The sequence below is a fragment of the Mastacembelus armatus genome, chromosome 9, assembly GCF_900324485.2.
Source record: "Mastacembelus armatus chromosome 9, fMasArm1.2, whole genome shotgun sequence".
Classification (NCBI taxonomy): Eukaryota; Metazoa; Chordata; class Actinopteri; order Synbranchiformes; family Mastacembelidae; genus Mastacembelus; species Mastacembelus armatus.
In genome coordinates this window covers 6,498-294,855 of record NC_046641.1, presented here as the reverse complement: position 1 = coordinate 294,855, position 288,358 = coordinate 6,498, and the positions used below count along the sequence as shown (strand labels likewise).

At 40.9% G+C, this 288,358-nt stretch overlaps 6 protein-coding genes across 14 annotated transcripts in view; 2 read left to right on the top strand and 4 right to left on the bottom strand.

Moving 5' to 3' along the window:
* Positions 1-19,091, bottom strand: part of abca2 (ATP-binding cassette, sub-family A (ABC1), member 2) — a 211,041-nt gene extending 191,950 nt beyond the window's left edge. For all 7 annotated transcript variants that reach the window (XR_003296547.1, XM_026322565.1, XM_026322568.1 and 4 more), the window contains exon 1: positions 18,698-19,091. Coding sequence is in view for 6 of the 7 variants with exons in the window: in XM_026322565.1 (XP_026178350.1) it covers positions 18,698-18,763 (66 nt within the window). In the remaining variant the exon portion in view is untranslated. The remainder of the gene's footprint in view (positions 1-18,697) is intronic.
* A 38,592-nt stretch (positions 19,092-57,683) lies between these two features.
* Positions 57,684-58,936, top strand: LOC113139034 (alpha-(1,3)-fucosyltransferase 7). Its single transcript, XM_026321979.1, has one exon. The coding sequence runs from the start codon at positions 57,721-57,723 to the stop codon at positions 58,756-58,758; it is 1,038 nt and encodes a 345-aa protein (XP_026177764.1). The 5' UTR covers positions 57,684-57,720; the 3' UTR covers positions 58,759-58,936.
* An 11,316-nt stretch (positions 58,937-70,252) lies between these two features.
* npdc1b (neural proliferation, differentiation and control, 1b) lies at positions 70,253-127,077 on the bottom strand. Of its 2 annotated transcripts, none has more exons than XM_026322672.1 (9): positions 126,690-127,077; positions 99,406-99,573; positions 97,169-97,258; positions 96,860-97,069; positions 92,616-92,682; positions 81,734-81,809; positions 73,061-73,140; positions 72,828-72,927; positions 70,253-71,256 (listed from the first exon to the last, which is right to left on the bottom strand). In XM_026322672.1, the coding sequence occupies exons 1-9, from the start codon at positions 126,757-126,759 to the stop codon at positions 71,185-71,187; spliced, it is 933 nt and encodes a 310-aa protein (XP_026178457.1). In that variant the 5' UTR covers positions 126,760-127,077; the 3' UTR covers positions 70,253-71,184. The 2 variants fall into 2 exon arrangements, with proteins under 2 accessions (XP_026178457.1, XP_026178458.1); XM_026322673.1 differs by lacking the exon at positions 126,690-127,077 and adding an exon at positions 116,077-116,268.
* Positions 127,078-131,039: 3,962 nt separating this feature from the next.
* niban2b (niban apoptosis regulator 2b) lies at positions 131,040-183,793 on the bottom strand. 2 transcript variants are annotated; one of them, XM_026320934.2, is made up of 14 exons: positions 183,517-183,793; positions 170,328-170,458; positions 169,245-169,370; positions 168,734-168,839; positions 168,317-168,484; positions 157,255-157,370; positions 154,949-155,053; positions 154,658-154,820; positions 146,300-146,487; positions 145,929-146,084; positions 138,969-139,082; positions 138,525-138,632; positions 133,012-133,123; positions 131,040-132,791 (listed from the first exon to the last, which is right to left on the bottom strand). In XM_026320934.2, the coding sequence occupies exons 1-14, from the start codon at positions 183,569-183,571 to the stop codon at positions 131,944-131,946; spliced, it is 2,496 nt and encodes an 831-aa protein (XP_026176719.1). In that variant the 5' UTR covers positions 183,572-183,793; the 3' UTR covers positions 131,040-131,943. The 2 variants fall into 2 exon arrangements, with proteins under 2 accessions (XP_026176719.1, XP_026176720.1); XM_026320935.2 differs by lacking the exon at positions 170,328-170,458.
* LOC113138471 (syntaxin-binding protein 1-like) lies at positions 182,763-221,420 on the top strand. The gene is made up of 19 exons (XM_033325355.1): positions 182,763-182,968; positions 197,424-197,473; positions 197,565-197,646; positions 200,067-200,143; positions 200,366-200,444; positions 201,569-201,672; positions 202,568-202,716; positions 203,598-203,682; positions 204,322-204,452; positions 206,928-207,035; positions 207,208-207,268; positions 207,839-207,904; positions 214,698-214,778; positions 214,885-215,023; positions 215,207-215,316; positions 216,146-216,247; positions 217,233-217,318; positions 217,523-217,677; positions 220,424-221,420. The coding sequence occupies exons 2-19, from the start codon at positions 197,429-197,431 to the stop codon at positions 220,498-220,500; spliced, it is 1,737 nt and encodes a 578-aa protein (XP_033181246.1). The 5' UTR covers positions 182,763-182,968; positions 197,424-197,428; the 3' UTR covers positions 220,501-221,420.
* A 5,272-nt stretch (positions 221,421-226,692) lies between these two features.
* Positions 226,693-286,981, bottom strand: LOC113138483 (whirlin-like; the record flags this gene model as incomplete). The annotated part of the gene is made up of 8 exons (XM_026320960.1): positions 226,693-228,236; positions 235,479-235,610; positions 247,740-247,915; positions 254,075-254,762; positions 271,163-271,354; positions 273,770-273,955; positions 285,508-285,544; positions 286,755-286,981. Coding segments are annotated over 8 exons (1,815 nt in total), but the record flags the coding sequence as incomplete, so codon positions are not given.
* Positions 286,982-288,358: the final 1,377 nt, after the last annotated feature.

Sequence of the window (288,358 nt, the reverse complement as noted above, 5' to 3'; positions counted from 1 at the left end):
ACTTAAACTATCAAGTTTTACCTAGGGCCACACCCCTGTTTTCAGCACTGCAGCACTTTTCTAGGTTGTGATTGGTTCAAGAATCCGCCGCTTCTTGGCGGATTCTGAGAAAATTGTGCCTTTTTCTTATTTTAAAGAAGTAAATTGGGTCTTTTCTGCAATTTACCTTCTCCTTTGATGAACATGTTTTCTGTAGTGTTAATTTCGTTGACGAAATATTTTCGTTATAATTTTCGTCAACGACACGTTTTTTAAAAATTAAGTGATGATGACGAAAACTATAATTAAAATATATTGACATTTTCGTTAACTAATAAAAACGAGACGAAAATGTGAGTGAGACATTTTTGGAAAAGATCCAATCAGAATTAATCTTGTAAGACATGTAAGACGCATGCGCACATTTGAAAAGTAACTGATCCACCCGGCGACGCGGGATGCGCAAGTACACAACATCATCGTGCATACATTGGGTGTCTGTGTGACTTAAACTATAATGAAATGGAAACAGCTGGGAGAAAACACAGAGAAGATATATGGGTCAATTTCACGTTTGATGTCAAGACAAACAAGACTTTGTGTAAACCGTGTGGAGCAGTTTCTTTTAAATATTTTGGAGTTGCACTTTTGCTTTAAAGAATGAAGAATGTCATATGCGTTATAAACAATGCATATCTAATTTTTGGTCTTTTATGAAAAGGCCATATTGAATATGATTAATGAAACTTGTTTTAATTTAATTTTAAGTTATTTTGTATATTACAATAGTTTAACTAAATTACACTTAAATTAAACCCAATATATTTTAGTCAAACTAAATCTACAGTAGATTTAGAAAAGACTACGACTAAAACTAAATTAAAATCTGCTGTCAAAATTAACACTGGTTTTCTGCCTGGGAGTTATCTGCAGTAACATGCCGCTGAATAACATTTGAATTGCATTTTTCTGTTTTTCACGAGTTTGGACTATTGTAATCGACAGTTGACTGCAGTTAAGAAGACGCCATTTTCTTGGTGAGTTGTTTTCTATGTTCAAGTATTACAAATTAGAAACCACTAGTTAGAAATGTGTGCAATTTAATATGTAAATTTGAGATTGACTCCAATACATACAAACAGTAGCTCTCAACTTATGTTGTTCCACATAAGATTTGGCAACAACAGTTAAAAAAATCAAATGATTCTCTTATTAGAAAGAACATGGACATCACATTTGCCCTTCGAAGAGATGAGGATGTAAAGGATAAGCCTGACTAATGTCAGGCTTGCTTTTAGGAATTCATGTCAACATCATCCCATGCCCCATTATCATATGTGGGTAGTACGGGTATGTACTGTGCTGAGTAGTCATTGAATTGGAAGTTTCCTATCCCATTTATGTTAATACAAATATGGTTTTAAGTCTATTTGACTTAAAGTAAAGTTTTCACTATTTTGCATTTAAGTTGACTCTACTTAAATTAATTTTTTGACTGTCGATTACTTAAACCATTTAAGTATATGACTTAAGAAATATTACATTCTGTCTGTTTTGCATTTAAGTTGACTATACTTAAACAAATTAACTTTTTTGACTGTTGATTACTTAAGGCAATCACTTGCCTCAAATGGTTTAAGTACAATCAACTTATCTGGGTTTACAGTGCAGTAGCTCCTTCACACACCACAAGCTCACCACCAAAGCACCACCAAGAGCACCTAGAGTGTCCAAACTCCTTCGCCTATCTGTCCGGCCTCACCAGCTGAAAACCATCCAGAGTTTAAAGACAGTCTGGAATGATACATGTTTCCATGAAGCAAAGAAGACTGAATTCCAGTTAAACTCAGCGCCACTAGCCCAACCATTTTTATTGAGGACAGAGCCTACATTCCCCATAATGATCAAGATTTATAACATCCTGTTTCTTGAAACTTCACTCTTGCTCGGTATCCTCCTCTCTTACTCTTCAGTTCCTGGGGCATTTCTTTTCTCTTGACAGCTAGCAGGCCTGTACTACACACGTGGACGAAATTATTGGTACCCATCCATTAAAAGAAAGAAAAACCCACAATGGTCACTGAAATAACTTGAAACTGACAAAAGTAATAATAAATAACTAAAAATTAAATAATGAATATCAGACATTGCTTTTGAATTGTGGTTCAACAGAAACATTTAAAAAAAAAAAAAAACTAATGAAACTGGCCTGGACAAAAATGATGGTACCCTGAGAAAAAAATTAAAAGAATTTGACCATAGGGACATGTTAAACTAAACTGTGCCCTGTAATTATCATCACAGGTGTCTTCAAACTTTCAATCATTCAGTCTGTCTATTTAAAGATTAGATTAGAAAGAAAGTTATAGACAGACATGTTAAAGGTTAAGGTTATAAGACCATCTCCAAGCAGCTTGATTTTCCTCTGACTACAGTTGCACATATTCAGAAGTTTAAGGTGCACGGGACTGTAGCCAACCTCCCTGGATGTGGCTATAAGAGGAAAATTGATGAAAAATTGAAAAGACGGATCATACAAATAGTAAGGTCAAGGTGCATCAGTGTCAGATTGCACCATTCATCGCTGTTTGAGCCAAAGTGGACTTAATGGAAGATGACAGAGGAGGACTCCACTGCTGAAAGCAAATCATAAAAAAGCAAGACTGGAATTTGCCAAAATGAATATTGACAAGTTATAAAGCTTCTGAGAAAATGTCTGTTTGAACAGAAGAGACAAAACTGGAGCTTTTTGGCAAGTCACCAAGTCATCAGCTCCATGTTCACAGATGCAAAAATTAAGCAAAGAAAAGATCACTGTACCTACCATGAGACATGGAGGAGGCTCAGTTATTGTTCTGGGGCTGCTTTGCTGCATCTGTGCAGGGAACAATGAAATCTCAAGACTATCAAGGCATTCTGGAGTGAAATGTGCTGTCCAGTGTCAGAAAGCTTGGTCTCAATCACAGGTCATGGGTCCTCCAACAGGATAATGACCCAAATCACACAGTTAAAAACACCTAAGAATATAACATTGGACTATTGGCCTTTTATGAGCACTGATCTAAATCTTATTGAACATCTGTGGAAAGAGCTGAAACTTGTGTGTTTCCTGTTCCTGTATGGCAAACAGGAACAGGAATAAGAACCACTGCAAGTGTTTTACTATTGTTTTTCTCATACATTTTAAACCTTTTAAAATCTTAACTTTTGGTGGGCAAAGTGTCATAAATTGTTGTGTTTATTGGTCTCCTGATTATTACATTCTAATTTTTAAGGATACACTTTGCTCTACTATGGAGATGATCAAGAAAAAGACATGTATCTTCCTTGGGGATTTTGATATTGACCTTCTTAAATATTAATTAAGTTCAACAGTTGATTTCTGTAATATTTTTTATTCCTTTTATTTTTACTCTCTTATTCCTAAAACAAGAGTAACCAGATCATCTGCAAATTTAATTAACCCTCTGGGGTCTAAGGCCCTGGACAAGTGTTGACATGCCCTGACATTTGTGCTTTTTTCAGTTGCTTTTGAACATATTAATGGCTAAAGTCTGATAACACTGTAATTAGCACAAACTGGGCTACAATAATATGTGAGCAGCATGTTTATACATGATTGTGTTTTTGAGAAAACTTTGTTTATGCATGGTTAGTGATTCCCTTTTAACCCTTTATTCATCCTGTACTTTCTTCTTTGACTTTTTCTTCAGTGCCCCTGTTCTCATGCTTACGTCTTGCCTTTTTTCTTTACTTTCATCTTCATTTTCCTTCCTTTTCTTTCAACTTCAACAACTTGGTCAACTTCTTTTCTTCCTTACCACTTTTTTCTTACATCCACTATTTTGATTTTAAATTACTCATCGTATTTTCAACAGCGTATCCGCTCTCCCAGCTTTTCTAGTTCTATTTTCTTCCATCCGTTTTTTGTCCTCTAACTCCTCCTACACACTTACAGCTAGAAACATGGTTCCAACTCTGAAATGTTAGGCATACTGAGGAGAAGTGTGCTATTACTTTAAGTCTTTGTATCTCATTTCTGTGATTTTATATTCATTTTTTAAAATTAAAAACATCACACTGAAATGAATGGGAGAAATTATCTGACTTTATTGAAACACATCGACTCCCCTGAGCCTATATCTCTGGCATACATGCAGCTAGAGTCTCCATTTAAATTTTAAAAATGCTTCAATATTTTTAATATGTCAGGGTTGTGCTCCGTGTTGTTATATCTTGTACAGTTTTTTATTAATTTAAGTCTAAAGTGAGGGTTGCCACAGCGTTCTGCCGAGTTTAACAGCGTGAACAGATAGAGTGGAGAACAGCCTGTTTTTCCGAGCAGAAAAAATTCTCTCAACTGCTCTCACGGCATCAATTTTAACTGTACAAGCACAAAACACCGCAGAAGTAGCCACATGCCTCTTGTCTCGCCTCGTCTACACATATAATCCACAAGAATTGTAGTTTTTGCCATCGGAGCATTACTTGATAGGCGAGTCGCGTTTCTGTCTCTTTGATTCCAATGGAAATCTCAGGCTGTCTCAGGCTGTTGGTCTAAACTGCTCTCACGCCATCATTTTAACTCCAATCTGGACAAACTGCACATGGTGTTGTTGTACAAGATGTTAGGAATCTAGTAGTCAAAGAATTTCTCCCGTAGAATTATTATTTTGTGAGGAAATTGCAAGTTTGTGTCGCATTAGCTTCTAACAGTGTTCATTGTAGGTAGAATCTGCTTACTTATGGGCTAAAAGAGGGCTCAGCTCATAGCTGACCTGATACAGCTCTCTGGGTAGGGCAAATGTCTGTTGCGCAGTACACCTGGGTTCGAACCCAGCTAAGATCACCTCTTTAAATTTTTGTGATGTGGTACAATCTCCAACTTCTGAAGTGATCAGCATCTATTGCAAGTGGCAATAACAGCATGCTTTCAGCAATCACACGCATTTTCCTCAGGAAATGCACATTCTACTTATAAATTACAGTTGTTATTGTCCCCACAGGCATTGAAAAAAACTCAGTCATGAGTTAGCATAACTAGTTTGACAGACTAAAGCCAGTCAAGTGGTGAGCTATTAGAACTCATCATGGATAATAGGGAAGAAACAGTTACAGAATGGAATATGTGTCCAAGGATGTTCATAGTAGATATAAAGAGTGTGCCCAGGTGGTTAGCGCAACATCAGCATACTTAGATTATACATTTAGGGTTTCCTTAAGGCTCACTGTTGTTTAGTAGGTACTGTTACATCAATGTCAAAACTAGAGGGTGGAAAAATATACAGTTTGCACAAATAGCCCACTTGCGAGTGAAAATGTGACGTTTACAAGCACTAATATGAAATTTGCACACACACATACATGTACAGAAAGGACATTAGATCTGTTCTATGCTAACGTGAAAGAAGCTTACGGGGCTGTACCTCTTCCACCACTGGGTAGATCTGATCACAGCATGGTCTATCTTCAGCCCACATACAGACCCTGTGTGCAGAAGCTCCCTGTTACCAGGTCTTTCAGGAAATGGTCACTAGAGGCAAGGGGTTCATTGAGAGACTGCTTTGAGTGCACAAACTGGGGTGTACTGCAGGAGGAACAGGAATTGAACAGGAGAGTCAACATCATCACTAACTACATTAATTTCTGTAGGGACACAGTACTTCCAGTTGGGAAAGTAAGGTGCTATCCTAACAATAAACCATGGATCACCAGTGACATTAAAGACCTCCTGAACCAGAAAAGAGGGCTTTCCAGGACAGGGATAAGGAGAAGCTGAGGAGTATACAATGGGAGCTCAAAAAGACAGAGGCAAGCAGCAGGTGGAGAACAATAATAACAGGAAGGTATGGGAAGGAGTAAGGACCATCATTGGCTACAAACTGAAGAACTCTCAGTCTATGGATGGTGATGTGAATAGAGCCAGTACCTTCAAACAGTATTACGTCAGGTTTGACAATGTGGCTACTTCTACCTACATCTCTAAAGCTACTTCCTCCACCTCCACCCCAGTGGTTGCTCCCTCCACCTCTGCTGCTGCTTGATGTACCTCCAGGAAGCTCCCCTGGAGCTTTGCAGGGGACTGTTCTTGCTCCTTTTCTGTTCACGGTCTACACATTGGACTTTAGGTATAACTCAGAGTCTTGCCACATTCAGAAGTACTCTGATGATACGGGTATTGTGGCATCTGTGCGCAGTGGACAGGAGGGGGAGCACAGGGACCTAGTGGAGGCCTTCACTGACGGGAGCAAAAAGAACTCTCTTCTCCTGAACACCACCAAGACTAAGGAGCTGGTGTTGTATTTTAGGAGATCAAAAGCACCATGCCAGTCAGTCTGCATTGATGGACAGGAGACAGAGGCTGTGCAGACATGGAAGTACCGTACAGACCAAAAGTTTGGACACACCTTCTCATTCAAAGAGTTTTCTTTATTTTCATGACTATGAAAACTGTAGATTCACACTGAAGACATCAAAACTATGAATTAACACATCTGGAATTATATACATAACAAAAATTTGTGAAACAACTGAAAATATGTCATATTCTAGGTTCTTCAAATTAGCCACCTTTTACTTTGATTACTGCTTTGCACACTCTTGGCATTCTTTTGATGAGCTTCAAGAGGTAGTCACCTGAAATGGTTTTCACTTCACAGGTGTGCCCTGTCAGGTTTAATAAGTGGGATTTCTTGCCTTATAAATGGGGTTGGGACCATCAGTTGTGTTGTGCAGAAGTCAGGTGGATACACAGCTGATAGTCCTACTGAATAGGCAAGAAACAAGCAGCTAAGTAAAGAAAAACGAGTGGCCATCATTACTTTAAGAAATGAAGGTCAGTCAGTCCGAAAAATTGGGAAAACTTTGAAAGTGTCCCCAAGTGCAGTCACAAAAACCATTCAATTCAATTCAATTCAATTCAATTTTATTTGTATAGCGCCAAATCACAATACAAATCATCTCAAGGCACTTTACAAAAACTAAAACTAAAAACCCAACAATTCCCTTATGAGCAAGCACTTGGCGACAGTGGAGAGGAAAAAACTCCCTTTAACGGAAGAAAAAAACCTCCAGCAGAACCGGGCTCAGTTTGGGCGGCCATCTGCCTCGACCGGTTGGGGTGAGTGGATAGAGCAGAGAGAAAAGAACAGCAACAATAAACAACAAATAGACACTGCAAGTTGGTGGGGCCAGTAACTGCACATCAGCGATAAACAGCTCCAGGACCAGGGACACCTGCAGAAGGTACAAAGAGAGAGAGAGAGGGAGGGAGAGAGCACAAACTAGGGGAGAGAGAGAGCACAAGGTTAATAACATTCAATGGTGGAATATACAGTGGGTACAGAAAGTATTCAGACCCCTTTAAAATTTTCACTCTTTGTGTCATTGCAGCCATTTGCCAAAATCAAAAAAGTTCATTTTATTTCTCATTAATGTACACTCAGCACCCCATCTTGACAGAAAAAAACAGAAATATAGAAATTTTTACAAATTTATTAAAAAAGAAAAACTGAAATATCACATGGTCATAAGTATTCAGACCCTGTGCTCAGTATTGAGTAGAAGTACCCTTTTGAGCTAGTACAGCCATGAGTCTTCTTGGGAATGATGCAACAAGTTTTTCACACCTGGATTTGGGGATCCTCTGTCAATCTTCCTTGCAGATCCTCTCCAGTTCTGTCAGGTTGGATGGTGAACGTTGGTGGACAGCCATTTTCAGGTCTCTCCAGAGATGCTCAATTGGGTTTAGGTCAGGGCTCTGGCTGGGCCAGTCAAGAACGGTCACAGAGTTGTTCCGAAGCCACTCCTTTGTTATTTTAGCTGTGAGTTTAGGGTCATTGTCCTGTTGAAAGATGAACCTTCGGCCCAGTCTGAGGTCCTGAGCACTCTGGAAGAGGTTTTCTTCCAAGATATCTCTGTACTTGGCCGCATTCATCTTTCCTTCAATTGCAACCAGTCGTCCTGTCCCTGCTGCTGAAAAACACCCCCACAACATGATGCTCCCACCACCATGTTTCACTGTAGGGATTGTATTGGGCAGGTGATGAGCAGTGCCTGGTTTTCTCCACACACACCGCTTAGAATTAATGCCAAAAGTTCAATCTTAGTCTCATCAGACCAGAGAATCTTATTTCTCATAGTCTGGGAGTCCTTCATGTGTTTTTTGGCAAACTCTATGCGGGCTTTCATGTGTCTTGCACTGAGGAGAGGCTTCCGTTGGGCCACTCTGCCATAAAGCCCCGACTGGTGGAAGGCTGCAGTGATAGTTGTCTTTGTGGAACTTTCTCCCATCTCCCTACAGCATCTCTGGAGCTCAGCCACAGTGATCTTTGGGTTCTTCTTTACCTCTCTCACCAAGGCTCTTCTCCCACGATTGCTCAGTTTGGCTGGACGGCCAGGCCTAGGAAGAGTTCTGGTCATCCCAAACTTTTTCCATTTGAGGATTATGGACGCCACTGTGCTCTTAGGAACCTTGAGTGCTGCAGAAATTCTTTTGTAACCTTGGCCAGATCTATGCCTTGCCACAATTCTGTCTCTGAGCTCCTTGGGCAGTTCCTTCGACCCCATGATTCTCATTTGCTCTGACATGCACTGTGAGCTGTAAGGTCTTATATAGACAGGTGTGTGCCTTTCCTAATCGAGTCCAATCAGTTTAATTAAACACAGCTGGACTCCAATGAAGGAGCAGAACCATCTCAAGGAGGATCAGAAGAAATGGACAGCATGTGAGTTAAATATGAGTGTCACTGCAAAGGGTCTGAATACTTATGACCATGTGATATTTCAGTTTTTCTTTTTTAATAAATTTGCAAAAATTTCTACATTTCTGGTTTTTTCTGTCAAGATGGGGTGCTGAGTGTACATTAATGAGAAATAAAATGAACTTTTTTGATTTTGGCAAATGGCTACAAAGACACAAAGAGTGAAAAATTTAAAGGGGTCTGAATACTTTCTGTACCCACTGTACATGAGGTGGGAGAGAAGGGTGGGGGGGTTAGGGTAGGGGAGCTCAGTGCACCGATGGTCCTCGGGCAGTCTAGGCCTATAGCAGCATAACTAACTAAGGGATGGTTCAGGGTTGCCTGAAGCCAGCCCTAACTATATGCTTTGTCAAAGAGGAAGGTTTTAAGTCTAGCCTTAAAAGTACAGAGAGTGTCTGCCTCCTGAACCCAGGCTGAGAGCTGGTTCCACAGGAGAGGAGCTTGATAGCTACAGGCTCTGCCTCCCATTCTGCTTTTGAGAACTCTGGGAACCACAAGTAGGCCTGCACTCTGAGAGCGAAGTGGTCTATTGGGATAATATGGTACTATGAGGTCTTTAAGGTATGAAGGAGCTTGATTATGAAGGGATTTGTATGTGAGAAGAAGGATTTTAAATTCTATTCTATATTTTACAGGGAGCCAATGAAGAGAAGCCAATATAGGAGAAATATGATCTCTCTTGCTAGTTCCTGTCAGGACTCTGGCTGCGGCATTCTGGATTAATTGGAGGCTTTTTATTAAGATATTAGGACATCCAGATAGTAATGAGTTACAGTAATCTAGCCTTGAGGAAACAAATGCATGGACTAGTTTTTCTGCATCATTTTGAGACAGGATGTTCCTAATTTTGGAAATGTTGCGCAGGTGAAAGAATGCAGTTCTAGAAATTTGTTTTATGTGTGAGTTAAAGGACATGTCCTGGTCAAAAATAACTCCAAGGTTTTTTACAGTAGTGCTGGAGGCCAGGGCTATGCCATCTAGAGTAGCTATAATTTGAGAAAAGTTATTTCTGAGATTTTTTGGCCCAAATATAATGACTTCTGTTTTCTCCGAGTTTAAAAGTAAAAATTTACTGGACAAACTGAGCCTGGTTCTACTGGAGGTTTTTTTCTTCTGTTAATGGGAGTTTTTCCTCTCCACTGCCACTTTGTGCTTGCTCATAAGTGATTTGTTAGTTTTTTTGTTTTTTGTAAAGTGCCTTGAGATAATTGAATTGTGATTTGGCGCTATACAAATAAATTGAATTGAACTGAATTGAATCAGTCAGTCGCCTAGAGACTTCGGCAGAACTGCATGATCCAGTTGCCTGGAGACTTCAGCAGAAATGTGTGATCCTGTCACCTAGACACTTCAGTAGAGCTGCATGATCCAGTCACCTAGACACTTCAGTAGAACTGCATGATCCAGTCACCTAGGGACTCTGGCAGAGCTGCATGATCCAGTCGCCGAGACTTCGGCAGAGCTGCATGATCCTGTCACCTGGAGACTTCTGCAGAGCTGCATGAGCCAATCAACTAAAGACTTCTAAAGACCCACACAAGGGCGGTGCCTGGAGACCCCTGAAAAGGAACAGGTGCTCAGGGAGCACTCAGCTGCTGAGGCAGTCAGAAAAGGAAGAAGTAACTGCAGAGTGCAGTTGTGAATTGACAAACGTTTCTTTGCAGCACTGTAGCCAGGCTGACAAAAAGTCTCTGCTCTGTTGAGCCCAGTGTTCATTTAGCTCTCAGCAGTGATGAATTTATGAGTTTCTTTACAAATAAAATCACAACTATTAGAGATAAAATTCAGCAGATGCTTCCTATACCTGAAATAAATCAATCTTGAATCATCTGTAAGACCTCAGTTAAGTTTAGACTGCTTCTCTCCCATAGATCTCTCTGAATTTACATTAGTAGTTGCTTCATCCAAATCATCAACGTGTCTCTTAGACCCCATCCCGACTAGACTGCTTAAAGACACCCTGCCATTAATTAACTCATCTTTATTAGACTTAGTAAATTTATCTCTAGTATCAGGCTATGTACCACAGGCCTTTAAGACTGCAGTAATCAAACCCTTACTCAAAAAGCCTAGTCTTGATCCAGGAGTCTTGGCTAATTATAGACCAATATCCAACCTGCCATTTATTTCTAAAATCCTAGAAAAAGCTGTTGCTAAGCAGCTATCAGACCACTTTACACAGGAATGAACTCTTTGAAGATTTTCAATCAGGATTTGGAGCACATCATAGTACAGAAACAGCACTGTTAAAAGTCACCAACAATCTTCTCTTAACCTCAGATAATGGACTTGTTTCTATACTTGTCCTCCTAGACCAGGGGTCGGCAAACCGTGGCTCCGGAGCGGATCTTTTATCCCTCTGCTGCGGAGGCTCATAGGATAGGGAGCCTATGAGTATTTAATTCAAATGTATTTTAATTTAGTTTTTAAAATGTAATTCCAAATTTGAAAATTATGGTGATCTTGTAAAATCTAAATAAAACATGACAAAAAATTGTTGTCGCTCTTAATATTCGTCACAACCACCAATGTGCAACAGCTGCCTACGCGCGATTTCTATAATTTTTTGACCCCAGGAAAGCCAACTATGGAGAATTCTAAGAAAAGAAAAGTATCTGAAGAAAACGTCCAATGCTACGTGGGCAGATTCATTTGCTTTCACTGCTGACGAGACTGGTTTACCAGTATGTGATGAGAAACTAGCAAACAACAAAAAGTCAAAGGTTGCAAGACATTTCCAGAATAAACACGCAGCCTTTGCTCAAAAATATCTGGATGGAGATGAGAGAAACAAAAGGTTGATATGAGCACAATTTTTTTTAAGAAGTGGATGAAGTCTGAAAATTCAACCACATACACTTTTGTGGCCGCTCATGAAATGGCTAGGCACGGGAAGCCGTTCACAGACGGAAAATATTTAAAAGATACAGAATAAAGGCAAGAAATGTTTTATCCTGTGTTATTTTATTTTATATTTCAAAAGGGTTTTGCGGCTCCCGGTGTTTTCTTTTCTGTGGAAAATGGGTCCAAATAGCTCTTTGAGTGTTTAAGGTTGCCTTAAGGTTGCCTTAGTGCTGCATTCGACACTATTGACCACAACATCTTATTACAGAGACTGGAGCATGTGACTGGTATCAGAGGAACAGCGTTAAAATGGTTCCAATCCTATTTATCGGACAGATTCCAGTTTGTTCATGTCCATGATGAACCTTCCACATGCACAAAAGTTAGTTATGGAGTTCCACAAGGCTCTGTGCTAGGACCGATTCTGTTCACCCTGTACATGCTTCCTTTAGGCTGTGTCATTAGGAAGCACTCTATTAATTACCACTGCTATGCAGATGACACTCTTGATCTGTTAAACCTATTAACACAAACCAGTTAACCAGACTTCAAGCGTGTGTAACTGACATAAAGGCCTGGATGTCCAGTAACTTTCTACTTTTAAACTCGGAGAAAACAGAAGTCATTATATTTGGGCCAAAAAATCTCAGAAATAACTTTTCTCAAATTATAGCTACTCTAGATGGCATAACCCTGGCCTCTAGCACTACTGTAAAAAACCTTGGAGTTATTTTTGACCAGGACATGTCCTTTAACTCACACATAAAACAAATCTCTAGAACTGCCTTCTTTCACCTGCGCAACATTGCCCAAATTAGGAACATCCTGTCTCAAAATGATGCAGAAAAACTAGTCCATGCATTTGTTACCTCAAGGCTAGATTACTGTAACTCATTACTATCTGGATGTCCCAGTATCTCCATAAAAAGCCTCCAGTTAATCCAGAATGCTGCAGCCAGAGTCCTGACAGGAACTAGCAAGAGTGATCATACTTCTCCTATATTAGCTTCTCTTCATTGGCTCCCTGTAAAATACAGAATAGAATTTAAAATCCTTCTTCTCACATACAAATCCCTTCATGTTCAAGCTCCTTCATACCTTAAAGACCTCACAGTACCATATTATCACTTGCACTTTGCTCTCAGAGTGCAGGTCTACTTGTGGTTCCCAGAGTTTCCAAAAGCACAATGGGAGGCAGAGCCTGTAGCTATCAAGCTCCTCTCCTATGGAACCAGCTCACAGCTCCCAGTCTGGGTTCAGGAGGCAGACACTCTTTGTACTTTTAAGGCTAGACTTAAAACCTTCCTCTTTGACAAACCGTATAGTTAGGGCTGGCTTCAGGTAACCCTGAACCATCCCTTAGTTATGCTGCTATAGGCCTAGACTGCCTGAGGACCATCGGTGCACTGAGCTCCCCTACCCTAACCCTAACACTCCCTTCCCTTCCCCTCTCTTCCTCTCCTCCCCCCTCACATGTATATTCCACCATTGAATGTGACTAATGTTCTCTCTCTATTTGTTGTTTATTGTTGCTGTTCTTTTCTCTCTCCTCTATCCACTGACCCCAACCGGTCGAGGCAGATGGCCACCCAAACAGAGCCCAGTTCTGCTGGAGGTTTTTCCTCTCCACTGTTGCCAAGTGCTTGCTCATAAGGATTTGTTGGGTTTTTAGTTTTTGTAAAGTGCCTTGACATGATTTGTTTTGTGATTTGGCGCTATACAAATAAAATTGAATTGAATTGAATTGAAGGTAGTGAATATCTGGATGAATTCCTCCACCTCAGCCTAGAGTAGAAACCTGTTCTGTACAAGCTCAGGCAGGCTAGTAATTACCACTTTAATGTGAGGGCTGAACTGGATTCCTGTACTGGAGTGCCAGGGTAACGCGTTAAATACCAAAGAAGAAGAAAAGGAACATTGAAATCAGGGTTAAATGAACACCGTGCTTTATTCTATGGTAACATTCATTACTTAATAGGCAGCATTTCTTCAAAAAGTGTGTATGATATGGCTATAAGCTAATGATAGTGTTATCACTAGCTTGGATTTAGACATGAGTATGATATGACATTTAATTAGCTAAAACACAACAGCGCTATCTAACATTACAAGATGTAATGGTTAACATAAAAATGATATGACTTGAATGATTGTGTATTCAGAGTATTCAGTGGCGTGCTTGGATGCTGTTTAACCCTCTGGGGTTGACACACGCGCCGGCGCGTTTTGACGCATCTTTTCCTGATAACGCCGAAACAAACTTAAATTATTCCGTCAATTCTGATCGTACAGATAAAAGAAATATATCATTCAATTCTGTAAAGGGTCTACTTTTAGTGGTATACCATCATAATAAAAACAAAACGTTGTGCTTTTTTTAAATAAAGAAAGCCGACAGGGTGCGCTCTCGGCCTTTTCTGTCTCTGCCATTTCTCTTCACAGACGCGTAAATAAAACAACCAGAATCTCAGCGAATACTTGGCTCATAAAAAGAAGAATTATATGGCTAGAAAGCTTGAAATGTTTTCTTTTGAGTGAAACAATTCAAGTCAAAAACAAATCATCACTTTTGATTTAATCCGTATGAACGTAAGGAGAAGTCCGTTTTTTCCTGTCTCACCTCATTACAGGTAATGCGGTCCCGCCTTGTACACTGTCCACATGTAAATAATCTCAGGTGAACCAGGTAAATATGTGCACACCCCAGAAAAATGACATAAAACGTTTGTGAATGTGTGAACAAGATGACATTCACAGCACTCTGAAGTAAACACTTTAGCCTACAACATGCAGGTCTCCAAAGTCTTAAGTGAACCAATGTCCTGTTTGTGTTTTATGGTCTTATTTCAGTGAGTAAAAAATTTTAGTTTTTCACTAACCATGCATAAACACTTTTTTCTCAAAAACACAATCATGTATAAACTTGCTGCTCACATATTATTGTAGCCAATTTTGTGCTGATTACAGTGTTATTAGACTTTAGACATTAATATGTTTAAAAGACACTGAAAAAAGCACAAATGTCAGGACATGTCAAAATTTGTCCAGGCCCCCAAAACCCCCTCAGACCCCAGAGGGTTAAAGCCCTGTATAGCTAGACTACTGCTAATGGTACAGCAGTATGAATGATTTTACTGAGTCAACACCAAGTAACAAGTTCATGTAGCGACCTAACGCCCCTCCTGATTGACCACTCTGGAATTGTTTTTTCCTAGAAATGTGTATGATGTGAAAGCTAGTGCTAATTTCAGTAACATTTCCTATAATGTGTATATTCGGGGAAACCAGAATTGATGGTATACAGCATCTTAAACAGCACTGGAGGACACACCTGAAAGCTGGTAATAAACATGATTTCAGCCTAATCATTTTCATGTTAACAATTACAGCTAACTGCAAAGGTGATGCATCTCCTTCTTCAGTAAATAACACCGAACTAACATTCGCAATATTTAATTTTAGCTTTTCTTCTGTGTATAAGTGGATATGCAAGGTGACGTTACAACCAGTAACGACTGGCCAAAGCTTTGGAGCTAATCTAAGCGTCGGATAAAGATGGAGATTCTGTCCGCTCATCTGGTGCAGATACTGCAGACAGTGGAGGTGAAGGGACTGACACTGTAGGGATAGATTCGTCCCATGACATGTATGCATATATTCCTGAAATATTTTGTTTCTGAGTTACAGAAAATACAGAAATTATACAACTGTAAAATTTTGTGCAATTGAAAAGCTGATTGGCTCCTGTTCTGTGTGGAGAAAGAACAGAAAGTGGTATGTGACAGTGATGCATCACTTTATTAACACTGCTGTAACAAACAGCTATTTACCCCACAAATAGCTGTGGTACAAACTGGAGCAGCAACCGATGATGCACCAGACCTTCCAGGAGCAGATGACAGAGGAGCTCTGTGGAGTGCACCCAGTCCCAGAGACATACCAGCATATGCTTATTGCTATTGTTGAGGGGATATCTGGCTTAAAAAAAAGCCACATAAGGGCGCATGAAGTGCAAGCTGTGTGGAAAGTGCACTCCCTTCATGTGAAAGGCCTGTAAAGTGCCTCTGTGTGTTATTGTGGACAGGAACCGTCACAAATCCTATCACAGCTCCTAATGTTTGACTTAGTGCCTTTCTGTATATATTTGCCTGAAACACTTTTACTGCACTATTGTAAATAGTTTATTTTGATGTTCATGTTTTTTTTGCAAATTATGCCTTTCTGTATATAGCTATTCCAGACTGTATATGTATTTTGATTAAAAAAAAATATGATTTCACTTGTGTTAATTTGTTCTGAACTTTCAACACAGTAAAAACATTTGCTATTAATTGCACTTTTTATGGATGAACACGGTCTTATACAAGATATGTATGCTCAGAGGTATCTGGAGATTTGATTGCACTATTGTAAATAGTTTATTTTGATGTACATGTACATTTTTATTACAGTTTATAAAAATGAGTGTGTCTCAAAAATTCAAGTTATGGACACACTCAAAACTTATGTGATATGAAAGGACTTTGTACAAATTTTTATATTTACAATTTTGATGGATACAGGTATGACATTTCTGTTTGTAGAAAAATATGTGTAAAAAATGTCATTTTTTTGTGGTTTATTGCACTTTTTGGGATATAAGGATTGCACTGATGTATGGCAAATAAATATGCTCCAAAGAATGGCACTACAGCATGTAAAAATGTAAAGATATGCTCTGGCGGACTTGTTCTATGGTAGGTTTTAAAGGGTTAATACTTTAGCTACAAGATTACCAAAGTTTCCTTCAGGTATCAATAAAGTTTATCTCACCATATTTGCTACCCAGGGCAAACATGCCACAACACCAGAAATGAAAGTCTTCACAACAGAAAAATGCAACAATACAGCATTGATACGTTTGTCACAGTCTTCCATCAGCAGTGTGATCACGCAAACAATTAGCAAGCAAGCACAGTTCATTTCGTTTCCTCTGTACATTCACACCTTACAGGCTCACAAAAAGGCTTATATAGACTTCCCTGGTGCATCTGTGGCATTGGATGGATGCATATCCAAATTATTGCACCATCAGAAAATGAAGAGGTTTATGTAAATAAGAAGTAACACAGCATCAATGTTGAAGTTCTTTTTTCTCCAGATAGTTTTAAATAGATTAACCATGTGTGTGTAATTGGGGTCAAGTATACAAAAAATGACCTTGTTTGTGTGTTTGGAGGTGTGTTTTTTTAACCAATCACAGTCTTCAAAAACATGTGGTATAACTAGCAACAGGGTCAGCCCTGAGATAAGAGTTTTTGTCTTTTCCTTGCTCAGAGTTGCTCTAAGATCATTCTTAAATTTAGATTCATAGCTAAAAGTTTGACGCTAAGTTAGGAGCTCTCCAAGAGGATTCTATGAATCGTAATGAATACAGCCCCAGAAGCTTATGGAGGTTAAGTCGGGATTTAAGAACTCTCGCTGTTGGCCATACCTGAGTCAACACACCAAGTAGCAAGTCGAATGACAAGTGATATCTGGGGTGCAGTGCAGAAATATAACAAAAAATGAGTCATACAAAAGGTATGGCTCATTAGGTCTACACTACACTGTACAAGTGATAGTGGCCCTTAACATAACAGGTCAGTCTAGATTCCCATTATAAACAAAGAAATGCAGATGACCATTACTGCTGTAAAAAGGTTCTCTTCAAACAACAGACTGGCAACATTAGAGACCAGTTAAGTGAAGCTTTTACAAGCTAAAAAGATATTTTCCTCAGGAGGTGATCAAGATCAAACTATAGCTAAAAGTAGAAGGAATTTTGGGCTCATCAGTTGAACACAACACCTAATAATGCCTCTCTCATGGTTGTTTGGATGGGTTGAGTTGTGATAATAAATGTCATACCATGTGCTTGACATCATTTTCATACTCATCAAACCACTCAATGACCTCTCATGCCCTACGGATGGGGGTGGTGTCATCCTGAGCAGAACAGAGCCAACCCCCAGGCTTTTCCTTTTATTTGTCACACATCTCAATGTGTTTCTGGAAAGAGTGTCTTAAGTTGCTGTCCCTCATGTCTCCCTCCGTCTCAGAGCCAGCTTTTCTCTCCACCTTTCAATGTGCCAGTTCAGAGCAGTTATAAACACATTTGATTTCTGGTTGGATAGCACATCTTAACAACTGTCTTTTTTTTTTAATGCAGACATAATACTAAAAATCAAATCATGTAGCAGTGATAGAGGAAACATTTGATTCAGTCATGTCAGTGTTATATTTTCTGAATCAACATAGTATATAATGTGTGGAGTTGAAAGTTATGGGTGTTTACTAGACAACATAACAATGAAAATACAATATCAATTTGGACTATGGGAAAATCGGTAGGGTCGTGTTTGTTGGAACTTGACACATATTAGGGATTAAAAGTCAGGATACCTCAGCCTCTGGTGCTTCAGTATTAGCCATTTTCAAAAGTCACCTTTTAAGGGAAAACCAACACTGAAAAACTGGAATATCCTTAAATATTTTAAGAGGCTGTTATATCCTAGAAACTATAGGCTATATTTTTATACTTGCTTGTAAGACAATAAATCCTACAATTTTCTCCAGCAGAATGAAAATAATAGCGTTCATCAGGTGGTGCTTCAGGTATAGTTTCATAGTTATAAGTTTTGAAGTCAGTATGAACAACAGCAGCCAGGCTCGTCACATGCTAAATTTGTAGGTTGTGGAAATGATCAAATAAAAGCTTGATTGCCTCACGACAGCATACCCTGATGTCATATACTCTGCGTAGGCCTATTCAAAAATGACGGTAATAAACATAGGACAACTGTTACACAACTGTTGTTTATCCACACACAACAACCTGTATGACTGCATGAGGCCATAAAGAGAAAAGGATCCTGATTCCCAGCAGCGCCCTGTTGGTAAACCTGTGTGGACATCATCACTATCCTGATTAAGCTCGCTGCGCTGTTACTAAATGCGACTGTGGGCAGTGCAGCAGCAGAGCAGGCAGAACCGACGCCCGCTTTCCGAAAGACAGCGACAGCTTAAAATGAGTCTTCCACTCGATTTTAACAACAATTTCATAGACTGTCGTGTGAAATGTCTGCTCTTACCGGTCCTCTTCTCTTCAGCGAGATGTTCTTCCACAGCAAGAGATGGAGCTGGTGCAAGAATCCCATTTTGGTTTCCCACTCTTCTGCTTCGATATGTCCTTAATTTAATGTTACCAAATTAGCTAGCCTGTGACTAGATTTTAAAGAGCCGGGGAATTTCTATCCCTTTCTTAGGTATCCCATCCGTGCCTGTCACGATGCTGACATGTGTCGGCCTTATATAAACGATATAAGCTTATCTTCACAGTTCCTTCAACGCTTATTTGCAAGTGACTGATGGTAAAAGACGGAACGGGAGTATTTGTGTTCCGACTGCCATCCTCCGTGCGTCACTGGAGCACCATCTAGCTCCCGGGTAGCCCGTTCGGCTTTCTGATGCAGGAAATCGGTGGGACCAAAGTGATCTAGGTGACCACTGCAATGCAAATTTACACTTCCTGCCTGGCTTTTCAAAGCAAAGGCCCTCTAATTTCTCAGACCCTTTTGATACTGTATAATAAAGAAAACTATTGTGCCAGTTACTAGAGATGGTGCCCCGTTAAAGCAACCCTATGTAACTTTTGCTCACGGTTCCCCCCATCTGGTTGATAAGCATAACTGTCACCAGTGTGGGCAACACAATGCTTGGGAATGAGTTGACTAAGATGACGGAACAGGCGAATCCAGAGTGTAAACCCGTTCGATATTGATTGGTGTTCAGGCTCGTGTCATGGTGTTGGTTTTGAGAATTCTATGTTAGATCATTTCGTGTATAGTTGGGGGCGGGGGGTTGCGTGATCCTACCAGAACACGAAAGTTGCATAGTGCTGTTGCAGCCGATGCGGGCCCGCTCAGGCTGCTGCTGCGGTAGAATTCGTCTGATAAGAGTTGTTCTACCACTGAAATAATTTTAGAGAGATAATTTTAAGGTTGAAAAACTACATAGTGTTGCTTTAATGCAGCACTTAGCTCATTAGAAAAGTATGACTATACACCAAAAGTCTATTTTTTATATTTTATTATTCATAAATTATCTGCCTTCTCCATGCTGCCAGAATTAACCTGTTGTAGATATTTTATGTATGTATTAGGCTGAAAGTAGTACACTGCAAAAACTGAAAATCTGCACTAGTGTAACAGAGTTCAGAATATTCATCTTGATACATAATTTTTGAATTTATTTATTCATCAAGGGTAAACCTCTTTCAGATTATTTGACTTGTTTTAAGACAGTCCAGCTTGAGCTGGACATTTAGATGTGGTAACAGTTAGACTTTTAGTATATTTTACTTGTTTTAAGATGTTCTGTCTAGTCACCAAAAACTGTTTTCAGAATTAAAGCAAACTCATTAAGATAATGAATTGAGTCATGACTCCTCAAAAACACCAAAGGAAGTACCTTTGAGCAGGGCTGTAGCTAGAAGATTCGGGGCCTCCTGAAAAAACACTGACGTTGGTCCCCACCTGGTAAGGAAAAAATGACAGTACCCGCCCGACAGTGGTAGACGGTAGCCTACTTTTCCCACGAAAATAACAATAATGCAGCAAAATGACAATAATTCAATTCAATTCAATTTTATTTGTATAGCACCACATCACAATACAATCATCTCAAGGCACTTTACAAAAAACAAAAAAACCCAATAAATCCCTTATGAGCAAGCACTTGGCAACAGTAGAGAGGAAAAAAAAAAACTCCAGCAGAACTGGGCTAGTTTGGGCGGCCATCTGCTTCAACCGGTTGGGGTGAGTGGATAAAGCAGAGAGAAAAGAACAGCAACAATAAACAACAAATAGACACTGCAGGTTGGTGGGGCCAGTAACTGCACATCAGCAATATACAGCTCCTGAAGAAGGTACAGGGAGAGAGTACAAACTAGGGGAGTGAGAGAGAGCACACAGTTAGTGACATTCGCAATAGGCTACATTAACCTGTCATAAAGAATGTCTTGATCGACTGGGATACAGCAGCTCTACTGGGTTGCCCCTATAATTGTCACCACCTTACACCCCACTAGCGACGGCCCTGCCTTTGTTTGACATTATGTGATATTACAACATGAGTGACCTGTACCTTCATCTTATGTTTGTTGAACTGAATAATGTGCACTTGAGTCCTGCCTTGAATGCTCACCAAGTTGTATGTTTTCAGTTTAATTGAGCATCTGGCTTACACACAAATTTGACTTAATCGGACCTTAAATTATTTTCTTATAACAAACCATCACAGGGTAGTGATTTAAAAGTCTATGCAGTGAAATAAAGTTGAAAATACTTTAATTCACTAAATATAAATTTCTTTTTATTGTCTTTTCTCAAACATTGCTTTGTCTCAGACTCTATTTTGTTATATCAACCATTTTTATACAACAATACATCAGTAAGGTCATATTTTCTTAGAACATATGTCTTAGTGTTGAATATCACAGAATGATGCTGTGTAACCTTGTAAATTCTCCAAATCTGTAAACTTTGTTGCCAGGGCAGCATTTGGTACAGCAGTTTTATATGCGAGCAAGTTTCTGTTAAATTCCAGTGTTTCATGGACAGCCTGCGCCCTGTCCACCTTAAATACCCTGACTGAGGTGAGACCCTTGAGCAAGGCACCGGACCCCCAACTGCTCCCCAGGTGCTGTAGCACTGGCTGCCCACTGCTCCGGGTGTGTGTTCACTGCTGTGTGTGTGCATTTGGGTGGGTTAAATGCAGAGCACAAATTCCGAGTATGGGTCACCGTATTTGGCCATATAAGTCACTTTCACTTTTTATATTCACAACAGAGTAAGGCAGAATCAACAACAAAAATACTAGTAATCAGTCCAAAAAACAGGCAACTCAAGTGTCTGTGATGATGTGTCTTACCACTTATATACTTGTTGCCATTTAGGGTAAACCATTTAACAGAAACTATATGCCAGAATTGTTTAATATTTAAGAAATCTCTCATCTTTAAATTCACATATTTCAAATCTGACACTTCTGCTACAGGGCCTAACTCTTTCTGATGTGCAAAAATACTACTCATTTCATTTTGGGTACTTTCTAAGACCTGGTTATGGTCTACAAGAGATTTACAAACATTCTTGAAGTTTAATTTTGAAGACCTTTTTAAAAAACTGTGCTTGGACTCAAACCTCATACACAAATGTCTTGTTAAGAGGCCCAGACCCTCAATTTGTAACGGAAAATGTACCATATAATGCTGCTTTGGTGTAATGTTGTCAGGGAAAGGCAGCCTAAACTATTAAAGGTGCCGCTCTATCATTGTTTTAAGTTTTTGTAAGGTTTCAATTGCTTAAATAGGAGCAAAAACAATCTGAGTTATCTAAATTAATTCTTTGATAAACTGAACATAAATATTATCATTGTTATTGTTCATAATAAAAGAAAGAATATTTTTAAGAATATCAGCATCTGCCCTGAAGACTGTTTAAGTTTGTTGTCATTAGATGCTAGTACACTAACACTGATGGGGCATAATTTTGGGTGAATAAGAAAAATCTATACCTAAATTGCCGGCTCTCGACTTCTCGCCTTCCACGCCGCCGGCTATCAATCTATCAATCTCCTTCCGGCAGTGCTTAAACCCTCTACACCAGCTCTTAAGTCACCGACGCCAGCTCTCTACTCCTCCCCGCTGCTGTTACACACCTGCCTGGTTTCATTGCCCGCTCACCAGGATTCTCTGTTGGCTCTCCAGTCCTCACTGCTGGCTATCCTGGTTTCTCCGCTGGCTCCCCAGGTTTCACTGCCGGCTTACGAGTCACTGACGCCGGTGGAGGCATGCACCATCTGGTGGGAGCTCAAGGCTCAGTCCCTGGCTCCATGGGACCTCGCTCCTGTTCCCACTGGCTGTACGCCTGCAGTGTGCCGACGACGGCGACGTGGGAGGGGGTCAACTCCTTCTCCAGCCAGGGTGCCAAAGCACTCTCCCTCAGCCTGAGCTTTCACTCCCTCAGCCTGAGCTCTCACTCCCCCAGCCTGAGCTCCCAGTTCTGCAGCTTTGACGCCCCTGCCGCCATAGAGGGCTAGCCGTTTCTCCAAATCTCCAGCCCACGACCAGAGCTGCCTTCTCACCGGAGCCCAGAGCTGCCAGAGTCTCCAGCACTGCTGCCAGAGTCTCTTGTCCTGCAGCCTCAACAACAGCATCACTGCTGTCCGAAGAGATAGAACCTCTGTGTGCCAACGACACCGTCCCCACTGAGGCTCCTCCCATTCAGCCACATGGAGCTCAGTGTGCCAACAACAGCATCCCCACTGAGGTTCCGCCCAGGATTCCAGGGCCTCAGTGCTTTCGATGACAGCGTTCCTGCTGAGGCTCCAGCCCTGCTTCCAGACCCTCAGTGTGCCAATGACAGCATTCCCGCTGAGGATCCCTTCCAGCTGCCTAAATCCATGGCCAGCCCTTCACCTGAGTTTTCAGCTAGCCTCCCACCTGAGTTTCCGGATAGCTCTTCATCTCAGTGTCCGGCCAGCCTCTCCCCTGAGTCTTCGGCAAGCCCCTCGCCTCAGTCTCCGGCTAGCCACTCACCTGAGCTCACAGCTAGTTCTTCATCTCAGTCTCCAGCCAGCCGCTCGCCTAGTTCTTTGTCTTAGTTTCCGGCTAGCCCCTCACCTGAGCCTCCGGCCAGCCCTTCATCTCAGTCTCCAGCCAGCCTCTCGCCCGAATCTTCAGCAAGCCTATCACTTCAGTCTCCAGCCAGCCATTTCCCTGAGTTTCCGGCCAGCTGGAAAAGTCTGCAGCACTAAAGTATGGTAGGAAAGCCCTTCCCCTTAGCCTCCGGCCAGCCATTCACCTCAGTCTCTGGTCAGCCTTTCACCTGAGTTTCTGGCTAGCCTCTCATCTCAGTCTCCAGCTAGCCCTTTGCCTGAAACCCACGGCTAGCTCTTCACCTCAGTCTCTGGCCAGCCCTTCACCTGAGTTTCCGGCAAGCCCTTCGCCTTAGTCTCTGGCCAGCCTCTCGCCTGAATCTTCAGAAAGCCTCTCATTTTCAGTCTCCAACCAGCCCGTCTGGGTTTCTGGCAGGACCCTCATCTCAGTCTCCGGCCGGGCTCTCACCTGAGGTTCCAGCCAGCCCCTCACCTGGGTCTCCGGCTAGCTCGTCATCTCAGTCTCCGGCAAACCTCTCACCTCTCTCAGTCTTTGGCAATCCATTTGCCTCAGTCTCTGGCCAGCCACTCACCTGAGTCTCCGGCTAGCTTTTCGCCTGAGTCTTGAGTTACTGGCTAGGCCCTCGTTTCAGTCTCCAACGAGTTCTTCACCTGAGTCTCCGGCCAGCTCTCCTCCTCAAACTTCAGCCCATCGAAGGTGCCTCCCTCCAGAGCAGCCCAAGATCTCAGCTCTCCCTAGCGGTCGTCCTCCATCCAGGCACCCCCAGATCTCGGACCTCTCTTACCTGCCGCGAGGCATCGATAAACGCAGAAGCTGATAGCCGGAAGCCAAACAAAAGGAAGAACAGCAGTAAGAAGGGCACTTTTATGGGATGCCAGCTAGCGCGAATGGCCAATGAAACCCGGGCCTTAAAGTGACTGGCTGATCTGCGGCTCATACTGCCACATTTTGAATTTTTTTTTTTTTGTGACCGTTTGGACAAAAGGAGACTGTGAGTAACTATGGGGACTGATACAATACTCACCCTAACAGTCTGGTGATGTAATTAATTCTGTATTTGATTTGTGTAACATTAGTAGAGTGTGGTCTTTGAAAGATATTTTTGTGGTGTTGGGAAGAGGGTGAAAAAGAAAATATGAGTGAATTTATCGGAGTGTTTTTGTGGTGCATCTTATTAAGATCATAGATTTCTGTTATTTTACTCCTCAAGTGATTCAGAGAAAAGCCCATGATTTATAATAACAGTTTGGTTGTTACATATGGTAGCCAGAATGGGGCTTGAATTGATTTAAAAGGATTTAGTAGTGAACTCAATCTTTTGAGACTATGGATACAGAGCCAGTAGTAGAGATTGTTTCCTCATCTTTGGGTAAACAAAGTTCCATGTAGGAAGCGGGGAAATCAGATTTTACTGCAAGTCCTTCTGTAACCAGGAGAGCCACAGCTGCAGAAATAACTTTGTTATTGAGTTCCTTGTATCTTACAGATGAAGAAGACAAAAATGACGTTGAACAGAGTGAAAATAATGAGAATATTCACTCAGACTTGGGAAGTGCCGGTGAAAACACTGTTACACAAGAAATACAGCCACACGTTCATGAGGAGGTAAACTCTGCGAGCACAAATAGTAGGACTAGAAAAGGATTTCAGGGATTCAGTAGATAGTGCGGTGAATAGGGAGACCAGCTTCAGGGAGTATGTGGATGTAAGATTAGCCAAAATAGAAACATTCCTGGTAAATAATGTGAAAAAGTTAGAAAGAGAATTAGTAAATTGTCTTTTGTGCAGGGATGAACAGTGGAGGAAACAGCTGCATTGATTGAGATCAGCAACTCCACGGAAATTAGTGCTATATCTCCCTTTACTCCAACTGGTCTGCACGGTGCTTCCCCATTCTATCCGAAACCTCTTGTCTGATTGGAGTTTCCTACCTTTGGTGCCTCCAGTGAATCCACGGATGTCTTATTATTTATAGAACAATGTGAGAACTTTCGGGACCTCAGACCTCTCTCCATTCACAAGCCACTAGGTACACTTTCTGCAGTTTTAAAGGGCCCAGCACAAAGTTGGTAGAAAGCTGCAAAAAGTCAGGTCCAGGATTGGGACTCATTCCAAGAAGTTTTTATGAATGCATTTCTTTCTAACGATTACATGAATGAAGTGGAGGAGAAACTGAGGACGATGGAAAAAAAAAACAGACCAATATCTCATCGACTGTGCCTATGACTACCAGGTGTAACCGGTTGCCTTAGAAGCCTCCCTGTGCCTGGTTTTCCGGCATCCGCATCGCCATCTTGGATTTCTTCCCCACGCTCTACGTCACCATGTGCATTCTGATCGTATGATAACTCTCGACGTGTTCGGAGACACTGCGTTGTGTTGTGATGGTGTCGGGCACAAATACTGACACTGGGTTTTTGGTCGAATTTGCTGTTTATTTGGTGGTACCTGGTACCCAAAACAAAACATAAGAAAGACCCTCCAGTGAACATTCGGCTTGCACAGCTCCTACACAAACAAATACGAGAATATTTATTCTGTCGAAAACACAGAATACAATACAGAATGTTCAAAACAAACACAAACGCTAATTTAGCCCTACTCAAACAAAAACGCTCCATGAGCCCTACGATATTACACGAACAATGGAAAATAACAAAAACGCTAAATATAGCCCTATGCTATCAAATAAACAAAAGATCAAATAACAAAAACGCTAAACAGCCCTATAATAGCTAATCAAAAGAAACAACACAAAATCACAGGTCTCTAGCCTGGAAACTCCTAAAACAAACAGGAGAAAACAAAACACAATTGTAGCCTAAATGTCTAAGTAACTCTAATCTAAATAACGAAAATCCTATCAATACTAAACCTACAAAATCGAAACGAAAATCTAATCTCTAACTAATTAATTGCGAAAACGAAGTCTTTATCAAAATCTTTGGAAGTGGCAAATGTGGGAGAATAGCTCTCCTGAGCAGTAGTCCGTGGGCTTCTTATGGTCCTTCCTGGAAGTGTTGGACCAATCCCGGAATTCCAATCCACGGGCTTCCTACGTCCACGCCCACTCGATCCTCCGTCACACACACACACACACACACGAGGAGGGGAGGGCCAACAACACACAACACACATATACCTCACACATAATGACCTAAGGTCATAACAGCTCAATTCAATTCAATTCAATTCAATTTTATTTGTATAGCGCCAAATCACAATACAAATGAGGAGAGGGGGAAGGGAAGGGAGGGGAGGGGTAGGGGAGCTCGGTGCACCGATGGTCCTCAGGCACTCTAGGCCTATAGCAGCATAACTAAGGGATGGTTCAGGGTTACCTGAAGACAGCCCTAACTATACACTTTGTCAAAGAAGAAGGCTTTAAGTCTAGCCTTAAAAGTATAGAGAGTGTCTGCCTCCTGAACCCAGGCTGGGAGCTGGTTCCATAGGAGAGGAGCTTGATAACTAAAGGCTCTGCCTCCCATTCTGCTTTTGGAAACTCTGGGAACCACAAGTAGACCTGCACTCTGAGAGCGAAGTGGTCTATTGGGATAATATGGTACTATGAGGTCTTTGAGGTATGAAGGAGCTTGATTATGAAGGGATTTGTATGTGAGAAGAAGGATTTTAAATTCTATTCTATATTTTACAGGGAGCCAATGAAGAGAAGCCAATATAGGAGAAATATGATCTCTCTTGCTAGTTCCTGTCAGGACTCTGGCTGCGGCATTCTGGATTAATTGGAGGCTTTTTATGGAGATATTGGGACATCCAGATAGTAATGAGTTACAGTAATCTAGCCTTGAGGTAACAAATGCATGGACTAGTTTTTCTGCATCATTTTGAGACAGGATGTTCCTAATTTTGGAAATGTTGCGCAGGTGAAAGAATGCAGTTCTAGAGATTTGTTTTATGTGTGAGTTAAAGGACATGTCCTGGTCAAAAATAACTCCAAGGTTTTTTACAGTAGTGCTAGAGGCCAGGGTTATGCCATCTAGAGTAGCTATAATTTGAGAAAAGTTATTTCTGAGATTTTTTGGCCCAAATATAATGACTTCTGTTTTCTCCGAGTTTAAAAGTGAAAAGTTACTGGTCATCCAGGCCTTTATGTCAGTTAGACAGACTTGAAGTCTGGTTAACTGGTTTGTGTTAACAGGTTTAATAGATAGATATGGTTTTAATAGATAGATATAACTGAGCAGCTGTGTGCTTAGGGTCATTGTCCTGTTGAAAGGTGAACCTTTGGCCCAATCTGAAGTCCTGAGCACTCTGGAAGAGGTTTTTATCCAGGATATCTCTGTACTTGGCCGCATTCATCTTTCCTTCAATTGCAACCAGTCGTTCTGTCCCTGCAGCTGAAAAACACCTCCACAACATGATGCTCCCACCACCATGTTTCACTGTAGGGATTGTATTGGGCAGGTGATGAGCAGTGACTGGTTTTCTCCACACATACCGCTTAATTAACGCCAAAAAGTTCAATCTTGGTCTCATCAGACCAGAGAATCTTATTTCTCATAGTCTGGGAGTCTTTTGGCAAACTCTATGCAGGCTTTCATGTGTCTTGCACTGAGGAGAGGCTTCCGTCGGGCCACTCTGCCATAAAGCCCCGACTGGTGGAGGGCTGCAGTGATAGTTGACTTTGTGGAACTTTCTCCCCTCTCCCTACTGCATCTCTGGAGCTCAGCCACAGTGATCTTTGGGTTCTTCTTTACCTCTCTCACCAAGGCTCTTCTCCCACGATTGCTCAGTTTGACTGGACGGCCAGGTCTAGGAAGAGTTCTGGTCGTCCCAAACTTTTTCCATTTGAGGATTATGGAGGCCACTGTGCTCTTAGGAACCTTGAGTGCTGCAGAAATTATTTTGTAACCTTGGCCAGATCTGTGCCTTGCCACAATTCTGTCTCTGAGCTCCTTGGGCAGTTCCTTCGACGTCATGATTCTCATTTGCTCTGACATGCACTGTGAGTTGTAAGGTCTTATATAGACAGGTGTGTGCCTTTCCTAATCAAGTCCAATCAGTTTAATTAAACACAGCTGGACTCCAATGAAGGAGCAGAACCATCTCAAAGAGGATCAGAAGAAATGGACAGCATGTGAGTTAAATATGAGTGTCACTGCAAAGGGTCTGAATACTTATGACCATGTGATATTTCAGTTTGTAATAAATTTGCAAAAATTTCTACATTTCTGTTTTTTCTGTTAAGATGGGGTGCTGAGTGTACATTAATGAGAAATAAAATGAACTTTTGTGATTTTGGCAAATGGCTGCAATGACACAAAGAGTGAAAAATTTAAAGGGGTCTGAATACTTTCCGTACCCACTGTATGTTACGCTTGAAGTTGAACATTATTTTGTGTAATTATAACTTATAACCCGGTTACATTCACCCCCCAAGAATTATACAAAATTATGGGAAGTACAGGGAAATAAGATTTAAAAAAAAACAATACACCCACAGGGAGAAATACACAGGCTGTCAATGGATTCAGACCTAGTCAGTTAATCAGTTCAGCAATGAAGTGTCCTACAATCAGGATAAGAGGCCAGAGAACTTCTCGGTGCCAAGCAGGATCTCCGGACACTCTATAGACAATATGAGGTGCCATTTACACTACACAGAGGTCATTCTACAACTGGATGTAATTAACAATATTCCCTATCATGCTAATCAATAATGGACTGTCCCTGTCAGTGGCGGATTGTTCCTGGACCCACAACGTGTGGTCAACGCAACCACCAATGGACTCAACAGCCTGAGTGTCAACTTCTGCCACCCCAGTGTCTACACAGGACAAGGTGGACACTTGCTGATCGAACACCAGCGAACCACCGACCACACATACAACTGGACAGACAGCAACATCCCCCTGGGCAACATCTAAGGGCAAAAAGTTAACCAACAGAAGAAGGTTGTGATGCACCGCACGGTCATTCCCTTCCCTGTTTCTGATGCGGTATATACGCAGGCTTGGACTACAGCCCACTACCGTGTACACAACAGATTCCCACTTATCTGACAGTTTCCACTTCCCCCTAGCCCCTTTATTCGCCATTAACCCTCTGTGGGCTGAGGGGGTTTTGGGGCCCTGGACAAATTTTGACATGCCCTGACATTTGTACTTTTTTCAGTTGCTTTTAAACATATTAATGTCTAAAGTCTGATAACACTGTAATCAGCACAAACTGGGCTACTATAATATGTGAGCAGCAAGTTTATACATGATTGTGTTTTTGAGAAAACAGTGTTTATGCATGGTTAGTGAAAAACTACAATTTTTAAGTCATTGAAAGACCATAAAACAGAAACAGAACATTGGTTCACAAGACTTTTGACAAATGCATCTTGTAGGCTAAAGTGTTTACTTCACAATGAACTAAAAGTCATCTTGTTCACTCATTCACAGTAAACAGTACACTGATTTAAAATTTCTAACACTTTTTGTTTAGAAAAGACATATGCAAGCAGGTGTGTCTGACCATGAATAGTTATGTGATTTATCTGAGAAGACAAAAGACACACTCAGCGACCAGACAAAGTCGCTGTCAATGTGGCTGAGAGGGGGATTAGTGCAGCAAAATACAATACAATGCGGAGCCAAACGTTTTGAGTCGTGTTTTTACTCTGAGGACAAACTAAACTATTTGTCTCTGTGTGGAATATAAGAAACGCTTCTTCACCTGCGTAATGTGCCATCATCCAAAAGCGCAGAAAAAGTGAGTAAATTCTATGATGAAGTTTGACGTTTTATATCATTTCTCGGGGGCATGCACAGAATTACCTGGTTCACCTTAGATTATTTATATGTGAACAGTGAACAGAGTTCGAGGCAGGATCGCATTACCTGTAATGAGGCGAGACAGGAGAAAACGGACTTCTCCTTACGTTCATACGGATTAAATAAAAAATGATGATTTGTTTTCGACTTGAATTGTTTCACTCAAAAGAAAACATTTCAAGCTTTCTAGCCATATAATTCTTATTTTTATGAGGCAAGTATTCGCTGAGATTCTGGTTGTTTTATTTACGCGTCTGTGAAGAGAAATGGCAGAGACAGAAAAGTCCGAGAGCGCACCCTGTCGGCTTTCTTTATTTAAAAAAAGCATAACGTTTTGTGGTTATTATGATGGTATACCACTAAAACTAGACCCTTTACAGATTTGAATGATATACTTCTTTTATCTGTACGATCAGAATTGACGGAGTAATTTAAGTTTGTTTCGGCCTTATCAGAAAAAGATGCGTCAAAACGCGCCGGTGCGTTCGTCGACCCCAGAGGGTTAAAGGCAGAAACCTCAGCGGCCAAAACCCTGAGACACCAGCCCCCGACAGAGAGCTCAGTCTCCACCCAGAGTTCGCTCCAAAAATAAGAAAGGCAAAATAATAAATGAGTGTCCGATGGAAGGACCAGACAGCCCAGCTGAACACTCCCCTAACCTGCCAAGGACTGCGGAATTCCATTCACTTCAATTACCGTGCTTTTTTCAACCCACACAACGAATCCAGCAATGTCCCAAAATGTTTCCTCTTACCACAATCAACCCCTTCAGATCCCGGACAAGCCCCCAAATATGTTATGTCCTAGGGGTGGCATAACACATGGCTAACCAGGGAAGGGGTTATGGTAAGAGAAAACCAGGACACAGTGAGGTTACTATTAACAAAAAGTTTATTTAGAAACAATAGTAAATAGTAAAAATGGACTACTCAAAAGTGAGAGCTGAAGACCATCTTTTCGGTTTAAAAACGCAAGGGAGGAATAACACAAACAGAAATCAGCTTCCACACCGGGAACACTCTCTTCAACCGGTGGAGCACACTGCAAAAAGAAACCTGTGGACATAAAGCAAAGATAAATATCCCACCCGGACACAAGACCGGGGATCACAGTGTTACCACACCAGGTAGAAGACCAATATGATCTGGGAGACACTGAAAAACCAGTCACCACCTCTCCTCCTACTGACTCCCTTCTCCAGGTATTTATATCTTTCTTCTGATGGTAGATAGGTAACAGGTGCTCACGCAGACGTCAGTGGTGATGAGGGGGGGCGGTACCTGAAACACACAGCACCTGGCGACACACCAACCTCTTCACGGTCGTAACAGTAAGGTTGAAGATGCAAAGTGCACCTGCCTGACTGTCCAGGTTGATTTGATGACTCGAGAACGTGCTGTAGAAATAATGACAGCTATTAAAGAAGCTCTTAACAACAAAGATAACCCCTGTGACAGTGTACAGAGTTTGTTTGCATCAGTAGGAATAACTCAGGCCATTTTTGAACATGCCCACAAACGTTTAGGAAGACATGCGCAAATTGTTATAAAGAGGGAGGTCAATAAAGTTTACATCAATCAATAAAACAAACATTTATTGAAATGTTGGAATGCTACCATGTCATGATCTGCACGTTTGGACTTCCTGTTTCTTTTATTTTGGTAGGGATCTTGACAGGATCTAGTTTTGTTTCATTTTTTGTTCTCTTTATGTTGACCTGATTAGTTTGATTGTTTTCACCTGTGCCTTGTTTTGTCCCTCACTTTAAATACCTTGGTTCAGTCACTGTTTCCTTGCCAGGTTGTCTGTTGAGAAACCTATGTTCCATGCCTTGATTGCCTGATTCCCCATGTTTAAGTTAAGTTGTTCTGGTTTTCTTTTGTGTGTGTTCTCACCATGTCTTGCGTGTTTGTCTAGTTCCTCTTGTCTTCAGGTTTTGTCTTGTTACCCTGTGCATGTTAATTCCCTTTGTTCATGCCTTGTCTCCCTTGCACTCATGTTCCACAACTCATGTGTTCTTGTTCATGCTTTGTCCCCTCTGTTCATGTCTTGTTTCTTTGGTGTTCTTGTCAGCCTTGTTCATGTTTTGTTGTGGTCTGGTGAGTCTCCCTTAATGTGTGTGTGACCCAGACCCTCATGCCTTGTCCCCCCTTTTTCATGTTCATGTTTTCCCCTCGGTCTGTGAGTCCTCAGTGGGTGTGACCCAGGCCCTCATGCCTTGTCCCTCCTTTTCATGTTCATGTTTTCCCCTCGGTCTGTGAGTCCTCAGTGTGTGTGACCCAGACCCTCATGCCTTGTTCCCCTTGGTGTTCATGTTCTTGTCCCACGTTCCTGTTTTCATGTAGACCCGTGTGCCTTGTTTTCCTCGTGTCCCTGGCCATGCTTTACACCTATGAGTTTCCCTGCCTTGACCTACCCCTGCTTTGTGTGTTTGTTTCTTGTTTAGCCTTGTTTTAGTTTAATAACGCCTTGTTTAGAACCCTGAAGTACCAGAGTGGGCGTATTATTAGTCCGAAACTTAAATACTCACCTTCAGAACGTGACATAACATGGACATATAGTTTGTTGTAGATGCATGGTGTCACAATTTGGGTGTTAAAATGAATATTCGGACCAATGATTCGCCCACAACTGGTACTCAGGTTAAAAGAAAGACTTTATTTCAAAGAAAGAACCGAAGGTAAACCAGAAACAAGGAAACAGGACTTGGCAGGGAAAGGGTCAAGGCAGGAACACAAGGACACGGGAATCCAAACTAAGTGACAAGACAACATGAACATGAACATAGAGGACAAGGCATGAACATGAACACCGACACAGGGGAACAGGGCATGAAAGTCGGGGTCACACACTCTCTCTGGGACTCACCAGACCAAAGGGAAAACATGAACAGGAACGAGGGGAACAAAGCATGAAGGTCAGGGTCACACACTCTCTTGGGGACTCACCAGACCATAGGGAAAACATGAACGGGGGGACGAAGCATGAAGGTCGGGGTCACACTCTTGGGGACTCACCAGACCACAGGGAAAACATGAACATGAATGAGGGGAACAAGGCAGGAACATGAAAACAAACACAAAGGAACAGACCACAGGGAGACATGAACAAGGGGAACGAGGTAACATGAGCACAAGAGAAACAAGGAATGGACAGAGGGGACTGAACATGAACACGAGGAAGCTAAACAAGAACACAAGATATGGTGAAGAACTTGAAAACACATACAAAAGGGAGGCAGACAACTTAAACAAGGTGATCCATGAACAGAAACCAAGAAGGAAAACCAGACATGAGAAAACAAAAGGCAAAAACAAACTTGGAGTCTCTTGGCGTGAAAATAACAGTTCTTGACAGTTCTCCAAAGCTCTAGGCAGTGCATGGCAGTTATGGGCAGATGACCTGGTAAAGAGGCAGTGGCTGAACAAATGAATATAAAGAAAATGAACAAAACAAGGCACAGGTGAAACTGATAACTAATTAGGTCAAAGTAAAGAGAAACAGAACCAAACCAAACCAGATCCAGTCATGACCCGCCAAAGTAAAAGTCCAACAGGAAGTCCAAAGTGCGGATTATGACATGTGCTTGTATTGTAACGAGTTGTATTGAGTGAGAGATAATGCAGATTTTAATGTGTGCATGGCTAGATTTGTTTCTGAATGCCGCGTTCTCACAAAAAACGAACCAAGCAGAAACCCAATTCTCCTGCAAAACTTATTGGGTGCTGTTACTAAAAGAACACAAACCAAACCAGCTGTGGTTCGATATGCACGGTTTTCAGAAACAACAAATACGTAATTATTTCATCAAAGCATGCTGCAGTTGTTTTTGCCATATAGAGTTGATGAAGACCATAAGCCATCACAATATGAAACATTTCATCAGTTTTATGAAAATGGCTTAGTGTGTTTTCATAATGGATCATTGCATGGTGTTGTTTCAAATCGATGTAGATTTGAAATTGAACTTGAAGACTTGAATGCAATCCAAGAAAAAAAATGATTATGATGAACTTTTAGAAGATGCATGGTGCTTGCTTTGCCCAGAGCAAGAAGTTGAGCGGTTGGAGTCTAAACAGGAGTGTAGAGAGCAACAAGAACAGGAGGATTACTCTGAGGAAGACCAAGTACCTAATATTCAGATTTGGCCACACATAGTGAGCAAATTTGTCATTTAGAGAAATCTAATAACATGTCTAGAAGCGAGAAAAAACCCAGAGCCGTTACATGTGTTTATAACTGGTGATGCAGGCACTGGGAAAAGTCACCTGATTAAAGCTATTCCGTACAAGGCAATTCGACTCCTGTCTATCCACACTACATTTAACATTGATAAAGATATTCGCCTCCCCTACATACCGCTGGGCGATGAAAAACTAAATTCATTGTGAGCCAAATACATGGATCTCCAGATCCTAATAATAGATTAAATATCTATGGTTCATCATAAGTTATTAGCTTATATTCATGGCAGGTTACGTCAAATAAAGCAGAAAGCAGTTAGTATCATAGCTGTAAACACACCAATTTGCTAGAATCCCTCCTGGTCTAGTCAATGGGGTATGTGGCACAGTTACATACATAGAACATCCAGAAGAAAAGTGGCTTCCTGTAGCAGTTTATGTTAAATTTGATGATGATAAATCACGTGCATTAAGAAGGAAGCGCACACATACCCCAGCAGAGCTGAGTGGTTGCACTCGCATAGAACCAGAGGAAGAATTGGCTAATAAGAGCAGTGAAAAGCGGTGTCAGTAGCTTGGGCCTGTACAATCCACAAAGTACAGGGTATAACAGTAGATAAAGCTGTGGTGTCCCTTAAAAAGGTTTTTGCTGCTGGTCAGGCATATGTGACCTTAAGTCATGTTAGGAGTTTAGAAGGACTAGTTATTCAGGACTTCAAGGAAAAGGCCATATACTGTAATAGCATTAAAATTGCAATGCAGAAAATGCCTCCCTTCATGGTTGAAAGTTTATCCATGCACAGACATGAGACACGTTTTAACTGTATTTTTCATGAATGTGCAGGGATTAGCTAGACATGTTTTAGATTTGGCATGATGTGCACAGCATTTGCAGCCTAACTGCATTGCTGTTGCTGAGACATGGTTAAAGACAGTCATCTATTCAAACATTCCTAATTGAGAATTATAGATTCCATAGTCGCCACCGCCTTCATCATATCAGAGCAGCAGCCATCAACCATCCACATTGTGATTCTTTATAAGAAATAAGGGACAGAATCAGGGACACTCAAAATATTTGTACTGTGCCATATAATGTAGGATGACGGCCTGCAGTTAATAAGTTGTCTGAAATAATTACATTTGTCTTGCTTAACCTATTTATCTACATACTCTAAAAAGAATTCTGATGTCATAAAAAATGTCATCAGCCTGAGTAAATTGTACCATTATAGAATTGTGACTGCACAAGGAACGTAGTAATTTAGGAGGTGAAAATACGGTGAAGTTTCATACATGGGCCTACAAATGGCATGAAGTTCATCAGAGAAATCATGTCAATCATATTAGAGAAATCATAATCATGAAGAAATTATAACGAGGGGGGGCGGCGGCTGCAGCTGATGCAGCCAGTTGAGAAGTGTAAGAACGGTGCAGTGCAGACACATCAGAGTCTCCAAAAGTCTCCAGTAACACCAGAAAAAGTCGCCAGATTTGTCGCTAGTCCCTTTTTTATAATTGCGTCGCTAGAGGGGTCTGAATACTCGCTAAATATAGCGACAAAGTCGCTAAGTTGGCAACACTGTGATCCAGTGCCATTAATTTAGTAATATATTATGTATTTTAGCATTATCAAAAGTGGTGTTGTCTTGTAATATTGTCTTTAATTTTTTTGTTTTTAGTGAACAAAAAGGTTTCTTATCCATTCTGACCAACTGTATCTTCTTGCACAGAGAATGCTTTGGATAGTTGGGTGGATAAGGTTAAGCTTAAAAGCTGCCTTCTGTCAGTCTGAAAAATGGCAAAAAGTCATTTTATTAGATTATTTATACCTTATTAATATAATGAGCTTCCTGATGGTCAACTATGATATAGATCCTTCTGGTTAGAATAGGGAGTGGGCCAGCTGGATTGAGTTCCTCATCATTGCATCAGGTCACTCATTTTTTATTTTGCCTTTTTTATTTTCAGAGTAATCCTGGGTGGAGACCTAGTCTCTGCTGGGGGTAAGGATGTCAGGGCCTAGTCATGTGTTTTCTGACATAGCTTTTAAAGTTGCCTCGAGCCCAGCACGCTCCAGAAGATAGGTAGGGTTCTGGTACCAGAGAGTAAGAATGTTGTGCACTCAGTGGCTAATAATAAAATAAAAAATAAGGTAAAGTATTTTTTATTTTTACACCCCTTTCAACTAATTGCCCAATTGCAATAGCCTTAAGAGCGTGCATATCATGAATGCTGGGTCTTGTTTGTTTTCTGAGAATCTACTGCACCTACTGATAACTTGTTTGCCATGTAGCAATAAAAAATATACTAAAAACCTGGATTATTCTGGTTAGTCACATTGTACTGCTATTATTTTGAACAATACTGTACAACCGCCTTCCCCTTGAGCCAGGGTTTCCTCTCCACCCTTGTGTATACTCAAACAATAAATCAGTTTTAGTTGCGTTTATGCTTTTAAATTCAATTCAATTCAATTCAATTTTATTTGTATAGCGCCAAAAACTAAAACTAAAAACCCAACAATTCCCTTATGAGCAAGCACTTGGCGACAGTGGAGAGGAAAAAACTCCCTTTAATGGAAGAAAAAACCTCCAGCAGAACCGGGCTCAGTTTGGGCGGCCATCTGCCTCGACCGGTTGGGGTGAATGGATAGAGCAGAGAGAAAAGAACAGCAACAATAAACAACAAATAGACACTGCAGGTTGGTGGGACCAGTAACTGCACATCAGCGATATACAGCTCCAGGACCAGGGACACCTGCAGAAGGTACAGAGAGAACAGAGAGAGAGAGGGAGAGAGCACAAACTAGGGGAGAGAGAGAGCACAAGGTTAGTAACATTCAATGGTGGAATATACATGAGGTGGGAGGAGAGAAGAGAGGGGGAAGGGAAGGGAAGGGGGGGTGCTCAGTGCACCGATGGTCCTCAGGCAGTCTAGGCTTATAGCAGCATAACTAAGGGATGGTTCAGGGTTGCCTGAAGCCAGCCCTAACTATATGCTTTGTCAAAGAGGAAGGTTTTAAGTCTAGCCTTAAAAGTATAGAGAGTGTCTGCCTCCTAAACCCAGGCTGGGAGCTGGTTCCATAGGAGAGGAGCTTGATAACTAAAGGCTCTGCCTCCCATTCTGCTTTTGGAAACTCTGGGAACCACAAGTAGACCTGCACTCTAAGAGCGAAGTTGTCTATTGGGATAATATGGTACTATGAGGTCTTTAAGGTATGAAGGAGCTTGATTATGAAGGGATTTGTATGTGAGAAGAAGGATTTTATATTCTATTCTATATTTTACAGGGAGCCAATGAAGAGAAGCCAATATAGGAGAAATATGATCTCTCTTGCTAGTTCCTGTCAGGACTCTGGCTGCGGCATTCTGGATTAATTGGAGGCTTTTTATGGAGATATTGGGACATCCAGATAGTAATGAGTTACAGTAATCTATCCTTGAGGTAACAAATGCATGGACTAGTTTTTATATACAAACGTAAATAAATAATGTATAAGGGTCATTCTCCAACTATCAAAGAATTTGGGTCCCTGGCAGAAATAAGAAAAACAAAAACACATTTTTCGTTTTTTATTTTTGACACACCTACTTGACACTAAGATGAATATACAAAAATTATATTATATGTATTATATGATAGATCAATTATTATTTTTATTCTATAAAATATGGTTTTGTATAACTTGGTTTTTGCTATATTTTGTACATTCAATCTTCATAATATTGAGTTCAATTTTGATCTAATAGTAACTTTATGGACAAATGACACATAAATTCCTTATTTTAATGAAATGTATCATGTGTTTGTAAGATAGATTAGTATTTTATGTATTTTTCATAAAAAGAACACCTGTCCCTTGGGTCACTGTCATTTCCACCACACACCACAAAATGCAACTTTAGTTTGTTTTTTTTTAAACACTGTGTACTTGCAAACACAGCAATTGTCATGTGACAGTAGAGCACATGCCAGGAGAGCAGAGTTAGCTCCATGGAAGGAAGGGAAACAAGAAAAAAATCAAGGTAAATTTTTGCAAAACCAGTGTAGATTTACTGGTCATCATTTCCAAACAGCTCATATTTCCTTTGAATGTACAAATAATGAGAAAAATAGCATTTATTATTGTGTACTTTGAGTATATTTAATGCTAACTCTAAAACAGTGATATAGAATATCATGAGATTTTTAAAAAAAATCTTAGACATTTTCAGTTCCACAACAGTCATTCCCATCACTTTGTTTATTGTGATGGAAAAGACATGCTTAAATGGAAATGACAATGCCAGGGTTATAAATGATTTCATTTGGCTTATATAACTTCAAATGCTGTGTTTTCACTTAAATAGTTACACAAAACACTTCAACTAATTCATTGTGTATACACTTAATTCAATTCAATTCCATTCAATTGTATTTGTTATAGCGCCAAATCACAATACAAATCATCTCAAGGCACTTTACAAAAACTAAAACTAAAAACCCAACAATTCCCTTATGAGCAAGCACTTGGCGACAGTGGAGAGGAAAAACTCCCTTTAATGGAAGGAAAAACCTCCAGCAGAACCGGGCTCAGTTTGGCCATCTGCCTCGACCGGTTGGGGTGAGTGGATAGAGCAGAGAGAAAAGAACAGCAACAACAAATAGACACTGCAGGTTGGTGGGACCAGTAACTGCACATCAGCGATATACAGCTCCAGGACCAGGGACACCTGCAGAAGGTACAGAGAGAACAGAGAGAGAGAGGGAGAGAGCACAAACTAGGGGAGAGAGAGCACAAGATTAGTAACATTCAATGGTGGAATATACATGAGGTGGGAGGAGAGAAGAGAGGGGAGGGGAAGGGAAGGGGGGGTGCTCAGTGCACCGATGGTCCTCAGGCAGTCTAGGCCTATAGCAGCATAACTAAGGGACGGTTAAGGGTTGCCTGAAGCCAGCCTTAACTATATGCTTTGTCAAAGAGGAAGGTTTTAAGTCTAGCCTTAAAAGTATAGAGAGTGTCTGCCTCCTGAACCCAGGCTGGGAGCTGGTTCCACAGGAGAGGAGCTTGATAGCTAAAGGCTCTACCTCCCATTCTGCTTTTGGAAACTCTGGGAACCACAAGTAGACCTGCACTCTGAGAGCGAAGTGGTCTATTGGGATAATATGGGTACTATGAGGTCTTTGAGGTATGAAGGAGCTTGATTATGAAGGGATTTGTATGTGAGAAGAAGGATTTTAAATTCTATTCTATATTTTACAGGGAGCCAATGAAGAGAAGCATACAGAGAAAGGATTATATCAGATCCACTTAAATACCAAGACTTTCTCAGAAAAGACAGAGAAAGATACCTGAAAAAAAAAAGAAAAAGGTGTTGTCAAATCTGTGGCAGAATTGAGACAGAGAAAAAAGAAAAGTTAGAAGACAATGGAGAACTTCTCAACGAAACAGACGCAGAAGGTTGAAAAGACTGGCTGAAGTTGAGAGTTTTATGGCTGGAACACCACCACCACAGTCACCAGAAGACATTGGTATTGATCCAGAATATGCCTCTCCAGGTAACTCCAGCTCCACTGATCCACCCGAAACACCTCAACTGCCTGCACCTGAAAACTGTGCACAGAGAAGTGAGGAAAAAGGTGCCAAAGACAAGGGCAAAGGTCTACAGAGATCTTTATGCAACTACTGTGAAGCTTGAAGATGCTTTACGGAAGGTAGAAAAATACAAGAAAAGATGTCATCGACTTAAGAAGAAAATGGAAACGGCCAATTCCCCAGAGCTCAAAACCAAACAACAGATGAAGCAAAGAACAAAGGATTTAAAAAGAACTCTCCTGTTTTGGAACACAATTATTTCACAGATAAAAAAGAAATATCAAAGTATGCAAACTGTTAGAGATCGTCAAGTGATCTCCAAAGTTGTAGCTGATAAGCTTCTGAAGAAATACCGAAAAAACTTGTTGCATCATTCCCAAGAAGACTCATGGCTGTACTAGCTCAAAAGGGTGCTTCTACTCAACACTGAGCACAGGGTCTGAATACTTATGACCATGTGATATTTCAGTTTTTCTTTTTTAATAAATTTGCAAAAATTTCTACATTTCTGTTTTTTTCTGTCAAGATGGGGTGCTGAGTGTACATTAATGAGAAATAAAATGAACTTTTTTGATTTTGGCAAATGGCTGCAATGACACAAAGAGTGAAAAATTTAAAGGGGTCTGAATACTTTCCGTACTCACTGTATATATATATATATATATATATATGATCTCTCGCTAGTTCCTGTCAGGACTCTGGCTGCAGCATTCTGGATTAACTGGAAACTTTTATGGAGATATTGGGACATCCAGATAGTAATGAGTTACAGTAATCTAGCCTTGAGGTAACAAATGCATGGACTAGTTTTTCTGCATCATTTTGAGACAGGATGTTCCTAGAGTAGAAAGTTACTGGTCATCTAGAGTAGAAAGTTACTGGTCATCCAGGCCTTTATGTCAGTTAGACACGGTTGAAGTCTGGTTAAGAAGAAGAAGAAGCAGAAGAAGTACATTATTAATCCCCAAGGGGAAATTCAGTTGTTACAGCAGTTATTAAATTTGAGATTATTTAAATTATATTGATTAATAGTAATTCATAAAGTAATTAATAAAGTAATAAAGTAATTAAATAATTATTTACTTGGGGAGGGTTGTGTGTGTGTGTGCAGACACAAAAGACTTCCTGAATCTCTCAGTCTTGGCTTTAGGGGGAATTAGTCTGTGGCTGAATGAACTTCCCATTCGCCACAGTTCCTCATGAAGTGGGTGGGCAGGATTGTCCAGTATGGAGTTTATTTTGTTCACCATCCTCCTCTCTGCCACAGCCTCCAGACTGTCCAGTTCCAGTCCAACAACATATTTTGCCTTCCTGATCAACTTATTTAGTCTGTTGGCCTCACCAGCCTTGATGCCACCTCCCCAGCACACAACTGCAAAGAACAGTGCACTCGCTACTGCAGACTGATCGAACATCTTCAGTAGCTTGTTGCACACACCAAAAGAACAGAGTCTCCTGAGGAAGAACAGTCTGCTCTGTCCTTTCTTGAAGAGTGCATCTGTATTGTTTGACCAGTCCAGTTTGTTGTTAATGTGGACTCCAAGGTATTTGTAGGAGTCCACAATATCTACTTTGTCTCCAAGGATGGAGACAGGGACTGGGGTCTTCCTGTTCCTCCTAAAGTCCACCACCAGTTCTCTGGTTTTATTGATATTGAGCTTTAGGCAGTTGTTGTTACACCAATCAACAAAGCTTTTTATCAAGTGTTTGTATTCCTCATCGTTATTATTGTTGATGCATCCAATGATTGAAGAGTCATCAGAGAACTTTTGGAGGTGACAGGTTCCTGAGTTGTAGCGGAAGTCTGAGGTGTAGAGTGTAAACAGGAATGTTGCTAGTACAGTTCCTTGAGATGCACCGGTGCTGCTCATCACCACATCAGATATGCAGCCATCTAAGCGAACAAACTGTGGCCGCCCAGTGAGGTAGTCTTTGATCCACTCCACCATATCTGCGGGAACTTCCATGTTCTGCATCTTTGCACTTGAATAGTGTTGAAAGCACTTGAAAAGTCAAAAAACATGACTCTCACAGTGTTGCCCTGCCTCTCCAGATGGGAGTATGCTCTGTGCATTAAGAAGATGATGGCATCTTCCACTCCGATGTGTTCTTGATATGCAAACTGCAGGGGGTCCAGAAATTCAGACACTTGGGACCGCAGGTGTTGCAGGACCAGTCTCTCAAACACTTTCATGACATATGATGTTAGCGCTACTGGTCTGAAGTCACTAAGGGTACTGGGACAAGTTCTTTTTGGTAATGGGACAATACAGGAAGTTTTCCATAACTTAGGCACCTTTTTGAGCCTCAGAGAGAGGTTGAAGAGTTTCTGAAAAACCTCTGCAAGCTGTCCAGCAATTCAATTCAATTCAATTCAATTTTATTTGTATAGCGCCAAATCACAATACAAATCATCTCAAGGCACTTTACAAAAACTAAAACTAAAAACCCAACAATTCCCTTATGAGCAAGCACTTGGCGACAGTGGAGAGGAAAAAACTCCCTTTAACGGAAGAAAAACCTCCAGCAGAACCGGGCACACACCTTAAGTACTCTGGGACTGATCTCATCTGGTGCGTTTGCTTTGTTGGCCTTTAGTTTAGCTAGTTCCTTCCTCACCTGTTCTGTGGCAAAGGCTGGGCCTGTGTATTGTGTTGATGAGGAGTCAGATGATGAGGGCAGGGGAGGAGGTATTGGAGGTGAGGTATACTTCAATGTTGTATGCCTGCTGATAGAGGAGATGGCATCAGTGGGCAATGGGGAGGCAGCATTGGTAGAGATGTTGGGTGGGGGGATGTGAAGAGACCCCAAGGCATCAGCTAAGGTGGTGTAGGGAGGAGGGATGGTGTGTGAGGACAATGGATCAGAGTAAGGTGAGGTGGTGTCAAATCTATTAAAGAACAGGTTAAGTTCATTAGCAAACTTTGAGTCTCCTTCCACAGCAGTGTGACTTCTTATAGCCAGTCATTATTTTCATCCCATTCCACACCTCTTTGATATTGCTCTACTCTGTCTCTATAGAGCTGCTTTGCCTCCCTTAGCTTCCTCTTGAGTTCCTTCTGTGCGGCTCGGAGTTCCTCCTTCTCTCTTGCCATGAACACCCTCTTCTTCTTGTTGAGGAGGCCTTTAATGTCCTTATTTATCCATGGCTTATTATTGGGGAAACAACGAACTTTTTTGGATGGAACAATATTGTCCTCACAGAAGTGGATGTAATCTGTGATGCAGTGAGAGATGCCTTCGATGTCCTCACCATGAGTGTCCATGAAAAGGTCCCAGTTTGTAACCCTGAAGCACTCCTGCAGAGCCTCCTCAGCATCCTTTGACCAAACTTTCACATACCTCTTGGTAGCAGACTGCTGTCTTACTACAGGCTTGTATCCATCCATCCATCTTCTATACCCGCTTTTTCCTGAAAGCCAGGGTCACGGGGATCTGCTGGAGCCTATCCCAGCTCTCTCTCGGGTGAAAGGCAGGGGTACACCCTGGACAGGTCACCAGTCCATCACAGGGCCACATAGAGACACACAAAGACAGACAACCTCACACACTCACACTCACTCCTACGGGCAATTTAGATTCACCAATCAACCTAACATGCATGTTTTTGGACTGTGGGAGCAAACCTGAGTACAGGCTTGTATGTTGGTACTAAATATATTAAGATGTGGTCTGATCCACCAAGTGGGGGTAGGGCTGAAGAGCTGTATGCCTCCTTCACATTGGCATAAAGAAGATCAAGAATCTTATTTTCTTGTGTTGCACAGTCCACATACTGTTTGAAGTTGGTCAGAGTTCCCGAAATACTGACATGGTTAAAATCCCCATTAATTAGTATAAGGACACTGGGGTGTTTTGTTTGGAGACCAGCGACAACTGTGTGGATGATGTCACATGCACTCTGTGCTGCAGCTGATGGAGGAATGTAAACAGTCACAACAATGGCGTGTGAAATCTCACGGGGCAGGTAGTATGGCCTCAGTCCAACCACCAACAGCTCAATGTCTGGAGTACAGATACAGTCTTTCACTGTTACATGTCCAGGGTTGCACCATTTAGAGTTAACAAAAACTGCAAGACCACCTCCTCTTTTCTTGCCGCTCTGTTTGCCTGTGTCCACTCGCACTAGTGAGAACCCAGGCAGTTCAAGCGAGCTGTCCAGTATATTTTTATTCAGCCAGGTCTCGGTGAGGCAAAGCAAGCTACACTCTCTGTACTCTCGCTGGCTGCTAGCTAAAGCTGTAAGTTCATCCACTTTGTTGCAGAGTGACCTCACATTCCCCATAATAATTTTTGGCAGAAATGGTTTAAATCTCCTACGCTTTTCTCGATGTTTCACTCCTGCTCTGCAGCCCCTCCTACGCCTCCTCGGGTCTTGGGGGATTTCAGGTTAACTGGTTTGGGTTAACAGGTTTCATAGATAGATACAGCTGAGTGTCATCTGCATTGCAGTGGTAATTAATAGAGTGCGTCCTAATGACATAGCCTAAAGGAAGCATGTACAGGATGAACAGAATTGGTCCTAGCACAGAGCCTTGTGGAACTCCATAACTAACTTTTGTGCGTGTGGAAGGTTCATCATGGACATGAGCGAACTGGAATCTGTCCAATAAATAGGATTGGAACCATTTTAATGCTGTTTCTCTGATAGCAGTCACATTCTCCAATCTCTGAAATAAGATGTTGTGGACTTGTGTCAAATGCAGCACTAAGGTCTAGGAGGACAAGTATAGAAACAAGTCCATTATCTGAGGCTAAGAGAAGATCATTGGTAACTTTTAACAGTGCTGTTTCTGTACTATGATGTGCTCTAAATTTTGATTGAAAATCTTCAAATAGTTCATTCCTGTGTAAGTGGTCTGATAGCTGCTTAGCAACAGCTTTTTCTAGGATTTTAGAAATAAATGGTAGGTTGGATATTGGTCTATAATTAGCAAAGACTCCTGGATCAAGACTAGGCTTTTTGATAAAGGATTTGATTACTGCAGTCTTAATGGCCTGTGGTATGTAGCCTGATACTGGAGAGAAATTTACCAAGTCTAACAAAGATGAGTTAATTAATGGCAGGGTGTCTTTAAGCAGTCTAGTCGGAATGGGATCTAAGAGACACGTTGATGATTTAGATGAAGCAATTACTGATGTAAACGGCTGAGAGCTAAGGGAACACTGGGCTCAACAGAGCTGTGACTTTTTGTCAGCCTGGCTGCAGTGCTGAAAAGAAACCTGGGATTGTCCTTATTTTCCTCTATTAGTGATGAATAGTATGCAGTTCTGGCTTTATGGAGATCTTTTTTATATGTTAATAAACTGTTTTTCCAGGCTAGAAAAATTCCTCTAAATTTGTTGAAGGCCACTTCCTTTCCCGCCTTCGTGATGCCTGCTTTAAGGTACGAATATGTAAATTATACCATGGGGCTAATCTCCTGTGATTCACTAACTTCTTTTTCAGAGGGGCCACAGCGGCTAAAACATGTCATCACTGATCAGATTGGGGAGGGGTCGAGAGAAAATTATGGAGTCCGACATTGTTTTGGCAAAGTTACACACCGACTCAACATTAATTTTAGTGACCTCCGATTGGCGTAATCGGGTGTCATTGCTGCCAACATGAATTACAATCTTACCATATTTAAGATCAGTTTTTTTATGAGAAGGTGGTTTGATGTGTGTAAAGCATTTATGTTTATTCATGTGTGTAATCCGAATACCATGTGCTCCTCTAGATTGTCTCTACAAGACTAGGAGAAATATCTTGGCGCATTCTAAGCTGCTTTTGTTTAGAGCCCCAGCTTTGCAGATGCTTTAGTCCACAGACAGTAGACATGGAAGTAACAGGTGATACTGAGACTCCTGCATCCACAAGCACACCTGTCACCACAGCTCACCCCATTGGAGACCTTCATGAGGGACTGATTGGAAAATGGTGTGTGGTCACATATGATGATGATCCTTTTATCCAAGCATCATGCAGGATGTTGACTCTGACAGCTGTGCTTTGGTAAAAACCATGAGTCATGCTGGCAAAAACAGGTTTTTTTGGCCAATGAGAGAGGACATGATCTGGTACCGACTTGAAGACCTGGTCCCAGAGCCTCAACCAGTTACAAAGAGGTACATGATGTTGCATCCCAGTTTGGGCAGAAATATGCGCTGCTCTTGATCTTGAAGGATAAAGGAAAGCATCCATATGCAAATTTGACAGTTTGTTTATAAGTTGAAAGCACTCATTACAGAAATATTAATGAATGATGTTAGTTTCAATTTTTAACATAATTTTAAAATGGAAAAATCTATGGTTTGAATTTGATCAACATACACTGTCTTTTAGTCCAAATTTTGCAACTTGCTTATAGGTTTCAGCACATAGCAAGCAGGGAAGGAGCAATTTTCTACCATGTGATGAAATGTTTATTATTGTTTAAAGTTTAAATAACAATGTTATGTTATGTTTGTCAAGGATAATAAACATGAACATTATTCAGCATTGCTCTGTGTTATGTCATTTCCAACAAATGCTGTCTTTTCCACCACGCAATGTCATCTCCATCACAACACATATTTATAAATAAAATTCATAACAATAACACAGTCACACTAATAATATTTTGCAGTTTTAAAAATTATGTACTCATGGTTACAATTCACTTCCGGGATCGGAAAACTTTGTGCCATGTAAGAACTTGATTGAAGGGCTTCAGTAACACAGTTAAAAGGTGTTTGTCATCTAAAAAATGGAAAAATATTATCTTTAAAATCCTTAAAATAAATACAGTTATACATTTGAGCATATATATGTGTGAAATTTCATTAAATATCTCGAAAATATGGGTTATATTGTTAATTTTATTTGAAAAATACCTTTTCTGGGGTGTGATGGAAATTATGCTTTCCTCTGAATGTTGGACTAAAATGACAAAAATTATATATTATTTAAATAATTTCATTACAACCACTATCAGAAAGTGTTTTTACATATGATGGAAAAGAAAAACATATCCAAATATTTATAAAATGCTTTTTTTTCTAAAAATTTTGTAGACCAAATTTGACCGTAGTTGGAGAATGACCCATAAATAGCTTATTTTGATATCCAAAAATGATATAACAATTGTAGTTAAATAAAACAAGTGCATTTAAAATTATCTAATAAAATACTTATAGTAAAACTATACAAACCTAAAAAAATTACTAAAAATTACTAAAAGCTTATTACCATTTTGTTTATATAATAATCCAAAAAATTTTGTAGCAATTTTAAATACATCAGAAAGTACATTTATTACAACCTAATAAAATACTTATGAAAAGGTATGCAAACCTAAATGCAAGCCTAATAAAAACTTAATTTTCTAATCTCTTCTGTAATATCATGAATTACTTTTAGAAATAATAGTTAAAATACAAAATGAAAATTATAAGATACTCAAACATACTCAACCTTGCTGCATTGCTCAAAGTTACTAAATAAATAGTAAATAACAAATTAGTCAATAAAAACGAAATAAAATGTTTAAATAAAAAATATAATAATCTATTCTGGAATATGTAGTAATTTCTACAACAGTTGCTTGTAAATATGTTAACCAGTTGATGTATTTTTGGGGGGCAGTGTTTTCATTGTAACAACTGTAGTTTAGTGTAATTAAGTTCAGTTAATTAAATTGTCTAAATGTAATTGACATTGTTCATAATTTTGATGTATGATATATTGCATATTGACCATATTTGTTCATGAAAAGAAGGATTTAATTTGATTTCAAAGTTTTGTTCCTCGTTTCATGAAACCTACAGAACAAATGTTTTTGATACCATGTAGTTCATGTCTTATATTGTGTAATTTTGAGTGACATGGCACATAGTACAAAAAATACTAAAGAAAATGACAAAAGATCTTTAAGAGCAAAATATTCTTTTATTTTTGTATATTTTGAAACTCTTGCATATAATAAAGTAGTGCAGTGAATGAAACTATTCCGTATACTGTTGTTTTTACTTTGGATCATCTTGATGATCTGCTGCTGCAAATAGTCCAACCTATGCATCTGTAAAATCGGCTGTGTTGAAGGCATATGAGTTGGTCCAAGAGGCCTACTGGCAGCGATTTAGGACCTGGAAAAGAGGAGATACACAAAGTCATTTAGATTTTGTGTGTGATTTAACAACACATTTCACCCACTGGTGTTCTGCATAAGACATTTATGAATTTGAAGCTTTGTGTGAGCTTATTGTGTTAGAACAGGTGAAAAACCCCAGTGCCAGAGTGGGTTGCGTCCTATCCCAATGAGTAGAAACCGCTGTTGAAGCAGCGGCGCTTGCTGATGGTTTTTCTTTTAACGCATAGAAACACTCATGTAGAAATTGGAGCAAGGAGTTACAGAAACAATGGTGTTTCTGCGGACACTGACACTTCCGATGGATAAGGGAAAAATCAGTTTGGTAAGTTAAACGGTAACACACAATTGGATAAAATCTGTAACTATTGTCAAAACGCTCAATGGAAAGTGAATTGTTTCTTGCCTAAAAATAAATCTAAAAGTACTCCGACAGGTGGCTATGTAAAGGGCATGGGTTTAGCGGCAAGTTGACGGGGATGTTCTGTGTATTGACATGCAGATTAAAGATTAAATTCCAACATGGAGCTAGCAAAGTGTCTTGCTTGGTGTGAGATATTTTACACACTCCCACACAGCAGAGAACTTGAGGGATGCCATGGAGTTGCAACTGAACCAATTGGGCTTGAGACAGAAAGTTCACTGGTTAATTACAGATAATGATCCAATATGATTCTTTGTGCTAAACTTCTTAATGCGAGGAGTGTACCATATTTTGTACATAGTTTCAACCTTGTGAAAAAGGCACCAGAAAAACTGCATTAACTGATGTTAGAACAAGAGCTCGAAGAATTGTGAAGTTTTTTAAAACCAGCGTAAAAACTTAATGAAGTCCAAAATCAACTACAGAAACCACCTCATAAGCTCATACAAACAGTTGAAACAAGATGGAATTCCACATATTTTATGTTGCAAAGACTCTATGAACAATGTGAACCTGTAGGTGGTGTAGGCAGTGACAAAAGACAACAGACGTACCTCCCCTCTCATTTTCTGACTATGACACAATCAGTGAATGTTTGGAAGTGCTTGCACCATTTAATCTGGCCACCACAGAGTTGTCAGGTGAAAAAACTGTTTCAGCATCCGAAGTCATACCCATTATTACAATGGTCCAACACAAGCTGGCAGTGAAGGCTACTGGACTGAAAAATGCTACAGCAATTCTTCTCTCAACACTTGCAACACTTCCTGCCCACAAGATGCAACGTGGAAACTATCCGAGTCCTCGCCTTATCGACTCTTCTAGACCCTCGTTTTAAAACTTTGGTATTTGGTAATGAAAGCCATGCTCAGGAGGCTGTGGCCAAATTGACAGCTGAATGTGCAACTTCAATGAGGGTGGAGAGGGCAGTGCCATCTACATCACAGGTAGTCTTTCATTTATTAGACAGTATCATCAGTCTTTTACATAGCTGTACACACAAATGATATTTGAATGTAATCAACTTCAAATAATAAGCAGGTATAGATAATGAATGAATGAATGTAATGCACTTCATCAGTCAGCACCAGAGGAAGAACCTGGGCCTGAGGCAGGAGTTCAGGACAGTCTGTGGGACCTTTTGTACAGCCGAGTTGGTTAGTATTATTAACATAAGTATCATTTTGTTATGCAAAAAAAATTACTGACTTGGTTTTTGTTTTAGGTGCCACTCAAAAATCACATAGTGCAACAGCAGATGCAACTGTGGAAATCCAGAGATACCTGTCTGAGCCCGACCTCTCCAGAGGAGAAATTGGGCTCAGTTACGGGGCTACACGTGCAGCTATGTATCCCCATCTTTTTCGGATGGCCAAGATATACCTTCACATGCCAGCTACATCAGTGCCATGTGAGCAGGTCTTCTCCAAAGCTGGAGAGGTAGTGATCCACAAAAGGAGTGTCACGGTTCGGTCAGGCTCCCTCCTCAGACAATTACTCCAAGCCGCTTCACCTGAGTCCTCACCACGATCACCTGCACCTCATCACCACAGCCACACATATAAGCACTCCCCACACTCATCTCCTTGTCCGATCTCGTTAACACGACGTGGACCTTACTCCCGTGAAGCTAAAGCTAAATTCCCTGTTTCCATGGTTTTTCCCGTTTGTTCCAGTTTTGTATCCCTTTGTTTTCTGTTATTACCAGAGTTTTCCTCTCCTTGACCAGTGTGCTCCCTGTGTGAATAAAACCTTGAAGTTCCTTCACTTACTTCTGTGTCCGGGAGTATATCGTTACAAGGAGCAGATTAAAACCATTAAATTAGATCATTAATCAGAAAGAAAATTAATCATTAAATTAGATCATTAAATTAGATTAACTATTTTGTCTCACTTGGTAACTATGAGTCTGAGCGAACAAAAATGAAATGTGGGGTTCCTCAGGGGTCTATTCTTGGTCCTCTCTTATTCAATATCTACATGCTGCCCCTTGCTCAGATTATGGAATACTACAACATTGACTACCATACCTATGCAGATGACACCCAACTTTATATATCAGTATCATCTCATGATTATAGTCCTCTAATTTCATTATGTGAGTGTATTAATCAAGTCAAAGAATGGATGTGCCAGAATTTTCTCCAGCTTAATACAGACAAGACAGAAGTGATTGTTTTTGGCCCCAAAAATGAAAGGTCAAAGGTCATTGCTCACCTTGACTCCATGTCATTGAAAGCTACAAATCAAGCCAGAAACCTTGGTGTAATCATTGACTCAGACCTGAATTTTAACAACCACATAAAATCCATCACAAAATCTTCCTATTACCACCTGAAAAACATTGCTAGAATAAAAGGTTTTCTGTCTACACAAGATGCAGAAAAACTTGTTCACGCATTTATCTTCAGTAGGTTAGATTATTGTAATGGCTTGTTCACAGGTCTTAGCAAAAAGTCAATCAGGCAGCTGCAGCTAATCCAGAATGCTGCTGCCAGAGTCCTTACAAACACCAAGAAACTGGACCATATCACACCAGTTCTCAGATCACTACACTGGCTTCCCGTTAGTCAAAGGATAGATTTTAAAATTTTATTGTTAGTTTATAAAGCACTAAATGGTTGTGGACCAAGATATATCCAAGATATATTGGTTCCCTATGAGGTTTCCAGACCCCTCAGGTCATCTGGGACAGGTCTATTGTGTGTTCCCAGAACCAGAACCAAACAAAGTGAAGCAGCATTTAGTCACTATGCTCCTCACTTGTGGAACAAACTTCCTGAACACCTGAGGTCTGCTCAAACTGTCAGCTCATTCAAATCTGGACTGAAAACTGTTGTTTACTGCTGCCTTCGAATAATTGTTATCTTTGTTTTCTTAATGTGCTTTTATGTTTTATTTTAATTTACTTTACTTGATTTAAATTTATTTTATGTTAAGTGTCTTTATTTTTAAATGCTCTTTTCAATGCTTTTAATGCTTTTAATGTAATTGTATGCCTTGTAAAGCACTTTGAATTGCGTAGTGTATGAAAGGTGCTATACAAATAAATTTGCCTTTGCCTTTGCCTTTAAAACTGTAGAAATGATTCTTTTTCTAAATAAAAATCTTTGAACCCACACAAATGCCAAAGTCACTGAAATACCCCATTTATAATATAAAAAACAAAGTTGCAGAAGCACCAGCATCAAAATACTACCAATACAATTTTACTATTACACATATTTGTCTCAATACTGCCTGTTGTACAAACATCTTTAAATGTTGCATTATGCAAAGACAAACACAATGACACACCTTTGACAAAATAACTTATTAAAGCCTCAGAAAAAGATAGAATGTGAGATCCATTACAGCCTGAAGCAGTGAGGCTTTGACAGGACATCCGCTCAGATGCAGTTCTCAAAACCAGCCAGCAGATGTCACTCTTCTGACTCTATCAAATGCTTCGAAGCAGTGTGTTGCTTTCAGGGCAGTTATCTCAAAGTGATTCAGTGCTTCATAAAGCTTCGATTTTGCATCACTGGACAACCTGGAGTGGAAATTAGAGTGAAAATGTGTGAGGCGACTAAGTTAATTTATTACAGATTACAAAAAAAGTGTGCGTTCTAATTAATATAATGGATGTCGGACGCAATGCTTCTGCTTTTTCGTCTTCTGCTGACTGCTTCTGCTTCTTCTTCTGTTGAAGCATAAACGCCTTTTGGGACATTAACCTCCCACAGGTGGAGGTTGGATTTGCTGTTACCAGTCACTTGAAATTGGTAGGCAGCAGCGCAGGGTTGTATATATATTCTCTTCATGAATCATTTACTCATGATTTATTTATTTAGGTTTTGAATTTATGTCTTGACTGAAGATAACTGTATGGTTTGTATGCACTGAATATGATTTATTAAAAGATCGGAGCTTCTCTGGGGGGGCCAGTGGGGTGGCCATTGGTTAAAAGTGGCACATGATGAATCTGGACATTGTGGTGTGAAAAAGACTTATTACTTATGAGTTCTGAGTCATTTCTTTTGGCCTCGTATGAAAAGGGACATCTCTGCTTATATTAAAACATGTCATACATGTCAATTAACAACTGAATGCTGATTGTAAAGCCAAAGAAAAGGCAGGATTACAACATGCAAACCATGTTATTCTCACAACAGATATATGGACCTCAAGGTCCACAGAGGCATATTTATCTGTGACCAGTCATTTTATTGACAACTGGCAAATGCAGGAATTTGTGCTAGAAACCTGCCATTTCAGTCTACAGCACACAGCTGACAATATCAGTGCAGAGTTGAAAAGAATAGCTCAAGATTGGGGCATAACTCAAAAGGTGCTTGCAGTTGTCACAGACAACGGTGCAAATATGGTTTCTGCAGTACACAAGGCTGGATGGATGCATTACCCATGTTTTGCCCACACATTAAACTTGGTGGTCAAAGATGCAATAAAAGCATCTCCCGAGACCTCTCACTTTCTGGAAAAATGCAAAAACATGGTATCCTTTTTCCACCACAGCACAAAAGTCACAGACAAGCTTAAACAGATACAAAATCAACTGAAAGTGGCAGAACATAAACTTATTTCTATTGAAAGCAGGTGGAATTTTTCTTCATGTTGGAGAGGCTACATGAACAAATGCATCCAGTTACCACAGCCCTCTGTTTACTTGGGAAGAGTGGCCTGTGCTTTACAAATGAAGAGCAGCCTGTTATTGCTCAACTGGTCAAATGGTTTCTCTCAAAATGGAAATAAACCTACCCACTGTTTCAATCACACACTTGTTCTGACATATGGCATCGAAATTGAATATTTAATAGTATTTCCCCAACACCTGTCTGACCATTCTTTAATAACTTTTGAATTTAAGATGATGGATCATGCATTTGTCATATAGTTGAGGGCACATTGGTCTGCACTCTGCTGTCACATCAATTCAATTCAATTAAGTTTTATTTGTATAGCACCAAATCACAATACAATCATCTCAAGGCACTTTACAAAAAACAAAAACACCCAACAAATCCCTTATGAGGAGCACTTTGCGACAGTGGAGAGGAAAAACTGCCTTTAACGTAAGAAACCTCCAGCCGAACCAGGCTGGGTGGGCAGCCATCTGCCTCGACCGGTTGGGGTGAGTGGATAGAGAAAAGAACAGCAGGAAGCTGTTGAGGGTATGACTTCAACAACTTTCATTAAACAAATGAAACTGGCCTGGACAAAAATGATGGTACCCCTAGAAAAGATTGAAAAGAATTTGACCATAGGGACATGTTAAACTAAAGTGCGTCCTGTAATTAGCATCACAGGTGTTTTCAAACCTGTAATCAGTCAGTCTGTCTATATGAAGGGTGAAAAATATTCACTGTGCTGTTTGGTATCATGGTGAGTACCTCCCTGACCATGGACCACAGAACACTAAGGAGAGAGTTTTCTTAGGAGATTAGAAAGAAAATTATAGACAAGCATGTTAAAGGTAAAGGTTATAAGACCATCTCCAAGCAGCTTGATGTTCCTGTGATTACAGTTGGACATATTATTCAGAAGATTAGCGCTTAGGAGTCTACCGTCATTCTGGCATGTCCAGAGGGCTGTAGCTAACCTCCCTGCACATGGCTGCAAGATGTTTGATGACAAATTGAAGATACATATAATATAAATGGTAACCAAAGAACCAAGAACAACTTCCAAAGAGATTAGAGGTGAACTTCAAGGTCAAGGTACATCAGTGACCCAAAGTGGGTTTAATGGATGATGACTGTGGAGGACTCCACTGCTGAAAGCAAAGCATAAAAAAGCAAGACTGGAATTTGCCAAAATGCATATTGACAAGCCACAAAGCTTTTGGGTAAATGTCCTTTGAACAGATAAGACAAAACTGGAGCTTTTTCAACAAGTCACTTTAGTGGCATCTGTGGCAAGAGCTGAAACATGCAGTCTTGAGAAGGCACTCTTTAAACTTGAGACAGCTGGAGCAGTTTGCTCATGAGGAGTGGGCTAAAATACCTGTCAACAGGTGCAGAAGTCTCATTGAGAGTTACAGAAATTGCTTGATTGCAGTGATTGCCTCAAAAGGTTGTGCAACAAAATATTAATTTAAGGATACCATAATTTTTGTCCAGTTAGTTTGTTATTAGTTTTTTTTAACTCTTCTGTTCAACCACAATTCAAAAGCAATGTCTAATTGTCATTAGTTAATTTTCAGTAAATTTTTATTTATTACTTTTATCAGTTTCAAGTTATTTCAATGACCATATTGGATTTTTCCTTCTTTAATGAAAGGGTACTAACAATTTTGTCCGTGTGTAAATCTTTGTGTGCTGTATTAAGAAGAAATGTGTGCTATGGTGTTATAATAATGCATGCTGTAACAATATTCAGCCCTCCAAAAATAAAAAAATATAGTCAGAAATAATAACTAGCACTATAACCAAACTGTATAAAGTATAAAGTGGCTACGCAAGAAACAGACCTGATGGAGACTTTGACATCATCCACCAGGGGGTAGCAGACATTCAAAAATTAAATGACATTTATTAATATTCCTTATATATTAAATTGTCAGTTCATGTCAAATATTAGTTTAAAATCAAAATTAATATGAAATTATACTATGATTTATCTTGTAGAGACATTCATATTGGTGTCAGTGGAGCAAGTATTTGTCAAAGTATTGATAATACCTACCATCCATCCATCCATCCATCCATTATCAATACTCACTTATTCCTTAACCAGGGTCACAGGGATCTGCTGGAGCCTATCCCAGCTCTCTTTGGGTGGAAGGCAGGGGTACACCCTGGACAGGTCACCAGTCCATCACAGGGCCACATATAGACACACAGAGACAAACAACCACACACACCCACACTTAAGAGCAATTTAGAGTCACCAATCAACCTAACATGCATGTTTTTGGACTGTGGGAGGAAACCAGAGTAACCCCATGCAAGCATGGAGAGAACATGCAAACCAGCTCTAAGTCTGGGTTCAGGAGGCAGACACTCTGTACTTTTAAGGCTTTAAAGCTTATAGCTTATAGTTAGGGCTGGTTCAGGCAACACTGAACCATCCCTTAGTTATGCTGCTATAGGCCTAGACTGCCTGAGGATTCTCCATTGGTACACTGAGCTCCCCTACCATAACTCTCCCCTTACCTTCCCTTACCGTCTCCTACTCTCCTCCATCCTCACATGTATATTCCACCATTGAATGTCACTAACTTTGTGCCCTCTCCCCTAGTTTGTGCTCTCTCCCTCTCTCTCTGTTCTCTCTGTACCTTCTGCAGGTGTCCCTGGTCCTGGAGCTGTATATCGCTGATGTGCAGTTACTAGCCCCACCAACCTGCAGTGTCTATTTGTTGTTTATTGTTGCTGTTCTTTTCTCTCTCCTCTATGGCCAGATGGCCGCCCAAACTGAACCCGGTCCTGCTGGAGGGTTCTTCTGTTTTTCCTCTGAACTGTCACCAAAGTGCTGCTCATAAGGGATTTGTTGTTTTTTTTCCTTTTCTGTAAAGTGGCTTGAGATGATTGAATTTTAATTTGGCGCTAGACAAATAAAACTGAATTGAATTGAATTAAGAGAACCAACAGTAGAGCCTAAATATAGTCGGTCAAAGCATTATTTGACATGATTACTGAACTTCTCCAGGGATGTTTAGCCACATTTTACTGTGTTGTTTGAAAATTCCAAAAACATAAATAAAAAAATAAAATTCTAAAAATAATAATAGTAATTGTAATTCAGTGAGTATGAAAAAGGCTCAGGTTTTTTAGGTTAAAATAAATTCAACTGTGAACTATGTAGGCTGAGGGCAGAACAGCTTGGTGAAAACGGTTAAGATGTGGTTGGTGCCTACAGAAGCTGTATAACCCTGTGCCCCTCTGCAGAGTTGCAAGAACAGGAGGAGGAAGACGAACTTGTGGTTTACAACTCTGAAACCGGTAATGTCACATGGGGACTTAATGAGTCAAGGATACAGCTGTATATGGAACTTTCCAGAATATTTAAAGGGTTTGTGGCACCTATGTTTATGTAAACTCTCTATCCTTACCCCAAATACAAAAGTAAACAAACCCAAACTCATGTACTCATTGAGAAGAGTAAATCTCAGTTATACTAATTATATTTATGTACTTCATTTTAAAAAATATGCAATACCTGCTCATTGGAAATTATTGCATTTTGTTGCTCTTTTCTTTATACTGATCACTGATTGAGATAGTGTACCAACCGTCACACCCTGCCAGCAAGAAGCAGGGTGTGTGTATGTATGAAATGTCAAGCAAGAGATGAGTCAAAATTTTGAAAGGGGCAGAGTTTCCTTTATATTCTAGGACAAAGCTCGACAGGCAGCAGACAACTTGATGCCACCAAGGTAAGTGCAAACATCTATGCCAACCTTGTTTTTATATCATTCAAATTCATCAGCTACAGAATTTAGATATCGTCTTTTTCTGCCAAATTACACAAGATGACTCATCACTAACCTACACGATACTCTTAGAATATACATCAGATGTTGACTGGAAAAACTAGAGATTAATATTTACACTATGCTAGTCATTTGTTTGGTTTGATTGAATTATTTGGTGTTTTTTTTTAGTAGTTACAAGTATGCAATACTTAACAACACTGAACACTAAGTAGCAAAAGAAAAATCTTTAAAAGTTTATTGACAATTTGTCATGACTTTTGCCAATATTTTACCATATTAAATAAAAGATAGTTGGGGCTTTGAGGTTCGAAGTTAAGTGCTGCACACCTGCAAACAAGGGGGTGGGGGTAGAGTCAAATTGGGAAAATTAAAAGGTTATGAATTTAAAACTCTGCTTTTAAAAGCTGAAAAACAGTATTTTTGTTCACTGTTTGGAATGCCAAATGCAATATCAATGGATAAATAGCAAATATGATGTGAACACCAAGTAGGCATACACAGCTAACTAAAGTTTAAACTCAAATCTTTGCTTTAGCTTATTATTTATAGTGGTGAAAATGTAAATGTGCCTGTAAGACAGAAATGACAAACTGACTAGTCTGGCTGAACTAGAAGAAGCTGCAGCACAGAGGTTACTTCCTTATTTCTACATCAGTGAAGTCTTCCTCTGAACAGTTTTTAAACAGTCTTAATAAAGTTTAAATTTTAAATTGTCCTTTTAAATCTCACTTGATATACATATACTTTAACAACTGATTTACGTTTGCATGAAACACCCTAGATATGCTGCCAGTGGGATCCAATGCCATTTTTAGCTGGGCAGTCATATTCCAAGATGATAATATTTCTGATCTACCCTTCCTGTTTGTTTCTAGGATTTCCAAACCAGTAATCTGTACTCCTGGAATACACTTAGTATCCATGACAACATTTGAATCCTTCCTCTTTACCCTCCTCATGCTCCTCACCTCCCTGTTATCCCTGTTTTATTACAGCTTCATGGGCCAGAAACATTATCTGCAGAAATACCATCCTGGTTCACCTCAGAAAAACATCAGTATCCTACTGTGGTACTGGCCATTTGGCCGCACCTACAGTCTTGATGGAGACAAATGCCTTGACATGTACAACATCAGCCATTGTTTCCTCACTGATAATACCTCTGTCTTCTCCACTGCTGATGTAGTGGTGTTCCACCACCACGAGCTAAACAAAGGTATATCCATACTGCCCTTGCACCTACAGCGCCCGGCTTCCCAGCACTGGGTATGGATGTCCATGGAGCCTCCTGTCAACAATGCAAACCTGAAGCAGTTCAATGGCCTTTTCAACTGGACAATGAGCTACAGACTTGATGCAGACATTTCCATTCCTTATGGAAAGACCATACTAGGAGGTGAGGAGCCAGGATTCCAGCCTGTGCCAAATCGTTCTTGCCTTGTCAGCTGGGTAGTCAGCAAATACCAGCCTCACCAGGCTCGGGCCAGTGTTTACCAAAGTCTAAAGAAGTATATTCCCATAGAGGTGTATGGCAAGTGGAACAGGAGACCTCTGTCAAGTAAAAAATTGTTAACCACAATTGGAAACTGTCTATTTTACCTGTCTTTTGAGAACTCTGAGGCAAAGGATTACATTAGTGAGAAGCTCTGGAGAAATGCATTCCAAGCAGGGGCCATACCAGTGGTCCTTGGACCTAGCAGGGCCACCTACGAGGCTGTGGCTCCCCCTGATTCCTTTATCCATGTGGCAGATTTCAAGAGCCCAGCAGATCTGGCTACTTACCTGCAACATTTGGCTGCAGACAGGAAGGCCTATGAGAAGTACTTCCACTGGCATCACACTCACAGAATAAAAAGATTCACTGACTGGAGAGAAAGACTGTGTCAAATCTGTGTCAAGTACCCCAGTCTACCAGCCAACAGAGTCTATCAGGACCTGGAGACTTGGGTTAAAGGCTAAGATTTTAGTTCTCCATGCTTTTGCCTCACTGAGATGTTTTGATTGTGAAAGAGTTGATTTGATATAGAATTACATGTATCACAGTTATACATGGTAAGGACCTGTTCACTGCATACACAAACCTCAAATGGGTGTTTGGGTTAACTGTGCATTGTACAGAAAAGTGGAAGTGGAAGTGGAAGTGAGACCTTGTGTAACTATAAATAAGAATGCATACATTGGTTCAAACTATACATACATAATGGTGATATATCCACTCATCAAAACAAAAAAAAGATATATATATTTTTTGTTTGTTAATGACCTCTGTGTGCTTCAGATTAAAAGAGTGAATAAATTATGCAATAAAAAGAAAAGCCATAAAAATTACATAAAATCACATAATATTGTTGATATTGTTAACAGTTATATACTGATGGATCTAAGGACCGAGAATCAGTACTGCAGTGGTTTTTCCATAAAAAGGAAAGTAGTTATTAGGGAAAGAACAACAGGTAATTTGTTGTAATTACAGTGGATATGGTTGTTATACAGATAGAATTAAAATGCAAAGAAAAGAACAATATGGAAATTATATGTTCACACAACTCAAGTATTCAAACAGGTAAACCAGTATCTAGACAAAATATACTGAATGATATGTTAGTTAAACTATGGAAAATGAAAAAGAAAGGAATTGAAGTTGACATTTTTGTGAATCGCTGCTCATGTTGGAGTAAATGAGGAAGCAAATGCTGCCGCTAAGAAATCATTGACATTTGAAACAGTTATGTTTTTCAATCCCATAGGTAGAGATGAAGCAAAAAGTATTAATAGAAGTATTTGGAAGAGCTGGCAGGAACACTGGGATAAGCATGAGACGGGGGGAAATTTGTATAGAGTTCAGGCAGAGTGGAAATGGAAGAAATAGAAGAAGAAATAGTGATTACTAGATTAATAATTGTTCATACAGGATTAAATAATGCATTGCCTAGAATAGGTAGACATCCAACAGAACACTGTGATGATTATATTTAAGAAGAATTACTGGATCATGTTTTATTATAATGTAAGGTGTATATGTCATGGTGTATATGTAACCTGTCTTCCTGTTATATGCTTTTATTTTGGAGGATCATGCAGGACCTGGTTTTTCTGCCCTGTTTGACCTTGACTCATTTACCTGATTGGTTTCACCTGTTGTTTCTGTTTGCCGCCTGGCTTATATACCCTCACTCAGCCACAGACAGGTGGCAGGTTATCTGTTATCTTCTCGCCACAGCGACCCAAGCTACAGCGATGATTCCCTGCTCAGAACTAACCCTAACCCTAACCCTAACTACGTCATGTTTTTCATGCCTTCATGCCTGTCTAACTGACATAAAGGCCTGGATGACCAGTAACTTTTTACTTTTAAACTCAGAGAAAACAGAAGTCATTATATTTGGGCCAAAAAATCTCAGAAATAACTTTTCTAAAATTATAGCTACTCTAGATGGCATAACCCTGGCCTCTAGCACTACTGTAAAAAACCTTGGAGTTATTTTTGACCAGGACATGTCCTTTAACACATAAAACAAATCTCTAGAACTGCATTCTTTCACCTGCGCAACATTTCCAAAATTAGGAACATCCTGCCTCAAAATGATGCAGAAAAACTAGTTCATGTGTTTTTTCTTCCCTTAAAGGAAATTTTACCTCTCCACTGTCGCCAAGTGCTTGCTCATAAGGGATTTGTTGGGTTTTTTGTTTTTGGAAAGTGCCTTGAGATTATTTGTATTGTGATTTGGTGCTATACAGATAAATTGAATTGAATTTAAAATTTTCCTTTTTGACGTAGCTTATATTTAGGGCTGGCTCACGTGACCCTGAACTATTCCTTAGTTATGCTGCTATAGGCTTGAGGACTTCCCATCAAGCACCAGGTTTCTCTCTCCTCTCCCCTCACATGTATATACCACCACTGAATGTCACTATTTTTGTGCTCTCTCTTCCGTACTTTGTGCTTTCTCTCTTTCTGTCTGCTCTCTGTCTGTACCTTCTGCAGGTGTCCCTCGTCCTGCAGCTGTATATTGTTAATGTGCAATCACTGGCTCCACCAACCTGTACAGTGTTTGTTGTTTATTAGTGTTGTTCTTTTCCCTCTTCTCTATCCACTCACCCCAACCAGTCAAGGTAAACACAAAAACCAGTTCTACTTGTCATTTTGTACCGTCCACCTGTTCCTTACTCAGAGTTTTTAACTGAATTCCCTGACTTCCTGTCTGATTTAGTGCTTAGATCAGATAAAGTCATTATAGTGGGAGATTTTAACATTCATGTAGATGTTGAAAATAACAGCCTCAGCATTGCATTTAATTCTATATTAGATTCAATTGGTTTCATTCAAAACGTTAATAAACCCACCCACTGTTTTAATCACACCCTTGATCTTGTTCTGACCTATGGCATCGAAATTGAACATCTAATAATTTTCCCCCCAAATCCTGTTTTGTCAGATCATTCTTTAATAACTTTCGAATTTAAAATGATGGATCATGCAGTGTCTGGAAGAAAATTCCACTACAGCAGATGTTTATCCGACAACGCTGTTAATAAATTTAAGAAAATGATTCCATCTTTATTTGCATCTATGCCAAGTATAAACATAGTGGAGGGCAGCTGCCTTAATCCTACTCCCTACCAAATTGATCATGTTGTTGACAGCGCTGTAACCTCACTGCGTGAAACGCTTGATTCTGTAGCCCCTCTGAAAAAGAAGTTAGTGATTCAGAGAAGACTAGCCCCATGGTATAATTTACATGTTCGTACCTTAAAGCAGGCATCACGAAGGCTGGAAAGGAAGTGGCGTTCCACAAACATAGAGGAAATTTTTCTAGCCTGGAAAAACAGTCTACTAACATATAAAAAAGCTCTCCGTAAAGCCAGAACTGCATACTATTCATCACTAATAGAGGAAAATAAGAACAATCCCAGGTTTCTTTTCAGCACTGTAGCCAGGCTGACAAAAAGTCACAGCTCCGTTGAGCCCAGTGTTCCCTTAGCTCTCAGCAGTGATGAATTTATGAGTTTCTTTACAAATAAAATCACAACTATTAGAGATAAAATTCAGCAGATGCTTCCTATACCTGCAATAAATGAATCTTTTACTACAGTAGCTCTTGAATCATCTGTAGGACCTCAGTTATGTTTAGACTGCTTCTCTCCTATAGATCTCTCTGAATTTACATCAGTAGTTGCTTCATCGAAATCATCAACGTGTCTCTTGGACCCCATCCCGACTAGACTGCTTAAAGGCACCCTGCCATTAATGAACTCATCTTTATTGGACTTGGTAAATTTATCTCTAGTATCAGGCTACGTACCACAGGCCTTTAAGACTGCAGTAATCAAACCTTTACTCAAAAAGCCTAGTCTTGATCCAGGTGTCTTGGCTAATTATAGACCAATATCCAACCTGCCATTTATTTCTAAAATCCTAGAAAAAGCTGTTGCTAAGCAGCTATCAGACCACTTACACAGGAATGAACTATTTGAAGATTTCCAATCAGGATTTAGAGCACATCATAGTACAGAAACAGCACTGTTGAAAGTTACCAACGATCTTCTCTTAGCCTCAGATAATGGACTTGTTTCGATACTTGTCCTCCTAGACCTTAGTGCAGCATTCGACACCATTGACCACAACATCTTATTACAGAGACTGGAGCATGTGATTGGTATCAGAGGAACAGTGTTAAAGTGGTTCCAATCCTATTTATCGGACAGATTCCAGTTTGTTCATGTCCATGATGAACCTTCCACACGAACAAAAGTTAGTTATGGAGTTCCACAAGGTTCTGTGCTAGGACCGATTCTGTTCACCCTGTACATGCTTCCTTTAGGATATATCATTAGGAAGCACTCTATTAATTACCACTGCTATGCGGATGACACTCAGTTATATCTATCTATTAAACCTGTTAACACAAACCAGTTAACCAGACTTCAAGCCTGTCTAACTGACATAAAGGCTTGGATGACCAGTAACTTTTTACTTTTAAACTCGGAGAAAACAGAAGTCATTATATTTGGGCCTAAAAATCTCAGAAATAACTTTTCTAAAATTATAGCTACTCTAGATGGCATAGCCCTGGCCTCCAGCACTACTGTAAAAAACCTTGGAGTTATTTTTGACCAGGACATGTCCTTTAACTCACACATAAAACAAATTTCTAGAACTGCATTCTTTCACCTACGCAACATTTCCAAAATTAGGAACATCCTGTCTCAAAATGATGCAGAAAAACTAGTCCATGCGTTTGTTTCCTCAAGGCTAGATTACTGTAACTCATTACTATCTGGATGTCCTAATATCTTAATAAAAAGCCTCCAATTAATCCAGAATGCCGCAGCCAGAGTCCTGACAGGAACTAGCAAGAGAGATCATATTTCTCCTATATTGGCTTCTCTTCATTGGCTCCCTGTAAAATATAGAATAGAATTTAAAATCCTTCTTCTCACATACAAATCCCTTCATAATCAAGCTCCTTCATACCTTAAAGACCTCACAGTACCATATTATCACTTGCACTTTGCTCTCAGAGTGCAGGTCTACTTGTGGTTCCCAGAGTTTCCAAAAGCAGAATGGGAGGCAGATCCTTTAGTTATCAAGCTCCTCTCCTATGGAACCAGCTCCCAGCCTGGGTTTAGGAGGCAGACACTCTCTATACTTTTAAGGCTAGACTTAAAACCTTCCTCTTTGACAAAGCATATAGTTAGGGCTGGCTTCAGGCAACCCTGAACCATCCCTTAGTTATGCTGCTATAAGCCTAGACTGCCTGAGGACCATCGGTGCACTGAGCACCCCCCCTTCCCTTCCCTTCCCCCTCTCTTCTCTCCTCCCACCTCATGTATATTCCACCATTGAATGTTACTAACCTTGTGCTCTCTCTCTCCCCTAGTTTGTGCTCTCTCCCTCTCTCTCTCTGTTCTCTCTGTACCTTCTGCAGGTGTCCCTGGTCCTGGAGCTGTATATCGCTGATGTGCAGTTACTGGTCCCACCAACCTGCAGTGTCTATTTGTTGTTTATTGTTGCTGTTCTTTTCTCTCTGCTCTATCCACTCACCCCAACCGGTCGAGGCAGATGGCCGCCCAAACTGAGCCCGGTTCTGCTGGAGGTTTTTTTCTTCCGTTAAATGGAGTTTTTTCCTCTCCACTGTCGCCAAGTGCTTGCTCATAAGGGAATTGTTGGGTTTTTAGTTTTAGTTTTTGTAAAGTGCCTTGAGATGATTTGTATTGTGATTTGGCGCTATACAAATAAAATTGAATTGAATTGAATTGAATTGAATTAAACTGAACCTTTTTCCCTCTCCACCATCACCAAGTGCTTGTTTATAAGGGATTTGTTGGGTTCTATGTAAAGGGGCTTGGGATGATATTATTGGGATTTGGTGCTATACAAATAAATTCAACTCATTCCTGATCCTATCCATCCTCGTCACTCCTAAAGAGAACCTCAACATCTTCAGCTCTGCTACCTCCAGCTCTGCCTCCTGTCTTTTTCTCAGTGCCACTGTCTCTAAACCAGGGGTATTCAACTAAAATTTAAAGAGGTCCAGTTAGAGAACATTTCTTGAAGCAAAGGTCCGGAAGATCATAATGTCTAACTAGTTAGTGTGATATGTATTTAAGTAGCCTAGTCAAATCAAATGAATTCAGTAAAATTCAAAAACTTTCTGACAATATTTATTGTCATGTAACATACAACTGAACATATATGTATGGCTGTAGATATGTATAATGTTCTCCCATTAACTAAGTTCTCTCTCTTTCTCAGTCTCACTCGCCTGTTTCTCTCCCTTTGTTTCCTACATGTATCGCCTTTTTTTTTTCTTTTAACGGTCTCTTTATGTGTAACTTGCCTCTAGTACTGTTTACACTGTAGAGTCGTAATGTTTACCGCTTGGAATGCACAGACTTGATTGGCTAAGTGGTATCACTTGGGATGGCTCAACTTGCATGCAATTGGTCTGTGCGTTTCCACTACCGTAAAGTCTACAAAAGCTGCGCCGGTGGAAATAGAAGTGCCCCGTTAGGTTTTAAATCATAACCTTCTGTTTTGGCATCCAGACCGTGGTCCGCCTGTTAGTGACCTATGCTCTAAACCATACAACATGTCTGGTCTCACCACTGTCTTGTACACCTTTCCTTTCATTCTTGCTGACACTCTTTTGTCACACATCAAGAACTTGTGTCTGACAATTTTTGTAACTTTGAAGTAGAGGTTCCTGGTGCACCCCCTCCCACTAACAAGTTGCAAGGGAGTCAGGGAGTCAGGGAGATGGAAAAGCTCCAGCATCACTTAATGTGAAAAATATATTTTCTGGGCTAGTGTATTTCATCTTATGGCCTTCATCGGGGTCAGTATTATTGTATTATAAAGAACACGTGAATAAGATAGGTAGGTTCCTAATCTTCAGTGGTTAGTACCAACCAAAAGTTGTCTAAGGAAAGACAAACAGTGAACCCATGACAAGGCCATGGGGGGCCAAGGCTGGTTGACCTACTGTAGATTAAACTTTTACATTTCAACCTTTTCAAAAGACTCCATTCTGTTTGAATCTTTGTTAAAATGGTTGAAAATGAGAAACATCGTACATTGGTTTCTATGAAGAAGAAGAAGTACATTATTAATCCCCAGTTGTTACAGCAGTTATTAAATTTGAGATTATTTAAATTGTATTGATTAATAGTAATTCATAAAGTAATAAAGTAATTAACTAATTGTTTATTGGGGGGGGGTTGTGTGTGTGTGTGTGTGTGTGTGTGTGTGTGTGTGTGCACGTTATTGTTTATATTGAGGAATTATATAGTCTTATGGCCGTGGACACAAAAGACTTCCTGAATCTTTCAGTCTTGGCTATAGGGGGAATTAGTCTGTGGCTGAATGAACTTCCCATTCGCCACAGTTCCTCATGAAGTGGGTGGGCAGGATTGTCCAATATGGAGTTTATTTTGTCCGCCATCCTCCTCTGCCATAGCCTCCAGACTGCCCAGTTCCAGTCCAATAACAGATTTTGCCTTCCTGATCAACTTATTTAGTCTGTTGGCCTCACCAGCCTTGATGCCACCTCCCCAGCACACAACTGCAAAGAACAGTGCACTCGCTACTACAGACTGATAGAACATCTTCAGTAGCTTATTGCACACACCAAAGGAACAGAGTCCCCTGAGGAAGAACAGTCTGCTCTGTCCTTTCTTGAAGAGTGCATCTGTATTGTTTGACCAGTCCAGTTTGTTGTTAATGTGGACTCCAAGGTATTTGTAGGAGTCCACAATCTCTACTTCGTCTCCAAGGATGGAGACAGGGACTGGGGTCTTCCTGCTCCTCCTAAAGTCCACCACCAGTTCTCTGGTTTTCTTGATATTGAGCTTTAGACAGTTGTTACACCAATCAACAAAGCTTTTTATCAAGTGTTTGTATTCCTCATCGTTATTATTATTGATGCATCCAATGATTGAAGAGTCATCAGAGAACTTTTGGAGGTGACAGGTTCCTGAGGTGTAGCGGAAGTCTGAGGTGTAGAGTGTAAACAGGAATGGTGCTAGTACAGTTCCTTGAGGTGCACCAGTGCTGCTCATCACCACATCAGATATGCAGCCATCTAAGCGAACAAACTGTGGCCGCCCAGTGAGGTAGTCTTTGATCCACTCCACCATATCTGCAGGAACTTTCATATCCTGCACAAACTGCAAGGGGTCCAGAAATTTAGACACTTGGGACCTATGGAGAGGAACATTCAGTAGATACGTGTATGATAAAACAATGACCCCACATGGTTCGGTGAGATGCTTCATCATGTGATTTGTGGCTATTATCTTTACAAATTGGCAAAAAGCACTTATTAGCAACAGCCCACAATCAAAGTAAAAGTGTCAAATAGGCAGAATCCTAATCAGTCAAATAGATGTTGCATTTAACATAGCACACATAAATAAATCACTCCATAAAGCATCCAAAACAAACATCCCCAACCTGTACAAAAGCCAAGCCAAAAAAATAATGAACAACCCATAAAATGCAGTAGGTTATCATTAAATGTACTACAGTGGTGTCTGTAGTTGTAAAATCCAAATATATTCCTCTTTCTTTGATGTGATCAAATGATACGGTTTTCAAATGACTGTGGTGTTATGTTTTATGTCTTTATTGAACACCCATTCAGAATACTGGTGGAAAAAGTAAGTGATCCCTTGGAGGTAATATCTGCTTAAACCTATAACAAGCACTTTGTGAAGCTGCAGATCAGACCTGCACTACATTCAGGAGGAATTTTGGACCATTTTTACTTACAGATCTGCTTCAGCTCAGCCCTATTTTGGTGAGAATGGCTCTCAAAGCTGCTTAGACCCAGATAATTACAAATTACACACAAACTAATTACAGTTTTGTCTAGCACGTTTTTCCTACGCTACTTCCCAATGCTGCTGGGATACTTTTATTTTTTCAGTTAATACATCAATACATTTAATTTTTTCACTTAATACATAACATTTTTGAGTTTCTGGTGGCTCCCGTTGCTATTGGTGGACACAATTAAATGGTTACATTATTTTGTAGGACAGAATATTTTAGAACTCCTTTAAATAGTAAGATATTAATATTATCCTTCCTACAACTGTGTTCAAATGCTATTGTGATCCTCTATTTGAACCACCTGTTCAAATATTAAGCCATCTCAGAAACTTTCAAATGTAGCTATTTAATCAGCTGTCAAACTTCTAACCAGACATTTCACTATAACACTTACCTACCTGTCGAGCTGCTGCTGAGGAATTTTACTGATAAAATGATACCTGACAATCATTAATGTTAAAGTATTTTTATTATTATTTATATTACACAGTTCTTCTTTTCACAAATCACTTTCTGAGTAGTTGGTTTTGATAATGCCCATTCTAACCCATGTGCCAGCAGATGGCTCCCTTCACCACTCTCTTCTTTCATCTAAAGCTCTTACAAGACTATCTTTATATTGTGAAATGAATTCTTGATAAAAGTTCTTGCTAAAAATCTTCAAAAACTTTTAATGTAAACCATTGGTTCACCCATATTACCATATTACATTTTCACTTCATTCTAGAAGTTATCTTTTAAAGGCTTTGGTTTTCTTACACTAAGATTTCTGTCTACACTTTAACATGATAGTGAATCGAATTTAATCTTGGATGCTGAAACATTACATCACATTACATGCAGTGTTAACAGAAGCAATTCCCTGTTTTATTTGGAACTCAATTCAACCAAAGAAATATATTGTCATGGACTGAGATTTTTGTTCCGGTTCTGGACTTTTATTTTGGTTAATTTCCTGTTCTTTCCTGTGTTCAGTGTTGCCAACTTAGCGACACATTTTTTTAAAAGCGACTAGCGACAAATCTGGCGACTTTTTCTGGTGTTACTGGAGACTTTTGGAGACTCTGATGTGTCTGTACTGCACCGTTCTTACACTCCCTCCCCGGTCCCAAAGCCTTCACAGGCGGCCCAGTCTTCTCACAGCAGTCCCTCCCAGCTGCAGTCACAGCAGGAGATGTTCACGCCTCCGCGTCCCGACTGCGCGAAGCCGCCACTGGCTGATCCCGCCCTGGATTTCTATTCGATTTTATTCTATTCTATTCTATAATGGTACAATTTACTCAGGCTGATGACATTTTTTATGACATTAGAATTCTTTTTAGATTATGTAGATAAATAGGTTAAGCAAGACAAGTGCCTGTGTTAATCTTGGTTAGCTTTGTCTCGTTAGTTCATTAGTTTCACCTGTGTTTAATTAGTCTTGAGTTCGGTCTATTTATACCCCTGCGTTTCCTTTGTTCTTTGTCGGAGTATTGACGTTAAAGTTGGTCAGCGCGTTGTGTGATGCTGTTTTGTAACAGCGAAAGGCTTTAGCCTTGTGTCCGTTTACGCCGAGTGGCGTTTCTGTTGTTTTTTGCCTGCCTGCCCGCCGAGTGGCGGAGATTTATGTTAAGTTTGCCTGAACCCTGGAAATAAAGCCTTTGTTGTCCTGCACTTGGGTCCTCACCTCTCCTCCTTCACACCACACCACCCGCACCTTGTGACATATATGCTTTTTACATTTTGCTATTGCTTATCTGAATACTTCTGTAAAATTTCCAAGTCTCTTAACGTGAAATAATGTTTATCTGTTTGGGTTTATCTACTGAAAAAAGAGACTCCACAAACAAAAGTTCAGTTTGGATTATGTAAATATTTATTTCTTTCATTTCAGCTCTCGCATATCCACAGGCATGCTAAACATAGTGGTTCTTCTTAGTATATAGAACTGATTATATGTAGTCTGAAAACAGTCAGTATCAAAGAGCTAGCCTAGGTAGTTACTTTTTACAATTTAACCAGCTCAGTTTTTGTTTAGCTCTCACCGGTAGTGAAGGGAAAGTAGAGCTATGTCGCATTTAAAAAAAGACAAACACAAGACGTCTATCTTTCCTGACAACCCTTCATTCCTAGAACCAACCAACACATTTTCTTCGTTTTGTTCCACAAGCTCAGTTGGTTTGAATAAAACAGTCTTTACAACTCAGGTGTGAATACTCCCTGGTATCTGCTGTAGATATTTCTTTGAACATATCATGCATGTGTGCAGGTCAAGTAAAGTTGAACACATTCCTCCACTATGGGAGGGCTTAGAAGCTGAGAAAGGAGAAACAAGAAAGGAGCCACGGAGTGCAGCTTTCCTGAGAGGCAACAACGAGAGGCCACAATCACATCCATTGTCCCTATTAAACATCTCTTACTACAGCTGAAGAATAATCCTGGCTGTGTGATCTATGATCTATTCTGTAGGGCAATACAAAATACGAGAAAGTGGTTGTGCATGGCCAATCCTATGCAGTATTCAGGCCAGATAGTGGTATCACGTTAGAAGAAAAAGCAGAGAATATTCACATATATCATCATCATAAGAATTCTGTTACTATTATTAGGTGGATTATAAAATAAACAGAGACACAACATTTCATTTTGTCATAACCTTCATAGTGGTAGACTTTTCCCAAGCATGTATTGTAAATATGTCAAAGTAAAACAGGACTGGATCATCTGACTGGCTGAAATCCATCAATCAATCATCTATTCCACTGTTTTCGGTGGCTGGCCAGGGTTGCAATGCTATTTTGGAGGCAAGTAGGGGCCATTTAATTTTGAACAAGCTATTGTTTGGTTTGGTTTTTTTTAAAAAATATTCTCACATATATTTAAATTTTGTATCTTTTTGTATCTTTTGTACCTCATAAAGACTTGGTAGAACTAAAACATTGCCAGATTGCTTATAATAAAAAGCAAAGGTTACAGCTTTCTCCTTAATCCAACAATTGATTACAATTCTGTCAGTTCCATTTCAAATCTATTATGCACAACAAAAATAATGGGTAAAACATGTTTATAAAATTTGGACATCACTTCCTTTCTGAGGTTATCATTTCCAATCATTTCCATCAGTAGTAATCCTGCAAATGTAGTTAATAAGGAAACAATCTGTTCAAAACTTGAAACATCACCCAGGAATCTAGAGCAACATACTGAGTAAGATCTATTTCCTGTACACAGCAGCTACATATGGGTCATCACAAACCAGATACCATATGAACAGAATGGACTTGCTTTGTTTCAGAGTTGTAGGTAGGGAACTCAAAATTCTTAGAAATTATTTGAGTTCCTTAATTTAACATTGTGTGAGTGTTTATCTCTCTCTCTCTCATATTTACTCTCAGGTTTCAAACACAGTATCATCATTTCATGCGTAGAGCAACTAGACTGAGAACACAATAGCTACATAACATACTGATACAGATCTTGGTGCTGCTTGGAGGTGTTTTCATGGAATATTAAAATCACATTTCTCCTTAAAACTACTTAAATAGAACCAAATCCTGTAGTGAGACCTGTGAGTATTTACTGAAACATGGATAATAATGGAGACCTATCAGTTAACTGATACTATAGGAATACCTATACATAGTTCAGTGGCATTACATAACTGTCTCTGCACTGGACTTTCCTTTAATAACACAAGATAATAATATTCAATACAATTCTCTGCTACCTGATTAAAGTCAATTTGAGTTCTTATATATTGTCTTATTGTAATATTGTAAACAGAAAGAAAAAAAGAAAGATAACATATAAAATAACAGAATGTAGCTGTAGAATGGGTGATACTAGTCCCATAGTCAATCCTGCTTTAACCAAGAAACCAGGCCTGTGACTTCCTTTAAATGTCCATCAACACTTCATTCCTCTTCCTCCTCCATGCATATCCTCTCCATCCTGCCTATTACAAGGGTTGGTCTGAACACAACAATGGGTGTGGAGTTTGGATGTGTGTAAACTCAACTATCTGTCCACACAAGTGGTCCATTGGAGTGTGTATAGATGAATGCCCAAGTTTACTTGTGAAACCTCTGGGGGTAAAGGGTAGAGTCGTCAAACAGCGGGTTCTTCACCTCCATTTCCCCTGTCTAAAATACAGAGTGGAAACAATGCTGAGTAACATAGTAGATTATGTGGAGAATATGTTTTCTCTGCTATAACTATATTCAGGCTTGAACAAATATCACAAAACTGATATAGGGTACATCTCAAATCCTTTAATTGCATCCTTGTTTCACTCATGTGCATCTTTGTCTTAGTCCCGCCAATCAAATCTAACCCTAACCAGGAGGAATCAAGGAAACATTTGAAGAGACACAGGATTCATCAATATTTAATCAGAAGCAAACTGATTTCTGATTTCTGAAGTGGTGTGTTGCTCCATTCTCTAAATGCTAAAGTACAGTACAGTGTAGTATTGGGTTTGTGGTTAGAAAATTTCTTAACATGGTATTATATACATTTTTACAAACACAATAGGTTTAAAAGTTGTATCACTTCTATTGTATATACAAACCAATTTGTAGAACAATTTATAACTACATGATGCAATTTCTTCAGGAATTGCGTTGGGATTGCTGACTGCTGAAAAAATCTCGAGGCAAACTGCATCGCTGGCCGCTAAACAGCTGAAGCATGTTTTGAATTGCCTGATGTAGTTGGAATAATCAAGAACTATGAACTCTAGTGGGGGGGCTTTTATTTTGAAAGGACAAAGAGCTGCAGGAGACTCATGGGACCTTATACTAGAATCTGGACTTTATTTTGAATATTCCTTATACTTTTCAAAAAAGTAATATCGTCCTACCTGTAGACTTTTATTGTGAAAGTCTCACCATGTCCTGGGAGAAGACACCATGGCTGACATTAAAATTGGCCTCAATTGGTGCCTGAATCTGTATACGACCATTTTAAGATCATGTTGCCGTTTCAGGGCTTTTATTTTGAGAAAATGCTATAAAAAGGCATTTATTTTGAAAGGACAAAATGCTGCAGGAGACTCGTGGGACCTTATACTAGAATCAGGAGTTTATGTTGAATATTCCTTATACTTTACAAAATTGTAATATCTTCCTATTAATTACTGTAGACTTTTATTGTGAAAGTCCAAACATGGGCTGCTGGGAGACGACACCATGGCTGACATTTAAAACAGCCACAGAGTCACTTGCTCTAAATAACTGAGAATGGTCCCTATATGTAACAGCAGTGGACATTAGGCAGCCAGTCATTCTTAATTACCAACCACAGACTGCTTTGATCTCTCCTATTGCTTTGTGAGCTGTTGCTATGGTGACCTAAGCCCAGAGTGGGAGGGGGAGTGACAGTGACACAGTACTTTACACACGCAGAAAACAAAAGCTGAGAAAACTTCACCTATGGAAAAACTATAAAACCTATCAAAATATTTCTTTCACTAACAGTGAAGAGACTTCAACGAAGAGACTGATCCACTTTATATTACCACTGGTAACATAAAATAAATGTAGCTTTAAATTGAATTAATATTGTATTGTTAAATAAACACCTACATAAAATTAATGGCATTTGCCATAATGTTTTTCTTTAATTCTGGTTAAGAGTTTTGTACATGAGTATGCTGACCTTTTAATGATAAATTTTCAATAAAGGTGGAGATGATAATGCAGAGTTAACTCACAGGTGCCAACCCAGGACATTCATACACTGTAAAGTCTCCATCCTCATTTTCCTCATCTGTTGATGCTCCCGAGTCAGGAACTTTTAGCTCATTCCTGTGTCTGCAAATGACACACACACAGTCATTAGGCATTGAGTGGACAGCACAGATATGATGCGGCAGAGAAGGCAGAGAGGGTAGATAGATAAGGGGCCAGAAAAGATGAGCATGTCTGAGCAAGGAGGATGACTCACTTTTCCAGGGAGAGCATTTGCTGCTTCTGGTGCTGGTAGTGGTACATCTGGGCACTCTGGGCCAGCTTCTTGTCCCCAGGCTGGACACACCAAGGGGCAGAGAGGACAAGAGGAAGTCAGTGGTGTAGTGAAACATAAATATATATAGAACATGAATGTGTTTATTATGTGTGGTTTATGAATTATGAATATCATAAACCATCATAATTATTTCGTTGCACCAGATCCTTTGATGGTGGATCAACCAGTCAGTTAATTAACAATGCAGGATATCAGTCTACAATCTGAGGGAGAGTTCTCCTGATTCAGTGATGAGTTTACTGTGTGAAATAACAATGATGCCAGTCACAGATGCCTTTTTAAGATTTATTGAATTATTTACATAGGAGATACATGCTGTTTACATAGGGGTAAAGGAGGGAGAAGTGATCAGAGAAAATATGAAAATGAATTAACGAATAACACAGTATAACAGTATAAAAGTAGGTGGTTTGCAGTGGTGGAAAAGAAACCTTGAAATCAATTTTTGTTCTGTGTTTGAGTCTGAGATATAAACAGCTATTTAGAAGGAAGCTGTAGGTAACTATGGAGACCAACTGAGATCAGTGTGAGACAACCAGCACAGCCATGGATTACTTGTCTGACCTCAAGTTTACTGAGGCTCTGTCCGTTCCGCTGTGGGTTGGTCCGACTGCAGTCAGCTGGTGGGTTTCCACGAGAGATGTAGGTGTTCCCTGAAGTCCTCGGCTGCAGGTCTGGAGTCCGTTTGTTGCCTCAGAAAATCTAAGAAACTCTCTGGGTGTGTCTGTTTGTGTACTATCTTTGTGTCTCTTACTGCTCTGGGCACATCATTGTGGTCGACACGATGTCGTTGGTTCAGAAGGTGCTCCATCCTCGCTGGTGATTGGTTCACCGTCCTTTGACTGTGATTGTGCAGTCTCACTGGTCTGTGTGAATCAAAAGACTAATCTTTCCTTTAAGGGTTGTAAGTTTTTAAAGTTTTCTAAAATAAAACAATTTCTTTTTCCACCCAGCAAAGTTCAAACACATGACAAACTTAGGAACTAACCAAAGTCTATAGTTCAGCAACATAAAAGAGAGTCAGTAAAACTTCACATTTGTAAACAATTACATAGCTTCTATATCACACCACTGTCTGGCAGCAATGCTCTGTATAGTCTGGTCACACATGTTACATATTTAGCAATCAAAGCAGAAATATAACAAGAAGAACCTATAAGTAATTGTATAGGTTTCAGGTTGTCTGGGAGGAATAGTTTTAAGGTATTTAGGGCTAGGTGTGACCAGGGGGTGTCTATTTGTTCAGAAAGGTTCTCTTAGTAAGAGCCGGGAGTAAGAGCCACATGTTCAAGTTATACTTAAAGAACAGGCTTGTTTGTCCTGTTGGGGTGCTTCATTAATGGAACTGGCAACACTACTGACTACATAACATACATACATACAAATATTACATACGCACATTACATACATACACACATACATACATGCATACAGTACATGCACACACACGTGGACAAAAATGTTATTACCTTTACAATAAAGAAAAACCCACAATGGTGACTGAAATAACTTGAAACTGACAAAAGTAATAATAAACAAAAATTTACTGAAAATTAACTAATGAAAATTAAGACATTGCTTTTGAATCATGGTTCATCAGAGGCATTTAAAAAGTCACTCAAGTGGCCTTAACAAAAATGATGGTACCCTTTACTTAATATTTTGTTGCACAACCTTTTAAGGCAGTCACTGCAACCATGCGATTTCTTATAACTCTCAATGAGACTTCTGCACTTGTTGACAGGTATTTTGGCCCATTCCTCATGAGCAAACTGCTCCAGCTGTGTCAGGTTTGAAGAATGCCTTCTCCAGACTGCATGTTTCAGCTTTTTCCACACATGTTCAATAGGATTTCGATCAGGGCTCATAGAAGGCCATTCAGAATAGTCCAATGTTTTGTTCTTAGGTAATCTTGAGTGTTTTTAGCTGTGTGTTTTGGGTCATTATCCTAATGCACTCACAGGGGTGCACAATCCAGTGTCTTCATGTGCCGGTCCCAAGTCCGGGTAAATGCAGAGGGTTGTGTCAGGAAGGGCATCCGCCATAAAATATGAGACAAATGAAACATGCAAATCACAAATATGACTTCCATACCAGATCGGTCGTGGCCCGGGTTAACGACGACCGTCACTGGTACCGCTGACCTACAAGCTGCCAGTGGAAATTGAACTACTGTTGGTCGAAAAGGGGGAGGAGGAAGGCATGTTCATGGGCAAAGAGAGAAGAGGAAGGGCAGGAGTGTAGGACTTAGAGTAGAGACTTTGTCAGGGAAATCTAGAGAGTTGGCTGATATGTTGGAGAGAAGAAAGGTGGATATCTTGTGTGTTTTCAGGAGACCAGGTGAAAAGGTAGCAAGGCCTATAGATTAGGAGCAGGGTTCAAGCTGTTTTATTATGGTGTGGATGGAAAGAGGAATGGAGTAGGAGTTATCCTGAAGGAGGATTTTGCTAGGAATGTTCCGGAGGTGAAGAGAGTGTCTGAAGCTGGAAGATGAAGGTGTGATGTTGAATGTTGTCAATGGTTATGCCCCACAGGTAGGATATGAGTTAGAAAAGAAGGAGAAATTCTGGAGGGAGATGGATGAGGTGATCCTGGGTATCCCTAGTGGTGAGAGAGTGGTGATTGGGGCAGACTTCAACAGACATGTTGGTGAGGGAAACAGAGGTGACGAGGAAGTGATGGGTAAGTTGGGTATGCAGGACAGGAATGCAGAAGGACAGATGGTGGTAGACTTCAAAAAGGATGAAAATGGCTGTAGTTAACACATTTTTCCAGAAAAGGGAGGAGCATAGGTGACCATATAAGAGTGGAGGCAGGAACACACAAGTTGATTACATCTTGTGCAGACGTTCCAACCTGAAAGAGATCAGTGACTGCAAAGTAGTGGCTGGTGAGAGTGTAGCCAGACAGCATAGGATGGTGGTGTGTAGGATGACTCTGGTGGTGAGGAAGATGAAGAGGACAAGGGCAGAGCAGAGGACCAAGTGGTGGAAGTTGAAAAAGGAAGAGTGTTGTGTGGCTTTCAGGGAGGAGCTGAAACAGGCTCTAGGAGGTCAGGAGGTTCTTCCAGATGACTGGACAGCTAGAGCTAAAGTGATCAGGGAGACAGGTAGGAGGGTACTTGGTGTGTCATCTGGAAAGAGGAAAGCAGATAAGGAGACTTGATGGTGGAATGAGGAAGTTCAGGAGTGTGTTAAGAGGAAAAGGTTAGCTAAGAAGAAGTGGGACACTGAGAGGACAGAAGAGAACAGACAGGAGTACAGGGAGATGCAGCGTAAAGTGAAGGTAGAGGTGGCAAAGGCCAAACAAAGGGCGTATGTATGATAGGTTGGACACTAAGGAGGGAGAGGTGGATTTGTACAGGTTGGCAAGGCAGGGAGACAGAGATGGGAAGGATGTGCAGCAGGTTAGGGTGATTAAGGACAGGGATGGAAATGTGTTGTCAGGTGCCTCAAGTGTGATGGAAAGATGGAAGGAATACTTTGAAGAGTTGATGAATGAGGAAAATGTTAGAGAGCACAGAGTAGAAGAGGTGACTGTTGTGGAGCAGGAAGTAGCAAAGATGAGTAGGGATGAAGTGAGGAAGGCGTTGAAGAGGATGAAGAGTGTAAAGGCAGTTGGTCCTGACGATATACCTGTGGAGGTATGGAAGTGTTTAGGAGAGGTGGCAGTAGAGTTTTTGACTGGGCTACTTAACAAGATCTTGGAGAGTGAGAGGATGCCTGAGGAATGGAGGAGAAGTATACTGGTGCCCATCTTTAAGAACAAGGGAGACGTGCAGAGTTGTGGAAACTACAGAGGAATAAAGCTGATGAGTCACACAATGAAGTTATGGGAAAGAGTAATGGAGGCTAGGCTGAGGTCAGAAGTTAGCATTTGTGACCAGCAGTATGGTTTCATGCCAAAAAAGAGTACCATAGATGCAGTATTTGCTTTGAGAATGCTGATGGAGAAGTACAGAGAAGGCCAGAAGGAGCTGCATTGTGTCTTTGTAGATTTGGAAAAAGCGTATGACAGAGTGCCAAGAGAGGAGCTGTGGTTTTGTATGAGGAAGTCTGGAGTGGCAGAGAAGTATGTTCGAGTGGTGCAGGACATGTATGAGAGCTGAAAGACAGTGGTGAGGTGTGCTGTAGGGGTGACAGAGGAGTTCAAGGTGGAGGTGAGACTGCACCAAGGATTGGCTTTGAGCCGCTTCTTGATTGCTGTGGTTATGGACAGGCTGACAGATGAGGTTAGAATCTCTGTGGACCATGATGTTTGCAGACGACATTGTCATCTGTAGTGAGAGCAGGAAGCAGGTGGAGGAAAATCTAGAGAGGTGGAGGTTTGCTCTGGAAAGGAGAGGAATGAAGGTTAGCCGCAGTAAAACAGAGTACATGTGTGTAAATGGGAGGGACTCAAATAGAACGGTGAGGTTAGAGGGAGTAGAGGTGAAGAAGGTGGAGGATTTTAAGTACCTAGGGTCAACAGTCCAGAGCAACGGAGAGTGTGGAAAAGAAGTGAAGAGACGTGTGCAAGCAGGTTGGAACGGGTGGAGGAAAGTGTCAGGTATGATGTGTGACAAAAGAGCGTCAGCAAGAATGAAAGGAAAGGTGTACAAGACAGTGGTGAGACCAGCAATGTTGTATGGTTTTGAAACAGTGGCACTGAGAAAAAGGCAGGAGGCAGAGCTGGAGGTAGCAGAGCTGAAGATGTTGAGGTTCTCTCTGGGAGTGATGAGGATGGATAGGATCAGGAATGAGTACATCTGAGGGACAGCTCATGTTAGATGTTTTGGAAAAAAAGCCAGGGATGATTGAGATGGTTTGGACATGTTCAGAGGAGGGACAGTGAATACATTGGTAAAAGGATGCTGAGATTAGAGCTGCCAGGAAGGAGGCCTAGAGGAAGACCAAATAGGAGGTTCTTGGATGTAGTGAAGGAGGACATGAGGATAGTTGGTGTGGGTGAGGAGGATACAGGGGATAGAGTTAAATGGAGGCAGATGATTCGCTGTGGCGACCCCTGAAGGCCGAAAGGAAAAGAAGTTTTGGGTCATTATCCTGTTGGAGGACCCATGACCTATGTCAGACCAAGCTTTCCGACAATGGGCAGCACATTTTGCTCCAGAATGCCTTCATAGTCTTGAGATTTCATTGTACCCTGTACAGATTCAAGACAACCTGTGCCAGATGCAGCCAAACAGCCCCAAAATATAACTGAGCCTCCTCCATGATTCACAGTAGGTACAGTATTCTTTTCTTTGTTTCAAATGTTTCATTTTTGCGTCTGTCAACATAGAGTTATGTGACTTGCCAAAAAGCTCCAGTTTTGTCTCATCTGTTCAAAGGACATTCTCTCATAAGCTTCATAGCTTGTCAATATGCATTTTGGCAAATTCCAGTCTTGCTTTTTTATGCTTTGCTTTCAGCAGTGGAGTCCTTCTCAGTCATCTTCCATTAAGTCCACTTAGGCTCAAACAGCGACGGATGGTGCGATGATTATTATTCTTATTATCCGTCTCTTCAATTTGTCAGCAATTTTCCTCTTATGGCCACATCCAGGGAGGTTGGCTACAGTCCTGTGGACCTTAAACTTCTGAATATGTGCAACTGTAGTCACAGGAACATCAAGCTGCTTGGAGATGGTCTTATACCATCGTTTTTTTAAGGCCAGTTTCATTAGTTTTTTTTTTTTAAATTCATCTGTTCAACCACAATTCAAAAGCAATGACTGGTTTTTATTAGTACATTTTCCGTAAATTTTTTATTTATTATCACTTTTGTCAGTTTGAAGTTATTTCAATGACCATTGTGGGTTTTTGGGTTTTTCTTTTTTTAAAGGAAGGGTATCCACAATTTTGTCCACATGTGTACATACATATTATACATACATACATACATTGATTATATGCAGTGGTGGACAAAGTACTCAACTTCATTGCTTGAGTCACATATTACTCCAATACAAGTAAAAGTTAAAGTCCTGAGTATGTGCTTTCAAAAATACTAAAGTATTCAAAGTACTTTAAAAAAATTTTTTTAATGTTTTTTTCATAATTCATTTTCAAATGAGTGCAGTCAAGAGTCTTTCTCACACTGTAGTTATTTGCATTATTTGTGCTAGTTCACTGGATTGAATATTACATATAGTTCAGAACAACTAGAGATGTGTTTGTTGAGAATCAGTAAATGGGAAACAAGAGGAAACTTTCTTTACTTACTTTTCACCTCAGTTGGCTCCTCTCGATGTGGAGGAACTGTGGCTCTACTCCGAGCTCCTCACGGGTGCCCGAGCTCCTCACCCTATCTTTAAGGGAGTGCCCCGCCACCCTGTGGAGGAAGCTCATTTCGGCCACATGTATCTGAGATCTTGTCCTTTTCGTCATGACCATAGGTGAGGGTAGGAATGTAGATTGACCAGTAAATCGAGAGCTTCGCCTTTTGGCTCAGCTCCTTCTTCACCACAACAGACTGGTGCGTCGCATATACCTGTCTATACATGATCAATCTGTCAATCTCACATTCCGTCCTTCCCTCACTCGTGAACAAGATCCCAAGATACCTAAACTTCTCCACCTGAGGCAGGATCCCTCCCCTGACCCCTCAGAACTAGGTCTAAAAGTAGCAATGAAAATTAGTAAATGATTAAATAGCAAAATATCACCAGAATGTGCCACTATACAAAATCTAATATAGTGAATAAAAATTAGTGTTATTTTACATCACTTTTCAGCAGTCACTATGATTTGAAGACAGAGGTGGCACAGTTTCAATTAAATCAAATACAATCTTTTTATTAAACATTGCTACAGCAAGCCTAAGCAAAGTTAGTACTTATATTTTTTTAAGTATTGAATATCAGACAGAGACATTAGAAAAACTAGAGACATGTAAACAAACTGAAATGAAACCAGGTCAAAATCAGGTCTAACTCAGGACTCATGTTAGCAATATTAAACCAGTACAAAACAAAGACTAAACCAGGACTAGACCAGGACTAAACCAAGACTGCCACACACAGCACAATCTGCCTTATCTGAGCGCGATGTAACGGGTATGGAAACACCAGTGGGACAAACCTTCTTTTTCTTCTTCTTGACCGGTCGCAACCAGTGTTCAAAGGTCACCAAATACCACCAAATGTACTGGAGTGTGTATCTTTAGGGTGTGTAAGTGGGACAAAGTGTGTAAGTGGGACCAATCACACGCAAACAAGAAAACTTAATGAGCACGGTCAATTGTCTTTCGGTTTTAAGACAATTTCTCCGCAAAAGTAATGAGTAACAAGTGCCTTTATAGAAATTTAGTGGAGTAAAACGTATTTTATTTATCTTTCAAATGTAGTGGAGTAAAAGTAATGTTTCCCCAAAAAATACTACTCAAGTACAAATTCTCAAAAACTGTACTTAAGTACAGTACTCGAGTAAATTTACTTTATTGTCCACCTCTGATTACACACATTACATACATACATACATAACATACATGCATTGCATACACACATTACATACATACATGAGATATTTTCATATAGTTGGGTATAAAAGAATGTTCCTTTCCTTGTATAGGTAAAAAGTGAGGCCACAGTTTTAAGTGCAGATTTGCAAATTTTGTAGCTGCTATTAACAACAGTTTAATTTTTAATCTCTATTAACAGGTTCGTGTCACTAATACTGGCACAATATTAGTTACTAAAATGATGACAATGTCTGAGAAATACATTGCATGCATTTGTTTTAGTAGTAACCTCTATACTGGTTAGCATTATGAAGTTACCCTGTAGCTGAACAAGTTGAACACAATTATCAGACATTAGAGCGTAGTAGTTTTCTGTATAACTACAATTAAAAATATCAGTGTTTAACAAACATTTATGGTTTTGTTCGGAGTATAAAGAATTTTACCAGTTTTTTATCTTGCAAATATACTCATTTGCCCCTTTTCCATTACCCAGTTTTAGCTCCACTCTACTCAACTTGGTTTAGGTCATTTTCCATTATAATGGAGTACCACCTCAACGTGGGCGGGGCTGTCATAGTAAAAGTGAAACATTTACACCTCCTAGAAGGACCACGTTGTTGTTTTGGAGTAGTGCTAGCCATTTGCCTCGCTAAAGACAATAAAAACAGAAAAAAAAAAACGGTCACTGTTGCCGGTTTTTCAAAAATGCCAGGTTTTTGATTCTCCTGTTGGACGCGTAATGGAAAAGCAGAAAAGCAACGTGGCAACATCCACAAAATGGTGACTGAATTGGCTTCATTGTCACTATGGGTGACACTGTGTAGGTCCACTCCCTAAACAGCATCAATGTGTTGGATGCGGTTGGACGTGGAGCTCATGACTCAGTGATGTCACTCCCTGTCCAATCAGTGGCCTGAAGTCTGTTGATGTCGCATTTTAGTATCAGTTCAGCTTGCTTAGAAAATCAGCGGAGGACATACTAAAAAAGTGCTGTGAGTGAGATAGTAGTACCTGCTTCCAGGTACTATCTCCTAATGGAAAACCCCAAAAAACCAAGTTGAGTCGAGTTGAGTTAAGTAATGCTAGCGGAAAAGCCCCAATTGTGAGTTGCTTTCCTAACACTGTGTCACTACCCAGGATTTCTACTCACCAAATTCTCAAAGGTTTGGGTTCTGATTAATCCATAGGCAGGGTACTCCATCTTCTTAGTTATACCTTTCTGCAATCTGTAATAAAAAAGTGGCAATACTGAGAAGCAGTTGTCAGGATAGGAGGTATACAGTACTCTGGGACATTTTAAAACTGTACACTTATGTAGGAGTAGTCTTTTTTTTTAGTTGTTTTGTTTTTACGCGACTGGAGGGCGCTTAAGGTATTTATGTTCTTAAATTTGACATAGTGGGGGGTGAAGAAGAGGGGCAAAGAAGGTCAAACAAATTTTTTTACCATTGTGATGGACTTCAGTAGCTGGATGCTTTTATTTCAATATCGTTTGTTGTTTAAATTTTTGAAGATAATAAATGGATGGGAATATCCAATTTTATTCTTATTTAAAGTATGGAAATTGCATATTACTGCCAATGTATTCAAGTACAAACAACATGTCAAAACCAAGAATGTAAGATGGACCATCATTCACCTACACCTTAAAGTCAAAAAGTTTGACCAAATGGAGCTGTTTTGATGTGCTGAGCTTTAATCAATGGACTGAACTGGATCAAATTGGAGACTAAAGGTCAAGTCTACTGATCTACAAGTAGAGATTCGTGTTGATAATTTGTTTGAAGGCAATGACTGCATTCGAAACGGTGTTTTGAATTTCGTTGTGGATTACTGCGGTGGATGTGTATTGCAGGAGTGGATGTTCACAGGAAGACCAGCACAAGAGGATGCCAGTATTTCTTCATTCGCAGAATGAATAAGCAGTGGAATGTTAAGGTATGAGTTGTGATCACATTATTAAGAAGCTTGAGCTATCATCAAACTGACTTGAAAACTTATATGGCCATTTAAAAAAACAAAAGGTGTGTGTGCACAGTAAACAAAGCGGTGTTTGATAGGTTTTTTTTGTTTGTTCATGTTTACAACGTTTGTAAAGCTTATGTATATGTTGTGAACAAGCAGAGTGTTTATTAAGGCCTAAAATGGCGGCTGAAAGTGAAACACATGGGTGTAAAATGACAGATCCTGGTGAGGATCAAATGCAAGTTGCAGAGGGCAATGGTAAAGTTCACCAAACGGTTAAAAAACGTCATATTAAATTTACTACATAAGGGTTGTTCCTTATACTTGATAAACCCTCAAAAACAGAGAAAATCAAAGTTTGAAAGGGCTGCACATCTTAAAAGAACACTGATCTTATGGTTAGTGATTATTTTGAAAGGGACGTTAAAACCACTTTTAATAAGTTTACAACCCAGTGCAATGAAACACATCAGTCTTTGCTAGTTTTATTACCGAATGAAGAGAAACACGCAACAACACAACAAAGCCAAATCATTATGGGCTGATGAGTTTTCTGTTGTTATAAACAGCTAGAACATCAAGAGGAAAATCAGAATGCTGATAGTGAAATTAACCCTAACGCCAGTAATTATATTGATTGAAACTTGGGTGCATAGTCATATGACAAACCGACACAGTAGTTCAAGTTACACCAAATCGAAGTCCTTTGTTGAACAAGTGTGCATTCAGGTGGAGGCTGAAAGAGCTGCTCTTGTTGCACGTGCAAATCTTTGAAAGATAGGCATTAGCAGCCTTCACTGCCAAGTAATCTGTCCTCAAAACGCATGAGCAACAAGCCCCTGAGTGTGATATCAGATTTAATAGAATCTTATGTTAACAAAAGAGAAAAACTCAAATCAACTGCTTCATTTCTTGGTCCTGATTTGAATAAACCACCAAAGACTACATCACATTCAATGCAGATCCTTTGTAATTCAGTTGATTTAGGAAAGCTTTTCAGTTTTGTGTGGAAGACCAGACAAACAACAAAGGAGACTGCAGATTTTCTAGATAGGTATACTAAAGGATGTCCAAAAGAAACTGTTTGCAGGTGCATGAACATGACCGGAAAGGGCATATCGAAGAGCTAAAACCATGCTATAGCAGCATTTTGGAGATGATCATCTGGTATCTGCTGCCTACATTGAGAAAGTGGCCAGTGGTTAAAGGAGAAGATGTGATAGATCTTCAAGAGTATGCTGATTTTTTTGCATGGTTGCTGTAATCAAATGTCGGACACACAGTACTTAACAGGAACTGGACATGCCAGCCAATATGTGAACAGTAGTTCTAAAACTTCCATTCAAGCTGAGGGAAAATTGGAGAAATCATCTCTGATCCATTCTTTGGATGTGTCCAGAATGTAAATAAGGCAATCATCAATAAGCAAAAGGATGCAAGCAATTGGAACCCACAATCTCTTTCAAAACCAAAGCTTAAAGGAAACGATTTTGCTACTACCATTACTGACCCAGAGTCAAGGAAGTGAAGGTAAAGAAAAGAAGAGATCACGAGATGGTACCAAGTGTACCAACAGTAAGCAATAGAGTAGTATCAGCATAGGCATGTAATCATACTGGGGCCGGGAATAATGATGGCATCCTTCCTATGCTTCCAGTACAAGTTAACTCAACAATGAGAAACAAAGTCATCCAGACTTATGCTTTTTATAGATACAGACAGTACTTCTACATTTTGCTCAGAGTTTGATAAGAAGGTTGAATCTAAATGGACAAATGACAAGATTGAAGTAAGACATTGCTTATGATGAGTCCTAAGTCAACTGTCTCAAGCTATGTTATAAATAATTTGGAGTGTTCAGGCCTCACTAGAGAGGAGTTTAGGCTACCAGAGGTCTACCCACAAAAGAAGATGCCTGTGAGCCCAGCTAACAGTATCAAAAGGGATGACTTAGCTGAGTGGCCATTTCTTGATGTTGTTCACATTCCACACATTCAAACCAATGTAGTTATTGATTGGTACCAATGCCTCTAATTTACTTAAGCCTTAGCCTTTACTCAAAAAGCCTAGTCTTGATCCAGGAGTCTTGGCTAATTATAGACCAATATCCAACCTGCCATTTATTTCTAAAATCCTAGAAAAAGCTGTTCCTAAGCAGCTATCAGACCACTTACACAGGAATGAACTATTTGAAGATTTCCAATCAGGATTTAGAGCACATCATAGTACAGAAACAGCACTGTTGAAAGTTACCAACGATCTTCTCTTAGCCTCAGATAATGGACTTGTTTTGATACTTGTCCTCCTAGACCTTAGTGCTGCATTCGACACTATTGACCACAACATCTTATTACAGAGACTGGAGCATGTGATTGGTATCAGAGGAACAGCGTTAAAGTGGTTCCAATCCTATTTATCGGACAGATTCCAGTTTGTTCATGTCCATGATGAACCTTCCACACGAACAAAAGTTAGTTATGGAGTTCCACAAGGTTCTGTGCTAGGACCGATTCTGTTCACCCTGTACATGCTTCCTTTAGGATATGTCATTAGGAAGCACTCTGTTAATTACCACTGCTATGCAGATGACACTCAGTTATATCTATCTATTAAACCTGTTAACACAAACCAGTTAACCAGACTTCAAGCCTGTCTAACTGACATAAAGGCCTGGATGACCAGTAATTTTTTACTTTTAAACTCAGAGAAAACAGAAGTCATTATATTTGGGCCAAAAAATCTCAGAAATAACTTTTCTAAAATTATAGCTACTCTAGATGGCATAGCCCTGGCCTCCAGCACTACTGTAAAAAACCTTGGAGTTATTTTTGACCAGGACATGTCCTTTAACTCACACATAAAACAAATCTCTAGAACTGCATTCTTTCACCTGCGCAAATACTCTTCTATCCCCCTTTTCCAAAATAGGTCTGAGAGGTATTGGACCTGCCTCTACCTTCTTCTTGCATACTGTTTTTTTTTTTTTTTTTTGTCAAACAGTCCATGTAGCAGGATTGGCTTTTTCCTCATAATAGGAAGATGGTTAGGGATGAGGGGCTCTAAATCGTTCAGATCCTCTTGTAATGGGTCTATCATTTCGAATGGCCTTGACTTCACACCGAAAGGTGTGTAATCCCTCATCATCTAATGTTTGTTGATGCAGAACTGAAGTCAACACATATCATCAATTTTATGATTCATTCCCATGCCCCTGCATAATGTAAAGCCATAGGTGGATTTAAATTCCACTTGATGGCTTTGTGCGCTAAAGTTGTCTGGATCTTGCTTTGATTTAATTCTGATAGCACTTTCCTTAATTCCTTTTCTGCGCCAATATAGTTCCATTGTCAGACCTTATATGAGATACTTAATGCATTGCGCAGCTGTATATGCAGAAGAGTTTAACCCTCTGGGGTCTAAGGGTGTTTTGGGGTCCTGGACAAGTTTTAACATGCTCTGACATTTGTGCTTTTTTCAGTTGCTTTTAAATATATTAATGGCTAAAGTCTGATAACACTGTAATCAGCACAAACTGGGCTACAATAATATGTGAGCAGCATGTTTATACATGATTGTGTTTTTGAGAAAGTGTTTATGCATGGTTAGTGATAAACTAAAATTTTTCAAGTCACTGTAGTAAGGATATAAAACACATATAGAACAGTAGTTCATATGACTTGAGAACTGGATGTTGTAGCCTTCAAAATGATGTGAAAATCATCTTGTTCACTCATTCATAGAAAACAAAATACACTGATTTAAATTTTCTAAGACACTGTTTTTGTAGAAAGGGCATATGCAAGAAGGCATGCCTGATCATGAATAATCATGTGATTCACCTCAGAAGACAAAGACCCGCATAATGAGCCTTTTCAGTCAGGAATATGGCTGAGAGGGATTTACTGCAATGCAGATGCAAACGTTCGTCACCTCAGTCTCGTTATTCTTCTGACGAGGAAGTAAACTTTTTGTTGCAGTCCAGAACCATCCAAAATGCTTCTTCACCCGCATAGCGTGTCATCATCCAAATGCACAAAAAAGTAAATTCTATGATGAAGCTTGACGTTTTATGCCATTTCTCAGGGGCATGCACATAATTACCTGGCTCACCTTAGATTATTTTCATGCGCTCAGTGTGAGGCGGGATCACACATTTCTAGCCTTCTATGTATATATCTGTCATCTCTCTTCACAGACACGTAAATAAAACAACCTGAATCTCAGCGAATACTTGCCTCAAAAACATGAGAAATATATATGTAGAAAGCTTGAAAAGTCTTCTTTTAAATGAAACAATCCAAGTCAAAAACAAATAATCTCTTTTTAGGTAATCTGTATGAAAGTAAGGAGCGGCACGGTTTCTCCTGTCTCACCTCTTTATAACTGATGTGATCCCGCCTCGCACTGAGCTCACTGTTCATATGGAAATAATTTGAGGTGAGCCAAGTAGTTCTGTGCATGCCCCTGAGAAATCACATAAAACATCAACCTTCATCATAGAATTACTCAAAACAAAACAAAATGTGTCTTAGATAATTTAAATGAATGTATTTTTTTCTGTGAATGAGTGAACAAGATGACTTTCACATCATTTGGAAGCACACACACTAGGCTACAAGATGCAGTTCTCAAAAGTCTTGTGAACCAATGTTCTGTATGTGTTTTATGGTCTTATTTCAGTGACTTATTAGTCAGATTAGTTTAGTTAGTTAGTACTTAGTTTTTCATTAACCATGCATAAACGCTGTTTTCTCAAAAACACAACCATGTATAAACATGCTGCTCACATATTATTGTAGCCCAGTTTGTGCTGATTACAGTGTTATCAGACTTTAGCCATTAATATGTTAAAAAGCAACTGAAAAAAGCACAAATGTCAGGGAAAGTCAACACTTGTCCAGGGCCCAAAACACCCTTAGACCCCAGAGGGTTAATTCACACAAAACAAATCTCTAGAACTGCCTTCTTTCATCCATCCATCCATCCATCTTCTACCGCTTATCCGGGGCCGGTTCGCGGGAGCAGTAGCCGAATCAGGGATACCAAGACTTCCTTCTTCCTGGAAACTTCTTCCAGCTCTTCCGTGGGGACAACGAGGCGTTCCCAGGCCAGCCGGGAGACATAGTCCCTCCAGCGTGTCCTGGGTCTTCCCCGGGGCCTCCTTCCGGTGGGACATGCCCGGAACACCTCCCCATGAAGGCGCCCAGGAGGCATCCGAAACAGATGCCCGAGCCACCTCCGAGCTCCTCCCGGGTGACCGAGCTCCTCACCCCATCTCTAAGGGAGCGCCCGGCCACCCTGCGGAGGAAGCTCATTTCAGCCGCTTGTATCCGCGATCTCGTTCTTTCGGTCATGACCCAGAGCTCATGACCATAAATGAGAGTAGGAACGTAGATTGACCGGTAAATCAAGAGCTTCCCCTTCCGGCTCAGCTCCTTCTTCACCACAACGCACCGATCGCATTACTGCTGCCGATGCCCCGATCCGTCTGTCAATCTCACGTTCCGTCCTTCCCTCACTCGTGAACAAGACCCCGAAATACTTAAACTCCTCCACTTGAGGCAGGATCTCTCCCCTGGCCTGGAGATGGCAAACCACCTTTTTCCGGTTGAGTACCATGGCCTCGGACTTGCTGATTCTCATCCCAGCCGCTTCACACTCGGTTGCAAACCGCCCCAGCGAACATTGGAGATCCTGGCTCGATGGAGCCAACAGGACAACATCATCTGCACAAAGCAAAGATGAAATCCTGTGGTCCCCGAACTGGACTCCCTCCGGCCCCTGGCTGCGCCTAGAAATTCTGTCCATAAAAGTAATGAACAGAACCGGTGACAAAGGGCAGCCCTGCCGGAGTCCAACGTGTACTGGGAACAGGTCTGACTTACAACCGGCAATGCGAATCAAGCTCCTGCTCCGTTTGTACAGAGACCGGATAGCCCCCAGCAAAGAGCCCCGGACCCCATACTCCTGGAGCACCTCCCACAGGATGTCACGAGGGACCCGGTCGAATGCCTTCTCCAAGTCCACAAAACACATGTGGACTGGTTGGGCAAACTCCCATGAACCCTCGAGCACCCTCGAGAGTGTGTAGAGCTGGTCCAGTGTTCCACGCCCAGAATGGAAACCGCATTGTTCCTCCTGGCTCCGAGGTTCGACCACCGGCCGGATCCTCCTCTCCAGCACCCTGGCATAGACCTTCCCCGGGAGGCTGAGGAGTGTGATCCCTCCGGTCCCCCTTCTTAAAAAGAGGAACCACCACCCCATTCTGCCAATCCAGGGGTACTGTCCCCGAACGCCACGCGATGTTGCACAGGCGTGTCAGCCATGACAGCCCAACAACATCCAGAGACTTGAGGTACTCGGGACAGATCTCATCCACCCCCGGTGCTTTGCCACAGAGGAGCTGCCCAACTACCTCAGTGACTTCAGCTTGGGTGATGGATGGATCAGCCTCTGATGCCCCAGCCCCTGCTTCCCTTATGGAAGACGTGTTGACGGGATTGAGGACATCCTCGAAGTATTCCTTCCACCGTCCGACAATATTCCAGTCGAGGTCAGCAGCTCACCACTTCCACTGTAAACAGTGTTGGTAGAGCACTGCTTCCCCCTCCTGAGGCGCCGGAGCACGCTTGGCCCTGCGGTACCTGTCAGCTGCTTCGAAAGTCCCACAAGCCAACCAAGCTCGGTAGGACTCCTTCTTCAGCTCGACGGCATCCCTTACCTCCGGTGTCCACCACCGGTTCGGGGATTGCCACCACGACAGGCACCCGAAACCATACGGCCACAGCTCCCAGCCGCCGCGTCGACAATGGAGGTGGAAAACATGGTCCATTCGGACTCAATGTCCCCAGCCTCCCCCGGGATCTGGTAGAAGCTCTCTCGGAGGTGTGAGTTAAAGACCCCTCTGACACTGGGTTCGGCCAAACATTCCCAACAGACCCTCATAGTACGTTTGGGCCTGCCAAGTCTGTCCCGCTTCCTCCTCCGCCAGCGAATCCAACTCACCACCAGGTGGTGATCAGTTGACAGCTCTGCCCCTCTCTTCACCCGAGTGTCCAAGACATACGGCCGAAGGTCAGATGACACGACTACAAAGTCGATCATTGACCTCCGGCCTAGGGTGTCCTGGTGCCATGTGCACTGATGGACACCCTTATGCTTGAACATGGTGTTCGTTATGGACAAACTGTGACTAGCTCAGAAGTCCAACAACAGAACACCACTCGGGTTCGTATCGGGGAGGCCGTTCCTCCCAAATCACACCCCTCCAGGTTTCACTGTCGCTGCCCACGTGAGCGTTGAAGTCCTCCAACAGAATTGTGGAGTCCCCGGTAGGAGCACCTTTCAGCACCCCCCCAAGAGACTCCAAAAAGGCCGGGTACTCAGCACTGTTGTTTTGCCCATAAGCCGAAACAACAGTGAGAGACCTATCCCCAACCCGAAGGCGCAGGGAAACGACCCTTTCACTCTGGGGGGAAAACTCCAACACGTTGCGGCTGAGCTGGGGAGCTATGAGCAAGCCCATACCAGCTCGCCGCCGCTCACTGCGAGCAACTCCAGAGTAGAAGAGAGTCCAGCCCCTCTCAAGGAGCTGGGTTCCAGAGCCCAGGTTGTGCGTGGAGGTGAGCCCGACTATCTCTAGTCGGTACCGCTCAACCTCCCGCACAAGCTCAGGCTCCTTCCCCCCCAGTGAGGTGACATTCCATGTCTAGAGAGCCAGTTTCAGCATCCAGGGATTGGGTCGCCGAGGTCCCCGTCCTCGACCACTGCCCGATCCACTATGCACCGGCCCCTTATGCATCCTCCTGCGGGTGGTGGGTCCACAGAAGGACGGCCCCATGTCACTCTTTCAGGCTTTGCCCGGCTGGGCCCCATGGGGGGAGACCCAGCCACCAGGCGCTCGCCTACGAGCCCGAACCCCAGGCCTGGCTCCAGGGTGGGGCCCCGGCTTCGCCATGCCGGGCGACGTCACGGTCCTCAATTGTCGCTCCATAAGGGGTCACTGAATCGCTCTTAGTCTGGTCCGTCACCTAGGACCTGTTTGCCTTGGGAGACCCTACCAGGGGCATATAGCCCCAGACAACATAGCTCCTAGGATCATACGGGCACTCAAACCCCTCCACCACGATAAGGTGGCGGTTCAATTATGCAATATTGCCAAAATTAGAAACATCATGTCTCAAAATGATGCATAAAAACTAGTTCATTCATTTGTTACCTCAAGGCTAGATTACTGTAACTCATTGCTATCTTGTTTGTCCCAGTATCTCCATAAAAAGCCTCCAGTTAATCCAAAATGCTGCAGCCAGAGTCCTGACAGGAACTAGCAAGAGAGATCATATTTCTCCTATATTAGCTTCTCTTCATTGGCTCCCTGTAAAATACAGAATAGAATTTAAAGTCCTTCTCCTCACACACAAACCAACTCCTCATAGAACCATATCATTCCACCTGGAATGGTTTCAAACAATCTTCAAGGAGTTCACAAAGGTACAGTCCCCGATCCAACTTATCCCAAACCATCTCAGTTGGATTAAGATCTGGTGATTGTGGATGCCAGGTCATATGAACCTGGACTCCACCACTCTCTTTCTTACATAGCTCTTACATAACCTAGAGAGGTATTTGGGGTCATTGTCCTGTTAAAAACAGATGATGTTCCCACTTACAGTAGTGCAGACCAGATGGGATGACATGTGTTTTGCAAAATGATGTGGTAGCCATGCCGGTTACGTGTGCTTTCAGTTTTGACTAAGACACCAACAGTGTCACCAGCAAAGGACCCCCTGAGGCTGGTAATTCTAATAAACCCATCCTCCGCAGCAGATGTAGCTCTGGGTCTTCCTTTCCTGGGGTGGTCCAGGAGTCAGTTTCATTATAGCTTTTGGTGGTTTTGGTGACTGCACTTGAGAACTCATTCAAAGTTCAAAGATTTCTTGAAGTAATGATTGACCATCTTTTCTCTTTATTTAACTGTTTATTGCCATAATATTTATTTGTACAGTAGTAGCAGTAGCACTAATATGGCTATTGACTCTGTACCTCTCTCCACCCTTCCTCTGCACAAGACCACCGATGATCTAAAGCACATTAAGAAGGCAAGAAATGTCACAAATTAATTTTTGACAAGGAACACCTGTGAACTGAAAACCATCACAGTTCACTACCTCGGCATCTGATGAGAGAATGCCATGAATGAGCCAAGCTGTCATCAAAGCTCAATGTAGCTACTTTGGATCATTTAAAATATTAAACATATTCTGGGCTGTTTCACAATTTTTTGTACATAATTCCACACATGTTCTTTCATGGTTTCGATGTCTTCAATATTAACGTACAATGTTGAAACTAATAAAAATAAAATTAAAAAAACAGAGAAATCGTGTTCAAACTTTTGACTGGTAGTGTAAGTATGTAAGGTAGTTAACACTATTTCCACATATACTGTTATACTGATATACACAATGCACAAAATGCTAAATGTGCCATTGTGAATATTATTTTGGTACTTCAAATACTTTGATTTTATATATATATATATATATATATATATATATATATATATATATATAATTTATTTTTAATTATTTGAAATTTCTAATGCAGAGCTTTCACTTCTAGCAGAGGATTTTTACACTGATATTTCTACTTTTACTGGAGTAACAGATCTTCCAAGACTGTTAATTGACAAGAAAATTAATTTAGCTAATGACTGCTTTAATTGTTAAAAAAAATAAATGCCACAACTTTTCTGGTTCCAGCTTCTCAAATGTGTATTTGTGTCTATCACAGAAAATGTTATTTCTCTGTGTGTTTTGTACTGGTGGTTTGACAAAATCAGCAATCTGGACTAAGGGAAGCTATAAATCTTTTTTCTGGCATTTCCCAGACCACCTAATCAATTTAACTGAGAAAATCATTTTTAAATTAATCAGCAATGAAAATACAGTGAGTTGCAGCCCTAAATGAAACCTAAAAAAAGTTGCAGGTCAAACCCTGAATGGGAAAGAAATTACATTTGGAGTCTAATGCAGTAATGTAGCAAAAAAGAGTAATAAATATCTTACCTGATCCAAAAGGCTCCTGCTATCATCAAGGCCAGCAAACCTGCCACGATGAAGACGCTGCTCATGACTGAAAAGAAATGGATACATAGAGGCAGAGAACATTGTGCAGATCTATAGGTGTCTGAGGAAGTCGTGAAACCTGACTGAAAACAATGGAAATTTGTGTGAAACAGAGTGTAGTAGACCCAATAAAGAAAACTGAATTTTAATGTGGCAGTTAAAGCCCTGCAGTATCGACAGTAAAAGCAACATTGGTGACAGTAATGGAGTGAGAGAGAACTAATTACTGTTAACATACATGTTCTGTTCTGTTAAACCACGTAGTAAATTTGAAGCTAGTCGTGAGATTTCAGAGCATGCAATGCTAACATTTGTTCAGACAAAGAAGGTCATTTTACTAAACTGCTCTAAATGTTTTGCAGTCTGAAGTTCATGTTAAGATGCGCATTTTGTCCTTAATTTTATCTATAATTTTTATTTCCAAAAAAGGGGGCAGTTTAAACTGATTCCTAGCTTTTGACTTTGGGGAAATTAGTGGGAAATGAGACCCTGGTATTTCCTGGGATTTTGGTCATTTTGGTTTGTGGTTGCGTGTCTGTTTGCGCTAGTGCATTCACAAAAACATCATATTATTTTCCCAATTCAAGATATAAAGAAGAAACATATGGTTGTAAATGATTTCTGGAACAACCTTCCCAGGAATTTTAATTTCTAAAATCACAGAAAGAAAATTTCCTTTCTAGCACTGCTTTCTGCTACAGTTAAGAGACATGGTTTGGACAGTTTATAACATGATTTTGTATGTTGTACTAATGAATCGCTATGTGAGAGAAGAGGAAGGGAAGAGTGTAGGACTTAGAGTAGGGACTTTGTCAGGGAAAACTACAGTTGGCTGATATGATGGAGAGAAGAAAGGTGGATATTTTGTGTGTTCAGGAGACCAGGTGGAAAGGCTTAAAGATTAGGAGCAGGTTTCAAGCTATTTTAACATGGTGTGGATGGAAGGAGGAATGCAGTAGGAGTTATCCTGAAAGAGGATTTTGCTAGGGATGTTCTGGAGGTGAAGAGAGTGTCAGATAGGGTGATGAGTCTGAAGCTGGAAGTTGAAGGTGTGATGTTGAATATTGTCAGTGGTTATGCCCCACAGGTAGGATGTGAGTTAGAAGAGAAGGAGAAATTCTGGAGGGAGATGGATGAGGTGAGTAAATAAGTAAGTTTGGTATGCAGGACAGGAATGCAGAAGGACAGATGGTGGTAGACTTCACAAAAAAGATGGAAATGGCTGTAGTTAACACATTTTTCCAAAAAAGGGAGGAGCATAGGGTGACATATAAGAGTGGAGGGAGGAGGAAACAAGTTGATTACATCTTGGGCAGACGTTTGAACCTGAAAGAGATCAGTGACTGCAAAGTAGTGGCTGGTGAGAGTGTAGCCAGACAGCATAGGATGGTGGTGTGTAGGATGACTCTGGTGGTGAGGAAGATGAAGAGGACAAGGGCAGAGCACAGGACCAAGTGGTGGAAGTTGAAAAAGGAAGAGTGTTGTGTGGCTTTCAGGGAGGAGCTGAAACAGGCTCTGGGAGGTCAGGAGGTTCTTCCAGATGACTGGACAGCTAGAGCTAAAGTGATCAGTGGTAGGAGGGTACTTGGTGTGTCATCTGGAAAGAGGAAAGCAGATAAGGAGACTTGGTGGTGGAATGAGGAAGTTCAGGAGTGTGTTAAGAGGAAAGGGTTAGCTAAGAAGAAGTGGGACACTGAGAGGACAGAAGAGAACAGACAGGAGTACAGGGAGATGCAGCGTAAGGTGAAGGTAGAGGTGGCAAAGGCCAAACAAAGGGCGTATAAGGATTTGTATGATAGGTTGGACACTAAGGAGGAAGAGGTGGATTTGTTCAGGTTGGCAAGGCAGAGAGACAGAGATGGGAAGGATGTGCAGCAGGTTAGGGTGAGTAAGGACAGGGATGGAAATGTGTTGACAGGTGCCACAAGTGTGATGGAAAGATGGAAGGAATACTTTGAAGAGTTGATGAATGAGGAAAATGTTAGAGAGCACAAAGTAGAAGAGGTGACTGTTGTGGAGCAGGAAGTAGCAAAGATCAGTAAGGATGAAGTGAGGAAGACGTTGAAGAGGATGAAGAGTGTAAAGGCAGTTGGTCCTGACAACATACCTGTGGAGGTATGGAAGTGTTTAGGAGAAGTGGCAGTAGAGTTTTTGACTGGGCTACTTAACAAGATCTTGGAGAGTGAGAGGATGCCTGAGGAATGGAGGAGAAGTGTACTGGTGCCCATCTTTAAGAACAAGGGAGACGTGCAGAGTTGTGGAAACTACAGAGGAATAAAGCTGATGAGTCACACAGTGAAGTTATGGGAAAGAGTAGTGGAGGATAGGCTGAGGTCTGAAGTGAGCATTTGTGACCAGCAGTATGGTTTCATGCCAAAAAAAAGAGTACCACAGATGCAATATTTGCTTTGAGAATGCTGATGGAGAAGTACAGAGAAGGCAAGAAGGAGCTGCATTGTATCTTTGTAGATTTGGAAAAAGCGTATGACAGGGTACTGAGAGAGGAGCTGTGGTTTTGTATGAGGAAGTCTGGAGTGGCAGAGAAGTATGTTCGAGTGGTGCAGGACATGTATGAGAGCTGTAAGACAGTATATTCCACCACTGAATGTTACTAACCTTGTGCTCTCTCTCTTCCCTAGTTTGTGCTCTTTCCCTCCCTCTCTCTCTCTCTCTGTACCTTCTGCAGGTGTCCCTGGTCCTGGAGCTGTTTATCGCTGATGTGCAGTTACTGGCCCCACCAACTTGCAGTGTCTATTTGTTGTTTATTGTTGCTGTTCTTTTCTCTCTGCTCTATCCACTCACCCCAACCGGTCGAGGCAGATGGCCGCCCAAACTGAGCCCGGTTCTGCTGGAGGTTTTTTTCTTCCGTTAAAGGGAGTTTTTTCCTCTCCACTGTCGCCAAGTGCTTGCTCATAAGGGAATTGTTGGGTTTTTTAGTTTTAGTTTTTGTAAAGTGCCTTGAGATGATTTATATTGTGATTTGGCGCTATACAAATAAAATTGAATTGAATTGAATTGAATTGGTGAGGTGTGCTGTAGGGGTGACAGAGGAGTTCAAGGTGGAGGTGGGACTGCACCAAGGATTGGCTTTGAGCCCCTTCTTGATTGCTGTGGTGATGGACAGGCTGACAGATGAGGTTAGACAGGAATCTCTGTGGACCATGATGTTTGCAGATGACATTGTCATCTGTAGTGAGAGCAGGGAGCAGGTGGAGGAAAATCTAGAGAGGTGGAGGTTTGCTCTGGAAATGAGAGGAATGAAGGTTAGCCGCAGTAAAACAGAGTACATGTGTGTAAATGAGAGGGACTCAAATAGAACGGTGAGGTTACAGGGAGTAGAGGTGAAGAAGGTGGAGGATTTTAAGTACCTAGGGTCAGCAGTCCAGAGCAACGGAGAGTGTGGAAAAGAAGTGAAGAGAGATGTGCAAGCAGGTTGGAACGGGTGGACGAAAGTGTCAGGTATGATGTGTGACAAAAGTGTGTCAGCAAGAATGAAAGGAAAGGTGGACAAGACAGTGGTGAGACCAGCAATGTTGTCTGGTTTAGAGACAGTGGCACTGCGAAAAAGACAGGAGGCAGAGCTGGAGGTAGCAGAGCTGAAAATGTTGAAGTTCTCTCTGGGAGTGACAAGAATAGATAGGATCAGGAATGAGGACATCAGAGGGGCAGGTCATGTTAGATGTTTTGGAGAAAAAGCCAGGGAAGCCAGATTGAGATGGTTTGGACATGTTCAGAGGTGGGACAGTGAATAAGGCAGATAATTCGCTGTGGCAACCCCTGAAGGGAGCAGTCGAAAGGAAAAGAAGACTAATGAATCGCTATGTAGCCATAAAAACTGGTGACTTTTTGTATTCTTAGATTCATCTTGCAGATAAATGTTACATTACATGTGCTGTCCAAGTGAACATTCAGACTTCATGAGATCATAACTCTGAGGCCTTTTGCGGAAAATCAGTTTAAATATCACACCAGCATTAAAGCTGAACTCTTTCTATCACATTTTCCATCCTTCCGTCCATTTTCCTGCTGCTTTATCCGGCGCCAGGTCATGGGGGCAATCAAACCTACATATTGCTCAGTTTACAATCTAATCTTTAGGCTAACCTATGGTGCCATTCAGAATTTTGCTGTGACACTGTAGAAAGTACAACTAGGTAGTGGCTAGAGGACACAAAAAGACTTACTGATGAAGACATTGTCATTGGAACGGTAAGAGAGGATGATAGGATCACTGAGGATTGTAGGGGTGTGGCTTGTGGGGGTGAGCGGAGTCATGCTGGTGAACAATACACTCTGGCTCATAGGCTGCTCCATGGCAGGTGCTCTGTGGGAGGGGCCGGGCTCAATGACCTGCTTGGATTTGGGTTTAGATACATCCTGGGAGGAGGGTGGAGCTGAGATAAGGAATGGAACAGCATAAATCATTACATCAGTAAGGACTTAGTAGAAAATACAAATATGGGTAAAAGGCTAAGTACTGGCCTATCAACTACCTGGGAGCCTGGACGTCACTCTCTGTTCAGAGATGATGGCAGAGAGAAAGTCAATCTCCTCATCAAGCTCAGGGTATGCGCTCATCCTACCTGCACATACACAAAGAACCAGAATCCACCACTACTTTTAACTAAAGAATTAATCACTGTTGTTGCAGCCATATATATTTTGGAACATTTGAAGGTATAAAGGTAGGTTGTACATCATTTTCTATGGCTTATGACTCAAAGGGGGAAAAAAAATACAACAAAAATCTCCTACATAAATACGGTCACTGACAAACACTGCTAGAAACCAGATACCAGACAACTATTATTTAAAGAACTACTTGAGTTATATATTTAGCACATTAAAAAAATAGGTAGACTTGTGACCAATGAAAAAAAAACACTGACCATTAATAGTCAAAATGTAGTCTTTAAGCATTTGCTATAAAATCCGATGTTAAAGAACCACTTCAGTGATTTATTAATGCATTTCCATAAAACTGGAAGAGTCACAACAAATTGATTAAAAAAATTAATGGTCAAACCAAAAGGCAAAGATACCCTATAATGGCTCACACTATAAAAATATCCCCTATTTCCCCTGATGCACCCCACCATTCCTTAGTTTTTTGTTCTTTAAATATTTGAAGTGTTATGTAGTTTTTTAATGACAGGATTATGTCAAAGCGAATCCCTGGGAGGTCAATCCAAAACAAATCCAAGTTTATGTTTCTTTTAGGGCAATTATAAACTCAAATCTTGAGTTTTTATATGCAAAATCCAAGTCAGGGTACATGTCTTTCAGTTCTATGAATTCAGACCATCAATGTGACACAGAATTTCAAAAAGTGTATTTATATATCAGACACCAAGTCTTTTTATTGCATAGACATAAAACATAGACAAAATATGACACTGATATCTGAAACTGATATCAGCTAAAGTACTGCTGCTGGAATATTAACTGACATGTCTTGGGTATACTGCTAAGGGTCAATTCAGTGGATTTACAAAAGATAACACCTTCCCCATGTGGCATAAAAAATAACAGCCCTTGTTGTTTTAAATGTGTGAACCAGAATAAGACCAGAGCAAACCCAATGATATCACTTTTACTTCCTGTAAACCTATGTTGAATACTGCAGAGCACCATCACCTTGCCTTTGCGCCACTGGTGAGTGTGAGGAAGTTACACAGGTATGAGACTTAAAAGTGATGTGATGTGTGGTGGTGGTTTAGGGTGTGTGTCTTGGAAAAAAACAAGAATATGCATATATTTGTCCAAAATAGGTGGGTAAAACGTGAGTGAACATTTGTGTTGGTAAAAGAGGCTGGGGTGGGCACAGTGTGTGTGTTTGTTTGTAGCACATTAAACTGTATGTAGTGCCAGAGGATGAATATGTGTATTTGTAGGTAGAGGACTGGATGGGGATGTAAAAATGTTAAATATCTTTCTTGTGTATTTTTTAAACTACAATAAAATTATAAAATCTATACAATAAAATAAAAGTTAACAGGGCATTGATAGTAAATGAAAGGCTGATTTTCCTCTTTGTGTGTTGGCTGCAGAAAAAATATGGAATGTGCCTTAACCTTTTATACAACTGTAACATTGTATTAGCTATTGTGAGCAAGTGAATACACGTGGCATTGTGTGTATGTGGGCGCTACTGTATGTGGGTGCATGCTCGATGCTTTACTGTCATGCCCAGCTGCTCAGTGTGTGGGTGGATGGCAACAAAACAAGTAAGGAAGAACAGGAAAAAAAGAGAAAAAGAGAGAGAGGCAGATGTGGGTGGTGGAATGGGTTTGCCACAGAATAATGAATGAAAAGTGTCACTGTGGCAACAGGGAGAGGAGAGAGAAATAATTAAAGCATGTACAGTATATTGTCTGTATGCCACTTAATAAAACTTCACAAACAGCATCTCTGTGAAACCTGCATTATACCCACTGCACACCCCACCCCCCAGTTTCCAAGGACTGTACTCTCTGGTCCAGCTCTCCACGACTATTTATGACAACAGCCAAATGCAACACTACAAATGACCATCTGAAAATGTGCACATATTTCAACAGTATTAACCATTTAACTCATCTGTGATGGCTGACTTCTCACTGCACCTTTAAGTTTATTTTTGGATCACTTAAAAATACTTTTGGATGCCCAAACCGTTTGAACTGCACATCTTGCAAACTGGTCTGGGAGCCCACTTTGGATAATTCAAAGGACCTTCAGTACGACTGACCCTTAATGAACTGAAGAGAATGAGAAGCATGCCTCCTCCTGACGACACAGCGGCCATGGGAGTCCTCCACTAGAGGGTGCAAACAAGGGCCACAGTGTGAGGTCCCTGGCTGGCAGAAATGCCGTCCTTTTTGCGCACAGTCTAAACTCCGAGGGCACAGATGAGACCCTGTGGAGGAAGACATAACACAAAATTATGAATTTCACGGCATTAGCAGATTTTTCATTTATTCTCAAACATCCCAAAAGGGTTAGGGTTTGAATAATACATTTAAAAAAAACAAACTTAAAAAACACAATTTAAGATTTAATTCAATTTTTTACTTACAGTGGCTCTTTTCTTTTTATTAAGTTCAATATTTACAGAACATTAGATGAGATGATCAATACCACCAGCAGCCACTTAGCTCAGCCCAAACAGTTAGCCTGACTCTGCCAAAGGAAACAGGTCCAGCTGTAAAATCACCAAAAACACATGGGATACTGATAGAGCAAAAAGCTGTATACTCGTAGTGTACACAGAGCAGAGATCATACAAAATACCTGGAATTGTCTTTTAAAGTTGTCAAGAACAATTATTTATTTTTAATTCATTGTTAAGCCAAATACACTTTAATGATGTAATATTGCTTTAAGCTTTCAAAAATAATTTCTACAGAGCACAGTTTATGTGAAATGTGTATTGCTACTTTAAGAACTGACTTATTGGGGAAATTGGAGAAGCATGAGCTCTAAGCAATTATTGACATTTTTTACAACAGTGAGTTTCAGATGGGAAATAGTTTTTATGCTACAAAATCAAAGCCATCAAGGAAAATGCCAGCTTGGAAAATGCCACTTAGACCTGCAAAGGGCAGCCTGATCTTGCTTGAGTTGCTGTGTGGGGAAGCAATATGGTTTCTAAGGAATAACATATGACAGAAGATTGGTGGGAAGGATGGTCAAGACTTTAGGTGAATGCAGAAGGCAACATGTCGGGCAAACTACAGCATAAACACACCTGTATGAATGTGACAAATGTACATTCATTATATGAAGACAGTATATGTTTTGACACCTTCATATTGCGGAGAATGTCCCTTTTTACTCCTTTTGCTAACTTTTGCACAGCTACTGAGCACAATGGCACTGAAAGCTGCCCACAATTAAGATGAAATAAGAGATGACAGCCTATTGCTATTGGAATATTGGTAAGTACAAATATCTTTTGTACTATGAATAATTTATGCAATTTTGAAGATGGCATAAACTTCCATTTCACCCTTACAATTATCTCACAGCATTGGTGCATATGCTTCCCCACAGGGTATATTTTTTTGCACCTGTTGGTGTGACACTGCATCTCCTTCTCACAGCATTTTCTTAATTACAAGAAGGCAGTGTGGAAGCAGAGCAGAGCTGGACTCTTAATCTTGCAGATCCTCTGATGCAACAGGGTGAATAATTAGATCCAACTATCAATATTAACCCTTCTAGCTACTTTGTCATTATGGCACTCTTCTCTCTGCTACAGGGACCTAGACACTGGTTGCCATGGTGACTTCCCTTGCAACTGAGGGGGTGTGACATCATCAAGGAGTGAGTCACTGCACAAACGCACAAGTCAGGAATAGAGGATTTGTCTCAGGTTGCTGTATGGAGAAGAAAAATGCATGTATAAATGCATGGGGAAAATGTAAATGACAGCTGTTAATACATTCTTTTGTAATTTTCAATGTAATGTTAAAAATGTGTAAAGTGTTCTTTTCTGTAGAATTATGGAAGAATGCAAGTTTTCTGTGCAGTATAATATGAAAACCTCTCACCAACACACAGATATTACATAATTTTTTAGGAGTTTGACACATTTTCAAGAACACATGCATTTCAACAGTATGAAAATGTCTTTATAAAACATTTAATACTCTACAACTACTTTGCAACAGTATTGTTAGCTGCATGTGTATATTGCATGCTCCATACTACACTATGAGTAATGCCATCAATGAAACAGCACTTTCATGTACAGTTCCTACACACTAGCACACACACAGCTACTTCATCTCAGACACACAGGATCTATGTGTGTCTGAGATGAAGTAGCTGCACTTAGTCAGTTCATTTCTAGAACCAAACTTAAGAAAAAAGACAAAACAGAAAGAAAGATGTCTAAAGGCTTAGGAAAACACCTCAGCATAACGAAATACTTTGCAGTCATCTACTATAGACCAGCCTCAGCTACTAACCTCAGTAGCATTTCCAAAATCTAAACCATGACAAATTATTATGATTGTGGTAAAAATTATGTGGATGACAGTACTTTTACAACAGTGTCAAAATCAATAAAGCAAATGTTCACATGGTAAAAAACCTGGTGCAAGCAGTGTCTTCTATTGACCCAGACTACTTAAATTTTTATGAGAGTTTCTGTAGAATGTTGTACTGCAAGCTCTACTTTAGAGTTTGATTGAAAAAAAAAAAAGAACAAAAAGATGTTTATGTTGTGAGGGGGGCAGCATGGTGGCTGAGTGGTTAGCACATGCCTCTTGCACCGCAAGAAGGTTGTGGGTTCGCAACCCGGCCTTTCTGTGCGGAGTTTGTATGTTCTCCCCGTACTTGCGTGGGTTTACTCCGGGTACTCCAGTTTCCTCCCACAGTCCAAAAACAAGCATGTTAGGTTGATTGGTGACTCTAAATTGCCCGTAGGAGTGAGTGTGAGTGTGTGAGGTTTTTTGTCTTTGTGTGTCTCTATGTGGCCCTGTGATGGACTGGTGACCTGTCCAGGGTGTACCCCTGCCTTTCCCTGGCTTTCAGGAACAAGCGGGTACAGAAGATGGATGGATGGATGTTGTGAGGGTTGTGTGAGGAAGGGCATCCGACGTAAAATTTAAGCCAAATCAAACATGCGAATCACACATATGTCTTCCACACTGGATCAGTTGCAGCCCGGGTTAACAACGACCACCAGAGGTGCTGTTGACCTATAGGGTGCCAGTGGAAATTGGACTATTGTTGGAAGGACAGGAGGAAGGCGTGTTCGTAGGTGGTAAAGGCCAAAGGCAAAAGGCAAAGGCAAATTTATTTGTATAGCACCTTTCATACACTACACAATTCAAAGTGCTTTACAAGGCATATAATTACATTAAAAGCATTGAAAAGAGCATTTAAAAATAAAGACATTTAACATAAAATAAATTTAAATCAAGTAAAGTAAATTAAAATAAAACATAAAAGCACATTAAGAAAACAAAGATGAACAATTATTCGAAGGCCAAGGCCAAACAAAGGGCGTATGAGGATTTGTATGATAGGTTGGACACTAAGAAGGGAGAGGTGGATTTGTACAGGTTGGTGAGGCAGAGAGACAGAGATGGGAAGGATGTGCAGCAGGTTAGGGTGAGTAAGGACAGGGATGGAAATGTGTTGACAGGTGCCACAAGTGTGATGGAAAGATGGAAGGAATACTTTGAAGAGTTGATGAATGGGGAAAATGTCAGAGAGGACAAAGTAGAAGAAGTGACTGTTGTGGAGCAGGAAGTAGCAAAGATCAGTAAGGATGAAGTGAGGAAGGCGTTGAAGAGGATGAAGAGTGTAAAGGCAGTTGGTCCTGACGACATACCTGTGGAGGTATGGAAGTGTTTAGCAGAGGTGGCAGTAGAGTTTTTGACTAGGCTACTTAACAAGATCTTGGAGAGTGAGAGAATGCCTGAGGAATGGAGGAGAAGTGTACTGGTGCCCATTTTTAAGAACAAGGGAGATGTGCAGAGCTGTGGAAACTACAGAGGAATAAAGCTGATGAGTCACACAATGAAGTTATGGGAAAGAGTAATGGAGGCTAGACTGAGGTCAGAAGTGAGCATTTGTAGCAGCAGTAGAGACAGTGTCACTGAGAAAAAGACAGGAGGCAGAGCTGGAGGTAGCAGAGCTGAAGATGTTGAGGTTCTCTCTGGGAGTGACGAGGATGGATAGGATCAGGAATGAGTACATCAGAGGGACAGCTCATGTTAGATGTTTTGGAGAAAAAGCCAGGGAAGCCAGATTGAGATGGTTTGGACATGTTCAGAGGAGGGACAGTGAATACATTGGTAAAAGGATGCTGAGGTTAGAGCTGCCAGGAAGGAGGCCTAGAGGAAGACCAAATAGGAGGTTCTTGGATGTAGTGAAGGAGGACATGAGGATAGTTGGTGTAGGTGAGGAGGATACAGAGGATAGGGTTGAATGGAGGCAGATGATTTGCTGTGGCGACCCCTGAAGGGAGCAGCCGAGAGGAAAAGAAGAATTGTATCTGACTCTAGTGGGCAGTGCTGCAACAGGAGGCGGTTTATAAATGGTCAATACAACATCAAAGCAGAATAACAAAAAGATACACCAATCCTAATATAGATTTAATCACTCATTTGTGGTAAGTTTTTTTCTAGATACTAAAGCTACATGTATCAATACATTTATGTTAGCAATAGAGGTGTGTAATATAAAGGTTCTAACTTATAAGTCAACTCTACACACCCTGATGTTTCCAGCTTCTTACATTGCCTACACTTACACTTACATTGGTACACTTATATAACAACAGTTTGTCTCAAATACTTGACACTGTGGCCACTTTGAGAACTTGCATTGTATCTTTTGTTAACTCTTCTCCTGGCCTCAAGTTCTCCTGAACTTCGCTACCAAAAGGCCTTAGGTCATCGATTGGAAAGACTATGCAAAAAAACTGGTCTTGAAGTTCATAAACAGAAGTATTTTGAGCATCTGGTTTCCTAGAAGGCAGCACTGGAAAGAGCAAAATCGTTGTTTTAGGCAAATATCATTGATAATGGACAGTCTAATACAAGGACTTTGTTCAGTACTGTTAAACTGTTGAAACCTCAGGATACTGTTTCACTTTATTCTACTCAATGTGTGTCTAACTTTTTAAAGTCTAAGATTGACAGTATACATCAAGAATTACTTACTTCTGTTCTAATCCATAGTGACTTTCAAAATGGACAATCATATTTGTAATCTATCACTCCAATTCTTAAAAAGGTGATGATTTAAATAATTACAGGCCTATTTCTAATCTCCCTTTTATTTCAGAAATACTTGAAAGAACAGCAGCAGCTCAACTTGAATTGCATCTGCAAAGTAATGACAGTTACGAGCACTTTCAGTCAGGTTTTTGACCCAAACATAGTACAGAAACAGCACCCGTTAAGGTTACAAATTATCTTCCCCTGGCTGCTGATTTTGGTCTTTTGTCTATTCTTATTCTTTTAGACATCAGTGCTGCCTTTGATACTATTAGTCATTCAGTACTACTGGAATTCCTGGCTTGCATTGGAGTAGCTAATAATGCACTTCTTTGGTTTTCATCTTATTTAAGTGACAGAAAACAGTTTGTGCAGTTTAAGAATACACATTCAGATCCTGTCTCAGTTACTCATTGCGTTCCACAGGGGTCAGTGCTCAGCCCACTTTTATTTATCATTTTGTCATCTATTTATCATCTTTTGGTTGTATTTTTTCGTTCTTATGGTAATAATTTCCATTTTTATGCTGACAACACACAAGTGTGTGGTCACTACATGACCTAATGTTTCTCAACCACCTCTTGACCTCACTAAATGTTTGCAGGATGTTAATGTATGGATGACCATGCAACTCAGTCTGTATGTGCTCTTAATACAGTGACTTTGCTATCTGTATATCAGGCAGAAATATTGTAGGAAATGGGCAAACAGTTGGACACAGGGACACCTAACCCAGTCCTATGGGATGAAATCTGTGTGGTTAATGATCTCATTTTGCGCTCATCACAAGGCGCAGTTCAGGGCTGCGACCAAGTGATGGGACTTGCTATTGCAAGTGAGAGGGGCCTAGGTATACCACTCAGGCCTGACCGATTCCCAGAAGGCAGAGGTCATGGATGCAAAGTATGACCCCACCAAAGGTCTACTTGGTTCAGCTCTCGAGGAAAAGATGAGAGACCAGCACCCTATGGAAGCAGGACGGCGAAGATTTTGACCTCTGTCTACACCGTAAACAGCCCTCTCGTCCCAGACCCAGAGTAGGGCTGCATGATACATCGTTTCAGCATCACCATCGTGATTGCATGCACAATAGTCACATCGCAGGAGATACGATGCAGGTCATATATTTGCCTGATATAAAGTAATTAATTCTGATTTATGGGTTGTTACAAAAAACAATTTATGTTGCTTCACGTTTTTGACACGCAAAATCTGCATACGGATGGCGAAATGAGTGAGGAACGGGAGAAAAGCACCGAAAAGGACAATTTGGTCGCAAAATTGCAGAAAGAAACGCATTGTCAGTTATTTGGAAATATTTTGGCTACAGAAAGGATGATGTGGACCAAAAACAGGTACTTTGTTGGGAGTGCGGTGCAGTTGTTGTCACAACACGCATAAACAACTAATTTGTTTGAAGTCGGCACCACAGAGCTCTGTATGATGAGTGCAAAGCCAGATGTCATTGCCATCCAAAGCAAAAAACTATTTCAGATGGATTGCTAGGTCAGATCGCTAGTGTTGCACCCAATGGTAGCTGGATAGATAAGATACTTTATTAATCCCCCATGGGGGAAATTCAAATTGTCCTGCAGCTCTTATATTTACTTTAACATAGAAATTTCACTATAAAATATAATAAACAGATAAAGGCACCCAGTCAATAACATAAATAGCATAAATAACATATCAACAATTACTATTAAAAAGTCTAATGGCTGTGGGGACAAAGGAGCCCCTCAACCTCAGTTCTGCAGCACAGTAAAGTGAGCCTCCCACTGCAGCTGCTAATCTGTTTAGTCAGTATATCGTAGAGGGGGTGTTTATTATTGTTCAATATAGAAAGCAGCTTCCTCCACATCTCCTGCTCCACCACAGTTCTGAGAGGGTCCAGCCCCCTCCCTAGTACAGAACTGGCCTTTTTCACCAGTTTGTCCAGGCGCATACAGTTGCAGTTCATAACACCACTCCCCAAACAGACAGCAGTATAGAACAGTGTACTTGCCGTGACAATGTGGTAGAACATGCATAGCATGTCACTGCAGACACTATACGAACTGAGCTGTCTCAAGAAGAAGAGCAGGACTCTGCCCTTTTCTGTACACTGCATCCACATTGGCAGACCACTCCAGTTTTTCGTCCAGTACCATTCCCCCGGTATTTGAAGGTCTGCACAGTCAATCTTCTGTCCATCAATGCAGACTGACCTGCATGGCGCTTTTGATCTCCTGAATTCAACCACCAGCTCCTTAGTCTTGGTGGTGTTCAGGAGAAGATAGTTCTTTTTGCTCCAGTCAGTGAAGGCCTCCACTAAGTTCCTGTACTCCCCCTCCTGTCCACCGTGCACACATGCCATACTTCTTAACGTGGCAAGACTCTTTAGTTATACCTAAAGTCAGATGTGTAGGCTGTAAACAGAAAAGTAGCAAGAACAGTCCCCTGTGGCGCCCCAGAGTGGCATTCCAGTGTCCCGGAAATACATCTGCCCAGCCTGACATGCCTGGTCTGGATGTCAAATAATCCATAATTCATGATGTCAGGGAGGGGGCCACCCCGATACATAGAAGCTTGTCTCTCAGTATGGGAGGCCGTATAGTATTGAAAGCACTGGAGAAGTCAAAGAACATAATCCTCACATATGAACTATGCACATCCAGATAGGCATATGCCTATCTGGATCCAACAAACAGTGGATTAGACCCTGAGGAGGCCCCTGAGTCAGCCTATCAGCAGCAGTTAAAGCAGGGCCTGCTGAGTGGTTTCCGCCCTTCCATTACGCATCACATACGAAAACTTAACATTAATACTCCTACAGATGGAGTCACTCAGATAATGAATTATGCACAGCATGCACAAGACATGCAAAAACATAAATCAGAACAGCAATCTAAGGCTGCTATGTTTGCACTCCTGGATGTGATGAGCAGTGGCGGAGCCCAGGGGGGCCCTCAGCAGTACAGTAGAGGAGGATTCAGAGGAAGAGACAGGGGCAGAGGAGGCCCAGATAGGCAAGATAGCAGGTTCAGAGATGAAGGAGAAAAAGATGACATGCTACAACTGTGGTCGACCAGGACATTTTGCACGAGAATGTGATCGACCACGACAGAGACAGAATAGGAAGAGGCACAGACGGCCAGATGAGTACAACCGACCAGAACCCCATAATTCTAATGCATGACTAGACCCCTCAAACACCGAAGTATTGAATCTCAGTGAAATAGTGGAAACATATTATAATGCAGAGGGGAACAAAGTAATGCCCATCAGAATGTTAAAAATTAATGGAGTAAAAATAAAATTTTTGTGTGATACAGTGATACAGGAGCAGATAGAACAGTATTGAGGGACAGAATTCCTGGCGTGACAAGAGGGGATAAACATATCTTTGTGAAATCAGCAAATAGACAGGTCACTCCTTGCAGTTTCTCTCGAAGTTTTGTGCCCAATTAATTTGCTAGGCAGAGATTTATTAAGTAAGTTGAAAATTTCTCTGGTGCCCACCACCAATGGGATGGCTGCAGTGGGCCCAGGGGAGGAGGTCCCCTCTTATGTAGTGCTAAAACAAGGGGCACCTCACTACTGGTGGTCTCTAGACCTGCCCATGCCTGACCCCGGACGGACAGGGGAGGAGCTCCTGCGTCTATTGCCTAATCCCCAACCACCCCACACAGAGAGCCTCACTCCAGAGCAGATGCATGTCACCCTTCACTATAAGCGCACTCCAGGCCCTGACTTAGATTATTCACAGAAATTTGAAAAACTAGGGCCACAAAGAATAACTCTTAAGACTCTTTACACTGACAGAAAAGGAAAAGCAGTCTGTTCTGTAGGACTCACCCAGGAAGCTAAACGTCTTATAAAACACCTAATCCTCATCTGTCAGTGTCTAAGACTAATGACATGTACTGGGAGGAGCTGAAACAGTTTTTAAATGAAGCAGAAAGCATTTATGATTGGCAGGAGGACGAGGGGGGCTGGTTCAGTAATAGTGTGGGAAACTGCTTTTACAAAAACCTAAATTGGGTTGTAACTGCCACTCCCCGTGCCCACATGGGGGAAAGTGACCGAGAATGAGTGTTGCTACTGGAGGACCTAGAGCCGTGCTTGGCTGAAGTGCCCAGCAGTTTCTGGTCCCGAGGCAAGACTGATGTAGGCTTAATGACCACTGCCTCAGAAGTCATGATAAAACCCAAATCAAACTACAGGCCCAGAATAAAACAATACCCATTGAAGCCTGATGCTTTGGCGGGAATTAGGCCCGTAGTTCAGGAAATGTTAGATGCAGGAATTCTAGTAAGGGCCCCACAGGCCCAGTGCAACACTCCCATATTTCCAGTCAAGAAAGCCGATGGCAAAAGCTGGAGAATGATTCAAGACCTGAGAGAAGTCAATAAGGCAGTTGATAGCAGAGCACCCTGTGTCCAAGACCCCCATAACCTGATGAATCAGTTGAAACCCGGAATGAAGTGGTTCACAGTAGTAGACCTTAGCAATGATTTCTTTTCTATACCACTACATCCAGACTCACAGGGATGGTTTGGTTTCACCTTTGAGGGAAAGAAGCTCACATACACTAGGTTACCCCAAGGCTATGTGGATAGTCCCACCATATTTGCTTCTGAATTAGAAAATTGCTTGTCTACATTTCACATGCCTACACACATCCAAGTATTGACTTATGTTGATGACATCCTAATCGCATCAGACACCCAGCAACACAACAAAGACACTGCAATAGTGCTGTTCAAGCACTTAGAAAGAACTGGTAACAAAGCATCCCCAGAGAAATTGCAGTGGGCTACCTCTGAAGTTGTATTCCTAGGTCATAAACTAACACCAGAAGGCAGAGCCCTGACTGAATCCAGGAAAACAGCTGTTCAGCAAGCCTGTAAGCCTATCACTAAGCAACAGATGATGCAATTCTTAGGGCTGTGTAACTATTGTCGACAGTGGATTCCAAACTATGCTCAGGTGACACAACCCTTGTTAGACTTAATTTATGAGACCCCAATGGCCATGAAGCAGGAAATAAGGTGGACTCCCGAAGGCGAGAGGGCTTTCAGTGAGTTAAAAGGAAAATTAGTGACCACACCAGTTTTAGGCCTGCCAGATTATAGTAAACCTTTTGTCCAGACAGTAGACTGTAAAGGGAAATTCATGACCTCAGTACTGACCCAGATGTCAGGTGGAAAGTAGAAACCTGTAGCCTACTATTCAAAGAGGTTAGATCCTGTAGCATGTGCTTTGCCAGCATGTGTTAGAGCTGTTTGCGCAGCTGCAATGGCAGTACAGGCCTCAGCAGAAGTGGTACTTTTTCACCCACTTACACTGCTAGTCCCACACTCAGTTGACTTGCTCCTGACAGAGACCAAGATGTCATTTTTGTCACCAGCCAGACATCTGTCTGTCATGGCTCTCTTAATGTCTCAGCCACATTTGACCATAAAAAGATGTTCTGCACTTAATCCATCTACCCTACTGCCCACAGCTGAGGAAGGCACACCACATTGTTGCATTACAAACACTGAGGAGACGTGCAAGCCTCGTAGTGATTTGAAAGATGTCGCTCTAGCTGAAGGAGAAGTGTGGTTTGTGGGTGGCTCCTGCTCTAAAAATATATTGTATTATCACAACATATTGTAGTATCACAACAGGACGTTTGTACAGCAGGTCAACTCCCCTCACATTTCTCAGCACAGGCTGCAGAGATAATTGCTCTAACTAAAGCATGCAGACTGGCAGAGGGAAAAAGTGTTACAGTGTACACAGACAGCCAGTATGCTTTTTCAATGCTCCATTTCTTTGCTGCACAATGGGCTCGCAGAAGAATGAAGACAGCTGGAGGACAATCAGTTAAACATGCCTCCCTCCTAAAAGAGTTATTGCAAGCTATCATGTTGCCAAAGCAGGTTGCTATCTGCAAATGCGCTGCACACACACAAAAAAAGGCACAGACTCTGTATCAAGAGGAAATGAGAGGGCGGACGCAGCAGCAAAGGCAGCTGCGCAGGGACAATTTGGCAAATGTAATCTATATATTATAGAGGAGGTGAAACAGCCCATATACCAGGTACTTTCAGACATGCAGAAAAGAGCCCCACCAGCTGAACAACAACTCTGGCTCAAAGGAGCCACAATAGAGCAAGACCTTTTTAAGATCAAAGATAAACTTTGCCTACCTAGAAGTCTCTATCATACAGCAGCTATTTTGACACATGGGCCTTGCCATGTGTCAACAGGAGGGATGGTACATGCAGTGGAAAAGTATTTCCACGCACCAGGATTCAATAACTACTACAATAAAAATTTTTGTAAATCCTGTTTGATTTGCTGTAAACACAATCCACAGGGAAATCTCAGACCAAAGAGAGGGAGATTCCCCAACCCAGACTATCCATTTCAAGCCATTCACATGGATTTTATAGAGTTGTCTTGTTCTGATAGATGCATACTCTAAATGGGTTGAAATTGTGCCCAGCAAAAGTGCTGATGCACTAACAGTGGCTAAAGCGCTGTGCAAAAACATTATTCCAGATCATGGAATTCCACAGCGGGTTTACAGTGATAATGGTCCACATTTTGTGAATGAAGTAGTTACACAAATGTCCAAACACCTGGGGTTCGAGTTAAAAAACCATTGCTCATACCACCCCCAGAGTGCAGGACTAGTTGAAAGAACTAATAGCACCATAAAAATGAGACTGAGAAAATCCATGGAGCAAACGGGAAGGACATGGGTAGAATGCCTCCCCCTGGTAAAAATGTACATGAGGGTTACGCCAACAGACAAAGGCCTGACCCCATTTGAAATCCTTTATGGAAGGCCTTTTACACTTCCCATTTGTGAAGATGTGTGTGAAAAACCTCAAGGAGAAACTACTCTTGCAGAGTGGATGAGTAAAATGCTAAAGACTAAAGAAGTTGTGAGTGCAAATAATCTGCCAGATGACCTTTTGTCTCCACAGATGCAGAGAGTTAAGCCAGGAGACCAAGTGCTGATAAAGGTCATTAAAAGAAAAACCTGGTCTACACCTAAGTGGGAAGGACCCTACACTGTGATCCTGACCACACCGACAGCTGTAAAGATCCAAGAGAGACCAACGTGGATTCATCAGAGCCACTGTAAGAAATTACAACACTTGGTGAGTGTCGAGTAGAGGTTGAAGTCAGCCGGTACCAAAACCCTTGGCTGCTGAAGAAAACATCAGATCCTCGCTCCCAGCTATGGCACCCACCGCCTGCCCGAGAGGGTGGGAATGTGTTTGTGTACTGTTATGGCTCTGTCTAACCATCCTAGTGATTTTCCTCACCATGGCAGACCTGGAGACGACAAGAGGCAATCACACCATGAAACACGAGAAACAGAGTAAAGCGATGGACATGGACAGATCATTATGAAGCTAGTAACGCCTTTTATTGTAGTTCTAATACTGTTTTGTTTATTTGTTACATGTATTCTGCCATGTATTAAGTCAATGATTACCAAAATGTTCACCCAAGCCTTTGTGTCTTATACTCTCCTACAAACAATTCTACCGGAGGAGGAAGAGGACCGAGTGTAAGAGAGATGTGTATATATTTCCTTTTATTTTTATCTTTTTTATTTTTTAAGCATTAACACTGTTAGTTTAGGACCTATGTGATTTCCTCCACCCCCTCCATAGTCTGTCACAAATGACGGCGGCCCAGAAAATCTTATGAAGTTGGGTTAGCCTGATATATGTTTCACAATGGCAAACAGGACGGAGATGCTGGGGTCATGAGGTCAAAAGTACAATTGTTGTCATTGTGTAACATGATTTGAAGACAATACCATGCTTGTGTAAGATGTTTTAGCAGGTGTCTATCCTACCAGATAAACCACATAACCTTTTGACCTGTGTAAATGATGAGCTGAAACTTCTAACTGCACCCACGCATCACGTGCCTTGTTTGTTCCTCACTATAAAAATAAAGGACAGCTCAGTGAAAGGAGGCGAAGGAGAGTCAAGGTCGCATGGGGGAGAGAAGAAAGTCTCTTCTCTCCATCTGCAACTGAGGCCTTTTTCACTTGCAGGCATATATTCGGTACAAAGTTGTCGTGTGTTTCATTGCCTTCAGGGAAAAGAACCATGTCAGTGTAGCGTAAACCTGACAGCCAGATAACCTTGAGTTCGTTGACACTCTGGTTAACGCTCTGGGGTCGACGCAGGCGCCGGCGCGTTTTGACGCATCTTTTTGTGATAAGGCCGAACTAAACTTAAATTACTCCGTCAATTCTGATCGTACAGATAAAAGAAGTATATCATTCAAATCTGTTAAGGGTCTAGTTTTAGTGGTATACCATCATAATAAAAACAAAACGTTGTGCTTTTTTTAAATAAAGAAAGCCGACAGGGTGCGCTCTCGGCCTTTTCTGTCTCTGCCATTTCTCTTCACAGACGCGTAAATACAACAAACAGAATCTCAGCGAATACTCGATTCATAATCCTACTCCCTACCAAATTGATCATGTTGTTGACAGCGCTGTAACCTCACTGCGTGAAACGCTTGATTCTGTAGCCCCTCTGAAAAAGAAGTTAGTGATTCAGAGAAGACTAGCCCCATGGTATAATTTACATGTTCGTACCTTAAAGCAGGCATCACGAAGGCTGGAAAGGAAGTGGCGTTCCACAAACTTAGAGGATATTTTTTCTAGCCTGGAAAAACAGTCTACTAACATATAAAAAAGCTCTCCGTAAAGCCAGAACTGCATACTATTCATCACTAATAGAGGAAAATAAGAACAATCCCAGGTTTCTTTTCAGCACTGTAGCCAGGCTGACAAAAAGTCACAGCTCTGTTGAGCCCAGTGTTCCCTTAGCTCTCAGCAGTGATGAATTTATGAGTTTCTTTACAAATAAAATCACAACTATTAGAGATAAAATTCAGCAGATGCTTCCTATACCTGCAATAAATGAATCTTTTACTACAGTAGCTCTTGAATCATCTGTAGGACCTCAGTTATGTTTAGACTGCTTCTCTCCTATAGATCTCTCTGAATTTACATCAGTAGTTGCTTCATCGAAATCATCAACGTGTCTCTTGGACCCCATCCCGACTAGACTGCTTAAAGGCACCCTGCCATTAATGAACTCATCTTTATTGGACTTGGTAAATTTATCTCTAGTATCAGGCTACGTACCACAGGCCTTTAAGACTGCAGTAATCAAACCTTTACTCAAAAAGCCTAGTCTTGATCCAGGAGTCTTGGCTAATTATAGACCAATATCCAACCTGCCATTTATTTCTAAAATCCTAGAAAAAGCTGTTGCTAAGCAGCTATCAGACCACTTACACAGGAATGAACTATTTGAAGATTTCCAATCAGGATTTAGAGCACATCATAGTACAGAAACAGCACTGTTGAAAGTTACCAACGATCTTCTCTTAGCCTCAGATAATGGACTTGTTTCGATACTTGTCCTCCTAGACCTTAGTGCAGCATTCGACACCATTGACCACAACATCTTATTACAGAGACTGGAGCATGTGATTGGTATCAGAGGAACAGCGTTAAAGTGGTTCCAATCCTATTTATCAGACAGATTCCAGTTTGTTCATGTCCATGATGAACCTTCCACACGAACAAAAGTTAGTTATGGAGTTCTACAAGGTTCTGTGCTAGGACCGATTCTGTTCACCCTGTACATGCTTCCTTTAGGATATATCATTAGGAAGCACTCTATTAATTACCACTGCTATGCGGATGACACTCAGTTATATCTATCTATTAAACCTGTTAACACAAACCAGTTAACCAGACTTCAAGCCTGTCTAACTGACATAAAGGCCTGGATGACCAGTAACTTTTTACTTTTAAACTCGGAGAAAACAGAAGTCATTATATTTGGGCCTAAAAATCTCAGAAATAACTTTTCTAAAATTATAGCTACTCTAGATGGCATAGCCCTGGCCTCCAGCACTACTATAAAAAACCTTGGAGTTATTTTTGACCAGGACATGTCCTTTAACTCACACATAAAACAAATTTCTAGAACTGCATTCTTTCACCTGCGCAACATTTCCAAAATTAGGAACATCCTGTCTCAAAATGATGCAGAAAAACTAGTCCATGCATTTGTTTCCTCAAGGCTAGATTACTGTAACTCATTACTATCTGGATGTCCTAATATCTTAATAAAAAGCCTCCAATTAATCCAGAATGCCGCAGCCAGAGTCCTGACAGGAACTAGCAAGAGAGATCATATTTCTCCTATATTGGCTTCTCTTCATTGGCTCCCTGTAAAATACAGAATAGAATTTAAAATCCTTCTTCTCACATACAAATCCCTTCATAATCAAGCTCCTTCATACCTTAAAGACCTCATAGTACCATATTATCCCAATAGACCACTTCGGCCTACTTGTGGTTCCCAGAGTTCTCAAAAGCAGAATGGGAGGCAGAGCCTTTAGCTATCAAGCTCCTCTTCTGTGGAACCAGCTCTCAGCCTGGGTTCAGGAGGCAGACACTCTCTGTACTTTTAAGGCTAGACTTAAAACCTTCCTCTTTGACAAAGCATATAGTTAGGGCTGGCTTCAGGCAACCCTGAACCATCCCTTAGTTAGTTATGCTGCTATAGGCCTAGACTGCCCGAGGACCATCGGTGCACTGAGCTCCCCTACCCTAACCCCCCCCCCCTTCTCTCCCACCTCATGTATATTCCACCATTGAATGTTACTAACCTTGTGCTCTCTCTCTCCCCTAGTTTGTGCTCTCTCCCTCCCTCTCTCTCTCTCTCTGTACCTTCTGCAAGTGTCCCTGGTCCTGGAGCTGTATATCGCTGATGTGCAGTTACTGGCCCCACCAACTTGCAGTGTCTATTTGTTGTTTATTGTTGCTGTTCTTTTCTCTCTGCTCTATCCACTCACCCCAACCGGTCGAGGCAGATGGCCGCCCAAACTGAGCCCGGTTCTGCTGGAGGTTTTTTTCTTCCGTTAAAGGGAGTTTTTTCCTCTCTACTGTCGCCAAGTGCTTGCTCATAAGGGAATTGTTGGGTTTTTAGTTTTAGTTTTTGTAAAGTGCCTTGAGATGATTTGTATTGTGATTTGGCGCTATACAAATAAAATTGAATTGAATTGAATTGAAAACAAGAATTATATGGCTAGAATGCTTGAAATGTTTTCTTTTGAGTGAACCAATTCAAGTCAAAAACAAATCATCACTTTTTATTTAATCCGTATGAACGTAAGGAGAAGTCCGTTTTTTCCTGTCTCACCTCATTACAGGTAATGCGGTCCCGCCTTGTACACTGTCCACTGTTCACATGTAAATAATCTCAGGTGAAGCAGGTAAATATGTGCACACCCCGAGAAATGACACAAAATATCAAACTTCATCATAGAACATAAACACTTTTTTCTCAAAAACACAATAATGTATAAACTCGCTGCTCCCATATTATTGTAGCCAATTTTGTGCTGATTACAGTGTTATCAGACTTTCGACATTAATATGTTTAAAAGACACTGAAAAAAGCACAAATGTCAGGACATGTCAAAATTTGTCCAGGCCCCAAAAACCCCTTCAGACCCCAGAGGGTTAAGGTTAATAAGGGTGCTTTACCAGTCATAACACTAGGTGTTTCAAATTCCACTGACCATGAAATCGTCCTTTTAGGCAGCACTGTTGGCACAGTTCAGACTATTACAAGCCACATTACCTGCATTTATGTTGGAAAAAGCCACACCTGTAGCAACTGTTAACCAGACTAGCATGCAGGTGCCCTGTAGTTCTAGCGAGAAGTGGGACCCACCTGTAGATCTCAGCCACCTGAACAAAGAACAGAGACTAGAGGTTAAACAAATGCTAAGAGAAGAGTGTCAGTCCTCCTCAAAATCAGACAACGATATAGGTTGTATTGAAAGACTGAAAATGACCATTTCACTTAAAAGACAATGAGCCCGTGAAACGCACCTACATGGCAGTGTCGCACCTCCTATACCAAGAGATGAAGGGTTATCTACATGACCTAATAGCGCAGGGTTGGGTTAGAAAGTCAAACTCTTCACACAGTCGTGTGCGTTAGAAAAAAAAACGGCACGTTACGACTGTGCATTGATTATAGAGACTTAAACAGAAAGACCCACCCAGACCGCCAACCTATTTCTCGAGTCCAGGACATCATGGACAGTTTAGGTAGCAATTCCTGGTTTTCGCTCTTAGACCAAGGAAAGGCATACCACCAGGGATTTATGTCAGAGGAAAGCCCTCTGGGGGCTATACGAATGGATACGCATCCCTTTCGGTCTCATGAACACCCCTGCAGCGTTCAACACTGTATGGAAGAGTGCCTGGATGGACTCCGGGACAACATCTGCATCCCGACACGTTAGTCTACAGCAAAACCTTCAAAGACCATGTGGAGGATGTGCAACAAGTGCTTCAGCGGCTCAGAGACTATGGCATAAAATTGAAACCCAGTAAGTGTGAGATGTTTAAACATCAAGTGCGCTATTTGGGCAGAATTGTGTCAGCAGAGGGCAGTAAAGTTGATCCCGCTGATATTGAAGCAGTTAGAGCACTCAAAGACATCAGGCCACAAAATGTTGGCCAGCTCCGGAAAATGCTAGGTCTTCTTTCCTACTACGGACAATATATAAAAGACTTTTCTAGAAAAGCTAGTTGTCTGTATGAACCTTTCAAAGCAGACAGAGAGGGCTCAGACACCAAGCCAAAGACAAAACTAACGAAAGTGAATCAAGCAGTGCCCACAGCAAAACCAATAGTGTGGACTGACTAACATCAAAGTGCACTGAAAGAGCTGATTGACTGCTTACTTCATCCACCAGTGTTAGGCTTTCCAGATTTCACACAGCCATTCATTGTGCACACCAACGCTTCTCATAAAGGACTGGGCGCAGTGTTGTATCAAAGACAAAATGGTAAGCTGAGAGTTATTGCTTACGGCTCCCGCTCATTAACCACTACCACTTCCATGCAGGCAAGCTGGACTTTCTAGCTTTAAAGTGGGCGGTCACAGACAAATTTAGAGACTACTTGTACTATGCCCTGACATTTACTGTGTATAGTGACAACAACCCGCTCACATACATTTTGTCAACTGCTAAACTAAATGCAACTACTTCAAGATGGGTTGCAGAATTAGCTGACTTTCACTTTACTATTAAATACAAACCAGGAAAAGAAAATGGTGATGCGGATGCCTGATCGAGAATGCCACTTGATGTAGAGACATTAATCAAATACTGTTCTAAGAAGCTGACACCAGACGCCATTGCATCCACCGATGCCATCATGCCATTGAAGTCCAAAGGTAGTCTCCTGCAATGTCGACATTATCAAGTGCAGCAGCCATGTCAGTCACCGTAGAAGGTGAGTCAGTTAACGCATCCATCAGGCCCATACCAAAAGAACAATTAAGTGACGCGCAAAAGACCCAATAATAGGTCCTGTACTACTGTGGAAACAACTGGGTTCAAGGCCACTGATCAGAGAGCTAAAAGCATTCAGCCCAAAAACAAAATGTCTATTCAGAGAATGGGAAAAGCTGATGCTAGATAGCGATTGCATCCTGTATCGAGCCACTACTGCCCGCAGCCACAGCTAGTCCTGCCAGAGCAATACAAAAAGATGGTGCTCGAGGAGCTGCACAGTAATATGGGCCACCAAGGTGTCGACCGCACAGTGTCCCTAGTACGTGACCGTTTCTTTTGGCCATACATGCAGCTTTGCACAAGCTTATGCTACCATTTCGAAGTCAGGAAAAACTGCAGCGAACCTTATTTTTCAATGACTATGCCTTGAAGTTTGGTTTCCCTTCTCACATCCACCATGATCAAGGCAGAGAATTCGAAAATCAGTTGTTCAGCCAGTTAAAGACACTCAGTGGGGTGGCCGGATCTAGGACCACACCCTATCACCCCATGGGAAACGGTCAAGTGGAGTGTATGAACAGGACATTATTACAAATGCTTAGGACATTAACTGAAACGCAAAAGTCAAACTGGAAAGACTCTATTAACAAACTAATGTATGCTTATAACTGCACACGTTGTGAAGTGACTGGTTATTCGCCATTTTATCTACTGTTTGGGAGGTCACCAAGACTCCCAGTTGATATGTTTTTTGGACTGTGTTCAGGGTCAGGCCCAAATGACTTGAGAGACTATGTTGATAAATGGAAAAAAGGCATGGAAGAAGCATATGCTATTGCAAATGAGAATGCAAAGAAAGCTGCTGAAAAGAGCAAAAGACATTATGACACAAAAGTGAGAAGTTCTGTCCTACTTCCCGGTGAGCGAGTCCTTGTAAAGAACCTGACACCTAGAGGAGGACCAGGTAAATTGCGTGATTACTGGGAAGAGGTCATTCATACAGTAGTTAGACAAATTGGACCTGACCTACCTATTTATGAAGTGAGACCAGAAAAGGGTAAAGGACACACAGGAACCTGCTTATGTCTTGTGACCACTTGCCCTTTGAACAAGAACCCGAAACCAACAAGCCTGTGATAAACAGTAGGAGAGAGAGACACCAACCTGCTCGCGAACTTCAAGAATTGGATAATGAGGACAGTAGTGATGATGATTGCTTTCATCATGCACTTCCTCACCCTTCTGCACCTCAAGCATCAGATCTGCCAGCGGAAACAAGGAACAAAGGGCCTCCAGCATTGAGACACCAGCCTCCAGCATCAGCCACTGCTGCACCAGCACCTGAGCCCCCTGGTGGAGATCAACTGGATGTGCCTGATGTGCCTGATGCGCCTGCTGAGGAGATACCTGCTGAGGAGATGCCTGGAAAGGAGACGGGTTCATCTGCGAGCAGCTTATCTAACACCTCACCGCCTGCCTCAACATCATCGTTTGCACCTGTGGAACCACCACCACAGCGAACACACAGAGAGACTTCCGCCGAGACGCATGAACTCCAGCAACCGTAAATTGACACTTCTCCATTGATGACTTAGGGACTGTACTTACAGACTGTCATCATGGACCATGAAAGACTTTTCCTACGGGTTCTAACCACAGATGATTAAAACTGTCAATGTGACGACTTACACCAGAAGACTGATTATAGACTCTTTATACAGTCATCAGTCAACAGACATGCATTGTGGTAACTGTTTGCTTTCACATCTTGAATGTCAAAAGACTGCTACTGAGTGAAAAGCGACTGTAGAGATGTATTTGATTAGATGTCGGAACGACATTTTTTCAAATGGGGGGGGGTGTGACAGGCTAAAATAGCATTACATGACTCCTTAATACTCCTTAACATGATTTAGTCAGTATGATTTCATATAAAAGGGAAATGGGTTAAAAAAATAAAAAAAAAACACTGTTCCCGCATGGCAATAAACCACTACAAGAGGAAAACGCTACATATGACTCTGGTGATTCTTTCTCCCCTGTTTACAGGGTCGTAACACTATCAGAAAGGCGGGATGCAGCAATTTGCCTGTTTCCAAATATCTCTGTGTTGTTATGACTTCATTTCTGGTGTTGTGGCACGTTTGTGCTAGGTACGAGATGAAATAAGATGAGATAAAAGTTATTTATTCATGAAAAGAAATTCAGCTAATCTTACAGCAAAAGTAATTATTGGCTAATGTGTGCTAGCAGAACGAGGTGAATCCATGGCAACATCACACTTCACAGCATACTTTGATCAAATTAATGCAAAAATCAACGGATGTTCTAGTCTCTAAAATTGTTTTAGTTATAACAGGGCAATACTAAGCAACTGAACTGAATAGTAGCGGTTATTCATACCAGTATTGCAGGTGCAAATGTGCTTTAGGTGAAATGAAAGCATCACTATGTAGTTTTATGACCTTAAAATAATGTCTCCAAAATTATTTCAGTGGTAGAACAACTCTTAACCGGACGAATTCTACTGCCACAGCAGCCGGAACGGGTTTTGTCGGACAAAACAAAGAAAAGAAAGAGAGAGAGTGATCGGACACAACATGAATGAACATGAATCCATATCAGATGGACTTACACTCTGGATTCGCCGGTTCCGTCTGCTTAGTCAACAAATTCATGTGTATTGCGCTGCCCACAGGGAAGCTTATACAGTATTGCTTTAATATATTTTAAAACATCTCTAGTGATCCAGTGCACCTAATGCAACTAAAGCTGTAAATCACAGGCTGAGAGAGACCCCACTGCAGGTTGGCTCAAAGCACACAATCAGTTAAAAGATGTAATATAGACAGCTGACACTGGCAACCGTAATAAAGAGTAAAAGACCTTTTTTTTTTTTTTTTTTTTAAAAACTACTGCTCTGAAGGTGTCATGTAATTCTGCCAGATATACAATCAAGCTGCTTCACAGTAACATCACATGGTTGGTGGAAACCAAAGCTTCTGCTGATGATTATATGTCTATGTCTATTGTCTATTCAAATAAATTTAATTTTATACATAGAGAACACATCCTATTTTAGTCCCAAAAATGAGTATTACAAACTGATGTTTGTGGTAGACCTACTTCTATCTGGGTTCAGAACCAGGGTGGATGAACACAGTTCTTTATTTTGTGCTGCAGACCCCTTGACAGGAGCGTAACATATGCAAGGATGATGATGTTCATCTATAAAAATGCAAACTTATTTTTATTAACTAGCCACAAGTCGTTCAGTGAAAAGGCCCTTTGTTAAGCAGAGCGTCCTTATCTTGTTGAACCCACGCAGTGGTACAGCAACAGTAGCCTCCTTCGCACAAATAAGACAACAATCAGGTTATGTGTGGTGTTATAGCTCTAGTGGAAGCCTGGTTTCAGCTCAATGGGGACAACAGCCAAGCAAGAGGCCCAATACTCCACCTATTAAACTCTCTTAATTGAATTAACTAAATTTGAAAAAAGCTCCATCCTTTGACCAATGGTCAAAATTCAGCCAAGAGTCTGTCCCTAGTGGTCAATGTAGCCACACTGCAACTGACATACTGATTTACAGATGCTATAAAAAAAAAAAATTTCCCTTCTCACCCCTATGGGTGGTGTGTGTGTCTTCCTCAATCTCGGGTCCTCTACCAGAGGCCTGGGAGTTTGAGGGTTCTTCGCAGTATCTTAGCTGTTCCTAGCACTGCGCTCTTCTGGACTGAGATCTCTGATGTTGTTCCTGGGATCTGTTAGAGCCACTCTCCCAGTTTGGGGGTCACAGCCCCGAGGGTGCCGATTACCACGGGGACCACTGTTGCCTTCACCTTCCACATCTTTTCTAGCTCTTCTTTAAGCCATTGGTATTTATCCAGCTTTTCATGTTCCTTCTTTCTGATGTTGCTGTCACTTGGGATTGCTACATCTACCACTACGGCTTTCTTCTGCTGTTTGTCCACCACTACTATGTCCGGTTGGTTAGCCATCACCTGTTTGTCGGTCTGTATCTGGAAGTCCCACAGGATCTTAGCTCGGTCATTCTCCCTCACCTTTGGAGGTGTGTCCCATTTTGACCTTGGGACCTCCAGCCCATACTCGGCACAGATGTTCCTGTACACTATACCGGCCACTTGGTTATGGCGTTCCATGTACGCTCTGCCTGCTAGCATCTTACAACCTGCTGTTATGTGCTGGATTGTCTCAGGGGCATCTTTGCACAGCCTGCACCTGGGGTCCTGCCTGGTGTGGTAGACCCCGGACTCTATCAATCTTGTGCTCAGGGCCTGTTCTTGTGCTGCTTCGATTAGTGCCTCTGTGCTGTCTTTCAGTCCAGCTTTTTCCAGCCACCGGTAGGACTTTTCGATATCAGCCACTGGGAGAGTGGCTCCAACAGATCCAAGGAACAACATCAGAGATCTCAGTCCAGAAGAGCGCAGTGCTAGGAACAGCTATAATACTGCGAAGAACCCTCAAACTCCCAGGCCTCTGGTAGAGGACCCAAGATTGAGGAAGACACACACACCACCCATAGGGATGAGAAGGGAAATTTTTTTTTATCTATATATAGATATATATATATCTATATATCTATATATACAGTGGATACGGAAAGTATTCAGACCCCTTTAAATTTTTCACTCTTTGTGTCATTGCAGCCATTTGCCAAAATCAAAAAAGTTCATTTTTATTTCTCATTAATGTACACTCAGCACCCCATCTTGATAGAAAAAAACAGAAATGTAGAAATTTTTGCAAATTTATTAAAAAAGAAAAACTGAAATATCACATGGTCATAAGTATTCAGACCCTGTGCTCAGTATTGAGTAGAAGCACCCTTTTGAGCTAGTACAGCCATGAGTCTTCTTGGGAATGATACAAGTTTTTCACACCTGGATTTGGGGATCCTCTGCCATTCTTCCTTGCAGATCCTCTCCAGTTCTGTCAGGTTGGATGGTGAACGTTGGTGGACAGCCATTTTCAGGTCTCTCCAGAGATGCGCAATTGGGTTTAGGTCAGGGCTCTGGCTGGGCTAGTCAAGAACGGTCACAGAGTTGTTCTGAAGCCACTCCTTTGTTATTTTAGCTGTGTGCTTAGGGTCATTGTCCTGTTGAAAGGTGAACCTTCGGCCCAGTCTGAGGTCCTGAGCACTCTGGAAGAGGTTTTCTTCCAGGATATCTTGGTACTTGGCCGCATTCATCTTTCCTTCAAATGCAACCAGTCGTCCTATCCCTGCAGCTGAAAAACACCCCCACAACATGATGCTCCCAGCACCATGTTTCACTGTAGGGATTGTATTGGGCAGGTGATGAGCAGTGCCTGGTTTTCTCCACACATACCGCTTAGAATTAACGCCAAAAAGTTCAATCTTGGTCTCATCAGACCAGAGAATCTTATTTCTCATAGTCTGGGAGTCCTTTATGTGTTTTTTGACAAACTCTATGCGGGTTTTCATGTGTCTTGCACTGAGGAGAGGCTTCCGTCGGGCCACTCTGCCATAAAGCCCCGACTGGTGGAGGGCTGCAGTGATAGTTGACTTTGTGGAACTTTCTCCCATCTCCCTACTGCATCTCTGGAGCTCAGCCACAGTGATCTTTGGGTTCTTCTTTACCTCTCTCACCAAGGCTCTTCTCCCACGATTGCTCAGTTTGGCTGGACAGCCAGGTCTAGGAAGAGTTCTGGTCGTCCCAAACTTTTTCCATTTGAGGACTATGGAGGCCACTGTGCTCTTAGGAACCTTGAGTGCTGCAGAAATGAAAAAAAAATTTCTACATTTCTGGTTTTTTCTGTCAAGATGGGGTGCTGAGTGCACATTAATGAGAAATAAAATGAACTTTTTTGATTTTGAAAGAGTGAAAAATTTAAAGGGGTCTGAATACTTTCCGGACCCACTGTATATATCTATATAGAGATATATATATCTATATCTCTATATAGATATAGATATAGATATCTATATCTATATCTATATATATAGAGAGAGAGAGAGAGCGAGCGAGAGAGAGATTTACACATCTTCCCCAGAAACCTGTGGCCTTGGTGCTAACAGACACAAAGAACAGAAGTCAGAAAGGGTTGAGAGATGGACTAAGTCCTTGTACAGCAAAATGTTAACTCATTGTTTCTATTACTATTACTGTGCAACTTCAAAGAATTCATGTGCAAAGCTGTCTCTGGATTTGGTTACATTAAAATTTAAAAACGGGGAAAATAATATATGTTAAGGCAAAGGACAGTGCATTCAGAAAGTATTCAGTCCGCCTTCACTTTATTCAATTTAGGCTGCAGCCTTGATACTACAATTGTTTTAATTAATTTTTTGTCATTAATCTACACTCCCCATAGGCACAGTGGCCTCCATCATGGCCTGGTCCTGGTTGTGCCAAAACTTCAAGTTTTTTTTTTGTAAATTTTATTAAATTTACAAACATTTCTAAAATTCTGTTTTCACTTTGTCATTATGTTGTACTGATTGTTGATTAATGAGAAAAAAATTAGTTTAAACAAATTGTATCACGCTGCAACATAACACAATTGAACAAAGTGAAGGCAGTCTGAATACCTTCTGAATGCACTGTATGTAAATACAAAAATACAACAGTAAAACTGCACCACACTGCAACGTAAGGTTGCAGGGCAAGGTTTATAAATCAATTTTTCACAGCTCAGGCACATAAAATTAGTCCAACTTTTCACATATACAGTACATCAGTTGCTGCTGTTCCATACAGATTTACAATCCTAGTTTACAGTTTACTTCTAGTTTTACCTCTCTAAATATTGTACCAAGACCATATTAGCAGAGACAGTTTTTAGTGAGACTCCTGTGAATGAGAAATGACCAAACCCACAACTTCACCACTGTAACAAATATATATATCAAATTACAACTGTTATATGCCACCACTAAAACAGTAGATCAGCATAGCATTCTAATAGCAAACCTTGAGGGTAAAGGATACATTTTGGCTAATAGTCATACAAGAAGAATTTATTGCATCATAACAAAGCAGCACTGCACTGTGCCACAAGGTACGACCCAGAAAAGGACCAGGCATCCCCAGAACACACTCTTAACAGGTGCGTGTCCAGAAATGAGTCATCCTGGGGGAAATCTCAGGTCAGACCAATCTGCCTGGATCAGTCCACCCTTTTATTCAGTATCACATGTCATTTAGTTTAGTTTCTCTTTCTAACTACAAATAGAGTAAATCCTCCATGGATTTGTTTTCAGGTAACGCTTTGGTAATCATTACTGCAAATTAAACTTCATTTTATCCAATAAATGGATTCTTATGACAAACATTAATTGTATCTGAGCACATGTAAAGCCTTTATTCATAGAAAATAATGTGTTGTTTTTCATTGGTTAATTTGATTACATATTTATGCAGCTCCTGTCAAAAACTGTAAAAACTGCATTTCATACTCAAAGGAATTGGAATGCACTATCTTCTTCATTCTGACTGAAATCTTACTTAAGCTTGGAAGTAGCATTTTAACAAAACTTCTTTGTTCAGCCATGGAACATGGTTTTCGTCTCCAGATGAAATTTGTTTAGATGTCCAGAACTTTTTATTATCAGAGATTGTGATTATTTTGTTGTACATAGCACTCATTGGTTTTACTTATTTATTATTAACAATCAGTATATTTATTGTACCTCAGTATTATTTTTTATTCCGGAATTGTCACAAGAGTATACTCACTTTATTTGGATGATGAGGCAACAAAATCAGTTTTCATGCAAAACAAAATACCAGAGGGGTTTGAGTGGAATTCAGAGTAAACCGTGTGATGTTAAATGCTCATCCATGTCAATGAGAAAGAGCTCTTGAGTTCTGACAGCAGAAATGTGTTCATGAAGATGACCAGACCACAGCCAGCATCTCTATTTGAGGCTGTGACACCACCAGCACTGACACACCCTGAAAACATCTTGTTCTATCCATTTCCCACCTCACAGGCTAATGTGATTTCTGCTGTACATCCTCTCAGCCACATAACTGGGTGGAAAAGCCTGGAGTCACTCTGCATCTGTCTGTGTGTGTGACTAGTCGTGACTGCACTGACACACGGACAGCTTCACTTTCAAAAGGGGTCTAAAAGCATTTCAGACCCATGCTATATTCCAGATGTTTTTGGGAATATAGTGTTTTAGTCTAGCGTCAAACATACTAAATCTCACTCTGAAGATTACTGTGCTGATAAAAACACAGGATCATACTAACCTGTATGGTAACATTACTGCTGTCCCTCATCTGAGTATACATCTATTAACTACACCTTTCAAGAGATTCACAAAATTCAGGTTAAAAACTGGTAGGAGGGTTGAATGTAAATATAATACAACCCATCCACAAATTGTTACATTTTGAATTGTTAAAGACAGTGAATAATTTTCAAACCCAGTTTCTAAAAATCTCAGTTATTTACAGTAAAGCAACACTGCTTTCACTACACACATAGCTTCCACCTTCTATTCAAAAGAAAATCATTCCTTTAGCACTGCAAGCATTATTATTGCCGTGAATTTTTTCCTTAAATTGTTTGGTCGTAAATACCCAGTATAACTCCCTAAAACCTGTGGTTGCACTTTCAAATGTGTAATTTTGTCTGAACAAGTGATATTTGATTTTTGACCATAGGACAGTGAAAAGCTGGCGATCCTTAAAACTGGGACCTACTTTTATGGACAGACGACTATTCGCTTTTCAAACTATTTCTCTGTAATTTTTGGCTGGCTGACTACACAAGTCTAAAATAAAAACAAAGCAGGCACAAACCATACAACCAGGCATGGTAATGTAGGCTAGTAGACTACCGCTAAATGTAGCGAAAGGGTGATGCACCCCTGTTCCGGACGACCTTTGTTACTACAGCATTGGACCGTGTGTAAATGACAGCAGGTAGCAGTAGCACTTACCTGTTAAGCAGGTGCTCAGCGCCAACAAGGCCGCAAAAGCCGCAGCCCGGCCGAGCAGCGGAACCAGCATCCTGGGCAGAGATCCACCGATTGATGGGGGACACCGACCAAAGGAGTAGCAGGAGTAGGAAGAGGAGGAGGCGACGGGGGAGAGGTGTCGGTGCTGATCATTCCCCCATCCCGTGTCGCTCAGGAAGGAGATGAACCAGAAAAAAATGGAAATAATAATAAAGGGAACTGAGAAAAGGAAAGCCTTTGAGGAGGCGATGCGCGCAGCAGGCTTCGTAGGTGTGTTTGCCGCAGCCTGCTTGCTCTCTACCGGGGACAAGCTACAGCTGCACACCGATGACCGGCTCACTGGAGGCGTTTGCGTCTGTTGAGCTGTGGCTAAGGGACGTAAGGCTGTTTCGTCAACACGCTGCGGCGTCCTTCAAGTTTCCTTCGGGTGCTGCTAATGAGCACAGAAGCCCATGTTTAAAGAGAACCTATTACATAGAAAACCATCGTATACCATCTGCGTCATTGTAGACCAAACTCTGAGCGCCTTCCTACGTACAGCGGATTTCCTATGATAATTTGGCATTGGGTTTAGGATGCAATTTACAGTAGGACAGTCTGGAGTCTGTGGCAGAGAGGATCGTGGACAAAATCAACTCCATACTGGACAATCCTGCCCACCCAGTTCATGAGGAACTGTGGAGAATGGGAAGTTCATTCAGCCACGGACTAATTCCTCCTAAAGCCAAGACTGAGAGATTCAGGAAGTCTTTTGTGTCCACGGCCATAAGGCCATTATTCCACAATATAAACAATAACACACACACACACAAATTTAAAAAGTGCTGTAACAATTGAATTTCCCCTTGGGGATTAATAAAATACTCTTCTTCTTCTGCTTCTTTAGATGAACTCTGTACAAAAAAATAGAAATGCAGCTAGTTGGCATGGAATAAATCGTGCCATAAAGCTATTCTGCAGGTAAATATGCAGCTCTCTTATCTGATCACAGCATATGATGGTGCAGCAGTCAGAATTTGAATGTGAAGAAGCAGGCCACAACTAACCCTAATCCCATTCATATAAATAACAGACAATCCGTGCTACAAGAATTATGTTAAAAAATAAAACATGAATTTTAATTTTTAAAATTTGTCTGGTGGAAACTACCAAAACTACACTGTATAGATAAACATTTCTCTTAGGAATACATTTAAAAACAAATTTCAAACAATTTTTGTTTTTGGTTAGGATGTCAGATTGTCAATATATATAAACAGTTGTACATGTACACTTGCTCTCTATAGCTTGTCATGTGCAGTCTGACTGATAAAAGTCACCATGGACTACACGTTAACCTAGTTAGTTAACAGAATAAACATTTATAGTGCAAAAGTCTACTGATAAAATTAAGCTTTTTCTAACCAAATAAGAAATTAAATGTTTCTATGAAACGTCATGCTGTTGATCCAACATATAAACCAATCCTTTCCCAATCACTCCCGGAAGTCTTGGAATTGGTGGAGAACCAAAAAAGTGCAGCTGCCTTGATGTTGTGAGGTTCTTGTTGCCTACATGACATCAAAGTCAATAACTATCAAATGGAGAGCGAAAAATACATTAATGGAGGGGGGAAAAGCAAACAAAAAAGTTTGACTGTGAAATTGTGATAAATATACATGCATTGATAGGTTGAACACTAAGGAGGGAGAGGTGGATTTGTACAGGTTGGCGAGGCAGAGAGAGTAGTGGAGGCTAGACTGAGGTCAGAAATGAGCATTTGTGAGCAGCAGTATGGTTTCATACCAAGAAAGAGTGCCACAGATGCAATATTTGCTGATTGAGAAGTACAGAGAAGGCCAGAAGGAGCTGCATTGTGTCTTTGTAGATTTGGAAAAAGCATATGACGGTGCCAAGAGAGGAGCTGTGGTTTTATATGAGGAAGTCTGGATTGGCAGAGAAGTATGTTCGAGTGGTGCAGGACATGTATAAGAGCTAGAAGACAGTGGTGAGGTGTGCTGTAGGGGTGACAGAGGAGTTCAAGGTGGAGGTGGGACGGCACCAAGGATTGGCTTTGAGCCCCTTCTTGTTTGCTGTGGTGATGGACAGGCTGACAGATGAGGTTAGACAGGAATCTCCGTGGACCATGATGTTTGCAGATGACATTGTCATCTGTAGTGAGAGCAGGTGGAGGAAAATCTAGAGAGGTGGAGGTTTGGTCTGGAAAGGAGAGGAATAAAGGTTAGCTGCAGTAAAACAGAGTATAGAGACACGTGCAAGCAGGTTGGAACGGGTGGAGGAAAGTGTCAGGTGTGATGTGTGACAAAAGAGTGTCAGCAAGAATGAAAGGAAAGGTGTACAAGACAGTGGTGAGACCAGCAGTGTTGTACGGTTTAGAGACAGTGGCACTGAGAAAAAGACAGGAGGCAGAGCTGGAGGTAGCAGAGCTGAAGATGTTGAGGTTCTCTCTGGGAGTGATGAGGATGGATAGCATCAGGATTGAGGACATCAGAGGGACAGCTCATGTTAGATGTTTTGGAGAAAAGGCCAGGGAAGCCAGACTGAGATGGTTTGGACATGTTCAGAGAAGGGACAGTGAATACATTGGTAAAAGGATGCTGAGGTTAGAGCTGCCAGGAAGGAGGCCTAGAGGAAGACCAAAGAGGAGGTTCTTGGATGTAGTGATAGTGAAGGAGGACATGAGGATAGTTGGTGTGGGTGAGGAGGATACACAGGATAGGGTTAAATGGAGGCAGATGATTCACTGTGGTGACCCCTGAAGGGAGCAGCCGAAAGGAAAAGAAGATTCACATTTTCGCTTGCAAGTGGGATAATTGTGCTCGCCATCTGTTAAAACGTGCAGTTCTATATTTTTTGCTAGTTGTGGCATTGATGTAACGCCATAATTGGTGCTCAACAATTGGGACAGAAGAGTAACTGGCATGCATTGTGTGGAAATTGTCAGTCACTGATTCTGTGCAACTCTGGCTGATTTCAAACAAGCATTATTGTTTGAAGTTCAGGGTTGCCAGCCCATAGTCAAATGTGCCTCATATGCCAGTCTTTCACTCTTCATAGTAATCAACATTTTCCACAAAACATCTTTTTTGCAGTGGTCCCTTGTCCCTTGCACACAAACGTTAGTACACATTCAGTCTTCATGACTACACATTTTCAGGTCACTTATTAGCCTATATTGTGAACATTGCCAAACTAGTTACTAAACAGACTGGTTCCAGTCATATAACTTCAAAGTCATTCACATGCCAGAAAAATCAATGTTGTGGAGCCACTGTCACATCATCTTGGGGAAAGGGCAGTTTCCCGCGAGTGACTGTAAACATGGAAAAGCACTTCTCTCTATTATAACATAAATCTCTATCAGTGTCAGACTAAAACTAAAACAAAGCAGATGACTAAAATGTGACTAAAACTAAAACTGAATTTTAGTCAAAAGACTATGACTAAAACTAAATTAAAATCTGCTGTCAAAATTAACTCTGATCACTATACCAGATCTTTTTTCACTTAAGCTGTTATGCATTCATGGTGATACACACACACATGAGAAAAATGAACCATAGAATGGGTCTTTAAAGTAAATACTCTATTACCTCTTTGGATCATTACTTAATTGTGTTAAAAAGGCAGGTGCGTTTTCTCCAAGGTTTTCTGTATCTAACAGGACTGTGTAAACATAAAGATATAGATAGGTGTCCGGATTTTTCACAATGCCTTGGACACATCAATGGTTATGAGGTCAAGAAAAAGGTTGAGCTGCTGAACTCAAGCTGACCTGGTGATTCAATTCACTTTAGATATCAATTCAGGATCTAACAGCTCTATGTCAGAGTGAGGTGTGACTCTGGGTTTGAATACTACATATACTTGTCTTCCATTGTATTTAAAAGATAGTTATGCTGTCTATTTAAAAGTGCCCAGCTTCCACAATTCAGTCTTTTTTGAACATATTAACAATAGCAAACACATGATTCGGCTTCATTATGGTCTCAGATTTACGTACAGCAGATGTCACTATTTATGACTGTGTCAAAAAATTTGAAACAAGTCAGCTCTTCATTTGACATGAAGCTTAGAGCTGTAACCATTTTTACACTGACTCCAGTACAAAAGCAACATTCTCAGTTGAGTTGAACCCATGACAAAAGAAGAAGTTTCACCAGAGTGACCTGGATGAATACAGCCCGTCAATCTAATTTAGTGGTTTGATTTAAAAAGTGTGTGTGTGTTTGTGTGTGTGAGAGACAGAACGTGTGCAAAATGTCTGTAAAAGGAAGGTTTATACACCTACAAGCAGTAACAACAAATACCATGAAGAGAAACTGATATTTTATCAATAGTGTATTATCAGTAAAAAGAGTAGCTTCAATATTGATTCAGCGTACCACTCAAGCACCATTTGTATCATACAACAGTAAAACAAATCTAAAATTATATTGGTCAAAAAAAGAGAATGATGTGCAAAATAAATAAAATGTGGTGGAGAGATCAGCAAAAGCACTGATGAAATTATACCAATAAAAATAACAGTTTGGTAGTGCACTGGACCATCGAGGAATTTGTACATAATATACACAAGGTATCTTTTTAAGGGATAAATTCCTAAATTTAGTGTTATTCCCACCAACACAAAAGAAATCAGGTTTTGAGTTGTCAGTGTTTACACAGTTACATTATTTTCAGTTGGCTTATTAGATACAATAATAACCAAGAAATATTCAGGATTTGTTTTGTCTCACTTGGTTCATGCTAGTCATCACCTTAATGAGGTTTCAAGAGTATAATTAGTATTTACACTAATAAATGTCATAAAAACTCAAATTGCTTAAGGTTATAAATGGCCACATAGTAGTTTAACAAGATGTACTGTAACCAATTTACACACATTTCAATAAAGGCACCTTAACTGGGGTGTTGTTGTAACATGTTCATATGTTTATAACACACCACTAGGGACTCAATATCTTCCACTGTGCTCACATTTATACCAGGTGAAGAGAAAATACTGTGAAACTACTGTGAATTGAAAGATTATGAATATTGCCAGGAAAAAGATTGTAAAAAATGATGACAGCCCCTGAGCCCTGCTCAGTGAAAATGTGTTGAGCAATAACATGCCTGACACTTTCTGAAACTGAAATGTGATGTGGTTATAACAACATTAAGCATCTTTTAATTGTGAGAAAAACAGAAGAATTCAGTTTAAGCCAAACTAGTGCACTAATGGTCATTTTCATCACTGGTCTGCGGTCTCGGGGTCAGTGCTTTTGATTTCTGCTTCTGGAACAGTGGCAGCATTTTTTTCTTTCACCTCAGGGTGTTCCTCTGTAGGCAGTGGGGCTGCTCTGCTAGGAGCCACATCCACTCCTTCACCTGTGGAAGACTGGAAACCGCTGTCACCATGTGGGGATGGGGAGACATCACATTCCACTTCTGCAGGGCTCTGTGAAGCCACATCTGTCGCTCCAGATGGGTTTTCCTTGACAGAAGATGGCAGTAGCAATGCCTCCTCTAACAGCTCCTGAATGGAGGGTGGTTGATCCTCCACCACTTGGTGGCTGTCTTCACTTTTATCCTTTTCTGTGGCTGAAACCCTTTCTGTAGCAGATTCCACCTTCACTGGGAACTCACCCTGCTCTTCTGGTTTGGTTTCCTCTTTCTGCATGACAGAACCATTGAACAAGTCCAGAGTATTCTCTGAAATTTTGGCATTTGCAGACCCATTATGGTCAGGTAAAGCTTTACCATCTGAATTCTCCTCACCACCTCCATCCTTCTCCACATCCTCATCCCTCTCTGGGATCTTGTCCATACCAGAAACCTCCACACATGACTCATTGGGCAGGACCAGGGAGCCTTCCACCTGGATCATGGACACCACCTGCTTCATCCTCCTTTTCTTCTGATATTCCCCACCCTTAGTCCCCTCCCCTGCTCTGTCTGCCTCCTCCTGGTCTCCTCCATACTCCCTAGCCCAGTCAATGGTGTTCTCTCCCAGTAGGTGCAGGCTGGGGTCACTGTTACTAAGGACAATGCTGTCCCTGTACAGGTTGTGTTTCCTCTGGACTGCTGCCTCCTTCACAGCTACAAGCAGAGAAAAGGGGTTAAAATGTGCTTCAACATGATAAATTAAGAAAAATAATGAGATGTGTTAAAAAGTAAGTGTAGAAACTATGGTTGATTCTTAACAAGATTTGTAATAGCATTGTCTTCTGTGTCCAATAAAAAAAGAAACACATACAAAAAGTGTTTTCAGATTGGCTTAGTGTTTATAAAAACAGGAATAACACTGGAGAAGACTGACCCATCATGATGTCCTTCATGACAGAGTGCAACACCACCTCCTCAAAGATATTCTCCACTAGGATGAATTGAGAGAAGTCCTCAAAGATCAGCTCCTGGAAGCGTGGCAGCTCCTGGTGTTCACAGTAACACTTTAAAATCCAAATGTACCTTTAGCCTTTAACATCTCTCTAAATTATGTCATTACCTTTGCTTAATCAGGGAGTTAGACATGACGTTTTTTTTAGTGAGTACTATTCTAATCCAGATCAAGAAAGTGTAATCCAGACAGCCTTCCTCCAGCTATGTGTTACACAGTGCATTGCTACATGTTGCTACATCTTCTACATATACAGTGCATTCAGAATGTACTCAGACCCATTTCACTTTTTTCAATTCTGTTCTCATTAATCCACAGTCAGTACCACATGACAAAGTGAAAACAGAATTTTAGAAATGTTTGTAAATTTATTAAAAAAGAAAAACTGAAATATCACATTTACATAAGTATTCAGACCCTTGCAACAACACGTGAAAATTAGATCAGGCACCTCCCGTTTTTCTTGAGATATTTCAACAATTTGTTTGGAGTCCACCTGTGGTAAATTAAATTGATTGGACATGATTTGGAAAGGCACACACATCTCTAGAGAAGGTCTCACAGCTGGCAATGCATATGAGAGCAAAAAACAAGCCATGAGGACCTGCCTGCTTGGCTCAGAGACAAGATTGTTTTAAGGCACAGAGCTGAGGAAGCATACAAAAAAAAAAAATTTTGCTGCACTGAAGGTTCCCAGGACCACAATGGCCTTCATAATACTCAAATGGAAGAAGTTTGGCACAACCAGGACTCTTCCAAGAGCTGGTCGCTGGGCCAAACTGAGCACTGGGAGAAGGGCCTTAGTAAGAGTGGTGACCAAGAATCCAATGGCCACTCTGACTGAGTTCCAGAGATGCTGTGTAAGGATGGGACAAAACTCCAGAAGGACAAACATCACTGCAGTCTCCACCAATCTGGGCTTTATGGCAGAATGGTTCAATGGAAGCCTCTCCTCAGTGCAAAACACATGATTGATTCAAGTTTGAAAAAAAGCACCTGAAGGACTCTTAGACTCTGAAGAACAAGATTCTCTGGTCTGATGAAACCAAGATTGAACTGTTTGGCCTTAGTTCTAAACATTATGTCTGGAGGAAACAAGGCACCTCTCATCAGCTGCCCAATACCATCCCGACAATGAAGCATGGTGAGCATGGTTTTTGAGCAGGAGGGACTGGGAGACTGGTCAAGGTTAAGGAAAGCTGAATGGAGCAAAGAATATTGAGATATTCTCAATGAAAACCTGTTCCCCAGTGCTCAGGACCTCAGACTGGGCTGAAGATTCACCTTCCAATATAACAGTGACCTTAAAGACAACTCTGAATGTCCCAGAGTGGGTCACACATCTCTGAAGAGACCTTAAAATGGCTGTCCACTGATGGTCCCTATCCAACCTGACTGAGATTGAGAGGATTTGCAAAGAATAGCAGAAAATCCCCTAGTGCAGGTATGAAAAGCTTGTTGCATCATACCCAAAAAGACTCAAGGGTGTAATTGCTGCCAAAGATGCTTCCACTAAGTACTGAGTAAAGGGTCTGAATACTTATGTTTTTTTTTCTTTTTTCATACATTTACAAACATTCCTAAAATTCTGTTCAGTCATTATGTGGTACTGAGTGTTGATTCATGAGAAAAAAATGAATTTGAACAATTGTAGTATGAGGTTGTAAAATAACACAATTGAAAAAAGTGAAGGGGGTCTGAATACTTTCTGAATGCACTGTAGATGGAAAAAATATATATATCTGTGTCCAATTAATATACTGTTTGCTATGTTTGGTCATTTTAAGCTAACTGGAGAAACCAGTGTCCTACCTTTGAAGACCAATCCAATCCGGAATACAGAAATAGGCAGTGGTTATAACAACCAATACGTAAAAATAAATTAAAGCAATGGAAAGGCAAAGACAGCTGCATGAGATGTTTTATTACCAGTGATGCTATTATATAATCTGTCCACCAGAGAGCAATGTGACTTCACTGTGGCTATATATGCTGTTCACTCTAGAGCAGAAGGGAGTCGGTGTGAATCTGTGTCTCCATGTAGGATGATGTGATAACTGATCACCAAATTGACTTACTCTGCCTTACTGAAACCTGGCTACAGTAGGATGAATATGTCAGTCTGAATGAATCAACCCCCTCAGTCATAAAAATTTTCATGTTCCTTCCACTCAAACTTATTGTTTTCATCCTTGTTTCATCCTCAGAACAATTACAAATCATTTGAGAGCCTCACTCTTAGTCTCTCACATACAAACTGGAAAACACAAAAACCAGTTCTACTTTTCATTGTGTACCCTCCACCTGTCCCTTACTCAGAGTTTTTAACTGAATTCCCTGACTTCCTGTCTGATTTAGTGCTTAGATCAGATAAAGTCATTATAGTGGGAGATTTTAACATTCATGTAGATGTTGAAAATAACAGCCTCAGCACTGCATTTAATTCTATATTAGATTCAATTGGTTTCATTCAAAATGTGAATACACCCACCCACTGTTTCAATCACACCCTTGATCTTGTTCTGACCTATGGTGTCGAAATTGAACATTTAATAGTTTTTCCCCAAAATCTTATTTTGTCAGATCATTCTTTAATAACTTTTGAATTTAAGATGATGGATCATGCAGCATTTGGAAGAAAATTCCACTACAGCAGATGTTTATCTGACAACACTGTTAATAAATTTAAGAAAATGATTCCATCTTTATTTACATCTATGCCATGTGCCAACACAGTGGAGGGCAGCTGCTTCAATCCCATTACGTATTCATCACACATTCTTAAAGCAGGCATCACGAAGGCTGGAAAGGAAGTGGCGTTCCACAAACTTAGAGGAAATTTTTCTAGCCTGGAAAAACAGTCTACTAACATATAAAAAAGCTCTCCGTAAAGCCAGAACTGCATACTATTCATCACTAATAGAGGAAAATAAGAACAATCCCAGGTTTCTTTTCAGCACTGTAGCCAGGCTGACAAAAAGTCACAGTTCTGTTGAGACCAGTGTTCCCTTAGCTCTCAGCAGTGATGACTTTGAGTTTCTTTACAAATAAAATCACAACTATTAGAGATAAAATTCATCAGATACTTCCTATAGCTGCAATAAATGAATCTTCTACTACAGTAGCTCTTGAATCATCTGTAAGACCTCAGTTATGTTTAGACTGCTTCTCTCCCATAGGTTTCTCTGAATTTACCTCAGTAGTTGCTTCATCAAAATCATCAACATGTCTCTTAGACCCCATCCCTTTAAGACTACATTAATCAAACCCTTACTCAAAAAGCCTAGTCTTGATCCAGGGGTCTTGGCTAATTATAGACCAATATCCAACCTACCATTTATTTCTAAAACCCTTGAAAAAGCTGTTGCTAAGCAGCTATCAGACCACTTACACTATAGCTGCCATAAATTAATCTTCTACTACAGTAGCTGTTGAATCATCTGTAAGACCTCAGTTATGTTTAGAGGTTGAAAGAGTACAAAAATATTCTACTCAAGTAAAAGTACTGTTGCATTTGATGAAATTTTACTTAAGTACAAGTAAAATTATTATTGTAAAAATCTCCTCAAGTAAAAGTAAAAAGTAGTCCTTTTCAAATTTACTCAAAGTAAAAGTTACGTAGTTACTTTGCAGTGCATATAAAATAAGGCATGTTGACATGACATTTAGGAAACTACATTTAATTTATTTTACTGCTCTGTTTAACAAACATTTTAAATTAAAGTTAAATAACACGATATGACATTTAAAATATATTGGGAATGCATGTCATGTATTACTGTGCAACAAACATCCTTCTTCTCATCAACACTAATATTGCAATTGTGCAAATAAACAGGTCAGTGACAGTGACTCATATAAAACCACATTCTTAACGTGCATCTGGTATCAGATTGCTCTACCTGTTAAATAACCAAAAAAGGTGCTTGTCAGTCTTTTCATCTGCAATATGCTCAATCTCGTCTTCAACCGGTGCATCAGGAGGAGGGTCAGTGTTGATCGACTCACCCAGTTTGACTACTGTCTTACTACTGAATAGGCGTTATTAGTGTACATCAGTGCTATTTATATAGGTCTACCCTACCATCCCCTGTCCTCCTTTCCATAAAACTGGATAGCTATTACTACAGCTCATCAGGTGAATACACCAATCAGGTGAACTATACACTGTTCATCCACAGCATTAAATCCACCTGGCTAATAATGTGTAGGTTCTCCTGTTGCCAAAACAGCTCTGACCCTCCAACAAGACCACTGAAGAAATCCTCTGGTATCTGACACAAAGGGTAAAATCTGTATTCCCTCAGTAGCATCAACATTTCCAACACTTGCATCTTTTCCTTGTGTCTTAGTCCCACACACATAAGATGTGAGGGAAAATGTGAGGAAAAAAGAATCAAGGAAACACAAGATGTCCTTTCCTTTGATTCTTTATTGGAAGTGTTCAACCATCAAATGATTTCCAATATAGGGTATATCAATCCATAAAGGACTTCCACAAAGAATGGTCTTGTGTGTCCTTGCTCATGGGTCATCTAGGCAATTACCTCACTCACTGATTTACAGAGGAAAAAAAGACCTTTGAGACATTAACCCCTGGGTACCCATGAGCCCGTTACCGGTTCATTGGTTGCTCTTCCTTCAACCACTGCATACCAGGAATACCCCACAGGACCTGCAGTTTGGGAAATGACCTGACCAGTTGACCAGCCATCATAATGTGGTCCTGGCCGAGTCACTCAGATGCTTACACTTGTCCATTTTTCCTATTTCTAACACATCAACTTCAAGAATTGACTGTCCATTTGCTGCCTCATATACCCCACTCATCAACAGACACCAGGGAACCAGATAATCATGTCACTTGACAGTAGTTTTAATCTTGGTACTGAATGGCATATTTTGGTATATATAGTAAACCCCCACACACTGAAATCTGGATCGGCTAGTGAAGGAAAGATTCCGAAAGCACTGTACAGAGGTTTCAATTTTTTTTTTTTTTTTTTTGAGGTTTGTTGACCAGTCTGACAATATACAATAATATCTGACAAAATTTTATGTAGTTTAACTTCAAAACAGAAAGCAAGCCTCTCAACTGAGAATTTGGCCACAGTGTTTTGAAGAACTTCAAAGTTACTTTCTGAATGTACCAACCACTATTAATGTATTTCTCACTGGCCTTTGTCGGCTCACAGTGCTCTTCAAGGAAACCTGTTCATTTTGTTTACATAGATTTAAGGTAAGTTAATCAATAATGTTGTTCTTTTTGGTATTCTAAATTGATTCAATAAGATGCAGAAAAATGTGGCTCAAAAAGCAAGGTCTAAATCTGTGGATTTAGTGAGCAGTTTCACCCCTTAAATCAGCCTAAACAATACTTTATTGGATGGGCTCTAGTTGATGGGGTTGTGGTGACAAGGTGCTCTGAGACTCACTGAGGTGCAGGAAGGGCTGAGTTGCTTCAGCATGTAGGGGATGAAGATCTGGAGCAGAGCCTCACGGAAGAAACGCTTCCTCACTGTACTGCTGTCATAGTCAAATTTCTAAACCCAAAAAAAACAAAATTTAAAAGGTCACTATCATCTTAAAGAAAGAAATAACCCCAGTGGTAGAACACAACTACTCACCTTTACTTCTTTACTTGAGTATTTCTATTTAATCTTACTTTTGTTCTGCTATATTTCATTTAATTGACAGTTACTTGTAACTTTTAAGATTTAAGTTTCACAGCAAAATATCATATAGATCAGCTAATAAAATACAAATTAAAAATTAAATTTTCAAACTAAACATTTTGATTTGTGGCCCTTTTCCAAAAAATTAGCTCCTGAGTGTTTCCTAGTTTAGTTTTAGAGTGATTATCTACTAGCTTGTTTTACCTTAATGACTCTGTCCTGGCAACGTTGGATGATCTTGCAGAACTCGTCTGTACCCTGAGACTCCAGACTCTGATGAAGGATCTGCTCAAAAGTATACACTGCATTGTCCATTTGCTGTGAATACACATACACACACACACACACACACACACACACACACACACACACACACACACACACACACACACAACATGCACGCACAAAGAGAGAGGGCGATCAGTATAGAGTATAAAAATATATCATTAAGTTGACTCATATTTTGACACTGATGAGAACACTGAAGTACATCACCCATAAAGTCACATTATAAAATAAAATAATTTTGCAATAAGAATGCAAGTCCACCTGTGTCTGTCTCATGATGTGCCTGTACAGAAATATTTGCTACTCAGTTTTAGAAAAACAGTATTGACTGGATATGGGCTGAAAGATTACACCATTACACCAGTATGTAAGCATGCCCAACATCAGAATATGAGGCAGGGAACTTGTTCCATTGAGTTCAAACAAGGACAACAAGTAAGGTCAAATGACTGCACTAAACAGTTTCATCAAGCCGGTAATTCAGTAATAACTAATGCTGCCCTGTGGCAACAAAACTCTAATATTGACCTCATTATATTATTTTACTCATTTACTTGTCAATCTTCAGTCATGTGCTGCTGCCTTTATGTATTCCCTATAAGATTCTGAATCCAAGAAACCAGAAATACAGAACATAAAGCCTTTTATAGTCAGAAATACACTAAAATCTGAGAGCATAGTAGCTTTTAGTTGACTAACTTTGCAAAAATTGGACTGAGTATGCATTTATTGTATGACATGACAAGATTTCAAGATAGCACTTGCTTAGCACCATTACATGTCATTTAATTTCAAAAGCAAGTTTTCTGTCACACATTGTCTACAAAAGTCAGAGACAAGTAGGCAAACTGCAGCTAATGAACATTGTGTGATATGGTCACAAGCTCCAGAACATTTACTAAATGGACTTTATAGACAGAGTTTTAAGGATTTGGACATTTTACAGTGTAGGAATTAAGGTACAGCTTCACAGCCTGAGTGTGTAGTTTCGAAACAGTAACTGAACTCTGAATGACCTTGAGTTGTGTAGATCCCCTCCTGTGGTCCCAAGGCCCACTGAGGGGGTCAGGATAAGTGACTACTCCAGAAGCCGACTGAATACCAAAATGCTTGCCTCTTGAATCTCTTTCCATATGTGCTAGTCGGACTTCTTAGTTTTCTCTGGACCCCTCCCCAGTCTGACCAGCGTTGACAAGTTTAGCCGCATGTCGTCGTTCCGTCGCTGGCTGTCTAGGTGGTGTCCAGCAAACGATGTGGGCTTCATAGACAATTGGGCCACTTTCTGGGGAAAACCGGCATCCATCCCACTTTGAATGGTGCAGCTCTCATCTCTAGAAATTTGGCCGAGTTTATTAGCCAACCTAAAGCCAGACAATCCAGAGTGGGGACCGGGACGCAGATACTCAGTCTAAAATGCCTCTCTGCAGTTTCCTTAGAGCCGTCGCCCCCCCTTATACCACATAGAGATTGTGTCTGCCCCTCGAACATAGAAATCAAATAAATCAGAAGTTAACACAAGAGGAGTTAGTCATAAAAACCTAATAAAAATTAAAGACCACTCCTCTTATTGAAAAGAAAAACAGAACAGTCAGATGTGGATTATTAAATATTAGGTCTCTTTCATCTAAATCTCTGTTAGTAAATGATTTGATAACTGATCACCAAATTGACCTACTTTATCTTACTGAAACCTGGTTACAGCAGGATGAATATGTCAGTCTGAATGAATCAACCCCCCTCAGTCATAAAAATTATCATGTTCCTCGAAGCACAGGCCGAGGTGGAGGAGTAGCTGCAATCTTCCACTCAAACTTATTATTAAACTTTCATCCTCAGAACAGTTATAACTCATTTGAGAGCCTCACTCTTAATCTCTCACATCCAAACTGGAAAACACAAAAACCAGTTCTACTTGTCATTGTGTCATTGTCTGACAACGCTGTTAATAAATTTAAGAAAATGATTCCATCTTTATTTACATCTATGCCAAGTATAAACATAGTGGAGGGCAGCTGCTTCAATCCCACTCCCTACCAAATTGATCATATTGTTGACAGTGTTGCAGCCTTACTGCGTGAAACGCTTGATACTGTGGCCCCTCTGAAAAAGAAGTTAGTGAATCAGAGGAGATTAGCCCCATGGTATAATTTACATATTCATACTTTAAAACAGGCATCACGAAGGCTGGAAAGGAAGTGGCGTTCCACAAACTTAGAGGAAATTTTTCTAGCCTGGAAAACCAGTCTACTAACATATAAAAAAAGCTCTCTGTAAAGCCAGAACTGCATACTATTCATCACTAATAGAGGAAAATAAGAACAATCCCAGGTTTCTTTTCAGCACTGTAGCCAGGCTGACAAAAAGTCACAGCTCTGTTGAGCCCAGTGTTCCCTTAGATCTCAGCAATAATGAATTTATGAGTTTCTTTAAAAATAAAATCACAAGTATTAGAGATAAAATTCAGCAGATGCTTCCTATACCTGCAATAAATGAATCTTCTACTATAGTAGCTCTTGAATCATCTGTAGGACCTCAGTTATGTTTAGACTGCTTCTCTCCCATAGACCTCTCTGAATTTACATCAGTAGTTGCTTCATCTAAATCATCAACGTGTCTCTTAGACCCCATCCCGACTAGACTGCTTAAAGACACCCTGCCATTAATGAACTCATCTTTATTGGACTTGGTAAATTTATCTCTAGTATCAGGCTACATACCACAGGTCTTTAAGGCTGCAGTAATCAAACCCTTACTCAAAAAGCCTAGTCTTGATCCAGGAGCCTTGGTTAATTATAGACCAATATCCAACCTACCATTATTTCTAAAATCCTAGAAAAAGCTGTTGCTAAGCAGCTATCAGACCACTTACACAGGAATGAACTATTTGAAGATTTTCAATCAAAATTTAGAGCCCATCATAGTACAGAAACAGCACTGTTAAAAGTCACCAACGATCTTCTCTTAGCCTCAGATAATGGACTTGTTTCTATACTTGTCCTCTTAGACCTTACTGCTGCATTCGACACTACTGACCACAACATCCTATTACAGAGACTGGAGCATGTGACTGGTATCAGAGGAACAGCGTTAAAATTGTTCCAATCCTATTTATCGAACAGATTCCAGTTTGTTCATGTCCATGATGAACCTTCCACATGCACAAAAGTTAGTTATGGAGTTCCACAAGGCTCTGTGCTAGGACCGATTCTGTCCACCCTGTACATTCTTCCGTTAGGCTATGCCATTAGGAAGCACTCTATTAATTACCACTGCTATGCAGATGACACTCAGCTATTAAACCTGTTAACACCAACCAGTTAACCAGACTTCAAGTGTGTCTAACTGACATAAAGGCCTGGGTGACCAGTAACTTCCTACTTTTAAATTCAGAGAAAACAGAAGTTATTGTATTTAGGCCTAAAAACCTCAGAAATAACTTTTCTAAAATTATAGCTACTTTAGATGGCATAGCCCTGGCCTCCAGCACTACTGTGAAAAACCTTGGAGTTATTTTTGACCAGGACATGTCCTTTAACTCACACATAAAACAAATCTCTAGAACTGCACCTACCTACCTTCTCCAAGCAAGGTTTTTACTATTCGTATGTCATAACTGGTGTTGTTTATTCATAACCTTGTGCTCTCTCTCTCCCCTAGTTTGTGCTCTCTCCCTCCCTCTCTCTCTCTCTCTCTCTCTCTGTACCTTCTGCAGGTGTCCCTGGTCCTGGAGCTGTATATTGCTGATGCGCAGTTACTGGCCCCACCAACCTGCAGTGTCTATTTGTTGTTTATTGTTGCGGTTCTTTTCTCTCTCCTCTATCCACTCACCCCAAGACAGAGGCAGATGGCTACCCAAACTGAGCCTGGTTCTGCTGGAGGTTTTTTCTTTCGTTAAAGGGAGTTTTCCTCTCCACTGTCGTCAAGTGCTTGCTCATAAGGGATTTGTTGGGTTTTTAGTTTTAGTTTTTGTAAAGTGCCTTGAGATGATTTGTATTGTGATTTGGCATGATACAAATAAATTGAATTGAAAACTGAATTGAGGAGATTGTTAAAAACTGCAACAAGTGTGCTGATTTCCAGAATCAGTTAAAAAGGCAACCACTGAAGCGCCAGATCTTCCATTTGAGGTAGTGGCCTCAGATCTATTTGATTTTGTAGGTAATCACTATGTTCTACTGGTGGACTACTTTTCAAAATTCATTGATGTGGATAAGTTGAAAGGTTTACATTCCAAGCAGAATGAATCAGAACGAGCAGCGCAGACTGTCAAGAAGCTCTGGTACAAAGCAACAGACAAACATCTAGCTCTGCTTGACTACAGGACACCCATTGAGTCAATTGGCCTGTAACCAGCGCAACTGCTAATGGGCAGACAACCTCGTAACAACCTGCCTGCTGCTCGTCAGTTGCTTACCAAGTGCATATGACTCTCTCAAAGTAAAACGTCAACTCGACAAAATTAAAACAGTCCAAAAGTTTTACAATAACCTCAAAAGAGCGAGTGGTCTTTGTCCTGCTTTGAATCCAGGAGATGAGGTGAGAATGCAACCATATCCTGGAAATCAAAAGTGGACTCCAGGCGTTGTGGTGAGGCAGCATGTAGCTCCAAGATCTTATTTTATGGATTATCTTATGTAAGGATTATCGTCGCAACATGCAGCATCTCCGAAAAAGTTCAGCAAAAGCAAACATGGCTCGTCACAGAGCCATGACTCGTTAACATGGAACACTGGACTGAATTGTCTTACTCTTTGAGTGAAGATGGAAATAAACTGGATGCACAGCCTGGTTTACCTCAATCATCTCCAAAAGAGCTTTCATCAAGCAAACAATCACTGCCTACAGGACAGTATGTTACCAGGACCGGCAGGATTGTGAAACCTCCAGATAGACTTTGCTTATAATCAGGGAATGGTGTGATGAAGACTCATTAAGGAAGAATAATAGGTTCCTTCCTAAATATGATGCTTAATTGTTTTTGTAATATGCATCATTAACTGTATACATTTGATTTAATTTTCCTTTGTTCATTTTCTAATAGGAATGAAGTGTGAAGACAAAACACTTTAAGATTTAAAGTCAAATGTATATGTGCCTATAGAAATTTGTTTAACATTCATAATGACTATATATTTGTTTGCAATTGTTTTCAGCTGAGGAGGGGACATGTAATGTATGGTGATTGTTGTGGCAGTATTCCTTTAAGAAACACACAGAACACTATAGTTGTGTAGTGACTCCTCCCCCTCATACTTGAATGTATGTGTCTTGAGTGAGTCAGCAGAATAAATCAGTTCGGAATGTGATAAGCATTGTGTCAGTATCGTGCATTACATTACACAAGTGACCCGTGGCCGGCGAGAGGTCGAACTGCGCCTCCGGCGTGAAGTGGCTCACTGGGAGCCCTTCAAACGAGAGCAGGATTCAGAGCCGGAAAGCTCTTTTTTTCAGGTTAATGTTTGTCTAACAAACAGACACTGAAACACATTACCTCTCCATGGTAACCAGAGCAGCAGCTGTAAACACAGACACACATATCCAGATGTACTGAGATACAAAAGCACACAGACACACATATTAAGACAAACATGTTCAGCCACACAAGCCATTGCACACACCTGTGGACACATGCAGACCAGAAAACTACACATTTATCGTTGTAAATTTTCATTTGACAGGACTACCAAAGTTGAGGTGGGGGATTTTGTTTGGACTGAAAAGACATATTTTTCACAACATCACAGTGAAAAGAGTCTTGTCTCTCATAAAACCAAAGGATTCATTTCAATACCAAGGTGAAACCGTGGTTCCAGTCACCTCACTGGGAGCCTTTTAAGTGAGAGCAGAATTTGCACCCCGAGAGGTGATGTGTGGGATTTTGTTAAATGCTGCAGAGGGCACATTTCTGAGGCCACAGTCCTACAGGCACACACAGACACACAAATGCAGGAGCAGCAGGCTTAATTGCATCTTCCAGTATGCTTCTGTCAATGAAATAGAATGGTGGCTCTCGCTCAATCCAATTGGCGGGATGCCATAAAGGATTTTTGTGGCAAATTTGGTAAAGTTCTGACAAACTAAATGTTTGGCTCTCCATTAAAATTTTCACAATGTTATACAGGGGGCACTACTGTGCCTACTGTGAGGCCCCCGGGGTCTAAAATTCATCAATTGGTCAGATTCAAATCCGACAATGCGTGTGCAATCTATCATACCTCGAAGGCGGCAAAAACGTGCGTCAACTTGATGGGTCCGCCAAAGGAAAACCGTAAAAATTAATTACAAAATTTGGATAACTTTTGCAGACCCTCTCGTATAGATGGGATGACTGGCCAGGAATTAGCTCATTTGGTCCAAAGCCCTAGGAGGAGTTTGTTCAAGTTAAAGGTGAGCAAAAACAGCAAACTCAATGACCTAAAGTAAAAGTCCAAGCTGGCAGACCTCCTGTTGGACATACGAACTCGACATGATAAGCTTTTTGGCTTGGCCCAACATGAAGAGTAAACATGCCAAGTTTGGGGAGTGTGGGATGAAAAAATTGTCAGTGGGGCTCCCATTGGCGGAATGTATTTTCACTTTTGTCGGGGGTGCCAAAGAGCCTTCTTTTGAGGTTGTTTATGAAACCTATAAAATGTAAAATTTTCACGCAATACTGATTTCTGTGCAAATTTTGGTGCGTTTTCACACATGTTCACGGGGTCAAATTTGAGGTTATTACGGAACGTGAAGAAGGATAATAACGAACAAAAAAAATATATATTTCTAACAATTTCCAGGCCCACGCCCGCCCGGAAACCGCATCATATACATTTTCGGAAAGGTGTGGGTCAGCGCTAGACGCTGCTTAAAGCGTCCCCCCCTAACACTAACCCTCACCTCTCTCATGAGGATCTGGGCCCTCTGGATGAATACTGAGGGGCTGGAAACATCAAACCTCTGCTGTAGACCCTCCAGACTCAGGTGCTCCACCTTCTCATAGCAGCTCTGCATCTTTACTGGATGAAAGGCCAGCATGGATATCTTCTCCATGTGCTGAGGAGGAAGGGAGGGGGTGGGACGGGACAAATTATTCAGTTTCCCACATCACAATAGACTATTAAAATGGTTTTAAGTTTGTAGTTACTCAGACTTCAAAATCATTGAGCAGAATGTAATATTTTTTACTCTAAAAGTCTCATCACATTCATATCAATCTCTCTCAACCCACACTAGGAGTTTATCCTTAAGCTCCTCCTCTACCTTCTAACCTGTGCAATGGTCTCTTTGTTGCTGTCATTGAGTGTGTTCTTGCTCATGTCCACCAGCTCTCTGAAGAACACATCCCGGACCTCAGAGAACCCTCGGCTAGTTGGCTCCATCAGGGCATCCAGGATGGAGCTGATGTAGGGCTCGATGCTCACCTTCAACAGCTTCTCGGCTTTGGGGAGAATCACCGCTGGAAGATAAACAAAGATGGAGCTTTACAAATTCAATTCAATTCAATTCAGTTTTATTTGTATAGCACCAAATCACAATACAATCATTTCTAGGCACTTTACAAACAAATCCCTTATGAGCAGCAGTTGGCAACAGTGGAGAGGAAAAACTCCCTTTAATGGAAGAAAAAACCTCCAGCAGAACCAGGCTCAGTTTGGGTGGAGAGAAAGAGAGAAAAGATAGCCCCCTTTTAGAGAGAAAAGAACAGCAACAATAAACAACAAATAGACACTGCAGGTTGGTGGGGGCAGTAACTGCACATCAGCAATATACAGCTCCAGGGCCAGTGACACCTGCCTGAAGCCAGCCCTAACTATATGCTTTGTCAAAAAGGAAGGTTTTAAGCCTAGCCTTAAAAGTACAGAGAGTGTCTGCCTTCTAAACCCAGACTGGAGCTGGTTCCACAGGAAAGGAGCTTGATAGCTAAAGGCTCTGCCCCCCATTCCATTCTGGATTTTACAGGGAGCTAATGAAGAGAAGCTAATTGTAGGAGAAATATGATCTCTCCTGCTACTTCCTGTCAGAACTCTGGCTGCAGCATTCTGGATTAACTGGAGGCTTCAGGTCATTGTTACAAACTTGCTTTTATAATTGAACCACAGGTAATTAAAACAAGACAATGACACATTTAAAAGAAGAAACTCTGGAAACAATTCTTTACAAATGAAAAGTGAACACAACATAACTTCTCCGAGCAGGTACGGTATATATATATTTGATATATAAAATTTAAGTATACAATACATTTCTCACCATGTTAACACTTTTTTGGTGACATATCACTCATTTGGCTTTAATGTTAAGTATGATATTCTATCCATCTTATTTCACCACTACTGTTTTCCCATTTCTTTCCATATTGTCACAACTGCAGCTGAAAGCTTCCTCCACTGATAACCAGTTAGGAATGCTGTTGGTCCTTTTGATTTTATTACTGTGGAAGGGAAGCTATCAGCACACTAGTCAACACTTGTGCATACAATGGAGATTAACGTAGTGTGTCAGTGGCTCACAGGCTTGTGTGAATGTTCATCCATTGTGTGTATTTAATAATAAGAAGAGTACTTTATTAATCCCCAAGGGGAAATTCAATTGCTACAGCAGTTATTCTTTTTTTTTTTTTTTTTTGGGTGTGTATGTGTGTTATTGTGTATATTGTGGAATTATAGAGTCTTATGGCCGTGGACACAAAAGACTTCCTGAATCTCTCAGTCTTGGCTTTAGGAGGAATTAGTCTGTGGCTGAATGAGCTTCCCATTCTCCACAGTTCTTCATGAAGTGGGTGGGCAGAATTGTCCAGTATGGAGTTGATTTTGTCTACAGTCTGCCACAGCCTCCAGACTGTCCAGTTCCAGTCCAACAACAGATTTTGCCTTCCTGATCAACTTGTTTAGTCTTGTTTAGTTTAGGCCTCACCAGCCTTGATGCCATCTCCCCAGGACATAACTGCAAAGAACAGTGCACTTGCTACTACAGACTGATAGAACATCTTCAGTAGCTTGTTGCACACGCCAAAGGAACAGAGTCTCCTGAGGAAGAACAGTCTGCTCTGTCCTTTCTTGAAGAGTGCATCTGTATTGTTTGACCAGTCCAGTTTGTTGTTAATGTGGACTCCAAGGTATTTGTAGGAGTCCACAATCTCTACTTTCTCTGCAAGGATGGAGACAGGGACTGGGGTCTTCCTGCTCCTCCTAAAGATCGCCACCAGTTCTCTGGTTTTCTTGATATTGAGCTTTAGACAGTTGTTGTTAGCTTTTTATCAAGTGTCTGTACTCTTCATCATTATCATTATTAATGCATCCAATGACTGAGGAGTCATCAGAGAACTTCTGGAGGTGACAAGTTCCTGAGATTTAGCAGAAGTCTGAGGTGTAGAGTGTAAACATGAATGTTGCCAGTACAGTTCCTTTTGGTGCACATCACCACATCAGATATGCAGCCATCTAAGCGAACAAACTGTGGCCGCCCAGTGAGGTAGTCTGTGATCCACTCCACCATGTCTGCGGGAACTTCCATATCCTGCATCTTTGCACTGAGCAGGTAGGGCTGAATAGTGTTGAAAGCACTTGAAAAGTGATAATAAAGAATATCGCATCTTCCATTCTGATGTGTTCCTGATATGCAAACTGCAGGAGGTCCAGAAATTCAGACACTTGAGACCTCAGCAGTGTATGACTTCTTATAGCCAGTCATTATTTTCATTCCATTCCACACCTCTTTGAAATTATCAACTTGTGCTCAACTTGTGCTCTACTGTCTCTATAGAGTTGCTTTACCTCCCTCAGTTTCCTCGAGTTCCTTCTGCACAGCACTGAGTTCCTCCTTGTCACTTGCCATGAACGCCCTCTTCTTCTTATTGACATTTAATGTCCTTATTTATCCATGGCATATTATTGGGGAACCAACGAACTTTTTCGGATGAAACATTGTCCTCACAGAAGCAAATGTAGTGTGTGATGCAGTGAGAGATGCCTTCGATGTCCTCACCATGATAATGTAATCCTGAAGCACTCCTGCAGGGCCTCCTCAGCATCGTTTGACCAAACCTTCACATACCTCTTGGTAGCTGACTGTTGTCTTACTACGAGCTTGTATGTTGGTACTAGATATATTAGGTTGTGGTCTGAGCTTCACTTTTCCTCCTCCTGCTGTCTGCTCTCAACATGGAGTCTGAGCTCACCGACTGAACACTTCCTGCTGCGCCACAGAAAGTGGCCTTCACTTCTGCCTGCTGTACTCTTTCTTGCTCGGTGTGCCACGTGTTTAGTTATTCCTCTGCCTCCTTTAGCGATAATGATACTTGTAATAAGTGTAAAGTTCTGGTAGCTTTGGAGGCGAGCATCACTGATTTGGAAGCGCGGCTCTGCACCTTCGAACAAAGGCCAGCTAGCCTAGTCCCGTTAGCAGGTGTGGAGCCACCGAGCTCAGGGTCTGTTAGTGGTCCAAGGGCAGCTCCGGCGACAACGAGTCAAATCTGAAGCTGCTGGCTAAGGCTAATCGTAAATATGGAAAAATTGTTATTCACGTCAGCAGCAATGACACCCGATTACGCCAATCGGAGGTCACTAAAATTAATGTTGAGTCGGTGTGTAACTTTGCTAAATTAATGTCGGACTCCGTAGTTTTCTCTGGACCCCTCCCCAGTCTGACCAGCGATGACATATTTAGCCGCATGTCATCGTTCCGTCGCTGGCTGTCTAGGTGGTGTCCAGCAAACGATGTGGGCTTCATAGACAATTGGGCCACTTTCTGGGGAAAACCCGGTCTGGTAGCGAGAGACGGCATCCATCCCACTTTGAATGGTGCAGCTCTCATCTCTAGAAATTTGGCCGAGATTATTAGCCAACCTAAAGCCTGACAATCCAGAGTGGGGACCGGGATGCAGAGACTCAGTCTAAAACGCCTCTCTGCAGTTTCCTTAGAGCCGCCGCCCCCCTCAAACCACATAGAGATTGTGTCTGCCCCTCGAACATAGAAATCAAATAAATCAGAAGTTAACAGAAGAAGAGTTATTCATAAAAACCTAATAAAAATTAAAGACCATTCCTCTTATTGAAAAGAAAAACAGAACTGTCAAATGTGGATTATTAAATATCAGGTCTCTTTCATCAAAATCTCTGTTAGTAAATGATTTGATAACTGATCACCAAATTGACCTACTTTATCTTACTGAAACCTGGCTACAGCAGGATGAATATGTCAGTCTGAATGAATCAACCCCCCTCAGTCATAAAAATTATCATGTTCCTCGAAGCACAGGTCGAGGTGGAGGAGTAGCTGCAATCTTCCACTCAAACTTATTATTAAACTTTAATTCTCAGAACAATTATAACTCATTTGAGAGCCTCACTCTTAGACTCTTAGTTTGTCAGATCATTCTTTAATAACTTTTCAATTTAAGATGATGGATCATGCAGCGTTTGGAAGAAAATTCCACTACAGCAGATGTTTATCCGACAACGCTGTTAATAAATTTAAGAAAATGATTCCATCTTTATTTACATCTATGCCAAGTATAAACATAGTGGAGGGCAGCTGCTTCAATCCCACTCCCTACCAAATTGATCATATTGTTGACAGCGCTGTAGCCTCACTGCGTGAAACGCTTGATTCTGTGGCCCCTCTGAAAAAGAAGTTAGTGAATCAGAGAGGAGATTAGCCCCATGGTATAATTTACATATTCGTACCTTAAAGCAGGCATCACGAAGGCTGGAAAGGAAGTGGCGTTCCACAAACTTAGAGGAAATTTTTCTAGCCTGGAAAAACAGTCTACTAACATATAAAAAAGCTCTCTGTAAAGCCAGAACTGCATACTAATCATCACTAATAGAGGAAAATAAGAACAATCCCAGGTTTCTTTTCAGCACAGTTGAGACACTGTTGAGACCAGTGTTCCCTTAGATCTCAGCAGTAATGAATTTATGAGTTTCTTTAAAAATAAAATCACAAGTATTAGAGATAAAATTCAGCAGATGCTTCCTATACCTGCAATAAATGAATCTTCTACTATAGTAGCTCTTGAATCATCTGTAGGACCTCAGTTATGTTTAGACTGCTTCTCTCCCATAGATCTATCTGAATTTACATCAGTAGTTGCTTCATCTAAATCATCAACGTGTCTCTTAGACCCCATCCCAACTAGACTGCTTAAAGACACCTTGCCATTAGTTAACTCATCTTTATTAGACTTGGTAAATTTCTCTCTAGTATCAGGCTACGTACCACAGGCCTTTAAGACTGCAGTAATCAAACCTTTACTCAAAAAGCCTAGTCTTGATCCAGGAGTCTTGGCTAATTATAGACCAATATCCAACCTGCCATTTATTTCTAAAATCCTAGAAAAAGCTGTTGCTAAGCATCTATCAGACCACTTACACAGGAATGAACTATTTGAAGATTTTCAATCAGGATTTAGAGCACATCATAGTACAGAAACAGCACTGTTGAAAGTTACCAACGATCTTCTCTTAGCCTCAGATAATGGACTTGTTTCCTAGACCTTAGTGCTGCATTCGACACCATTGACCACAACATCTTATTACAGAGACTGGAGCATGTGATTGGTATCAGAGGAACAGTGTTAAAGTGGTTCCAATCCTATTTATCGGACAGATTCCAGTTTGTTCATGTCCATGATGAACCTTCCACACGAACAAAAGTTAGTTATGGAGTTCCACAAGGTTCTGTGCTAGGACCGATTCTGTTCACCCTGTACATGCTTCCTTTAGGATATATCATTAGGAAGCACTCTATTAATTACCACTGCTATGCGGATGACACTGAGTTATATCTATCTATTAAACCTGTTAACACAAACCAGTTAACCAGACTTCAAGCCTGTCTAACTGACATAAAGGCCTGGATGACCAGTAACCTTTTTCTTTTAAACTAAACAGAAGTCAATGTATTTGGGCCAAAAAATCTCAGAAATAACTTTTCTAAAATTATAGCTACTCTAGATGGCATAGCCCTAGCTTCCAGCACTACTGTTATTTTTGACCAGGACATGTCCTTTAACTCACACGTAAAACAAATCTCTAGAACTGCATTCTTTCACCTGCGCAACATTTCCAAAATTAGGAACATCCTGTCTCAAAATGATGCAGAAAAACTAGTCCATGCATTTGTTACCTCAAGGCTAGATTACTGTAACTCATTACTATCTGGATGTCCCAATATCTCCATAAAAAGCCTTCAGTTAATCCAGAATCCAGACCACTTCGCTCTCAGAGTGCAGGTGTACTTGTGGTTCCCAGAGTTTCCAAAAGCAGAATGGGAGGCAGAGCCTTTAGCTATCAAGCTCCTCTCCTGTGGAACCAGCTCCCAGCCTGGGTTCAGGAGGTAGACACTCTCTGTACTTTTAAGGCTAGACTTAAAACCTTCCTCTTTGACAAAGCATATAGTTAGGGCTGGCTTCAGGCAACCCTGAACCATCCCTTAGTTATGCTGCTATAGGCCTAGACTGCCCGAGGACCATCGGTGCACTGAGCTCCCCTACCCTAACCCCCTTCCCTTCCCTTCCCCTCCCCTCTCTTCCTCTCCTCCCACCTCACATGTATATTCCACCAATGAATGTCACTAACCTTGTGCTCTCTCTCTCCCCTAGTTTGAGTGCTCTCCCTCTCTCTCTGTTCTCTCTCTGTACCTTCTACCTTGTGTCCCTGGTCCTGGAGCTGTATATCGCTGATGTGCAGTTACTGGTCCCACCAACCTGCAGTGTCTATTTGTTTTTTATTGTTGCTGTTCTTTTTTCTCTGCTCTATCCACTCACCCCAACCGGTCGAGGCAGATGGCCGCCCAATCTGAGCCCGGTTCTTCTGAAGGTTTTTTCTTCCGTTAAAAGGAGTTTTTCCTCTCCACTGTCGCCAAGTGCTTGCTCATAAGGGAATTGTTGGGTTTTTAGTTTTAGTTTTTGTAAAGTGCCTTGAGATGATTTGTATTGTGATTTGGCGCTATACAAATTGATTGAATACAAAATTGAATTGAATTGAACTGATCCACCAAGAGGAGGGAAGGGCTGAAGAGCCGTATGCCTCCTTCACATTGGCATAAAGGAGATCAAGATCATCTTATTTTCTCGTGTTGCACAGTCCACATGCTGTTTGAAGTTGGTCAGAGTTCCCGAAATACTGACATAGTTAAAATCCCCATTAATTACTATAAAGGCGCTGGGGTGTTTTGTCTGGAGACCAGAGAGTCATAACAATGGCGTGTGAAAACTCATGGGGCAGGTAGTATGGCTTCAGTCCAACCACCATTGTTTGGAGTGCAGATGCAGTCTTTCACTGTTACATGTCCAGGGTTGAACAATTTGAGTTAACAATAACAGCGAGACCACCACCTCTTTTCTTGCCGCTGTGTTTCCCATTGTCCGCTCGCACTAGTGAGAAGCGAGCTGTCTGGTATATTTTCATTCAGCCAGGTCTCAGTGAAGCAAAGCAAGCTACACTCTCTGTACTCTCGCTGGCTGCCAGCTAAAGCAGAACGTTCATCCACTTTTCTGCAGAGAGACATCACATTCCCCATAATAATTGTTGGGAGAAATTGTTTAAATCTCCTATGTTTTTCTCGATGCTTCACTCCTGCTCTGCAGCCCCTCCTACGCCTCCCCAGGTCTTGGGGGATTTAAGGTTTTATACCAAGAAGCAGACTTGTTCTCTTGAGCGCTAATAGTTATTATTGTATAGATGCCATTGCCATAGAAACATATATCTTCTGATGCTTTCCATAATCTCCGTATGTCTCTCCACAGGAATTCGAAGATCCCAACTCATATCAGAGCGAAAACCATAGATCTTGACCTGACTTGGATTAACAGATGATAATTTATTAAAAAAATCATCAAAACTTGCAAAAAACAAAAACAGAGGAGCTGGTGGAACTGGCTGCCACCTAACAGGCGTCAATAATGCAGACAGGTGATCATGTCTGACCTGTACACACACATGCACATGCATGCACAACACACACTACAAAAAAGAAAAGAAAAAACAACATGTATGCCTCAGAAGGTTTTGCCCATGTGGGCTCCACCATATTAGGAAAACAAGCAGACCTGTTAAAATGTGCATCTTGGGGGCATAGAAGTGTCATATGAAGAAATCCTGCTGTTCTAAGTCATTTAAAAGAAGCTGACAATTCAGGCTCAGCTGTGTGATGAAGAGGTGCTGTTTTGGATCAATATTACATAAAACAAAATAAAAACAACTTAAATGTAAATGTAAGCATTTTAAAGTATTTTATTTTACCTTTTGCTATTTTTTTTACATACTTTATACTTTACATATTTCATCAGTGCATTATGCCTCTGGCTTTAACATTTACAGTTTCCGTTTCATTAATGTCTTAGAGATAGTTTGTAATAATTTAAGGATGTGCAGGCGGTGTGCAACATGCTGAACAGCAACAGCTGTCTGGCCAGCTGTGAAGCCCTGGCCTCTTAAGCAGTGCAGCCTACAAATATTGGTGTTACATTTCAGACTACATATTTAATTTACTGTAGCAGTAAATAATTATTTAATAACTCTGACCAGCAGGAAAAAAGATAAAAGGGCATAAAGAACAGGGATCAAATTAAAAAACACTTGAAATGTGTCTACACTCTATTTCAGTAAAACTCTCTTACTAACCTCTAATCTTGCTGGTGATATGCTCCTTGGAGGTGATGATCTGGTCCATGTCTGTTCGTATAGAAGCCTCTAGAGTGGAGCAGGTTGCCTCACACTTTTGTAACAAAACCTCATAGTGGGCTTGACACTGCCCCTGCACCAGGCTGTACACCGCATCACTGATCTGCATTTTTGATTAAAAGGTGAACATGTGAGTGCATCAACTCATTAAGCATCAACTGCTGATGAGCTAAAAATACATACAGAATATTTATTTTTAAAATTTAAGTGGAATGTGAAGCAGTTTCTTACCAGCATCCAGGTTCTCTGTCTCTCATGCAATTTTCCTCTGAGACGGGGTGAGATAAGCTCTCTCAGCTCAGGAAGGAGGCCCTCCATCACCAGGTTAGACAAGATCTGCAGGGAACAAAACATACAGACACACAAGTCAAATTACCACAGTCACAACCATCTCAAATAACAAAATTAATTGATTTTGACTAGCGTGGAGTTTTGAAATTGGTACACTGTGTTTCTGTTACATAGCCCACAAAAGCCCATTTACACACATTTACACTGAGATGTTTGTTTTGACTCCAGGATGGAAATACAAAAATACTAATGTGAGGACTCCCAAGACCACTAAACAGAGTTTAATGTATACAATTGGTTCTCTAACTGTCATTGCACTATATGTCTGAGTTTCCTGATATTACAAACAAAAGGAAGAAAGGACAAGACAGGCCAATGACACCACTCCTGCAACACAGACATACACTCCCCTCCAAATATTGGAACAGTGAAGCTAATTCCTTTATTATTGCTGTAGACTGAAAACATTTGGGTTTGACATCAAAAGATGAATATGAGACAAGAGATCAACATTTCAGCTTGTATTTTCAGGTATTTACACATTTGGATCTGATAAACAACTTTGAAGATCGAACGGAACACCAAATTTTTAGGTGAGCAAACGTATTGGAACAGATAGATGTAAAATAGATTAAAGTGAAGACCTAAGATTTAGTGGCAAATATTTAGCTTGCAATAACTGCATCAAGCCTGTTACCCAATGACATCACCAAACCTTTGCACTCTTCTTTTTCAGACTTTCACCAGAGCCTCTTTCTGTTGTTTGTTTTGGGGAGTTACTCCATTCAGTCTCCCCTTCAGCAGGTAAAATGCATGTTCTATAGTAGTGGTTTCCAACCTGTCGATCGCGAACAGTCTTTACACCATTCAAAGTCGATCTTTAAGGGTCAAAAACTATTTACGTTTCACCAATCAGAGCACTGTTGGAAATAAGACCAATATCCCATTTAACTGATTGGTTCAATGGTGTGCCAATCAAATTTTCAGCACTATGCTGCCTACAATCTGCCAAAAAATTTTACCAGAAGAAGAAGTGCCTGGTTTTGCCCGCTATCAGTAGTTCACACCTCGGGTACTGAGTGTACCGAGACCCAGTATTAAACGAGTCACGGGGCTAAATTTTGGATGACCATAATATCAATAAGCTCCAGACTTAACAGGGCTGTTATCGGTATTGAAGTAGTCACAGTAAATGTGCACATTTAGCTCACGTGGTCAAATATCTGTCTATGTGTAATATGTTTTCGCTATTCGCACAAAAAACAAGATTGTCAGCACTTCAGTCTGACTACCTGCCTGCTGTGTCTGTACCAGATTGATAAGCAGAATCGATAAGAGTAGTAGTATCATTCAAATCCTAATGATACCCATTCCTATTCATGCCTCCACGTTTTTTGTTTTTTTTTTTGTTGTTTTTTTGATGATGCATTTAGGTACAGATTGTATTTTGATTTTTCAGCTCTCATTGTGTTGATTGATTCCATTTAAAATATTTTCAAATCTTGTCCCTTTTATGCTGTCAGTAGGTTATGCCTTCATATTTTTAAGCAATCACATTCAGCTTTATGCAATCACTCCCACAATTTCTGAAAACTGCACTTTCTATTTACAGATCGGTCTTTTCATGTTTTGGCTTGTCATTCTTTCTGGACATGCTTCAGTTTTTGTTTGAAGCCAATACAAACTGCAGTGATTAATATTTTTATATAAGTTTTAGACAGTGTTCTGTATTTGTACATCAGCTGCCACATTTGTGGTCAAAATGTTTTGCTAGTGAAAAGATAAAGCATTCTTCCACAATTGATCTTCTGTATGGGATTATATTTTTTAAACTTCTAAAAGGTATGGTACATCTTTGCTTTTTGTCTGACATGAAAAGTGATCTTGGCTGACAAAAGGTTGGTGACCACTGATCTATAGGGTTTAAGTCTGGAGATTGACTTGGCCAGTCTCATTATCTTGCTGCATGATGAAGGACCTCCCAAGCAGTTTTGTTGCATCTTTAAATTGGCCTTTAAATTATCCCTGCCGAAAACACTAGTGATTACCTGGATCAGGTGTGCTCATGCAATCAGAAGCTTGTCTCACTGTGTTTACTTGCACAAGAAACTAGGTTACATGAAACCAAGTTTGGTAAAATGTTATCAGTGGTATACTGTACTACATAGCTTTAGTCCAACTTGAGAGGAAAAGGCAGACACCAGGAAACAGAGGACAATGACAGATGTTACTACTGTCTCGCTTACTTGTGATGGTACACCACACATCATTTCCCAGGTGCCATAGTGTCCTTGGACTTGGCGGTAGAGTCGCACCGCATCAGTGAAGGCTGGTGTTTGGACTTTATTTTCCTCTGACAAACCTGGGATGGAGACATTACAAGGTATTAGCAGTTAGCACATAAGTACAAGATGAAACTTCCTTGTTAAAATAAAAAGTGTATATGGATACTCGTGGTCAATTACCCATATAAAATGAAATCAATGAACATAAGTGTTTACTTTTCTAGTAACAAAAAGAGAAAGACTAGAAAATAAAGTACATGCCTTGAGTTGTCTAGAGGGCACGATTAGGGTGGCCGGCTTAAATTGTGTGCAAGCTTTCAGTGGGCCAATCCAGTTTAACTACTGACACATTGCTTTTAAAGATTACATCCAGTCTGCCAGGGGCACTAACAAAGACCATTTATGTAGCCGAGTTACACCAGCTGTTTTTCTTTTAAAACACACTTTGGGTAGAATCACTAACTCCCTATAAAGACCCCATGCTCATGGAAGTACACAAGCATGTAACATAGTTTGGTAGCTGTATAAATTTGTGTATTACAAATATTGGTTAAGAGGGTTAGCACTGTCTAGCCTGCAATGTTTTCATCCTTAAACACTGAGGTGCAGCTGCTGGGAGCACCTCACCTTTAAAACAATACACTAACACAAGTGCCACTCCTTGCACATTCAGAATCTGCTTGGTGGCTGTGTATCTGTCCACTGTAACTTATCTGAACATCAGCACTCATTTGCAAACACAAACATTCAGCAATACAACAGTCTTTATAAACATGTTTGAATAAAGGCTTGTCCATCGCTAGTCTAGTTAGTCTCAGTGTGTTTAGGAATGTTTTATAGCTGTAAGTAGTGTGTAAGTCTGTTGGAGACAGAGGAAAATAACATCAGTGTCTATTCTATTTTAGAGTTTTGTTCACTGAACCCTTGAATGGGTCTGTAGCAACCTGGGACTGTATTATAATTATTTCAATAAAGCATACCCCTCTCTTTAATTCCTAAAAATATTTGTCTATAACAACCTTCTGTTGTCAAAAACAGCAGCTCTTCTAAGTCAAACTACTAAGACAATTACACCTGTCCCAACCAGGACTAAGAAAATCTCCATTCAGGAAAGCCAAGCACGTTCTGCAGATTGACTTTTTATATTTTTTAAAGTCACTACACTATCAGATAAAATGAATGAAAATACAGGCTAATGGACATGCTATGAGATTGATTATACTGGTATTTCAAATCTGTAATGACAGATCATAGGATATATAATACACAGAGAGAAAGGGTTGCAGGATTGAATACATGTATACAGCTAATTATTGCCAGAGGGCCCCCAAATGGGTTAAATCAGCCCTGCATTACACCATTATACACTGACAGACCACTTTGTGTGAGAGTGACTTGTTGACCTGGGGTGAGATAGGTGCACCCACACCTTGTTTAACAGAGCTGTGAAAAAGTCTGTGGATGTCTTAGGGCCCTGTGCGTGCCACAGAACATAAGGAGTCATTCAACCCCTGTCATCACAAGTTACACAGGCTTCCACAGAACGCTGAACACTTTAGAGAAATTAAGCAGTGAATGAAACTCTACTTGGTGTTTTATTTAGCATTACTCAACTGCATGCATTTGTATGTTTTCAGGGGTTTCATTTTGTGCCTACAGTATTAAAAAGATCACAGAATGAAAAGAAACATGGAAGTGAAAAGCAAGAGAAAGACAAAGCTAAGCACACTACAGGAATTTAAGGAAATTAAATACTGGCAAACTAGGCTGCAGTGCAGCCTAAACAACGTGCTGCTGTTGTAAAAACCACTCACTGCCTCATGCCACTGTAACTCTGACTCATTACCACAGATGCATTACTTTTTGTGCACACTGCTCTCTGATTCATGACATGAAAATGACATGAAAATGCTAAAGTTGTCAAAGCATGTGATAACACTAAAATCCAATAGTAGTTGGTATTCAATAGATAGTTGTATGTCCAGATATGTCATCAAAGATCGTTGGAAAAATTTGGATACAGTCTAATAGATTTTATGTTTAATAAAACCTTGAAGTCTCACGATTCAAATGACATAAAGCAATTTAGGATTTAATAATCACAGCGACTACAGTTTCTTAATATTTAACAAAAGTACAAATACATTACAATACGCTGGTCCTTACCTTTCTGTCGCGTTACTTCATATGTGTACTCAAACATCGAGTGTCGCATATCGTTTTGTTCGTTAGAATCCATAGAACAAAGTGCACCCATGTTTTAGTCCAAAAGATGTAATATTATACAGTAAATCCATAAATCCATCGTCCTCCCCATAAAAAGCTGTAATCCGCTTCGTTTTACGGTTGATTCTGCCGTTTATGCAATAAAGTTTGACATAGCAAGCTTCTGTGAATCACATGAGGCCTCAATCAAACCTGTTTGTTATGTTTCATAGCGTAACTAACCCTAAAACCAATAGAATTCACATCTTCAGAGAAAATCCCAGTCAGGGGGCATAGACTAATTTCGATTGACAGTAGAATCAGCCAGTCACATTGTTCGTCAATGATGACTGACGCATTTTGTAGCCAATGAGGTTTTTTCAGCGTTATATGACTCGTTATGTTTGATGATGCATCAGTGGGCTTTTAAGGGCCCCCACGCTACTGTAAATGTTGCCTTGACAACGCTGGGCAAGCAGCGCTCGAAGCTAGAGGGAGAGGGGAGTCATGTTTCACATTTTACAGCGCGCCTATAGTAAACTGGGAAGCTTTTGCTTCAAACGACACCAAGGTTGTCAATATAACTCTTAAAATGTAAGAACAACAGCTAGTTTAATTTAGCCATGTGTTGTTCGGCCGTATGCAAAAAAAGGGGCGGGGTACCTAACAGGCTAGAGTACCTACATGCTGTGATTCAGAATAAATATGGAGTAAACTGCAGCACCTGTCAGGTGATGAAACTTCTGCTAGAGACAAACCTCCTGTTGTAAGTGACATGTCCTTCGTCTTGCCCAATGCTAATTCAAGATGAGTACCATAGCAACCAGATATAAACAGTACTGTGCAAAAGTTTTAGTCTCTTTAGAAGTGCCTCCTTATGGCCGATTTTATCACAACACCATCAGTTGTCAGATTCATCCCAGGTTCATTGTGCAGCCCACTGTGCGGGTCAACAAGCCCATAAGAACCCACTGGTTCAAGAAGAAGTATTTTCAGAGCCAAGAAGAACCAGGAGTCCTGCAGCATATGGTCTGACCCCTAAAGATCACTGAATTAGGCAGTGTGGAAGCCCTCTTGTTTCTGTAAGGATTATTATTGTTATTAGTATTTTTTGTCTCCTGTTGCTGAATGAGGCCATTTTTGAACTGGTTCCCATGGGCAAAAACTCCAAAAAAATTTACCGCACAAATGTGTTACTGCGGTGAGCAGTCACAGAAAAAATTTAAGTCATGGGTGTGGCCCAGTGACTTCATGGCACACCCTTATCTTGTGGTTGGCATGTAGTTTTAGCTATAAACACCAAACTTGGTAGGTGTATGGAACTCCCCAGTACGAACAATTTTTACATGTACATTGCTATTGCCACGCCCAACAGGAAGTGAGGTATTTGGGATTATGTGTGTTTTGATTTTGTTTTATACGATGTAATTTAACATACTCCTACACCATACATCAGAAATGTATCAAATTTGGTAGTCATTGTACATTGTAATTTCCAATGATTCCAAGTGAGGTCCATGGCTGACGCATGTTCCAAAAAAATAATTGCTTATCTGGTCCGTTTTCTTGTATATTTAATTGGAACAGCAAATAACAAAAAAAAAAAAAAAAAAAAAAGTATCCACTTATCTATGAACTTAAAATTTTTCAGAAAACCACGAAACTAAACACTGCAATCTGGCAGCATCGACAAGCCCTGTACATGTTCAGAAAAACAGTCAGACCTTTTCCCTCCCCTCTATAGGTGTCGGTCTATTCTACAGTGCCAATTTCGAACTTATAATAACAACTTATTCAGTGCAAAATAACATAATACAAAATTGTTGTTCCAATTGTTCTAGTCATGCAATGACTTCGTTCTAACCATGCAATGACAATTACCACATTTCTAGAAATGTTGCGACGTATAACGTGAACAGATATTAACATTGCCAAATACGAGAGACATGGCTTATTGTGGAGGCTCAGTCTTTATCACTCCACAGACTCCACAAGCCGGCAGATCTCTAATAGGCCTGTTTAAAATGTTGGTCTTTGTTTTAATCCACTGACTCTACTAACAAGACTTCCCCTGTCTGGAACTGCCTCAATGATCTTCCCCATAATCCATTAATTTCTTAGTGCATGCATCTAGTGGTCATCCACTAGAAGAACAATGCCCCCTTCTATGAAGTTTCTTGATGCTGTGGCCCATCGCTGGCGTTCTTGAAGTTGAGGTAGGTAATCCTTTATCCATCTTTTCCAAAATAAATTGGACATATATTGTACCGGCCTCCATCTACGACGTGAAAAGAGGTCATCCTTGTTAAACAATCCTGGAGGTGGTTTTGACCTTAGCAACAGAAGTTGGTTAGGAGTTAGTGCTTCTAAATAATTCAGGTCATTTGATGATCAACTCTGCCTCACGTAGGAGTGTGTGAAGGCTTTCTTCATTAAGAATGTTGTTCTCTCATGGTGGAGTTCAACACCTTCCTTCTCTATCTCCTTCTCCTTCATTTGACCCCTTCAGCTGTGAGGCATCGGACTGAATTTATGCATGAATCTATATCTAATGATAAGGCAAGCTCAAAGTGCACTGCACGAACAGCTAAACAAGTGAATATAACTCAATATTTCTTTACAAGGCTTCTTCCATGTTTCACTTTAAATAGACCAAAATAGTCTGCCCCCATGCTAGTGAAGGGTGGATTATCCAACAACACTCACTTATGTGGAAGATCAGCCATTAGTTGCTTTCCAACTTTCCCATGCAAGCATCAGTTTGTCACACACTTGGATTTTCCTGATGGCTGTGTTTGCATTTGGGATCCAAAATTTCTGACGCAATTCAGAGAGCATGCGATTATGCCCTCCGAGTACTTGAAGGAGTAGGTCAGTAATGTGAAAGTCCCTAGATAAGATGTCAGGCTGCTAAATACCCTCTGGCATTGCTGTCCAATTCAGCTTTCCACCAACTTGCAATGATTCATCCTGAAGTACAGGGTTCAGCTTGTACAGGTGACTGCTGCGCTTCTCATTCTGTCCATTGAACAGAGCTGAGATCTCAGAACTTCTTCCTTTGACATAATTTGATGATGTCAAGCTCTGCTTGATCAAGATCCTCCACTGTAATGTGTGCACCCTTTAGGCTTGCTTTAAAACTCTCCAGCTGGCGTTGCATCAGCCATCCATTGGCTGACCTGTCATCCCCTTTGGGTGCACACAACTTCTTGCGTTTTTGAGGCACCACTCTGGACTTGCCCACCATAAAGCATGAAAATGTGTGTAAAGTCAGATGAAATATTTTCTATCTACAATGAAACAAAAGGTATCAACTTATTTTTCTGTTGTGATTGTTTTTATTGCTTTTTAACAGTGAAGAAAACCTTTATATTATTAGAGCGAAAACTGAAAATGTGCTCCTCTGCTTCAGTGCTTTGTTGAACATTTTATCAAAAGAAATACGAGGAGAGGAAATACCACTCTCTAACGGAAAGTAAAATTTTCAGTGGCAACAGTTAAAAATATTGTTTGTTTACAAGTAGCCGTGTATAAAAATATACTATATTATTTCTGATTAGTGGCAATAATACAAAATCATACAAAATAATATCTAATAACTTTGAAAAATAAGAAAAAAAAAAAATTCATATATACACTACTCATTAGCTCTAAGCATTATAAATAATGAGTAGGCATACATCAGAAAAGTAAATTCTTTCAGGTTCATTTTGATCAAAATTGATACTACAAACAACATTTAGTTATACTTTGGCAGCATGGCTCTGCCATGGAATGCACTGGCTATCCAACGGGGCAAAAGTTGGGGTAGACACTGGCCAGATCAGCAGTCCATTGCAGGGCCCCCGATGCTTAGGAATTAGTGAGAAACCACACAAATGCATGACGTAGCCACAATATTCAATCAATATTCCTTTAGGAATATTATATAAAAGGGTAAAAACAACAAATACCAGTTTGTAATTTTTTTCCTTCAAGATGGAGAAAAAAAAAGTTATTCTCCCAATATCCCACCAACCATGCACTGGTTAAACTGGTAAACACTGATTACAGTCATATTGACAGCCTATTCAGACAAGATGCCTCTGAAGAGGCTAAATAGTTGCCCTAGGATTTTGTCTTTTAAATAGTAATTTTAGCTTACTAGTAAACTAGTGAGGAGTTAGGCTCTCACTAGTTAACTAGTGCAGACACATCTGATATCAAGGATATGGAATTTATGCTCAAACAGCTTGCCATATGTCACATTGCTTTTGCTCACCAAACCCAACAGTTCTCCACCTTTCTCGCAGCTTGTATGGAAGCTTGGCAACAACAGCCTTCAAGCTTGCAACATTATCCAGTCCTTCCATGTAACTTACTCCAGTCATGGTGTCACAGCAAGCTGTCAAAAAAAGTGAAAAGGCATTTAAAGCTTCTGCATCCTCTGTTTTGATAGATGTCCAACTCAAGACTTTGTTCATGTAAGCAACAGTAATTTTGTAATCGATCGCAAAATGCTCTTTCTACAGCTGTCTGGCTTTGTGATAAGCCTCGTTTAGTTTCATGAGAAGGCAGCTCTTTACTAACTCTGTAGGCTGTCCACTAGTGAACTGCTCTAAGAAATAGAGAGTCTTTGGAGCTTTCCATGCGGGATTCAACACTGTAGTCTTACAAAAACATTGTAGTTGACAGGGTCACTGCTGAAAGTAGGAATATTGGATGGTGACAAAGTCATCATTCTCTGTTGTTTCACCCTCAACTCTTATATTATTCTGATTCAAATTTTCAAAAATTTCCCTTCTCACCCCTATGGGTGGTGTGTGTGTCTTCCTCAATCTCGGGTCCTCTACCAGAGGCCTGGGAGTTTGAGGGTTCTTCGCAGTATCTTAGCTGTTCCTAGCACTGCACTCTTCTGGACTGAGAGCTCTGATGTTGTATCTGGGATCTTCAGATGTTCCTGTACACTATGACGGCCACTTGGTTATGGCGTTCCATGTACGCTCTGCCTGCTAGCATCTTACAACCTGCTGTTATGTGCTGGATTGTCTCAGGAGCATCTTTGCACAGCCTGCACCTGGGGTCCTGCCTGGTGTGGTAGACCCCGGCCTCTATCGATCTTGTGCTCAGGGCCTGTTCTTGTGCCGCTACGATCAGTGCCTCTGTGCTGTCTTTCAGTCCAGCTTTTTCCAGCCACCGGTAGGACTTTTCGATATCAGCCACTTCTTGTATCTGTCGGTGGTACATGCCGTGCAGCGGTTTGTCCTGCCATGATGGTTCTTGCTCTTCTTCCTCTGCATCGGGCTTCTGTTGCCTGAGATATTCACTAAGTATTCCATTGCTTGGTGCAATCTTCTTGATGTACTCATGGATCTTGGCTGTTTCATCTTGGATGGTGGCTCTGACGCTCACCAGTCCCCGGCCTCCTTCCTTCCTCTTAGCGTACAGTCTCAGGATGCTGGATTTGGGGTGAAGTCCTCCATGCATTGTGAAGAGCTTCCTTGTCTTGACATCAGTGGCTTCTATGTCCTCTTTTGGCCAGCTTATTATGCCAGCGGGGTATCTGATGACCGGCAGGGCGTAGGTGTTGATGGCTTGGACCTTGTTCTTCCCATTTAGCTGACTTCTTAGTTGCCTTACTCTCTGTAGGTATTTGGCTGTGGCTGCTTTCCTTGCGGCTTCTTCTTGGTTCCCATTTGCCTGTGGGATTCCAAGGTACTTGTAGCTCCCCTCAACATCCGCTATGCTGCCTTCTGGGAGTTCAACTCCTTCAGTCCTCCTTCCCTCTCTTTGTTATCATTCGACGACACTTGTCCAGTCCGAATGACATTCCAATGTCGTTGCTGTATATCCTGGTGGTGTGGTCTCACTCGGTCCTGGCATACAGCTTGATGTCATCCATGTACAGGAGGTGGCTGATGGTTGCCCCATTTCGCAGTCGGTATCTGAAGCCAGTCTTAGTGATGATCTGGCTGAGGGGGTTCAGGCCTATGCAGAACAGCAGTGGGGACAGAGCATATCCTTGGTAGATGCCGCACTTGATGGAGACTTGTGTTATCGGCTTGAGGTTGGCTACTAGGGTTGTTTTCCACAGTCCCATTGAGTTCCTTATGAAGGTTCTTAGGGTCCTATTGATGTTGTACAGCTCCAGGCATTCCAGGATCCATGTGTGAGGCATTGAGTCGTAGGCTTTCTCGTAGTCAATCCAGGCGGTGCACAGGTTGGTCTGCCTGGTCTTACAGTCTCGAGCGACCGCTTTATCCACCAGTAGTTGATGTTTTGCTCCCCTGGTGTCCTTACCCATTCCTTTCTGGGCCCCGCTCATGTATTGAGCCATGTGCCTACCCATCTTAGCCGCTATGATGCCCGACAGGAGCTTCCATGTTGTATAGAGGCAGGTTATCGGACGGTAGTTGGATGGGACTGCTCCCTTTTGGGGGTCCTTCAGGATCAGGACTGTCCTGCCTTCAGTTAGCCACTCTGGGTGAGTCCCATCCATTAGCAGCTGGTTCATTTGAGCTGCCAGGCGCTCATGGAGGGCAGTTAGCTTCTTTAGCTCTTTTATATGTGTGTGTGTGTGTGTGTGTATATATATATATATATATATATATATATATATGCATATGCATATATAGGCAGGCATATATATATACACATACACACACATTATTACAGAGACCAGAGCATGTGACTGGTATCAGAGGAACAGCGTTAAAATGGTTCCGATCCTACTTATCGGACAGATTCGAGTTTGTTCATGTCTATGATGAACCTTCCACACAAACAAAAGTTAGTTATGGAGTTCCACAAGGCTCTGTGCTAGGACCGATTCCGTTCACCCTGTACATACTTCCGTTAGGCTATGTCATTAGGAAGCACTCTATTAATTACCACTGCTATGCTGATGACACTCAGCTGTATCTATCTATTAAACCCGTTAACACAAACCAGTTAACCAGACTTCAAGCGTGTCTAACTGACATAAAGGCCATAAACTTTCTACTTTTAAATTCAGGGAAAACAGAAGTTATTGTATTTGGGACTAAAAACCTCAGATATAACTTCTTTAAAATTATAGCTACTTTAGATGGCTTAGCCCTGGCCTCCAGCACTACTGTGAAAAACCTTGGAGTTATTTTTGACCAGGACATGTCTTTTAACTCACGCATAAAACAAATCTCTAGAACTGCCTTCTTTCACCTGCGCAACATTGCCCAAATTAGGAACATCCTGTCTCAAAATGATGCAGAAAAACTAGTCCATGCATTTGTTACCTCAAGGCTAGATTACTGTAACTCATTACTATCTGGATGTCCCAATATCTCCATAAAAAGCCTACAGCTAATCCAGAATGCTGCAGCCAGAGTCCTGGCAGGAACTAGCAAGAGAAATCATATTTCTCCTATATTAGCTTCTCTTCCTTGGCTCCCTTTAAAATACAAAATAGAATTTAAAATCCTTCTCCTCACATACAAATCCCTTCATGATCAAGCTCCTTCATACCTTAAAGACCTCATAGTACCATATTATCCCAATAGACCACTTCGCTCTCAGAGTGCAGGTCTACTTGTGGTTCCCAGAGTTTCCAAAAGCAGAATGGGAGGCAGATCCTTTAGCTATCAAGCTCCTCTCCTGTGGAACCAGCTCCCAGCCTGGGTTCAGGAGGCAGACACACTCTGTACTTTTAAGGCTAGACTTAAAACCCTCATCTTTGACAAAGCGTATAGTTAGGGCTGGCTTCAGATAACCCTGAACCATCCCTTAGTTATGCTGCTATAGGCCTAGACTGCCCGAGGACCATCGGTGCACTGAGCTCCCCTAACTCCCTCACACTCCCTCACACTCCCTCACACTCCCTCACACTCCCTCACACTCCCTCACACTCCCTCACACTCCCTCACACTCCCTCACACTCCCTCACACTCCCTCACACTGTATGATTTGTATTGTGATTTGGCACTATACAAATAAAATTTATTTGATATATACTTGTTCACATACTTGCCTGCATATTTTGTGTGTACTTAAAGTATATATCAACTACTAGCAGAATGAACCTGGTTTGACAATGAAATGTTATCCCTGAGAACTTACTTGAGGTTTTGGAGTGTGCAGTCAATGACTCAAAAGAATGCTGGCTGTGACAGGTAGAAATCATGCACTGGATAAAAGTGAAAAAATACTAGGACAGAATATGACAATTAGTGAGACTATCATCATGTGTTATTTTAAAAACTGAAATTACTCAGAAATTTCACTGGCTTTCAAATTTCACTGGCTTTCATCAGGCCAGTCAACAGTTTTTGTGCCAAAGCAATAAACTGAAAATAGAGATCCAAAATGAGGGGATTCTTACATCTTCATTTCTTTTTCAGCATAATGTCTCTGCAACAATAAGGCCAGTGAATGGAGAGAAAATTACCCAACATGTTGAAGCCACAAATACTCACTCTCACAAACTACTCTTGAAACCACTTGTAGGAAAGTGCTGAGCCATACCCTTGCCAAATTTATCCCACACACCTGCCCTAGAGCATCAGGACAGGGCCACTTATCTCCATGCATTTTGATGTCTCTTGGTGCCTCATTATTAAAAAAAATTGTAATTTAACTAATACAACAACTACTCAAATAGAAGGATCTGCAGTGAGCAGAGAGGAATGCCAGGGCATGAGCATATGATGTCTCCATCACAAAGCTTTAAACTGCCAACTAACTTAGAACATTTGTATAGTCACCAAAATAAGAATATATAGTCTAACTGCCTCTAGTCACAAATGGTTAAAAGCATGTGTCTATCTACAATATTTTGTGTTAATCAGGAGTTGGCAGTAATCACCATCGTTGGTGTGTCTGACACAGTCCTGAAGGACAGCATGCCACTTCTGCTGCTCTTTCTCTGTTCCCACACAGAAATAGTAGTGATGGGCGTAAGGGTGCCAGAGGATCAGAGGGAACTGAGTGGCACACTTTAGGAAGGGTGAAGTTCCCACTTTGGCTTTCACATCTAGAAAGAAAAACATGCAGGATATTATAATTCATATAATAAATGTCTTTATATGCATTTGAATAGGATTATGTAGTGTGTAGGTGAACTAGCATTATTAATGCAACAGCAGAGTGTTCTGAGCAGGCTCTTGCAGGTTCAAACACAATCCATTTGTTCTCTTGTTGATAGGATTAAATGCATCATCCTTTCTTTCTGCAAACACTACATAACTAAAATAAGAAGCAGTTTCAGTCACTGTTTCCGCACCTGGCAGGCAATGGCTGATGAGATCCAAGTAATGCTCCATAGATGTCAGCACTTTGTACCCGGCACAGTTGATGGTTCCTTTGGGATGGAGGCCTCTGTCATGGGACTGGTAGTAAGAGTGATATAGAATTAACATTCAGTCATTATCTATGCCCACCTAGTCGTATTTAAAATCACGGAGATCTGCCGGAGCCTATCCCAGCTTTCTTTGGGTGAAAGGCAGGGGTACACCCTGGACAGGTCACCATTCCATTGCAGGACCACATATAGACACCCATACACACCCACACACACACACCCACACACACACACACACACACACACACCGAAGTACCTGCAGAAATCCCACACAAACATGGGGAGAACATGCAAACTTCACACAGAAAGGTCCCTGCCAAGTTATGAACCTAGCACCTTCTTGCTGTGAGGCAACAGCGTGCTGCCCACAGAATTAACACAATCAGTGAAATCAAACTCTAAAACAAATTGTACAGACTGTATTCCTCCTCACCACTTTGTTGTCATAGTAGCTGATGCTATAGGAGCCAGGAACAAAGAAAAAGCGGTTCCTCCATTTCTTGTTCTCTTCCAGGTACTGAGAGAGCACACCAGAAAAGATGGACTTGTCCAGAGGAATCTGAAACAGTACATATTTCAACACAAATCATACACCACAAAGACACACTTTTAAAAAAGTACACCAACACAGGAGAGACTTAAGAGCCAGGTGTTTATCCAGAATCTTCAAGCACCAGACATCAGGTGCTTGAAATCTGCATTATCTTAAGCATAATGCTGCATTGTCACATTAGGGCACTTGATAGTACTTGATTTTTTTTTTTGTTTACTAATAGAGCTATGATAACTATGGTAACAAAAGATGCAAAATTTTTCTAGTGTTAAAGGTCTAAACATAGACATTTAGAAAATAGTGTAAAACTGTCAAATGTATGATTTAAGTCAATTCAATATCATTTGTATAGCGCCAAATCACAATACAATCATCTCAAGGCATTTTACAAAAAAACAAACAAAAAAAAAAACCCCAACAAATCCCTAATGAGCAAGCACTTGGCGACAGTTGAGAGGAAAAACTCCCTTTAACGGAAGAAAAAACCTCCAGCAGAACCAGGCTCAGTTTGGGCGGCCATCTGCCTCAAATTTAAATTGAATTTAATCAAAAAAATAAGTAAAACTAGATTAAATCTGACAAAGCATACAATGCAAATGCCTTTTGACCAATTTTGATTCTGAATGCTACAGACATATTTTATTTTCACTTTTATGAAATGCTATGGTCCATATCCAGTCCTAAGCCTTGGGTTTAAACATCCATGCAAGAGCTGTTCTGACCACATCCAAGTCAGCCTTTTTTTTTTTTTTTTTTTTTTAACTAGAGAGTTAAACAAAGAGTGCATTCGAACTGATGAGTGGAGGTCTGTAGCAGCTAAGTTTGTAAGTCAGACTTTTAGACAAACTTCCTAAGTTAAGTGAAACAATAAGTATTTCTTATTTCATACTTCAAATTTTGGGTAATGTTTCCTTTTCCTGGCTTAACTGGGCTTGCATTATTGTGTCCTTAAAGATGTTTTACCTTACGGTGTAATAGCTGTTGTTGTGGGCCACCTCCTCCTTCTACGTCAAAGCGAACTTTGTTGAAAAGAGCCACTGCATACTGCTGTTCATACAGACGCCCAAACTCCCTCATAACCTCCCCAGTCCGAGCTGCAACACACACACACACACACACACGCGCACACACACGCACGCGCGCGCGCACACACACACACACGCACGCACGCACGCACGCACGCACACACACACACCTTTGATTTTTATCCCTTGGATGTAATATTCACTTACATTCATTTCCTGAAGACTTAACCCAACCTTAACCACAACCACTACATGACTAGTCTAACCTTAAGCCAAATTTAAACCTAACTTAGCTTCCTTCCTAATCTTAAACCAAGCTGTCACTCTAAAAATCAATGATTTACATGGCTGGGTGCCAATAACATGAGTGTGTAAACAGGTTTTGGTCCCCATATTGTGAGTAATACTAGATACATGCACACACAAAACACACTTTTTAATTCAAATGCATTTGCTTAATATCAACCATTATCACTGATACACTAAATATCAAAATTAGGGTACCAGTAGCACAAGTAGAAAGATTTCAGCAAATAGCAAATTAATGACAGAATTATTTAGGACTCTCTGAAATTTAATAGTTTGACAAGTTTGATAGTTTTACTAAAATGAACAACTTGCGTTAAGACTATAGTAGCATAGGTTCTATGTTTATTGAGCTGAGAATAGTTGTTTTCTTTAAAAACATGAATTAATTATTTGGTTTCTAAGAAAAGGATAGTTTAATCATAAAGAAGGCATATATTAAAATTTGCCAAGCAATTTGGATATGGTATTTGATAAACATTTCCATTAAGTAAACATATCCTGCATCACAGATTTCCTACAAAAGGTTTCCTAAGGTATTGTGTTGTAGAAGCTGTTTTATCTGTGGAGAGAAGAGTGTCATTGCAGTGTCAAGCTGCTGTCATGAACAAAATACCTTTAAAAGTTAAAATTAGGGCTAATCAATACAACAAATGACACCCAGCATGGAACACTGCATTTCATTTTTAAATGTCCTACTTGAGCTTACTCTAGCCACCCACTGACTTCTGATTACTGATGTGATGTTGAAATCTATGATATGGGTGAAAGCCAGTTCACGTTTGTATGTGGACATTTCTGTTATATATGCGATGTATTTCTTCATGCCACTCCCTGATTTGTCTGCCCAAAACTAAATGCATTAGGAAGAATAAAAGACAATATACAGGTTACTACCTAAAAAAGGAGGAGAACTGAGTTCATAAAGTCAATGTTGAGATCATGCAGATCAGTTCAAAACATCTCAAGCATTGGCCAAATATTAGAAGTTAGTTATATAGAAATCTTGGGAATGGTCAACATAGAACCACCAGTCAATGTCTGGGACAAGAACCACACATAACTTTTCCATATTCCAAACAGGTGATATTGAATACTGTATTGCAGTCCTAAAAGAGGTCAAAAACATTTTTCATAAACAAGTTTTGAATTTGTTTTGGTAATGTAAAGTCTTTCAGCAGTATAATTTGCAAACAGAATTCCATCTGCTGCAGTAGGGAGTAGGAAGAGCTTGATCCCATTTGCTCTTCCTTGTGGTTATAATATGCTGCTTTTGTATTTAGGTTGATGGTGGGAATCTATGATTAAGCTTTCTGTTAAAGCTATTATAAGCTGAGCCACATAGAGTTTTAAGTGATGAACATTCTAGATAAGAGTGAAAATGACCTGGAGAATGTGTTAGTTTGTTTCATCAGTAACTGGTTCATTAAGAATTCTGACTTCATACCATCTGTCATTGCAATTATTATTTCATTATTAAATTATTTCATTATTTCCTGAAAAGGATGATTAAATACAACTTATCTCATGATGGAATGATAACAGTAAAGGACAAGGGAATTGTTTTCTAGATAACTGGCCATTTGGACAGGAAGTCTCAAGAGGAATGTGACCCTTAGCTAAAAAAATTTAAACAGAAGAGAAGGAAGGGGAGAGATGCCAAGAAAAAGTCCAGTGGCACAGTTTTTAGACATTTGGCATTTTCACTTTCTAGACCCCTACTGGCATGTAGTATGGCCTGGATACCACTAACTACTAATGTAGTTCTACAAATACATAAAAGGCTAAAGACACATGTACCTTCCCACATGCCCTTCTAAGCTTTCATATCAGAACCTAAACCCAAAGGCCAGGTCATGCAAAAAAAGGAACTACATAAAGCAATTATTAGTCTGACTAAACTGGAAAGTGTTAGTAGTTAGTCCAAATGGCCACACTGGAAGGTGAAGTGAAAAGCTGAGATGCAGGTGATGCAACAATCATTTAAATATGAGAACAGCAAACAGTGATGTACTTCTTGTTGTTGTTATTGGTACTGCACCTAAAACTCAAAATATAATGTTGTAAAAACCACATGCTAGATCTGGTTAAGAGCTTTAAAAATGTCACTTTTTGCTTCTATACAGATTTTTATTAGTACTTAGTAGTATTGCTGTTCCACACCGAGTCCTGCTCCAGAGATTGCTATATCTGACTTGTCAACAGTAACTTTCATACCAAACATAATCTTGCTGAGTCTTGTAGCTTTTAAACACAAGGGCACATTGCAGGATTAGGTTATAGGCAGGGACTAGAAAACAGAATCGGCAGTGACTCATTTAATATCCAATGAAGACAGTACTGATGTGATCTTCTGTTTGTGTCTGAAACTCAACTGACTCACACAGCACGAAGCTCCATATGACCACAATGTGCAAGAGGGTTGAAAACCTTGTGGTTTCAGTACCAAGCTATGCTCAGTGCAACCAGGATGTTCAGATGTTCACTCATAAAAATCAGTCTCATAAATGATTAACCACACATTTTATGATTTTAATTAATTAAAATATTCAAAGTTAATAAAAAGACCTCATAAAATTATGAGCATTCGAGCTGAGTTATTATATTACAGCAAAAAACCTTGTAATACTTGTCATACTTGCGAGAATTAAGATACTCAGATCAGATACTCATATCAGGCTTTGCATTTCTGTGGGTCAAAAGTATGCAAAGTGATATGGAAGTAGAGATTTGGCATTTTCACTTTCTAGACCAAGAGGGGTCTCCAAAGGAGCCAATTAAATTCCAATTCTTTGATATGGCATAGCTTGCTAGTAAAAATTTACTGGTTAAAAACAATTGATTGACCGCACAACTGGTTCAGCTTGGAATAAAATCTGGACCAATGGTTTGTAAGAAACATGGTTCTTTGTTCTTGCACCAAAGAGTTATAGCATATTGTTTACAGTTTCAACATCACCCCACAGAACAATTACAGTCTTAGTTGAATGTCTTACTGGTAATATTATGCCACCAGTTCAGCTCACTGTACTCATTATGTTATATGGAAACCAGTGAGACTATTGGTGGAATTCATCTAGAAAGCTGGTAAGTAGAGGATTGTGGGAAATGTGGCTGTGGTCAGATTATGTACCCTCTTGTCCACCACCATTCACACATTCTCCCTGACATTGCGTTAAGGAATTACTAATTTTACCATTTCAATCAGATGAGTTTAATTGTAGACCTTGCATGTGTAAATCCTGTAGTCCTGTTTCAATTACTTTTTCAGACAGAAGAATTAGACAACAGATATTTATATAAGCATAAACATTCAAGATTAGTTGCTGTAGCAGCACTTACAAACTGAGCTCATCTGATTTCAAGTTCATTCATATTACAGGCAGCTAGAGTACTTCAGAGTGGCTATTTTGAAGCACACCATAGTGGAGAAGCATTTTTTGAAAAAGTCACTCAGTGTAGGCACATGACAGCTAGACTGAATCAGAAAGCTGAGGGGAATCAAAGACCTGATTCATGTCACACAACTGAAGATAACAGGAGACACATTCAAGGATAATGCTGCCCTTATTTAACTGCATAAGTCAGATTTTTACATGTCAGCAAGATTTCCACTGACCATCCACTTCCCAATTAAGAACATCCCTGATTAGGCACATTTCAGGGCCAAAATGGAGAACACAAAACAAAGTGTGTTCGGATGAGTGGTCACTGAAGACGTGCAGGAAGCTTGGGACATGAATTTGCAAAAGCTTGCCTGTGAGGTCCCTTCATAGTCTGTCTTTTATCTCCCATTAATTATGAGCTAAGATATCTTTTTATACCGCAGAGTTCTCCTGAACAATACAGATAGTCATTTCTGTGGAATAGTAAAATTTGTATTGGATGTTTTGCTTGATTCCATGAACATGGAAAAGTAAGAAGGGATGTTAAATACAATTCTCAACTGGCCTTTTCATCACTAGATGTATTCATATGACTCAAATAAAAAATGTCTATCCTGTGAGAACAAGACCACTGGATTTCATGAATCAAAGTGAATATCGTACCAGTTTCACTTAAAATTGGAACTAATTTATAGTAGATAAAAATATGTATCTGGATCAGGAACTTCGCAATACACACTTTGGTCACATTCCACAAAAAAAAAAAAAATCTTTCATTACACAACAGAACATGTCATGTTGTAAGAAGATCACAGGGAGACATACACTGCTGATTTTTTGTGGTGCTGTAGCAGTCTACCAGACTGATTATCCAGGGGCCCTCAACACTGCTGAGGCCAGCTATCAGCTCTAATGATACTACTGTACTGTCTTCCATCACTGTGGTAATCTAATCTAACACTGCTTTTCATTTACCTGTCAGCTGCTTTCATGGTTGACGTCACTTCAACAGTTTCAGCACATCTTGATTATTGACACGGAGTCCAGACTTCTATTTAATAGACCCACAAGAGAATCGCCCTGTTCCCTCCTCCTCTCTCCACAGGGCCTTAACAAAAACATTCCACTGAGATAGACCCATAGGCTGACTCATAAATTTAGACTGTGTTCCCATCAGAGCTGAAGCAAGAGCATTGGCTGTGCTTAAGTAAGGATCAAGAGCACCAAAGGAGAGCAAATTCAGCTAGTTTACTGGGTTAATAGGAGGAGGGTAGGGGAGGATGAGATGAACTAAATGTTATTAATCTTTCCTGAAGGAAAATTCAGGTTAGGAATTTAGGGTAAAATTTTAGTTCAAACGTTTCTCAAGAGCTCTTATTCCAGATTGCACATTAGCCAACAAGGAAATTTCCCTGATCCTGGCTTTTTTAATGTCTGAAAGACAGGTGGACTCTCAATGCTTATTGGTGCTTATGATGCAAGACTGACTAAAACAGTGAATATAAATGCATCTTTTTTGAAATGTCAGACTAAAATTTGCCTTACATTTCATGTACAGATAACTAACCCCCTATTCATTGACTGTCTAGTAGTACTCAGTATATGACACAGAATACACTGGGAATGACATTTTATTTTATAACCTTATTTTATAACCCTTATAAGGCTTCTCTCAAACCTATCCCTCTTCTCTGGGTTTCAGTGTAGCATAACTTCACCAGATACATTTTGTGGCACTTTTCCTCATAGGTCATTTCTACCTTCAGCCCCCCTCTGCCTCATACAGAAACATGTTGTGTATGGATTGTGAGGTCTATCTAAAACAGGGACTTAAATTTAATTAGCTGGTTCAGTTTATAATGGATTGATTCATAAAACTGTTTTTACAGTATTTCTACAAAGTATTAAAGACATTAAACAAAGCTGCACAACTTCAGTGGAGACCTTAGACCAGACATTATGGACAAGTAAAACAATTTTGAGTCTGAACCTTTTCTTCTTTATCAGAGGACTGTAGCCTTCAGAAGTAAATAACTTGCAATGTTTTCCAATAAACATAACAGGGTCTTTCCAGTATATACTGCACACCTGATCTACATGATGGTAGTTACCTGTGCATTGCTGACTGAAGCTAAAGTAGTACAGCAGCTGGAAACACCTGGTCAGCTGGTATAAATGGATGCACAAATACGATTGTAATTTTATCAGTCCAGGAAATCCAGTAACTATTAATATGGATCAAAAGCAGGTGGCATCACTTATATTCTTAACCACTTTTGTGTTGAAAATGTTTTAAGCACATTGCATCTCTGTTGACTGATGGCCCTGGTCTGTGTTACATTGAGTGACTGTTCTGATTCTGTTGAAGATGACTGTTTTACAGGGTTGCATTTCTTTTATAACTTAAACCAGGGGTGCCCAACCCATGTTCCTTGACATTCCTGCTTGTTTTCCCACCTATCCCTGCTCTACTCACTGCTGATCCAGGTAATAAGCAATGAGTAGAACAGGGATAGTTTGAAAACAAGCAGGACAGTGGTCCTCAATGACCAGAATTGGATTCCCCTGATTTAAACAATAATGGGACTTTTCCACTAGCATTACTTGGCTCTACTTGACTCAGTTTTTTTGGTTTTCCATGGGGGATAGTACCTGGTGGCAGGTACTCTTTTAGTACCTCCTTTGCTGAGATTTCACATGAACTGAGCCAATACTAAAATGTGATGTCAACAGACCACAGGCCACTGATTGGCCAAGGAGTGTGGTCACTAGAAGAGTCATGAGCATTACATCCAACCTCGTCCAACACCATTTTAAAAAACCGGCAACAGCAATGGTTTGTGTTTGCTTTTTTATAGTTTTTAGCGAGGCAACTGGCTAATGCTACATGCAAAACAACACCACGTGTAAAGAACATCACAACAGCTTTGCACCACTGTGGCCCCACCCACGTTGAAGTGGTACTCAACTGTAATCGAAAATGACTAAACCTGAGTTGAGTCGAGTAGAGCCAAGTAGTGCTAAAACTGTATAATGGAAAAGGGGCATAAGATAAACCACTTAGTGGTGCCACCTGGCATTCCAACAAACTACATTACATTTTTTAACAATAATGCCACATGTCCTGTATTAACAATAATCAATGAATAATTAACATCCTTAAGTTGAACCTGGTTAATCAAATCTCTCTGTGCTGAGCAGGGTGTGTGTTGAAGGTGAGAGTGCCACACCTCACCAGGCTACAGAGAGACGGCCTGTTGACTTTCCAAAGCTTAAAGATTTTACAATGCTAGGGAAAAATACTCCATGTAATGACTTACCGTTTCCTGACCCCTCACCCTCTCTCTAAGCCACCATTACCCTGGGTACAACCACACAAGGAAACACTTATAATTGTCAGCAATTATACTGGTGTTCTTGGAATCTTCATTATTATTCAAATATTTGGGTAACATTTGGAGCCATAAGCCAATGTAATGTTTTTTGTTTATTATGGGAGCCTACACTGAGCTTACAGCCTTTACTAATAATTTATTTTTTCTTTAAATGTATAAAACAAAAACACAGAACATCTCCAGAAGAACAATATAATTATTTAACACCGATACATATATTTTAGGAATCTGATCAAAACAAAGCATCAGATGTTCCCTTAGGAAACCAGTGTTAATATGAAAAACCTCTTCCCTAAACATTAAACTGCATCATAAGAGGCGAATGAAAAGCCTCCACTTGTATGGAGCCAGAACAGTGACAATTAAACTTTGGCAATAAAAACAAAATTAGAACTGAAAAATAAAATATTGGCATTTAAGGATTTGTACTTGTAAAAAATTGGCATTAAAAAGGATTAATACTGGGGGAAAAAAAAAAAATCTTCTGATTTTCAGTTGATTTCTTTACTACATACTACATGTTCAGCATATAATGTTCATATTTAGGGAATGAACTGCATGGCTCATGCCTCTCTTTTCACTAACTATTAGTAAACTTACTGTACTGTATACATAATCAAAAACACATATACACTAAGAATGTTACTGTGGACATTTTTAACATTCTGAATAGTTAAAATACATATTTGTATGGACATCTAAAATGTATTTACAGACAGCAGTGTGGTTCCTTTAAACATTTACATGGTTTGCAAGGAATGAATCTCACTGCCTAACATGATTGTGGATGCATGAATTCAGCTGCAGCTCCCAAACAGCAAGTCTGTCTCTATATTGTTTTTTTTCCCCCCACACATAATAAGGCTGGTACTAAGTTAATGTCAAAAGTGTTAATAATGTCATAGTGTTGGCATAGGTCTGTTGGGGCAAGTCCACAGCAGCAGCTGCATGAGCAGAAGGTTCGACAAGTATAAACCCTGAACATTAACTGTGTGCTAAATGTCACAATTTTGTGTTAGCACACTGACTGAAAAAAACTTAATTCCAGTGGCATATCCAGGACATTTTTACTTGGGCGGCCAAGGTGGGCCATAGAGCTAGTGTAGGGTGGCCATGGCACAGTGAACCTTAATAAATAGCAGGTGATCAAAATGTCTAATACAGATGTTCAAGGTGTCACATTGAAATCTTTAGCAATAAACAAATGGTGCCAATGCTCACCACCACCACAAAAGCTAAAGCTGATAATACAATCTGAACAGTACTAACAAGCAACTACCATTCTATTCAGTTTTTTATTTGACTGCCATCCATCAGTCTGGGAACCTGTGATTATTTTATTGTTTCTATTTTAATAATCACAAATTATGTCAGGATAGGCCACACATTTTCTCAGGGCCATTTTCTTATAGTGGCATAAAGCCCTCATCTCTTCTCAAGCTAAGATAGCAAAATCAGTCTGCTTTTAACATGAAGTGTACTATATAATCATGAAAAGTGATGTATTTCAAACTAATGTTTCAATTGACTTTTATTCAAACAAAAGTGAATGACAACACAAATTAAATTATGAAATATGTAAATAACCAAACAAACCTCAACTCCTGTTGTCTACCATAGTTGTGCACAAATGGGCTTTGAGTTTGAGAGCTGAGAAGCTGTACTCACATGCTGCACTGCTTATTGGCAGGGCTTTTGCTATCTCAAAGTCTAGACCCTGAATATAACAAACCCATTTTTTCAGATGGATTTCCCAGGAAAAAAATAGAGTTTTATATTGGGAACAATGCTGGTACATGCAAAAAGCTTTTAGACATCATCAGTCTTCAATTAAGAAAAAAAAGAATTTGCACTCTCAAGACTAGCAAGCAAGAAATGGTATGGGGTAGTTTGCCCTTTACATATAACTGCTGTACAACTGTGTGTTAGAGTTTTCCCACATTCAGATGAAAAGTCAACTTAACTAAACATAACGTTACCTCTCAATTGATGGATGTATGTGGTCCGTGTAATCAATCCTTCGTCTGTGACTGAAATCTCTCAACTGTTGTAGCATGGCATGTTGTATCAAATAACCCTCAATTTCCTTGTAGAGAAAAAAAACACAAACTTTGCACCGCTCCACAGCTCTCATTGGTCAATACTATGCTGACCAGAGATCAGTTCTCATGGACTCAGTTTAGCATAACCGCAGTAGATGGAAATGGCAAACTGATGCTGAATCATTAGATCAACAAATGCCCATATGGGTTGACGGACTTGACCAACTACAAATCAGAGCAGTGTCTGCTTCAGGGGTGGCCACTCAGTGGCCAATGAGATGGGGGGGGGGCTGTTGCCACCCCTGGCCATCCCTCTAAACACACCCCTGCTTAAATCATCAAAAACTGGAGAAGATTATTTTTATCTCAATTTCTTTTTATGCCATAGTTTTTTTCAGTACAAATGCTTCACTGTCAATGTTTTATTTTATTTTTTAGTTCTGATTTTGTTTTCAGTGCCTAGAAGTATTTTTCAGTACCATTGTAAGACTGTCACTGTTCGGGCTCCATACACATTCTCAGATGTATGTACTGGACATGCAAAAGCATGACACACATAAGCAATCATGCCAGAGGAAGAGGAAATGAGAGGTTTGTCATGTGACATTGGTTCTTTCCACACCCTACCCACCCCCACACCTCCCTCCAAATCTGATCTCATCTGGGAGACTAAGAGGGAAGTTGAACATGCTGCTGGATGGTGAAATATGACTCCTGCTCTGGGACTCATACGTTCTTATTAGCAATCAAGAGAAAGCTTTAACAGTAGAATGAAAACAGATAGGTGTGGTCCATTTACCAGGTGGTCAAAAATAATCACCTGAATACAATGGCATTGAGTGATGTATCCATCTATTAACATGGTTACCTCAACTCTGATGAGAAGTTATTTTTCAATTTTTTCCAGTTTCTGACACATCAGTTTTTAGTCTTCTCTGTGCGTCAGGAATGAACAATACAAGTTGAAGTATTTATTTGTGTGTGAGTGTGTGTGTTAAATAAGGGCTTTAATGATAAATCCAGGCACTTCCCTTGAAGCCAGCCAGACACTGGGCTTGTCTTGGCAGGAGAGACTGTGTGGCACTGTTTGTGCAGTTCAAGGCCTGGAGGAGCTTTCCATCCAGTTACACAGACACATACGCTTTTTCTTGCATTCTTCACATTCCACATCTGATGCATGAGTTTGTGTGTGAGAATTAGTCACAGTATAGGAAAAAAAAAGATGGGGCTTGACTTGTAACAGTGTTTTCTCTCAGTTCATTCCTGAGAGGTAATCAGCTGCATGTTTTCTAAGCTGGAATGCATAAATCGAAGCAGGCAAGTCAGTGTAACACAGAGGGTCAGGGGGTGTGCAGGCTCTTGGCAGGTTAATGGGTCATCAGTTTAAATGGGTTCAAATACCTATGTATCCACATGATTTTGAAAATTTTCCTAAAAAAAAAAACAAAACAATCTAGGGCAAACGAAGTTAACCCTTTTGATTGCATGATCACCAAAGAATTAAATTTTTGTGATATTTTAATTTGTATCTAGTGGTTGAGTCATAGCAACTGGACTTCTAATTTTTAGGTCGAAAAGTTTCACCACTCATCCGAGTGGCTTCCTCAGTCTAAGAGAAAGCTGGTATGGAACATCCAATTTATCTTTCAGGTTGGTTTCACTCCACTCCTAGGCCAAATAGCCTCATTAGATGAGCTGTATAAATCAGGTGAGAGTCATTAGACCCACACTCCTGAGTTGGTTTCACTTCACACCCTGCCTGAATAGGCTCGTTAGGTAAAAAATAGAAGTAAGCTAAGGCGAGGGTCATTAGCATCTAATGGTGGACTCATGATCCATCTGATTCACCAACTGGCTGCAGAGTGTGTCCTCCCTGGAAGACATTTGATGTGTTCCTTAATTTCCTGGGAACAGATGAAAGGGCAGCCTGGTAGATTGAAGATAGATCATGTCTGAGCCCTCCACTCCTGTTAAGGGAGAGTTTTTTCACTTGAACATATATAGCTTCTCTGACCCTCTCTCAAACCACGTATTTTCTCTGTCCAAAATATGTGCATCACTGTCTTTAAATTAATGTCCTGTTTTCTTTAGATGGAGGTGCACAACTGACTCTAGTCCTGAGGAGCTGCTCCTCCTGTGCTGGGCCATCCTCCTGTTAAGTGGTTGTTTGGTTTCTCCAATGTAGAGTTCTGAGCTTTCTTCCTTACACTGTACGGCATATACTACATTGCTCCTCTTTTGTTTTGGTGCCTGGTCTTTAGGGTGAACCAGTCTCTGTCTCAGTATGTTTGGTGGGTTTGAAGTGAACTGGTATCTGATGTTTCCCAAAAATCTCAACCTCTAGATAACTCCATGTGGACGACTGAAAATCTCCACAGACATTTTAAATTGTATATCTACAGGTATCATGACGCTATCACTGTCAAATCATAGCAGATTCCTTTTAAAACTTCAGAAAGACCAGCTGATCACAGTCTGTGTTTAATTCAAGCAGCTCTGAATGAGTTCTATAGTAATCAATGGTATAAGGACTCAGATGTACAAAGAGGTTCACATGCTCTGACATATCAGAGGCTGGACTACAGCAACTCACCCAGTCAGGATTAGTATTTGATATTCTCTCCTGCATTCAGCCTCCTGTATCTGCAACAGTCACCTCTGCTTAAGCTCCTATTTGACTTATAACTGAACATGTTGCAACAGGCCAAATAACAAGGCCAGGTGCTCATCTTTTCAGGGTTTTTTTCTTATCTTAAATGGGTGTGCGAATGAGTAAAAATGCTTAGAAGCTGCTAGTCAATGTGTTTGCTCAGTAAATACATTTATTTATCATATCACAATCTATCATGGCAACTAAAATGTCTAAAATATTGGTTCTACAGCCAGGATAAAAATATGGGGGATCTAGACCTTGTCAGCAATTTTCATACATATTTTTTATTATTAGCCTATTTAAAAACAGAGCAAAGTTCAAATGGCCATAACAGTGAAGTTTATAACTGATAAAGGCAAAAGGGTGGGGCTGGTGTGTGCAGACTACCAGAAGACTAAATGACAACTATTTTCCATAATCTATTCATCCATCTGCTGGGGGTATTACTGTTATTACCTAAATAACTGTGGTTTTTAGACAGTTTGATAACACACATCATCTTGGGCTTCTGGGAGGTTGTGATGGGCAGTTTTCACCATTTCCTGATATGACACACCCCTAGCAATCATACGTGGAACTTAAAAGGACGATAATTTGTCAACAAGAATAATCTTTAGTTGCAGACCTAAAGTCCAAAGAGACTTCACATTGTAAACATCATATACTGAATTTCCAAAGAGAACCGGTTCATGCTGCTAATGTTCATGATACTAATGATACGAAATTGACAAGAGAAGACAAAGCTACAGATGTAGAAAGCGCTCATGGCAACGCCTTTTTTCTGGAAAACAAGGGTTGTAAGTGCAGTTTACATTTTGTAACACAGAAATGTAAAGTCTTTTAAAACGGAATACAATGCAGATTACATTTTCGTTGGAAGAGATGAATTACTGATATCTGAGATCTTAATAAGCAGCTTTAAGACCAAAATGTGGGACAGACAATTGTTTCAAGATGAGTATAAACGTTTACAAAAACTCTAACATTTGAAAGAAATAAAGTGAACATATTAAGGTTTTCAGACTGTTTTCAGGTCTCTTCATAATTATCTGCAGAGGTGAGGATGAGGTCTATCGGACCTCTGAACAAATGTGTTAACTTCTTGTCCACTTCTAACAGCAGACCAATACAGACACCACACGTGATTAAAGGAGCCTATAAAACACACATTTGGTCTCCGAGAAACAGTAAAATGGGACGGAATCGCATTAACGTCCTGGTAAAATCACTCATATTCTCATTTCTCTTAAATTATGTTGGCAGGTCAGTCCGTGACCGCTGCGTCAAAACGCACATGTGCCAAAAATGTCACAGACCAAACAATCCTCCACCAAAAGCTCCTCACCTGTGATAATCTCGCGTTTAGCTTCATCCAGGTGACTGGAAATGACGTCCCCCATTGTGGTTTAAACTCAGAATTTCCAGATTGACTCCACTTTAAATCTACAAGTAATCTTTAAGGGACACTTGGTAAAATCGTTTCAGAGAATTGTAGAATCCAATGGTAGCACTTTCACTTCCTTTCACACATAACATGAAGTGATTTAAGTTAGAAGAAAAGACGAGCGCTGAAAACCTCTCACCGTAGGTGGAAAGAAAAAAAGTTGCCAGAGTAAACTGTGGGCTATTTCTCGGAGAGACACACCCTCGTTCAGAGTAGGAGAGGAACTCCCACCAAGCGGCGGTGCGTTCAAGCTGTCCGGGGAAACGGTAGACACGTAAAATAGGCCAACGAACACTTTGAATAGTTACATTTATTTGGATTAACTGTTCATTCGCAGTTACTGTCCTGTTCCTAGCCATCTGGATTCAGCAATTACAATTTCTGGACATCATATTCTTATGCTACAAACAGGAATATAGGACATTTCTAGCAGAATTTAGCCTTACATTTTCCTGATAATCAAATCTGGATTACCAAGCAAGTAAAATGAGCACCAGGACTCCAGAAATGATAGCGACACTCGGCTTTTTTGTTGCTTTGTGCGACTTTTTAATAAGACTTCTAAAACACAAATTACATAACAATGTGTGGGAGAGAACAATAAACAAAAAACAGACAATGCTTTATAGCACATAATGGTGACTCCTGCCTCAGTCAGTCATGTCTGTTGAGTGCAGAGGTGGGAAAGACATTCCCCATCCTTGGTCGTATTTAAAAGACCTGTTCGATGTTGTCGGCTCCAAAATGATTCATGGTGAATGTGTTGTGTTTCGTTGCCTGGCCTAGCGCTGTGCAGGTTGTTAAAAAGAGGAATTTCCTTTTTTTATGTCGAACTTTTTTAGTTTTGTGAAGTTATCAAAAGATGTATTGTGTATCATTGATGGCCAAAAACATGTTTACTTTTTTACCTAAGTACATTTCAGAACTTGTACTTTTTTACTTTTACTTGAGTAAAGGAGTTGAGTCAGTACTTCTACTTTTACCAGTCTTTTTTTTCACACAAGTATCTGTACTTCTACTTAAGTATAGAATGTGAGTACTTTTGCTACCTCTGGCAGTGTTTTGTAAACGGTGAAATCACATTTTTGAAACAAGCTGTGCCCACAGAAACTGTCACTTGCTGTGGTTTGGACTATAAAGCTGCATTCCTGGAGGGAGACTCCATTCCTGGAGACTGGAATAGATCAGACGTCGCTTGTGACACCTTGTCACTGTCCAGCTGGCTGCAGAAGTATGTGGGCCCCAAAATAAGTGAGCCCATGGTCAGTTTGCTGGTCCATAAATGCAGGTGATTCAATAAAAGGATTCTGTCTGTTTAGTCCTCACTTTCTTGGCTCATTTTTGAGCTTAGGCTCCCATGTGCTTGGATACTACAAATTCAAATGCTGAATTTTACTTCAAACTAGTGAACTGGCACAGTCCGTATGACCGCTCACAAGACTATGTGTCAGAACATTATTTCTATGATATGATTGTTGATATATTTCTGGACTACTCCGAAGTCATTAGTCACCTTCCTCCAACAGAAATCTCACAATGTCCTTCTGCCACCTTTTAACAAGGATTAAAATGTTAGAGGCTGGTTTTTCGTATTAAAAGTCAAAAGGATAGGAAATGGGCCAAGATGTTATTTAAAATAGCAAGCAGGAACCCAAGGAAAAGATATTCACAATATATTAAAAAAACACTGGCATATTGTCAATACAGACCCATTCTTAAAAAATGTTTTTGATGAGTACCCAAAAATAGTGTATACATGCCCTCCTAACCTCAGACAAATGTTGGTACGGTCAGATCTAGTCCCACCAAAAAACAGCAGTTTTGTAGACCCTCCTCATGGCATCTACTGGTTACGGTTTTGTACACAATGTAATTTTACTTATAAATGTACAACTTACATACATCCAATGTCAGGCAGAATAATGAAGATTAAGGGAACTATAACCTGTTCTACAAAAAATGTGATATATCTCACAAACAGCCAAACAGCCAAACATGGAAGTAATATTAACCTTTGAAACTATAAAAATATATTCATGGCTTCGTTAAAAATTATATAGAACTAAATCATTATAAAACATATTTTTATTAACGATTTTAATGGCAGGAAATGGCCATGAACATTTATATGTTTTGTAAAAGGAATTTGCTTTGCTTTGCTTTGACTTGTACACTGTAATGCACACCTGTTATTTGTGGATTTGTCAACCAACAGGAAGTAGGGCCTCTTTACTGTATATGGGAGTGGCATGAACTGAAGTAAGTTTGACCTGACGCAGCTCCAAGCTGGATCGAAACGTTGTCTGTCTCAATAAAATGCATTAACCGCTTAGAGCAAGTGTGTAGGCGATTCTTTTTTCTTTGCTAGTTTTCGTATTTTCACATGTTTTTGTGTGGATACAAATCTGCGATAATATTTTTCCTCGTAAACTCTGGGAGTGCTCTACTTTTTCTCCTCCTCTCGCTTAAAGGGCTGATACTCAATTTACTAATTCTTTGCCGCCCTCTCATGGACATCAAACCTAATAGCCATTTGTTTCTAGAATTGTCTCAAGGGCGCTCCTGTATTATAACCTGCTGTTGAAGCTGACAGCAGGAAGTCATCTTTTTCATTTAATATTTTAATTATGTATCTATCTATTTCTTTCATTTTTTATATGTCTTAATGGCATTTGACGTTGTGCTTAAACGGCATTTTTAGTTTTCAGTTTTTCATGCTGGCTTCAAAATAAAAGCTTGTAAATTTACATACTGGACTGTATCAGCAGAATTAAAGCTGCGGATGTTTAATTGGTGTGTTCAGTAAACATGAGAATTATTTGTGTTATCAGCTTAAGCACATTGTTATTTTCTGCGTTTTGACCTAGATGACCAGATCACATTATATGGCAAATTAATGCTGAAACCCAGTTAATTCCATGGTTTCACTACATTTTCTATATAGCATGTTTCATGTTATATAGACAGCATGAAGCTGCAGAGTATAATCAAAGTTGAAAGATGCTTCCTCGGAAGCAAGGCTTTTATTTTAGATTAAACTGAGGTGGAAGCATGCTGCTTACTCTTATGAGCGTGACAGTAGCTGTGGCACCGCTCAGTTTTGTGTGGAGAGGTGGACCTGCAGCACGGCGCTCATCATGGCACCACTTGGACTAAAAGCCATTGTTGGCGAGAGTAAGAAGAGTTTCTTTTATTTACACTTTTTTTTTTTACTTTTGTGATGATAATATATCGACTTAGGCTGTCATTTCAGCTGATTTTATCATTATTATTGCAAAGCCACTTGGGTTGTCATTTCAGCTGATTTTATCATTATTATTGCAAAGCCACTCATAGTTGTGTATGGACATGAAGGACTATCAACATTACAAAACTTTTAGTATGGGACATGAGCGCTCTTTGAATGATGTACTGATAATTTAAGGTGATATAAGTAGTCCATTCTGAGTGACATTCTGGGAAGTTCGGTGCGCAAAGGAAGCACAGACACAACCCAGTCACACTGTTGTTTCTCCACTCTTTATTGTCAGTGAGATAAATTATGATGTTTCCCGACAGTGTTTAGACGCTCGAAGTTTTTATGCTCATTGAGGCGTTATTGGCTTTTTTTCTAAACTCTAAGTGCGCGGATGGTTCGGTGCAAATCCTGTCTAGCTTATCTTTGCCCGTGCGGATTAAGTGCTTTGACATCATCTTCAAAGAAGAGGTGCTGGAAGAAGGATCCGACTCGGAAAGTGGCAGGAGCAACTACACGAGTGTTTGTTTCAACATTATTTGTTTAAATTTATCTGGACATCATTTTAACGCACGCGTTTTTAACGCAACCATTTGATCTCACTCAAACGTTACTGATATCCACATGGAAAAAAAGGCCAGCCAGCTTTACTGGCGTTTTTTAAAGTCCTATACAACATTTAGAAGCAATACGATACATTAATAAATGCCGTATAACACACCATAGCTTTCAACGGACACTAGTTTAATAGCTGAATTTGTAAACAAGTGTAACTCCTCCTGTGGATGCCCATGTGGATGCTGCTGTGACAACATGACTGACATTTTGTAAAACACAGTTGTTTATAGTATATACATGCTTTTTTAATAGAACTTTTAATTGTTCGAAGAATAATGAGTAAATACAACTACATTATAGTTTTGCAAATCACTTTCATAGTCCCAGTGTTTATTAGTGAGCTTTGCTAGTAAGGAACTACTTCATAAAGAGTTAATAAATAAGTGATGTTTTTACTAATGGTTAAAAATGACTATAATAATGATGAATAATTGGACTATATAGATATAGAAAAGATGCCAATAAGAATACATTGTGGTTATGAAAAATTCCATTTGCTGAAGCATATACCTTCTATTTGTAAATAATTTCAATATTAATATTGGTAATTAATAAATAAAGAATGAGTAGTTTAATGAGTTGATTTTGGTCCAGCTATTAGGCAAGGAATATTCAAAGCAACATTTTTTATAACTTGCCAGTGGCAATGTTGTTAAAACTTTGTCATGGTTTATAAATTTTATAGCATTAATAAATAATTTCATAAATGTTAATAAAGTAAGTAGTAAAATAGTAATATTAATAGTTCTGGACACCGTATATGGCCACTGACTATACTGTAGTGTAAATTTGGGAGCTACATTTTAACTTTAACTTACATTTCCTTCGCAAATCGTGGAGAAAAGCCAAGGATTGCAAAAAGGAGGGCTTGAAGAACCTGTGGAACCAGATCAGAGTTAGGCTCACACGCTTGAGGAGAGCAGAAAAGATTAGGAACTGCAGAAGCCGAAAGGAGAAAGCAAGGTCGAGCTTCCTCTGGGACTCGTTCAAGTGTGCCCACAGTTTATTGGAAGAGAAGAAGAATGGGACACTGCACACCACCGAGCAGGAGCTGGAAAACCATATCAAAACCCAGACCAGCGACACCCTCTGATAAAGACCTCTCAGCCCACCAGGGTACATCCCTCAGCCACCAGAGCCATCCTCACAGTTAGATACACCCCCCCCCCCCCCCCCCCCCGACCTGGTCTGAAGTCAACCAGGTCAAACGGCGTTCCTTACAAGAACTGCCCCACGGTCCTGAAGCTCTTGTGGAAGCTGATGTGTGTTGCTCGAAAAACCAAATCCATTCCACCAACATACATGGTGCAGGGCAGTCACCATACTCATCCTGAAAGAGAGACACCCACAACAAAGGAGTTGCTAGTCTGAATGTGGAAGGAAAGATCTTTTTCTCTGGTAATGCGCATGACTATCTGTCTTCTAGTGAACAAATACATTGATACCAGTTGCCAGAAGGCAGGTGTCCCAGGATTCCCAGGCTGCATGGAGGACTCCATGATGGTCTGGGAATAGATTCAGACAGCCAAGCACAACAACTCAGACCTCCATGTTGTGCGGCTAGATCTTGCAAATACTTATCGGTCTGTCCCCCACCAGCTCATCAGGTTTGTCCACCATGTATCCAGAGCCTCATATCCAACTACTTCAACAACCTCCAAGTCTGCTACTCAACTTCATTCATAACTGGGTGGCACCATGTGGAGAAAGGAATAGCTATGGGATGCTCTCTCATACTCCTATACAGCAGCTTGGATGATGTCATCACACTCCTTTAGATGGCGGCATGCACCAACAGGCTTCTGAAAAGGCTCGAAGAACTGCTTACATGGATCAGGATGAAGATAAAATCATCCAAGTCACGCAGTCTCTCAATCTGAAAAGGAGCCAGGAGGGACAACATTTCCATCTCAGTGAATGGCAAAGAGATTCCACGCTTGTTAGACCAAGCAGTGAAAAGCCTAGGAAGGCTCTACACTGCTGACCTATCAGACAGCTACATGGCTGTCTCTGTAATCACACAACAAAAAAGATTGACAAAAGCTGGCAAATTCAAGGTCTGGTGTTATCTGTTCACCCCTTTCCATCACCTGTTGTGGCCCATCAAATTATGTGACGTCACCTCATCAACAGTTCTGAAGACGGACGCAAAGGCAAATAACTACATCCAGAAGTGGCTTGGCTTTCCCCACACCCTGAGGCTGCCGATGAAAACCATCAGCTTGGGCTACAAACTGGAGAAAGTGAGGCTGCTGCTTGAGCTGAAACACTCTCCTGACCCAGTAGTACAAAATGCCCATGTTACAAAAGGTCCACGTTCCTACTGGAAGAAAATGGGTTGCAGCACAGGCACTAAACTAGGCCATAATCTGCCTGAAACACCAGGCATTCATGTGATGAGTACAGCATGGCAGGGCGGGCTTCAGATGGGGAACCACAGCCAAGATGTGGTCCAAAGCCACAAAGACAGAGAGGGAAAAGCTGATTGTCTTGGAAGTCATGAAAGAGGAAGAGGAGGGCTATTAGATCAAAGCTATGAGCCTATGCAAGGAAGGGAAACGGACATCCTGGGAGGCTGTCATCGACAGAACCTGATCAGTGGTAGCTGCCCCAAGTAAGGTTAAGTTTCCTGATCAGGGCCATGCATGATATCCTTCCAAGCCTCCAGAACCTTTGCTTCTGGTACGGCACAGAAGAGACTTGCCAACTTTGTGACCACCAGAGTCCCAGCCTACAGCACATTCTCTCTGGCCTGCTCTGACCCAGGGCCAGTACGGGTGGTGCCAAGACTGCGTCCTGCGGACGCTAGCAGAGGTCATTGAAGCACGCAGGCTTGAAGTGAACAGGGCCAGCCAAGCAACATCATACCAGCCTATCGAATTTGTCAGGCTGCACTAAACAGCATAGTGCAGCGGAGGTCCCTGTTGTCACCTGGAGGCGAGTGAGACCTGAGAGCTGATCTTGGTCGCCAACTGAATTTCCCACAGCAGACTGTCATAACATCCCTTCGACCTGATATTGTATCTTCTCCACCATCACACATAATACGGTCAACTTGGCTGAACTAACTGTCATCAGAAGACAGGATGGAGGCCACATTTGAGAGGAAGAGAAGTATGCAGAGCTTATACCTGTCCAGTGATGGTTGAGGCTTCAATGGAACCCCCATCTAGCGATTCCCTAAAACGCTCGGGGTCAGAGGCCCCAAACTGTGGAAGGCCCTGAAAGACCTGGTGGAGGAAGTGAAGCAGGAGAACTTTTGGCAATGGCTATGCAAAAAAGACAAAGCTTGGGGGAGAGATGGATCCTCTGGCAGCTGCAGGGGGCAGCAGTTCCCTGTTGCCGCTCTAGCACCTGGAGTTGTTCCGGGATTAAATGAACAAAACATCAATGAAGGGTGGCTTTCTGCTGAAACCTCAGCAACTGCTAAGAATACAATTACTTTCTGGGACTATACTTTTTTATGAATCAATACAAGTCAGTGCAATCAGAAGCTTACATATTTAGCCATTAAGTCTTTTTCTAGAAACTGTCAGATGCTGCTGAGGGAATCGGCAACTATATAGCTGTCTAATACAGAACTGCTTTATCTGATCAATTTTAAAATAAGGCAAATGAAGCAGGGTCACTGTATGAATGCCCTGTAACATATATTTATAACTTTATTTGAAAGAAAATACTGAAAGACCTGTCTTCTGGTAACAAAAAAATAGGCAAGTATTTGCTAACACCTTCACCAAGGTATGTCACTGGTATGTCTTTAGCTTGTTTTTCTGCTACCATGTGGCCAAAAATATGCTAATCCACCTTTAATTTGGCAATTACAATGGTAGTGTCACAACAATGACTAGAGGGTGCCATGACTCAACGCTGCAGCAGGAGAAGACTGATGATGTGACATCTGGGGATTCGGTGCTTCTGGTGTTGTGTTTGAGAATTTTTGGACTGATTTTTTGGTTTCTTGAATTTCTGCTAGTTATGGATTTCTGGATTTTCTTCATATACCGGAGCCTGCTAGCTGAGTGGATCGAAACCTTAGATTATGGACTGTTTTTGGATTGTTTCTCTTCCAATATTCTACCGTATCCTTTCCATGTCTGTGGAAGGGATGTAGTAGTGTATTTGTGTAGTGTATTTGTGCATGTTTGCTGGAGCTGGTTAGTGTGTGTTACTTTGCTTCTTGGACCCCCCCGTGGCGAGCGATCATTCTGCTTCTTTAAACTCAACATTACCTCCGATGGTTTTGACCAACTCTCACACTAATGCAAGTGGATGCTACACAAGAGCACAACACAAATAGTTATTTAAAAGGCTACAAATGTAATGCGACGGCAGCACAACAGACTGTAAACACACCACTGACATTGTCATCCCCTTGAAATTCTCATTTTGATGTACAGTATGGACAGAAAACACATCTAGGAAACACAAAGCACCATTAATATTTATTTGCAGTTGTGTTTGTTTCTACCTGATAACTAGTATTCATTCTGCTAGTGAAATTAAAATAAATTGAAACATTGAGTTGAGTGTAGTTTAAAATCCTCACTCAATATAGTACTGTGAATATGCACAACCTGGGCTTAACCTGTATAGGAATCCAGAATTCTGATTATTCTAGGTTTTTGGTTGCCTAGAAAGACATTTGAGTTTCTGATTTCTCATATCCTTAGTGTTTAGTATTATAATCTTATATCTGTCCAGTTAGTGACAGATGGTTTTTGAGAATAATTACAGTCAACAAACAGTATAACACTGACTTTGAGAAAGTATATACGTTCATAAAGAAATGGCTATTGCGAGTTCAGGACTGTTAAGAAAACAGACTGACTATCCCCAGCTGTGCTGCTTAAAATTGCAAATATTTTTTCCCACAGATTGAGATCAGCATGCCAATGTGCCTCCATGTAGCTTAGTAAAATACCTGGAACACAAAACACACAATAATGCAATGTAATGTAATGTCAGTAATGTAAGAATTGTTGACAGCAATATGACAGTATGACAATCACAATCATACAGTCATGCATGTTCCAGAAAGCTGTAGTCAGGTTTCAGTGCAGCCTGCAGTGGAGGATCATCCAGCAGCCTCCAGTCACTAACATGCCTTTGATGAAAGAGTGTGTTCTTAAGGTCACAGGGCATACTTAAGAGAAATTGACCATATTTAATGATATTGAACCAGGAAGAATGTGATGTGATGCTGGTAGAACTACGATATAAGAGTACTAGAATGTACCCTGACAGAGACATATGGCAGCAGAAGGAGGATTGTTTAGATCAGTCTTTTGAACCACCACAAGCAAAACAGGAATAATAGCCTGCCTCTCAGTACAACAAAATACAGCATCTTCTCGATCCTTTAGGATCTTACACCATTTTTGTCAAGCTGAAACCTGATCAAGTCTGAATATTAACACTCAAAGACAGACTTTTGTAATATAGATGGTTTTGTGAGTGTTTTATTGTTTTACTATGTACGCCCCGGTGGCCACTGTGGCCACAATATTACCCTTAGTACAGACTTCTGAAGTGCTACAGAATTACTGATATTTGAAATAAAATGCCACTGTAGTCTGATTATCAGAACCCTATGTGATAAAAGCACCCTATGTGATGGAAATAATGTTTATATTCAATATGCAAACATGTTTTTCAAGAAATGTAATGCCACCAGGATATATCAACATAAAGAAAAAAGGTTACTGAACATATCTGCAAAGGTTCTCTGCAAAAAAGACTGAACCACATTGAACAATTCGCATAAACAGACAATGCCATTACTGCATCTTCAGTAAAAATGAACAGAGCATACAGAGAGCAGATGTCAGATGGTTGGTTAAACAGGATTTTTTGTATAGTTGTGATGTATTGTTCATACTAAAATAGATGATTTTGAGTGAGTGCTCGTATTTTCATCATGCAGCTGTTCCCATCTGTTCTTTGTATTTTCCTGGAGCCTCCATATTTTTATGACAGTAGGTTTTATTAAATAATACATTCTAGAAGAAATGGTTTCCATGTGTATATGTTTATGCATTTTAAAAGAAAGTTGTCTAGATTCTATAGACAGCTGGCATGGTTAGAGAGGTTACAGTTAGAGTGTTATTTTTATTGTCTTAGGAAACAGTACAGTATCTCTGGATCTCCTCTTCATTCATGGCTGTTTTTCCTGCAGAATGTTGTAGAGTTGAAACAGTGTTTGCGAGAGATGAGAAGCTGCCCCTTACTAGTTAAAACTAGTTGCTGTTGTAAAATACAAAACTATAAGAGGGCTTTTAGAGGGTTCTTTTGGCCAATGCAGCAGCAACCTGCTGTTGTTCATCCTGCTTGATAATGTCATGTTAATGTGCTTAAGACACCTTAGGAGCAGCTCCTGAAATGAAATGTCACCCTGGTTCTATGGACACAGGACTTATTTTGGAGGATGAGGTTTTCTGTGTGTTTATCTCTGTGTATGTGAACGAGTGATGCTTCTTCCCTGTGATGTCATGGCTGCTGACACAGAAACACACCAGAAATAGCAGTGGGGTGGATGGAGTAAGAGGATTGGGAACAGATTAGAGGCAGTGATTGCATGAAGCCTTTAGTGTTCAGTCTGACTGACTGGACAGGCGCTTAACCCTCAAGTGAGGAAAAATGAGATGTTGCTCATCAACACAAGTGACAGAAAGTTGTAAAATGCTGGATTTCTTCTCGCAATCCATGGTTTGATTCACACCTCAATAACTCTTTTGTTTATTTTCTGTCATTCTGCCTGTAATAAATTTAACCCCATATTTTTGATTATGTTATAGTACACTGACATGGTATTATTTTGCTGCTCTCATGAGGGATGATCTCTGGTCCTCTGTTTCCCAGATGTCCAGTCATACTGCATGTGTATAAATTTTCCTCTGTGGAAAAGAATTTGTCACAAAACTGTGTTGTCTTTGGGTCAAAAAGTACACAGTGTGTTTGACACATAGAGAAAACTCTATAAATGTTGCTTTCTCAACTTGTAGCATGATGATGAAGAAACTCCTCAAGATGTACGAGAAACATTTGGCAAATGGCACATGGTCCTCATCACCATATGACAACTAGGGCAGGATGGCACCAGCAATCAAAACCTCATCCTGGAAATGACTCATTTGGAGGGCTTGAAAAAACATGGAGACAGCTGGAAAAGCATGGTTGAGACTGACCCGGAAAGGTTGCTAATATTAGCAGGAGTTTACAGGTCACAAGATAAGGCTGCATCTAGTCTCTGGGATGTAGAGAGTGGAAGGGCAATCTTTCGAGCCACAATGCCACTGAAAATTTTTCACGCTTTCTCAAGAATGGTACGGATTGATAACCGTGAGTCAAGACCTGCGAGATGTGTGACATACAAGCTAGCTGCAATAAGAGAGGTCTGGGACAAGTGGGTGGAGCGTCTGTCATACCTCTACAACCTGAAGTAACAGTCGATGAGCAACTGGTTCCATTCAGTGCTAAATTGTCATTTCATGACTGTAATGTAATTGATATTCACCATGCTTGGCACAGTCCGAAAGAACAAGTCTGAGCTCCCAACTGTGCTGTTTGGGTTGAAGTGGAGAGAGACCCTCTCATCAACGTTTGCCTTCACCCCACTAACCCCCTAGTTTCTTACATCCCAAAGAAAAACAAGAATGTGGTCCTCCTGAGCACACTGTGTAAAGCAGCTGACATCACTGACCATGGGGACAGGAAGCCAGCCATCATCCTGAATTACAACTGCAAAAAGGAGGTGTGGACAACCTGGACAAGGAGACTGCAACATACAGCTACAGGAGGATGACTGCTCTGCTTTTTGGGGCTACACAGTTACTCTTTCTTGATATAAATATATTGTTTGCCACCTTTGCAGTATAACAATAATAATAAAAATCTTCATTGGTAAATAAAACGTATATATGACATAAATACAAGTGGTGTCCACTGAATGAATCCAGTCTTTCTGATGAATAACAAGTTGTTTCTTAATACAAAATTAAGATATTTAAAATGAAATGAAATTGCTTCATTTTAGATCTTTTGTGAGGGTTGGTCATGTTTGACCCAGAGGTCAAGGGGTGTATACACAATGTGAAGACAACAGGAGGGTTGAAGGCAGTCACATTGACACCCCAGTAGTGAGGTGTCTTCTTCAACTTTTGCAGTGGGATGATAGTAGGATGTACAGTACTTTACCAGTTTATACATATCTCAAAAATACATCTTTCAGGAATACTCAGAGAATCAGTATTGCTATAATTTGAATATTGTTGTCACATTATTTTAAGAAGTTCACTGACTGGCTTTTTGAGTGTTCACTCACATCTCCACCAGGTTTGATTGGAGTTACAAAGGCACAACTATACCATTACTGTAAACAGTAAGACAAAAACGATCAAAGTACTTATGTCCACTGAAATGTGGTTTGTAGATTTGCATAAATCAATCAATCAATCAATCAATCAATCAATCTGTATTTATATAGCACCTTACAACAACCCAGGTTGACCAAAGTGCTTTACAACATTAAAAACAGCTAAAAAAAGAAGAATAAAAAAAACAATCAACAATAAAAAATAATATAAAATACATCAAAAACACTAAAATGGCAGGGTGATGCTATGAACCAAAAGCCAGTCTGAATAAGCACGGCTTAAGTTTAGCTTTAAACAGGGGCAGGTCAGAGATGGAACGTAATTCAATGGGAAGAGTGTTCCAGAGTTTGGGACCTGCCATAACAATCACCCCACTGTTTGTGCCTCGATTTAGGGACCTCTAGCAGATGTTGGCCAGTAGAAGCTCTGTTGGGTCGGTAAGGACTTAAAATCTCACATAAGTAACCAGGGTGCCATGCCATTCATTGCACTAAAAGTAAACAACAAAAGCTTAAATTGAATTCGAAATTGTACAAGGAGCCAGTGGAGGGAGTACAAGACCAGGGAGATATGGTCATGCTTTTTGGTGTTAGTCAGCAAGTGGGCCACAGTATTCTGTACGAGTTGCAAGTGATGGATGCCAGCTTAGTTAATGCCAATGTAAAGAGTGTTGCAATAATTTAATTGGGAGCTAATAAAATCGTGAATTTAAGTTTTTGTCTAAGGTCATCCCTAGGTTTTTGACTGTCTAATTAAAGTGAGGTGTCAGAGTCAAAACCAGAAGCTGCAAAACTGGGAAGGATGGGGGTGCCAAAGAGAATACATTCTGTTTTGCTCTTGTTTAAGCTAAGAAAGTTCTGTGATAAAGTCTGAATATATCTGAAATTGTACAAATGACCATACTGTATGTGCTTGATGTAATTGACTATTGGACGTTTCATTTACTAGAAGGTGCCACCTGTGTGGAAAAACACACAAAAAATTGAAATGGCAGCTCACACACTAACACATATATTGCTACTTTCTTAACTGATAAAGCTTTAGAAGAGGTCTGAGTGTGTGCCTTAGCCTACAGAGAATGAAAGTAACTTGCTATATGGGAATGCTATTAAACATGGATGGTGCTTTTGAATCCACAATTTTCATCTGTTATTATATTCCCTTCCCAGCACCCCTTCAGACCTCTGGTGCTGCTGGCAGTTAATAATACTGTGGACATCATATATAGATTCATGAAGGCAGTTTTATTTGTCCAGGTTTTGTGAGGAAACAAGAAAACAGGAATAGAACTGGTTGGAAGAGTGGTTATCTCCACACACTGGCAGAAGTGTTTACACAGATTCCCTCTATGCATACAGTAATATGCTTTTACACCAATTAGCTTTAGCTAAGTTCACTACAATCAAACTTAATATGAAATTAGAATTTTTATATTTTAATTGTCATACATCGACAGCATGCTTTTTTATGGTAAATCCAAAGTGATTACAGATCTAACACTACAGACCATGATTTTGTTGTAGAAGTTGGTTTTATGTTGGCTTTGACTGAACTGTAACTATATATTTTTTTCTTCACAGAGATAATGAACAATGTCATTAGGAAGGCAAGAGAAAAAGGAAAATGGAAGGTAATGGTCCTATTCAATGGCCCTGGCCAACTTTGGTAATATTACCCAGAATCCTGATACTGAACATGAATAAAATGTCTCTGTGTTGCAGGTGCTGGTGGTGGACAAGCTGAGCATAAGAATGGTTTCCTCCTGCTGTAAGATGACAGACATCATGTCAGAGGGAATCACCAGTAAGTACAAGCACCCTGGTCACCTAGGTCACTTCAGTTGTCAGTCAACAAAATGTACTGTGGGTAAACTGAATTAGGTTCAGCTAAAGGGATCTATTATTACCCACTGCTATGTGGATGATTGTTGGGTATTATCTCTCTTATATCATGGCCACTTTGCACAGAAAACTGGTTCCTTATGTGATCAAATTAATCAGTTGTTGATTTATTAATGTGCATACAACTAAATGTGAGTTTTTTTCTCTCTTTTAAATATCATAGAAAATAGTTCTTGAGCCACAAATTTCTGTTGTTTGCCTTGAAAGGCATATAAGAAGGTAGGGATTCATAAGAGATCTTGGACAAGTTTTGAAATGAAGAGAAACTGTCTTTTCAGGGGAGATAAGGTCATTGGTCATGGTCAAGGTCAAGGTCAAAGATCAAGGTCATGCTCTCTTGTCATTGACTGTCTCTGGCCCTCTCCCTTTGTCACAAACATACAATCTACAATACATGTATGTCATTAGGTGTCCAGTTATTAATCAGTTACCTAAAGGTTTAATATGTAATATTGTAACGGTGGGGGTACTGGAGCTAAGCTAAACTAAACTTACTGGCCCCGGCTCCATCCGTTGTGGAGGGCAGCCCGCTCGACCTGTGCTAGGTAAGGCTCCAGAGGCGTCGTACCACTATATTGCTGGCGATCGGGCGGGAGGCCCACCTGGCTGGTGACTTGAGGCTGCTCGCAAAGTAGCATACCTCGGTAGGTAGTGTGTTCCGACAGGACACCGGACGTTCGTAGTAAGGGGGTTGGGACACAAGTGTTCTCACTGTCGCCAAAGGGCTGGCGTGGAGTTCTGTCCCTCTACATCATCTCGATCGTCAGGTGCCCCAGCAAGATGCTGTTCTCTCGGACGGCGCGCTTTAATTCGCCTATACTTGGCTCCATAATGGTGTCTTCTAAACAGCCTCCGGATCCCACTTCTGACACCAACGTAATGGCGGGTGTACTGGAGCTAAGCTAAGCTTACTGGCCCTAAGCTAAAAGCGGCTAGCGTGGGGCTAGCATCTATACGCCGTAACTATGTTGGACACCGACAGTGAGAACACTTGTGTCCCATACACTGCACGACCTCGAGTGTCTCTATGAGCTGGAGCAGATGTCAGAACAATCTGGCTGGAAGCAGTGTTGTCTTCTATTTAGCTTATTTAATACACATACAGAAGAAGAACAAAACACACACCGCCTACAAGCAGGCGCTGTCACGAAGTCCTTTTTCCACCCGCCCCTCATAGTCATCATGACGGCCGCACCTTTATTAACCCGGGCATAAACAGAAACGAACCCCTCCAAAATAACTCGAACCTAACAAACTAACACTGTGATTGTGAACCTAATGTAGCATAAAACAATTTCCTAACCAACAACTAAACTTAAGCAGACACCCATAATGCACCTGGCTGTCAACACTGACTGCCAGGTCATTACAAAATTTAGAGTGATCTATTATAAGAAATGGCATATAGTGTTCATAAATATGTAGTCAATACCAACTATTGTATATTCTCTTAGAAAGAGCCTTTTAAATCTGCATAGAGAGTGAGTCTCCTTTCAGGCAGCCATTTTACACTGCCACGTTTCTACATTAACCTAGAACAGACAAATTACACTAGCTTTAAAAAGGGAATCACTCTATTTTTTTTTTTTAAGTGATGGTAACTGTACCCACCCTCACACCTTGAAATTGGAAGGTGTGCGTGTGTGTGCGCGCACGTGCATGTGTGGTTGGGAGATGAGGGGGGTGATTGAGATTGGGGGCATTCTGCAATCTCACCACTAGATGCTCCTAAATCTTTTACATTTTACACATTGCACCTTTAAGGTAAAATTTTCTGTGGCCTTTGTGCAAATTGTTCTAATTATTTTAATCTCCCTATCACAGAAAAACACTAAATCTTATTTAATAATACTCTCCAGATAGCACAGTTATTTCAGCAAGAGAAACCATTTTGATGAACAGAATTTACTGTACATACTTATTGTAATGATGATGCTGATGTCATGACAAAACCACAGTGTTTCCCTAAATTTGACTAAAGTGCTTTTGTGCTGAAACCTCACTATCGTCGGGACTGTGGATGCACCCGCACTTCTGTTGTGAGAATGGAGCGTTTTGTCAAGATATGTGGCTTCTTTCATTAAAAGCTAATGTTGTCTTGGAACATATTCCAGCCAGTGATTATTATAAAATGTATAATGTATAAAATGTATTTGTTGATGTGCTTTGGTTGATAGTAAATGTAAGAAAATAAGATAAAGTACAACCTTAAAATTTTAGGTATGAGTCCTGTCTGTGCAGAGGTACAAAGTACAAGTCAGAGATTTGAGTTTTAGTCTAATCAAACTGGATGGTTGGTATTGATGATACTCTGCTCTCCAGTTGTAGAAGACATAACCAAGCGGCGTGAGCCTTTACCCAGCATGGAGGCCATCTACCTGATCACACCCACAGATGAGGTAAATGACACAGCTTCTACACAGGCTGTTGATATTCTCAAGACAAGACAAGATACTTTATAAATCCCTGAAGGGAAACTTAGGGTTCAGTTATGATGCAATTCCCACAATAGGTAACACTGGATTTTCATTCAATATTTCTTTCCATTAACATTTGTAAACAGCAATGAACTGTCCAAATGTTGACATCAGTTCATAAAACATTGTTGTCTGATGTTTAAGTCTGTTGAGGGTCTGATTGATGACTTCAGAGACCCACGCGCTCCGAGGTACCGAGCAGCTCACGTCTTTTTCACAGACAGTGAGTAAATCCATTTCACACCAACAAAATATAACGTTAATCTGGAGAACCCTGGAACATTTATGTTTTTTTGTTTTGAAATACATGAATGCTGTTTCATGTAGTGTGCTTGTGCTTAAGACGTACTTTAAAAATGCTTCTGTAGAGCTATGTTGGATGTTTGTTTGTGGGATCTGCTGGAGCCTATCCCAGCTCTCTTTGGGTGAAAGGCAGGGGTACACCCTGGACAGGTCACCAGTCCATCACAGGGCCACATAGAGACAAACAACCTCACACACTCACATTCACTCCTATGGGCAATTTGGAGTCACCAATCAACCTGACATACATGTTTTTGGACTGTGGGAGGAAACCAGAGTACCTGGAGAAAACCCACACAAGCACAGGGAGAACATGCAAACTCCACACAGAAAGACCGCTGCTAGGTTTTGAACCAGGAACCTTCTTGCTGTGAGGTAACAGGGCTAACCACTAAGCCACCATGCTGTCCTATCCAAAGAGTGCAGGACCTGAACAGATCCAACAGTGAAAGGCAGACAGAAGCAGCAGATAAAGGCCAATGCACCTCTTGATCAGAGTGACTCTGCTTATATTCACTTGTGTATTAGGGCACTTTCAGTCTTGCATTAAAACATATCTACCTTATTCATTTGATTAAGACTAATCTGTTAATTCAGAAAGTATGGAAGTGCATAACGCTCTGGAAAAAACACAGGTATGGCACAGCCAAAAAATAAAATGCAAGCCTGGCTCAGCTTTTGTCATAATACGGTGGGTTTCTGGAGGAAGCCTTGAGCACCTCTAGGCAGTGATAGATCCTACTGTTCTCAAAATGGAACTCATTATGTTCTTTCAAACTCCATATTCCAATTTGTGTGGCAAACTTTTATTAAAAATTGCTCTCACAGGCCAAGATGAGTTGTTTTTCTTGAACTTGACAAAGTTCTTTAAGAGCCACAGAAGACGTTAAGCAGAAGTTTACATTTATGTGCAAAACTGTTTGCACTTTCAGGGAACAAATTGTCTCTATCATAGTTAAATAAAAGATTTTCATAAATAAGAAACTATTGACAGATTTTTTCTTAACTCAGTCACTCACTATGCACCTTTTTTATTCTGTGCAGCAATCTCGGACTCCTTGTTTGGACTGTTGACCAAATCCCGCGCCTCCAAAGCCATGAAGGCCTTGACTGAGATCCACATCGCCTTTCTGCCCTATGAATCTCAGGTAGGACCATGCTAACTGCTTGTAATCTCAGATGTGGATGGATGCAGTTTGGAATTGCTGTGTGTGATGGGGATCACCTCCCCTGTTTCAGTTAACAGTTATATGCAGCCCAAGAGCAATGTGGCATGCACAGATCGTCCACACACGTTTACATAGGTAAGAACACTTTTAATGCAGTTCTCTACACCAGGGCACACATTGTGTTGTGTTACACACAATGCTGTTTGTGTTTGTTCTGTGTTTTACTAAACAAACATGTTGCTACTGGTTAAAAACTGCTGGAAAGATAGTAAAATTATAGAATAATACCTGATGTTTGGTTGTTCATAAAAAATAGGGTCTCATGTTAAATTTATTGATATAAAAAAAGATGAACAGCAAAACTCTTATTCATAGTGCTTCAGCTTTCATCTCTTGTACTTATTGTACATGTACATGATTTCCATACCAGGCTGGTTCGTGTCTAACCAATCTGATCACTTGATTGTATGTGTTTTTTGCCTCTTTGTGGTGATGTTACCATGCTCAGCAGTTACTTTGGTGAGGATGTTATGATAACTGATGGAACTCAAGGGGGCCAGACTGTAGTTTGTGTTGGATCAGCTTTAGTGCTCAATCCAATGCTGTTATCCTGCAGTATTAATCCTTGGAGGAAGAAACACATCATACCAGCCCCTCCCTGCCCTTCTCTCATCTGTCATTGGCTGACCGAACTAATCCTCATACTCTGCAGGCAATGGAAACACAGACAATAATATGTGTAACAGGAGAAGGCACAGGGCTTGATATCATGCGATGAAGTTAGTAACAGATGGATGCATGTGTTGTGTTGGTACATGAGTGTGTATGTAGAAGAGATTAATTAGTGTCACTGTGTTATATCCTGTGTGCCCAGGTCTTCTCCCTGGACAAAGTGGGTGCATTTCAGGACTTCTACAGCCCCTTCAAGGCTGATGTGAAGAATAACATGCTGGAGCGTTGTGCTGAGCAGATTGCCACTCTCTGTTCCACACTGAAAGAATATCCTGCAGTTCGGTACAGAGGGTGAGATGGGTTTTTTGTATTGATGTGTCTGGGGATTATTCCATTGTACTGGGGGAAACACAGCAAACATTTTGATAGGCTCCATTACCTGTCAATCATGGGTGTAATCATACTGGTGTTCTCTTAATTTTTTATATAATTTTTTAAAAATTTAAATGTTATTTGTACTTTTGTTATGTTTTATCTGTAATGAGAGCATAAATCTAACAGGATATTAATATTCATATTATAAACACCGGGGGCTGTTGTTACATTAGCTCAGGGAACCAGATCTTGTTTTAGAGACCTTTATTTCTATTTTATCTTGTTATCCAGATAACGTAAACTGACAGCCTCTTCCATGGATACCCACTTTTAATTTTCTCAGCATAAATCCAGAATCATGTCAAAAGGCCCTCACCATTTCTGTGTTTTTTTCACAGTAATACTAATACCACGGTAATACTATTTTCATACATTAAATATTTGACACCCATTAAACATTTTAATTTGTTGATAATTTCTGGGATTACTATTATTCAAGCTAAATAATTTCGGCAGATGTTTCAAATTAAAATTCTTCCAGGAGTTCTGATCTGACCTGAACTATTAATGTGAAATATCTACAGGAAGCATTGTGTTTTATTACTGGTAGGGTAAAAATGTGCAGTATATTTCATTAAATATACATCAAACCACACCCTGTTAAATAAATTAGCAGTTATTAGTTATTACCTCACTGCCTTGTGCTGGTCATAGCTATTATTTGAATACAGTCTTTTGTAATTTCACAGTAATTAGACCACCACAGTGTTTAAGGATTAAAGGAAATTATGTGTCATTAACATTTCCAGGTTAAAAACCTATTTGTTTGATACACAAGTAATTATGTGTTTATTCAGGGAGTACAAAGACTGTGCAGTTCTAGCCCAGATGCTTCAGGAGAAACTGGATGGCTACAAGGCTGATGACCCCACGATGGGAGAGGTAGGAAATTGGAGCTAAAGGAGTAAATGACTACTGGGAAGAACCATGTGCATCTGTGTAAATTCACTGTCAGTACATTTCAGATAATGGGGTTTGTGTGAGATATTTTAAAATGATAGAAATGTACAGGGAACACATTTCCCTGCCCACACAGTATCATATTATATTACCAACATAACCACAGCACAATCTGCCATATCAAGCATGTTACATTAGTTTTTTGTGTGGTTTGCAAATGTGTTCTAATTAATTGTTTACCTTTTTGCTCCTAAAAATATTTATATAAAATAATAAATGTATTTCACATTACAAATATTAGTGCATAGGGGATTTTAAAACATTTTGTATATACAAACTCTTAATGACTGATGTTACAGAAGTAAATAGCATATCACTCCAGGTTCATGCACGCCTTTACTGGTTTAGAGAGCGTTTCAAGAGGACCAATAAATTGTCATCGACTTAAACTATATTGTTTTTACTGATATAGCTGTTGTGTTTGAAGAATGGGAAGTGTGACCAATTTGTGTTGACCAAATCACGGGTAATAGCAATAATGGACAACTGAATGGAAGAGTACAAAATACCTGTCAGTCCTCCAGAGCATGCCATGTTTTGTGTGTGTTCTGGTGCTTTCAGGGTCCAGACAAGTCCCGTACACAGCTGCTCATTCTGGATCGTGGTTTTGATCCTGTGTCACCTCTGCTACATGAGCTCACACTGCAGGCCATGGCCTACGACCTGTTGGGTATTGAGAACGACGTGTACAGGTAAAGATGCTACTGAAATAGGCTTGACAGCTGCTAGGGATCACTGAGGTCAGGGTGCACCTATCATTTTAGCATTTGTCTTTTATATTGCAATTATTCTTATCATCAATATTTGCAACCACAAGGAGGCACAATCCAGTGTCTTCATGTGCCGGTCCCAAGTCTAGGTAAATGCAGAGGGTTGTGTCAGGAAGAGCATACAACGTAAAGTTTAAGCCAAATCAAACATGCGAATAACAAATATGACCTCCATACCGGATTGGTCGTGGCCAGAGTTAACCCTGGTGTTGACCTACAGGGTGCCAGTGGAAATTGAACTACTGTTGGTCAAAGAAGGAGACGAGCAAGGCCTGTTCGTAGGCAAAGAGAGAAGACAAAGGGGAGGAGTGTAGGACTTAGAGTAGGGACTTTGAATGTAGGGACTTTGTCAGGGAAAACTAGAGAGTTGGCTGATATGATGGAGATTGTGTGTTCAGGAGACCAGGTGGAAAGGTAACAAGGCCTATAGATTAGGAGCAAGGTTCAAGCTGTTTTATCATGGTGTGGATGGGAAGAGGAACGGAGTAGGAGTTATCCTGAAGGAGGATTTTGCTAGGAATGTTCTGGAGGTGAAGAGAGTGTCAGATAGGGTGAAGAGTCTGAAGCTGGAAGTTGAAGGTGTGATGTTGAATGTTGTCAGTGGTTATGCCCCACAGGTTGGATGTGAGTTAGAAGAGAAGGAGAAATTCTGGAGGGAGATGGATGAGGCGATTCAGGTGAGAGAGTGGTGATTGGTGCAGACTTCAACGGACATGTTGGTGAGGGAAACAGAGGTGACGAGGAAGTGATAGGTAAGTTTGGTATGCAGGACAGGAATGCAGAAGGACAGATGGTGGTAGACTTCGCAAAAAGGATGAAGCCACTTGGAAGTTAGTAATCATTAACAACAAATCTCTCTCTATATATATATATATTTAACACAGTATTTAAACAATTCAGAAAGAGTGCAGAGAAATATCAACAAAGGAGACTGCAATCATTTACAGTGGCAGGTGAAAGACTAGCTTTGGCAAAATATCAAAATTCCTGCAGTCATTGAACACTCCCTGAATGGTAAACACAATTAGTGAGTAGGATGACTTTTAATATCTCATCAGTTAAACAGAAAATGGGTCATAAATTCACCATGCATTGTTTGAAAAGCATCGGACTTCACTGGTTATTGAGAATAATGACTATGATGAGAAATGCAACATAACAGACTGACATAGCACCCCCATCTGGTAACAGAAAGAATGGCTACCTGTCTTGACTATTTATTTTGATATGATGGTCTGGCACATAACTTCACCTACACACTCCAAACTTGGTAGGTGTGTAGAAATCCCCAGGACCAACATTTTTTGCATATACATTGCTATAGCCATGCCCAACAGGAAGTGAGGTATTTAGGGTTTTTGTGTGTTATGACTACAGCATACATCAGAGATGTGTCAAATTTGGTGTATCTGATGCCAAGATATTGCAGAGGTGAAACTGCAGGGATATTTTTGATATGGTGTAATATGAAAAAATGGCAATATGAAGACTTTACATATCTTTATTATTATTATATGTCTCCCGCTACTGAATGGGGCCATTTTGAACTAGTTTCCACGGTCAAAAACTCACGTGATTTACGTCACACTGTTACCACAGTGAGCAAAGTCTAAGCCATAAGTATGGCACATAACTTCAGCTACACACACCAAACTTGGTAGGTCTATGGAACTCCCCAGGACCAACATTTTTTGTATTTACATTGCTATAGCCACACCCAACAGGAAGTGAGGTAATTGCGATTTTGTGTGTTTTGACAGACAGTGGAGTTTACCATACTCATCAGAGATGTGTCAAATTTGATATACGTGATGTCAAGATGTTGCAGATGTCAAATTGCAATGATTTTTTTGATATGTTGTAAGACGACAAAAATGGTGCAATGATGAGTTTAGATATTTCACCAAATAAAGAGGAAATTTGTCATAAATTCATCATGTATTGCAACAGACTTCACTGGTTATTGAGAATAATGAATAATATACACACGTGCAACACGGCAGACTGACATAGCACCACTGTCTGGCAAGCCAGCAATTAGTGCTTCCTGCGTCTAAAGGTTGTGAAATTTGGCACACTCTAATTAGTTCTACATACATTTTTTAGGTTACATTTGATGGACATCCCATGTTGAGAGTGCAATATTAGATGGCGACATGTCAGGGCTTGCGGCACAGGAGGTGCTTGGGTCCATCACTGCAGCTCATGTCTATATTTATTATTATTGTTGTTGCAGTTCATGGTGGTGGTGACAGGGTGGCCCTGTGGTTAAACATAACCCAAATTTCTTAGTACAAAGAAGAATCCAAATGTTAATGTTAATGCACCACTTTGACTCAAAGTCTTGATTATCAGCCTCTTAAATACACACATCCAGTCTCTTACCCTTTCTGTCAGGTTTGAGACCAGTGGGATTGGGGAGACAAGAATAAAAGAGGTATTGCTGGATGAGGATGATGACCTGTGGCTGACTCTGAGACACAAACACATTGCTGAGGTTTCAACGTGAGTGACTTTGACTCTCTCCTCACACATAAAAAATCCTGACATGGATAAACAACACCCTTACCACAGATTTTTCGCAAAGATGTCACAGAACATTATTCTTCTCTCGAATCAGCATGCGAGGAACCATCTTATTTTTTCTGATTTTCTCTGTCCCTTTCTGTCTGCATAGAGCTGTGACTCGATCTCTGAAAGAATTCTCTGCCAGCAAAAAAATGAACACTGGAGAAAAGGTGCTGTATCACTGATCTGGTTTCAAGCTGTTTTATGTTTCCTACTATCCTTCACACAGTCACACAAAGGTGATCTTGATCTTCTCATTTTAACTTCCTAAAACATAGTGGATAGGCTGAATTTGCAGAAATCTGTGTCTTGTTCCTTTTGTTCTCTGTGTTGGTACCCCATAGACCAAATAAACATGATTATAAACTTGAGTTGAGTCACTAAGGCAGCAGTGACCATTGAATAAGTCCCAAACCTATAATAATGAATCATAATGAATGGGCATTTAAATAAATGAAACTACACCTATTAGAAAATCCCTGGGGATTAGAATGTGTTGCTGAAGATTTGGTTACACAGTAAAATTACCTTATAGTCTCATGGTTGACACACTCCCAAACAGTGAATTTCACCTCAAACTGTAGTGATATGACACAGCAAAATAATACTTACTAGTACTCAATACCAATACAGTTACTTAACATTACCATCACACACTGAAGGGGTTAACTGTTATTCATCACTTTGACCATTAATAAAGTACAGTGCGGTATATCACTGTCAGTATCTGTATCTTACAGACCACCATGAAGGAACTGTCTCAGATGCTGAAGAAAATGCCTCAGTATCAAAAAGAGCTCAGCAAGGTAGGCCCTGAAATGATAATTTACATACAGTATATAGATTTTAAGCATGTCATTTTATTATGACCCAAGCACCAGAGGTGCAAAGCCCTATTATTTCTGTATGCATGTGCTGCTGAATGAATCACTGCCGAATGGGGCCATTTTGAACTGGTTCCCATGGGCGAAAACAGACAAAGTCTAAGCCATGGACCCACGGACTCCATGGCGCCCCCTTATGCCAGTGAGTCTTGTGGTTGGCAAGTACAGGGGTTGGACAATGAAACTGAAACACTGGCCAATTTAGTGTTGGTTTCATGGCTAAATTTGACCAGCCTGGTGGCCAATCTTCATTGATTGCACATTCCACCAGTAAGAGCAGAGTGTGAAGGTTTAATTAGCAGAGTAATAGCACAGTTTTGCTTAAAATATTGCAATGCACACAACATTATGGGTGACATATCAGAGTTCAAAAGATGACAAATTGTTGGTGCGCGTCTTGCTGGCGCATCTGTGACCAAGACAGCAAGTCTCTGTGATGTATCAAGAGCCACGGTATCCAGGGTAATGTCAGCATACCACCAAGAAGGACGAACCACATCCAACAGGAGTAACTGTGGACGCAAGAGGAAGCTGCCTGAAAGGGATGTCCGGGTGCTAACCCGGATTGTATCCAGAAAGCTACACAGTTTCAGCTACACACACCAAACTTAATAGGTGTATGGAACTCCCCAGTATGAAATTTGCAAATTTTATGCATATTCATATACATTGCTATAGCCATGCCCAACAGAAACTGATGTATTTGGGATTTTATGTGTTTTGACACACAATGGCATTTAACATACTCCTCCTACACCATACATCAGAGATGTATCATATTTGGTATACATATCATCATGACAAAATGGTGTTATGATGAATTTACACATCTCAACAAACAGGAAATTTGTCATAAATTCATGCATTGCTTGACATGTGGCCAACTTCACAGGTTATTGATTATGAGAACTATATACACATCCATGTGTAAAATGGCAGTTCGGTATAGCGCCACCGTCTGGTAACAAAAGAACTGCTTTTTAACCTGTCTTGCCTATTGATGTTGACATATTTCTCCTAGACGAGAGGTCATTAGGTCCGGACCTAGAAGCTGTCCCATACGTACCAGGACCTACAGCTGAAAACAGAAGGTTATGATGTAAGACCTGTTTTAACCGGCGCAGCTTTTGTAGTCTTTACGGTAGTGGTTTAGAGGCTGAGGAGACGCACAGACTAATTGCATGCGAGTTAAATATTGTAACTCTACGGTGCAGACAGATGAAAGAGAGGCAAGTTACACATGGAAGAAAGATAGCGATACAGAAAACAAAGGGAAAGATACAGATGACTGAGCCGGAGAAAGGAAGAAATACAGATATTTCAGGTGCTACACACAACATGGCTCTAAATGAGCTGCAGGTGTCGCTCCCCGACAGGAATTGTATCCCCCTCCACGGGAGCGCGCATGCATTCTTTATTCATTGTATCGAATATAGTTTTTTTCCACGATGTTTTCTAATGTGTCTTTTAGTTTGTTTATCTTTCTGTCAAAAGTAATATTATTCTAGTCACAGTCAGCGTTATGTTAGCCTGTAGCCTGTATTACGTGTTTGTCTAATTTCATGTTATCCTATCTAATGCAGTGTTAGGTTACTGTCTGGATGCAGTTTCCCACCTGACAAACTGTGTCCCTTTTCATAATGCATATTTATTCTAAAAGACACATTAGAAAAAATCGTGGAAAAAAAAAAAATATATTCGATACGATGAGTAAAGAATTCAAGTATTACCGTTTTTTTGTTAGCTTAGCTAAAATTCAAGCCTAACAATGCAGGTTCACCTTCACTCTGAATGCATACACTTTCCCGTGGCGGGAAATTCTCGGGGAATTCTCGTCACACATCAAGGGTGAACTCCTCTATGGGCGGCAACTCTTACTTTGGCCATTTACACTCATATTTTAATATATCAATATTTTATATGAACCTATCAGGGATCTTTCTGTGTGGAGTTTGCATGTTCTCCCTGTGCTTGCGTTGGTTTACTGCAGGTACTCCGGTTTCCACGGAGCCCCTTAAGTATCAGGTGGAAATAATTTTTTCGACTTTGTTTTGCGTTCTCTCCCAACACTTGTGCATTCCCTTCGTTCGCTTGCAATACTTTTTGCGTTACCTTGCAAAAAGATTTGCATAGTGTGCATTACACTAGGTATACTGAGCCCTTGAACGCAGCACGCAGGACACATTCGCTTCCATCACATTTGGAATGGTAGCTATTGAGGGCCACTCCCATCTAAGTCGGCTGGTATGAAAACGAATATATGATTAAAGAAGGACAAAGCCAGTTTAAAGTCAATCTGTGACCTTCGTGTTAAATTACGTTTATATCTTGTTGAAATGAAAGGAGGCAGAAAAATAGCCTACATTAGGTTGTAATGGGGTGCATTTAGCAAGTGGCTAATTAACGTTATTAATGTAGTCTTAGGTAAGCTAATCTAATGCACACAATGCAGATAAACTAAAAAAATATTTCCACCTGATATTTAAGGGGCTCTGTAGGTTTCCTCCCATCGTCCAAAAACATGTATGTTGGACTCTAAATTGGCAAAAAGTCTGAATGTGAGCTTGTGTGGTTGTTCGTCCTTATGTGGCCCTGTGATGGACTGGTGACCTGTCCAGGGTGTACCCCTGCCATTCACCCAAAACAGCTGGGATACGCTCCAGCAGATCCCTGTGACCCTGGGTATATATAAAATGAATGAATTAACTAGACGATGCAATTTCCTCAGAAATTGCGTTGGGATTGCTGACTGCTGCAAAAAGTTTGAGGCAAACTGCATCGCTGAAGCACGTTTTGAATCACCTGACGCAGTTGGAATAATCGAGTAGTGAGGGTGCTTTTATTTTGAGAAAATACTATAAAAGGTGTTTATTTTGAAAGGACAAAGAGCTGCAGGAGACTCATGGGACCTTACACTAGAATGGACTTTATTTTGAATATTCCTTATACTTTACAAAAATGTAATATCGTCCTATAAATAACTAGACGTTTATTGTGAAAGTCTCACCATGTCCTGGGAGCAGACACCATGGCTGACATTAAAAATGACATCAATTGGTGCCTGAAGCTGTATATGACCATTTTAAGATCATATTTCTTTTTCAGGGCTTTCATTTTGAAAGGACAAAATGCTGCAGGAGACTCTTGGGACATTATACTAGAATCTGGACTTTATTTTTAATATTCCTTATACTTTACAAAAACGTAATATCTTCCTATAAATAACTGGACTTTTATTGTGAAAGTCTGGCCATGTCAGAAAACCATGGCTGATATTGAAAATGGCCTCATTTGGTACCTGAAGCCGTATGCCAATAGGCAACGTCCGTGTAGTGGCAATCTAACAACAAAAAATGCCACTAGGGAAAAAAAAAAGGAAGACGTTTCCAACTCATGTCGTAAAAAACAATGTCCGCCAAAAATATATGTTTAACACTTTATTATCAAAGGAAAACTAGCCAAAAGAACAAAAATGCAGTATACTGACTTAGCAAGATTAAAATCTTAAAACTACGCGTCAAAAACACCAAACACACCAAGCACGCCACGCACACCACGGTTGAAAACCTATGTGGCTTCCTCCTATCCTCATTTTCCCCTGCCCAACCACCTGTGTCTTCCCTATCTAACTTCCTCTCCCTCTGCTCACAGGTGTGCAGGTAATCAACCAACCACACACTCTCACTACAGACACACACACATCCACACACACTATAAATCAGCTACCTAATTGTTACTGTATAAAAACATAATTCAACACCATACAAACAATGTAGCTGATAAATACAAACACTTCTCATGTGTATTCTTTATCAACAACATTCATATGCCAACAGTCTGTTTTGATATTGAGTTGCTGTTTCAAGGCTTTTATTTTGAAAGGACAAAGTGCTACAGGAGAGTCGTGGGACCTTACACAAGAATCTGGACTTTTTTTAAAGGCACCAATTGAGGCCATTTTTAATGTCAGCCATGGTGTCTGCTCCCAAGATGTGGTCAGACTTTCATAATAAAAGTCTACAGCCATTTATAGGAAAATATTACATATTTGTACATTATAAGTAATATTCAATTCAATTTTATTTGTATAGCGCCAAATCACAATACAAATCATCTCAAGGCACTTTACAAAAACTAAAACTAAAAACCCAACAATTCCCTTATGAGCAAGCACTTGGCGACAGTGGAGAGGAAAAAACTCCCTTTAACGGAAGAAAAAAAACCTCCAGCAGAACCGGGCTCAGTTTGGGCGGCCATCTGCCTCGACCGGTTGGGGTGAGTGGATAGAGCAGAGAGAAAAGAACAGCAACAATAAACAACAAATAGACACTGCAGGTTGGTGGGGCCAGTAACTGCACATCAGCGATAAACAGCTCCAGGACCAGGGACACCTGCAGAAGGTACAGAGAGAGAGAGAGAGAGAGAGAGGGAGGGAGAGAGCACAAACTAGGGGAGAGAGAGAGCACAAGGTTAGTAACATTCAATGGTGGAATATACATGAGGTGGGAGAGAAGGGGGGGGGGGGGGGGGGTAGGGTAGGGGAGCTCAGTGCACCGATGGTCCTCGGGCAGTCTAGGCCTATAGCAGCATAACTAACTAAGGGATGGTTCAGGGTTGCCTGAGGCCAGCCCTAACTATATGCTTTGTCAAAGAGGAAGGTTTTAAGTCTAGCCTTAAAAGTACAGAGAGTGTCTGCCTCCTGAACCCAGGCTGAGAGCTGGTTCCACAGGAGAGGAGCTTGATAGCTAAAGGCTCTGCCTCCCATTCTGCTTTTGAGAACTCTGGGAACCACAAGTAGGCCTGCACTCTGAGAGCGAAGCCTGTCTAACTGACATAAAGGCTTGGATGACCAGTAACTTTGAGAGAGAGAAAGAGAGAGATGGACACGCACGCACGCACGCACGCACGCGCGCGCGCGCGCACACACACACACACACACACACACACACACACACACACACACAGGCACAGACACGTACACTTACTCTCTCTCTCAAAAAAACCCACACACACTATTGTGAGGGCTGCGGGGTCATGCCCCTCTGCCACCCATCTCCCCCAGTGGATAGGGTGAAAGCACACAGACAGTAGAATGTTGAGCTACTTATTTTGAACAGTTGCCACACTGTCAAGTGCTCTGTGTTGGGTTCAAATTGTATATGGTATGACAGCAATATTCAATATGTCTTCTGTTACAGATGCACATACAGAGATACATATACACACACAAACACATGCCTTCATAATTTTGCCACTTTCATAGCAAGGGTACTGTAGGAAATTGAATGCAACATACACCAAATGTGGTAGGTCTGGAACTACTGAGGATGAACATTTTTTGTATATACATTAATAAAGTCACACCTAACAGAAAATGAGGTATTTGGGATTTTGTTAGTTTTCACACAATGGTATTTGACATACTTCTCTTACATCAGTCATCAGATTTGTATCAAATTTGGTATGTGTGATGTCAACATATTGCAGATGTGAAATTGCGAGTATTTATTTCATATGTTTAAATATGACAAAATAGCGTTACGATGAATTTACACATCTCGCCACATAAAGAAGAAATTTGTCACAAGAGCTGAGAGAGACCACTGAGACTCAGAGGAGTGCATCCTCTCAGACAGGGAACAACCAGGAAACACTGGACTCACATACATACGCATGAAACCTGGACAGGGAATAGGCAGGAAACAGACACTTACGGGAAACAGAAGCCAAGGAGATGCTTGGAATCAGGTCAGGTTACAGTCAGCACAACAACAGCAGAAACACAGTAGAAACAACAATACAATCCAGCAATAATTGAGGCAGAGGGCAGATATACATATACCTGCCACTGACTACTAATTTAGATCAGGTGAGGTCAATCACCTAGTTGTCTAGGAAGACCACATACACACACACACAACACAGAGGGAGAGAGACATGAGGGCAGAGAAAATCAAGGCAGAGCAGACACAGGTCAAACTAATCAAGTAAATGAATATAAAACCTGAGACATAACAGGTGAAACAGGAAATAGAACCAAAATAAAAGTTCCAACACAGGAAGTCCAGAACATGGATCATAACACGTCATTGCCGCTCACGGTTGTATTTATAGTTAGTGACTGTTTGTAAGTGTTTGGGAAACATGGTGCAGCAGTGGATAGCACTCTCACTTCACAGCAAGAAGGCTTTGGGTGTAAATCTTGGTGGAACCTGGGGCTTATCTCTGTAGAGTTTGCATGTTCTCCCCTTGCCTCTCCAGGTTCTCCAGCTTCCTCCCACGGTCTAAACACATGCAGGTTTGATTGACTGGTGACTCCAAATTGCCAATAGGTGTAAATGTGAGGGTGAATGTTTACCTTTCTTTATGTGTCAGCCCTGTGGTAGACTGGTGATCTGTCCAGGATGTAACTCTTGCCAAGTGTCAGCTGGGATTTACTCCAGGCCCCCACCGAGGTTTGATAGAATAAGTGGTAGATAATTGATGGATGTTGATTGTTTTATCCAAAGTACTACTAGGGGCTGCATCACTTGAAGTGGAATTGGAAACCTCACAAAAGAGTTTTTATGTACTAAATCTGAAGGATTTCAACAACATAGATACACACTAAGAATCCTGAAACCGTCCTTCTTTTACTATTTTCTGCTGTTCACTGTTATGTCTGCGTTAGAGTCACTAACTAATCTAAGTTCTAATCTCTTCTCCCCAACCTCAGTATTCAACCCATCTCCATCTGGCTGAGGACTGCATGAACCACTACCAGGGCACTGTGGACAAACTCTGTCGTGTAGAACAGGTAAATTATATGGACTCCACAATAGTGAAAGAGCTTGTGCATAGCATTTTTAAGTAATTAAAATGGAACTTAGCTTTGCTCATTTCTGTCCTTTGTTGTTTTCAAGGATCTGGCTATGGGCACAGATTCAGAGGGAGAGAAAATCAAGGATCCTATGAGGCTCATTGTACCTATTCTACTGGATACCAACATCAGTGTGTCTGACAAAATCCGTATCATCCTGCTTTACATCTTCATGAAGAACGGTCAGATAGACCCTGGGCTATTTTTTATATCATTTGAATACATACACATTTTTTCATTTTTTATCTTTAAAGGGCATCCATTGTTAGTTGATCATATTTGTAAATATGCATGCCCTTTTGCATGTCAGTGTTGCATGTATGGACTGAAAATCTATGCTGCATGCGTGTATGTGCCTCTCTCAGGGGTGACTGAGGAGAATCTGTGTAAGCTCCTTCAGCATGCCAACATCCCACCAGAGGACAGTGATATCATTTCCAACATGGCCCACATGGGCGTTCCTATTGTCTCTGAGGTGAGCTGAGACCAGTGTTTCATTATAACCTTTAATCATAAGCAGGATGTCCCCATGTTTCCAATGCTTGCTGTTGCCAAACCTGCATTCCTACTTGCTGTTATGCATAATATAATTGAATGGTTCATGAACTTGCTATTCCCAATGTGAACTTCAGGATTCCCAGTCATGAAAATTTTTGCTGCAGTTATATGCAATTACAACATGAGCAGTTTGCTTACATTACACTTTTTCTGAAAAACTTGCCCTTAACATCTTTCCCTTTGTCAGTATTTTTCTCACTTTCAACAAATCCCATGAAAAGAACAAAAACACCTCAGTCGATTATGAATATCAGGACATAAATGTTTTTTTTTTTAAGTTGTTTTCAGCAAAAGTTATTCAAACGAGTGGATAGTGTGTTTGTTGGAGACTATTGTTAGCTGAGGATTCATTCACATTAAGTGCTCTAGTGAATATTTATGGCAGCAGTGTATGTGAGCTTGAGTCAAAATAAACTATGGTGTCTGATGCCATCTGTCTTGTAAGGAAACAGCAAGTGGACAGCAAGTTAAAATATTTTTTTATGCCACAAGCCACCACTGGTAAACATAAAGCATAAACTTTCCAACTTTTTGTTTGGAAAATGATTTTATGGTGGATTCAGAGGTTCATGAGAGATCGCTGCCATAAACTTTTTTTTTTTTTTATTGAAATGACATTTGAAGGCTGACATTTTGTCTTAAAAATGGTACATTCTTGAACCACATCCAGCTGACCTGCTGATGTATGTAGTGAGAGCAAAGTGATCAGTATGGTTTTATTTTTTTTTTTTTTTTTCCCCCCACAGGGCACTGCCAAGAAAGCCAAGAAGCCTGACCGTAAGGAACGAATCAGTGAGCAGACGTACCAGCTCTCTAGGTGGACTCCTCTGGTCAAGGACTTCATTGAGGTATTTTTCAATATGTTGAACTAGACACTTATACTGGGCATTACTGCTGTCGTGAGCCGGGGAATATAAGGACCAGAAATTAGCCAGACACCACCAGCTCAGATGTAATAGTTTTCGCACTAGGGGGGAAAAGGGATTGGTTGCAGCTGAGGCAGCAATCAGATGGTAGATTCACTGAACCAGATATGATGACGTGCTTTTCTTTGGTCAGGATCCTCTCAGATGATCTGGTGTGACACAAACATTGAGAATCCAAAAGATTGCAGTTAATGAACGGAAAACACCTCCAACTAGAACAAAAAAAAAAAGTCAAAAATCTAGGGAAGGAAAAAAACTCAGTATGTCGGCAAACTTGAATAAAGATTTAACTCCTTCAGAGTTACTGGGCTTGAAAATAATTTACTTCTTCCAGTTCTTGACTTAAATCAGAATCCTCTTGGGCAAAAACATTTCTAAGTTGAAACAAAAATCCACTTGGGCAAAAACATTCCTCTTCTTACTAACATGAAAACTTACTTGTTCATGCGACTCATGTCAAACCAAGGTTGGTTTGAGACAACTTCCTGACTGAATATTCACAGGCAATCTGGCAACTTGTCTGTAGCTGTGGAGAGGTATGAAAGCTGTGAACAGAGGAGAGAAAACAGGTGAATCTCGTTAGGGCGTGGATCTTCCAAAATAAAAGGGGGGAACAGGAAGTAAATCTGCCGATCATCACAACTGCTGCTATTCTAATTCTTAAAATGTAATTCTCTTATAAAAGTGGTGAAATTTTCCAGCTATAGTAAATGTGTCTAGACCTGCTGAATGTCCATGTCTATTACTAACTAATTCTAAAATATTTCCAGAACAATAAGCTAAATTACACAGTGAATATTTTATTCTTATTGTGTTAATGCTCCCTGAATGGGTATTCAGTTTGAGAGGCATAAGATGAGTGACTATTTTTCTGGGGCAAACTGAAGTAACTTATGTGTTTTTAAAGGATGCCATTGAGGACAAACTTGACCCCAAGCAGTACCCATACATTTCCCAGCGACAAGCATCTGCCAGAGCCAGTGCTCCATCTAGGTGTGTAATCTTTTAATGCACTGTGACCATACATGCTAACATATTACGCAATGAATGACTTCACTAGCTAAAAATTCAAAATTAGGTAAACTTTAGCCATTACTGTTGTTTTGAATGGTAAACACTTTTAATAAAAATACTTACTCAAATTCATGGTTTTGTAGTAAATGCAGTAAATCTGTCTTCATTTTTCTTATTATGCAGTGCTCGCTATGGTAACTGGCATAAAAACAGGGGCCCAACAGAGATGAAGACGGGGCCCAGGATCATTGTCTTTATTATTGGAGGGATGACATATAGCGAGATGCGCTGTGTGTATGAGGTCACACAGGCCAATGGAAAGTGGGAGGCCCTAATTGGTGAGCACTGACAAGGTTATTCATCCTTACATGGAGAAGTCCTCCATCAGTTTTATACGTGTATTATTTAATTTGTCACAAACAACCATGATGATGTAATCTGACTAGGCTAGGTAACTATAAAAAATCTGCATGACAAAAGGGGTTTTCGGGGGTGGCATTAACACTGTATCATAGCATATATGGTAACTTCATTGACTTTGATTTAATGAACATTTTTGAAAATGCGACAAAAGTAGCAAATGTCTTGTAATATCCTCCAACAATATTCTAGGGTTGAAACTGAATTGCCAGGTTTACCTTTTATAATTCAATTCAATTTTATTTGTATAGTACCAAATCACAATATAATCATCTCAAGGCACTTTGCAAAAAAACAAAAAAAACCCCAACAAATCCCTTATGAGCAGCACTTGGCAACAGTGGAGAGGAAAACCTCCCTTTAACAGAAGAAAAAACCTCCAGCAGAACTAGGCTCAGTTTGGGTGGCCATCTGCCTCGACCAGTTGGGGTGAGTGGATAGAGCAGAGAGAAAAGAGAAAAGTATAGTGAGATGAGATGAGACAAATCTTATTCATCCCACAAGGGAATTCAATTTTGTGCCTGGCAATCAGAGTCACTTAGAGTGAGACAAAGAGTGAGAGAGTTGTATTATGGAAAATGTAGGATCCAGCTTTTTTGTAGTTCAACCCATATTAGTGATGTCAAAAAGTCTTTTACTAAAGTGCAGGATGGTGGTGATAAATGCTGGATAAGCAAGCTGAGAGTTTGGATCTTTCTGATGCAAGATGATGTTTGGAAGCTTCTGTGAAGTGATTCTCCAGGGTTTGACTGCAGGTAGTGTGTTGTGACAAGGAATGGATCAAGTGTCAGGGAAAAGAAGGTACAAAATTATCTACAGTTCAGATTTCATTTACTTCAGTCATACTGACAATTCGGGCAGCATGGTGGATGAGTGGTTAGCACTGTTGCCTCACAGCAAGAAGGTCCTGGGTTTGCAACCTGGCCTTTCTGTGTGGAGTTTGCATGTTCTCCCGATTTACTCCGGGTACTCTGGTTTCTTTCCACAGTCCAAAAATATGTATGTCAGGTTGATTCGGTGACTCTAAATCAGGGGTGTCAAACTCATTTTAGGTCAGGGGCCATATGGACGAAAATCTATTCCCAAGTGGGCCGGACCGGACCGACAAAGCAGCTAGCTCCGGGCCAGCTGGCAGGTATAGGCCTACTTGCTCAGCCCCGGTATAAACAGTTTGCCTGCTTAGCATAATTGCTATTGCGACACCGAGTGGACACATTTAGAACAGCAGTTTCTTTCATTGACAAATTGCAGCTAATTTAACCTTCAAATCATCTCGCGGGCTGGATTAAACCCGTTTGTGGGCCTGATCTGGCCCGCGGACCGTAAGTTTGACACCCCTGCTCTAATTGTCCATAGGAGGGAGTGTGAGTGTGTGAGGTTGTTTGTCTCTATGTGGCCCTGTGATGGACTGGTGACTTGTCCAGGGTGTACCCCTGCCTTCCACCCAAAGAGAGCTGGGATAGGCTCCAGTGGATTCCCGTGACCCTGGTTAAGGAATAAGTGGGTATAGAAAATGAATGAATACTGACAACTCAGGATGCTCTTGTTTGGCAGCATTAAATATCTTCAGTGACTTAAATATTTTTTGTCACATAATCTGTATCTTTTGTAATAAACAAGATTTCACTCAAGATTGCATCCTTACTGAGCTTTCAGGTTTTGTACCCTGTAGGTTCCACACACATTTTCACCCCCCCTAAGTACCTACAGGAACTACGGCACCCAGATTTCTTAGACTCCAATGCCCCACCAGGGTGCACAGAGGAGCTGCCTGCAGAATGAAAGGACAATTGGAAGTAAATACACAAGATATGAGGTAATTTCCCTTCCTGTGTCCTCCCCTCCTAGTCTGTTACCTTTGAACTGATTATCCCCCCTCTATTTACACTAAGATGCTGTCATATTGTTTGACTGTCCTGTGGATGAACTTACCTGAAACATCTAAACATTCACAAGTAAATGCCACATTTAAAGATGCTATTAGAAAGTGATCTGAGAGGCAGTCAGACAAGGTTGTGGCAGCAGGCGTTTCACCTCTGTGCAGTGTGGTCATACATAAGTGATAGAAAAACCTTGGATTTTAGTTGGATGGTATGAGGTATGTAAGTATTTCGGCCAAACCAGCATGACATATTAAAGATTCTCAAGCTCTCTTATATGATAATGAGACTTTTATTGTATGTCACTTTGTAGTTGTTTTCATTTTTTTGTCATTGTGCATTTGTGGGGAAAAAAACTGTTTATGGCCTTTCACTTCAAATCTGTGATGGGACACAAACTCCATTCTCCACCCAGCCTTCACACACTTTCCATTCTGGCCTTTAGTCATATAAAGTCAGATAAACCATTTCATATGATGGTACCACATACTGGCACTGGATGTCAATCATGAGTAGAAGAATTGTCCAGTAGGGATGTAATTAATAATGGGCTGGTTAAAACCTGTCTGATGGCCAGCGTTCCCTGGATTGTTCTTGCTAGTTACCTTGTTTACAGCAAATTAAGACACAAGTTGATTAGCCTTTCTTATTAGAATGGAAAAGACATAGGTAATTTTGGATCCAACCTGACCAACAAAACACTATCCTTGAAGGATATACATTATCATTTGTTCCGGTAACCATTACACTGAAAAGTGACTATTCTAGATCTTGTGTCTTTCAGGATCAACTGATATCTTCACCCCTTCTTGTCTTCTGGAAGCCCTCAAAGAGTTGCAGAAAGAAGAGCGGGCCAGTTAAGAAGCCCCTTCAGCCCTACCTCCGTCTTTAGCCCTCTTCCAGTAGAAATACCTCCTTCTTTAGCCCTCTTACAGTAGAAACTATGATCTCCACTCCCTCCAGCATGAAATATACACAATGTTCTATATGATTAAGTCATAAAGCAAACCGTTTTTTAAATCACTATGTGTTGAAAGTCTATTTGAAGAGATTGAATTTGTGTTGAATGATGTCCAGTGTTTATTGTAGGATGTGGCATAGAAAATGTGGCTTCCCTTCAGTCTATAGTTATGGCTTAGTGGGTCCTTACTCACCTACTGGAATGTACTGGAAGGTTCAGTAGGTTGTTATCATCCCACAGATCTTCATTGTCATCATTATATACATTATGTAAGTTACGTCCTTAAGTTTAGGCACAACAACTACTTGGTTATATTTAGGCATGAAAACATGTTGGTTAGGTTTAGGCAATAAAACATGAATGAAAATGCTTAAACGGTATGCTGAGATGATATTGCCCTGTTTCACTTATAATGGAGTTTATTGGAAACTCATGAACTTGACACATTATATATGATAATTGTAAGTTCTCCCCTGCTCAACTCTCTTCTATTTTGTTGGACCATGCCAGTTTTAATCTAATGCTTTCCATACAGTAGCAACCACCATACTGTACAAAAATCAGATTTACAGTAATGTATGTGACTTTGAAATTCTAACATATAGGCAGTCTGACAGTATATGTAATTATAAATTGAACATTCAAACGATATAGACAGAATATAGAGAATAGTCTCAAAACACAGTATTGATTTTGGCAGTGTATTTTTGTCCTGTAGAGACAGCAACTCTATGTTTGACCATGTTATTTTTGTGTGGTGATTTTTCTGTAACTAGTAATCCACTGTACATAATAATGTGGCTTCTAATAAAGTCTTGTGTTAAAATTCTGTTCCCTTTGAGGTCACAAACATGAAAGAGTCATTATTATACAGTATACTGATGAGAGTAACAATTCGGTCAGTTTTTCATGAAAAAAGCATGAAAATGTTACATGAAAAACCAATGAATGAATGGAAAGTTACATTACTGGTATCAATAAAAAGATAAATTTGTAATGACTGGTGTGGTATCATTCCCATTGCTATATCACATTTTGCAGAAAAAGTTATAGAGCATAATTGCACACCCCCCTCCTAATTCTGAATTATATTGATGCAATTTTGACCTGAAGTTGTATCTTGGAAACTGGAGCCAATTAACGCTCATTAATTTTATGAGTGATCCAATTCTGGTAAAATTCAGCTACTTTCATTTCCAAGGCATTCTCCTTGTAGACCAGTGTTATTTATGTTTCAGCTTTAGACTTTTATCAAGCAAAACATTTTTTAATTACTAATTACAAATTGAATTCACCACTTTGCCTCAAAGGGATTTTGTCCCTCTATCCTTAAACCATGCAATAAACATAATAAACAATAAGTAACATTTTTAAAACATATTAAAACTCAAAATATTAATTGTGTAAATATCTGTAAGTGTTTTTAATTTTCACAGTAACTTGGACAACCAAACCGACATTGAGTGTATAGGACACGAAGGCACTAGACCTGCAGACACTGCAGTGCGGCAATTATCTATGCATCCATCCAACTCATGCTGCTTGGAAATGGTGGTTTATATGTTTCTTTCATCACCCATCAGCCATCAGCCATCAGCTTTTCATGGGGGATACTAAGTTATTTTAGGGCCTGATGGAAGCTATTTTCTCCAGTGTGTTCTGGGTCATCAATGGGGTTGGATGTGCCCAGATAACCTCCAAAGGGAGGGAGGGAGAATTTTCTCAGAAGGCAACGTTTAGTTTTGTGAGGAACAAATAGAACTCCTAATCTCATTGTCATAGATGACATCATGTTTCATGAACAGACATCCTCACTGGGATTGGTGTTTAACAGGTGACCACTATATGCCAGTGAATGTAAAAAAAAAAAAAAAAAAAGCAAATTTGAGAAACAAATTTAATTAAATATCTATGGAGCCAATTTGATGACTTTAAGTTTTGGCACTGAAAATAAAGTTTCTCATCAAAAAAAAGCATTGGCATTGAAAATAAAGTTTTGGCATTGGAAATAATGTTTGTCAATGAAAAAAGAAGCATTGGCATTGAAACACTTTTTTAGCAAATGGGCATGAAAAATATATTATTTTATTTTTGTATCATTTTGCATTACGGTATGTTTTTCAGAGATAATCTTTTGACACTTTTTAAAAGGTTAATAATTTTGTTATTATACAGTCAGTACTGGGTTGCTTGTATTTTATTTTGAAGGATTAGTCAGTGGTCACAATGCATTATCGGTAGTGGAAACGGTCAGGAAGCATGTTGTCAGTAAGCCATTACATTTATGTAATGCTTTAATGCGCTCAAGGCCACAGGCACAAAAGCACAGTGACAAAAGCAATATAGGATCTGACTCATTTCAGCACTATGGAAACCGATAGGCTCAGCAAAGCTGAAAACAGCCACCTCTGCTAAGGTACAATATGGAATGTAATGCAGGCTTACAGAAGCAGAACATCCTGTCATGCAAGCACCGGGGGGAGTCCAACAGTGAGTTTCAGTATTTACTGGACGTAAACACTGCACGTGTCCAATTTTTGCCAAAGGCAGAATTTTTCCTTTAAAAATTGTAACATTTGATGAAAAAAGTTACAGAAAAAGCTGTAACGATAATATTGAGGATCAAAACAGTTGCTAGCAAATTCTGTTTTACAAGAGAACAGGGTTCATGGATGAGGATGCAAATGTCTTTGTAACCTCCTCATTCATGATAAAGAGCAGCATTCAGGGAAGGGCCAAGAAGTGCTGGCCTGACTGTAATACGAGCACACTAATCTGTCACCTAAATGACCCAGTTAGAGTGAGTCTTTGTGTAATTCCAATAATGTGCTGCTCATTAAAACATGATTGCTGAACATTGTTTCACACACCCAGGATCTTTCTGACTCTTAACTGAACTCATAATACTACATGGTTATTTGAGTACCTTTGTCTGATCAGACTGATGAAGTAACTAGCAACCTAAAAACTATAAGTCCAGTTGCCATGACTCAACCTCTAGACATAGAGTTAATCTTCTTCACCTTTCCATCCATCCATTTTCTATACCCGCTTTTTCCTGAAAGCCAGGGTCACAGGGATCTGCTGGAGCCTATCCCAGCTCTCTCTTGGGTGAAAGGCAGGGGTACACCCTGGACAGGTCACCAGTCTGTCACAGGGCCACATAAAGACAGACAACCTCACACACTGACACTCACTCCTACTGGCAATTTAGAGTCACCAATCAACCTGACATACATGTTTTTGGACTGTGGAAGGAAACCGGAGTACCTGGAGTAAACCCACACAAGCACAGGGAGAACATGCAAACTTCACACAGAAAGGCCAGGTTGTGAACCCACAACCTTCTTGGTGTGAGGCAACAGTGCTAACCACTCAGCCACCATGCTGCCCTTCACTTTTGTTCGTACAAATGAAAAGTAATAGTAATTCTGCAGCTTTTTATTGTAGTCCTCATACCGCTAATGGCAAAAGGGATTTAAGCCAGTGTGATATAAATGATTTTTCTTCTTGTGTGTGTAGCACCACCTCAGTTTGAGAATTTGCTGCTTGCATCTGTTTTTGGTTATATGAAGCAATCAATATGAAAACAGTAATACAAAATTCAAAATTTGCTGACACTTTTTAGTTCAACCAATTAATCAAAACCAATTTTCAGAATTATTTTACTGATCAGGAAGTAGAGGCCAAAAAATATGTGAATATCTCAACATTGCCTTTGTTGAGATATATAAGAGTGCAACCAGGAAAAACGGATGTAAAACTATAGGTTTCAAATTCTTACAGAAAGTTAGATCTGCAAATGTTTTATTAAGGGAATTTATTCAACACGCTTGTTTGATGTGATTATTACACTGTGTGTTTTGGTGGGAAACAACAGTGCTTGTTTACAAAATGCTCCACTTTTAACATGGAAAATTGTATTTTTACACAGCACAACACACAAAACTACTTGCAGAAAAGTGGAAAATCTGGTTAGGCTTAGGACCAGCATCATGCAGGTTTAGAGTCATACATGTCTCTGTGAAAACTGGTCACAAAAATCAAAGACTGTCCCTTTGTAAAAAACAAGGCCCATTGTTTTACACAGCCCAATCAAGGCAGGATTATTGTCCTAATTTACTACACCAGTATGGAGGGGTCAGTGTTGACCCTCCTTTATTTCCCAATGAGAAGTATTAAAATTAGTGTAACTGTTCTGCCTCAGCCTGTCTAAAATGGGTGAGGCAGATTGTGGAGCTGGGGAGGGTGTGTATGATGTTTTGATTTACTTCCCTTTCTAGGCCTTTTAATATCTTAATAAACCTGGTGTAGTGACTCATGGGTTATGTAAACATACACACCTGAAAAAGTATTTTAACATTTCTATATACCAGACATGCAGGAAAACCTGTATCCTTTAGTTTTATCAGTTTTATTGTGTCTACAGGAAGTGTGTATAGGGAATATTTGGAAGTATCTAACTCTTTGAAAAGAAGATTCTAAGAACCAGCACAAGAAAAAGTTACTGGTTCTGAAGCATAGTTTTGTGGTGAGACAGCTGTGACAGGATGTGAAAGGAAACACACAAGATGTTATCAATTAGAGAATCTACAATTGTGTTAAAAAAATTCTCTAACTTCTCATTAACAGTACAGAAAACTGTATAAACATAGGTGTGTCTTTTCTGTACAAGACGTCATTTTTAAACAATTTGCATTATTGAAAAACAAAAAAGATGCCATTCACACATCATCTAAATATTAAAGCATTCTCACCAACATATCATCCTTGAATCCAGATACTTCAGTGTTGCATTACTATGATCACGGAACTCCTACATTTCTTTAGTAATGCTATTAACTCACTGTAGTGGAATTATGGTATTAGATTACCAAAATATAATATCATAAATTAAATTGCTCCAAAATACATTTTTGAAAGCTTGTACTACTATTTTAAGAATTCGCATTATTTGGCTCTACTGTATCACTTTGGTTTATGGTCACAGTTAAAAAAGATATACTAAATATTTCAGGCTTGTAGGTAGGAACAGACCAAAATTGGCACAAGCCACATCTGCAAATTACTTTCTACAGCAGAGCCTAAATTCCTGGAGTTAACTATACTGTGCTATAGGTGACAACATGCATGGTAAACTCTTCCTGTTAATTTCATAACATTGTTTTTGTGGTCAGAATTTTGTTGTCTTCTAGCCCTAAACTGAAATCGCTCTAATGATATCACCTAAATTATTTTGTCAGACTTGAAATAGCTCTTCCAGAGCTACAGTAGGCATTATAAGCTCCTTCATACCTTAAAGACCTCATAGTACCATATTATCCCAATAGACCACTTCGCTCTCAGAGTGCAGGTCTACTTGTGGTTTCCAGAGTTTCCAGAAGCAGACTGGAAGGCAGAGCCTTTAGTTATCAAGCTCCTCTCCTATGGAACCAGCTCTCAGCCTGGGTTCAGGAGGCAGACACTCTCTGTACTTTTAAGGCTAGACTTAAAACCTTCCTCTTTGACAAAGCATATAGTTAGGGCTGGCTTCAGGTAACCCTGAACCATCCCTTAGTTATGCTGCTATAGGCCTAGACTGCCTGAGGACCATCGGTGCACTGAGCTCCCCTACCCTAACCCCCCCCCCCCCCCCCCCCATTTCCCTTCCCCTCCCTTCTCTTCTCTCCTCCCACCTCATGTATATTCCACCATTGAATGTCACTAACCTTGTGCTCTCTCTCTCCCCTAGTTTGTGCTCTCTCCCTCTCTCTCTGTTCTCTCTGTACCTTCTGCAGGTGTCCCTGGTCCTGGAGCTGTATATCGCTGATGTGCAGTTACTGGTCCCACCAACCTGCAGGGTCTATTTGTTGTTTATTGTTGCTGTTCTTTTCTCTCTGCTCTATCCACTCACCCCAACCAGTCGAGGCAGATGGCCACCCAAACTGAGCCTGGTTCTGCTGGAGGTTTTTTTCTTCCATTAAAGGGAGTTTTTCCTCTCCACTGTCACCAAGTGCTTGCTCATAAGGGAATTGTTGGGTTTTTAGTTTTAGTTTTTGTAAAGTGCCTTGAGATGATTTGTATTGTGATTTGGCGCTATACAAATAAATTGAATTGAAATTGATTATAACAGTATTATTCATTACTATTATTAAGATTTTTTAATATTTTGAAAAGGTTAGAATAATTTAATACTGGGACTCTATAGTATGTACAAACTATTATGCTATTAACACGTGTACACCCATCCAGTTTCTATACAGCTTATCCTGTAGAGCTTCGCGGGGGGCTGGTGTCAAACCAAGCTGATAGTTGCTGAGAGGTGGCATCTTTCAATTTATCATAGACCTGACACCCAGAACCTTCTTCCTGTGAGGTGATGGTGCTAACCACTACAACACTGTTACTGTTATAGCAATGGAGGTATATATGGCAATTCTCTTTAAAATACTGAGCAGATGACAGAAGAAATATAGAAATGATGAACATTGCATGAAACATAAAAGTTCTTTCGTCATGAAGCTGCATCTAATGTATACAGCTGTGGGAACAAAAATGATTTAGTAAATTACCAAATCTAAAAGTTAATTTCAGTACATCCTTGTGGTGAATTCTTTTAGGACAAATGACAAAACATGCTGTTATTGTGACAGTTCCTTTTGGCATGAGATGTTGTTTTGAGACATGGAAATTATGTGAATTCATATACAACATATAAGTGTAATCATGCCAAACATAGGTCAAATGATATTTGCAAGAATGTTTCTTTTAATTCGTCTTGAAAATAGTGTCAAACAGGAGTTGTAAAAATATAATAGGAAGAGATGGCCTCCTGGTTTAATGAACCCCTACATGAGATTCAAACAGCCAAACATCTTGTCTGTAACTGGTATTTGGCCAAAGCTCAAGAAAATGTAAGCAGTGGCACAGGGAACCAGCATTATGAAATTTTACACTTTGACCTGAACAAAGAAAGTGTAGACGCACTTTTACCTAGGGAGATTTATTGGTCTGGCTGATGTTTTAAGCATTTTGTAGTTATTCATCTAGCTAGAGTAGTGAGTAAATATACTGATATCCAGCATGCCACAGACTTTACTGACTGCAACATGTTTTTAATATTATTTGGCATGGCAGGCACGCTATCACTATCAGTATTAACAAATAGTACAATGAATACTAATAAAATAGACAGAATCAATTAAATCAATGCAAATAGCATTTGACCCAGGTATGACGTTTACAAAAAGTATTAATACTAATAGCCTTAATTAATAGCATTTTTGAATCAATATTGTACAATTCTCTGTGCAATCAACAACACCAGACATGTACTCTATTTCCAGGAATCCATACCCTAAAAATTAAAATGAGGCCTATGATTACAGGACAAACATTATCTAGAGTTCATATGACATCCCTCAGAGTACTAAAACAGTGTTTTCTTATACCTAGGTGCATAAACTGCAAGGTGCTTGTATCAGAATCCTGGCTCAAACACCAGGAAGTCAATGTGGTCCTTCTCTTTGCTCTTGAAGGCTTCAGCAATGATCCGGGCAGCATCCTTGTGCTCTCGACCTCTCAGGGAAATGCCGTTGACCTCCAGGATGACCTGACCCACCTTCAGCTGGCCACAGCTATGAGCTGAGCCTCCTTTCTGTCAACAGGGACATGTCCTTAGTATTAATACAAATATGTAAAAAATATTTACATATTGAATGTAATCAACCCAACTAATTTTGGGTTGGGCACAGAATTTCAGGGGATTTTGTACTCATGATTTCAGTATAACTGGCTTCATTTAAATTTATGTTAAAAATATTTTTCAATAAAGTACAATATAAAGCAGTCTTGAATATGCACATACACAAATCTTTTGAGTTAACCATCATTACCTCAATTGATTGATTTTGTGACGATTTTGTGAAATCATAACTTTTTTTTTGTTTTTATTCTTTACTGACTTCTTACATAGAAACAGTGGGGGGAAACAACTGCCATTGAATGCACATGTTGCTTTCCACATGCTGGATGAATAAATATGCAAATACTTGCTATTACACTCAAAAATTATTAAGTGATAATATTTGTTTTGTGTTCTGTTACAGTTTGGTAATGCATCTGTTGAAACCCAAGTGAAATTTTTTTTTAAAATATATTTTCTAAAAGTATATTGAGTATACTTTTAAATGTTAAATTTCATTATACTTTAAGTTGTGTTAAAATGAAACCAGTTAAGTTGCACTTAATACATTAAAAACATATTTTTCACATATTATTGGGTACTTTTGCTTACCAAAATAGTACACTAATGTTAAAATATACTTAAAACATTTAATGTATACTTGTTGCAAATGTAAAAAATATATACTGACATTAATCTTACAGTGTATTACATGTTGAACCAAAGTAAATGTACTTGAAATATTCTCTGAACTCCATCCATCCAGCCTATCCCAGCTCTCTTTGGGTGAAAGGCCGGGGTACAGTCCATCGCAGTATTCTCTGAACTCACTTTAAGTAAAAAAGACAACCAAAAAACACCAGAAAACTCCAAATTGAAAAATGCGACCACTCAATAACCACTACCAGCAACAATTAGCCAAGTTCTACTTCCCCTTCCGCCACGTGGTGCAGTGTTACCAATCTTTCCACATTTCTGTCAATTTGTCATGTCAAACTAACATTTCTCCTTAACATGGGTCTTTTCAAGGTAGATTAATTATGAATTTTGAAAAAATGAAAACCTGTCATATGCTAGCACAAGCAAGTGTACTGAAATATAGCTAAAGTTAAATGTAGGCATATTATATTTTGAAAGCAATTACACAATATAAACAAAAAAACCATTAATATACTTTTAGAAAACATAACTAAATATACTTACAAATATCTTTAAAGGAAAGTGAACTTTCAAGAGATATGCTAATTTACTAAAAAATTTTGAATATGCTTTTTTTGTATCATTTACTGTTTTACTAATCTTGTACTTCGGAGACTTACCAAAAATGTGCTTTTACTATGTTTCATCAATTACAGTACACTGCTAAAATTTATGTATGAAACAATATATTTATTTTTCACTTGGGAATACTTCAACTAACATTCATAAGTCATAGTTCTTTTTAGTTCCATCGTCAAAAGGACATTTGCCTCCATTGTCATACAGGAAGTTATCCATTTTAACTTTTGGGCTGCTTTCATACTTGACAGTTAGAAAGACTAGTCAGATGTTGAATGAAACAATGGCTGAGATGAGTCATTTATCCTTAGAGTCTGTGTGTGTGCATCTGTGTACGTACAATGTTACACAACCATTTGGCTCTCCTTCAATTAGGCAGCCTAACATAGCCATGGAGTTAATCAAGCCATCCATTCACTTGATCCCTCTTCTCCTTAGGACAAACATGATAACTGCCAAAATTGCCAGATTCAATTTAATCATTAATGTTAAACATGTTTAGGCCCTGTGTGCTGTGACATTCAGTTCAAAATTAGCAGCTAAAAAACATCACTGCATGTTAGGTAGACCAATAATAATGAATTTTGATTTGATTCTGAATGAGATGCTTTCTGTTGACTACTACCAAAACTGTGCCTATAAGCAAGGCAAGCAAGGCATTAACAGCAATCTGCTTCAATGCAACAGCTATTAGTGGCCAAGTTCAACACTAAGGTCATACAAGAGCTTTCTTTTATAAGACATAAAAACATTAAAATGTTATAAGCATCCAAACAGACATCAATTGTCATGCTATTACTTGACGTTTATGACATATGTCAAATGAATTAAAGAAAAAGAAAGATCATCCTGTGATTTGATGGCTAAGATGAGAATTTTTGTACATTTGACTGCAGAAGACTGTTACATAGAAGGGATGATGCAGGCTCATGCTGAAGAAAAGTTGGATCTAGTTCTTTTTTTCAATGCAACACAACAGCACAACAGAACATCATACTGTACAAGGTACACCGTGAGGAATGCTCAAATTTATGCAAACATCCTCTGATGCAGTGCAGCCATAGCCACGTGAGAGCCAATTGTAGGAGATTGTGACTAAGGATGCGAGTCGTACACCCGGTGGCCTAATTCTTATGTCAAACAGAATGCGACTTTCACAGTTGATAATAAAATTTCACTAACCTTTATTCTGCAATTTCTACTGCATGTCTGTGGTTTCTAATAAATAAAATACAATCAGTATAATATGTGGAATTACAGACATTAACTAGGCTAATAAATTTCTCACTGAACAGTTTCCATGAAGATAACATCACCCACTGCAACACAAACTAGGAGTCAACAGGACTTTGCACCACAAAGCAAACAACATCCCTACCTATACAGAGGCCAAGAGAAAGTAAGACAGCCCTCAAAACCTGTGGCTACCCTAAGTGGGCTTTCAACAAGGCAACATCCACATCAGGCAGAAAAACAAGACACACAGCTGAGCCTCAAGATCAACACCTGGTCGTTCCCTGTGTAGCAGGTGTTTCAGAGAGGCTTAAATGAATTTTTGGGAAACATCAGATGCCAGTTCATTTCAAACCCACCACCACACTGAAACAGAGACTGGTTCACCCTAAAGATCGGACACCAAAACAAGACAGGAGCGATGTAGTATATGCCGTCCAGTACAATGAAGAAAGCTCAGAACTCTAGACTGTAGAAACCAAACAACCACTCAGCAGGATGATGGCCCAGCACAGGAGGAGCAGCTCCTCAGGACCACAGTCAGCTGTGCACCTCCATTTAAAGAAAACAGGGAACTCATTTGAAGACAGTGCTGTACATATTTTGGACAGAGAAGATAAGTGATTTGAGGTGAGGGGTCAGAGAAGCTATATACAGTAGGTACGGAAGGTATTGGATGGTGAACGTTGGTGGACAGCCATTTTCAGGTCTCTCCAGAGATGCTCAATTGGGTTTAGGTCAGGGCTCTGGCTGGGCCAGTCAAGAACGGTCCCAGAGTTGTTCCGAAGCCACTCCTTTGTTATTTTAGCTGTGTGCTTAGGGTCATTGTCCTGTTGAAAGGTGAACCTTTGGCCCAGTCTGAGGTCCTGAGCACTCTGGAAGAGGTTTTCTTCCAGGATATCTCTGTACTTGGCCGCATTCATCTTTCCTTCAATTGCAACCAGTCGTCCTGTCCCTGCAGCTGAAAAACACCCCCACAACATGATGCTCCCACCACCATGTTTCACTGTAGGGATTGTATTGGGCAGGTGATGAGCAGTGCCTGGTTTTCTCCACACACACCGCTTAGAATTAACGCCAAAAAGTTCAATCTTGGTCTCATCAGACCAGAGATTCTTATTTCTCATAGTCTGGGAGCCCTTCATGTGCTTTTTGGCAAACTCTATGCGGGCTTTCATGTGTCTTGCACTGAGGAGAGGCTTCCGTCGGGCCACTCTGCCATAAAGCCCCGACTGGTGGAGGGCTGCAGTGATAGTTGACTTTGTGGAACTTTCTCCCATCTCCCTACTGCATCTCTGGAGCTCAGCCACAGTGATCTTTGGGTTCTTCTTTACCTCTCTCACCAAGGCTCTTCTCCCATGATTGCTCAGTTTGGCTGGACGGCCAGGTCTAGGAAGAGTTCTGGTCCCAAACTTTTTCCATTTGAGGATTATGGAGGCCACTGTGCTCTTAGGAACCTTGAGTGCTACAAAAATTCTTTTGTAACCTTGGCCAGATCTGTGCCTTGCCATAATTCTGCCTCTGAGCTCCTTGGGCAGTTCCTTCGACGTCATGATTCTCATTTGCTCTGACATGCACTGTGAGCTTATATAGACAGGTGTGTGCCTTTCCTAATCAAGTCCAATGAGTTTAATTAAACACAGCTGGACTCCAATGAAGGAGCAGAACCATCTCAAGGAGGATCAGAAGAAATGGACAGCATGTGAGTTAAATATGAGTGTCACTGCAAAGGGTCTGAATACTTATGACCATGTGATATTTCAGTTTTTCTTTTTTAATAAATTTGCAAAAAAATCTACATTTCTGTTTTTTTTCTGTCAAGATGGGGTGCTGAGTGTACATTAATGAGAAATAAAATGAACTTTTTTAATTTTGGCAAATGGCTGCAATGACACAAAGAGTGAAAAATTTAAAGGGGTCTGAATACTTTCCGTACCCACTGTATGTTCAAGTGAAAAAACTCTCCCTTAACAGGGGTGGAGGGCTCAGACATGACCTGTCTTCAATCTACCAGGCTGCCCTTTCATCTGTGCCCAGCAAATTAAGGAACACATCAAATATCTTCCAGGGAGGACACACTCTGCAGCCAGTTGGTGAATCAGATGGATCATGAGTTTACCATTAGATCCTAATGACCCTCACCTGAGCTTACTTCTATTGTTCACCTAACAAGCAACAATTACATGTAACTACTTGTTTAGGTAGTGCAATTATACTAACACGTGTCCATAAATGCACACTGATTTAACGGCAGTCTGACAAATGGTGACGTGAATAAACTGTCAAAACCCACACTGAATATTACTTACATCTTTAGTAACGCACAACAGACAAGTAACAAAGTTACATGCTAATAACTGAACCAGTTGTAACGTCTCTATCACTTTGAATTGTGCACCAGAGAAGGAAGAGCATGCGCACTTGCAACAAGAATGGCAGTCTGCTCTTAAAGAGACAGTGTGCTTTTTGGGAGAAGTAGGGATTTAGTACACCAATCACCATCATTTTGACTGTAACAGAAACTGAAGATTTGTTTAACTCTCCCATTCCATGAAGGGATTTTAAACAAAATGTAGGAAGAATTAACATAATAGTCTCTGGCTTCCCAGTTTTTTATGACATGTCTTTAACATGGGTGTGTCTAGAGGCCAATGAGATTGGCCACCCTAGTGGCCACCGCTAAAGCAGACCCTGTTCAGATTTGTAGCTGGTCAAGTCCATCAGCCCATACGGGCATATGCTGATCTACTGATTCAGCATCAGTTTGCCATTTCCAACTACTGCAGTCATACTAAACTGAGTCCATGACAATTTGATACCACATGCCATGCTGATATATTTACGCCATCTGTTATTGACTGGGTGCCTTTATCTCTTTATTGTATATAGTGATATTTCTGTGTAAAAATAAATATAAGAACTGCTGGACTGGAATCTGAATTTCCCCCGTGGTGGATAAATAAAAAGTATCCACCTATCTATCTATCTATCTATCTACCTATCTATCCAACAGCAAGGCAGCTGCACAGCAGCCAAGTGCGGGTGCCTGATAGCTTCCGATCTCAGAAGCTAAACAGGGCTGTGCTTGGTTAGTACTTGATTGGGAGACCAGCTTAGAAAACCAGGGGCCGCTAGCCTCAGACACTGAAGTTGCGTCAGGAAGGGCTTGCCAAATCGATTATGTGGATCAATTAATCTGCTGTGGCAACCCTGAATGGGAGCAGCCGAAAGGAAAAATAAAAATGCCATGCTACAACAGTGGTCGAGAGATTTCAGTCACAGATGGTGAAATGATTAGACAGACTCTATTGATCTGTATTGATCTACTGAAAACATGAAAACACAAAAACCAGTTCTACTTGTCATTGTGTACCGTCAACCTGTCCCTTACTCAGAGTTTTTAACTAAATTCCCTGACTTTCTGTCTGATTTAGTGCTTAGTTCAGATAAAGTCATTATAGTGGGAGATTTTAACATTCATCTAGATGTTGAAAATAATAGTCCCAGCACTGCATTTAATTCAATATTAGATTCAATTGGTTTCACTCAAAATGTTAATAAACCCACCCACTGTTTCAATCACTCCCTTGATCTTGTTCTGACCTATGGCATCGAAATTGAACATTTAATAGTTTTTCCCCCAAATCCTGTTTTGTCAGATCATTATTTAATAACTTTTGAATTTAAGATGATGGATCATGCAGCATTTGGAAGAAAATTCCACTACAGTTTTTCAGCACTGTAGCCAGGCTGACAAAAAGTCACAGCTCTGTTGAGCCCAGTGTTCCCTTAGCTCTCAGCAGTGATGACTTTTTGAGTATGTTTAGACTGCTTCTCTCCCATAAATCTCTCTGAATTCACGTCAGTTGTTGCTTCATCTACATCATCAACGTGTCTCTTAGACCCCATCCCAACTAGACTACTTAAAGACACCCTGCCATTAATTAACTCATCTTTGCAGTAATCAAACCCTTACTTAAAAAACCTAGTCTTGATCCAGGAGTCTTGGCTAATTATGAACATCTAATCTGTCTAATTCCTCTATCCACTCACCCCAACCGGTCGAGGCAGATGGCCGCTCAAACTGAGCCTGGTTCTGCTGGAGGTTTTTTCTTCTGTTAAAGGGAGTTTTTCCTCTCCACTGTTGCCAAGTGCTTGCTCATAAGGGATCGGTTGGGTATTTTGGTTTTTTGTAAAGTGCCTTGAGATGATTGTATTGTGATTTGGCACTACACAAATAAAACTGAATTGAATTGAAGTTAGCCTGCCAGCTACAGTAATTCAGCAAAAAGTCCTGTGAGGAGTCAGGACTTTACCAAGCAGAATCACGAAAATCACTGCGCAGGCACAAAAACTCCTTGAGGATGGATAGGGGTTTGGACAGGACAGTGCGGGTACTGCTGAGGTCATTGAGGCTGTAACTCAATTAATAATTAGGTGATGTTATTCAGCCATGTATTCTGCCAATATAAATAATGTCTGTTGTGGAAACTGCTTTGCTTTTTTATTAGACTGGACCTGGAAAATGTGAAAGGTGTCAGAAAAATATCAACAGTAGGATTTAGTTTTGGTGATTGATTTGGAATGCTGTCTGTGTAAAACAAACACCCGCTAATATAGCTAAACATAATTTTCAAATACAAGACACTGAAAGCAATAGTATAAAGCACAATGCTAGCAAACTTTACCATAGTGCTGTCTCACCTGAATGGTGACTATGCATGGCAACGGCTGATGTGTATTAGCTCCTCCCTCAATAGCAATGCCAAGTGTGTTGGCATTTTTCACCACTCGTACCGATGTAGCAGTAGATGCTGGGACTGGTGAGTCAATCTGCTGGAAGAGAAAGTGAAGACTATATTTTCATCCTTATTTTTTAACATTAACTGTTTTAACAACTGCCTCTTTAATCTATTTGACTTTTCATAGATTACCACATGGTTTTTTAGTTTTAGACTTGTATCCTAGATGTTGTAAGGCATCCTTGAAAAATAGGTTGCTTCCATCTATGGGATTCTATCTGATTAAATAAAATTAAGTAAAAATAAAAATTAATAAATCAAAAGTAACTGTGCCTTTGAGTGTAACTATTCAGATCCTTTGAAATTCACAGTGAGTTATTGAAAGGTTGATATTGACTTTGAATATTTGTCTTACACTCTGCAGATTATATCAGATGTCAATGTTATGGTGCAGGTACTACCTTTAAGCAATATATGTGTTTGTATGTTGAACATGAGATTTGCATTATTGCTGTTTGCCAAACATTTGAGTGTCTAAACTGTATGTCTGATGTGAGTGGGTCACTGCTCTTTAACTTTGAAGACAACCAAGAATAGAAGACTCAACTAAGCAATCAGCAGTGCCCATATGTCAAATGTCAGCCCCTGCAGAGGAATTAAGCATTTTCCCAGGAGAGCAACAAGTTAGACCAAGTTCACGTAAGATGGATGGCATCTATCTTTGGTTCTAAAAACACAAATACTGTGGTCTCAGAGTCATCAAGTTCAGAAAGCCAGTCAAGGATTTCCTCCAAGGCTTCCAGTAAAGAAGCAGATGCAGAAGCATTGAGGTCTATTATGAAGAGTACAAGGAGGGGCTAGGTCAGAGGTGGGCACTGAGGGCCACAGCCCTGCTTGTTTTCCAACTATCTCTGCCTCACCAATGCTGATTACCTGGATCAGGTGTTGTGCCAGTCACAAGCCGGAAGATACCAGCTGAACACACCTCATCCAGGTAATCAGCAGTGGGTAGTGCAGGGATAGTTAGAAAACAAGCAGAGTAGTGGCCCTGAACATGGGTTGCCCACCCCATGGATTGTCTACCCCTGGGCTAGGTAATGCATCTGGGCCTAGTTGGAATGAAGTTGACAACAGACCCCAGCTTAATCCTAAAGTAGAATAATTTCATCCTCAACAAACATGTCCTGAGATGCAAATGACTCAGGAGACAGCAAGCTTAGCCCAGGCATTAGTTAACTTTCTAAGTCTAAATCATTTGCCTATTCCAGAGCCAACAAATTTCAATGGCAATCCATTAAAATTCATTGACTGGAAACTGTCCTTTATGACACCCATTGATCGTAAGTTAATCCCAGCAAGTGAAAAGATGTTCTACTTGAAAACCTATCTTGGTGGAGAGGCCCGGAAGGCAGTAGAAGGATTCTTTTATAGAAACTCAGAGGATGCACATAAAGGAGCTTGGAAGGTTCTTGAAGAGCGGTATGGAAATCCCTTCATTGTTCAGAAAGCCTTTCATGAAAAACTCATGAGGTGGCCTAAGGTTGGCGGTAATGACACCCTGTCACTGCGAGAGTTCAGTGATTTTCTACAAGGTTGCATGGACGCCATCTCACACATAAAGGGTTTGGCCATTTTATATGATTGTGAGGAAAACTATAGATTACTCAAAATATTACCTGATTGGATTGTGCGAAAATGGAATAAAATTGTGGTGGAAGAGTTGGACTTGTCTGGGGACTATCCAAGTTTTAAGCAGTTTTTGGAGTTTTTGCAGAAACAATCGAAGATAGTGTGAGGATTTTACAACAGAACAAATGGTCACTAACTTAAACCAATGTGGGGGCTGAATGTTTGCTTGACCCTTTCATGGTATGTGGTTCTGTCTGTTTTATTGGTTTAGTGTTTTAGGGTAGAAGGTTGTAAATAACTGCCGCAATTTGTTTCTTTGATGGTAAGAAGACTGAAGATAGTACCTGAACAAACGTGGAGTCTGTTCAAGATTAGTCCACCCCTTTCTTGTCAAAATGTATATAAACTGGTCTTTTAACACAGACGGCAGAGGACATTCTGCAAGAACGTCCTCTCCGGGCCCGTGATTAAACTGAGATGATTCATCACACTTGTGGTTGTTTTCTGAGAATTAGCAACTCTCAAACTTAAAGAAATTTCTACCACAATTTGGCGACGAGGATGGGATGGACATGCCACTGACCAGCGCCTGTTCTGGACCGAAGGAACCACCGGTGGTAAAATTTAAAAATGAAGGGAAAGTTCCGCTCCGACAAACGGAGGGCTGGAATCCCGCCTGAGGTCACAACGAGTGGCGGACAGTGCTCCATTCATTTAATAAGTGAGTACAGTGTTATGAATCATTTCTTGTGTATGTCTGTTAAGTGTTGATTTATGTTTTTGGTATGTTTTTGGTCTGCGTCAAAATGAAAAACCCTAGGTGTGTGTGTTTGGTAATCACGTGATCTTTGTAATCCCTCCTGGTAATGAGACCAGTGAGTCTGAGGGACAGACGCCAGATGATGAAAAAATAATCCTAAAAAAACAAAAAAGACGAAAAAAAAAAAAGAAACAACGAGAAAACTCCACTGGCTGAGGATTACAAACGTAAGTCTTTCTTCGGGAAGCCATATGGTTTATTAAGGAAACGACCCGTACGTGGAAAACATAAAAAAATTAAGACAGTACTGAAGAAGTAAGCTATGATTGTTAATGAGAAGTACGATAATGTTGTTAATGTGAACTAAGCTGTTAAATGAGAAGTAAGCTATTGCTAATGAGAAGTACGCTATTGTCTATGAGGACTAAGATGTTATTGTCTATAAGAACCACCTTAGAATTTGTCCCATATCATGAACTGGGCATATGAATGAGGTGATAATGTCATAAGCTTTGTGGTGACTCCTTCAGTGTCTTGTATGCACAATGTGTGTACAATAAGGGTACGTTTCTCGGAACGAAAGTGTCATACAAACTACCTGGCTGAAGAAAGTTACCCAAAGTTAGTGTTTGTCTGATAAGTTTTCCCATACAATGAGATAGGAAGATCAGTGTGAATGAGAACTCTTGTGTGTGTGTTATAAGCCCAATGAAAGTGTAAGCACCAGCCCCAGTGCTAAATGATGGTAGATAAATGGGTTAAAAATGTGGTTATAGAATGTTGTTGAGAAGGAGAAGAGGAAGTGAAAGAAGGAAAACAAAGAAGGAAGAAATAAATTGGCACTCTTTTCAAGAGTTTAGAAAGGGAGGCAGAAATAGAAGTAAGAAAAAACTGCTGCAGAATTAAGGGTAAAGTTAGAGAAGTGATGTTGAGGAGAATAAGAAGGTAAAATTGAAATGTAGGGTGAGAAAGTAGAAGTTATGTGTTACAGGTTCGTCAAACTCCGATGGGGACACATCAGACCCACAACACAACACCAGCGGGATCACAACAATTCACCGCTACGATGGACACCTTGGATGAAGCTGTGCGGACTGCAATTCCTCTGAGAGTCTGCTGGTTTCAGATTCATGATACTGGACAAAAGGGGGGTGAGTGAGTCACCCACTGATTATTGCACCCGCATGGTAACTGTATTCGCTGCACACTCCGGATAATGCAGCATACAGTCACCTGTGGAAAACTGCATTAATAAATGTCTCAACCTGGCCCAAGGAGCTGCGTCATGATGTCATGTGTTGGCTGGGAAACAAAGACTGAAAAATGTATGGACACATGTCTTACACGCAGAAAGGAACCGAGAGGAGTCAGACATGGACCGGGTAAAAAAATAAAATTCTCCACTCACCAGCAGGAAACTACACAACCTCGCAGAAGGAGCCTGCAATCTCGACAGAACAATGCAAGGAGATGTCAGGGAAATCAAGGATTTGTTCAGAATCAGCTTCAAAAAAGGACAGTTTCACACTTTAAAGGACATGGACACATATCCTATAACTGAATCAACAAAGACTGATGAAATACAATTGAATGATTGGACCTCAGGAAACCCATATGATGACAGTGCTATAGAAATACCCTGACTAATAATGTAATGTTTTTTTCCCTCTGATTGGTAATTATAATTGTGTTGACACTTTGTGTCAAAAGGGGGGAATGTGAGGATTTTACAACAGAACAAATGGTCACTAACTTAAACCAATGTGGGGGCTGAATGTTTGCTTGACCCTTTCATGGTATGTGGTTCTGTCTGTTTTATTGGTTTAGTGTTTTAGGGTAGAAGGTTGTAAATAACTGCCAACAATTTGTTTCTTTGATGGTAAGAAGACTGAAGATAGTACCTGAACAAACGTGGAGTCTGTTCAAGATTAGTCCACCCCTTTCTTGTCAAAATGTATATAAACTGGTCTTTTAACACAGACGGCAGAGGACATTCTGCAAGGACGTCCTCTCCGGGCCCGTGATTAAACTGAGATGATTCATCACACTTGTGGTTGTTTTCTGAGAATTAGCAACTCTCAAACTTAAAGAAATTTCTACCACAATTGCTTGTAACCCTGTCACCTCTTCACTTTTGATGGGCTCTAGAGTTTCAGATGAGAGATATGCCAAAGGCGTTCAAGTTAAGGGTGCAACACAAAGGAGATCAGAAGTCCAACAAATGTCACCATGCTGTGTTTGCAAGAGTGAAACGCACAACATTGCTAAATGGCCCATCTTTGCTGCTAAATCCACAGATGACAAAATGTCTCTCATTGGGAGAACCACCTCTGCTTTGGATGTTTGCGGAAGGGGCACATCACTAAAGACTGCAAAAGACAACACACTTGTGGTGTATGTGGCCTGTCCCACCCAACCTGCTTACATGAAGAGCGAGATAGAGACAATGTTAGGACACGAGAATCAGATTCTACTTCTGTTGTAGAACATACCAGTCAGGAAACACAAAGGATTACGTCTCATGCCCTAACACAACATGCTTCTGCTACCTCTAGCAATGTTCCTGTCCTTATCGCAGCTGCAGAGGAGCCACAAAATGAAATCCTCGCATATGCTCTATTGGACACACAGAGCGATTCGACTTTTATTTTAACCCTCTGGGGTCTGAGGGGGTTTTTGGGGCCTGGACAAATTTTGACATGTCCTGACATTTGTGCTTTTTTCAGTGTCTTTTAAACATATTAATGTCTAAAGTCTAATAACACTGTAATCAGCACAAAATTGGCTACAATAATATGTGAGCAGCAAGTTTATACATTATTGTGTTTTTGAGAAAAAAGTGTTTATGCATGGTTAGTGAAAAACTACAATTTTTTACTCACTGAAATAAGACCATAAAACACAAACAGAACATTGGTTCACAAGACTTTGGAGACCAGCATGTTGTAGGCTAAAGTGTTTACTTCAGAGTGCTGTGAATGTCATCTTGTTCACACATTCACAGTAAACAATACACTGATTTAAATTTTCTAAGACACTTTTTGTCCAGAAAGGCCATATGCAAGAGGGTGTGTCTGAGGATGAATAGTCATGTGATTTACCTGAGAACACAAAAGAAGCACTGAACGTCCAGACAAAGGCGCGCATAATGAGCCTTTCAGTCAATGTAGATGGGACGGATTAGTGCTGTACAATACAACACAATGAGGAGCCAAACGATCCTCATTTGAGTTAAAATCAGTGTTTTTACTCTGAGGACAAGCTAAACTATTTGTCTCTGTGTGCAATGTAAGGAGCGCCGCTTCACCTGCGTAACGCGCCATCATCCAAACGCACCGAAAAAGTGAGTAAATTCTATGATGAAGTTTGATATTTTGTGTCATTTCTCGGGGGTGTGCACATATTTACCTGGTTCACCTGAGATTATTTACATGTGAACAGTGGACAGTGTACAAGGCGGGACCGCATTACCTGTAATGAGGTGAGACAGGAAAAAACGGACTTCTCCTTACGTTCATACGGATTAAATAAAAAGTGATGATTTGTTTTCGACTTGAATTGTTTCACTCAAAAGAAAACATTTCAAGCTTTCTAGCCATATAATTCTTATTTTTATGAGCCAAGTATTCGCTGAGATTCGGGTTGTTTTATTTACGCGTCTGTGAAAAGAAATGGCAGAGACAGAAAAGTCCGAGAGCGCACCCTGTCGGCTTTCTTTATTTAAAAAAAGCACAAGGTTTTGTTGTTATTATGATGGTATACCACTAAAACTAGACCCTTTACAGATTTGAATGATATGCTTCTTTTATCTGTACGATCAGAATTGACGGAGTAATTTAAGTTTGTTTCGGCCTTATCAGAAAAAGATGCGTCAAAACGCGCCGGCGCGTGCGTCGACCCCAGAGGGTTAAAAGACTTTCTTGATGAGCTACATGTAAGCAGTGAAGTTGAGACTTAGCACTATGACGGCTACTGATACTCTCACTACAAGTTACAAGATCAGAGGTCTAAGGATCAGAGTACTCCAAAGTCAGAAGCACATTCCACAAGCCTACACTTGCGTTTTATTCCCGTGGACAAGGCTTACACCCCAACTAGAAAGTCAGCATTGCAATGGCCTCACCTCAAGCACATAGCCCATGAGTTGCCTCCTCTCCAGAACTGTGACATAGGGTTGTTGATTGGATACGACTGTCCTTCAGCTTTGGCTCCTTTGGAGGTTGTTACCGACAATGAAAACAAGCCCTTTGCACAGAAAACAAGCCCCGGATAGAGCATCATAGGCCTTTGTAATCCTCATCTAAATAGGCAAGGTAACCAAAGCTTTGTTCATAGGTAGCAGTGAAGAAAATGTTAGTCCCATCTGCAAGTGATGTCCTTCAGGTATTAGAGTCAGACGTCAATGAGAAGAATCATGTCTCAAGAAGACATCTGGTTTATACACTTTCTTAGTGATAACATTCAGCATAAAAATGATGGACATTAACAGCTGCCACTTCCCTTCAAGAGTAGCAGCTCTCCTCCAACGCCTAATAACAAAAGGCTTTCCCTTGCATGATTACAACATCTAAAGAAAAAGCTGAAGAACAACCAACAGTATTATGAGAGTTACAAAGACTTCATGGAGGAAATGTTTAACAAGGGAGAAGCAGAGCCAGCCCCTACACTGTCTGAAGAAGAAATAGCATGGTACATACCACACCACGGGGTTTATCACCCTCAAAGTTGAGGGTGGTGTATATTTCCTTCACAAAATTCTATGGCATTTCATTTAATGACACACTGTTTACTGGACCCGACTTGATTAACTCCTTGGTGGGAGTCCTTTGCCCCTTCAGGAGAGAGACTGTTGGTGTGACATGTGACATCGAAAAGATGTTCCATCAATTCTTCGTGCCCCCTGACGAAAGAAATTAGTTGAGATTTTATGATGGGAGAACGGAGATTTGGGAAGAGAACCACGAGAATACAGAATGGTCATACACATCTTCATCTCCTGGGTGTGATAATTTTGACATTAAGTATTTGGCAGAACAATACAGCTTCATCACTCATCAAGAAAAACTTCTACATGAATGATGGCTTGATGTCTGTCCGTTCGATTCAGAAAGCTAAAGAGCTAATCATTGAGGCCCAAGCATTGTGCAAACGTGGAGGTTTACACCTTCATAAGTTCAGCTCAAATGAAGAGGAAATCTTACATTGTGTAGATCCATCAGAATGGGCAATACCCACCAAATCGCTCAACCTTAATCCTGAAGCAACAGGGTCTGTTCTTGGCATTCAGTGGGCTGTGAAAGACAATACGTTTAGATTCGATATCAATCCAAAAGACCACCCTTCAACTTGTCGTGGAATCCTGTCTGTCACTTTTTCCTTATATGACCCTCTTGGGTTTGTGTCCCCTGTCCTTCAGAAAGGAAAAATAATTCTGCAGGAACTGTGCCGTAGAAACATTGGTTGGGATGATCCCCTTCCTGAGGACCTCATGCCACAGTGGGAGAAGTGGAAGAGTAGTCTTCTGGAGCTGAAGTATTTCAGCATTCCAAGATGTTACCCTCCACCATCCTTTGGTACCATCATTAGGACAGAGCTGTACCACTTCTCAGATGCAAGCAATCTGGGGTATGGTGCATGTTCTTACACTGCAGTCTAGTAATGACCACGGCTAGAGATGCACCAACAAAAATTCAAAGTATTCCAAGATTGGAATTGTCTGCAGCTGTAGTTTCTCCCAGACTCTCAAGTTGTGCTGGCATAAGTCAAAAATGAAGCAACAAGATTTCATGTGCTTGTTGCAAATCGTGTAGAATTAATCAGGGAAATCACGGATGTAAAATTCGTCAGTGGTATTATGTCAGCACTTCTGAGAATCCAGATGACCTCGCCTCCAGGGGCCTTTATGCCTTGGACATATCCTCAACATTCTGGGTGTCAGGACCCAAGTTCCTATAGGAACGAGAAGTGCATTCAACACCTCACCTTTCAAATAACTTACTTGTTGGTGATCCTGAGGTCAAATTAACCCAAACCTTCACAACTAAAAGCAGTGATGATTTGAATTTGATTGAATTTGCTTTGCGTCAACGCAGAAATATCCTAATGATATTGTCACTTTGGAGGAATGTGAAAGGGCCTCTGAGGCTGTGATTAAGCTTGTCCAACAGCAAGCCTTCTCCCAAGAGATTAGGGTGATTCAAGGAAGAAATGTTCTTCAGACCTCAAGTGCACCTTTTCCCCTCGACCCCATCATGAAGGGAGGTCTTCTTCGTGTAGGAAGTAGATTGAAACAGTCACCTCTGAGTGAAGAGATAAATTTGGTTCCTCCCACTCTGAGAGTCCTCTAAGTATCGGATTAATTTGGATTTTTGTTTATATGAATCAACCAATTTAAGGACTCTACGATATCCAATCTGAAGGTACGGTACATTTTGATTCCTCTAAAGATAATAGTAGAATTGCATTATGCACTCACTTAGGTCCCTGAAGAATCAAACAAAACAGGCCTTACCTGTGTTGTTTTTGTGTCGAAAGGAACTTACCTTGATTTCATTAGTGTCCTCAGAAAGAAGCGACGTATATAGAAGTACAAGGCTTCCCTGCGCATCCTGGCTGAAATGTACAAGAGATTGTCTTCCCCTTGAGTATCCTATGCTAAGCTGCCATTGATATACAGTGGGTACAGAAAGTATTCAGACCCCTTTAAATTTTTCACACTTTGTGACATTGCAGCCATTTGCCAAAATCAAAAAAGTTCATTTTATTTCTCATTAATGTACACTCAGCACCCCATCTTGACAGAAAAAAACAGAAATGTAGAAATTTTTGCAAATTTATTAAAAAAGAAAAACTGAAATATCACATGGTCATAAGTATTCAGACCCTGTGCTCAGTATTGAGTAGAAGCACCCTTTTGAGCTAGTACAGCCATGAGTCTTCTTGGGAATGATGCAACAAGTTTTTCACACCTGGATTTGGGGATCCTCTGCCATTCTTCCTTGCAGATCCTTTCCAGTTCTGTCAGGTTGGATGGTGAACGTTGGTGGACAGCCATTTTCAGGTCTCTCCAGAGATGCTCAATTGGGTTTAGGTCAGGGCTCTGGCTGGGCCAGTCAAGAACGGTCACAGAGTTGTTCCGAAGCCACTCCTTTGTTATTTTAGCTGTGTGCTTAGGGTCATTGTCCTGTTGAAAGGTGAACCTTCGGCCCAGTCTGAGGTCCTGAGCACTCTGGAAGAGGTTTTCTTCCAGGATATCTCTGTACTTGGCCACATTCATCTTTCCTTCAATTGCAACCAGTCGTCCTGTCCCTGTAGTTGAAAAACACCCCCATAACATGATGCTCCCACCACAATGTTTCACTGTAGGGATTCTATTGGGCAGGTGACGAGCAGTGCCTGGTTTTCTCCACACACACCGCTTAGAATTAACGCCAAAAAGTTCAATCTTGGTCTCATCAGACCAGAGATTCTTATTTCTCATAGTCTGGGAGTCCTTCATCTGTTTATCGGCAAACTCTATGCGGGCTTTCATGTGTCTTGCACTGAGGAGAGGCTTCCGTTGGGCCACTCTGCCATAAAGCGCCGACTGGTGGAGGGCTGCAGTGATAATTGACTTTGTGGAACTTTCTCCCATCTCCCTACTGCATCTCTGGAGCTCAACCACAGTGATCTTTGGGTTCTTCTTTACCTCTCTCACCAAGGCTCTTCTCCCACGATTGCTCAGTTTGGCTGGACGGCCAGGTCTAGGAAGAGTTCTGGTCATCCCAAACTTTTTCCATTTGAGGATTATGGAGGCCACTGTGCTCTTAGGAACCTTGAGTGCTGCAGAAATTCTTTTGTAACCTTGGCCAGATCTGTGCCTTGCCACAATTCTGTCTCTGAGCTCCTTGGGCAGTTCCTTCGACCTCATGATTCTCATTTGCTCTGGCATGCACTGTGAGCTGTAAGGTCTTATATAGACAGGTGTGTGCCTTTCCTAATCAAGTCTAATGTGTTTAATTAAACACAGCTGGACTCCAATGAAGGAGCAGAACCATCTCAAGGAGGATCAGAGGAAATGGACAGCATGTGAGTTAAATATGAATGTCACTGCAAAGGGTCTGAATACTTATGACCATGTGATATTTCAGTTTTTCTTTTGTAATAAATTTGCAAAAAAATCTACATTTCTGGTTTTTTCTGTCAAGATGGGGTGCTGAGTGTACATTAATGAGAAATAAAATTAACTTTATGATTTTGGCAAATGGCTGCAATGACACAAAGAGTGAAAAATTTAAAGGGGTCTGAATACCTTCTGTACCCACTGTATCTCTCCATGTGGAATTAACATGGGCTTCCTGGACACTTAACCTGTCTTCCACACAGAGTAAATCTGAACTCTTCAATTCACTGCTAACAGTCCCACTGTGCTGACCTGGTTACTCTTCCCTTGTTTTCTCTTCTCAGTAAGCATCTCTTTTCCAGTCACCTGCCCTATGAAGGAGAGGCCTACCAGGGAAGAGGTTTACCAAGATAAAATACTCATAGCCTACAAATACAATATTTCAACTCCAATAAAAGACTGTTACACCTTTATTCAGGATGCAAATAAATAATTTTGGTTGCACCAAACGTAACATTCATAAAGGAAGTGGAATCAACAGTATTCCAGAGAGCTGAAATCACAAACTGTTAAATAATTAGGTTTTACACAGAAATACACTTTGGGAGAGGACAGTGTGAACTTGTTAAAACCCTCTGGGGTCGACGCACGCGCCGGCGCGTTTTGACGCATCTTTTTCTGATAAGGCCGAAACAAACTTAAATTTCTCCGTCAATTCTGATCGTACAGATAAAAGAAGTATATCATTCAAATCTGTAAAGGGTCTACTTTTAGTGGTATACAATCATAATAACAACAAAACGTTGTGCTTTTTTTAAATAAAGAAAGTCGACAGGGTGCACTCTCAGACTTTTCTGTCTCTGCCATTTCTCTTCACAGACAACCAGAATCTCAGCGAATACTTGGCTCATAAAAATAAGAATTATATGGCTAGAAAGCTTGAAATGTTTTCTTTTAAGTGAAACAATTCAAGTCGAAAACAAATCATCACTTTTTATTTAATCCATATGAACGTAAGGAGAAGTCCGTTTTTTCCTGTCTCACCTCATTACAGGTAATGCGGTCCCACCTTGTAGACTGTCCACTGTTCACATGTAAATAATCTCAGGTGAACCAGGTAAATATGTGCACACCCCCGAGAAATGACATAAAACGTCAAAATCATAGAATTTACTCACTTTTTCTGCGCCTTTGGATGATGGCGCGTCACAGAGGTGAAGAAGCGCTTCTTGTATTCCACACAGAGGCATATGGCCTTTTTGGACAAAAAGTGTCTTAGAAAATTTAAATCAGTGTATTGTTTACTGTGAATGTGTGAATAAGATGACATTCACAGCACTCTGAAGTAAACACTTTAGCCTACAACATGCAGGTCTCCAAAGTCTTGTGAACCAATGTTCTGTTTGTGTTTTATGGTCTTATTTCAGTAAGTAAAAAAATTGTAGTTTTGCACTAACCATGCATAAACACTTTTTTCTCAAAAACACAATAATGTATAAACTTGCTGCTCACATATTATTGTAGCCAATTTTGTGCTGATTACAGTGTTATCAGACTTTAGACATTAATATGTTTAAAAGACACTGAAAACGCACAAATGTCAGGACATGTCAAAATTTGTCCAGGCCCCCAAAACCCCCTCAGACCCCAGAGGGTTAAAAATAATTTATGTGCAACATGGTGAGTGAACTGACTTTTTGAAGTGGTTATTTATGACAACATGAAGCCCTTACTTGTCTGGTGGACCGTGAAGGAGGTGCATGGGCTCCTGACTGTTCCAGATTGCTTTGTTGGGCCTTGCCTGGTCGAGGGCTGCCATCCTTACTGAGGCCTCCTGCGTCAGCTATATCCACCCCGCTGTCTTCACTCAGAGTTTGGCCACTGTCTGACAGCTGGGACAGGGTGGCCCCTGGATAAGACAATATTAATATACAAAATAGCTTTAAATACAGCAACATGGGTATTGTCTATACTCAGATAGTGGCTTTTATTTACCTCAGCTGCAGACACAACCTTTATGTGAGAAACAGGCTTCATATCTAATAGCCTCTCTATCTATTATCAGGTTTTATCATATTTTGATTGAATCATTTTTTAAATGTTTGTATCATACTATTTTTAGATCTCCTCTCATTCCTATTGATGCTCTTCACTGTACTGTAAATGCAAATTCAATTTCTATATTAATCTAGTACCTTAATGACAATATTATTCAATTCAATTCAATTCAATTTTATTTGTATAGCGCCAAATCACAATACAAATCATCTCAAGGCACTTTACAAAAACTAAAACTATTATGCACAAATGAATTACATTACACAGTATTGCCAGTATTGCACAGTAAAGCCAATACGTTTGACTGTTGTCTTACTGTCTGTGATGCTGTACAATGTGAATTTGTTAGCTTGTTGTACTCAAAAAAAAAACAAAAAAACAAGGCATTTACTCAAGCAAAGTGATAATACAACCATTAGAGACAATACTCAATTTCAATTATATTATATTATATTATAGTTTATTCATCTGATGGCCACTATTATAGTTTATTCATCTGATGGCCACACCATCCTGCAAGTGCACAATCCCCTCAGATCTAGCAAAGTAAGCAGAGCTGGGCCCTGGTTAGACCATGTGCCGTCAGACTCACACATGCCAGTGCGGTCATAGTGCCGGTCCCAACCCTGAGTAAATGAAAGGTTTGCATTAGGAAGGGCAACCGATGAATTGTTTATTCATCTACATAATCACACAATTAACATCAGTTAATTTTCTTTTCTGGGCTGCTAAGGGACAAAGCATTAACTTGGGCCCCTGCTGAATTTGCCATTCGGCCAATGGAGGATCAGACATTTGATAATTTTTTGACTGTTTTTTGCCAGATTTTTGATCATCTTGACCACTCTGGAACAGCGGTGAAATGACTGCTAGCTCGCCGCCAGGGGAACAGACAGGTAGAGGACAATGCTGTAGAATTTAACACCCTAGCAACTGTAGCCAACTGGGGGACAAGGAACTGAGAGGGCTTTATGTGCAAGGACTTAATGGGGATCTCAAAGACTTGTTAGTAGGACGGTGGGAGGAGCCATCCCTTAGTTCTCTTGTGTCCCCCACAGTAACGCTGGATAACCAACTGTGGGAGCGACGGAGGGAGAGAGACGAGGAGATTGGGACTCGACGCAGATGCACCACCACCCACAGCACGGAGACCGGTTCTTAGTCCCTCCCTACTTCCGCCTCCAACCTTGCCAAAGCAGAGGAGCCCATGCAGCTGGGTCATGCCAGGTTAACTCCCAACGGCAGCGACGCCTGCGACAGGGTTGTTGCCTGTATTGCGGTGATGAGGGTCACATAATCTCTGCTTGCCCCAGTTGTCCGAGTAACCTAAAAGCTCGGGCTCGCCAGTAGGTCTGGGGATACTGGTGAGCCAGCTTAAGGCCCACACACAGAGTTCACAATTCCAATTGTCAGCTGTAATTTTGGTAGGACTCCGAACTCATTCACTCTCTGCCCTAATTGACTCAGGAGCCAATAATTTTTTAGACGCCAAATTGGCACACCAGTTAGGCCTTACACTGCGACCCTTAGCTGTTCTGATTTGGGCGGACGCATTGGATGGGTGGTTATTAGCGCAGATAACACACACCACTGAGAGGTACTTTCTCTGTTCCTCTCGGGCAAGCACAGATAGGAGATTAGTTTTAAAATCATCTCCTTGCCAGTTTCCCCACTTGTTTTAGGGCACCCCTGGCTAGCTCTGCACAACCCCCAGAACGATTGGGCTCAGAGCAAGATAACGAGGTGGAGTACCTACTGCCATGCCACCTGTTTATGCTCCGCACTTTCTCCTGCTAAACCCACTAATTCTGTGCCTGAATCTCCACCAGATCTCTCAAACGTTCCCAAGTGCTACCACGACCTGGCAGAGGTTTTTAGTAAGGACAGGGCAATTTCTCTCCTACCACACCGGCCCTACAATTGTGCCATTGACTTTCTCCCTTGCCATTTAGCAGACCATATAGCCTGTCACGCCCAGAGAGAGAGTCAATGGAGAAGTATATCCAGGATTCCCTAGCAGCAGGTCTAATTCGACCACCTTCCTCCCCACTCGGCTCTGGATTTTTCTTCGTTCAGAAGAAAGATCAGACCCTGCCTCCTTGCATAGACTTTCGCAAGGTAAACGACGTTACGGTAAAGAACCGCTACCCCCTGCTGCTGCTCTCATCGGCTTTTGAAGCCTTGCAGGGAGCAGCGGTTTTAACCAAATTAGACCTATGGAACGCTTGCCATCTGGTCCAAATGAGGGAGGGAGATGAGTGGAAAACCGCATTTAAGACCCCGCTAGGCCATATCTAGTTATGCCTTTCGGGCTAACCAATGCCCCGGCTGTGTTCCAGGCCCTGATTAACGATGTGCTCAGGGATTTCCTGCATCAATTCATTTTCGTGTACCTGGACAACATCCTGATCTTTTCATGCACCCAGGCAGAACACACCCATCACGTGCATCTAGTTCTCCAGCGCCCTCTAGAGAATCGTCTTTTCATCAAAGCCATGAAGTGCGATTTCCACTGTTCAGAGGTCACCTTCCTAGGCTTTATTATCGAGGCCGGTAAGCTCCGGCCCAATCCCGATAAAATCAAAATGGTGGCTGACTGGCCAACCCAATAGCTGGTGGGGGTTCCAAAGCTTTTTGGGCTTTGCCAATTTTTACCGTCGGTTCATCCAAAACTATAGCACACTGGCGCAGCCCCTCACCCACCTCACCTCAGTCAAGATCCCTTTCCACTGGACGCCACAAGCTGAGGAGGTTTTCAACAATCTTAAACAATGTTTCACTGCAGTCCCCATTTTAGTTCAGCCTGACCCCCGTCGACAATTCATCTTAGAGGTGGACACCTCAGATGTCAGGGTTGTAGCCATCCTCTCCCAACGGTCAGAGGAGGACAATAAGATGCACCCTTGTGCCTTTTTCTCCAAGCGGTTGACACCTGCGGAACAGAACTATGATGTTGGTAATTGGGAGCTGCTGGCAATTAACCCTCTGGGGTCGACGCACGCGCTGGTGCGTTTTGACGCATCTTTTTCTGATAAGGCCGAAACACACTTGAGGAATGGAGGCATTGCTTGGAGGGGGCGGACCAACCATTCCTGGTCTGGACAGACCACAAGAACATTGAGTACCTTCACTTGGCCAAGTGACTGAATTCTCATCAAGTGCGGTGGGCGCTTCTGTTCAGCTGCTTTAACTTTTCGGTCACCTACCGGCCTGGTTCCCGTAATCAGAAACCCGACGCCCTCTCACGCCAGTTCCCACACTCACCTGTAGAGGCCACTGCCAAAACTATATTGCCTGCACATAGGGTTATAGCAGCTATAACCTGGGATGTGGAGGTCCAGGTTCGGGAGGCACAGGGTCAGGAACCTGATCCGGGAGGGGGTCCACATAACTACCTTTTTGTACCTACTTCTCTGAGTCTGTAGATCTTGCAGTGGGCCCACAGCTCCAGGGTCGCTTGCCATCTGGGGGTTACATGAACCCGCAACATCCTGAGATGGCAGATCTGGTGGCCAGCGATGGATGCCGATGTGCGGAGGTTTGTCGCGACCTGCACAGTCTGCGCCCAGGGCAAGGTTTTTCATCACCCGGTGGCCTGGTTCACCCTCTGCCGGTACCATATGGTCACATATCGCCATGGATTTCGTTACCGGTCTCCCTCTTTTGGAAGGTAACAGCACCATACTCACCATCATGGACCGTTTCTCTAAGACAGTGCATTTTGTACCTCTAAACTCCCAACAGCACTAGAGACACCCAAGCTCCTTACGGAACATGTGTTCCGTCTTCACGGGATTCCCCAGGACATCATCACAGACAGAGGAGCCCAGTTTACCTCGAGGGTCTGGAGGTCGTTCTGCAAAGCGTTAGGGGTCTCGGTGAGCCTATCCTCTGGCTTTCATCCACAGTCAAATGGAGAGGGTGAAAGGGCGAACCAGGAACTGGAGGAAGCTCTAAGCTGTTTGACCGCCACCAGCCCCACCTCCTGGAGTTCCACTCTTCCCTGGGTTGAATATGCCCACAATTCACAGCTGTGCTCTGCCATCGGGGTGACCCCCTTCGAGGCCTCGATCGGCTACTTGCCGCCGCTCCTCCCAGGAGACGGATGTCGCCATTCCCTCAGTTCAGTACCATCTCTGGCGCTGCAGACAGGCTTGGGTCTAGACTCAGGCAGCTCTTCGTCGCTCTTTGGCTCAGAACAAGCGTCTGGCAGACCGACGTTGGACTCCAGCACCGGATTATCAGGTCAGCCATTCGGTCTGGCTGTCAACACAAAACATTCCTCTCCACACGGACGCCAAGAAGTTGGCTCCGCGGTTCATTGGTCTGTTCTGGATCTCTCACCTGGTCAACCCTGTGGTTGTCCGCCTGGTCCTGCCCTCCTCCATGAAGGTACACCCAGTTTTCCACATCTCCCAGCTGAAGCTGGTCTCCTCCAGTGATCTGCAGGCTCTGTCCTCATTCAGATCGCCAGTTTGTCAATCTACCTGCACGGTAGTATCTAACCTTTGGCTCTCCTCAGCTCGAGTTCTCTAAACTAATTGAGGGATAATCTTTTCTCAGGTCGCCAGCTCTGTCTTCGCCACCCGTTTCTCCTACGGACAATCATCTTCGCTCTTCACCAGTGAGCTGTTTGGACACGCCATCCCGCTCCAGCTCTGCGGCTTCGAGAACCATCTTCGCTGCGGGGATTTCGACGCTGCTCGCCAAACCCCAGAATAATTATTAATAAACTCTGTGTTATTTGGTATCTGCGTGTGGGTTCTCATATCTTCAGACACACACACTGCATGACAGAAACCTGATAACACAAAGCAGTTAGCCAGACTTCAGGCGTGTCTAAAGGACATAAAGGCCTGGATGACCAGTAACTTATTCCTTTTAAATTCAGAGAAAACAGAAGTTATTGTATTTGGGCCTAAAAACCTCAGAAATTGCTTTTCTCACAATATAGCTACTTTAGATGGCATAGCCCTGGCCTCCAGCACTACTGTGAAAAACCTTGGAGTTATTTTTGACCAGGATATGTCCTTTAACTCAAACATAAAACAAATCTCTAGAACTTCTTCTTTCACTCTTTCACTTCTTTCACATATCTCAAAACCTGAAGAAATGAAAACAAAATCATCTGCATTGCATGACCCTTTCAAGAAAATCAGTTTTCAGTATGTAGCTTGTCAGTCAATAGGAAGTGTTTTATAGAGAAATAACCACACACCAGTCATTCATGCAATATTGCATCCTGTCTCAAAATTATGCTGAAAAAATAGTTCGTGCATTTGTTACCTCAAGGCTAGATAACTGTAACTCATTACTATCTGGATGTCCCAGTATCTCCATAAAAAGCCTCCAGTTAATCCAGAATGCTGCAGCCAGAGTCCTGACAGCAACTAGCAGATCATATTTCTCCTATATTATCTTCTCTTCATTGGCTCCCTGTAAAATCCAGAATAGAATTTAAAATCCTTCTTCTCACATACAAATCCCTTCATGATCAAGCTCATTCATACTTTAAAGACCTCATAGTATCATATTATCCCAATAGAGCACTTTGAGTGCAAGTCTACTTGTGGTGAGATATGCTTATTGTAAAATATATATATTTATTATTACTGAGAAAACAGCTGACCTTGTACTCATCACAACGGAGCCTTTCTCTTGGCCCCCAAATAAATACCTTAGGAAAAGTATGACCAGAGAGAGTGTTTTTTATTCTAGGTATAATTCTCCCCTGTAAAGAAGTTAATCTTGTATGTTAAGGAATGAGATGCATTTCTGTACTGGGGACAACACAGCCACATACACAGTCTACAGTTTAGTAGATACATCTAGTTAAAACTAGAAAATAAATCCTTCTTCATGAAGGTGATGATGTTCAGTTTGTGTTAAATGTAAAGGTCTGTGTACTGCATTATACTTAGAGGAGACATTCGTATTAGCCTGCTTTTGTTTTAGCTAGGTGTACCTTAAAAACTGCAGACTGAATGTACACAGACAAAGACTTGTATACCTCTTGGTCTAGAGTCTGCAGATAGCCGGATCATATCTGTTACGATAACTTTCTGGGTGTGGGCGGGCGAGCATGTCCGGTCAGGGATACAGGGAGGAGCAGCTGGTGTGATGAGAGAGGGGCAGGAAGAGGGACAAGGTGAAGAATGGCGTGATGGATGAGGGGATGACATGGGAGATGCTGCTTTGGAAGAAGATACAGACTTTGACAAGATGGAGGACTTCTCATAGGAGCTGGATCTGGAAGAGAGCTTGACTGATGTCTCTGGCCTAGCAGAACTGGAGGAGTCCTGGTGGTGCAGGAAGCCTGGACAAGTATGGTGTCCTGAACTGGCCCTATTGTAATGGGCAGGATGGTGGTGGAAATGATGATGGAAGTGATGATGTTTGGGTTGTTCGGAGTCAGAGACCTGGAACGAATTCTGACAAGTGTGATGGAGTGCATTGAGGGAAGTGTGGTGGCTGGCTCCAGTGCAGGTGTAGTGGGCAGAGACAGGAGCGGGTTGGTGGATGGTGGGGGGGGATTTGAGTGATTTGTGGAGGCAGTCTTGGAGTAGCTGGGTGGGGCCAGTGAAAAGCAGGCTGGAGCCAGGCTGCACAAGCTGGGCTGAAGGCTTTCGGCTCCTGGACTGCCTGCTCTGTGCCTGGAAAGAAGCAGCCCTGAAGAGTGGAGGAGATTCACCTGAAACCTGTCAGTGAAAAGAAGGCAACAGTATACATGAATCCTCCATAACCAGCACCTCTCTTTGAATACTTAATAAAAAATAAAAAGCCTTTGGTTACAGTATGCATTAGTCCTGGTTGATTTGGTGACACCTGTGGTTGCTAAAAAATTAACAATGATAAAATGAGAATTTTATTAATGATTTGGTATAAAGATACCAAAAAAAGACTTAAGGATCAACTTAAAAAGGGCGAGTTCACCCATATTATTAAAAAAAAGCCAAATTGTAATGTACGATGGAAAGACATATCTCAAAACCTGAAGAAATGAAAACAAAATCATCTGCATTGCATGAACCTTTCAAGAAAATCAATTTTCAGTATGTAGCTTGTCAGTCAATAGGAAGTGTTTTATAGAGAAATAACCACACACCAGTCATTCATGCAATATTGCCAAAATTAGGAACATCCGATCACAAAATTATGCTGAAAAAATAGTCCATGCATTTGTTACTTCAAGGCTGGATTACTGTAACTCATTACTATCAGGATGTCCCAGTATCTCCATAAAAAGCCTCCACTTAATCCAGAATGTTGAAGCCAGAGACCTGACAGAAACTAGCAAGAGAGATCATATTTCTCTTATATTAGCCTCTCTTCATTGGCTCCCTGTAAAATCCAGAATAGAATTTAAAATCCTTCTCCACACATACAAATCCCTTCATGATCAAGCTCCTTCATACCTTAAAGACCTCATAATACCATATTATCCCAATAGAGCACTTCACTCTCAGAGTGCAGGTCTACTTGTGGTTCCCAGAGTTTCCAAAGGTAGAATGGGAGGCAGAGCCTTTAGCTATCAAGCTCCTCTCCTGTGGAACCAGCTCACAGTCTGGGTTCAGGCGGCAGACACTCTCTGTACTTTTAAGGCTAGACTTAAAACCTTCCGTTTTGTCAAAGCTTATAGTTAAGGCAGACTTTTTTGTAAAGTGCCTTGAGATGATTGTATTGTGATTTGGCCTTATACAAATAAATTGAAGTGAATTGAATTTAATTAAAATCATACATCCATGAGCTTTCCCTCCCAGGCCTACCATGGCAATGTTAAGTTTGGTTAATTTCTGGAATTTTCTATACTTGACATAACATAGGACAAAAGCGACAGCAAGCACTCAGTGAGCGTTCATCCCTTGCCTTCCTCCCTTAGTATGTTGGAAAGTTACATACTAATACTACTGATGGATAGTTACAAACTGTTCTGAGCAGGGCCATGATCCCAAGTGAATAAACAGTTACTTGAATGACTTCATGGCCTTCTGTATTGTAATCCTAAGGGCCAGTTTCAGAGTTTCTCCCCAGTACATTCTTAAGAATCCTAAATTTTCTTGCTGTAGAAGGTAATGAACATTATAGCTTTAAAGGAACACCTAGTGAGTGAGTCTTGATATGTTAATGACACTATGGTGTGATGCTTTAAATCGGACTTGTGATGCCTGAGACAAACATGTGTGCCAAAGACAAACATGAACACCCATTTACAAAAAATGAAGTTATCCCTGCATATGCAATTATTTTATGGGGGATAAAACAGAGCAACACCTACCAGTGCAATGTTTTGTAATGAATTTGTGTTTTCCTCTTGGTCCGGTTCTGTCCAGCCACCAGCAGAGCTGTCATTCTGAAACAAACATGATAAAATATAATTGTACCACAGAGCTAAATCTCTAATAAAAATGTAGTATGGTTTAGCCTATTTTACGCAGATGCCAAAAGGATTGGGTGTGCCTAACAAGGGCAATATAATGAACGCAACAAGGCAAATTTAGACAGTTTTAAAAAATGCTTGACAAATAGTTTTGTGTACATAACCGCTAAATCATTTTTGACCATTGAAACTAGAAGCTCTATCTTTTAATTGCTGCAAAGCAATGGTTTTGAAAGTAAGCCCAGAAGTCAGGGTACCTTCACTTTTCATTCACTATATGTTATTCTAAAAGACACATCTAAAAATCACTATTGTAATTCAGTGGTCAACAAAAAATAGACCTCAATTCAGATCAAAGAATGCTAAAAAATAGGAAAATGCATTCCATTTTTGATACCCACAAAAAAGGAGAAATTAAACCTTGATTTTTTTTTTTTCCATCACCTATCACCTGGAGTGTCCCAGCATTGTCATAGTGATAGTAAGTGAGTAACAGAATTGGAAGCATTGAAGGGCATAAGTTGAACTGGCCCCTGTTACGCTGTTTACTGGTAAGTAAATTCACTTCCTGTTGCAAGCATGTTGTGCTGTGTGCGTGAAGTTACAGATTAGCAACTAGCTTTAGTCTTACACACATAAAAACTAACAAAACTCTATGAACAATTCATTAACCACTACATATTCCTGTACTAATCAAGTACGTATTTATTAGGTTCAGAATTTCTTGTTATTTCCTGACTTAGCACTCGTTAGCCTACCAGTTAGCTTAGCTAGGTAGTAGCATGGCTTCTCTCTTTCCCTCTCTTCCCTGCTTGGTGTGCCATACCTTTAGTTATTCCTCTGCCTCCTTCAGTGATAATGATACTTGTAAAAAAGTGCAAGGTTCTGGTAGCTTTCGAGGTGAGAATCACTGAATTGGGAGTGGCTCCATACCTTTGAACAAAAGCCAGCTAGCCTAGCCCCAAGGTGTGGAGCCACCGAGCTAAGGGTCTGGTAACTGTTCGATGGCAGCAGCCCAGAGAATTATCCTGGTTGACGGTCCGACAGAAACATACTCCTAAGCAGAAGCTCATGGCTCCTCACCTGCATGTTCACTTTTCTAACAGATATTCTCCACTCAGCGACACACCCGCTGAGAAATCGACTCTGGTAATTGCCGATTCCATAGTCAGAAGCATGAAGTTTGAGACTCCACGGACCATAGTCAAATCCATTTCTGGGGACAGAGTAGGTGACACTGAGTCAAATATAAAGCTGTAGGCTAAGGCTAATCATAAATACGGTAAAATTATTATTCACGTCAGCAACAATGACACCCGATTACGCCAATCGGAGGTCACTAAAATTAATGTTGAGTCGGTATGTAACTTTGCCAAAACAATGTTGGACTCCGTAATTTTCTCTGAATCCCTCCCCAATCTGACCAAAAATGACATGTTTAGCCGCATGTCATCATTCCGCCGCTGGCTGTCTAGGTGGTGTCCAGCTAATGATGTGGGCTTTATAGACAATTGGGCCACTTTCTGGGGAAAACCCGGTCTGGTAGCGAGAGACTATCCATCCCACTTTGGATGGGGGGGCTCCCTGTTGGTGTTGCTCTCCGGGTAAGCGAATCACTTTTGTCTTGCAAGCGTATCGTGTTGTGTCTGTTGTATATTTCGTCTACAGACTAGCAACAGACTAGCTATAGTTTAACACACCTAAAAACTAACTAAACTCTAAACAATTCATTAACTGCTAGATTCCGGTACTAGTCAAGTACCTTTCTATTTTGACCAGTATTTATTGCTATTTCCTGACTTAGCGCTTGTTAGCCTACCGGTTAGCTTAGCTAGCTAGTTAGCTTAGCTAACATGGCCTCTCCCTCTCTCTCTCTTTCTTGATCGGTGTGCCACATGTATAGTTATTCCTCTGCCTCCCTTAGCGATAATGATACCTGTAATAAGTGTAAGGTTCTGTTAGCCTTGGAGGCGAGGATCACTGATTTGGAAGCGCGGCTCCGCACCTTCAAACAAAAGCCAGCTAGCCCAGCCCCGTTAGCTGGTGTGGAGCCACCGAGCTCAGGGTCTGTTAGCGGTCCAAGGGCAGAGAATTAGCCTGGGTGATGGTCCGACGGAAACGTACTCCTAAGCAGAAGCCCACGGCTCATCACCTGCCTGTTCACGTCTCTAATAGATTTTTCCCGCTCAGCGACACACCCGCTGAGAAACCGACTCTGATAATTGGCGATTCCATAGTCAGGAACGTGAAAATAGAGATACCAGCGACCATAGACCAATGTATTCCTGGGGCCAGAGCGGGTGACATCGAGTCAAATCTGAAGCTGCTGGCTAAGGCTAATCGTAAATATGGAAAAATTGTAATTCACGTCGGCAGCAATGACACCCGATTACGCCAATCGGAGCTGACTAAAATGAATGTTGCGTCGGTGTGTAATTTTGCTAAATTAATGTCGGACTCCGTAGTTTTCTCTGGACCCCTCCCCAATCTGACCAGCGATGACATGTTTAGCCGCATGTCGTCGTTCCGTCGCTGGCTGTCTAGGTGGTGTCCAGCAAACGATGTGGGCTTCATAGACAATTGGGCCACTTTCTGGGGAAAACCCGGTCTGGTAGCGAGATACGGCATCCATCCCACTTTGAATGGTGCAGCTCTCCTCTCTAGAAATTTGGCCGAGATTATTAGCTGACCTAAAGCCTGACAATCCAGGGTGGGGACCGGGATGCAGAGACTCAGTCTAAAACGCCTCTCTGCAGTTTCCTTAGAGCCCCCCTCAAACCACATAGAGTCTGCCCCTCGAACATATAAATCAAATAAATCAGAAGTTAACAGAAGAGGAGTTATTCATAAAAACTTAATAAAAATTAAGACCGCTCCTCTTATTGAACAGAAAAACAGAACTGTCAAATGTGGATTATTAAATATTAGGTCCCTTTCATCTAAATCTTTGTTAGTAAATGATTTGATAACTGATCACCAAATTGACCTACTTTATCTTACTGAAACCTGGGTACAGCAGGATGAATATGTCAGTCTGAATGAATCAACCCCCCTCAGTCATAAAAATTATCATGTTCCTCGAAGCACAGGTCGAGGTGGAGGAGTAGCTGCAATCTTTCACTCAAACTTATTATTAAACTTTCATCCTCAGAACAGTTATAACTCATTTGAGAGCCTCACTCTTAGTCTCTCACATCCAAACTGGAAAACACAAAAACCAGTTCTACTTGTCATTGTGTACCGTCCACCTGTCCCTTACTCAGAGTTTTTAACTAAATTCCCTGACTTTCTGTCTGATTTAGTGCTTAGATCAGATAAAGTTATTATAGTGGGAGATTTTAACATTCATGTAGATGTTGAAAATAATAGTCTCAGCATTGCATTTAATTCAATATTAGATTCAATTGGTTTCATTCAAAACGTTAATAAACCCACCCACTGTTTCAATCACACCCTTGATCTATGGTGTCGAAATTGAACATCTAATAGTTTTTCCCCCAAATCCTGTTTTGTCAGATCATTCTTTAATAAATTTTGAATTTAAAATGATGGATCATGCAGCGTTTGGAAGAAAATTCCACTACAGCAGATGTTTATCCGACAACGCTGTTAATAAATTTAAGAAAATGATTCCATCTTTATTTACATCTATGCCAAGTATAAACATAGTGGAGGGCAGCTGCTTCAATCCCACTCCCTACCAAATTGATCATGTTGTTGACAGCGCTGTAACCTTACTGCGTGAAACGCTTGATTATGTAGCCCCTCTGAAAAAGAAGTTAGTGAATCAGAGAAGACTAGCCCCATGGTATAATTTACATATTCGTACCTTAAAGCAGGCATCACGAAGGCTGGAAAGGAAGTGGCGTTCCTCAAACTTAGAGGAAATTTTTCTAGCCTGGAAAAACAGTCTACTAACATAAAAAAGCTCTCCGTAAAGCCAGAACTGCATACTATTCAACACTAATAGAGGAAAATAAGAACAATCTCAGGTTTCTTTTCAGCACTGTAGCCAGGCTGACAAAAAGTCACAGCTCTGTTGAGCCCAGTGTTCCCTTAGCTCTCAGCAGTGATGAATTTATGAGTTTCTTTACAAATAAAATCACAACTATTAGAGATAAAATTCAGCAGATGCTTCCTATACCTGCAATAAATTAATCTTCTACTACAGTAGCTCTTGAATTATCTGTAGGACCTCAGTTATGTTTAGACTGCTTCTCTCCCATAGATCTCTCGGAATTTACATCAGTAGTTGCTTCATCGAAATCATCAACGTGTCTCTTAGACCCCATCCCGACTAGACTGCTTAAAGGCACCCTGCCATTAATGAACTCATCTTTATTAGACTTGGTAAATTTATCTCTAGTGTCAGGCTACGTACCACAGGCCTTTAAGACTTGACCACAACATCTTGACCAGTAACTTTTTACTTTTAAACAGAAGAGAAAACAGAAGTCATTATATTTGGGCCAAAAAATCTCAGAAATAACTTTTCTCAAATTATAGCTACTCTAGATGGCATAACCCTGGCCTTCAGCACTATTGTAAAAAACCTTGGAGTTATTTTTGACCAGGACATGTCCTTTAACACATAAAATAAATCTCTAGAACTGCATTCTTTCACCTGCGCAACATTTCCAAAATTAGGAACATTCTGTCTCAAAATGATGCAGAAAAACTAGTCCATGCATTTGTTACCTCAAGGCTAGATTACTGTAACTCATTACTATCTGGATGTCCCAATATCTCCATAAAAAGCCTCCAATTAATCCAGAATGCCGCAGCCAGAGTCCTGACAGCAACTAGCAAGAGAGATCATATTTCTCCTATATTGGCTTCTCTTCATTGGCTCCCTGTAAAATATAGAATAGAATTTAAAATCCTTCTTCTCACATACAAATCCCTTCATAATCAAGCTCCTTCATACCTTAAAGACCTCATAGTACCATATTATCCCAATAGACCACTTCGCTCTCAGAGTTCAGGTCTACTTGTGGTTACCAGAGTTTTCAAAAGCAGACTGGGAGGCAGAGCCTTTAGTTATCAAGCTCCTCTCCTGTGGAACCAGCTCCCAGCCTGGGTTCAGGAGGCAGACACTCTCTGTACTTTTAAGGCTAGACTTAAAACCCTCCTCTTTGACAAAGCATATAGTTAGGGCTGGCTTCAGGTAACCCTGAACCATCCCTTAGTTATGCTGCTATAGGCCTAGGCTGCCCGAGGACCATCGGTGCACTGAGCTCCCCTACCCCTGTTCTCTCTGTACCTTCTGCAGGTGTCCCTGGTCCTGGAGCTGTATATCGCTGATGTGCAGTTACTGGTCCCACCAACCTGCAGTGTCTATTTGTTGTTTATTGTTGCTGTTCTTTTCTCTCTGCTCTATCCACTCACCCCAACCGGTCGAGGCAGATGGCCGCCCAAACTGAGCCCGGTTCTACTGGAGGTTTTTTCTTCCGTTAAAGGGAGTTTTTCCTCTCCACTGTCGCCAAGTGCTTGCTCATAAGGGAATTGTTGGGTTTTTAGTTTTAGTTTTTGTAAAGTGCCTTGAGATGATTTGTATTGTGATTTGGCGCTATACAAATAAAATTTAATTGAATTGAATTCAGTCTCATCTTTGGAAAAATCTGGCTGTGCCAGTTCCCTTAGTAACTTCAGACCAGTAGCGCTAGCATCACATGTCATGAAAGTGTTTGAGAGACTTGTCCTGCAACACCCGAGGTCTCAAGTGTCTGAATTTCTGGACCCCCTGCAGTTTGCATATCAAGAACACATCGGAGTGGAAGATGCCATCATCTTCTTAATGCACAGAGCATACTCCCATCTGGAGAGGCAGGGCAACACTGTGAGAGTCATGTTCTTTGACTTTCCAAGTGCTTTCAACACTATTCAGCCCCACCTGCTAAGTGCAAAAATGCATGATATGGAAGTTCCCGCAGACATGGTGGAGTGGATCACAGACTACCTCACTGGGCGGCCACAGTTTGTTCGCTTAGATGGCTGCGTATCTGATGTGGTGGTGAGCAGCACCGGTGCACCCCAAGGAACTGTACTGGCACCATTCCTGTTTACACTCTACACATCAGACTTCCGCTAAAATTCAGGAACCTGTCACCTCCAGAAGTTCTCTGATGACTCCTCAATCGTTGGATGCATCAATAATGATAACAATGAGGAGTAGAGACACTTGATAAAAAGATTTTGTTGATTGGTGTAACAACAACTGTCTAAAGCTCAATATCAAGAAAACCAGAGAACTGGTGGTGGACTTTAGGAGGAGCAGGAAGACCCCAGTCCCTGTCGCCATCCTTATGGTGATGAAGTAGCGACTGTGGACTCCTACAAATATCTTGGAGTCCACATTAACAACAAACTGGACTGGTCAAACAATACAGATGCACTCTTCAAGAAAGGACAGAGCAGATTGTTCTTCCTCAGGGGACTCTGTTTCTTTGGTGTGTGCAACAAGCTACTGAAGATGTTCTATCAGTCAGAGTGCATTGTTCTTTGCAGTGTGCTGGGGAGGTGGCTTCAAGGCTGGTGAGGCCAACAGACTAAATAAGTTGATCAGGAAGGCAAAATCTGTTGTTGGACTGGAACTGGACAGTCTGGAGGCTGTGGCAGAGGGGAGGGTGGTAGACAAAATCAGCTCCATACTGGACAATTCTGCCCAACCACTTCATGAGGAACTGTGGCGAATGGGAAGTTCATTCAGCCACAGACTAATTCCTTATAAAGCCAAGACTGAGAGATTCAGGAAGCTTTTGTGTCCACGGCCATATGACTCTTTAATTCCACAATATAAACAACGCGCACACACACATACACACACACACACACACACACACAGACCCTGCTGTAAACAGCTGTAACAATTGAATTTCCACTTGAGGATTAATAAAGTACTCTTCTTCTTCTTGTTCTTCTTATGTTTAAACTGCTTCTTTCCCATAGATCTCTCTGAATTCACATCAGCAGTTGCTTCATCTAAATCATCATGTCTCTAAGACCCCATCCCGACTAGACTGGTTAAAAACACCCTGCCATTAGTTGGCTCATCTTTATTAGACTTGCTAAATGTATCTTTAGTCTTTAGTATCAGGCTACGTACCACAGGCCTTTAAGACTGCAGTAATCAAACCCTTACTCAAAAAGCCTAGTCTTGATCCAGGAGTCTTGGCTAATTATAGATCAATATTCAACCCACCATTTATTTCTAAAATCCTTGAAAAAGCTGTTGCTAAGCAGCTATCAGACCACTTACACATTTTTAGTCAGGATTTGGAGCACATCATAGTACAGAAACAGCACTGTTAAAAGTCACCAACGATCTTCTCTTAGCCTCAGATAATGGACTTGTTTCTACACCTGTCCTGCTAGACCTTAGTGCTGCATTTGACACTATCAACCACAGCATCTTATTACAGAGACTGGAGCATGTGACTGGTATCAGAGGAACAGCATTAAAATGGTTCCAATCCTATTTATCGGACAGAGTCCAATTTGTTCATGTTCATGATGAACCTTCCACGCACACAAAAGTTAGTTATCGAGTTACACAAGGTTCTGTGCTAGGACAGATTCTGTTCACCTTATACATGCTTCCTTTTGGAAATGTTATTAGGAAGCACTCTATTAATTAACACTGCTATGCAGATGATACTCAGTTTTATCCTCAGCTATCCTGAACCATCCCTTAGTTATGCTGCTATATAGGCCTAGATTACCCTCCCCTCCCCTCCCTTCCCTTCCCTTCCCCTCCCCTCCGCTCCTCCCTCCTCACATGTACTCCTTCTGCTTCACAATGATAGGAAGAGCCGACATCGAAGGATCAAAAAGCGACGTCGCTATGAACGCTTGGCCGCTACAAGCCAGACCATTGAATGTCACTAACTTTGTGCTCTCTCTCTCCCCTACTTTGTCCTCTCTCCCTCTCTCTCTGTATCTTCTGCAGGTGTCCTATGTCCCGGAGCTGTATATTGCTGATGTGCAGTCACTGGCCCCACCAACCTGCAGTGTCTATTTGTTGTTTATTGTTGCTGTTCTCCTCTATCCACTCACCCCAACCAGTCCAGGCAGGTGGCTGCCCAAACTGAGGCTGGTTCTGCTGAAGGTTTCTTATGTTAAAGGGAGTTTTTCCTCCTTACTGTCAGCTGCTCATAAAGGATTTTTTAGGTTTTTATATGAAGTTTCTGAGATGATCTTTATTGGGATTTGGTGCTATACAAATAAAACTGAATTGAATTGAAATTGTGTTTCACAAAAGTCATTTTGACATGCCATTGTCTACGTGCATGTCTAAATAATAAAATGAGTGATGGCTGAATTCTATTTACCTGTGTCATTGTCATTGTGCTACTTTTGTGCATGCTGGCTCATTGTTACATTATCATCACTTAGTGGAACACTTTAAAAGAATTGAGAAGTTGTTATCAGTAAGAACTGCTTTTCCTGATATGACATGTCAAAATGTAATTTTCAATTTGGCCGACAATGAGTAATATTAAACTTGCCAATAAATTAAAACCTGGGCTTTTAAATTTGAATTAAGTTCTGACTGAAACTCATTAATAACTAGCAAATTGCATTTCCTGCGGAAGATGCGTGTGAATGCTGAAAGCTAAATGAAGCTGCCCAGCAACTCTGAAAATGGCTAAAATGCATTGCTGAATAAGCTGAAGGCTGAAATGCAATGCTGAAGAATCCTGGAAGCTGAAATGTAAAACTGGAGTTGGAAGCTTAACTTAACTAAAAAACTATTCAACATTGCTGAAAAGGCTGAATCATATGATGTAGAAATTGCTAAAGAAAGAAGTGTTAAACTAACATGAAAGAAGACAGTGTAGTGAATGAAGGAAGAACTAAAGGATTTAAATATATGAGTTAAAGAAAAAAAGGGAAGAATGAAACAGCAAACAAGTGAACTTCTAGAAAGACTGTTTAGACAAAAACAGTGTATAGTTTAAAAATTAATAAATATTGCTGAAAAATAAAGAAGGTAAAGGCTATGTAAGCAAATCACGAATATTTAAAGGACGGTTTTCTTAGAGAAAGAAGAGAAGATGGAAGGAAAGACTGAAAAAGGGAAGCTATGAAGCAATATGAAGTAGCATGAATAAAGAATAAACAGATATGCAGTGATAAGGCTGAAAGGGAAAAATGTGCTGGAAAAGAGCAAATATTAGCATTTCTTAGCTTCTATTTTGAAACCATGAAATAAAAATGCTTTTATTTTAAAAGGCAGCCTGCTGCAGAAGACTCGTAACCATGACTTAAGATCTGAACTTTAATTTTGATTATTTGTTATTCTTTGGAACACAGCATTAACTTCCTGTAAATAACTGTAAACTTTTATTGTGAAAGTCTCACCATGTCCTGGTAGCAGACACCATGGCTGATACTGAAAATGGCCTCACTTGGTGCCTGAAGCTGTATACCAATAGGCAACGATCATTTTAATATTGAGTTGCTGTTTCAGGGCTTTTATCTTGAAAGGACAAAGTCCTGCAGGAGACTCTTGGGACCTTTTATTAGAATCAGGACCTTATTTTGAAAGTTCCTTATACTTTACAAAAATGTAATATCTTCCTATTAATTACTATAGACTTTTATTGTGAAAGTCCAAACATGGCCTGCTGGGAGACGACATCATAGCTGACATTTAAAACAGCCACAGAGTCACTTGCTCTAAATGACTGAGAATAGTCACCATGTGTAACAGCAGTGGACATTAGGCAGCCAGTCATTCTTAATTACCAACCACAAGCAGCTGTTGTTCCGCTATTGCTTTGTGTTGAGCTGTTGCTATAGTGACCTAAGCCCAGAGTGGGAGGGGGAGTGACAGTGACACAGCCCTTTACACATGCGGAGTAGAGAAGCTAACAAAACTTCACCTCAGAAAATGGAGGACTACAGGAAAACTATAAGACCTATCAAAATAATTCTTTCACTAACAGTGCCAGGAGGCTTCAACAAAGAGACTGGTCCACGTTTTGTGAAGATATTTCAAAAAATGAAGGATTGGTGGCGAGTTAGAAACAGCCTTCATTTGTGTTTTTCACTAGAACTGCTGGAGATCTTTATGTAGCCCTTCTCATTACTGCTCAGATAAATGAGCGGACCAAAGTGGGTTCGTACTAAACTATAGCAATATGGCGTACACACAAGTGTATGTATATTGAAGTGAGTGGAGTCTGACAAGATGTATAATTCCAATCAATAAAGGAAAATATTTATTAAATGCCGAATATACGCCCTAGAGTGCGAACAGGCACTGACATTACACTCTCTTTAACGGAAGTAATCCAATTACATGGACCCAACAGTAAGGTATCCACTTCCACTATGCTAACTGTACACTGACAACTGATATAGACAAAAAAAAAACAATAAGTGTATTATTCCCAGCTTGCAATATACTGATTTTTGTTTCACTAATACCACTTACCAAATACCACCCCTTCGTTAACGGCCACTCCTCTAAACCATGGCTACAATATTCACATGCTCAAACACAATCAATTTATATAGTTAACAACATATCCCCTTGCCTCATTAAAGAACAGGACTTAACAGTTGGAGTTAAGATTCTTTACAACACTTCTCTGTTAACACGGTATCACACGGTAACTGTGGGTTTACAGATTGACCTGCTCCCTCTCTGTGAACGAAAAGCTTAGCTTACCTGTTGGCTACAAACCATCATATATAAAGACACCGATGCACAAACAAAAAAAAAAAGAAATAAAACTTAAAGCCGGCTGTATAAAAAAAACAAACGTTGCAGGCCTGGTAGCAGTTCTCTTTAAGAGTCTTTTCCCATTCGGTAGTCAGTCATTACTCACGATACCGATAACTTGCAAACTGTAAGCAGCCGTTGCTGTTTCAGCCACATCTAAGATGTCGTCCTCTACACACGAGCCTCCCTCGTAGCCCAGAGGAACCACTGACTTTACCCAGGTCGCCAGTGGTGCTATCTGGGTGCGTTGATCCCTCGTCGGCTGCTTGGTGGAACCACAGATGTGTCTAGTAGTAGTCTGAGACACCAACCACGCAACATTCAACAGTCTAGGTTTTCTTTATATCAGCATCAACAAATGCAACGCCACCGCACACGTCGCTTTAAGCTAGCTAGCTTGCCCCTTCACACCAGCTAGCTTCACCCACACTCCAGCAGTGCTCAGCCTATAGTTGAGGCACTGCACTCTATCAATCCCACAGCATAGAGAAAAGCTCCGCGTTTCTCAAGACAATCTTTAAATAACAACACTGACGTTTTCGTAGTGTTATACAGAATTATATCTAAACTCTGTTTTACATATCACTCCCCAGACACTCACGCCGAACTTCCCGTTCTCCCTCTCTTCTCCCTCCCTTTCCCCCTTTTTCTCCTTTTCAACTCCCGCGATAACTTCACAAACTCTCATACATTTTCCCATTGTCCTTTTATGTACAATGTAATCTTATTATATTCTATTTAGTATGCTTCTGAAATGTTTTTCATGAGCTTAACCATCTGTTTATTTATTGCTGAAAATTAACTGTCATTTTGAAGTGCAATTCAGTGATTCGGAGATTCTCCCGGGTTACATTTATAATGGGAGTGAATGAGAGATTGAGCAGCCACTCTCTGTGGGTTTGGCCACCTGGTGGAAAAACCCTAGGTCAGGGGTGTCAAACTCATTTTAGGTCAGGGGCCATATGGAGGAAAATCTATTCCCAAGTGGGCCGGACCGGACCGACAAGGCAGCTAGCTCCGGGCCAGCTGACAGGTATAGGCCTACTTGCTCAGCCCCGGTATAAACAGTTTGCCTGCTTAACATAATTGCTATTGCGACACCCAGTGGACACATTTAGAACAGCAGTTTCTTTCATTGAAAAATTGCAGCTAATTTAAACTTCAAATCATCTCACGGGCTGGATTAAACCCGTTTGTGGGCCTGATCTGGCCCGCGGGCCGTAAGTTTGACACCCTTGCCCTAGGTCCTATCAGAATGAGAACAGCATTACCTGAAAGAAGACAAAAATCTCTACTACTTTGATATATAAATTGTTTGTGAAACTGAAAGTTAACACAAGAAGAGAAGAAAACAGACAAAAAAAATTGAAAAAAAGATGAAGAGCAAAAGCTAGAGTGCGTGATGTCATCAGTGACATCACGCTCTCTCCCATACACACCAATGTAAAATTCAGAAAAGAGCTAAAAAAACCATAAAACTTAAACTGCGATTAATCAAAAACCGTAACCAATATTCAAAAGCTGAATACAAGACTAATAGATTAATGCCTTCTGACCCGTTTGAAGGTTGAATGGTGTTTCTAGCTGGAAGTATGCTGAAGTAGTTAAAGCTGAAAGAGGACAAAGTTGAAGAGGAATTGAACATTCTCTCCATTCATTTCAATGGGACAAAAAATTTGAAAAAAGCTGAATATCTTAAAAAATATGAAAGATATCAAAAGTTGAATACAAGCAGGAATGTCCTTAAGAGGCTGAATGTTTTGATATTTGAATGGTTTTTCTAGCACAAAGTATGCAGAAGAAGATAGCGACCTGCTGAAGCAGCATTCACACTAATAAAGCTGAAAGCTGAAAGTGAAATGTCATTGGTCATTTTTATAGTGGCAACATTGCCCTAGGACTTATTATATCTGTTAATGCTAATCATCAAAGAGATTGGGAAAGCTAAAAACCATACACCAGACCAGCACCAAAGGTTCTTTTTTAAAATGGAATTTAGGTTTTACATTTTAATTTTAACATTTAAACTCTTGGACTATGAGATATTATCCATCAGGGGTCTTTGACCTAGGGCGGCATGGTGGCATGTTCTCCCTGTACTCCAGGTACTTTGGTTTCCTCCCACTGTCCAAAAACATATATGTCAGGTTGGCTGGTGATTCTAAATTGCCCATAGGAGTGAGTGTGTGTGGTTGTGTCTCTGTGTGACCCTGTGATGGACTGGTGACCTGTCCAGGCGTACCCCTGCCTTTCACCGAAAGAGAGCTGGGATAGGCTCCAGCAGTGTCTATTTATTTAGTTAGCCTTGGCCTAAAAAGTTTTGATGTTCTTTATAAATGGCTGTACAACTTGCATTTCTCCAACACCTGCACCCCCTTTCTTGGCATGCTCTCATATTTTACCTGTTACTTTCAGCTGCTAATTATTTTTAATTTTTAAATTATATTTAAATCTTGCAGCCAACCTATACACAAATACTGTATCTACCATGGTCCTGCGAGGAAGTAATTGACTATCAATTAAATGCAATTAGCTTTTAATTGAGAGCTTTTTTTTAACTTCACAACCTCAATAATGAGTGTGTCAGCATGTGTAATTATATAGACAAATGATGTGTTGTGGCAAACATTGTCACTGCGTTTAATAGCCACAGCAAAGAGCTAACCATGACAAGAATAAATGCGCTAAAAGCCCCTATGAGCATCTATGAGTCGGGGCAGGCAGTGGGGAAATCCCGAGTTAGTGCACAGTTAGTACACAGTGAAACCAAACAGTCTTACAAAACGTTGCTTTGTTGGGACTAGTTGAGGACGTGGATTACAAGAAAACTTGAACCTGACAGAATGAGGTATACAGGGAGCACTAGTGTGTAAAGGGTTATTTATCAATATTTTTTTTTCATACAAGCTCTCTTTACCAACACTAAGCCTGTTTACAGTTTTTAGGGACCAGGTGTCACTATAATCTGACTCCTCTGGTGGCTAACAGAGCAATGATGATCACATGAGGAATAACTGTAATTTTTGCAATTATACAAGATTGTACAACTATGGAACCTTACCTTCAGACAGCTAGTTTGGAAGCAACAAAGACTAAATTAGAACTCTGAAACCAAATAGGCATTATTTAAAGCAAAATGACACAATATCTGAAATTTAAACACAATTTTAGACCAAGAAAATTTACAGGTGTATGACTAATGTGGACTTAACACTGCAAGACCTTTACTAACAATGTTTCTTCAAATGTTTAGCAGCCTTGTTGAGATCTTGCTGCATTCAGTGCAGTGTTTAAAAGCGACAGCAGATTGCTTTTTCATGTTATGTCAGCCTACCATCAAAAGCTGAAGTCTTTTGTGTTAAAAAACATCACTGAGTTTCTCCTTGATTTGTGATAGTTTGGCCTTCGACTTTTTAAGTATCTTTCCGCTTTTGGTGCAGAACTCCATATGATGTTATCTGGAATAGAGCAGCACGACAGCAGCTGTCTTATGGTGACTGCATGTAGCATTAAGCGCCACGGTTCTACACAAGAAGGTTGCACTTCTTTGCCATGCCTAGATAGAGGTTTCAGTTTTTCATTTTCTTTCTACAGTCTAGTTTGGATATCCTCCCAATCCTAAATGAAGCGGACATTGCACACCCTGTGGTTATTGACTGTCCTCAGTGTTACTCTCAGAGTTCTATTACTGTAGTGAATCATTTTAAGCCAATATTCTTTATATATTTTGCCAAGGTTTTTTTGGTAAGTATATAACAAGAAGGGTCACGAAAGTATAACAAGTTGGTCATTAGTACAAAATAGCACTGACAAAGTTCAGTTCCAGTTTCGCTTTTAGTACTGCATCTTGTTTTATTATGAATTATTTATTTCGTATACATTTTTGAATGAGGCGATAAAGTGGAAGCAAGTCAAGAAATTAGAGGGATTATACAACATGATATTGTAATAGATTTCTACTTTTTAGATAGAGTAGATAAGGGATCTACCACAGCAGGGACATTGTGTCCTATATCATGGATCACAGGGGCCACTTGGTTGCTGTTGCCATGTGGGTTCAGCACCCCCATGTTTCCATGCAAGGTCTGGTGAGCCTCCCTCTCATGGTGCAGCACCAACCTGTCGTATACCTCCAGATCCTGGGGAGCCACCAAGCTCCTCATCTCAGAGAACATGGACAACTACAGAAAAAGAGAATTGTTGAAGTCAGCGTAGTGTGTGTAGAATTTAAGACTATTCTATGTGTTTAGTGGCTTAATGTTTCCTTACATTTGTCCTATTGATGTGTCAGCCAATTTATGGTTTATAACTCATACTGTTAGTTAATCTCCTATAGTGGTTTCATCAAAACAATCAACAAATGTATTCATTGTTGAACAGGTATAATTTCATTTGTAATAATGCAACATAAACAGCAAGTTATTTGCTTCTACATTTGCCTCACCATTACCAGTTGGGCACCAGCAATTGAAGCGACTGATGCAATAATCAGTGGTTAAAGGTAATCTGACTGAAGCAGGCTGTTCTGTTCATGATAGTGCAAAATTAGTAATCTATAATACACTACATTAGATTTACATTGTCTTAATATACAAAACCCATCACTGCAACATACAGTGGGTACGGAAAGTATTCAGACCCCTTTAAATTTTTCACTCTTTGTGTCATTGCAGCCATTTGCCAAAATCAAAAAAGTTCATTTTATTTCTCATTAATGTACACTCAGCACCCCATCTTGACAGAAAAAAACTGAAATGTAGAAATTTTTGCAAATTTATTAAAAAAGAAAAACTGAAATATCACATGGTCATAAGTATTCAGACCCTGTGCTCAGGATTGAGTAGAAGCACTCTTTTGAGCTAGTACAGCCATGAGTCTTCTTGGGAATGATGCAACAAGTTTTTCACACCTGGATTTGGGGATCCTCTGCCATTCTTCCTTGCAGATCCTCTCCAGTTCTGTCAGGTTGGATGGTGAACGTTGGTGGACAGCCATTTTCAGGTCTCTCCAGAGAAGCTCAATTGGGTTTAGGTCAGGGCTCTGGCTGGGCCAGTCAAGAACGGTCACAGAGTTGTTCCGAAGCCACTCCTTTGTTATTTTAGCTGTGTGCTTAGGGTCATTGTCCTGTTGAAAGGTGAACCTTCGGCCCAGTCTGAGGTCCTGAGCACTCTGGAAGAGGTTTTCTTCCAGGATATCTCTGTACTTGGCCACATTCATCTTTCCTTCAATTGCAACCAGTCGTCCTGTCCCTGCAGCTGAAAAACACCCCCACAACATGATGCTCCCACCACCATGTTTCACTGTAGGGATTGTATTGGGCAGGTCATGAGCAGTGCCAGAATTTCTCTACATATACCGCTTAGAATTAACGCCAAAAAGTTCAATCTTGGTCTCATCAGACCAGAGAATCTTATTTCTCATAGTCTGGGAGTCCTTCATGTGTTTTTTGGCAAACACTATGCGGGCTTTCATGTGTCTTGCACTGAGGCGAGGCTTCCGTCGGGCCACTCTGCCATAAAGCCCCGACTGGTGGAGGGCTGCAGTGATAGTTGACTTTGTGGAACTTTCTCCCATCTCCCTACAGCATCTCTGGAGCTCAGCCACAGTGATCTTTGGGTTCTTCTTTACCTCTCTCACCAAGGCTCTTCTCCCACGATTGCTCAGTTTGGCTGGACAGCCAGGTCTAGGAAGAGTTCTGGTCGTCCCAAACTTTTTCCATTTGAGGACTATGGAGGCCACTGTGCTCTTAGGAACCTTGAGTGCTGCAGAAATTCTTTTGTAACCTTGGCCAGATCTGTGCCTTGCCACAATTCTGTCTCTGAGCTCCTTGGGCAGTTCCTTCGACCTCATGATTCTCATTTGCTCTGGCATGCACTGTGAGCTGTAAGGTCTTATATAGACAGGTGTGTGCCTTTCCTAATCAAGTCCAATGAGTTTAATTAAACACAGCTGGACTCCAATGAAGGAGCAGAACCATCTCAAGGAGGATCAGAAGAAATGGACAGCATGTGAGTTTAATATGAGTGTCACTGCAAAGGGTCTGAATACTTATGACCATGTGATATTTTCTTTTTTAATAAATTTGCAAAAATTTCTACATTTCTGTTTTTTTCTGTCAAGATGGGGTGCTGAGTGTACATTAATGAGAAATAAAATGAACTTTTTTGATTTTGGCAAATGGCTGCAATGACACAAAGAGTGAAAAATTTAAAGGGGTCTGAATACTTTCCGTACCCACTGTAAACAATGCTACTGCATCTATCATATCACCAGTCTTTTTCAAAATAATGGGCATCATTACAGCTGAAGGATTTTTTCATGCAACTGGAGAAGCACAACTGCTCTGTAAATAAAAAAGATGGATGACCTTATTTAATGGCCGAAATTGTCTCAAATTATTGTGTGTAGCTAGATGTGTTCTTCACCAGGTTTTTGAGCTCTAGTACAGTTTTGTTCAGTTCATATAATGCTATAAATTGTCACGTTCTGACACATGAAACCTTTTTTCCAAAAGGTAATCTATGAACATTTTGCCACATGTTCAACATATTTGGCTCTATTTTTGATCAGTTGCTATTGCCCTGTAGCTGCTATACCTTTGCATGTGTGTTGAAGAGCTCAAACAGAGCCATGGTCAGTGGCTCCACACCTATGTGTCTGTCTAGGTACTCCTTCAGGTAGTAGGCCATGGTCTGTCTCTCTGACTCTGTCAGCAGCATGTAGGCTTGCTGCTCCAGAGACACCTGAGCACCTGGTGGACCCACACCTCTGCACACTGCCAACTGCATGGACAAATAGGTTGATGCATGAGGGAAGATAAAAAGAAAAACAAATAAAATAATGAGTGTCACACGCAGACAGGATTGAACAGTTATCTAACCCTACAAGTCCAGCAGCATACAGAGAAAAGTCTTCAGATGTGTGCAGACCTTCCATCCTCTCACTCCCAACACACATAGCAGTGGCTGAGCTTATCACATTAAAGAAAAAAGCTGCACTTCAAAGCTACAGGGCAAGTCAACTTGTTTGCCTTCAGGCTCCGTCATTATTATCTTCATAAGCAGCTTTACTAGGACAAATCTTTTTTTTACTGTTAGTATATTCACTTACTCAAACTTTGAATACCTTTGTAGGGAATAAATAGAAAAAAATGACCCTATAAGCAGAGGAAATGCTGCGGGGGGAAGATTTTCCGTTCCAAAACGTTTTTAGTTGTAAGTATTGGAAAACAAACACATTGTTTATTTAAAGGCAGAAATGAAACGATCAGAAAGCCTCTCCATGATGCACTTCCATATTGACACTTAGGCTTAGTTATGATAACTCTATAGTAAAACACAACATAAGTGAGTCTGCAAATGTCAATAATGGAGACTCTTCTGACAGAAAAAAACATAGGTCATCTGGCTGAGCCAATTATAATTACAATTTGTTATTAACGGTTCAACTCACACCCCCCACCCCTCCCCTCCCTTCCCTTCCCTTCCCCTCTCCTCCTCTCCTCCCCCCTCACATGTGTATTCCACCACTGAATGTCACTAACCTTGTGCTCTCTCTCTCTCCCCTAGTTTGTGCTCTCTCTCTCTCTCTCTCTCTCTCTCTCTCTCTCTCTCTCTCTCTCCCCTAGTTTGTGCTCTCTCTCTCTCTCTCCCTCTATCTCTCTCTCCCTCTCTCTCTCTGTACCTTCTGCAGGTGTCCCTAGTCCTGGAGTTGTATATTGCTGATATGCAGTTACTGGCCCCACCAACCTGCAGTGTCTATCTGTTGTTTATTGTTGCTGTTCTTTTCTCTCTCCTCTATTCACTCACCCCAACCGGTCGAGGCAGATGGCCGCCCAAACTGAGCCTGGTTCTGTTGGGAGTGGGGAATCATGGCTGTAGCTTGGGTCGCTGTGGCAAGGAGGAAAATGATAACCTCCTACCTGTCTGTGGCTGAGTGAGGGTATATAAGCCAGGCGGCAAACAGAAATAACAGGTGAAACCAATCAGTTAAATGAGTCAACGGTAGTACTAAACAAAATTATTAAAATATTTTACTTTTATTTAAGTGCACCACACTTGGAAAGCCGCTAGCTTAAGTGCTATGACGATACTAATTCTGGGTTTTGCATTTCAGTGTATGTGTTGAGGAGCTCATTACTCATCTGGTGAGATATTGTGTCCCTGGTTTCCAGGATGTTACCAATAAACGGCGAGTTGAGCAAGAAGGGTCCAGCCGTCCAACGCAGAGATGAGAGAAATCCACAATAACAGAGTACATATCCGTCACACCGTGTCCCTGGTCCTGGAGCTGTATATCGCTGATGTGCAGTTACTGGTCCCACCAACCTGCAGTGTCTATTTGTTGTTTATTGTTGCTGTTCTTTTCTCTCTGCTCTATCCACTCACCCCAACCGGTCGAGGCAGATGGCCGCCCAAACTGAGCCCGGTTCTGCTGGAGGTTTTTTCTTCCGTTAAAGGGAGTTTTTCCTCTCCACTGTCACCAAGTGCTTGCTCATAAGGGATTTGTTGGGTTTTTAGTTTTTGTAAAGTGCCTTGAGATGATTTGCATTGTGATTTGGCGCTATACAAATAAATTGAATTGAACTGAATTGAATCTAAATCTAATCTATTAATGGAAATGGAATATAGCATTCATAAATATGTTGTCATTAGAGTGTAATCACCAGACATTGCATTGTCTTAATCATAAAATTAGACTTTTAAATCTACATAGGTAGCAGGTCTTCATTTACTGAGGCAGCCATTTTAAATAGCAGTGTTTCTACACTGGTCCTGCCCCAATACCCACACTACACCCTGTCATGAGCTGGTGTCGGAGTGGAAGTGCGGAAGAGAAGGTAGGACCCAATTGCAGGACAAACAAAAAGGCTTTATTTCCTCCTGGGAACTCCAGGTCACAAAACAAGCAGAAACCACGGGAACCGTGTGAGACGGTATCCCTACTAGGACCGGGTGAGAAGGTCGTCATAAAAACACACCTTTACTCCTAACACAAACTACTAAACTGGCTAATGCTTTGGCAGGGAACAAAGGAAGTGAGGAGGTAGGGAGAAACACAAGATAACTACATACAGGTGAAAGGCATAAACATAATAGACCACAGGTGAAACTAATGAACACAAATAACTAACATGAAGCTGCCGGGGATCAGTGCAAGGGGAAAAAAGTCTTTACAAAATAAAGGTTCCCCGGCAGGAAGTCCCGAAGTGGAATCATGACAGTACCCCCCCCCCCCTTAAGGCCGGATACCAGACGGCCATACAATATTGTGCAAAACAACCGAGTCCAAGTCCAAAACCAGTCTCTGAGAGGACAGAGCTCCAGGTCCTGAGGTGAAAGGAAGTCTTAGGCTGGTCGTGAGGACTGACCCGCAGGCAGGCGTGGGCCCGAAGCCGTTCCGGCGGGTGGCCTCGCCAGCAGCTGTGGGTCCGAGACCGCTCCGGAGGACGACCTCTGGGACGGGCGAAGGTCCGCAGTCGCTCGGGAGGACGGCCTCGCAGGCGGGCGTGGATCCGAAGCCGTTCTGGAGGACGGCCTCCACGATGACTGTGGATGGGACTCTGCGGCAACTTGGGACTCTGCAGTCCGGACAGCCCTGGTGGCGGCGGCTCAGGAAACTCTGGTAGCGGCGGCTCAGGAGACTCTGGTAACAGAGGCGGCGGCGGCTGCTCTGGAGACTGTGGTAGCTGCTGCTGCGGCTGCTCTGGAGACTGTGGTAGCTGCCGCTGCGGCGGTGAAGGATTTGGCAGACGAGACGGCTGTGAAGGCTGTGAAGGCTCTGGCAGGCGAGACGGCTGTGAAGGCTGTGAAGGCTCTGGCAGGCGAGACGGCTGTGAAGGCTGTGAAGGCTCTGGCAGGCGAGACGGCGGAGAAGGCCCTGGCAGGCGAGATGTGTCTCATGGCGATCTTGGGCTGAGAAGACATTGTGACGCGGACTTTAGCCTCAGTGGACCCTGAGGCATCTGTGGCTCTGATTCTGGTGGCTGGATCGGGGGTTCTGTAGGCTCGGTCAGCTGCAGTGGCGACAGGAGAGACTCAGATAGCCCCGGGAATTCAGGTAGTAGTGGAAGCTCAGAGAAGCCTGGTGTCTGAAAGGGCTCCAGTGGGCAGAGGAACTCAGACAGTCCTGGGAACCCTGGAAGCTCTGGCAGGTTTGACCACTCCGATAGCTCAGACAGCTGGCATTTGTGGGATCACTGGAGGCGGTGACCGGCGAGGCGGCACTGGAGGCGGTGAGGCGGTGCTGGAGGTCCGGGTAACTGTGACAGTGCTGGAGACAGCAGTGCTGGGCACACTGCCTGCAGTAGCCCAGACTGCTGCAGGACTGGGTTCCAGATGAGGCTGTCTTCCTCATCGAAGGGCCCCTCGTCTTCTTCCTCATCGAGGGTCTCCCAATCCGAACCACTGGAGGCCGGTTCGCACACAACGGTGTACCTGAAAACAGGCGAGGTCATGGGGGTGGCGCTAAAGACTGTGGCGCTGAGGTTTGCTGCCTGGAACGGCGGCGATTTCGGCGTTTGGGACGTGACATGAGCTGTAGTTCCTGTGGTGGATGGAGACAGGGACTTCCCAAACGATAACCACCGAAATGCACGATCGGGATGTATGAAGAGAGGTCATCCATGGAGTCATCTGACGAGTATTCACTGTCGAGTGGGTCGTCTAAAAAGGACCCCATGGCGTATCTTGGGTCGTGCTTCCGGGCTTGGTTGGTGTACCAGGTAAGGATGTCCACTTGGTCAGAGGCTTGGGCATGATCCTGTGTAGAACGTGGTGAGGCGGGGAAAGGACTGGTAAACAAGGCTCAGGGGTTCCGGGATGGAACCTCAGCGGGGACGTAGACGTCGGCGCACTGAGGTTCAGAAGGCAGTGCTGGGGAGAGCCTCTTCAAATGACGGTGACTCCGTCGTCGTCGAGGGAACTGGTCCAGCGGTTCCTCCAGCTGCTGGTGTTTAACCTCAGCGGGGACGGCCACCTCGACTCCCTAAGATCCGTGTTGCTGGAGGGAAACCTCAGTGGGGACTTGAGAGTCGGCGCACTGAGGTTCCAGGATCCTGGGCAGAACCTCAGCGGGGACGTTGTCGTCGGCGCGCTAAGGGTACAGGATCCTGAGCGGAACCTCAGTGGGGATGCTGTCGTCGGCACACTGAGGTCCAGGTTGCTGCTGCAGCAGCTCCAGAAACTTTGGTTGGGAGAGGAAACACTCAGGCCCCACAGCGGGAGATGGAACTGACCCCCTACTGCATCGCCGTCGTCGTGTAGCGGGCACGCTGCCAGCTGGGATGGGAGCGAGGTCCCATAGAGCCCAGGGCGGAGCTTTCAGCTCCTGCCAGGCGCCGCATCTCCGCCGGAATCTGCGACTGCGGAGCCGGGGATGGTGGAGGAGGAACCTGGAACAGAGCGAGAGAGCTGCACACTTCCCAGGCCCCCTCGGTGGGAATCAGCAGGTCCAGGCACTCCTCCATCACCGCTTGAACGGCGGCTACATGGGTCAGCATCTGGTCTGCCCTCTCCCTCGTCATAAAGCTGGGTGGGTGAAGCTGAGTGAAGCTCCGGGTTAGCGTTGAGCAGAATCCAAAAATGTCCCGGTAACACAGGGCGTTCTGAATTACGCTCGACAGAGACTGCAATAACCCGGAAATCAGTCGATCCTAACACAAACTATTAAACTGGCTAATGCTTCGGCAGGGAACAAAGGAAATGAGGAGGTATATATATATATATAGGGAGAAACACAAGATAACTACATACAGGTGAAAGGCATGAACATAATAGACCACAGGTGAAACTAATGAACACAAATAACTAACGTGAAGCTGTCAGTGCAAGGGGAAAAAGGAAGTCTTTACAAAATAAAGGTTCCCCTGCAGGAAATCCCGAAGTGGAATCGTGACTCACCGTAAGGTTTTCCAGGTCCAAAAAGTGCTCTGTTAGGCCCCGAGTCTTGTTTCTTGTTTGTCTTTTATTTTGGTCAGTTTCCTGTGTTTCCGGTTCTGTTGTATTAATCCCAGGCAGCTTTGTGTTTCGTGTTGATTAGTTTAGATTATGTTCACCTGTGTCCTGAGTTCTGTCTATATATGTCCCGGGCTTTCCTTTGTTCCCCGCCGGAGCATTTACTAATGCTAATACAAACTGTGAAGTTAGTTAAGCGTAGTGTGAGTGGTCAATGTTACCTGAGGAGAAAGATTGTTTTTTACTTGTTGGCCTTCCTGTCCGTTACGCCGAGTGGCGTTCTCATTTTTTGCCTGTCTGTCTGCCCGCCAAGTGGCGGTGCATATTTGTTTGTCTGAGCCCTGGATGTTCCAGGGGAATAAACTGCCTGCTGTCCTGCACTTGGGTCCTCACCTTTCCTCCTTCACACCGACACCACCACCATTTTCATAACAGTGCTCACTTTGGTTGAAAAGTGCAAGGGAACAAGTGCCCTTAGGTGCAGAATTGGGATAGTTTGGTGCATGTCCGCCATCTGCATCACTGTCATTACTACATAATTACTGTATCATCGTTGCGACACCTCTTGGACAAAAATTGGCAGTGCCGGTAGTCACGCTGTATGCAATATTGCTGCTAAAAAAAACATTAATGTTCATATTAAACTATAACTCGTTGTTTAACCTTCTGGGATCTTCTGGGGTGTTTTGGGGCCCTGGACCTAAAAATTGTAGTTTTTCACTAACCATAAATAAATAAATACTTCTTTCTCAAAAACACAATCATGTATAAACTTGCTGCTCACATATTATTGTAGCCCAGTTTGTGCTGATTACAGGGTCATCAGACTTTAGCCATTAATATGTTTAAAAGCAACTGAAAAAAGCACAATTGTCGGGACATGTCAAAACTTGTCAAGGGCCCCAAAACACTGTCAGACCCCAGAGGGTTAAGTCTGATGAAGTCTGCATGTCGTGGAAATTTCTTTAACTTTTGAGAGTTGCTAATTCTCAAGAACAAACACAAGTGTGATGAATCATCTCAGGTTTAATACGTGCGCAATTGTTTTGACAATTTGGCGACGAGGATGGGATGGACATGCCACTGACCAGCGCCTGTTCTAGACCGAAGGTTGACCACCGGTGGTAAGATTTAGAAACAAAGGGAAAGTTCCGCTCTGACAAACGGGGGCATGGCTCCCGCCTGAGACAGACAGTGGATGCTCCATTCATTTAATGAGTGAGTACAGTGTTATGAATCATTTCTTTTGTATGTTTTTGGTAAGTGTTGAATAAGAAAAACCCTAGGTGTGTGTATGTTAGCCTTGAGAGACAAGGTAGTCACGTGATTTTTGTAATTCCTTCATGATAGAGAGACCATTGAGTCTGAGGGACAGACGCCAGATGATGAAAAAATACTCCTAAAAAAAAAAACCAAACGGGAAAAAAAAGAAGGATTACAAAAGTAAGTCTTCCTTTGGGAAGCCTTACAGTTAATAAAGGAAATGACCCATACGTGGAAAACATGAAAATTAATACAGTACTGTAGTAAGTAAGTAAGTAAGCTATTATTGTCAATGAGAACCGTCCCACATAATGAATTGGGCATATGAATTAGATGATAATTTCATAAGCTTTGTGGTGACTTCTTCAGTGTCTTGTATGCACAAGGTGTATACGATAAGGGTACATTGCTCAGAACGAAAGTGTCATACAAACTACCTGGCTGAAGAAAGTTACCCAAAGTTAGTGCTTGTGTGATTGTTGTGTTTGTGTGATTGTTAGGTGATCTAACCATACGATAAGATGGAAAATCAGTGTGAGTGAGAACTTATTGTGTGTATGTTGTAAGCCCAATGAAAGTTTAAGCACGAGTCCCAATGCTAAAATAATGGCAGATAAATGAGATGTGGTTATAGAATGGTGTAACAAGTAAGAGAAGAGGAAGTAAAAAAAGGAAAGCAAAGAAGGAAAAAATAAATTGGCAATCTTTTCAAGAGTGAGAAAGGGAGGCAGAAGTAAAAGAAAAAATCTGCTGTAGGATTAATGGTGAAATTAGAAAAGTCTGATGTTGAGGAAAATAAGAAGGATAAATAGAAATGTAGGGCAAGAAATAGGAGCCTGCCTGCTCCATATGCTGTCTCTATGCCCATGCCTGTTCCACCAGCAGCACAGCCTCTCCAGGCCCAGGTGGCTGCATCAGCAAGTACCCAGGGAGTTCAGAAGAAGAACAAGAAGAACAACGTCTAGAGCAGCTACATTTGATTACTGGCTGAGGAGCAAACCCAACAAAGGGGACATACGCTAGATGCTGTGTGTCACAGGTTCTTCAAACGACGATGGGCAAACATCAGACCTGCAACATGGTCAATCACAGCAACAGTGGGATCACAACAACTCACTGCCATGATGGAAACCCTGTACTGCTGTACTACAAGCAGGGAACCACACAACCTCACAGAAGGGGCCTGACATCTGGACAGAACAATACAAGAGGACGTCAGAGGAATCAAGGATTTCTGCAGAATCAGCTTCAAAGAGGACAGTTTAACATGGATGTAAAGTGTTACACCTGTGAAGGACATGGATAAATATCCTGTAACTGAATCAACAAAGACTGCTGAAATACAGTTGAAGACTGTGAATGATTGGACCCCAGGAAACCCATATGACAGTGATCTAGATATGGAAATACCATGACTAATAATGTAACATTTTGTTTTCTCTAATGGGTGATATTTTATGATTGATAAGTGTGTTAACACTGTGTGTCAAAAGGGGGGAATGTGGGTGTTTTACATAGCATGGAATAGGTGGTCAAAGGGTCACTTAAATGTGTTGGGCAAAAGAATACATGGTGTTAGTCATTTAGTGTTTTAGAGGCCTGTAAATTACTGCCAACAATTTGTTTTAGTGCTGGTAAAGGCCTGAAGATAGACGACCCCTGAACAAACATGGGGTCTTTTCCAATATGAGTCCACCCCTTTTTGTCAAGCTATATAGACCTGAATTCTGCAGAGAAAAGACAGAGAATTCTGTAAGACTTCTCTCCGTGTGCACGTATAAAACCTGAGATGATTCATAACACTTGTGTTTCTTCTTGAGAATTAGCAACTCTCAAAAGTTAAAGAAATTTCCACGACATGCAGCTGAAACAAAGTGTGGAGTACATGTCGGCATTTAGAGATGAGGTGGAGATTGTAACATATACAGGCGGACTTAGAGGTAAGTGAAGTCACCCGACTGTTTTATTAAACCAGGATACATACACCGACAGTAAAGGAAAACATAGGAAACTGGGAAAAGGGGGAATCGATTTCGCTTTAGCATCCGGGAGTGCAGTCCACGTCGTGTTTACGAGATCAGACAAGGAGAGGAGTGTGGGGAGTTCTTTTATGCGTGGCTATGGTAATGAGGTGCAGGTGATCGTGGTAAGGACTCAGGTGAAGCGGATTGTGTTGATTGTGTTGAGAGCCTGGCCGATCCATGACAGTACCCCCCTCTCCACGGCCCGCTCCTGAGGGCCGATCCAGGCGTCGTGGCGATCCAAGATCCGGGACTGTGCGGGTGGACGACCTCTGAAGCGGGTGAGAGACTGGGACTGTTCGGGTGGACGGCCTCATCAAAGGTGAGACTGTGGAGACTGTGGAGACCGTGGAGGCCATGGAGACCGTTGCGGCGGCGGCGGCTCTGGGGACTGTGGTAGTGGCGGTGGCTGCAGCGTCTGCTGCTGCGGCTCGAGAAGCTCTGGCGGCTGCTGCGGCTCAGGAAGCTCTGCGGGGACGGCTTCGTTGGCGCACGGAGGTTGAGACTTGGGAGACTCGGGAGACTCGAGAGACTTGGGAGACTTGGGAGACTTGTCTGGGGCCTCAGTGGGGACGTCATCGTCAACGCACCGAGGCTCAGGAACCTGGACGGATGCCTCAGCGGGGACGCTGTCATCGGCATGCTGAGGACCGGGAGACTTGGGCTCTGAAGACGCTGGGGACTTTGGAGACTTGGGCTCTGGAGGCGAGGGAGACTGTGGTGGAGGCAAGGGAGACTGCGGTGGAGCTGAAAACTGCTGTTGAAGTGGACTCTTCTGAGGCAATCCACCGGGCCGGCTAGCCAGGGGGGTTCCGTAAAAAGGATTCTGAAGAGAGTTACAGATGAGGTCGTCTTCATCATCTAAGGACTACCTGTCTTCCTCTTCATTGGTGTCATCAGGGTTTTCCCAGTTACAGCCACTAGAGGCAGATTCTGACTTGAAGCCGGGCCAGGGAACAGGCAAGGTAATGAAGGCTGAATGAGACTGAGGGACTGGAGACTGAGGAACTGGAGACTGAGGGAGTGGTGGTGGTGAAGGAGTTCGCGGGAATATGGAAGAAGACTCGGGGGAGCGTCTTCGGCGGTGCGCCGAGACTCCTTAGTTTGTCTCCTCCGACGGCGGCGACTCTGACGCTGTGGAGAAGACAGCTGTGGAAAAGACGGCTGTGAAGAAGACGGCCGTGGAGAAGACGGCGGAGGCAAGGAAGGCTGAGGCAAGGAAGGCTGTGGTGAGGACGCCTAAGGCAAAGAAGGCTGCAGAGTAGACGGCTGTGGCAAGAGGAACTGCGAGTCGGACCGGGAAGTAGGTGGCTGGAAGGCCGGCCACTGGAACAGGGCAAAGGAGTTACAGATTTCCCAGGCTTCGTCAATGGGAGTGAACCAATCCAGGCACTGCTCTAAGACCGACCTGATAGAGGTCAGGAGGTAGAGGATCAGGTCGGTCCCCTCCTTAGTCACGTAGACGGACGGGTTTGAGAAAATCCAAGTCATCGCTGTATAGACATCGAAGATATCCTTATAGCACCTGGCGTTCTGGATTGTGCTTGACAGGATCTGAAATGTCCAGGAAATCAGTCGGTCTTCCTCCACCAACTCCGGAACGGGATCAGGAATGCTCATCCTGTAGTTCGGCAGTTGGTCCGATCTTCTGTAACATATACAGGCGGACTCAAAGGTAAGTGAAGTCACCCAAGTGTTTTATTAAACCAGGATACATACACCGGCAGGAAAGGAAAACATAGGAAACTGGGAAAAGGGGGAATCGTGATTTCGCTTTAGCATCCGGGAGTACGGTCCACGTCGTGTTTACGAGATCGGACAACTTTTCAACTTTTATGACTTTTCCTAAAGTGACCCCAACATTGGAAAAAGGGAAATACTGCTTTTATTCATATTTCCATGGAAGATGTACATCACTTGGGTACAAAGATTGTCTTTGGGTCATTTTTGACTTTTACACTTAAAGTCACAATTACTCTCTACAGACTCATGGCAGGAGAAAGCAGGACACACACTTGAAGACAGCCCTCAAAACCTGTGACTACCCTAAATGGGCTTTCAACAAGGCAACAACCACATCAGGCTGCAAAAAAATCCACACCTGAGCCTCAAGATCCACAGAAGAAAAACCTGGTCATTCCCTATTTGGTGAACGAGCGGTAAGAACAATAAAATTGAAATACTATTAATTATTAATTACAGCTAGAGTTAACAATACAACAAAATTAGATCTAATAAACTTATTCTACTTATTTAGTTTTTTTCTTTAGCCTTGACCCACCAGGTTAGTAATTAGTAGCGTATTGATACATTTCTCTTTTCTGTGACTTTACAGAAATGTATATAGCAAGGTATGACATCATACTTCGGATTCCATGGAGAGATGAAAGCCCATTAATGCTGTTCCATTGGCTTCTGTAAACTGTGTGAAACAGTGAAATCTCACATGCATTTCATTCACCTCCTCTCTCAGAATTAGATTGTTTCACCAAAGTAAGAAGGTGAAAGTTTCATTTTAACTTCTATTTAAAAGTAGTTATAAAGTATTTATCATTTCATTTTCTTTGTTACAACACAGAAACACACATCTCAGTCAGTGTTAGGGTGCTCTTAAAAGTGATGTTGCTTTAAGCTCACTAATAATCTTTAGGCGAGTATAGACACTGGCTTCAAAGTGCTTGTCACTTAAACTGGTTAATGGATCCATAAGAAACTATGAATGCTATGCCATGCTACCTGATAATTGGAAGAATCATCTGTTGAGTGTCTGCACTGCAAAAAAAACCTGTCCCTCCTGTAGTGGAATATGATAGTCAAAAATACTAATGATTGAAAATATGTCTCTTCTCAGAGATCTTCATAACACTTTTCAATATTTGATTTTTGGTAGGATATCCAGTCATTCCAAATCAAAACTAGAAGTACATTTGTAAGTTCTTAATATTAAAGACTATTGTCATATTTTTCTGGCTCTCATATTAGGCTCATCACATTAGAAGATAATATGTGACATCCTCAGATACAGTGTACGGTAGAACCTGTAAGTTTACAAAGTAATTTACATGTCATTCAGTAATGCATGAGTACCATTCTTACCTTTCCTAATACATGTAGAGCTCTGGCTGAGGATGGTCTACAACAAAGAAAACAATACATAGCATATTAAGGAAACAGTTAGTTAAGAGAACAGTTAGTGTATAGTCACCCCACAAATAAGTTTAATTGAGAGCAGCACAAGATAGATATCAGTATGCTTCAACAACTCACATGCATATAGAACATTAAAAACATGAAGCAGAGTCCATGGAATATGAGTAGCTCAGAGCCACCTTATAACTGTATTCCTTCCTATGTTCTCAATCAGGCCCAGCTAAATAAGGGCTTGGAGACAACTGGATGAGGGAGAGAGGGGGGGTCGAGGGGTGTACACATTTTGTTTTGCTGTCAAACATAATGGGGCTGTCAGACACAGTCCTCCACTGCAGATTCAGGGAAGGTTCTCAGATCCTGTATCCCTCAGACAGACCCACTATCAGTGATGGTGCTTCATTTCAATAAGATTTTCTGATAGAAACAAAATACATTTTTCGAATTAGGTCCAGAGTAAATGGCTATGTAGTATTTCTTCCTTCCAGCAGTACAGTAACTTCTACTTAAGTTCAGTTGTTGCTGTATCAAGATGGTGTTAATTTTGCTCAAGACATTGGTCTAAATAACCACTGCTTGTAAGGTAAATACCTCAAGAACAACGTTAAGCAGAGTTTATACTTGATGCAGGAAGTTAATGGGAGTCCCATAGCAAATCTAGTCTGCAGCATTCAAAAAATTGTAGAAACAGCCCAGGCTGTTTTCAGTTCACACATGTTATGTTTGGGACGGTCTTCAAGCTGAGCAGCACAACTTTCAGGTTGAGTGACAATTGAGGAGCATTGGCAAATAATCCATTAGCATATACCAATAGGCTGACACTAATATTTTGGTACATAGTTTAACTTTTGGATTGAAGGTTTAGGTATATACCTATATATTTCTAATTTAATATAAGTCTTTGAACCAAGCTCAAACCTTGTAACAAGGAAGGAGTTCACACAAGGGTCAAAACTAAAACAAAGATAATTATTTAAATTAACAACATAAAACCAAAAGTAATAGTGCCAGGTGGATGTCAAGCTTGTACTTGTCTGTTTATTTTGTTTTGTTTTTGTCAACCAATCTATATCTATATATCTATATCTATAGCTATAAAACCTTTTGATCCAGCTTTGCATGGGGAAACAAGGAAGCACAATTACAGTAATGTCTCTGCTCTGGTGCTTTTGACAGTTCAGTATTTGTGTACTCACCTTGCACTGCAGTTAGTGGAACTTGGGTTAGCTGTAGCGTTGGTCTCAGCTATGCCTTGACTACAGATCCATTTGGTCTCATCCACCACAGTGCGCGCATGAGGCAGACGACCCACATCCCTCACCTTCATAAGCAGGTGGCACCCTGTTTTCAGGATGTGAACCGCCTCATCATGAGAGATAGTGATAAAGCTCTGACCATTGACTTCCAGTATCTGGTCACCCACCTGCAACAGACCAGTCTAATGGGACTCTATCATACACATAGTCAGGTTTATATTTTAATATTTCAGATTTTATCATTTATACATATTTTTGTCATACAGCTAATTTCTGCAGCACTTCTAACTTAAAATACAATGGTACAATTTAACATCACATACTATAGGATGTAAGAGTCTCTGTGACTTGACACATGACTGCCTTTTATAATAGTAGTGAAAATGGTATTTGAAACATCTCAAGAAACCTCTCTACTCAGAAACACCATCTGTGTGACTGAGTTTTATACAGACTATTTCTTTGGAGGAATGCTGTAACACTGAAAACATATCCCTTTCCCTGATGCCCCTTAAATAAAATATCTGCCATTATTTTTGTGAGCCTCTGGAAAAATAAAGCTCTAGGTGCCAGGAATAGAAAATTTCTATTTGTTGTCAAGTGGCCACAATCATGGAAAAAAATGCAGGCCAATAGTGCATTTGTTGGGTTTCTATGTAAAGTGCCTTAAGATGATTGTATAGGTATTTGGTGCTATAAAAATAAAATGAATTGAATTGTATCACTATCACTGCAATACAACAGACACCAACACACATACTGCTGTCATGAAGTGGTGGTGTGAAGGGTGATGAAGGAGAGGCGTAGGACCCAAATCCAGGACACAAACACTTTATGATGCCTGGATCGACCAGACTCAGACAAAACACATCTAATTTCTCCGCAACTCGGCGAGCAGGAAGGCAACAATATCTCTGCCAGTCTCTCCGTCCTTCATTAAACAACATAGGCACTATGTCAACTAAACTAAACTAATGCTCCAACAATGGACAATAGAACGCAGGAAGAGGTATAGACTAGGAACAAAAGACTAACTAAACACAGGTGAAAGTAATCTTACTAATGAAACATAAAGCTAACTACAATGAACATAGGCAACAGGAAATCACAAACCAAAATAAAAGTCCAAACTGGAACAGAAAACTCAGACTATAACAACTGTATATTCACTGGCTAGTCTTCTTTCTCAGGTTATGTATGCACCCAATCCTTGATTTAGACAATAATTTTTTTCATTGTCAATATCATCCTCAGGCCAAATACTCAGTGCCACACAAAGAGCTTTACTAAGTTGTCTGCAGGGTGTCAGGCTCACAAAAAATGTGGCACAGAAGCTAATTATCAGTCAGTGGTCCTGGCTCTTCACAACCCAGGGCCACAAAATTTCAGCTTCAGTAGGAAGATGAAGATAATGTCCCACATGAAACATGATTACCATGCTAGAATCCTGATGTTTTACAATTGTAATGTTTATCGTATACCACACTGCTCCCCTTACAGTCCCCTCATTCAGTAAATTCCTTCTCTACTTTCCTCTGGCCTTT

Bases quoted from the DNA above. Each gene is read 5' to 3' on its own strand.
- LOC113139034 (XM_026321979.1), top strand. From the start codon at position 57,721: ATGACAACATTTGAATCCTTCCTCTTTACCCTCCTCATGCTCCTCACC.
- npdc1b (XM_026322672.1), bottom strand. From the start codon at position 126,759: ATGCTGGTTCCGCTGCTCGGCCGGGCTGCGGCTTTTGCGGCCTTGTTG. The intron at 97,070-97,168 runs GTAGTTGATAGG...TCCTTATCTCAG, and splicing joins AGTGACGTCCAGGCTCCCAG to CTCCACCCTCCTCCCAGGAT. The intron at 81,810-92,615 runs GTAAGATATTTA...TTTTTATTACAG, and splicing joins GCAGGAGCCTTTTGGATCAG to ATTGCAGAAAGGTATAACTA.
- niban2b (XM_026320934.2), bottom strand. From the start codon at position 183,571: ATGGGGGACGTCATTTCCAGTCACCTGGATGAAGCTAAACGCGAGATT. The intron at 170,459-183,516 runs GTGAGGAGCTTT...TGTGTGTTGCAG, and splicing joins TAAACGCGAGATTATCACAG to CTCGGACTGGGGAGGTTATG. The intron at 146,488-154,657 runs GTTAGTAAGAGA...TTTATCTTCCAG, and splicing joins TATCACCAGCAAGATTAGAG to CGGTGATTCTCCCCAAAGCC.
- LOC113138471 (XM_033325355.1), top strand. From the start codon at position 197,429: ATGAACAATGTCATTAGGAAGGCAAGAGAAAAAGGAAAATGGAAG. The intron at 207,905-214,697 runs GTAGGCCCTGAA...CCCCAACCTCAG, and splicing joins ATCAAAAAGAGCTCAGCAAG to TATTCAACCCATCTCCATCT. The intron at 217,678-220,423 runs GTGAGCACTGAC...TGTGTCTTTCAG, and splicing joins AAAGTGGGAGGCCCTAATTG to GATCAACTGATATCTTCACC.